Below are 279,085 nucleotides of genomic sequence, written 5' to 3'. Positions count from 1 at the left end.
CCTATATAGTTATCTTTTTTCCCTATTAATAACAATGGGATCAACCATCATTTTTACCGATACCGGACAGCTGGCAACCCTACTGACCACTAATGCTTTTTTTTAACTTGCAGGGGGCACTGGCACCAATATTTCTTTTTTTAGTTGTAGGGGACCCTGGCCACTATTTTTTTTTTACTTGTGGGAGGGTGCCCTGGCCACCAATATTTTTTTTTAACTTGTATGGGGGGCCCTGGCCACCAGTGGGGTGAGCGGGGCCCATAAAATTTTGATTTGATAACAAAAATAGGGTTATGTATTTTTATTTTGAATGGACCAGGTCCATTCTGATGGATTTGGTCTAGCAGAAAGCACCAAATCAGGTTGTTTAAGCCTAATTTTTTTATATATATTTCTTTTATTGAAGGATATTCAGGGACAGTATGCCTCAGCAACGATACTGATACATTTTGGTAAATGCATTAAACATAACCAAATCAATAAAATAAACACAGAGTACAATTAACCTACATTGTTGTGTCTTTCTTTGTAAACATCATAAAACATATTTTACGATTGGGAAACTTTAGGAGCTAATTCTATACAGTATATGGTACCTTCACTCCTAGTGCGGGTTATACAATATGGAAGTGGGGTATTTAGGAAAAGCCCTCAGTTTTTTTGGACAGCCTCATCTCATGTATGTAAGTTTATATAGTGGTATTGCTCTGTGGATGATGTTTAAGCCTAATTTAAATAGATACAAATTGTATCTGAGCCCTAAATTACCTATTTACATTCGAGCAAGTTTCAAAGAAAATGCATCATCAAAAATTTCACCAGGCCCTTAGGAATTCATGTTTTTACAAAACTAAATCCTGCTTTCGGTGCTTCCGTTCGATATATTTCTAGTAACAAGGGGGTAGTGAATTTACTGTGAACAAGAAGCAAAATCCCTTTAAAATGTAAAGCTTTATGATCCTTTAGAATATCTTATGCACCAAACCAGAAAATCCATATATAGATGTCTGAGGCTGAGAATTTCAGGCAGTTAAAAAAAAAGACAATTTCCATACCAAGCATAGGCCTCTTCATTTTTTTTTTACATTTTCACCCTACACATAGTACAGTTCCATTTGTTTCCATAGTCTGAGTTCAAAATCATCTCAGTAGAAAGAAGGCAAATTCGTATTCTTTAAGAAGACTATCTTCAACAGACTCTTAGGTTTGAAGGAGAATTACCTTTCTTTGCAAGAGCAAAAATAAGCTGTTTATGGAAATTCCAAGGAATCCTCTGCTGGACAACTTTGTGATCAATGAAATCAGTATACCTAAAACTGTTGAACTTCCTGTTCGTGTGCTAAAGCACAAGACAATACAACAACAGTTTTTGAATTAAGGGATTAAGTGGACAAAACAGTTGGAAGCCGAGGCAGAAAATTTACACCTGATATGGACATAAACAACCAACGGAACACATTCGATTTTCAATATAAAGTCTTCCTTTTTCAGCAGATATGCAGTCTCCTTTAGCACGGGAGCCAAGATGTGATACATATTATCCCCAGTGTTGTAGAGAGGAAAACGTCTGAGAAAGATTTTTTTAGCCAAAGTCAAGGACATTAATATTAGTAATATTGGCACATTACCGTGGTCCATTGCAGAATAACCTTTGCAGACTGTTGCTTATTGTATAGGTAGAATTGAAGAGTTCCGTCCTTGATATGTAATAGAGATTGTAATGAGTAAATGTAATAAAAGTCATAAACTGGAAAAATAATTGAATAAATAAGAACTAAAATTTGCAAAATGTAATATTCTCCATTCGACATTTACTTCATTACAAATTCTGATTGTGTAAATAATTATTAATACTACATTGCACACTGATGCAGATTTCAAACAAAGATAACATAATTTGCACTGTGCATAATTTCTCTCTAACAAATATCATGTCTTGAAAGCATGTTGAAAGAAAAAGCTAAGACCCTAGGCCTATTATCTGCTGTAACTGCAACAATTGCTTTCACATTTCCCCTGTATTAAAATACACAGATAATAAGAAGGTCATAATTATCACAGATAACAGGTTAATTTCATAATAGTTGCTAAATGTGTGTCTGGTCTAGTAAAGCGTTGCAACCAATTAGATGTTTGGTTCCAGCAAGAGATCTTACATGCTACCAGATCTTATGTGTTGCTTGTATTGTGACCGTTGTGACTTTTTGTTACATTAGCCCAGATACTAATCATTTTTTCCATACAGGACAGACACTTTAGCCTTAGATCCTTGACTTTAGAATTGAGTTTTTTTTGTTTCTTACGTGTGACAATTTGTTCCCTCCAGTACAGAACCCCCCAAAAAGCTATAGTTATTAACTATTATATCAGCCAGAAGGACAACAGAGCTATAGAAGAAGAGTCCGTTTGCATTCTACATTCCACAGTATGGTGGAAACGTTGCAATTGATAAAGAATGCATGCTAATCAAGCTGGAATTCTCAAGGAGAAAGTCCAACCTGCTGAAGATAATTCACTTGGTATTGAGGAATTTATGTTCTGTAGTGTGAGCTATGGTTAGATCAATAATATCACCCACTTCTCATATACAGTAAAGCTTAAAGAGGCGTCCTGTACCAAAGTAAACAAAACATATTCTACTGCGTCTTACAAAACAAACAATACTGTTGCAACTAAAGGCAAAAAATAAAATCCCATTTTTACTTTCTTTAATGAAAAAAAAAACTATCCCCAATATGTTTGATTAAAATTGTGTACCGTTTTTATAAGAAACATGACTGTATGCAGTAAAATGCTCCCTTCATTTACTGCTGTGGATAGGCAGGCCCGGACTGGCAATCTGTGGGTTCTGGCAAATGCCAGAGGGGCTGCTATAAGGTGCCATACAAAGTCATTATTTAGTGGGCTGGTGGGGGCTGTTTGGGCCTCTCTGTACCTGAAATGCCAGGGCCTATTTTAATTCTCAGTCCGGACCTGTGGATAGGAATTGTCCGACGGTCCCTAACTGATCTGCAGGGAAACAATCATACTTATGAATAGCAGGGGGAGCCCCCGCCTTACTTCCCAGCCATGCAGAATTCAGGCAGCTTTGTTTGTTTCCCTGTAGAGCAGTCGGTGACTATGTACAGTTTTGTATTGGATTTTATTTTTGCCTTTACATCCCCTTTACTGTTTCCAACTCCAGCTGCAGGGACAAAGATCATGGAGCCAGATTTAAAAAGATAAACTGGGATTCTATTTGGAGGATTATTTTACTGCAGCCACTGGTTCTGCAGAGTTGGAGAAAGTTTGTATTAAACAATACAAAATCTATAAAATCAACATTAGAGTACATGACAACACAGGACACAATAAAGTCTACCTATTCTGTTTATTAATCAGTCTTGCTGTATCAGATTCTGGCAGATATTATTTGACTTGTGCTGTTTTGATAATTTATGATGATCCCTAAGCAGCCCAGACCACACTGAGCATGTGCACAGTCTTGGTCTTGCAAAGATGTTTAAATCCATTTCTCAAAAGAGCAAACAGATTTTTTTATATTCAATTTTAAAATCTGACATGGGGCTAGACATTTTGTCAATTTCCCAGCTGCCCCTGGTCATGTGACTTGTGCCTGCACTTTAGGAGAGAAATGCTTTCTGGCAGGCTGCTGTTTTTCCTTCTCAATATAACTGAATGTGTCTCAGTGGGACATGGGTTTTTACTATTGAGTGTTGTTCTTAGATCTACCAGACAGCTGTTATCTTGTGTTAGGGAGCTGTTATCTAGTTACCTTCCCATTGTTCTTTTGTTTGGCTGCTTGGGGGAAAAGGGAGGGGTGATATCACTCCAACTTGCAGTACAGCAGTAAAGAGTGATTGAAGTTCATCAGAGCACAAGTCACATAACTTGGGGCAGCTGGGAAATTGACAATATGTCTAGCCCCATGTCAGATTTTAAAATTGAATATAAAAAAATCTGTTTGCTTTTTTGAGAAATGGATTTCAGCACAAAATTCTGCTGGAGCAGCACTATTAACTGATTAATTTTGAAAAAAATGTTTTTTCCCATGACAGTATCCCTTTAAGTAAATATGATAGTAAAATTAGTTGTCAGAACACATGTAAAATACAGCCCCCGACACATGTCACCCCTCCTCTCTTCTCTTCTCCCCTCTTTTTTATTTTGTTCTTTCCCCCCTCCCAATAGAACAAAAGAAATTGTCAATATAGAATGTATTTATAATATTTATGCATTTTTATGTTATGTAAACATCCATAAGAAACATTCGGTTATGTACAAGCTATTTTCAATAAACAGTTTAAAAGAAAAAAGAATTAGGGTGTAGTGGTAATAGAAACAAAGAACTAATTCCACGCAAGCCCCAATTCCTACTCTCAGATAAACGTTCCTGTCTATTTTGGGTCATATATGGGCTAGTCCCATATATGCCCACCTATGCAGCCTTGCTTGTTTCACTGGTGCAGTGGCATCATGCCTGGACTGGTCCATTGGGAGTAGGAGGATCTCATGGTCCTTACCACTACTTTCTTTGTGTATCTTCTACATTTCTCTACCTGTTAAGAGATGTCTCTGCCAGTGCAGATATCATTTATAATTGGTGCTTACGGATATAGTGTTACATGACTATTAACTTGTTAATGCCTGTTCTGTCCATGTGTATGTATACACTGTATATAACAAGAGCCATGTATTTCCTGTACATTATCTCCTTATAAATTGTGCTTGGGAAGGTGATCATATATAATTAGTGCTTATCAATATAATTTGTGTCACATGCCTCACTGATATATGTTTGTCATATTTATGTAATCTCTGTAATAAAATATCAGGATAATTCACCTTGGTGGGGTGAATTATTTCCACACATACATGCCAATAGCATTTCAGTATCAGTATATGACTTTAATTAATAAAGTCATTAATAAAACAGCTTGGATGTTATATGCAGGGAAACGTGAACAAAAGAATCTGCTGAATGCGCATCCCAGAGACTATCTTTAGTGTGATATTCAATTTCTGATGTACAGTTGCTGTTTGAAGCTTACCTTTGTACTGTATGGAATGTGTCTCTTCATTAGCTTTTCCGATTCATGTGTTTTTCCATTTTCCAGTGGGCTTGTACAAAACCAGATGTCACTTTTATAACCATAATAATAAAATTAGAATTGATAGAGAGAACAAATGCAAATTAAAATAGTCCTGCACATGTAAGTCATAATATATTGTGTACTTTACTTAACCATCACTAGACATTTCTCAGTAGAGCTGTAATAAAATCATCTCTGCAGACTACATTAGTAGCAACAGTACAGCATCTGAAACATATATATAGTAAAACTCAACTTCATTGTGACCCAACCCTCTCAATAAAATGAGTGCTGCATTGGAAAACATTTGTGTTCCTGTGCACGAGAAGAAAACACAAATCTGTTGTTTGGAGGCGGGTAAATTACCTTTGAGCAGCAGTGGGGGATAATTAGATGGGAACCACTTGTTTCTTCTTCACCTTGATGCTTTACCAGCATTGTGGGCGTTGATTTGATATGGGAATTTTAGTAAACATTGCTATTGTTTCAAAATATTATTTTTGACATTGGGTGTATTAAAGTGCCAATAACACTTTTATTGGCCTAAATGCCTTTACACATAATTCGTTCCTTAGTTGTGCTAAGATTCTGCATAATTTCAGTTATATTAATTTATAGTCTTGTATGGGCCTTTGGGGACAGGTTATGAATATGCATTATGCAAGGCTTCACTAAACACAATGGGGGTCACTTATAAAGTTCGCGCAGCGCATATTTTTCGCAAATGGTTGTATTGCGCATGTTTTTTCCTTAACGCTAATATATTGCACTGCTCTGCCCGTCTTTCCAGTTTTTGCGAATTCGCAGTGTGAATACATTTTCGCAAATGGTGCGCAAATGAGACGGGAGTTTGCGTGAGTGCCCCCAATGTGCGAGGTTGTTGTGTGCAAAAAAAGCGTTGATAGTAACTTAAATTCTCAGTTTGCGAAACTGTTTTGTGAATATTTTATCCGCCACCAAAGTGTGCGCATAAATATTGGCAATTTGTGAATTTTGACATATTTATAAAGCTCCTATATCGCATTGTGAATATTATTCAGCTTTATAAATATAACCATGCACAGGGCAAATATATTCACTTTGGGAACCAATCTGCCCTGCCGAAGTTTATAAATGACCCCCAATGAAGCTGGTGGGGCTTTGTTTAGCTAACAGATAAAAGATGGATGAACACAGCAGAGATGATAGTAAACACACTGAAATGAAAGACTGAACTATAAAAAGAAATGGATTTTACATATACAGGATAAAAGTGGCATGTCATAAAAATAACCTGCTTTTGTAGTGTTGCTGGTCTTTTAATTTACGGCCACATTTGTGCTTATTTCAGCAAGATAACTAAAAAGCTTTAAAGCAAAATATAGTTCTGTATATATAAATATACTTACCTACATCATGTCTACATGAGAAAATAAAATTAACTGTGGAGTGAATGAATAGCAGAGCAATGGCTTTCATTTAGTTGATGATGAGTCAGACAGATGAATTTCTCATGGATATCAAAGGGGTGCCATCATCATGAAATAAAGTCTTATTTTTGGAGATCTTACTAGCCACCTTTTTGCTTGCATATTTCAATGTACACTGGGCCTATCACCTTTTTTCCTGGAACATAAGGCACTGCATTTCATACCTCCCAACTGTCCATTTTTCACGGGACAGTCACGATTTTGACAGCTCAACCCGCAGTCCCAGATTGTTACTGAAATGTCCCGACTTTCTCTTTGATCTCCTGCATTGAACAGGCAGAAAAAGATTCTAAAACTCAATTGGCTTTTGGCAGAGAGCCCAGAATATGTGGCAGGTGCACGTAGATACTTTTGTAACAATTTAAGATAAGCAAAGAAACAATTGTAACAATTTAAAATAAGCAGGTCTCTTAGGGAAACTGTGGCTTGCAGCTTAAAGGGCAATTCACCTTCATTAGCAAAACTGTAATAACACATAAACACCACAGAAATGTGTTTAAACTTTCATAACCTGACGAATTATGCATAATGAACATGGTAATTGGGGGTGTGGCCATAAAATGGGCGTGGTCAAAACCATTTTGCCATGCTCAGCGAGACAAATCTATTTGTCCCTCTTTCTGTTTTCAAAATGTTGGGCGGTATGGCATTTTTGTATGATTATGTGATGCAAATGTTTTACCATTAGTTATGACTGTGCACTGCAAAATAAGGTATTTTGGGGTGGTTTCTCATCTATATGGATTTAAAATCTACATTCACATTGCATTGACGAGTGCCGACCATCTAGGGAGATCACCAAAGCAGGGGAATCAAAGGAGAGGTGAGAAGTGCGGCATCTACACATTCTGAACATTCTCATCTATAGGAAGCATGGTTTAATGTGGGTGCCCCATGTGTAATTGGCCTAAAAGTCACTAGTCTAAGATTCCTATGTTCTCTTTGACAACCCTACAGCATAATACTTGCATAAGTGAAGAGGAAGAGATTTATAGGATAAAGACCCTCCAAGCACTACTGTCATTTATAAGGCTAATAGAAGTCACTAAAGATTTCTGTGACCACAAAGCCACATGACTTTATTTTATTAAGTAAATATCAGAGGTGATGCCACAATACTATGACTTAGATGTAGGGGGTTGATGAGCAGAGGCCCAAGAAAAATGATCAATAGGGATACATACTCCTTAGGGTGAAGACACACAGAGAAACTAGTAGCAGCTACTTGTTGCAGAGCCGGGCCAAGCCGGGCAGGCGCCCTAGGCAGCCTGCCCGGCTGCTGTGCCGGCTAGTTGCGCGCTTCTACGCGTGAGCGCATAGATGCTTCTGCGCATGCGCAAATCGACGCATGCGTTCGCGTACTCGTGGTCGGCAGAGAAGGGACCGGACTAGGGGTAGGAGTAAGTACGTGCCTGGCGCCCCTCCACCTTTGCGCCCTAGGCACGTGCCTACTCTGCCTACCCCTAGTTCCAGCCCTGACTTGTTGTGGCTACAAAATAGACAATAGTGATAATTGCCTTTACTAAGACAATACTGGGGCAATGTAGAATTGGTTGCAATTCATTCATAATGCGAATAAATGTTCGCACAGTGAACAATTTTGCCTTTGCAAACACTTTGCCCCTCACACGACAGTAGGTCAGGGATTGCAAATTTCATAGTTTGAGATAGTGTGCAGTTTATGTAATACAACTTCTTAAAGGGGAACTCCACAAAAACAAAATTTGAGCTTTTTGAAAGTAAACATAATTTCAAGAAACTTTGCAATATACATCATTTAAAAAAATATGCAGACTTTTCATGATTTTTAATGAATTTGTGACAGATCCCTAAGCCTAGCCCCCTGCTCTCCTGTCTGACTTCTTTGCTGAGCTGGTTGACTATTGTTACTTTGTATCAACAGCCAGCTGTCCTTAGCCTGCATCCTCCAAACCCCACAATTCCCTGCACACGTGAATTCCATAACATACCTCCCAACATTTTGGAAGTAAAAAGAGGGACAACATTTTTTGGACCACACCCCTTTCTGTGGCCACACCCCCTAATTACCATGTTTGTTTTACAAAATTTGGCAGGTTATGAAAGTTTGAAAATATTTCTCCTTATCTAAACTGTGTTTTTGTGTCTCAAAATTGTTACAAAGTATCTTATTTGCACCTGTTAGTTGTTCTGGGCTCTCTGCTAAAATCCAATTAAGTGAGAAACTTTGTTTCTTTTTCTGGCTGTTCAGTGCATAGAAAAGAGGGACTTTCCAGTACAAATGAGGGACTGCGGGTTGAGCTGTCAAAAGAGGGACTGTCCCTCCGAAAAAGGGACAGTTGGGAGGTATGCAATGAGGAAATGAACCTCACAGTGCAATGTATTGTGGGTTATGTAGTTCCTGTATGCTGTCTGTAAGCTGTTGAGTTGTTACAATTCGTAACATCAGTGTTTAGTCCCTTGTTCCGTGCAGGGATTTCAAATGATGCAGAAAGAGAAGAACTGTTAACCAGCTGGATTTCAGCATAGAAAATGGCATTTATTCATACTTTTTGAAGAAATGGGTAGCTGTGATGGTTATATAAGAGGGGGTTTCTATGTTATGTGGGCCTCTTAATCAAATTTTGGTTTGGAAGCTGAAGTACCCCTTTGATGAAAAACTTGTCACAATTGCTCCAAAAGTTTACGCCACCTTCAAGCAGTTGTTAAAGGTTTGCAATGCGCAATTAAGATTTACAATGCAATAATTCTAATGAAGAATATTACATTGCAACATGCAAATTTTTATTCGCAAATTTGTTCTCTTTGCACATTTTATTACACTCCCCCTACGTGTGTTTTAAAAGAGACTAGTAGCAGCTACTTTTGAGAATTGCCTAAGAATTTACTAAGACACATTAATGTCTTAGTAAAGCCAATTATCACTATTGTCTATTTTGTAGCCAGGACAAGTAACTCTGTGTGTCTTTGCCCTTAAATTTTGCTGGGAAGTTATTGTCTCTGTTGTACCTTCTGTCACTGCATTCTGTACTGACGTTAAGCTTCTATGGGGCTGCATGATTTGGTTCTGTTTGGCTGTGTTTTTTGTTTGCACCTCACATTCGGTTGGCACCTTTGGGCCGCTGAACAGTTGGGCGTGTGTGTGGTTACAGAAAAGTGGCAGGGGGTGTGACATTACAGGGAAGAATGAGTGGCGTAGCAGGGCAGTGGCATCAGGGGGCGAGCTAGGACATCAATCAAGGGGAGTCCTGTACAGATTTCCTAATTTGGAAAACCGGGCAAGCAGTTTTGACCTGGACAGCCTTTCTGAAAAAGGAGCTGTCAAAACTGGATGGTGGCAACCCTAACCTCACACTTCAAACTTGCTGCTTCCATTTCACTTCTACAGTATCTACTTTTCTGTGGGTGCTGCTCTGACGATAGCATCGACAGTTCATTTAGTAAAGTGTTCGTCTACCACTTTAAGTAATAAATGTCACATTCTGATGTCAGCACATGCCACTTGTATACTGGATGTATACTGGATTATATATATTCTACTGTAAATTATATATAATATACAAGCATTTCTTTATGAAAAAAAAGTTTTAAAAATCAGTAGCTCTGTCAACTTTTCAAATCAGATATCCAATAATTCACAATTTAGAGCATTTGTTCTTGTACCCTATGCATTTTCCATGTTTACTGCACATTTACCTTCCTGGCAGCTGACAAGCCTCTCAAAGCATTTTTTTACTCAATGTAATACACAACTTCAGCAGCTTTACACATAGTTAAAAAGTCACGTTACACAACGTTGCTTGACGCGTTTTGGGTGCAAGCGCCCTTAATCATAAAGGAACCCTGGGGAAATAACGGCAAATATAGACGAGGTCTATAGCGACCCCTGTTGGTAAATTACCAAATCACAATTGTCCAACTAGAGATAAAGTAAACATTACCAAAACAAATTCTATAAATTTATACAAAATAAGAAATATCAAATTTGGTGTTTAGGCCTCGAGGGCTGTGTGTATTCAGGGTTAATATCCAGTAAGCCTCACAGGTATTTAGTGCACCTAACACATCCCCCCCCCTTAGAGGGGCACGCACTTTTTCAATAATTAGTTACACTGGTCTAAATCCACTTCTAAATTAAAATTGTAACTATTTAATCCCATACACTAATTTATAACTCTAAGCAAACTATGCCTCATTTGTCTAACAATGAATTAGGAGAAGGAACTCTGATGAAATCCACAGTCAGCAATATAACAGCAGAAGGAACGCAGAGCCTTTTAAGCCCAAACATAGAATCTACCAGGAAAAATACATCAACTCTTATAACAAGTCTGCAGCATTGGGAGCACATAGCAGTGCAGTCCTGACTTATGCCAAGTTTCAGTGTATATTTCTAAAGCAGGTCATCTTTCTCATGGTTTAATGATCCTGTAGAAAACCTTGTTGTGGGGTCCACTAACTTCTAATTATACCAAGCACCAGTGTCAATCTGCCCTTCTACCTATAGTTCAAACAGAAACTAGCATTTTATTTTTTATAAACTATGTTGGTACCTTTATGTTTACTAGTAGATAATAAATAACCTTTCATGGAAGAGGTTTATACTGTTGCTAAAATGTATTGAATTGATATTTGAGCGAAATAGAAGACTATGAAATTAGTTCTGAACTAGTGATACTGCTTTCTACCACTAGATGTCTCTGATCTTTTTTAACCTAAGCAGCTTCCTCATTTTGATTGATTTAAAGTCATTAGCTATTATTATTTTTATTATTAATAACATGAAATGCCAACACATTCTGCCAAATTGTACAAAATTGTATCTACACATCAAACATACAAGAACAACCAATAACTAATATAAGAGGAAAAGAGGGCCTTGCCTATAAATAAATACATTTACAAATATTATATGTACCTTGTTGCAGTTTACATTATATTTTTACACTAAAAACAAGAAATATTTTGGATTTATCACATTTAGCACATTGTTATGCTCTTTTTTTTTTTGTTTGTGCTTTTTATTAATCGTGGTTTTAGAGTTTGTGAGTTTAGACCTGGTTTCAAAAACCTCTAAAACCACTAAAATCTGACCTCTACTAAAGAAGCCTCCACATCTTATACAGCAAGAAGATAGTACATAATATAATATGTAGTGATTATACACTGTCTCTCTTTGCCAGAATTCTATTCAAAAGGGGTGGTAAAATGTAGATGTCACGGTCACCTCTCCTGCCCCATAACTTGAACATCAATGAGATGTGCATGTTATGGAATGGGAAAGGATGCAGACTGCAAATTTATACTGGATTTTGTATTTGATGCATGTTGCACAGGGTAGTCATTCAGAACAACACAACAGACCATGTATGGAGCCAGATTAAAATCCATATGTATGTGGTGCTCAATTTGGCACTTACATTGCAAATATCTCCAAATGGCACTCACTTGACTCAGCAGTGTGCAAGCGATGTTAAACTTTATATGAGATCCCAGCAGGCCCAGACTGACAATATGGCCATTCAGGCAAATGGCCAGTGGGCCACTGCATTCATGCAGAGCCAAAGGAGAAGCCACTGAATGGGAGCCGAAATTGCCCGAGAGCAAAGAAGCTGTTCTCGCTTATTAAGAAGATGACCACCTGCCAAATTTTAAAGGTACATTTCTACTGAACACAAACCAATTTTTTTTAAAATTCCTGCTCAGTGTTGTTTTTCACCTTTTATAGGGGGAGAGACCTGACTGCCCATGTTTCTATTATTCAAATGTGGCACCCTGGCCGCAAAAGTTTTTTTCAACTTGGGGGGCTGGCCACCAATGCTTTTTATTACTTTTATGGGGGAGAGCCCTGGTCACCAATGTTTTTTGTTTTCATTTTATTGGGCCCCCACAAGTTAAAAAAAATAAATAACACAAAAGGAGACATTTTCAGTATGATTTCTGCTCCTCATGCCTGCACTCAAGTAGAAGCTGCACTTTTCAGTGCAGATCAAGGGAGCTGCAGAAGAAAACACAAAATAAATGCAGTTGAAAAGCAATGGAGCCACCCTCCATTTTTTGGGACACCAGGGAAAGAAATGCCAAACCAGGCATGTTTTTTCTGCCAGGAACTTCAGGTGCCATTGCTCCCACCCCCAATTGTGGCCTCAAGAGGTAATCTGCCGGGGGTGGGGTGATATTTGAAGGTGCATGAGCTAGAGACCAGAGTGATTGGCTTCCAGATGGCAGCCCTGGGCACCCAAGTCCAACACTGAGCGGAGCCAATGCTCCATGTGCCCTTAGCCTAAGTCTCAGCCCTTGAGTAGCTCATTATTATTGAATAGCTTATAATTATTATTGAGTGCTCAGCAGAACAAGGAAGTAACAGGAAGTGCTAAAATGTTACTGGTTTAATTTTCTTGTTTAGTGCCATTAATAACAAAAACCATAGATATTTCATAATTATATTTCATAATAGTCAAAGAATGTAATCAGCACATCCCCCTATTCATTGAGCTCATGTTAAAAATGTATGTATACTGTACCTTTATGTAAATTGTTTGTTAAATTTGATCAAAATGGCAGCAATTCCAAAGATAACCGGTGGAGTCTAAGGCTGATGATCAACTCACAAACTGGTCTCAAATGCCATAGGATACACAAAAACAAGAAGAGCACCTTACCTGAATTCCAAACCCAGTGACTACTGGGCAGCCACAAGGAAAATAGTCAACCTATGCAGCATGAAATGACACACTGTTAATTTTTAATAGCAAAGATGTACTTTTAACATAACATTTACAAATATACATGTTGAATATAATATGCACTTTAATAAAAAACAGGTTTACATTTTGCTGGGAACCACCAGTTTTGTCTGAACATCACTGAAATACTTATAGTTTCCCTAGTCAAATTTCAGACTGACATAGAGGGAGGTGAGATGATTCATTGATAGATATTCCATAGATGCCTGCTAATGGAAGAAAATATGTTGGGCTATAAAGTACAGCTGCACGGCCTAATTATAGTTAAGTACCAGTTATTTATAAAAAGTGACAAGGTGCATGGTAAGCAATCATTCTATCATTGAAGTCCTTTATGACCTTGAATAAGGCTAAATGAAAATAAATATTTGTTCTAGTTTAAAGCATGTGTATCATTTGATTACTGGAATAGGTCATAATTTATTCAATAATTTTGTTGCACTGAACATGTTTAAAGCCCAGGACAAAACAAATTAGGTTTATATGACGTTATCACTAATTGAGATTACTATGATCTCATTTAATCTTTGCAGAAGTGTGGTTTAGAAACAGGACTGAAATCATTTCCCTTTATTGTGGTCATCGGTAACACAAAACCATTTGTATAACCACATAAAAGCAATCACAAAAATGTTATTTACAAAATCATTTTAATATTACTAATGACAGGAGATAAGTTGTTATAAACTGAAAGCTTTAAGGTGATGTAATATTCATACCTTTGTATCAAAACTTGTAACTTTAGCAAAGCTTTGTGGAGTTGTACTTTGTAATCCTGTTTAATCAATGCTGTCCAGCTGGTGGTCAGTGGGTATACCTTGTGCGGCCCCCACATGAAGACTGCTTTGTAAACTTCAACACTTAATGGGACTGCACTAGGCAAATCTATAATGGAAAAAGACCTTGGAGTCCTTGTAGCAAGCAATGCCAGTCAGCAGCATCAAAGGCAAATAAAGTCTTTAGCGGTATTTAATGGGGCATTGATTCCCGGGAGAAAGGGTTACTTACACTGTACAGAGCTCTGGTAAGGTCCCATCTAAAATATGCCATAAAGTTTTGGTCTCCAGTGCTCAAACAGGATATTATTAAATTAGAGAGAGTGCAGAGAAGGGCAACTAAGCTGGTATAAGGTATGGAAAATATCTATGAGGAAAGAATGGCTAAGTTGTGGTTGTTCACGCTGGAGAAGAGGAGCTTAAGGGATGATATGATAACTATGTGGCCTTCGTGACAAAGCCCTGTCCTGGTTCTCTTCTTACATCACTAATCGTTCCTTCAGTGTCTACTACAACGGAGTAGCATCTTCTCCCCTACCACTTCCTGTTGGGGTTCCTCAAGGCTCTGTCCTGGGACCCTTACTATTCTCCCTCTATACTTCCTCCATCAGCAAATTAATCAACTCGTATGGTTTCCACTACCACCTATGCTTACGATTCTCAGATCTATCTCTCATCTCCTGATCTCAACCCAAAACTCCTAACTCGCGTCTCCTCCCACCTGTCCACTATCTCTACCTGAGATACTCTAAAACTGATATGGTTCTCTTTCCTCCAACTAACACCAGTAACATCCCAGAAGCATCCATCATAGCTAACAATTCCACTCTCCCCAGGCCCGGTGCCTTGGGGTTATCCTAGATTCTGCCCTGTCATTCACTCCTCATATCCAGTCACTTATTAAATCATGTCACTTCCACCTAAGGAAAATATCCAAAATACGATCATTTATCACCCAAGAGGCTGCCAATATTCTTATTCACACTCTCATCATATCACATCTAGACTACTGTAACTCTATTTTAATTGGCCTTCCCCTCCAGAGACTGTCACCTCTCCAGTCCATAATGAACACTGCTGCGAGGCTCATATACCTCAGCAACCACTCCTCCTCTGCCACGCCATTCTGTCACTCCATGCACTGGCTTCCGCTACCTTTCAGAATCAAATTAATGACTCTGACATTCAAAGCACTTCATAACTCTGCCCCACCCTACATCTCTGAACTCATCTCTATATACTCACCCAACTGCTTACTGCGCTCCTCTACTGACCTGCTACTCAACTCTTATCTCATTACCTCCTCACATGCTCGCATTCAAGACTTTGCAAGGGCTGCACCCCTCCTCTGGAACTCTCTCCCATGGCCTGTCCGACTTTCTCCCAACCTTTCTGCTTTCAAGAAATCTCTTAAAACGCACTTCTTTCGAGAAGCCTACCCTCACTCTGCTTAACTACTAAATGCAACACCACATACAGTACCACATTTCTCACCCACTTAATTCAATCTTTCCACTCCCACATCTTGTGTATTACTCCCTTCCCTTTAGAGTGTATGCTCTTTTGCATAGGGCCTTCCTCATCTTTTGTACTGGTATTGATTGTGATGTATGTAACTCCTTATGTTCTATGTATATAATTCATGTGATTTAGTTGTATAAACACATTTACTTTACAGTGGTACGCAATATGTTGGCACTATATAAATACATGTCAATAAATAAATAATAATGTATAAATATATAAGGGGACCATATAATAATCTCTCAAATGCTTTATTTGCCAGTAGGTCTTTCCAGATGACACAAGGTCACCCATTCTGATTAGAAGAAAGGAGTTTCTACAGCAATGTGGAATTCTCTCCATTCTCTCTTCTTTCCAAGGGAGGGAATACAGGGTCATGAAAGATAGCTCATAGTACCAGTTGATCTAAGGACTAGTCCAAAGTACTAGTCAGGAAGGAATTGGAGAGGCTTCAAATAGTTTTTTTTTGCTTTCCTCTGTATCAACTAGCATTTAGACTGGTTATATATAGACTTGAAGGTTGAACTTGATGGATGCGTATCTCTTATCAACTTAACTTACTATGTTATTAACTGTCTCTTATCAACCTAACTTACTATGTTATTAACTGGACCCTGCATTTTTACAACTTTAGACTGTAAATACCTGCACGGTCTGAACCCGTTCTGCCTGTGTGCCATACTCTACATGTCTTAAAGGACCAGTAACGTAAAAAATTTTTACAAAAAAATTCGTTAGAATACAACAAAAAAAAAACACCAACACAAATTAAAATTTAAAATAGCAAAGCCTTTATTAAGAAATAACTTACAGAAACTCCACTTCCTGTCCTCTTCATAAACGGCGAAAGGGCGACCATCCATCTGCAGCGCTCAATTTCTCCTCCTGGCTATACACTGACAGCGTGTCCTCTGCCCGATCGCCTTCTCCAGCTCTTCTTCATCCAGCAGCAGTATGAAGGCAATGTCTCCTGCTCCTCCGCTCCAGGAATGCAGCCCTGACTGCCGACCCGTGCCCACTCCGTCACTGTCAAGGCAGCTGAAACAAAGCAGCCGCAAAAGAATGCGTCCAACACTGAGCCGGCAGGAGGAGTAAATAAAAGTAAATCATACAACCCTGGCAGGTCCGCATTGAGTGTATTAGGAGGCTGCGTCTGCACCGCTCCAGGGCGAAAGGCTGTCCCCCCCAAATTCTGCCGGTTCACGATTCAGCCAATAGCAGCCCAACAGCAGTTTGGAGGGAGCAGAAGCAGCTGCAGGCAGGGAGCAGCACGGCTCACCAAAAGAAGCTCGTCCTCCTGGGGTTGCCGGCTCAGTGTTGGACGCATTCTTTTGCGGCTGCTTTGTTTCAGCTGCCTTGACAGTGACGGAGTGAGCACGGGGTCGGCAGTCAGGGCTGCATTCCTGGAGCGGAGGAGCAGGAGACATCGCTTTCATACTGCTGCTGGATGAAGAAGAGCTGGAGAAGGTGATCGGGCAGAGGACACGCTGTCATTGTATAGCCAGGAGGAGAAATCAAGCGCTGCAGATGGATGGTCGCCCTTTCGCCGTTTATGAAGAGGACAGGAAGTGGAGTTTCTGTAAGTTATTTCTTAATAAAGGCTTTGCTATTTTAAATTTTAATTTGTGTTGGTGTTTTTTTTTCGTTGTATTCTAACGAAATTTTTTGTAAAAATTTTTGACGTTACTGGTCCTTTAATGTGACCTATATGACCTGCAGTGCGCACCACTTTGGTTTTTTGGTGTGCTACCATTATTAATGTGGTTATGGTCTGAAAATCTCTTGTGATAACATGAGAGTGGTTTAAAAACTGTGAGTGGTCAACACTGGCTTTCATTATCAGCCCTCCACAATGTAGGCCATAAAAAATGTCGTCCCTCGGTACAACGGAAGTTGGACCGCACAATATTTTTTTGTCCTTGGAATCTAAAGTATGTTGATTTTTAGGGCAGTGCTTTAAACATTTTGTGCACTGCTGAGAATTTTTCTTCCATACAAGTTATAAATCTCCATAAAACTATACATATTTGGTATTGATTGATTTGGAAAACATGGGGCTTTTGATGCCAGCTGTAATTTAAAAATCTCAGGTTGTCCTAAAAATCGCCCAGAAAACAATGTATAGTTTTGCTAGGTGAATTAAAACCCCCCTGTAGGGAGAGAGCACAAAATGTTTAAAAAATGTTTCACACTGAGTGCACATGAAATGCAAAATTCTGATGGCACTTAAGAGAGTTAAGTTTGCCATAAAGTTGTATGTCTGTTATTGTCCAAATAACCCTAGCAACTACACTGATATGAATAAGAGACTGGAATATGAATAGGAGAGATCCTGAATAGAAAAATGAGTACTAAAATGTAGCAGTTACTATAAAAGCTGAAGTATCAAAAGGCCTAGAATTAGCCATTTTATAACATACTAAAAGTTATATGGATTCCGTCATGATTTTTTTATTTCTAAATTTCACTGCAAATAATTCACTCTACCATGTCAAATTTTATTCCTAACCCAACAAGTGTACTTTTTGTTGTAATACTGGTGTGTAGGCAGCCATCCCAGGTCATTTAGCCTGGTCGCGCTTTCAGAATGAGCCAGTGCTGCACTATGGAACAGCTTTCCGACAGGCTATGGTTTCTTCTACTGAAGGAGTCCCAGTGGGACATGTATTTTTACTATTGAGTGCTGTTCTTATATCTACCAGGGAGCTGTTATCTGGTTTCCTTCCCTTGTTCTGCTGATGGGCTGCTGGGAGGTGATATCACTTCAATTTTCAGTGCAACAGTAAAGAGTGATTGAAGTTTATTAGAGCACAAGTTACATGGCTGGGGGTACCTGGGAATATGACAATATATCTAGCCCTATATGCAGAAGTCTGCTGGAGCAGCACTATTAACTGATGCATTTTGAAAAAAAAACATGTTTTCCCATGAGCCACGCTTTTAATGGTAGACAGTACCAATGAGTACTTATATACAGTATCACCAATCAGTGATGGGCAACATTATTTTTTCCCCATTGGAGTCTATGGGTGTCATTTTTGGGATGAAAAATTTCACTCATCACTATCACCAATGTATGGAATTCCTGATCATTCATATAGTTCCTTCCCAATGAAACTCACAATCTAATCTCTCAACTATATTTACTTGTTTTAATCGAAGCCAAATAACCTGTCAGCATATTTTTTTGGAAGGAAGCCTACAACCATGCCAACACAGGAAAAGTTTACATCCCCCTTGCAGCACAGGAAAAACATCCCTTGAAGATAATTTCCTTGTGAGAAATGTCCTCAGTGCCCTAGCACTGCAGAGCTGTGGTTCTAACCATTAAACACATTTTAGACTACTTATGTTGCATGATTTTAATGAACTTTTTAATTTATTACAAGTGTGTTATTTTTTTATCTCCATCTGAGCCACCAGCTCTTTTCCTCTTATTCTCCTGTTGGGTTGCTTTCTGACACTGGTCACTAGGCAGCATTCAGTATGCACTGTATGTATGTATGTTCAGTAGTACAGAAGATTTTAGAGCTAACCCTTCTCATGTTGAATACTGAAACCTAATCCATCTTTCAGGTAACCTATTACAAAGGGTAAGGGGTGTCCGCCAAAATATTCAGCCTCACTGAATATGTTGTAATTTGGGCTAAATTCCCACTGCCTTTTAATATATATAATGTATTTAGGATGTGGGAATATTGTTCTTAATGTCTCTATTCTGTTATTTAAAAGTGTACTTGATATATTGCCTCTACTGTAACTGAAGCTATTAGCTGGCAGAGAAAATACTTCTGACCAGGGCCGCCATTAGAAATCACGGGGTTCCGTACAGCAAAATATCGGGGCCCACTCCACACAACAGTTAAAAGACCACACAGACATCAGTACTAAAAAAGGTAACCCCCCCACACGTGTTATAAAAAGCTATTTATGGCCAGGGCCCCCCTTAAAAGTGATCAAGGCCCCCCTACAAGTTAAAAAAAAAATTGGTGACCAGGGCCCCCCTATAAGTTAAAAAAAAAGGATTGGCGCCAGGGCCCCCCCTTACAAGTAAAAAAAAAAAATTAAGGCCCCAAAGAATATTTTCTAAAAAACCATTGGCGCCAGAGCCCCCCTTACAAGTTAAAAAAATGGGGCTCCAAAGAATATTTTTTAAAAAATACATTGGCGCCAGGGCCTCCTTTACAAGTTAAAAAAAATGGGGCCCCAAAGAATATTTTTTTAAAAAACATAGGTGGCCAAGGGATTACAAAAATAAAAAAACACAAATTGGTGTGGAGTAAGTTGAACTCATGGCTTCAACCATGCCTCCTTTCGTGACTTCGGGTCTTTTTGCCGCTTCAGGACTTCAGTTTTCGGGACTTCGAGTCTTTTCTCCACTTCGGGAGTTCGGCTTCTGCTATTTTCGTGGATATGGGTCTCTTCGCTGCTGTAGTTCGGCTTAGGCTGTTTTCGTGTCTTTTCACTGCTTTGGGGCTTCAGCTGATCGTGACTTCGGAAATGGCTGCACGGCTTCCTCGATGTCATGGGGGGCCTGGCTCTTTCGAAAGTGCAGCACTGCCGGGCCCCCTTCAGGCTCGGGACACCTGTACTCCCTAATGGCGGCCCTGCTTCTAACCACCCCATACTATTGATGTAACAGGGTTCTCATCTGAAAACATGCATTAGAATATTAAGTCTGCATTTTTCAGCATAAAAACTAAACTATGCAGGCAATTTAGTTGGACAGTGTCGGATTGACAGATCTTTCTGCAAACTTGATTGCACAGGTCAAATTACGAGTCTGATATAAAAATCTGCTGTATAAACTACATAACATTTTTGCCATCAGACATTTTGGTGTCCCCCCTCTCATGGGTCCCAGTGGCTTCGATTGAAACTTTGTCACTGCCCCACTTCCCTCCCTGGGCCCCCCAGTCTCACGCTGTATGTGAAGGGTGAGAGCTATACCATATCTAATTTTGGATCAGATTAGAAATTTGGATGTAGAACGGTAAATGAAATAACATGACTGATCTTTAACTTTATAACTTATATTTGATGTTGTCAAGCAATGTGGGTGTCTGTTTTAACAAGGTTGAAGTCAAAATAAGGGTTGCAACTCCAATCCCAATAAAGGTTATTTCTCCTGCATAGCTGCTGCCTGACCTAGAATTATTTTATTTTTCCAGTGCCATTGTAATATATACATTTTATTTAAATCAATGATGAACTGGGAAGTTTCAATGAATTTCAAGGTAACTTGATGACAATTGAGAAATTGTTTGGTTATTTGGTCTTTATGATTAATAAAATCCACGTATCAGCGTCACGATTTAATAAGTTGATAAATTGCGCTTATTAATTTAGAGTGCATAAAAAGGGGTTCTGTCACATTTTAATTAACTACTTGTACTAGCAGAGTAGGCAGTTTCCGTTAGAGCTTTGTCCACCAGTGGTCAGCAGCAGCTAAAATACCTCTTACCATTCCTAATAAGGATGGATGACAGGTTTACCTCTGCAGCAGAGGTCTGCATGATGCTCCATAGTTAAGCCATGGCGCTTGTCATGTAATTATTATCAGAAGCAGTGACAAGTAGACATGGGCAATATTAACAAGTATTCCCAGAGTCAGCAGTCAAAACACTCCATGTGTTTCTACAGTTGCTATGCCATACCATTAGGCCAAAGAAGAGCTGTGGGAGAGTTTAGAATTTGAAGCATTTATCAGTTTAGACAACTCTCCTTCAGAGAGTCTTACCCTTTCCTTTGTTCTGAAGCCAGGCTGAACACACAAGGCTTTGTTCTCATCATCTGGGGTGGAAAGTACTGACATCAATTTGCAAAAAGTAGCATATCAGCCTATTCTACACAAGCGTAGAAAAAGCCTTGTGGCAATGATGCAGTTCTGCTGTTTGACCTAGTCCTTTCCAGACTAAATGGCAACTTCAAAACTAACTTATGGCCTGTTTGGTTGAACAGGATCAGTTTTTATCTTTTTACCCTGCATACTGTAAACATACTTTAAACCACATTTAGGGGGTCTATTTATCATGCTGTCTAAAAAGTGAAGCAACAACCAAATAGATCTTTGCTTTTGCTTTTTGTGCAAATCTAGTTGCTTAGGGCAATATCAAAGTAATATTTCACTCCGATTTTTACACATCATAAATACACCCTTTAATTTAATGTGTTCTTATTGGTTGAAGTGTTATGAGAAAATTGGTCAACTGGTTCAATACCAAACTAAGGAACGCTTGCTCTATAGGACTTATATTTTTGCATATTTAAGAATCTTACCTTGCATATTTAAGAATCTTACCAAACATATATGGAATATATACAAGTAAATATTGTCCTTTTACATTGGTTCCCTTGAGCCCCCATTTTAAGATATTTTCTGTGCTGCCTCAGGGATCACAAGCAGAAATACTGCATCTCTAATGAGTAGCAGAATCCAGAACTTAAGCCTGTTTATTAGTTCATGTGACCCAGCATGTATAGCTGGTATGTCTGCATAGTGAATTGTACGATCCCAGAGGCAGCCCTTATTTCTTAAAATAGCAGTTTCTATTGCTGTTACATATGTGCAGTTTCATGCAATTTATTTTTAGACCTACATGGTTGGGGTGGTATAACTTTCCTTTAAGCATCTGTGTTACGCCATTCAATCTATACGACTGATATTGTATTTTGGATCAGCATTAACACAGCCTTGGACGTTATGCAATCACAAGTTCAGCTAAATGAGTGTATACACTTGTTCAAAATTAACTCTAGGAATAGGATTTATGCTAAAATACTTCTACTTTAATCAGCTACTCTTGTGAGACAGATTCAGTGTTAAAATTATGATGCATAACAAAAATCCACAATAGATGGAGGAAAGGGTGCATGTATATAAGCAATCTGATTTTTTACCACACATTAACCAAACACAGTAGCTTTAGTTCAAAACATAATTGCTTAAAATGCTTGGACACAAGCCATGTTAAATTCTAATTAAAAGGGGTATAATGCTCATTGCTTATGATTTGTAGCAGCTTTGCTCTGAAAGCATCACAGAACATCCACTTTCAGTTATATCGGCTGCATTTTCTCTTGCATTGAACATTTAAACAACAACATTATATTAATTGTTATTGTAGACCAACCAATGCTTAACCATCTAAAGCTAGCCATTAGCCAGAGTATTCAATAACTTGGTAAGCTGGACACAAGTGGATTGCTCAGGAGCAACTTATTGGTAGCTCAATAAGCCCATCAGCAAGACCTAATGTGAGCTCAGTTCAGAGCAATTCTAATAAAGTCACAAGCCTACCACCACAACAGTGTGACTAGGTATTTAAATAAGGGGTGCACTTCTAAATTGTGTAAAATCGGATCAGCACCTTTATTCAAATTATATTTTCCACTCAATTTAGCAGAGAATGGTGCAACAGAACAATCTGTTGTGTCCAGACTTTCTCAAGGATGGTGTAGATACAGCACTCCCAACACCCTGGAGAAAGTCAGGACTAAATTGTAAATGCAGTCTTTTATTTGATTAAAGGGGTTGTTCTAGCTGAAACAAATTAGTTGTTTTAAGGTGATCACAAGAAATAATTTCTTTCCAATGACTTTGTGTGACGTTTCTAATTTTGAAGTGTAAAGTGTCATTTTTCACCTTCTAAAGCAGCTCTGGGAGGGGGGTCACCAACCCTGTAAACTGTTCTTAATGGATACATTTCTTATCTGTCCCTGCTTAGCTACCTGTAATGAAACCCAGATATTCTGCTGTTAGAATTGATACAATAGTTGCTTATACTCCAGAGATGATGCTGAGAAATGTATCAACTAAATGTTACAATACTGTAACTGTTTGAGTCTGGCAGCTCAGTAATTCAGGTGCAGACTCTAGACATTTAAACTTAGAGATTTTGGAAAGGGGAAAAAAAAAAAGTCTAAAAATAGTCTCTGGAGAAAGAATCAAATTGAAAAGTGTTTGAAAGGTGCAGAAACATTTTTACATGGGAGCACGTGTGGAAATTTCCTGCTTGGAGCCAGCAGACTAAGGAGGCAGACCCCCACATGGAAAATTTGTTAGAGCTACCAGACCATTTGCATTTAATGGATAAGAGTAGCAAGCTTTTGTATTTCATCTTTGGAGTACCAGGACTTCCACTATTTTTGTTGCTACCCAAGTGCATTATTTGTTCACAACTGCTTTAAACCATTTAGAGCCCCTTCTCTTATATACAGGGTATTTAAAAAGCTTTGTAGCAGTGTTAATTTTCGATTAATTGAGTGAGCAGAAACACTGCTAGTAACACAAAAGCCAAGAAGATACTTCAAAACAATTTTAATGCAAAGACCAATGTGCAGGTTATAGTTCAGAAAAAAAATTTGATTGTAGTTTTAATCACAAGCCTTTTCAGCAAGTCTGTAAACAAGAAAAAAATTTTACATTTAAAAATACAGCATGTGCAGTCCACTAAATTAACAGCTTGGTCTACAGGAAATACAGCCTTGTTTATTAGGAGTTAAAGACAGTGGTGTTTTGACCACTGCTTGTTTCCCAGGAGGAGAGATAAGACAAGGGCAATGGGATACAGGTGTCTATAACAGAGCAGCAATAAGACTGCATCTTAGCAAATCAAAGTCTAGTGGCTGAAGGAAATCAGGGGAGCTCAGAATTACAGGATTGCAATAAGAACTATAAATCGATGGGGTTTTTAAAAGCCTGCACTTGTTGGGAGTTCACCCCTTTAAGGCATAACTTGTTTAAAACAGCATATGATTTCTCTTTGCTGAAATTGCAAAAGAGCTGCTAAATCAATCCGATTGCTAGGGTGCAAATTAACCATGCACTAATTTGTAAGACTGAAATATGAATAGGAGACAATTTAAAGACTAAAATTGAGGCAAATAGAATAGCTTCACAGCAGCTTTTCAAATTACTAGAACATACAAAAAAAAAATCAAAAAAAGCATATTGAGTGTACTTATCTCCTCTATAATAGACCATGGAACACACAAAGTGCCCATAGTATCCTGAAGAGGATTATGCTTTGGGTCACAGCGTAAGAACAGCTGGTTATAAGCCAGATAAGCTCTCTTTGAAGTGACCACTAGAGTACTTACTCTCTTTATCACAAGTCTTACCATAAGCTTGTATTAAATTCTCTCCAGAGCAAGGCAAACATGTCTACCTCCTAAAAACAGAAGAAAACATGTACAGTTTTATAGCCTCATGTAAATGTAACTGCACACACCTATTAAGTTTTGTTCTTCAAAAAGGCCCAGCATTGTACTCATATTGGAACAACAAAGGCCTATTTGAAGTGTTACTTTTTGGTCATGTCCACAGCAAACTATAAACTGCATAAATAGTAGCTTTGGTAATGACCACATCAATTTGTTTTAATATGACCCACACATTTACCTTTGTCACAGCTCCTACATCTCAGCATCCAGAGCCTGAAAAACAAAAACACCTCACATTTAGTCTTTTTATAAACCAAGTTAAGTCTTATTACAGCTTGTATCAGCAGAAAAACCAGGATTTAAAGCATAAAGCCTTAAAACCAACGATGCCAATTGCTGAGTTAGTATAGCACTGCTTATTGAACACCACAACAGGTATTTACCATTGGGTGCAGATACCATCCAGTGCAGACAAAGTACTGTCTGTGTTTTGGTAGTTACCACATTCAATATATTGTAATATGGCCCATACATTTACCTTTGTCACATCTCCTACATCTCAGCATACAATGCCTGAAAAACAACAAACCACCACACATTTAGTCTTTATCCAAAGAGTTCATTTCAGCTTGTATCAGCAGAAAAACCAGGATTTAAAGCATAAAGCCTTAAAACCAACGATGCCAATTGCTGAGTTAGTATAGCACTGCTTATTGAACACCACAACAGGTATTTACCATTGGGTGCAGATACCATCCAGTGCTCATCAAGTGTAGGCAAAGTAATGTTGCTCACCTCAAAGGACAGCCATCATTTAACAGCTTTTAATTCCGTCTGTTTGCATTATAATACCACAGGTGTGCCTGCAAGTGAATATTCAGAAACTGCTTAATGCCTTTTTTTTTTTTAAGATATAGCAATATTGCAGTCAGTAGTTTACATTTTGTTCACACTTAGTCATACAGCAGTTGCATTGTGAAGTGTCATCACAAAAACTGCTTTAAAGATGCAGCCAGCTGGAAGGTCAAACATGAATTTAAAGGGGTGTTTCTCAAACACATTATATTCAGTATATTATAGAGTATATCTGGCAAAAGATCAGAGTTAGTTACCGAAAATGTATGCAAGATCAAGCAATTAAACAAAAGCACTGGTTAGGATTGGACACAGCCAGCTGCTCCTGCACTGCATTGCTTTTTTATTACTGAGAGAAACTGCTCTAATATGCAGTTACCCACAGAATGTTTAAATGTTAGTACTTTAAAAATGTGTGGAGTAAACACTCCAGGGATATACTTGCACACAAGCCTAAAGTCATATGCTGGCAAGCATGGGTCTCATAAAGGGCATCTTGCTGCATGTGGAGATCTCTGCTGGAAGACCATATATCTGAAACACAGTAGCCTGTAGGCTTAACAGTCTATGCTAGGCTAGAGTGGGCAGCAAGGAAATGTGGACACTTTAATTCAACTCCCTATTCTGGACTTTGAAAATGTGTTGCTTCAAGCTAAGAGAAGCCAACAGTAATTTGAACTTACTGAATTTTATTGCGTATAGTGTTATGCAGATTTTACCCCCACTAAAGAAATTAGCAGGTAATGCAAAACTACAATGTTTACTCTATGAGGCGTTTCCAACGATATGAACTTACAGCAAAGCCCCATCGGGATAGACCTCAAAATATATTAAAACAGAAAAATATTAAAGTTCTAACCTTTAAACAGCAAAGTTTGCTTTTCAAAACCCTCCTAGGAGTGGAGAAAGGGAAAAACTGTTAACCCCTGAAAACAGACAGGATAGTTGCACATTTCTAATACAACAAGTTCAGAAAGGCTTTTATCAGTCACTGGTTCAGAGCAGTTGAACATTGCCATTCATCAAAACATGGATAAAAAAAATTAAAAAAAAAAAAAGGCACCAAAAAAAGCTGAAAGAAACTATTCCTAAACACTAGTTATTGCTTTCCACACAAGGCAAAGACATCTTATGGCAGGCATAGACAGTGTCTCACTATTGGAAAGGATCACAAGCAATTTGTAATATTGGTTACTATTTTGTGCAAGATCACCACAGCAGTTAAACTCACCATGCCACAGCTGTAAGTGAAGTAGTACTGATCAACCCTTCGATTTAGTGATCAATTTTGCATTACAGTCATGAGTATAGAACTCAAGGACGCCAGGAGAGGTCGCCTGAAATGACCCTAGAAAAGGGAAAAAAAAATGAGATTCCTGGAAAGTGAGAAAATAAAAGTGCAAAAAAGTATCCCTTCCCATAAGTAACACAACTCATACTACACAATGAGTTGTGGGTTGCAAGAAAAGGTTTTGATATAAGCACTTATTTTAACTTTGTACCCATTGTAGGCCAAAAAATAAAAGGTTTAAGTGCTAGGTTCAAGATTACAAACTTTATTTTCAACTTACTTGATGGAGCAGTATTTCTTCTGCAGAAAATAAGCAGCATGTTATAGGATCCCATTTCCACATCAATGCCTGAAAAGAGTGCATAGTATTAAGATAATATTTTGGAGAAAGTGCATTCAGACCATTGATTTTAGTAGTCCAAAAAGCATTTCACTACACCTAGGCTTATTCCAAGGCAGGCAACACCTCAAACAATTTTTTTCAGCAAGTTCAAAAAGAATAAAAAAAATCATAAGTAGACCTGCTTAGGACATTGTTCTAAACATTATGAAAATGTGGCAGGTCTCATTGTCACCAGTGCAATTTGTAATTTGCATGATGAAAGCAAAACCTGTATCTTAATATTGCCTTAAACTGAGATGGGCACATTCACAACAGAGTGTGTCTAGATATTCAATAAGGCTTGGTTAAAAGCTACACAACACCACTCGCTTCATTATGTACTATTCCTGCCTATAGTTTTTAAAAAGGAAAGTTTTAGTTTCAGATTCCATATAAAGCTACACATTTCAATTTACCACTTCCATTACATACAACAGGGGCTCAAACAGTCTGGGAAATAGACCATTGAAATAATGCGGCAGTAGCCAGTTCACCTCCCAAAATTTCTTAAGTGGTCACCAATATATGTTTAAAGTAGAACAGTGCATGAAAGAAAGGCTTTGAGGGAAACACCCTTCTTTAGATACTTAAAGGAACAGTTCCGTTTCAGTGTACAAATAAAAACTAGGTAAACAAGTTGTGCATAAAAAATGTTTGTAATTTATAAAGGCTGGATGTCTTAACACCACAATTTCCTGCTTTTCAGCTCTGAGTGTGTGTGTGTGTGGGGGGTGGCACATGGGACATAACTTCAGTGAGTTTGCTTTTAAATCTGAGCTGAACGCCAAGGATCAATTGTAAACATGTGGCCCCACTCAAGTCAATGATTGGTTACTGCCTGGTAACCAATCAGTGAAAACAGAGAGCTGAAAAGCAGGAAGTAGTGTTCTGGCTATTATATTATACATCCAGTCACTCCAGCCTTTATACATTACATTTTTGACTGACTATTTAGAAACTTTTTTTTTAAATTTTATTTATTATAGCCTCTCTTTACCAAGTTTTTATACTGAACAACTCCTTTAAAGAAGACTACAGGTATGGGATCATTACCCAGAAAGCTTTGAACTACAGAGGCTGTCTCAAGTATACTCCATTATAACCAAATAATAAACTTTTTAAGATGATTTCCTTTATCTCTATACATAAAATAAATAAAAAAAAGGGACCTTGTACTTGACCCAAACGAAGATCCAATACATATGTATTGGAAATAAAATCAGCCCAATGGGATTATTTAATATTTAAATGGATTTACTAGTAGACCAGATATAAAGAGCCTAAGCACAGAAAGATCCGTCATCTGGATCACAGGTCCCAAGCAGCCATTACTAATATATTGCACCGCTGACACAAAGTCAAGAGAGACGGTAAAAGGAAAGAGATAATCTCTAAATAAAAAAACATACAAGCTCCAAATATATTTGTGTATATTAAAAGCTCGCCTAATAAATAAATGTTTCTGAAATGGGGCCTGGACAAGAACAATTTCTCAACCACATTGAACCCGTTCTATACTTACCACGTGAAGCAGGAAACAGAGAAAGAACGAGGCGCACGAAGCCTATTTATACCACCACGGCTCAGCGCGGGGCGTGGCAAATAGTTCGACCTGACGTTCTTCTATAGGCGGTCGATCCAGAGAGTCTCGCGATGTCAAAACACAAACGCCATATTGGTATAGGTGCGAAGCGAAAGATTCAGTGCGCAGACTCATAGAGTTTTGTCATATTTCTGCGGCGCAAAATATGCTAATAGTGTGGCTAGGAATTTAGTATTTTACATTTAAGTGTTCCCAGAGATTCTTTTCATAGTCCTGTCAGAGCAAAAAAAAAAAAGACAGTACGCCTTATATTTGTTTCTACTTAGGTTACCTTAGTAGTTGCACGCATGAGAATAAAGGGGAGAATAAGATCACGTGTGTGGCTATGAGAAGGAATTCTGAGCCTGCGTGCAGCGTTGTAAATGTTTGATGAAGAAAATGATCCAGATGCAGAAAGCTATGATGTTCTTCAAAGTCAAGAACTGTTTAGTGATTCAGATTCAGATTGACCATACAAAAGCCCATATTGGACAGTTAGTATGTAATAAAATGACTGGCTTTGAAAGGAGAACTAGGTCATTTTTGTTTCAAAAGGCAGTGTCACATTGGTCTATTTGTCGCCTCAGGATTTGGTAGCACTGATTGGGGGACAAAATGCTGGACATCATTGTTATTCACTTATGGGTGACGGTGCGTGGGACATTTCCTGCATAAAACTGCATACACAAGTGCTGGAGAATATCTTTTCCTGGGGGGGGGGAGTGAAAGTCACCAGAGGTAAAATATACGAATCACACAAAAATGCTTTTTGGCCATAGACGTTACAATTACGATCTTTCCTGGAAAAGATCTTTCCAAGAAAGTTAATTTGTTTCAATACACATGTGTAGAGCTGAATCGTCAGCTATACAAGTAGAAACAAAAGAATTCTACCTATATCTGACCACTCGGCATTAATAATGGCTTTTGTTCGGGTGCTTTCAAAGGCTATCGTCCTTTAAGGGATGTATACATTGAGAGTTACTTAGCCTAATATGATTTTACATGTTAAAAAATTGAATGTAGTAGTTTTTAGCATGCACTCTTGCATTTTGGGTATAGTAATTTTGGGTATAGCTGGAGGGCCACCATCTGATATATGCTATTACATAATTACATGCAGTAGATGATGCAAAAATAAAAGAGCTTGGAATAAAATCAAATAGCTGTTAATGGGGGCAACTTTATAGTTTGGGAAAAGGCTGCAGCACTAACCACCATGAGCATGAACAATGGGACACAGTTTGAGAGAGCTGCCAACAGAGAGAACCAAGGAGCTTTATTCCCCCAAATGTGTTGATAGGGTGTAGCACATGGGAAGCACCATTGTAGCATTTTTTAGACCCTGTTATAGGCATAGGTGTGTGACTGCTATTGCTAGTTAATTGGATTCAAACAATTACATTTCTTCAAAATGGTTGCAACTTTCAAAAGTGCCTCTGCTGCCTGCCCCTAAATCTGTCTCTATTTGATGATATACCAATTTCCTTTAAAACAGTAGTTTTTTATTCATTTTCTTTCTTCAGCATTTCTGAATCAAGCAATAGCCTATTCCAGATTGACGCAACCTGCACATCTTCAAGACTTCAAGAACCAGGAGGCAGAGAGCTGCAAATAAACCCAAATACCTGTTGTCGTTGCCATCTTTATCTGACTCCTTAGACTTTGAACCAGTACCCAAGTATCTTCCCCTCAAAAAGATCTTTGAGCCATTTAGGAAAAAGAAAAAAAAAATACAAGGACAAAAGGCAAAAGTGTAGAAAGTATTTAATGACAGAAAAAAACACAGAACCCTTCCAACAAAAAAGTTTACTATATCTTTGAAATTAAAGTATTATCAAAGTAGAGAAATAAGTGTTAAGTTCCCTTTTACTGGCCAAAAAATAGTTGCAGTTTAAACGGTATCTTCCTTATGAGGTGAGATTTTTATTTATTTTCATTTGAATCTTTACTAGATAATTTTATCCATTTGTATAATGCAAATAGAATAAGTGGAACATACAATTGCCGTAACAGTTTAAAATGCTCCACGTCCACTTACTGGCATTCATTTCAGGGACTATGTTTTTCTAGTAAGGTCACTTCCATTTTCTATTTATTCCAATAGAATTTTTATAAGTGAATTTATTAATTGGGGAACTCTAACATTGTCAATTGATAAATACACTTCTAAAAATCCCATAGGCATGAATAGAAAGTGTGTACATTTTTCTGTGGGGAGCTCTAAATTCACACTTTGATAAATCTGCCCCTTAGTTTTGAGTAGCTCAGTCTAAGGGTTAGAACCTTATTAGAATTGAAGTATCTGTTAGAATAAAAAGAAGGCAGGTCTTATATTTTATGCATTGTAGCGAGATATATGTAAAATATCTAGACCCTTGAAATAACATACAGTTAATTAGGTGGGGCAAACAATTCTTTTTTCCATCAATATTACAATTAAATAAATATATTCAAAAATAAGCAATTTTATGAAAACCATCAGTCTTATTAAACAACAAATGTAATACAAGTAACATAAAAGTTAGAAATTAGTTATGAATGGAGATATCTGTTTTTTTTCTGTCCAATAGGCACTTTGATTTTATTGCACCTTATCTGTTGTATAAACTCACATACCTATTCAGTCTTGTGCTATGTTCAATGTACTTGAGTTAATATACACTGGGCAAGCAAGGCATATCAAGTGAGAGCATTTTTAGATAAAAATCTCATGCAGAACATTTTAAAAATGCAGACTAAAGCTGGCCATAGATTTAGCCTTCATATCGGACGAACAATCTTTCAGTGCCATCTCCCGACCTGCCACTAACCATTCAGATCAAATAAAGTAGTAAAAGAACAGATCAGCCTATATTCTGTCCTTGACAGCAATCGTTCGAAAGTTATGTCAGACAAAAGCTGGTGACAGTCTCCCACTAATATCGTCAGATCGGCAATACATGCAGAGACATTATCGGTAGCCGACAGGAATTTTCTAACCTGTCCTATCAAATGAACGACCAATTGCCATCTCACGAAAAATCGCATGAAATGGAGATTCATATGATCAAATCCTTGCGTCTATGACCAGCTTAAGGATGTATTATGTGTTTAAAGTAACATATTTACCTCTTGCTGGTAATAGCACTTTACTCTCACAAAGCCGTTTATTCTTAAAGGTGTAGTTCACCTTTAAAGGAGAAGGAAACCCTTTTGCAAAAAAACCCCGTACCCCCCACCCCACGTAGACCCCCTCCCTCCTCCCCCCAGGCTAACTACCCCCCCAGTAGTTTGTGTAAGGGTTTCCTTCTCCTTTAAGTTAATTTTAGTACAGAATTTTGTTAGAAACTTTTTATTTTATCTTTTTTTATATTTGCTAAATTAAATACATTGTTCTTTCCAGCTTTCAAATGAGGGTCACTGATCCAGCCAAAAACTATCCAGCCAAATTGTAACCTCTAACTGTTATAATTTTTATTACTTGTTTCTATTGTGGATTTCCACTGTTCATAGTTAAGCCACTGATAGCTGCTGAAATGAACAAAAAACAAAATAATTCAAAAACCAAAGACGGAAAAAAATGAAGACCAAGTACAATTTGTCTAGGAAAATCGCTGTCTACTGCTGTCTACTACTACCTCTTTAACAATAGTAACAATAGTAAACTGTATTAGTATTGGGTCAGGGAATTCCATATGGTTTTAAGTAGGCATACTTGTACAGGTATGGACCTGTTATCCAGAATGCTCGGGACCTGGGGTTTTCCGCATAACAGATCTTTCTGTAATTTGGATCTTCATACCTTAAGTCTACTAGAAAAGCATGTAAATATTAAATAAACCCAATAGGCTGGTTTTGCTTCCAATAAGTATTACTTTTATCTTAGTTTGGATCAAGTACAAGGCACTGTTTTAATATTACAGAGAAAACATTACATTACAGGGCAGTTTTATCAAAGGTTGAAGTGAATTTTCAAATGAAAAAAATTTGAATTTCAAGCTTTTTTGTGTACTTTGGCTAGGGAAAAGTAGACTATATTTCGGTTGGTCTTTTCGAGTTCGAATTTCGAAGTTTTTTAAAATTGAAATTCGACCCTTGATAAATATGCCCCTACAAGTTAAATTTTAAAAAAAATTGGATTATTTAGATAAAATGGAGTCTATGGGAGACGGCTTTTCCGTAATTTGAAGCTTTCTGGATAACGGGTTTCCTGATAACAGATCCTATACCTGTACAACTATTGCATATAGTTTGATGCAGATATATTCAGCCTGTTAATAAATAGAATTTCTTTTCACCAGCAATCTGTTTTTGGTGGATTTCTGAGTTATACTGAAAAGCTTAATATGATCGACATCTGCAAAATTCGTTAAAGGTCATGGATTTAGGTGAAGATTTGGAGAATGAAAGTTCCGAAATGCGTAAATATGGGTAAATGCATCATGTTTGACCTATTTCACCTATCATTGAACAGATGTAAGGTTTATTAACAGTTGGTCAGCAACTGAGCTTTATCCTGAAAGATGTAATTAATACATATACATTTATAATACACAAAAGCAATGAATATCTTGTATATTATATCCTTATAAACAGTGAGTTCTGATGTCATCAGTTATAAACGGTGAGTTCTGATGTCATTTCTGTCATATGACTCACTGAAATGTGTGTATTATAATAAAGTACCCCCAGTTGCAAAATATGAGGATATTAGAAGTTATCTCAGAAGTTATCTCAGAGTTGCATAACCTGTATAAAAACACTCGGCCTTTGGCCTCATGTTTTTATATGGTCATGAAACTCCTCGGTAACATCCTTATATTTTACAAGAGGGGGTACTTTATTCACTATATAATACGCAAAAGCCATGAATATCCTGTAAATTATATCCTTATAAACGGTGAGTTCTGATGTCATCAGTTATAAACAGTGAGTACTGATGTCATTTCTGTCACATGACTCACTGAAACTTGTGTATTATAATAAATAAAGTACCCCCAGTTGCAAAATATGAGGATATTAGAAGTTACCTCGGAGTTCCATGACCTGTATAAAAGCACTCGGCCTTCGGAGGGGGTACTTTATTCACTATATAGTTTACAGGTTTGTGTCATATAGGGAATAATGAGGAAACTCATATACTGTATTTCCTGTTCCTATAGGAAATAGGAACTCCGTGTATTGTTGTGCAGCTCCTGATGACATCACTGCTGGCAATGAAGCAGCACAAGAAGTGTTTCTGTGAAACTGCATTTGCCAATAGATGGGAGTGGTGTTGAGGAAAGCTTCTACAAGGGTAGTGAATAGAAGAAAAAAGCTTTGCAGCTCAGCACGGCTTGAGAACAGGGAGAGTAGCGTAGAAAGGAAAGTACAGGTATGCATGTTCTTTTTCATTGTAAACTGCACAATCTTAAGAGTTTTATGCTTCATTAAAGCACTTTAAAAATTAGCACTAATGTTCTAGATGCAACAGGTCCCTTTATAGAAAGAAGCGACCCCTTGTTGCAAAACAAACATATCACTCCTCTGCTTCATTATGAACGAAAGCCAGCAATTAATAATAGTTTGGGTATGCAGACAATACTGAAGACTGAAAGGTTAAGCTGCAACTGCTGACTGAGCAGAACTGATGTCACATGTCTCGGGGTACAAAATGATTCTACTTAGAGCCCATGTACTTGTCAGTGTTGATAGGTGAAGGGAACCCTGCATGCCTGAATGATTCACAAGGCAGGATTGAAAGGGATTGCAAGTTGTAAGCAAGCCATGAAGTTATCATCTGCTCAGGGCAGGCGAACAGTTTATGGCTTCCTTGCACTATGCAATCCTTTGCACTCCTGTTTGCAAATCAAAATGTGGCAGAATCTATGTATTTATAAAGCTATTTGTTAAATAAACAATTTCTTTACCCCTAAGCAATATATGTATACTGTATACCTCCAGAACATTACTCTCTCTTGACTGGAATGGTGGTAGTGGAACTTTTAATACTATTATTCAAACCCCAGTAGTACAAACCTGTAAAGCGTATGATTTCATATTAATAACTGTCATGTTGGGCTTCCTAACAACCCTTCATCAGAACAAATGTCTCTGCAACTCACAAATGTGTTCCAGTAGCACTGGCTACTATGAGGTATTGTCATCCATGTGCAGTGGGAGTCACCATAAAATGTTTACAAAATATATTTTAAGTTGTTTTTTAGAAAAGGTCCACAAAATATATTTTAGCTGTTCTTTGCTTTTTACTCAGTTCTTATTGTTTTGGACATTTTTTAAAATTGATATAAGATGACTTTTATGTTATTTTTTTATGGTCTTAGTTTTAAAGAGTGGACTGCTGAAGAATTTTGCAGATGTCACAGTCATAGAAACTGAATGTCCAGACCTGTCTAAGGAACCCTTTGAATTTCCTGTAAATGGGTAGGTAATGATGAAGGAATGTTACAATTTCAAATGGTATGCATTTCTTAAAATTCCAACCCCTGGCAATCCGAAACACAGGGGAGTGCTCTGCCTATCCTACATAAATTAACAGACACTGAATGCTTTTCAACATTAAATATAGCTTAATCAGTGCCGGGCCAGGTCTGTCAGTTGCCACAGGCAACCCAGCTGGCCGTTGGCAGTTTAGGTCCCTAGCGCAGCTGTGCGCAATGGCGCACAACCGAGGACTCGCGTGCGCAACCGTGCGTAACCGCGCGCAACCGTGCGTAACCGCGCGCAACCGAGAACGCGCGTGCGTAACCGTGCGCAACAGAGGACGCGCGTGCGTAACCTTGCGCAACCGAGGGCGCGCGTGGGTGGTCGAGGGCAAAACACTCTCACTTCACAGAGCGCACCCACTTTTCAATGTGGTAACAGTTGCCGGACTAGGGGTAGGCTGCATTTAAGGTAAGTGCCTGGCGCCCCCAAGCTATGCGCCCTAGCCAAGTGCCTCTTGTGCCTACTCCTAGTTCCGGCCCTAAGCTTAATAGAGACTGCAGAATCCAGAAATATTTGTACACTGCAAAGTGTAAGCCTTAGTTTTGTCTCTGATAATTGCAGGGTTTATGTGGAAAATAGAGAATTGCTGATGTAGGTGGTGTTCCATACTTGGTGCAATGCCACGTCTTGATAAAGTTGGTCTTTCTAACAGAGCTATTTCTTTATTGTGAATTGCTTTTAATACCTGTAAACGTTTTCTATAACTGATGGATAAGTATTATTAGCATTTTACTATAAGTATTATTAGCCACACTCCTGTGTATTGAAATAACTAGGTTACTGTATGTGGCTATGTGTTTCTAATGATACCCAGTCAAATTGGGGCTTTTATTCCGATAACCCAAAAATTGCCTTATATTTGCCTTGCTTCAGCTGCTGCTTCTCCCCAGAAGATTCAAATATTTGGGTCAAAACCAGAAACAGAAAATTTTAAGCAATTTTTTAAGAAAAAACCAACATACTACATGTGTTTCTATAGTCTATAATCTAAGTAAGAAGATTGACAGCATGTTCCTAAACTGCCAACAATTAATTGATGTAAATGATTAATTAACCCAACACTATTTGTTTTTACTTACAGGTTTACAATGTTAATTCAGTGGCCAGGAAAATCGGTCTTCCTGGGGCCTACATCTTAGGTGCTGGAGCAACTTCACATAAAAGTCTGGGAATGAATGCTGACAAGAAAACAAGATTAGCAGAGCAAGGTGCATTGATGATCTCTTGAGATGCCCCAGTGTCTTCTGCAGTGCTGATGGGCTGGTACAGACATAATGAGGTCACCACGCAATTATGGCGCAATTACATCACTTGGAAGTCCCAGGATCTGAGTAGCCCCTTACAGTACTTTCCTTCTAAGTAAAGCCTCCGGACCCCAATAATATCCTGGGAGATAGGCAGTGGAATAGGCTGATGAGACATCATGGAATTGATTCCTCTGGGGACAACAGGCAGTTTAGAAGCTCCACTCCTGAAGGCACAGAACCAGGAAGAAGCCTGCTCTACACCTTTCACATAGCTTGGCAGAAGCCCACTCTGCAGGGTACACAGAGTCAGGAGGAAACCCCCTCCCCTAGGGCGAGCAGGGTCAGACAGAAGGCCCCTCTCCAGGGGGTGTAGGGTCAGGAGGAAGCCCCTCTCCCAGGGACACAGGGTCAGTTGGAAGCCCCCCTCTCCCAGGGACACAAGGTCAGGTGGAAGCCCCACTCTCCAGGGGTTACAGGGTCAGGCGGATGCCCCCTCTCCAGGGAGCACAGTGTCATGTGGACCATAATGTAGTTAGCTATATAGACATCAAAATATTTTGGCCCTGTATTAGTGAACGGAAGCTGCTCTGAAAGCAAAGCATGGCACAATACCCAATACATATTCATATACAATACAGTATTAGGGGGTTATTGACTAAAACTCAAATTGTTCTCATTATTTTATTAAAACAAATTTGACCTAACAGCCATCCACAATTTTACCTTATTTATCAATAAAATAACTTGAAAATTTTGGTGCTGGAAAAAGACTTGATAAAATCGCGAAAAAAATTTGAATCGCATTATTTTTTCAGATTTGAGGAAATCTCAGAATTTTTTGGATTATCGTCCAAAAACCACACATTATTCTGATTATGATATGAAACCCAGAGCAGATCATGATATCTTCCAATTGTAAAAGGGATATCTGCCATTGACTTCTACATGACACAGCAGGTTTGAAATGGAGTATTTTCAAATTCAGACCTTTAGCAGCCACAAGGTATAATAAATTCCAAAAAAAAATTGCGTTATTTTCCACTAAAACCTTGTGTCTTCCCCTTTAAAAACCCCTTTAAAACGTGACCAGAAAAATGTGGGATTTAGTAAATAACTCTCCTTGTACATATTTAGCTGTAGCTTTAAAGCTTTTACGCTTGAAATGACAACATTTCAGCTTAGATTGTTTTAATAACATGAAGGGGCAGTTTCACTAAGGGTCGAATTTCGAAGTAAAAAATACTTCGAAATTCGACCCTCGAATTGAAATCCTTCGACTTCGAATATCGAAGTCGAAGGATTTAGCGCTAATCGTTCGTTCGATCGATCGAAGGATTTTTCGTTCGATCGAACGATTAAATCCTTCGAATCGAACGATTCGAAGGATTTTAATCCAACGATCGAAGGAAAATCCTTCGATCAAAAAAAATTTAGCAAGCCTATGGGGACCTTCCCCATAGGCTAACATTGACTTCGGTAGGTTTTATCTGCCGAAGTAGGGGGTCGAAGTTTTTTTTAAAGGGAAAGTACTTCGACTATCGAATGGTCGAATAGTCGAACGATTTTTACTTCGAATCGTTCGATTTCGTTCGAATTCGAACGAATTTAACCAATTCGATGTTCGAAGTACCCAAAAAATACTTCGAAATTCGAATTTTTTTCATTCGAATCCTTCACTCGAAGTTAGTGAATCTGCCCCGAAGTGTTTTATATTTCAGGGGACTCTAATAATACTGATGCATTTTAGCATGCTATGTTTTCCTTTTTGCTAATTTTCACTGTACAAGCAGAAAGTGCAGGCACAGTAGCTGTTAATAAGAGTTATGTAGCTAGCGTCAACCCTGGTGTTGGAAGCTGTTTGCTGGAGAAATATAGGGATAGGAATAATGACAACAACTTTGGGCTCCTGTATAACCTCTATGCCTGTGAAGGGAAAACAGGAAAGGTAAGTATACCCAGTGTTATCATTTGCTTGGTTGGATTGATTGGTTCATTTAAATCAGAGGTACCCAGGCCAATGAGGAGTGTAGTTTGTAGTTAAGGTAGATCAAGGCCACACGTGAGGAATGACTGGAGTGTTCAAGTTTATATGTTATAAGACTGAAGAAGTGCTCAATACTGGCCCTCATCTTCTTGCTCTTTCTGTTAATATTTAAGGATTTTGGTGTCTTAGAGGTATACCTTAGTTGGAGCCAACAAACGTTATATATTTAAGAATATATTAATATGTTCAAGCCTATTTATTTTGTATTATTATTATTATTAATAATAATTATAATAATAGTTGTACTTATTTATGTATGTATTTATGTTACATTGCCAGTTTATATCTAGCCATTTACATGACAGTACAAAATGAATTAGAAATTTATATTAGATGAGCCCATAGCCTGCCATGGAATATGATATTTCAGACCAGTTGTTCTGAAATACCAAATCCCTGAAGACTTGTGACAATAAGGAAAGCTAGTTTGATTAAATTGATTGGATTGGTTTTGTAAAATGCAAAACTAAAAACCTTTGGATTGATCGGATTGGCCTATTGTTTCAATCAAATTTATAAATGAGTTTGATCAAGTCCAGCCAAGATTGAATGACTCAGAAATCTGCAGCAAATCTGTGGAACTGGCCATTCAATCATTGTTAAATTTGTCCTTCAGGTTTGACCCTTTTGCAATTGTCCACCACTGTACAATAACTTTTGTTGTTATTGATTTTAAAGGTCATTGAAGTTAATTTTATTGAGAACAATCCACAAAGGAGGCCACAGCATAACACAGGTTGCAAATACTATAAGTCATCATATACTCACCATCAGGGCTGGACTGGGAGAAAAGCAGCCCTGGCAACAAAAAAAAAATCAAAGCAGCCCACTTCAGGTATGGAATTGGTTATCTGGAAACCCTTATTCAGAAAGCTCCAAATTATTGAAAGGCCTGTGTAATAATAAAACAGAACCTGAGCCAAACTAAAATATAATTATTTATACTGAGACCTATCTAGCTCCTAAGGCCTACATGCTGGTTCCCTCTCAACAATTCCACAGGGAATCTAGTCCCTCTGATCCTCTAGTCCAAACTGCTCAGCTAAATTGTCCTAAAGGTTAACTGTCTCTCCTAGAGAGACTTATAACAGGAGATTGCTCACACTTACTAGATTCTGCACTTCTCTGGGGTTTCCACTCTTGACTCCCCTTCTCTTTGTAGAGTCTCAGGTATAAAGTCCTTAAAAACCATAAATATATATCTTTACACACTGCCACCTTGTGCCTAAACTAAGGAGAGCTAAAGGTCATGAGCTGACCCATGAACAGGAGACTTAAGCTGGCCATAGACGCAAAGATCCGATCGTACGAATCAACATACTTTTTCTAACCTGTCCGATCGGCCAAACGACCGATCTCAGCCGGCCGAAAAATGTCGGGACTCTCCACACATGGTCCGAAAATCGTACCGATCCACGATTCGTACGATCGGATCGTTGCGTCTATGGCCAGCTTTATTCCTTCATAAACTAAGAGGTCGCCAAACTTTAGAGGACTAAAAAATTAAAGGAGAAACTATTAACCAGTGTTTATTTTTTGCATCAGAGAACACAAATGATAATCAGTGTACTTGCATTAGCAAAAGCTAGCACACTCTTAAAAAGTATTCCATTCTTTCAAAAAAAAAAAAAAAACCTTGTATTTTATTTTTGCAAAAATATTTAATTTATGACAGCCCCGAGAATAGTCTGCTTGTCAGTTGAATTCTGATGAAGATGTTAATGGCTGGTTGAAGTTTTATGAGATGACGGCTCCTCTTATATGCCAGTTAGTTTTTGTTTCACATGATCCCGTAAGTCTCTGTTTACTTATTCATGGTATTGTTATCAGTTCCTCCAAGATATCAAAAGTAAAGGTATTTTGGTTACTCCACACCCCTTTTAGAAGCCAATATGCAGTCAAATATGCTAAAAGATGATATTCATCAGCTATCACTTGCAGACTGTTTTCTATTATTGCTTTGTGCATTTTTATCTATCTCAAAAATGTCCAATATTTTTTCTTGCCACATATGAGGATACAGTAGAAGGTGCACAGAAATATTGTAATGATTGCTTTTAAGTCAAATGCTTAGGAATCTATATTACTGTGTGGCAAAAATCCAAAAGGGATGCCTTTCATACTGTTATAAACATGAAAGTGGAAGAAGACAATCCATATAGGCTAAACATATTGTTTTATTTATTTATTGTCTTTGGAAATGCAGGGTTATGACTTATGCCTAGAACACACGCATTGCTACAGTCACCATGTAGAAGGTGGGCACTACCATTATGATACAACCCCAAATACATTGGAGTACCTTGGCTATTTTCATCCTGCAGAGTTTCTGTATCGCATTGATAAACCATCTGATACTCACATGGTTGGAAGGGATTAGATTTGCTTGTTCTTTGTAGTCAGATCAAACTGTTAATATGAAACTTGAAAAAAGTTCTAAAAAGTCAGTTTTATGCAGAATCAATATATTTTTACTGACTGCTAATGTTGAATTAGCCTTGGTAATAAATAGAAATCCTCCCAGATTTTAACAGTCTCTTTATTTCCATATTGCCCAGAAAAGGATTGTCACGATTGTTGCAGTTTAAATCTGGGATTTATAATTTGGAGACGTGTTAGAGCACAGCGTTTCCGCTGAACTGTAACACCCCACTGAACAGAATGGTGTTTGACAGCTCAAAGAAATCAGATTAATGACTAATGACACATTCATCCAGGGTCGGACTGGGCCTACGGGACACCGAATAAAAACGCCCCCTGCCAGCCGAGACCCACTCCCTGGATAATCTTCCTGCCGTCCTGCTGCGACCTCCCTTCTGGGCTGCGGCAAAAAAAAAAGCGCGTGTGCGTAAAAAAGGTTCATGAGCATAAAAAAACGTGCACGCTCGTCAAAAAATGCACACGCAGTGGGGGGCAGGGGTCCAGATGGGGGCCCTGGGACAGCATTCATCTGCTTTTATTAATATGCAAATGTTAAACGACTTCCTTGACAATCACTAGAAATTAATTGGATTTCACAATTCAGTCCTGTAAGCCTGGTCCTTCACTCTTTTTTTATTTCAACAGATTTTTTATTAAACATTTTGTATTTTTTTTTTTTAAGATTAGGAGTCTCTTCAAAGGTTTTAGGTAATGGGAGACGAGGCAAACGGTAATCAAAATAATGTCCTGCCTTGCAAACGACACTTTCAGTTATGGGAAAACAACAATATTCAATGTAATTTTGTGTAATGTCTTTAAAATTGTGCTTTATTTCTGTCTAACATGTCCTCTGTAATACATGTTAGCTGTGTATTTCTGCTGGCCTGATTGGAATGAATATGATCTTAGTAGGCAACACCCAGAAAAGGAGATGACTGGTTACTATATTCATTCATCAAGTTCAGTTACTGTTATGGAATTATATCAGTAAATATTAGTTAATAGTAGTTATGTTAGGATCATTGTTTTATCCCCAACATAACAAGTGTATTTATCATCTGACAGGGAAAAAAATCATATTTGTGTCCATGTATATTGTTTATTTGCTGTGATTAAAAAATAAAATGCCTGCTTTGCTAATCAATAAAAACATAAATAAAAATCAGAGATGTGCAGCTCATTTCTAGCCTATACAACAGATAATTCATCATACATATTCTAACTTTAGATGTCTAATTTAAGACATCTATGTGTCTCTATATTTTATCTCTCTTGGGAACAAAGTATATAGACATCCCAAACCAAGCTGTGGATAAGATGGATGATCCTAAAAGCAGTGATTCATGAACATGGAGTACGTTGTATATTGAACCTAGTTTTATTCAGTTAACCAAATAAAGTTGAGTTCTAAATTAACCTTCTAGTATTATTGGTTCCTACACAGGCCTGGACTGGAATTCAAAATAGGCCCCAGCATTTCAAGTAGACAGTTACCCTAACAGCCCCACACAAGCCCAGTAAAGAGCTACTGTCTATAGCAGGAGTCCCCAACCTTTTTTACCCATGAGCCACAGTCAAATGTAAAAAGAGTTGGGGAGCAACACAAATGAAAAAGTCCCTTTGGGGTGCCAAGTAAGGGCTGTGATTGGCATTTGGTAGCCCCTATGTGGACTGGCTGCCTACAAGAGGCTCTACTTGGCAGAACTAGGAACAGTATAATCCCTTTTCAACATGAGTTTAAAGAATAGACTTATGCTGAATGTACTTTTAGCCAGTTTTTTTAATCATGAGAAATCAGTTTTTTGTCATTTTTGAGCTAAACAGGGATACTAAATCTGCTCTATATTTGGTTGGTCCTTGGGAGGTAGATCATAAGATTACCAGTACACAGATAATCTCCCTACATAATGGACTCCTGCTAACAGAACATTCACAACAAAGGGAAAACAAGGGGGTTGTATACTAGTAATCTATCTGTACTGAAATTCATTTAAATGTTTTTGCAGTTTATTTACTATAAGCCTATTTATTAATCACAAAAACTATATCGTCTTATAAACCAATGGTGTTCATCTTCTTCCATGTTTTTCTCCCTAATCTGTTGGAAGACACATTCCAGGGCCAAATGGTATCAATATAGTATCATTATAATCATGTAATGCTAATTGAAATCACAATGTTTTTACCATAATGCATTGTTTGTGTCGGCTCAATATGCTTGAATGTATCAAACACTTTCTGATGAACTGGCACCATCAGCTTTGATAAATGTTTTCATTTGTTAAAACTCCTCTGACAATCAGATATATATATATCTAAATATATAGGGGTATAATCATCAAAAAGTGAAGTTAGAGATCACCACAGTCAGCTAGAGTAAAATACCGCCTCTCTCCATTCATTTCTATGGGATTTTTAAAGGTGTATTTATCAAAGGGTGAACTTTACCAAATATATATCATTATTAACCTTTTGTTGGCCGTCAAAAGATTTTTACTGGTTGCATGTCCATGTCTGTGTATAGTCATAATGTGAAATCTCTATCTTTTACCTAGACTTTAGAGGAAAAAATATAAAATGACCTTTGTTTCACAGAGCCAAACGATTTGGAATGTGAGAACCTATAGGCGATTGACATCAACATTTTTTGGGCAAAGACTGGGCTATTTTATTAAATCCTTCTTCTGTCATGATCTCCCTTGCTCTGTTCTGACATTTTCATGTCTGTGAAAATGATAGGACCAGTCTTTAACAAGATTATTAAATATGTTTATCTATTTCACTATTTTTGACATAACTATTCTCTTTTTTAGAATGTCATTGTGTTTGAACAGCAGCATGTAATTTGGCATTGTAGTTTGATAAGATTCTCAGGAGCAGTTTGAACAATGTCCTAACAGAGCATCACAGGTCAGACTGCTGGAGGTATTTGAAGTCATAAGTAGAAGAGACATTGTAAAGGTAACACCTAAGTGCATTTATGAGACTAGCCACCAGTAACTAACATTGCACTGTGTATCCATGGCTGAAGTACAGTATATAACTGGTATTGCACAGATGGAACAGATGGACTATAATTTTGAAGAAAGAGGAACTGCCCCCCATGACTATTCATTATGTAATGTACTGTCTAAGGGGGTCATTTATCAAAGTCCAAATTTATCTCAATATTTTCTGCTACAAACTTGGATCAAATCGGCTTGGGTTTTTTGTGCTTATTTATTATTTCATTTTCCTGAAAATTAGCTTTGCGGGAATAAATCAGATTTCCACGATTTTTTTCGGATTTTTCATCAGATTTTTTTCAGATTTTTCACCTGAAAACTCAAATTTTTGCCCGAAAACTTGCTTTGCGGGAGAAAATTTGATTTTCACGATTTTTTCAGATTTTTCACCTGAAAACTCAAATTTCTGCACGAAAGCTTTGGGTATTGCACAAAACCGAGCGCACATCAAAAATTCATTGGGACTTCTTCCATTGACTTATATGCAACCTCGACAGGTCTGAGATGCCGGATTTTCAGATTCAGACTTTTCCATCCTCAGAGGTTAATAAATTCTGAAAAATCTGTGATTTTTAAAAGTCAGATTTTGCATTTGGAGTTTAGTAAATAACCCCCTAAGTGTAGTGTGTAGTAGTATTGTGACGTCACATGTCTGTGCTTATATTGCTATATTGCGTTATTTGTCTGCCAAATGAGTAGCAAAGATGTTTAATAATAGTTGTGCAAATCAAATTTAAAGGAGCCAAACAGAATACAGGTATGGGACCTGTGGTGTCTATATGGTAAAAAAAACAACTTCCTCAATGTTGCTGGATATCTACCGATTATTTCTGGCAGCATTGCGGGAGGTAGGGGTGGTGGTGCGTACCTGTCCGCATCAGCACATGCACAGTACGACAGTTTATTTGCTCATGCGCTGATCATGTGGGAGGGGAGCAGATTGCACTGAGGTCCAGCACTGAGCCAAGATACAGTGCTGGATGTGAGTTTTGTATATATATAGATGTGTGCAGCTAATTAGCTTGGGAGATTGTATGTTGCTGCTGCCCTCAAGTGTCTGACCAGTAAATTCTGCCTAATGATAGGTTGCTATAGGTGAATAAATGTTTACCTTTTATTACATTGTGTACCTGCTGGTGTTTTTATGTTGCGTTTTTAAAAAAGCTCCGTCGGACGTAAATACGCCACTGAAACCACACGTGACCCTCAACATACGTTGTTCATCCATTTTCATCACGTAGGTTTCTTTTCCCAACATGCACTTCTCATTGTTCTCGTTCCCCATAATTCTGCTGGCTGGAAATAGAAAATAAAAAAGCTATTTAGAAATAGAAAAACAATTTACATACAAAATGGAGAAGGAATGATCGTCAATACACAATGTAATTACGTCACCGGGCCTAAGAATGTATATGCGTCATTTATCTCCTGAGAATTTGGATGCCATATTTAAAATACGCTGTGTATTTACGTAAAGTGTAGTTTCAAACTTGCAGATCCCATAGTCTATTGATTTGGTAGTTTCTTGACGTATTGGCGTTTCTGCTATAAAATGCCAATACTGGCGTCCCGTGGCAGATTTCAGCTTGCAAGCGCCCTCTGAGAATTGGCATAGTGCGTTTTCCATTAGTTAGTGGAAGTGCAGTTTCTGCGCTTTTTTTAAAAACGCAACGTAAAAATGGCTGGCCTTTCCCTAAGTACCACAAGCAAAACTCATAACAAAATGTGTACTCCAAACCATAGTTTTCTGGCAGGCAGGACTATTATAAATTGTTTTATTAATTCATTTGATGTTTTTAAATAGCTCCCTGAATCAACTGGATGTCTTGTGAAATACCTACACAAGTTCACTCAGTTATCAGCTCGCTTGGAAACTGTCATTTCAAAATATAATGAAGTCATGAAAACCATTACCTACCACCAGAGGTCACTCTTTGAAAAGAAACTGTTAGAGGACCAGGAGGTATTTGCTAAGGAATTCAGTCAAATATTTTTTTTAACTTGAATCTTCAAATGTAATATATTCACATTTTATTTTAAGTCTGTACTATTTGATATCAGGCATCATTAAAAAGCAAAGTGTCTTCAAAAAAAGGGAATGTTAAATATTTATATCAGGCTATGAAATGGTTTAGGTAAAATGTAGAGATGAAATGCAAACAGCACGGCTTCATTCATTCATCTGATAATGAAGCAACGTTTTTTAATCACATTAAACTATATTAGTCATTTGTCATAGTTAAGGAACTCTAGGGAGTTGCAGAACTTCCTTTCACCTTTACACTGATATATATTGCAGAAACCCCAGGCTTGTGACCTTCAATTCACGACTATTCAGAATGTTTCTGGTCTTCAAGTCTCAGAATCAGCTGTTGACACTTTTTGGATTGCTGGGACGTGTACTGACTTCAGAGTCAGCTGGAGATTCAAAGGTTAATAGCAAACTCACTTTTAGCTTATGAGCCCAAATCTGACTTGTTGTTGGCCTTTGACTCATAAATAGTGATCAGCGAATAAATTTGGCAGGTGCGAATTTGCGGCGAATTTCCTCATTACAATGCTGGTGAATAAGTTCCCAAAACTGCAGCAAAAATTTGCCAGCAAAAAATCCACTGCAACAAACAAATTTTGTCACGTTTCAGAATAGTCGCACACCAAAATTTCCATGCATTTGGACTAAATAGGCGCGTGGGAAATTCATGAATTTTTTGGTGAATCGAAATGGGACAAATTCGCCTATCACTACTCATAAATAAGGGGTTTGACCACAACTCTGGGCTGACAGTTCAGAATACTAGCCCTTATAAAGGGCCCAGTGTGGCCCAAAACTTTGCCATGCATTGGTGTCTACCTTTTGAGCCAATAAAATTACCTTTGCACTCACAAAAATCAGAGTGCTACAGATTGACTTGTTAGGGAAAAGGGATCAACCGACCAAACCACTGTAGAATTATTGGGCCTGAGAATCAAAAGATACAAGTCCTCTACTTATATTTCCAGCTTGTACATTGGAGGAAAATTGCACTCTTGTTTCTAATCAGTTTGCAGTAGCAACCAACTTGATGTAGCACTAATAGTAATTTAAGTACAACTTAATTTTCTTCGTCAACTGAAATGAACACCAGGTGCTGTTGTTATTTTAAGGTCAATTTTTATTTGTTTAAAATGTTAATATATTGAATCTTGATATCTTGATTATTTTGATATCTGTTAATATCTTGAAAACCAGAAAAAATAAATGTAAATTGCAAAAGTGCTTAGAAGGGCACTCTGAGAGATTTTACATTCATTTGTTTTGAGCTTTTGCATAAACCAATTTTTAAGGAAATGTAATTTGTAAAAAACTTGATTTAAATGGGAATGTTGTATTTTTTTTACGAGGTGACAGTTGCAGTCTGTACCATGTTTTGTAAATTCTGACAAACATGCTAGATCCTTATAATATAAGTACTAAAACAGCCACTGCACGATGTGTGGACCCCAATTAAAATTCATGCATTGATATTATACCTTATAAGCTTATAGTATTCATTTGCTTTCAGAAAACTTGAACAGGAGTATGAAAGCATCCTAATACTTGATGGACAGAAAATTCACAGCCTCGTTCATCAGTCCCTCATTGCCAGTGGGATTAGTGAGGGCTTTCCAGCTTGGCAGAACTATATAATGCACATTGATTCTTTGGTGTTTCAAGGTTTGAAGAAAGTTATTATTACAAGGCTGGCCTCAATCCTAATACCCTACTAGAAACTGAGGTGAGCAGAATTCAAGGATATATGCAGAATGGTCAGAACTGATCATTTACTTTGTGACATGTATAATATACAAGGGAAAACTGTGCTCACCACTAATTATTAAAACCATTAGGCGGGGGTGCAATGAGACTGTGACAACAAAATACATATAGACAAATACAAGAAGTTCTCTGCACTCAACCCATTATCAATATATTTAAGACATTTTGTGCATACAGCTACTAAAAATGCCTTACCCTTTAAACAAAACAGGGATTGTTTGTCCATATATTGCAATATATTTAAGCTGGCCAACTACGTCAAAGTCATCCCATATCTGGCCAGTCCTACGCTCAACTTTCATCTGATTCATTAAGAATTCTATTGCTTCATTATACATTTTACAAAGCGACTAAGTTTTACCTGCAACTTACTAGCTGCTTTCAAAGTAAAACTCCCAAACTTGGCTGCCCTTTTATTAGACACCAGTGGGATCACCTGACTATAGCTGGGAGGGGTGGGAGCTACAACATGGAGCTGGTCACTGCTCCTGTATAACTATAACAAACATGGGAAAGTTGTGCTCACCACTATTTTTTAAAACCATTAGGTGGGGGTGCAATGAGGCTGTGACCACAAAATACATATAGACAAATACAAAAAGTTCTCTGCACTCAACCCATTATCAATATATTTAAGACATAAATATATTAAATATATTTATAATGGGTTGAGTGCAGATGACCCCTGTATTTGTCTACATGTATAATATGCCAAAACACTCATCCAGTCCAGGGGCAGATTCACTAAAGGACGAAGTGGCTAACACTAGTGACAATTCACCAGCGTTACCATCCGCAGGATGTTCGCTAGCTGAAGAGACCGTCGCTAGCTTTCGTTCGCACTCGGACTGGCCCACAAGTATAGGTGGGCTCAGGTGTTAGTGGGCACCTATTTTTAGTCTATTTCATGATCGTTCCCTATTTCTTTTTTTAAATGATTTCTTTATTATTCCAACACAAAGCCATACATGGTGATGTATTTGTACAGTGAACAGGATAAAGTAGTTGACAACGTATTGGAAGAGTTTACAATTTACAACAACCCCTGGAGAAACAGAAAAGATGCGAGAGTATATCCTAAAAAGGAGTAGAAGTAGAAAAGGTCAGGTATGAAGGGAAAGAGAGAGAAGGAGAAAAAAGAAAGAGGAGAGGTGAAAAGAGGTGAGGAGGGGAGACAGTAAGCAACAAAACAGAGAAAGCTGAATCCAGCTTGTATTGCCATGGCATACATAATCACCTATAAGCAGTCGCAATAGTACATGAAGCCAAAGAGACACATACTCTGAAGGACCCTAGGCATGCAATACATTCCCTAAGATTTACTCATCCTAAATATAAAAGGCATACATACAAGTTATCAAACATCCGGTGAAAGCCAATCTATGTGTGGGGTAGGTGAATTTCCGGGTCTGTTCGAATAGGAGTCATTGTGTAAAATCCACAACGACCAGGTGTTATTGAACTTAGCAGGGCAGCCCCTGACTGCATAAATTTGTTCCAGAATAGGTAGGGTTTGTTCTACCAGACCGATCCAGAAATGCAATGTAGGCGGCTGCTCCTCTTTCCACTTAATAGCAATGGCCTTTTTTGCCTGAAAAAGTAAAAAAATAAGCAGAGTCCTTTCCGAACGTGATATCACTGTATCTGAAAGATAATAGAGAAGGAGAACCGTTGGATGGTGCTCTATTGGCAAGGCCATTAGCTGTGTGAGGTAAGTAACAATATCAGTCCAGAACCGGTGGATCTGTGGGCAAGACCATATCATATGAAAAAAGTGAGCCTGAGAACTTTTCATCAGTAGTTGGCCAAGCCCCCCGCTCGTTCCCTATTTCTTTATAAGCAATTACAGGCTTAATAATGGAAGACAATACTAAGCAGATATAAAAGACGAGGAGAATAAAATGTTGAGTAAGGATTGGAGGAATAAGGGTTTGGAAAGTGGGCCCATGGTCTAAGGTTTTCTGGTGGGCCCCTGGCATCCCAGTCCGAAACTGCTCTATCGCCAGGCGACTTTTTGCTCTGGTGAAAGGCCATTACTCCGCAAATTCAGTAAAGTGCGGATTTTACTTGACCTTACCTCTTTCCCCAGATTTGACTTCGCCACCTCAGACCAGGCAAAATGCTTAAAAGAAGCTAATCTATAAAGGCGGATGTTTACGTTTGTAGCCAGAGAATTACTTCTTGCTTTGGACTGGGTTTTAGAACTCTGACAATTCAGGGGCTCTCCATGTGCAAGACTAGAATGTCACTATGTAAAGCACCAACTATTTTATAGTTCCAGAAATTTGTAGCATAGCATGATGATTATGATTTATCTGATTGTGTTTTATTGATTTGACTGATTGCAGTTTGATGTGCTCGGGCTTATACAGTTTATATCTCACCCCAGAGGCCTAAAAAAACATGTTTAAATTGAATATATATTTTATATGGTTCCATTTTGAAGGTATTTTTATTATCCAGACCTTGTTTGTAAAGCAAAACTCAGAGAGAAGGCTATTTAAAATAAGTGAGGTCATTTATTAGACAAAGAAAAACAATACAAGAGTTTTGCTTAGGAAGGTGTTGCAATTACACCACAATGTAGCAGTTAAGTGTGACAGGAGAACTTCCCAAAAACACTCTTAGCTTTTATCCCTTTTACCAAAAAACTTCCCAAAAACACTCTTAGCTTTTATCCCTTTTAAGGGCAAAGGGTACACGGATATACCATACATAGTCAAAGCCCTCCTTCTATATTGGGAGGCATGTAAGATTACTATAGTAAATATTGCAATACCTATTGCACCATTTATGGTTCCTTGATTCCAACATACACAAACCATAAAATCTATGTCTGCTAGTTTGAGCCAGGATGGGCGTCTGTAGTTCTGAAGCAACACTTCTGTATCTAACTGCTGTTTGACTTCTGTCTGCAGAGTCTTGACCTTTGGTCAGAATGCCATTGTATGATTACATGAGACCACTATCTGCCTCCGTTCACCTATCACCTAGGTCTGGCCTCTGTAGGGGTAGGTCATAAAATACAGATGGGCTCTGCTGTGTCTGTCATGCAATTCTTGGGAGCCACAATTGTGCTTAGGGGCTACCACTGTGTCTTTCATGAATATCTGGGGGGCTATCGGGGGGGGGGCCCAGTAGTGTGCATGTCAATCCAACAAAAAAGGGGTGTGCTTTTCTTAACAAGATGTAACTACAAAATGAGCATGACAGCACTTTAAGCCACTGTTCATTAGGTTCTCTTTCAGTTTTTTTTAATGTTTATGTTGGGAGGCATGCACAGGTACACTCACATACATACACAACATTATTTGTAACCCTGGATATTACTGTACTTAATGCAAGGCCTGTATTTAAGGGACACTGAGAGATTTTGTGACATGCCCAAGACCCCAAATAACCGAGGTGGAGTGAAACCCAAATTACCTGTAATCAGGGGCCAATGACTTGCCCTCCGCATTTTTGTCTTCTTGTAGTATGTATGTGTTGATAAAAGGTAGGTATGATTACCACTGTTAACATTCACAGATGTAAACAGTTGCAGAACTTTTTAATATAATGTTTTAATAATACAATATACTATGTTATAAAACCTATTACAATGAAAAATCTAAATATGAAATGGTTATCATTTCTGCAGATGCTACACCATTATTTGACCATATTAGCAACTCATTTTCGATCAAAATAGTGTCTTGATCTACCACACGGGAGCACCATTGCTCCGTGAATCGTTCGTTCTAATTTGACGGCTAGAGAAAAAAAAAAAAAGGTTTTGAAATCTATTTGAGCAGAGATGGATATTAGAAAAGGCAAGCGAATGATTTGTTGTTATGAATAAAATAATGGTTTGGGGATTACACTGTTTATTGTTTGATTGAATTTATGTTGCTTGTTACTTCTGTATTAATGCAATACAAGGCTCCTTTAGACTGTGGGTGGAAGAGCAGAATGCAATGTTGTTTTGTATTGATGTAGTCTCGCCTGGGACATCTAAGAAAGCAGAAAATAATAATCCTGTTGGTAAAGCTGAGCTTGCTTATTTCTTTTCTGTACTTGTCTGTAGTTAGGCACAGTGTACCTCTAACAGAAGTGCAGTAGTCCCGGGTACTGACAGTTAAATGTTGGGACCATATGGTTGCCATTAAAAGGGCTGGGGTTTGCTTATCTGACCATTAGTTATTAAACTGCACATCTGTATTGCACATAGTTCAACTTCAAGGCCTGCTGAACTTTGTGTACTGTAATTGTTTGGTGCAAAAATAAATATTTTTTTCAATAAGAAGTTTACATACACTACACAGGTGTACCGAGGTTGTATATAAGTCAATGGGAGAGGTCCATATCCTATTTGGAAGTTTCTTTGGTCTGCCCTGGAATTAGCCCAAAAATCTGACTATTTTGGAGTTTTCGGTCAAAAATCTGAAAAATTTGGGATCTTTGGGAAAAAGCTTGGAAAATCGAGCGATTCGGATTTTCACTTGATTTTTTCATATATATCCCAATCCAATTAAATCGTGATTTTTTTTTATAATAAATAAGGTCCAATTGTGGATTCTAGTTTGGTCTGACTTTATTAATTGCAATAATCGGAAAAATACGGATTTTGATAAATAGGGCCCCCAAGTCTTGGAGTTAGGTAATTATTTCTAGTATCCCAGGAAGTATAGTTTAGGGTTACAAAGCACTCTCTTTGGAGCTTAATTTTTTTAGTTTAGTACATGCCTAGATAATCTTTCCAAATAATATTCTACTATTAGAACTCCACCAAATGCTAGATTTATCTGTGTTCAAAATATAATGTATCCTCTGGTTTTATACTCATAGCAGCAACTGCTATAAAAATGCATCTTCCTAGTGGAAGAATAATGTTTTTCCCCTGCAAATTATAGTATCTTTGCAATTTATTGAAAATAATAACAAAATAGGGAAATGATCTCTTCAACATATTCTACAGGAGAAAAATACATCAAGGCTCCAATCTGGCACACATCATTATTATGTAAAAAGAGATTGGGGCAATTTATTTGATTAATAGGTTAGTTGCGACCTTCCCAAGTTCATGGATTTATAGAATATGAATAAGATATATAAAGAGCATAATAAAAGAAAACGCAGGGAAACAAACTGGGGGCTGGCAATAATGCACTGTGCCATATATGTCAAGTTTCCACATGAACATTCTGGCCAGATGTCTTAGGTATTTTACCCTCTTTTATTAAAAAAAAAAAAGTGATAGCTGTGGACACCCTGACACTTTTGCTTCCCTTTTTTTGCCTTTTGTGCATCTGTCCAGGGTCTTTGTAAATGATGTGAGTGATTTGTATTTTGCACGCGCCACTGGTGACCTGCGATTTTGTGCAGTGCAGGGGCAGGGGACTCAGAAAAATAAAATGCTTGCGGGTAGGGCCCACAGGCTCCTCTCCCACTAGTTACCAACTGGGCTTAGTTACAAAAACTGTGTTATATCTACCGCATTCCCTCAAATATACTCCTACTGCAATGGTGGTATTGGTCCTCCATTGACCCGGCAAAGTCCCTTAGCAATACCAATTAAATTCACGGATCCGCACACACTATTCTCTGCAGTCGGGATGTGGCCCCTCTTTTTATTATTATTATTATATCACCAACAAGATCAATGTTATCGGGGGGTTTAACCTCCCTTCATCAGGATAAAATCTCAAGTGCAACAATCACCTTTATGAGCATACATTTTTTTAACCCATTAGTAATTCGAATCCAAGAGTCTCGCAACTAGAGTGTCCAATTTCAATAAAAAATCTCTCATATTATGCAGTAGTTTCAAAAAGAACTAGTCATGCTGCTATAGAATAGTGGGATGTATATTTTTAACACTCAAGTTTTTTTTTTCTCTTCCAGAATCATTGTGGACTTTTACTCAAGAAGACATGTAAAATTCAGAGGTTTAAGCTGGCCATAGATGCAAAGATCTGATTGTACGAATCTCTATTTTGTATAATTTTCGGGCCGCGTGTGGAGTGTAACAAAACTCAAGGTAGATGGCACTTCTGGACAAAGTTTAATATGGCAGGTTGCTGGACAGGAACCTAACGCGTTTCGGAATCAAATCCCTTAGTGTGGAGTGTCTTGACATTTTTTGTGAGATCTGTATTGCCAGCAGGTATAGGTTAAAATGAAAAACTGTGGCAGTATAAAGAAGTATATAGTAAAAATCTATTGTTTGGATATGTCCTAGTGAAAAAATATAAATGGAAGTTTAAAACTTTATTTTGTTTTTTTCTGGGATCCATTATCCAACCTGCTATCCAGAAAGTTCTGAAGTACAGAAAGATCATCTCTCATTAAATCTATTATCCAAACAATCCAACATGTTTCAAAATGATTTACTTTTTCACTGTAATAATTAAACAGTACCTTGTACTTGATCCCACCTATATAATTTATCCTTATTGGAGGCAAAACCAGCCTTTTATTGTTTACATTTTTTCTAGTAAACTTGAGGTATGAAGATCTGAATTAGATCCATTATCTGGAAAACTGCAGATCCTGAGCATTCTGGATAACAGGTCCCATACCTGTGCAGAAATGTGTGTATCATATCACATTCTATTAAATTCACAGAATATAAATATATCTATAAGCCCTGTGCTCTAATATAATATGCTTATCATTGTTTATCAGAAGAGTCAAAAATGAAATGGATATAATTATCGCCATTTCTCTTGTTAGGCATCAACTATTTTAAGGAGCTTGGATTCTTTCTTGAAAAGCACAGAACCACAGATAGTGAGTATAACGGGAAGAATAGGACACAGGATCCTTTATGAAGATGATGCGTCTTTTTAATAAGGTGATGATAGCATATTCTACATGTCAACACTGTAACTACTCATGCCTTTTCATAACAATGCCAGCATGGTGGAGCAGCATGAAGACAAAAGTATCAGAATACAACAAGAAGCTGACAGGGTAACAAGTGTATAATGCTATAACTTTTCTTTTTTTCTGTTTTATGTGTTACAACCATCACCAGCAGAGGCACTTGCTAAGGTCTTATGTGACTTTTTACTGTCCATGTTATGTGTCCATGTGTTATGTTATATTTGGGGGAATGTAATAAAAATCGCAAGGAGCAAAACAATTTGCACCAATAAGAATAAAAATCCTCATCTCGCAATGTAATATTGTTTAGGGATGCACCGAATCCACTTTTTTCTTCGTGAATCCGAATCCTGCTGAAAAAGGCCGAATCCTGGGCGAATCCCGAACTGAATCCTGGATTCGGTGCATCCCTAATATTGTTACTTAAACTGTTATTACATTGCGAATTTTAATTGTGCACTCATAAGAAGTGCTTGAAGGGGTCGTAATCTTTTGGAGCAAACATAACGACTTTTTCAGCAAGACGTTTTATTACATTGACTGCGGATTGGCGCAAACTATAAAATTCACATTTTAAACTCTAAAACCATTAATGTCAAGGAATTTATTAAAAGATCGGAATATAACAAGTGCAAATGCAAAAAATTAATGATGCACTAAAAACATGAATACCTCAAAAACCTCTAAAAATCCAAGTTTTTCAGACAATTCCTAGTAAAAAAAAAAAAAATCTGAAAACCTCTAAAAGTCCAAATTGATTAAAAGTGGTGCAATTTAGAGCAGAGCAGGTCCCATTGATTACTATAGCACCTTGGCAAATTTTAATTGATTTGGTACAGGTATGGTTCAACATTACCCGCTTGCAGCGCAGTCCGACATAGCCACGGGAGGCAACGGAGATAATATCAATGCAGCTTTATTTCAACATATTCAGTGGTGATACAAACTCTGAGGAAGTGCCCGGTCACGAGGGCACGAAACGTGTTTGTTTTGCACACCCACCACTGTTTGTATCACAACTGAGTATGTTGAAATAAAGCTGCATTGATATTATCTTCGTTGCCTCCCGTGGATATGTCCGACTGCGCTGCAAGCGGGTAATGTTGAATGCTACTAATGGAGTACTTGGTGGAAGTTGGCAAGATCCCGCGATAGCTTGCGACCGACGAGGAGAAGCAGCATAAGTGGTTTTTCACAGACGAGGCTGACAGAGAGGACTGAGCTCCGCCATTACCGCTTCTCTGCACTTGCTGGCATTGGTACAGGTATGGATCTATTATACGGAAACTTTTTATCCAGAAAGTTCCGAATTACAGAATAAACATCTCCTCTAGACTCCATTATAATCAAATAATCCAAATTTTTCTCTGTAATAGTAGAACAGTACCTTGTATATGATCCAAACAAAGATATAATTCATCTTTAACGGAAGCAAAATCGGCCTATTGGGGTTATTTAATGTTTACATGATTTTCTAGTAGACTAGGTATGAATATCCATATTATAGAAAGATCAGTTATCCGGAAAACTCCAGGTCCCGAGCATTCTGGATAACAGGTCCCATACCTGTAGTAAAGGTTTGTGTGGTAATTTTTTCACTTTAATAAATCTTACTTTTTTGGAGCTTTTAAGAAGTATAGGAAAACCAAGTTTTTGAGATTCATGGAAACAATTTGATTGCTGGTAAATTGACCCCTTAGATTTCCACTTTCAAAGAGTTGAGTTTATTTATTTTTTGCTTTCTCAGAATCAGTTGATCTGAATCCCCGTATATAGCAGTTTACCAGCTTCATTATACTTGATTGTTAGTGTTGAAATATAGACACTCTTACAGGAGTTTTGCAAAAATTACAGTTCATCTGATCCTGACATGGTTGAAGGCCTCAAGGAGAGCGAAAATGTGGGTTCTTAAGTCTCATGCATGACATTATATGATTATGCTAAAAGAATAGTGTCAAGATACAAGTTTATTAAAGGACATTATAGACAAATAGCAGGAGACCTTTTTACCCAGAAAGAAGATCACCACACCCGAGGCCACCCCTTGTGACTAGGGGAAAATAACTTTTATTTGAAGCAGCATAAGTGGTTCTTCACAGTGAGGACAGTGAGGTTGTGGAATGCACTGCCAGATGATGTTGTGATGGCTGATTCTGTTAATGCTTTTAAGAGTGGCTTGGATGATTTATTTAACAAGCATTAAATCCAGAACTATTGTGATACTAAAAACTAAAGTTAGTATAGGGGGGCCATTTACTTAGCTCGAGTGAAGGAATAGAGGAAAAAACTTCGAATTTCGAATGTTTTTTTTGACTACTTCGTCCATCGAATGGGCTACTTCGACCTTTGACCTTTGATCGTTCGACTATTCGACCATTCTATAGTCGAAGTACTGTCTCTTTAAGAAAAAACTTCGAACCCCTAGTTCGCCACCTAAAAGCTACCGAAGTCAATGTTAGCCTATGGGGAAGGTCACCATAGGCTTTGGTAGCTTTTTTTGTTTGAAGAAAAATCGTTCGATCGATGGATTAAAATCCTTCGAATCGAACGATTCGAAGGATTTAATCGTTCGAACGAACGAATATCGCTAAATCCTTCGACTTCGATATTCGAAGTCGAAGGATTTAACTTCGACAGTCAAATATCGAGGGTTAATTAACCCTCGATATTCGACCTTAAGTAAATTTGCCCCTAGATATGAGTATATATAGTTTATATAGTATGTATGGATGCTGCCCCTGGTCATGTGACTTGTGCCTGCACTTTAGGAGAGAAATACTTTCTGGCAGGCTGCTGTTTTTCCTTCTCAATGTAACTGAGGGAGTCGCAGTGAGACTTGGGTTTTTACTATTGAGTGTTGTTCTTGGATCTACCAGGCAGCTGTTATCTTGTGTTAGGGAGCTGTGAGCTGGTTACCTTCCATTGTTCTTTTGTTTGGCTGCTGGGGGGGGAGGGAGGGGGTGATATGACTCCAACTTGCAGTACAGCAGTAAAGAGTGATTGAAGTTTATCAGAGCACAAGTCACATGACTTGGGGCAGCTGGGAAATTGACAATATGTCCAGCCCCATGTCATATTTCAAAATTGAGTATAAAAAAATCTGCTCTTTTGGGAAATGGATTTCAGTGCAGAATTCTGCTGAGCAGCACTATTAACTGGTTCATTTTGAATTTTTTTTTTCCCATGACAGTATCCCTTTAAACATTTAAATATGAAAGGATTGATAATGGTTTACTAAGTCAAACCTATCATAACATTCTGTAAAAGTTGCTGTCCATTAATCGATTTTCTCTGTGTCTTCCCACTATTGCTGGTAAATAATAGTTCTCATAGATAGCAATAGAAATAGACTAGGCTATTGCATATGCATAATAATCAGACAATTGAAATACATTAACATTTGAATGAAGTACCTCAGAGATATTGCCAGCCTTTCATTTTGGCATTAGGGAGAGTTATACAACACACCTTTTTTTATAAGCATACTTATTCCTTTCAGTTTTCAGATAAGAGAGGTATCAAAGAAAAGTACTTTTACAGGATGTGTCAACAAGATAGATTAATCTATTTCTATTGGGAATCTTTGTGACAATATAAAGAGAAAATGGATGTGACTTGATCTTGTTTTTTATTGATATTTTGCTTGTCACAGTTGTGAAGATTTATTAAGAAACCTCCAACTTGTGTGGCTGAATGTGGATTCAATGCTAAAAGAACAAGCCATGTGGAAAAGCAAGCTGTGGCAGAACATGGAGACGGAAGAGTTGTACAAAAAAATGTCCTGCAGTTGAAACTTCTGCAGTGTCTGAGCAGAGAAGTCCGGGAATGGGATGTCTACAAACAAACTCTGGAGGCTGTCAATTTTATACATGTAAATATTACATGTTTTGAAAGGAAAGTTTATTAGGGGCTTTATTTATAGTATATTGCTTACTGTCCTATGAAAAGAATGGAAATTGATTTTTACAACATAAATGATATTTCTTTACACTAATAAATGTATAAAGGACAAGATTTGCTAACTAGTTAAATAGTTTGATGTTTTGTGGGAAGCTTTATTAACTTATTTATTGAAAGTAACGAATGGAAGATAAAAGGTAGAGCAGAGACACTGGATGGGGGCAGTATTTATAAAGCATTTCACCCCCTTTGTATTCGTTGTTATAAAAGCATTGTGTAGAAATCAAGACAGATAGTACAGACACACTAAGTATATGTTAACAAGAGATATCAAACAAAATCTTAAGCTTGAGAACAAGGCAAAGGGTAATATTTTTTCTTCTTAATTTTCGTATCGTGCCATTTCTGTATGTAATATTTCTTTTTTATTTGGAAATATTAAAGTGAACTTGTTTAGATGACATTGCCATTGTCAGAAGACCTTAGTAATCCAGCAATGCGAACAAGACATTGGAAACAACTGGTTCGGCAAACTGGAGGGATGCTCTGTGTTACAGCAGATAGTTTAAAGGTAGTGATGCTCCTTGACCTCTTAGCCATGGATTTACAAAGTTAGCAACCACTAAAATTACAATTCTTCCCCAGATCCTTAATTTATTTAGAACATTACAGATACACATCCCCCCAACCTGCCTTAATGAATTACAAAGAATACAAAAAACCTTTATCTGGAAGGGTAAGAAACCTAGATTGGCCTTCAAAACTCCCCACACACATAGGCGGACTGGGCATACCTAACTTCTACCTATACCACAAGGCTTCCATTCTCAAAAATGTGATAAGAATGCATACTGCCCTGGGGCATAAAAATGGGTAGATATAGAAACTCACTATTTGACAGACCATACAATGGCTTATATCCTATAGTTTCCCCCAAATCGTGCCCACCACTACCAAACATCCTACCAATGACAAAGCTACTCCTCCAAAGCTGGGACAGTTGCTGCAAACCATACAATTTTGGGGATTTCCCATCAACTCTCACCCCTATAACTGCCCTCAAAACCTTGATCCCAAATATTAACCTAGGAGAACTGTTCAGCAAAGGTGTAGGCACCTTAGGAGACTTATACTTTGCTAATACATCAAGGCCCTTTGAAGACCTCCAAAGGAAATACCAGGTGTCAGACAACGCAAGGTAGCCATTGATGCAGATAGCCCATCTAATACAATTAGGAGCACTACATTAATGAAATGTATCTGTAGGGAAAGCAGATACAGAAAAGAAGTACTCTCAGATTGTTATAGACTACTTATGCAGAACAAGACCTAAATGTCCAACTGACACCACAACAATGGGATAAAGTAATTACAGCATGCAAGGGATATTAATATTGAAATTAACAAAAAAACTGTATACACTGTATAGATCCTACTTATAACAACAAAATCCACATTTCAAAAAATATTTGCATCAAACATAAACCAAGCAGTCTGCATTTATAAGTCAAATAGTACTTATTGGAACTGTCTATGTGCATCTTTTCAGGTTTCTGGTCCACCCAAATCTCTCCACTGCTGCCTTGTGGGAATGAGTTACTTTTAATAACTGTATGTTTCCTGGATACAAGTTTCCCATTTGAAGAATAATCTTGGTGCAGCATCATTTTACCATAATCCAGTCCATATTCATTTTAAGGCCTATCAGAACAAAATTTCCTTTTTAGTCTGGCAATTAACACCTGTAAATAGTTTGTGTTTTGTGTGCCCCATACAATATAGACCATAAGGTTATATCACAGCTTCGTAATGTTTAACTCTTGGGATTTGCTTATACTATGAGTTTTTTAATGTTTAATTTTTTGGCCCTGTTAAAATAATTTGGTACAGATTATATCATACCTAATGCATTGTATATACTGTAAGTTGTACTGTTTGCCTTACATCAACTAGTAGACTGAGAAATGTTACTAATTACAGTATGAACTGTTGGTACATTTATTTAATGGTAAACTACAATAATGTAATCCTTTAATTGAAAAATGAAAGCAGTATATTTGTTTTTACTTTCTTGTCCTGAGAAACACAGATTCTATATTTTTGGAACTTGAGCACCATCAATAGCTTTATGCAGCCTTATGCAGCCTTATGCAGAAGCTGGCTCTTTCTTGGATGAGCTGTATAAATGGCACAGAAAACTCAAGGTTATGGAAACAACTGTTCAGCTGTGGCTTTTAGTGCAGGTAAAGTTGACTCAGCTTGAAGAGGTCGGTTTTCCTAGTCATATATCTGTGCAAAAGTATATTACAACTGGTTTTGTGAGCACAATATCAGCATGCAATATTGTAAGTGCATGCTTATTTAAATTTTAATTAACCTTGTTCTAAGAATATTATAGCCATCTGTGTTTTTTCAAAAAAGAGCTGGAAAGTGACCATATATGCAACAAAGCTGAAGAACTATCATTATCATTAGCATACTGTAAACATAACTAGGGATGCACCAAATCCACTATTTGGGATTCAGCTGAAACCCCGAATCCTTGGTGAAAGATTTGGCCGAATACCGAACCGAATCCTAATTTGCATATGCAAATTAGGGTTAGGAAAGGAAAAAAATCTTCTTTTGTGACAAAAAGTCACCTGATTTCCCTACCCGCCCCTAATTTACATATGCAAATTAGAATTTGGATTGACCAGGCACAAGGATTCGGCCGAATCCAAATCCTGCTCAAAAAGGCAGAATCCTGGCCGAATCCCGAACTGTATCCTGGATTCGGTGCATCCCTAAACATAACATTATTTCAGAGAAATTAAGCTTCATAATGGACCTACTATTTGCTTAAAGGCTTCTCTAACAATAAATCTCGAAAATTTGCAGGTGTTTTCTACCCTTCCATATCGTGTTGCCATGCCAAGAGAAGCTGTTCTTTTTGCTGATGTCCACCATCATTTTTATCACCTTGTGAAATCTGTGGAGGACAATCCAAACATACTGCAGACTTGTATGAGAAGAGGTGAGACAATCCTCAGATTTATTATAAGATATAAATCTATAATGAATTATTACTTTTTCAATTAATCTGTATTTTACATCATAGCAACAGCTAGCAGAAAACAGCATAATAACAGAAATGCTATACTTGCAGTAAATAGGCATGCATTTCTACACTGGGCCATGGTTCTCTTCCTCATCTGTCCAGGAACAAGGGAAAATATGGCAAGGTTTTACCTTCCCACGTTTTGTCTTTCTGGTAAAAATTGATTTGTTTTATTCTGGAGAAATTATCATTTAAAAAAAATACAGCTAAATACAATATGTGAGATCTGAGACTGTGGACTAGCACTCACACAATAACTGTGATGGTTTTTAGCAACCTTGATCAATTTGTAATATAGTATACAAGGTAGAAATGATTTTCGTTTACATCTTGTCAATATAGAAATATGGTAAAAAAGTCTTATAAACGTTTCTTCCTTTTCTTGAAGAGTAATTTATCATGGTGGTATATATATTTTGTAATCTGTATCAGCAGAATATTGATATATGTTTTTATTTTGCAAAGGCTTAGAGCCATAAGGTTGAAAATGAAAACAGAAAGTGAGCAAATATTGTGTTCACTTGAGTACAGCTAATATTTCCAGCAACTTTCTCTGACACCTAGTTTATTGGTTTGCCTTTCCTGTATTTGCCTTCAGGTTTACAGTCTCTCCTTGACATGCTGAACTAAAAATTAGAACGGTGCCAGCGAGCAGTTCGACATCACTTGGAGCAAAAAAGACTGCCTTTCCCATGGCTTTTTTTCCTGTCTGTGGAGGATATTTTAAAATTGTGTGCTATGGGGAGTATTACTTCCATATTCCATTGCATATTTTTGAACGTGGAATATTCAACTACAGAAAAAAATGTTTTAGTTTAAAGTTAGCAAATTTCACCAGCAAGAAATAAAAAATCTAGCATTGTATGTGAATCCAACACATATCTAGTGGCAAAGAGCTTTAAAAAAAAATGAAAGTACTCGGTTTTAATGAAAACCCAATTTATTATAAAGCCCCTTGTCTCCCAAGCAGACCAATAACAATTATGTATAGTTTTATAGAGATTGCTACCTGTATAGGTTAACCCCCCTCCCAAAGCACCGGATTAGAAATACACTTTTGATTGAAATTCCAAAAATCCACAACTTTAACCCCAGACAACTATATATTTTAAGTACTATTCCCAAACTATCCAACACTTCTCTAAAAGTAGTAATAATTTGTGACATTAAAGAATTCACTCACGTGTCCATAGGTACAACAGTAAAATAGGATTACCAGAGCATGTTATGGGGGTTATTTACTAAACCCGAATGCAAAAATCACAGAAAAATTTGTGATTCTTTTTTATAAAATCGGACTTAATCACGATTCTTTTGGAATTTATTAAATCCCAAGGAAGGAAAAGTCTGAATCAGAAAATCTGGTATCTCAGACCTGTCAAGGTTGCATATAAGTCATTGGGAGAAGTCCCACTGATTTCTTGATGGGCGCTGGGTTTCATGCAATACCCTGACATTTTTGGAGTTTTCGGCCAAAAATCGGAGTCTTTGGGTGAAACATCTGAAAAATCTTGAAAATCCGATGGAAAATCTGATGGAAAATCTGAAAAAATCATGAAAATCAGATTTTTTCCCGCAAAGCAAATTTTTGGGAGAATGTAATAATTAAGTGTTAAAAACCCAAGTGGATTTGATCGGAATTTGTAGAAGAAAATATTGAGATAAATTAGGACATTGATAAATGACATTGATAACCCCCTAAATGTAGAGGCTAGAGAATAAAAAAAGCATATATAATTTTTTGTGGAAGACACTTCACTTGTATATAAAACAACCCGTGTGCAGTGGAGTAACTATAGAGCAAGCAGACTTCATGGTCGGGCAGGAAACATGGGATTGGCTTACTCACCCTCCCCACAGCTCTTCTTATTTAAATTGTTGCACACTCACCCGGTGCAAGTATGCAATGGGGGAGGGGGTTGTGGTGAGGGAGGGGTTTGTGAGCTGGACCATTTATGCATGCCAGTTATGCATGCTGCTCCCCTCCAAAGATTTTTTTGGTGGGGAACACAGCGTACACGCCACTGCAAACTACAAACCTTATGGTCTAAATTACAGGCAGAATAGGCTATATGGTTACTAAACCATCTAGCCTTAAAGCACCTTAAAGTAATAAAAACTGTGTATATATGTGTAAACCTGTACATTTTATTTATGCCTAACTTATATACAGTAGGTTTGTGTGTGGATTACTAATGTGGGGCAACTGGCAGAAGATGCAAAAGGGGTTCAAGTAATTGTGGAGGGTTGACATACAAGAATTTCAATCAACACATTTTTGTCTGCATACCTACCTGGGCCCTGGGTGTGCTAGTTCTCTTTTTTTTTGTTTACTTGTTATTTAGGGATGGGGAACAAGTAGGATGCTAAGGTTGTAAAAGTCAGCCATTGGCTCCTTGACCATGCACTGCTAAAAATCATACATTTTACTGGCAGACTGAGCCTTTACTGCCCAGCCTGGAAATTGTACTATTTCTGTTGCAGATAAGTGGTTAAAATGGTCCACAGCTAAACTTTTTCACTGATGCCCATTCCAATAGGGAGAGAGAAAGAAAGAAACTACTGAGTAGTACAGAATATGGCTGGGGATTATGATTATAATCAGATAGAGAGAGAGAAAGAGAGAGAGAGGGGGAGAGATAGAGAGAGAGAGAGAGACATATCAAAAGCTTTATATTAATTTATATTATTTTCAAATTATCAGATCTTCCATTTTTTAAAGTTGCTCTTTAATCAAACTATGCTCTGTAAAGTTGTTTCATATTTACACTTTTTATCCATTTGACCCATTTGCAATAAGGCATTTTTTTATTCATCCAAGCGCGGATTATGATTTGCAAATCATCAGATACATCTAAATTTTAACTGACAGTAAAAAACTATCTACCAGTGATTCAGTATCACAGTTTTATTGTTTTGAACAGCATGGTGTTTATCAAACTGCACGTATATTATTCCTTCTTGGAGCTCTCCCGGCATTTAATTTCATCTTGGGCTCAGTTACGATCATAAATAACACTGGAGGCATCTCAGGTCACTCTGCAGTTACATATGTTAATTTGTAATTCAGGATGTTTCCTTCCTCGCTTCCAGCATATTCCCCTTAGCGTTTTCTGTTGGATACCAACATCAAAACTCGGCATATGCACAAACAACAGCTGATGGTTTCAGCAGGGCAACTGAAATCTTAGTATGTTCACAGTAGTGTTCTGTCAGTCACAATAATCTAACCATCAGTCTGGTATTATTATATTCAAACGGGTCATCCTAAAAATAACAAAAAAAATGGTTTAGGATTTGTATTTATAAAAGAGATTTTCTTTTTATTATTATTAGGTTCTGCTTAATAAAAAAAAATGATGTTACAGAATGCTCTAATACAGGGCAGTGGTATATGAAGTGTGATTTATATAGTACACCTTTTATAGAAACCTTGGTATTTGCTCTGTCACTGTGATTAAAATAATTATAGGGATCATTTATGAAAACCAATTCAAGCATTATTTAGTGATACCAGGGTTTATAGAAACCTCACAAAACCAGAGAACCAATTAGCAAAAGTTGACAGCAGCAGCCCGAAAGACACTATTACAGAAATGGCTTTCTTCTGAAATTACTCATACTGTATAAACTTTAGTAAAGCAAAAGTTGCATCAAATATCTAATCTAGATTAAATAGAAATAACTACCAAGTAAAAACAAAACACCCAAAAAAATGTTGATACATGGTCCACTTATATATATTCTCCTCCACTCTCTATTAGACACCTAACTGTTTGCACGTTCAAAATACAACATAGTATGACATAGAATCATTATGATCCAACCCAATTATTATAAAAATGCAGCAATACTTTCAAGACATAAGTCGAAGAAATAATGAACTACTAAATCCCCCCCGGAATTCAGTCCTTGGACATATTGCTGGCTTCATACATATCATAATATATAAACCCAGGACTGGAAATCTTGTTGAAAATGAGTCAATTATTATGTTATGTTATATTCTATACTGTTATTTCAAGAAATACTTACTTTGTTATTATGTTACTTATTTGAAACTTGAATGTTGGAAAGCTTTAATAAAAACAGTTAAAAAAAATCCAACTTCAATGTGCAAAGTGAGTCACAAATTGTCGTAATTATTTACTCATAATGCAATATTCTCCCCATGATTTTAGCATAGTTAGAGGCACTTGTGGTTTTAAGCAGATTGGGTGCAGGTTTTGTCATTTTTAGATCGGGGTTGCTTCACTTCTGGAGCTTGTGTACAGAACGGTGTTTGAATCTGATTAGAGGGGTTGTAAACCCAACCTTATCATCGTCCCACAGAACCCTGTAATTTTTTATAGAAAAACGTATATATAGATCAAGAAATTTCACCAACGAGAATATTACTGATCAAATACTTCCTTATAAATGCAAAAAGAATTGACCAGTAAGAATTCTGATTCCCTGAACTTTGTCAGGCACCTTGCTGGTATCTTACATATAGAGATTATAATGTATTTTTTATTATATGACTTTGGAATAAAACATGGTTACAGGGGCTTAACTACAGATAAAGCAGACCCTACGGCTAAAGGGGGCCCCAGGAGGTCCTAATTAATGACCAGTTTCAATATTTATTTGTAAAGCAGGACAACCACTGAATATGTATATGGCAATATATTGCCCATTGAAGGGGCAAATTTCTACCCTAGTAGTGTCTCTGCCTAAAGGGGGGTGTAAGTTAAAATAATCTTACAGCATGTACATTACAGATAACCACTAAGGAGCAGATTTATTAAGGTTCGAATAGTAAATTCGAATTTTCGAATTATATTTTTGGTCAAAACTCAAATTGGGAATAATCCAAACCCGATTTGAATTCAAATTCGAAATTCAAGATTTATCAACTGAGAATAATTTGAATTTGACTATACACCATCTAAAACCTGCCGAATTCATGTATATGTCAATGGGAGAGGTCCATTGACCCATTTGACATTCAAGTTTTTTTCGGAGAAAAAAGTCATTTCAAGTTTAGTCGAATTTGTCTGGAATTTGATTCGAGTTTTCAAGTCGGTAATATTTGTTCAAATTTATTAGAGTAAAAAAATATTCACATAAATTCGAAATTCAACCTCGGCCTCTAAGTGATTAGCTGTTTCTCTTCGATTTGCCTTTTGTTTGGAAATATTCAGTCTATTTCTGTTTGTGGTTTAGAGAAAAAACAGGATGTTTATACATCCAGAATTAATATTTAATGATATAACACAAACACTGAGCATCCTGTTCCTTCTTTGTGCTTATGTATAATTTAACAGTATTACTGTACATAGATGAGATGGTACAACATTGATAAAAGTGATAGGAAATATGTTTAAAACATCAGGGAACATCTGCCTTAGAGTCTTCAGCAATTTGCTGTCCAGTGAGTTGCTGACAATTCAACTTTTATTTCTGTGCAGCCACTTGAATGTAGAGGCCCTGTGGAGTCTTGTTTATCACAACTTGTAGACAGTAAAAAAGTTTTGCTTGAAAATAAACTTAAGGGAAATCTGGAGCACACAAAAAAACGCTCAGTGGAGGCAAAAGAGATACACAGTGCGGGAGCTCTACGGGTGGTGATAAACAAAGAACCTGAAACAGATGAGAGAAGTATGTCATTATTTTCTCTATCCGTGTATTCCAGTAACAAATGTGACCAAATGCAAAAGTTTTGTTCCTGCCAGCAATTTACTTTTTGTTCTGTATACAAATCTATTTCTTGTATTTCATAAAAAACCTGTAAACACCTGTATAACTGGTGAGTATTAAACTGGATTATCTATAGAAATAAGTCAAATCAACTGGACTTGCTGTGTTTTGTTTTCCTTGAAAACTTGTAAATCTTCCTTTGAGAATGTTTCTCCAATCAGCATAATCTGTTCATCATAATCCACAATGATGTCATTAAATTAGGTGTTGATTGTATTAGCAAGATTGTAGCTTTGATGTGTTATTAAACCTTCCAGGGAGAGGTGCCAAAACAGCATTGTATGTGGCAGACAATAGATGTCGCATCCCCCCGCCTCTATTCAGACTTGGTTTTTCAGTTTTTACATATATGGCTTCTTTACCACCTCTTTTGAACCAGACACTCTCCCGTTCTAGAATCTGGACTTGGCAGTCTTCAAATGTGTGTCCTTTTTCTTTTAGATGTAGGTACACATCTGACCAGAGGACCTGGCTCTTCTGTGCTGCGCCATACGCTGGTGTAACTGTTGTTTTGTTTCTCCCACATACAAATCAGAGCATTACTGGACCTGTGCCTAAGTAACACATATTTCAAATACAAGGATAAGTTCTATAGGCATAAGCATGGCTGCGCCATGGTATCCCGAGTTTCGACCATTGTGGCAAACCTGTACATGGAGGAAGTGGAAAGAAAGGCCCTGGCTAGCTTCAAAGGAATAACTCCCAGTCATTGGTTCCATTTTGTGGATGATACATGGGTTAAAATACACACACAGGAGGTACAGACTTTCACATCAACACAGTGGACCACAACATCAAGTTTACACGAGAAGATGTGCAAGATAACACACTGGCTTTTTTGGACTGTTTCGTAAGAGTCAGAGAGGATGGAAAGCTGGAAATAGATGTCTACAGGAAGCCTACCCATACAGACCAGTACCTGTTGTTTGACTCCCACCATCCACTAGATCACAAACTGGGGGTCATTAAAACTCTACATCACAGAGCAGACAAGATCCCCACCAGCACAGAGGCTAAGTTGAAAGAGATGAAACATCTCAGAGGGGCCCTGAAGACATGTGGGTATCCAGATTGGGCTTTTGGGAAAACCGGTGGAAAAAGAACCAATAGCACCAAGACTACTGGTGAAGGTGGAAAACAGGAGAAAGAACTTGGTCCTCCCATATGTAGCTGGGGTGTCGGAAAAAACTTTAATAAACACCACATCCCTATCTGCTTTAAACCCAGCAACACACTGAAGCAGCAACTAGTTCACCCAAAAGACCCCACCCCCACAGCACAAAAAGTGTAACATTGCGTATGCAGTGCAGTGAGGAATGCTCTGATTTGTATGTGGGGGAAACCAAACAACAGTTACACCAGCGTTTGGTGCAGCACAGAAGACCCAGCTCCTCTGGTCAGAATTCAGCCGTGTTCCTACATCTAAAAGAAAAAGGACACATGTTTGAAGACTGCCAAGTCCAGATTCTTTCCCAGGAGAGCGACTGGTTCAAACGAGGTGTTAAAGAAGCTATATATGTAAAAACTGAAAAACCAAGTCTGAAAAGAAGTGGAGGGGGGGGGGGGGTACGACATCTTTTGTCTGCCACATACAAATTGAAAGCTTTCGAAGCTCTGAAAGCTTGAAATTTTTACTTATACTGTTTTGTGTGGGTTAGACAGTGCAACATTCATTTATTAAAATTACACTTGGTGGCACATGAAAAAGGCCCCTGCCGTTCTCTTCCGTAGGGCCGAGGTGCTCATAGCACCATAGACCAAAAACGGTGTATTTAGTTCATGCTGAATTTTGGAAAAATTAGTGAATACTTGTTTTATTTGTTTCTAAGCTAAGGTAAAAGTGAATTAGGCCTCTGATGCACAGATGAAAGAGGCAGGATTTTGCAAGTGCTTGGTTATTGTATATAAAGGAATCCTAGACAGCAAACCTGTGTGTTTTAAGGGAGAAGAAAAGGTAAAAATGACAGGGGTGGTAAGTTGATAGTTAAGTTATAGTTATAGTTAAGTTATTCTAGGGACTTACCTGTTACCCAGGCCCATCTTGTTCAGGTACCCACGCCATCTTTGTGCCTCTCTAGGTGAGTGCATGGTACAGAAATTGTTTTGCAATTCATGTTATGCGCATGCACCCATCTTCAATTGGTGCATGGAATGCTTGGGACACTGATCAAGTTGTTGGGTTGGTGCAGTGTTTTTTTTGAAGAAGAGAAGCACCACCTCAGGGTGGCAGGTAAGCAAATAGAATCAGTGGGAGGTGTCTCCCAGTGATTTTACACCTCTTCTTAAATGAAAGCTGATGTTAGCTGCGAGTGAAATATGCAGTGATGGTTACAGTATAAAGAATGTTATCTGCATAAAAATGATATAACAATCTGAAAAACAGACAGAATCGGTTTTACTAAACATTAGTATAGTGTAGGGGACCTTTACATTGTAATAGGAACAGGTAAAAGATCTTTGGTGAGGGTAGTTTCTGTTATCTTTATGGGCACCCATCTAGGTCCATTTGCTCATTAGAACTATCTTTATCTATGCTATGTGTGAAGACAAATTTTGTAATATTTTTCTAGGTGCTTGCTTTCAGATGGTGGCGAAGGCTCTAAGGAACCAACCTCTAGGCACTTGACTCTTTGCAAGTGATGTTGCCTATCTCAGCACCCAGATTAAATTCACCAAGGAACTGAAGGAGACCATTGGAATCAGCAATGAATACAGCAAAGAGAAACTACAGGTACAGCAGCTTTCTCACTGACATACTGTCATCTCAGTTACCCTTCCTGCTCACTGTCTTATGCCTGAACACACACTCTGCACTCTGTTAATCTGCAAGTTTGACTGGATATTTGATAACCTGTCACTGATATTTAGAATATGCCATTAACAAACATTCTCAGGTCACTTATAAGTCTTCTTATCAGTTGATTCATACTATATAAGCCTATCTTATTAGAACAATGTTGCACAGCTGAGATCTCACCAGAAATAAAAATGAAAAAGATTTGAGTGTGCCTTTGTTCCTATTTTTGTTTACAGCTGCTGTCTAGCCTTTTTTCAGTCTGTCTCATGGTTGGCAGTATACCCTGCAGTGCATCTATGCTAATAAACCAGAGCAAGAAATTACCATGAGATGAGGAATGGAATTATCATGACAGCGCTGACTGCCTTGAAAACATGTCAGAACCCATAAGCTAGTGTTAAAAGGAAATCATAGAAGAAGAGTATTTATTTATATATGGCAACACTTTCACACATTATACACACTATTTATAGTATATGTATGTGCTGTCTGTCTGTCTTTATATCTGTCTCTCTATCACTTTAAATTAAAGAAATCCGCTACTTTAAAGAATCCACTAAACTGTGGGGGATGGTAATTCAATATTTTTTACAGATAGACTTTATAATTTTAGATATTTTAGCTTTATTTTAGTTTTGAGAAATAAAGCTTAGAGAAATACTTTATCAGCATGCTTCCTCTAACTTTTTCCCTAAATCTTATGACTCGCTAGTGTATTGCACATTATTGAACCTACTGAAGTTAGTAAATTAGATTAGGGAAAATATCAAGTCAGAATGGCACATTGTGCAAATCACAATTTGACTCAAATTGTTGTGGGTTTATCCACTATTCCAGTGTATGTAGGTGGTCTACAGGGGGCCCACCACGCCCACACTCTTCGTTGCCGTCCTCTTGAATGCGCTACTCGGCTATACTCGTCTATATCCGGAAAGTGCCGAACAAGAAATTTGAAAAGTTGGCGCGAAATTTGAAAATTTAAAGGGCTCCTTGCTCACTGTTCTTTGCTCAATGTAGAGGTCTATTCATTTGGTTCCTGGGTGCAATTCAGTGTTTCTAATTGTTTTAGACCCTGCCTGATCCTGACCAAGTCTTGTCTGCTGCCTGTTCTGACCTCTGCCTGTACTTTGACCATTCTTTCAGATCCTGTTTTGCATCTGTGATTTTGGTATTCTTGATGATAGGAAATCCAAGCAGGCTGTCACCTAGCAGTACTAGTGTCTGTATCAATCAACCCACCGTGTCTTAATTTACCTGTGCAGTACTCAGGCAAGGCCCCACCGCTGCTGTGACAAATAAAACGTAAAATACTTTATTATATATCCACTGTTTTGATCCAGAGGAAGGAAAAAACTCAGCCTGAAGCTATTGCCAATTTTGCCTCAAGAGGGAAAAAATTCCTTCCTGACCCAATGGCGATCGGAAACATTCCATGGATCAAGCATCTTGAACCATAAACCAGTATAATGTGGCTGCAAAAATCATTCGGACCCCTTGTCATGCAGCTCCTAAGCTTATAGCTTGGTGCAAGTCACTAGCTCCTGTTGATGCAGCTTACTAGGGGAACCCTGTCACATTCAGACGGGCAGTAATTCACTTGGGTTCATTTACATATTTTTGCATAATTCATCAAAACAGGCTGGACAGCCTCTGTCACAATAATAAATAATAATAAAACAGTACCTTATCCCAACTAAGATATAGATAATGTTTACATGATTTTCTAGTAGACTTATTGGCATATTTATTATTCTGTGTAAAAAACAGCGGGATAATACACCACACATCACTTGGCTTCAAAGTTTTGAACTTAGATTGACTTCTTCTGGAAGCAATGTAAAATAGAGGCAAATCTGGCATTTGCATGGAGTAAAATTACACACACCTTGTTACACACCCTGTTACACTACTTTTGTGGTGAACTTGTTTTTACACAGCATACTAAATATGCCCCTATAGGTATTTGGGTCCAAATTACGGAAAGATCTGTTATCATTCTGGATAACCATTCCCTTACTTGTACAAATTTTTTAACTTACAATGCAGCTTTTAGCATAGTAGTGTTTGCTGGAACCTCTGAGTAATTTATCAGGGCAGAAGCAAATTATCTTTGGTAAATTGGGCACAAGTTGTGGCACTGGTGGCACAATGTTGCTTATAAGATCAGTAACTGCCCTATATTTCAATAGGTCTAATTCTGGTGCGTGTAGACACAATATTCTAGGCAGCGATTCCAAAAGTGTGGACTGGAGTGTCCAGACTAAAGGCCAGTTCAGAAATGTCCCACTCTTTACACCTGCAGGCATTGGGGCTGTTGCAGGTACAAAAGTGTCCCTATTATTGCTTCATAAAACAGAATTTGAGTGTGGGTGAGAAGAATCATTGTGGAACTAAGATTGATGAAGCAAAAGAAGTAACAAGCAGGGATACTGCAATATGACAAACAAGGGAAGGTTGTGCTATGAGGCTGTGACCACAAAATACATATAGACAAATTTGTGGAGAGGCCACCAAGGCCCAGGCCTAGGGCAGCAGGATTTTTGGGGGCGGCATGCTGCCCAACCACACCCACATTGGTTCAGAAACACTGGGGATACAATAGTTTTTAAAACTTCCTGTACACCAATCCCCATTGCTCTGGTCCCAATGATGAAAATTTGATTGAATAAAAGGGAGGGGATGGGGCAATGAATGGCAGCGGGCCTATGGGCACCAGCTATGTAAATCCGGCCCTGCCAGTGAACTGATACGAGTTTTTTTTTTATATTTTAAAGTGGGATTTCCTGCAAAAGTTCTAACTATTAAAGATTTTTGTGTTTATTTTTTTCCAACCATTTGAGGGGCATGCCACATTTGTTTTATGGTGGGCTCATGTGTAGGTAGGGTTGCCACCTGGCCGGTAAAATACCAAGGCCAAGGCGGGATTACAAATTTACCGTCAATGTATTAGCCGGTAAATTTGTAATCCCTATTGTTCCACCCCTTGCCCGCCTCAGATCCGCCCCGCTCCCACGCTCCCCTACCCACCTAATGCAAGGGATGCAGTCCCTTCCTGGTAAAACTCGGTGAATCCGCCCCCAAAATGTCATAATCCCTCCTCTGAAATGTCATAATTCCATCCCCAAAACATCACAACCCTGCCCCTCTCTGGCCCACCCTCACCCTCTATGTTAACAACATCTCTAATACATATATATGACCCATATGTACCCGCCCTATTTAAACTGACCTAAGCGTAAGAGTACTAATGACGTTCGCTAGGCAGAAATGAACATTAGGGAAAGTTTGCTATGAAATGCTTGCGCTGACGAATTAACGGAAAAATCACAAAAAGGAGAGCATTCACCCACAACATGCCAAAGGATGACAAGACCCTCTGTGCTGACACGTAAAATCGCCTCCAGAGCATACGCTGACATTTGTATCAAATAGTAACTTTTCCACGGAGCACCAGGCTCCTTGGAAAAGTTACTAACTGGCGAATTAATGCTAGCGAAACTTCGCCAGCATTCGGCTGCTGAGACGCAACTTTGCATTTTAGTGAATTAGTGCAGTGGTAACGAATTTGTACCTGCCAAAGTCGCGAGAAATGTGTAGCGAAGCCTTTGCAGCCAAAAATTTGCCCTTTAGCGAATTTGCTTCTTGGTGGTCCCTGGAGAGCATACTTGTTCTTGACATTGGAAAATGGAATATGTGATCATATGGGAATCCTAAAATTGTAGGCAAGAGAGCTCATGGGCAGAGAGATAACGGAAACCTTTTACTTTATACCAAAATAGTATGGTGAACATATTTATCAATTTATGAGTCAGATTTATCAAAGGTCAAAGTGAAAATATGAAAATTAAAAAAAAATTATTTCAAGCTAATTTTTGTGTATGTCGACTAGGGAATAGTCCCAATTTGATTTGTATTTGAAAAAAATTTGAAAATTCAAATATCGAAATTTATCATGTACTGTCTCTTTAAAACTTCGACTTCGACCATTCGCTTCCTAAAACCTGCCAAATTGCTGTTTTTGCCTATGGGGGTCCTCCTAGAACCTTTTTGGAGTAAATTGATGGACTTTGAGAAATCAAAGGTTTTTTTGGGAAAAACAGACTTATTCGGGCAAAAAAAACTCCTAGATTTGTTTAATAAATTTTGGCTGGTCTTTTTGAATTCAAATTTCAAGGTTTTTTCAATTCAAAATTTGACCCTTGATAAATCTGCCCCTATGTGTTTAATAGTTAAGCTGATTGTTTCGGGGGGTGATGTTGAATATCAGAGATCTCAACTTCAAAACCAAAAGCCCACTGTAACCATTTCAAGTAACAATACTATCTTCATTTTGGCAGCTACAGAAAAGCCCTAGACGTTTTTATTATGTGAGGCGTGCATGCAGGGAGCATAGCTAGTGAGCATAGCTGTCAGTGACGTAACCATAATAAAAGTAATCATTATAAAGTATTTTGAGTTAAGAGCTCATTGAGTAAAATAATTTTGCTGACCCTACCAATAAAGCATTGTGCCTTTTATTTATAGCACTGCCTTAAGGATCTGACAGAAGGAATTGAATACGCTGCCAAGACATTAAATGAAATTCCCCAGAAAGGCATTCGGCTGCAGTCTGAAAGAACCTCAAAGGCAAAGAAGGAAGGAAATGGCCAAGGTAAGTCATACTTAATGATTTTAGTTGGCGTCCATTGATCTGCTCCAGGGCCCTTTGAGAGCTAGGAATACAGAAAAGTCTGTTAAATGTGGTTTGAATGTTCCATTTTAGCATTATTGCCTGCCATCATACTTTGTGTTCAAATAGACTGAAGCTTTTTGTGTTTCTGTCAGTCCCTGACAGAACAGTCAATTAAAAAAACAAAAAACAGCACAATGTGATTATAAAACACAAATCAGTCTTTTTTTTTTTAAAAAAAAACAAAAAAAAACATGCTTTGGATATATTAACATACACAGGATATTAAGCGTGCTTGTAAAGGGTGTATATTATGCAGGATCCACAACACATACACTTTCTTCACATTAAGGCAGTTTATTTACACACAGGAGTGACCAATTTAGCATACAAAACAAATCGTAAAAATTAATCCTGAATATTGGGGTCTACTTGAGGTTCCTTACTAAACTGGGCCCCTTGTGGACTACCAGTTAGAAAAAAACAGAAGTTTGGGTTACCCCTGTAGCTGTACAATTCTTCTTTGGGGGGGTTGCTCAACCTCCTGGCTTTTCTCAGTTCCTCTGTGAATCAGTGGCAGGCAGTATCTCAGGCCCTCTGGGAGTTTCTTATACAACCTTCACTGCCTGTGTCCTGTTCAGAAAGACCTTCCTAAGCTCTCTGCATCTATTAAATATCTTTATACAGGACAGCCTTCCTGTGGAATTGAACTCCAATTTGTGGACTGGACCACTGGAATGGATTATCTGCCTTGCCCGTTCCTTCCAAAACAGGGCCAGACAACAACATCCTTTATTCTCCGTGTACAACATCTCCCTTGAAGCTTACATCTCCCACTATGGAACTTAAATTGAAAATGTATCTTTTTTCCACATTTCTGTGGCCACTTTACCACAAGGAATTGGAGCTGACATACCAAATCTGCAGCCTTTCAGCTATTAATACATTTACCATTTGCTGGATGCCAGCCAACAGGCTAACTTGAACTATGGACCATAAAATAGTAGATTTAGTAGTATTAGGAACTTAAAGCTCAAGGAGCTCAGGAATATAATTAAAATGTATTATCAATATACATTTTTAATATTAATTAAAAAAGAATCCAGAAGCACAAAAAAATAAAACTACTTACTTTCAGTTCTACTATGTACTTTATATTAAAACATATATTAAAAGCAGCATTAACATATTTGATTAAGATATGTTATAGATCAGTAACGTAACTTGGTGGGGGCGGGCCCTGGTGCGAGCCATGCAGACGGGCCTGCCCCCACCCTCGTGTGCGTGATTTTTCTGTGCCGCTGCAGCCGACTCCAGCCGGCTGCAGCGCGCACAATCTTCCGGGGGGGACCTGCGGGGGTGCGGGCCCTGGCCCATTTGCACCCCCTGCTCCCCCGGTAGTTACGCCCCTGTTATAGATATTCTTGTTCAAATATTTTCTGATGTTACTTGGTGTTGAACTGATGTAACTTCCAGCCATCTTTTTTTTAATATTCTAATTTTACTCACTTTGGATTTTAAAGGTGTTTATAATAAACATATACAACTGCTAAAGTAGACTAAGAATTCAGTTTCCATTGAAGTTTGGGCACTGTGGTGCAAAATTATGTTAACAATAATGGGCCAGATTCAGTTCTATCAGAAAACAATATTTTATTGTTTATTGCATGAAAACATATGGGGACTATTCAATTGGAGGAGAAAAAATATTTTTATTAATTCAGTTCCAATTTATTACCATAGACTTCAGCAGAATTTCAATGTGTAAACAGTAACATTTGTTTTTCTCATTGAAATGTATCTGGCTCTTTGGGAAACTTGGAACTGAATTAGCACAATATCTAATTTAGCATAATATTTAATATGTATTTACTAGTTTCATATGCTAGGTTATTTTTGATACCTTTGGAATAATTTACACGATGAGTTAATTATTTGCTGAAAAGGTTTTCCGTCATCAAATTATTTAGGGGGTTATTTATCAAAGTCCGAATTTATCTCAATATTTTCTGCTACAAACTCCAATCAAATCCGCTCGGGTTTTTTTCCCACTTATTTATTATTAGATTTTCTGGCAAAATTAGCTTTGTGGGATAAAATCAGATTTTCAAGTTTTTTCCAGATTTCTCAGACGGTTTTCACGATTTTTTCGGATTTTTCACCGAAAACTTCCCATTGACTTATATAAAACCTCGACAGGTCTGAGATGCTGAATTTTCTGATTCAGACTATTCCATCCTCGGGGTTTAATAAATTCCAAAAAATTTGTGATTTTTTAAAAGTCATATTTTATAAAAAAAATCGAAAATTTTTGTGATTTTATCTCAATATCTTCTGCTACAAACTGTGATCAAATCCGCTTGTTTTTTTTTGAGCTTATTTATTATTACATTTTCCCGAAAATTAGCTTTGCAGGAAAAAATCCGAATTTTTGGATGTTTAATCCGATTTTCATGTTTATTTTTCACCCGAAAATGAAGATTTTTGCCAAAAACTTTGGGTATTCGGGGTAGCGTGGATCAAAAAATCATTGGGACTTCTCCCATTGACTTTTATGCAACCTCGACAGGTCAGACATGCTGGATTTTCTGATTCAGACTATTCCATACTCAGGATTTTATCAATTTGCAAAAATTAGTGATTTCACAAAACACATCACACATTTTTCACGATTTTTGCATTTGGAGTTAAGTAAATAACTCCATTAGTGTTGTTTGTGTCCTAAAAGACTTAACATAGCTACCAACCCTAGAGAAGTATAAGGTGCAGATTGAACATATGGGACTGGAAGAGCATACTGTATTACAATCTGAGGCATTCCTAAAAATATCACCCTATGTACATGATTATCAAATATTATAATTTCCAAAATTCACTAGGATGCCTAAACCCAACTAGGTAGGCAGGTAAATTTGATAAATAAACCAGCCTTTATTTGTTATAAGCTACAAGCTACTGCATGCTTCCCCAGCCAATGAGTTGGGGTTTTATTTATTTATGGATACGTGCTGTTAGCATTCAGGTTTCTATGTAGATGTACTGATCATTATGTAAATGTAAGTTTCTTCTTCAGTATTTGGTCCACTTAGATGAACAACAGAGATCAGAACTACTCAGCAACAATGTTGGTGATTCCACTGAAAAACAAGACGCAAGTCAACAAATCGTTAAAACATCTTTGTCAGCATGTGATACTGTAAAACTTGCTAATTATATACTTCTCCTTTTATATCAGGTAATTTAAATGCTGTAAAGAATTAATGCTGTATATATATTTCTGCATTTTATGTTATAAGACATTGATGCACAAGTTAAATTCTTAATAGGCTGGCTTAATGTGAGGCAGATTTAACTTTTCCTCTCTCTGCATTTTAGTGTGATGTTGTGCAACAGTACTTTAATGTAGCTGTACCAAGTCTGAAACGGAGTCATCATTTGAGCTATATGACATTGGTGCTTTAAACGTGAGGGTAAGTAAGCCTGTTGCTTAAGTGCCAACTGAACTAGTTATAAGGGAATACAGACACAAAGATAAATAAGTAGTTCAAATGTCACGGGACCACAAGTATAGATTTATTTTCCAATGCATTAATATGTGTTTTATTATTTCTAGTAGAAGCATGCAATTTAACAATATTTACTTCCACAGCTGCTGGAAGGCTGGAAGTCTGTTGTTAGCCATATATTAATACTGATTATATACAGGCTTGGTTCAAAAGGACACACGTTAATACAGGCATGGAACCTGTTATCGTAATTCAGATCTTTTCGGATAATGTGTTTGCGGACCAAGAAATAATCCTAACCAATGCTCTCTCACCTATATTATTTGACATAGGTTTTATTTGAAAAATTCAAACTCCAGGTTCATCTTTCCACTGCAAATACTATTTAGCTGTTTCCCTGGCAAGCTCTTCTTTGTGTCAAGTTTATTTATTAGTTAGAGAACCACAAGGATCAGTGATGACCCTATTTTAAACAGTTTATACTTTAGCTCTCAGTGCTTAGCAGCAATGGACTTCAGTAATCACTTTCTGATTATTAAAGCTCTTCATCCCCTTTTCAGGACTCCTATATTCTCTTACTGCACTCTGGGCCTCCTTTACAACTGCCCCTGTCCGAAGGATTTGCAGTAGGGACAGTTCTGTCGATACACTTTGTGCAGGATAAAAAATGTGGCTCAAGGTGCAAGGGAAACCTGTATATGGGCTCCATGGCAGCCTGCACCTGAATGACATGCAAGTTAGGAAAGCGAAAGGGGTGGAATTCTCATCTGCCTCACCCTGCCTGCCCTTCATAAATATAATGGTGCGGAACTCAGGCAGTGCAGTACTCCAGGTTACAATGACCCTCTTTTGCCCCAATACCCTTGTTGCAATCTCTGATACCAACCTTTATTTACTTTTTATTCATGTAACGTTAACATATTGTTCGACCTTTACATCCGTCACTACCCCCGGGGGCTACTGGGAAAAAAACCCAGTCTAAAGCCCCATTTTAGCCTAGAGCTGTTCCTAGAAGCAACATGATGCCATGCCAGCATTCGGTTCTAAAATATATTTTAAAGTTGACCAGCTGCTTGAAGTGATATACAGCCATTATTTACACAAAGAAAAGAAACAACATTTGATGACTTTTACTCATTTATGGGTTTTTGCACCATCTGGACTGTATAAATGGCATTCTTCCTCGCTCAAAGCTGACTACAGAGTGATGTTTTGTACTATAAAGGAAATTATATCAAAGCCTTCCTTGCAGGTATCTTTCCCAATATCTATGTTCAGACTTGCTGTTGCTAGTTTATGGTTTTTTTTAAAAAATGATTTCACATTTTAACACTAGGGATGCTGCAAAAGATCTACTGTGCAAGAGCTCTGCATGGCTCTTGGAAAGCCACTTTTTCATTTTAATTGCACAGAGAGGACAGATTACAGCATTCTGCAAGATATCTCCAAAGGACTGACTGCTGCAGGTAAAGGAATTTCTATTCTGTACTACTCTTTGAAATGAAAGGCCCTAAGAGTCACATTAAATACAATTGTTTTATTATGAATTCTCAACTGGGAAAAATTAAACTTTAATACTTTTCATTTTGCAGGACAGGAATAGCTAAAATATTCTCCCCCTTCTTAATGCTTAGTCTTCACTGTGATTCTACTAAAATCTCATTATAAATGATTACAATGTTCTCTACAGTTCTCATTTTCTATGGGCTAATTTGTTAATTCTCTTTCTAAAATGATTTAATGTTGAAGGCAATCCTTTCCATTATATACATTTTCAATTAACTGTAACAATACAACAAATACGTCTTGTGGTCATGTTGGCAGCTGTGGTGTGAGCGTGCAGATTAAATATTTTCATAGTAAAATAACAGTTTTATACAATCCATATCTAATTATCATAGAAAAAGGAAAAGCATATGGCACTGTGATGGTCACTCTGGCTAATCAACTACAGTTTTTGTTTCCATATCAAAAAACTTTTCAATGAGTAATATACTTTCATCAGTAAACATTATTCACAGCAGCAAAGACATTCGTTGTTGGGTAATTGTAGATTTAAAACTCCATTCATCAATCATGCTACCAAATGTAATTCTCCAGTAGAAATCAAGTCAGGCCACTCTAATAGACCTTAGTGTGTCAAAAATAATTTCTAATCTCTATAATCCAATCATAGACCAAGTAGACAACATTTACAAGGCATGACCAGTGTTTCATTTTTGGCCAAGATATCTGTTTGACTCTCAGTTTTATATGTCTTGAGGTTAGATTTGTGGGACTACTAACAAGAAGCTGCATAAGGAAGAACTACAGTAGACCCAAAAAGTTCAATGCAGGACCTGATTGAGTAATAATAAAACTACAGTGCTTTTGTCTAGCATTGCTCCTTTCCTCTTTTGACTTTCCCATATTGTTTTTTATACTGGTTTTATTAATATATCATATAGGTTTACGGGATTGCAGTACAGTTTTGAGACCTGTTATCCAGAATGCTTGTGACCCTAGATTTTCCCAGATAACGTATCCATAATTTGGATCTTCATACCTTAAATCTACTAGAAAATCACCTAAACATTAAGTTAACTCAATAGGCTGGTTTGTTTATTATTACAGAGAAAAAGGAAATCAATTTTAAAAATATTGATTATTTGGATAAAATTGAGTCTATCAGAGATGGCCTTTCTGTAATTCTGAGCTTTCTGGATAATGGATCCAATACCTGTATTATCATTCTTAGTCTTTATTTGTATAGGGACAACATATTCTGCAATGTTTTATAGAAGTTATACATTACTCTCTGCCCCAGTGGAGTTTACAATCTAGAGAGAGTGCCCTGGCTAGGATCAAAATAAAGGACCTTGGCTCTCTATTGAACTATTGATCTAGTTCTAGTTCTATACTATTCATCAGAAGAACATCATTCACTACCCCTATGAACCAGGCATATTAAATCTGCCTAGCAACAGTTTCTTTTCAATACCGTAGTCTCCATATTTTTATATATTTTTTCCTGAATACTGAGGGACCGGACAGATCTCTCTCACACACACACTCCATCTGACCTTACTATATACCACAACATTACACAGCCACTGTAGTCCATTTTATAAATAAATAACCATTGGATACAATTGTTTTCTATGAGCACATCTGCACTTTATCATGTTTTTTTATCATGTTCTTACTACTATAATATCACAAGGATACACCCATCATGTCTGATGTTTAGCATTATTTACTTAACATATTACATCTGCTGAGTCTGCACTGTCTTGACCTGTCCCTGCACTGTGTTCACCTGTCTTGCAGGAGTTGCATATTTTTGCACTTGCACTTTTTGTCTGTTGTCCAGTACATCTATGTTGTGTTGTGTAGCACCATGGTCCTAGAGGAATGTTGTTTCATTTTACTGTGTACTGTACAAATGTATATGGATGAAATGACAAAAAACTCACTCTTGACTTGACTCGACTCTTGACATTCCATGAAATTAAGTTAACAAATTGGAAAAACTTATAAATCTTTATACTTTAAGTTATCTTTTTGTCACTGAGGAAATACCTCTCTTATTTTATTTATACTTGTTACTACAGGTATGGGATCCCTGATCTTGAAACCCATCCAGAAAGCTCTGAATTACAGGAAGGCCATCTCCCATAGGGGCATCTTTATCAAAGTGTAAGACTAGAGCTCAACATAGAAAAACATACCCACTTTGTATTCATTTCTATGAAATTTTTAGAAGTATATTTGTTAAAGGAAAACTATACTCCCCGAACAATGTAGATCTCTTTAAAAATATATTGCTCATATGTAAAACTCTGATTTATGTAAATAAACAATTTTCATTATAATATACTTTTTTAGCATTATGTGCCGTTGGGTATTCGTTAATAGAAAATTGGCATTTTAAAACATAAGGGCCGCCCCCTGGGATCGTAGGATTCACAGTGCACATAAACAAACCAAACAAACCATACGTTAGGTCTCATGAGCCAATTAACACAGACAGAGTTATGTTTGCCTACTCACTTCTCCCTGTTACAGATAGATGTAGTAATAAATAAATACATATAAAGTGCTTCCAGTGAATAAAGTGCCCTGTATTGTGTTATTTCAATAAATACTTAGATAGTCCGAATTGAGCAACAATCATGTGCTATTGTTTAAAACTTAACATTTAATAAATGTTTGCGTATATCCCCAAGTAGCAAGTATATTTTGTAAGGGGGTTGTTTGATCGAATGTTAAGATCTAGGTGGGACCAATTTATTAATTATTGTTACTTAACATTGTCCCATAAGACCAGGGCAATACATCACAATATTTTTAATTAATATCAATTAATTATTTTATTTAGTCATTTGTCCAATTACGTTTGAACCCCTGGTCTAATTACTTTTGAGCCCCTGAAATGAATTGATTGTGTTAAAAAAGGCTTTAGTTCCTCACATTTTTATGCAATCTTTTTGTTCAACTAACTGAATTAAAGCTGAAAGTCTGCAGTTCAACCAGTGTCGGACTGGTGGGGGGCTCAGGGCCCACAGGGACTTCAGCCTCACAGGGTCCCCCAGACCATCCCCCCCCAGATGCAAACAACTCAGTGCCGCTGTCATTGACACTGCCCCCTCCCTGCGCGCATGCATGTGTGTGCACATGCGCAAGTTTTACCGGCGCGGCAGCAGTTCGCAAGTTTTAACGGCACAGCAGGGAAACCAGAGAGGGAGTGCAGAATCGGGTCTGAGCCAAAGCCAAAAGAGCCGGGGCCCACTGGGTATTTTCCCGGTGCCCCGTCGGCCCAGTCCAACCCTGAGTTCAACTGCATCTGAGTTGTTTCATTTAAAATTCATTGTTGTAATGTACAGAACCAAAATAATAATAAAAAAGTTGTCTGTACAAATATTTATAGACCTAACTGTGAGTGTTTATTGAAATACCACAATACAGGGCACTTTATTCACTGGAAGCACTTTATATTTATTTATTTATCTATACAATGGATTTACATACAATTTTGATCACATGAATGATAAACACAGGTTTAAAACAAATGAATCATTTTTTATGTAAATTATAACAACAATTTCTCACCATGAATTGCATTCATTAATTTCCTTTCTCCTTTTTATTACACTATAATCATAGCACATGGATGGTAAGACACAATATAACTCTTCTGACTGTTGCATTTTCAGCAGAGGTTGTTTTCTTTTTTGTGTTAAAGGTTTACAGTGTTTACAGTATTTTTTATAAACTACTGGAAAAAGCTCAAGTATTACATCTGTACAATAAGTGCGTAATTTATCTTGCATTTTTTAAATCTATCTTATTGAACATGCTTTATGTGTACTGTAGGAGCTTGGATTAGCATCAGTGGACTTGAACAAATGCCGCAATCCAGCCCCATGTCGCTTGCACAGCTTCTGGAACAAATCAAATCAGCAAGGCATTGTGGGAAAGAAGCAGTCACTTTACAGTTGGATGAATTCCCTTTAAACCCAGCAGGAGATTGCATTGCAATTATTAATAGGTATGAAAGCTTAATTTTGCTTGCTAATTGGGGAGAGCTGTGTGATTTCTTCCACTTGTGTTTTATACAATAATGAATTAGACATTTTGGCAGTCATTGTATGTAGGAAAGAATTATGACTGTAATAACGGTTCAATTAAAAAATAATGTTTTTAAAATAGAGATTGTTCTACAAGCCTGTATTTGTGCATCTATTTGCATTATTTGCATTGTCATTAACATATGAATTTTATACTGTGTGTGTATATATATATATATATATATATATATATATATATATATATATATATATATATATATATATATATATATATATATATATATATATATATATATATATATATATATATATATATATATAGATAGTGAGGAGATCAGCACACTCATTTTCAGATGAATCAAAAGTGCTTTTATTCAACACAGCTTTGTGTCCAACGTTTCGGTCCCCCTGGGGACCTTTATCAAGGATGCAGTGCTATACAGTGAAGTTGTTTATATACCCTCCCCCACATGTGAATTTTGGCGCCTCTATGACGTCATTAGTCCATATACAGTTGTTTTGGTTCCAAAAAAAGTCTCTCGTTTTCTCTATGTGCCATGTCCTTCTGTAGTTCCACCACTGGGTGTCAGTGTTGTGCTCCGGTGCCTGGTGCTATGTACATTTACTTGAAAGAAATACCCATTCTTTTGAAACAATGTTACATAAAAATGTTACATAAAAACAATCAGAGAGATAAGGAAAAACCAATTTACTCACAGATATTGCTGAGGATACTTTGTATCTGTTTTTTTGTTTTCCTATGGAATAAAGAATAGCGTCAATTTCAGCGATTATGCAATATAAAATGAGCTATGTAAAAAGGAGCTTTTTGTTGATATTATGCAAGGAAACAATTTAGTGTGAGTTGCCCATTAAGTCCCTTTGGCATAACACAGTTCAGCTCGTGTATCCAAAATGCCTCCCGTTTCAACAATATATTGTCCATATCACCACCTCTGGGTGGTTTCCTTATCAGGTCAATAGGCATACATTTGAATGCAGCTGGATCATGCTTGGCCTCCTTCCAGTGCCTAGCCACAGGTTGTTGCGCTATGTCCTGTTTGTGCGCTTCCACCTTTCTCTCCGTGTCCAATGCCGCCCTGATGCTGGCTCTGTGCATATTAACTCTTTCTTTTAATTGCCTGGTAGTTTTGCCACAGTAAATTAGGCCGCAAGGGCACTTGATTATATATATTACCATTGTGGATGTGCACGTCAATCTCTGTTTGATCTCATATTTCTTCCCTGTTCTAGGGTGTCTAAATTCCTTACCAAGTATCAGGGTATTGCACATCACGCAGCCTGTGCACCTGTAGACCCCTGGACGAGAGGAAAGAAAGTGTTGTGCCTTAAGTATTGTGTATTTGGCTACTGGGTCAGCGGGGCTTAAGTGCTCCTTTAAATTGGTGTTCCTTGCATAGCTGAATTTGGGTTTTTTTGGGAGCCTTGGGGCTAGCGTTTCGTCCTTGGCCACTATTTCCCAATGTTTAAGGACAGCTTCCTTTGTGGTTTTACTATGGGGGTTAAACTTACTCACATAATAAATGTCTTTCCCATCTCTTTTAACCGATTTACTTTGGACATTGCTTTCACCTTGTAATAGCTGCTCCCTTGACATTGTTGAAACCAATTCTATGGTATCTTTAATCAATTTGGGCGGGTACCCCCTTTGTAGGAATTTTTTCCCCATTTTTCTAGATCCTCTTTGCACTGGGCCTGGTCACTATCGATTCTGATGACACGCATCATTTGTGATTTGGGAAGTGACTCTAAGAGGTGCCTGGGGTGATTGCTTTTATAGTGTAAAAGGGTATTTCTGTCCGTGGCCTTTGTGTATATCCGTGTTTGTAGGGTCCCCCCTTGTTTGTACACTTGGACATCTAAGAAATTTATTTGTTGTGAGCTGTAGTTCAATGTTAGGCGTACAGGAGAATCTGCGCAGTTAAGGCAATTTACATACTCCTCCAATGCATCTGAAGTACCTGTCCATATAAAGAACAGGTCATCTATGTAGCGCCTGTAAAAACTGCCATGTCGTTGAAAGAGCTTGTGTCCATAGATGTATTCGTTCTCATAGCTGTACATGAATGCATTGGCATATGTAGGTGCCACCTTTGCCCCCATGGCTGTGCCAGTCCTTTGAAGATAAAACTGTGTTTCAAATTTAAAGTAATTATTAATCAATACAAAATTCAGCAGCTGCTTAATATATTTGACGGGAGGGCCTACATATGCAGGATTATGCGTTAACAATTCCTCTACAGCTTGCAAACCTGTTTCATGTGGAATGCAAGTGTATAAGCTCTGGACATCCATGGTAGCCAATATAAGATTGTCCACTGGCATCCCTACACTTCCCACAACCTTCAAAAAATCTGTTGTGTCCTTCAGATAACTGCTAATAGCCGTTACACATGGTTGCAGCAACAAGTCCAAATATTGTGCTATTTTTTCATTCAAAGAGCCAATTGAAGAGATTATTGGCCTCCCTGGTGGTCTCTCCAGGTTCTTGTGTACTTTAGGCAATGTGTACATTACTGGTATTGTGGGGTGCTTTGGTATTAGGTAACTTGCCAGTTCTGTAGTTAACCACCCCTGTGTGGTACCCATTTCGATAAGGGTGGTAAGTTCCCCTTTAAATTTATCCGTGGGGTCATATGTGAGTTTCCCATAATTTTTGGTGTCTGATAACTGGGATAATATCTCTGACCTGTAATATGAGTAATCCATTATTACCAGGGCTCCCCCTTTGTCTGCATTTTTGATAATGATCTCTTTATTGTTCTTTAAACTGTCTATGGCCCTTTTCTCTTCAAGGGTTAGATTGTTCCTCCATTGGTGAGTTTTGTGTGCTTCCCGTGAGGTATTTCCATCAAGAAGCCTATGGAATATCCTTATAGAGGCATTGTTACTGGGGGGGTCAAATGTACTTTTAGGTTTAAGGGTCCTCTCATGCGCCCCCACCTCCCCCTCCATATTCGTGTCTGCCCTTTCTGTATCGCTATTTAGTATGTTATCATTCCCACCATATTTGTCTCTGAGTCTGAGAAGTCGGGTAAATTTAAAGTTATCTATTACACTTTCAAAAGGATGATTACTCACTGTGGGGACGAAGCTCAGTCCTTTCTGTAGTAGCGATGTCTCGGGAGCGGTGAGTTCATATGAAGAAAGATTGAAGATCATTTCTTCCTGCTCTGTCGGCTGTCCGTGTGCTGCGACCTTGTTTTTACTGGAACGCTTGCGACCAGCCCTGCGGGAGGCTTTCCTGGGTCCTTGGTGGATGGAGCTCTCCCTAAAAAAGGCGATGTAGCCGATGTAGGTGTCGCTGAAGAAGTTGAGTCGAGCGCGTCCGCTCCTTCACTGGTGCTGAATCTCCGATCGCTGTCCGATCCCTCGCTGCTGGATTGGTATCCCAGGGGCCTTTGCGGTCTCCGCGTCACGGCTCTTCTCTTAAAGGGAACGCTACCTTGCAACCAGCGATATACCCTGGCTTCTTTGTAGTCTTGGTTGACCCGCAGCCGCTTGGAATTCTTGAATGCAAGTATATCTGCTTTGTATTTTGCCACTTGCTCTTGTATTCTCTTTAGCCAGTCAGTGTCTTTATCTGAGGTTATGGCCGATAGATTCGTCGCTTCAAACGCCTCCAGGTCACTTCGTAGCTGCTTCAATTCACGTCCCACTTCCTCTGTTACAAGTAGAATTAGATCCAATGAACACCGATCCAATATTTTACACCAGCGTTTGCAGAAATCCGGGTTTGTTCTGCCGATAGTTGGTGTGTTGCTTATGCGAAAACCTCTTGGGATCTTTTGCTCACGATAATAATCGGATAGTGAGATGCCATGCAGGTGCAGTTCGACCTCTTTTTTCTTTAGGCGAAGAATCTCATAATATGCCTCTTTGGCTCCCAGATTTCCAAATGTCTCTGTAAAAGTTTCCTTAAACAGTATGCTCTGTATTTCTTCCGATGTAAAGTTCTCCTTTCTCTCCGTCTGTATAGAACCCTGACTGTCGTTGTCCATATCCACGATGTAGATAAAAGTATTTACACCGATAAGACGATATTGTGGTGCTGGACGCCAAATAGTTGTACATATAAGTCCTGTGGGCGTCCGCACTCTATTTTTGTATGATAGCTGAGGTGCAAGATCAATTGTTCATTTGTAGATAGTGAGGAGATCAGCACACTCATTTTCAGATGAATCAAAAGTGCTTTTATTCAACACAGCTTTGTGTCCAACGTTTCGGTCCCCCTGGGGACCTTTATCAAGGATGCAGTGCTATACAGTGAAGTTGTTTATATACCCTCCCCCACATGTGAATTTTGGCGCCTCTATGACGTCATTAGTCCATATACAGTTGTTTTGGTTCCAAAAAAAGTCTCTCGTTTTCTCTATGTGCCATGTCCTTCTGTAGTTCCACCACTGGGTGTCAGTGTTGTGCTCCGGTGCCTGGTGCTATGTACATTTACTTGAAAGAAATACCCATTCTTTTGAAACAATGTTACATAAAAATGTTACATAAAAACAATCAGAGAGATAAGGAAAAACCAATTTACTCACAGATATTGCTGAGGATACTTTGTATCTGTTTTTTTGTTTTCCTATGGAATAAAGAATAGCGTCAATTTCAGCGATTATGCAATATAAAATGAGCTATGTAAAAAGGAGCTTTTTGTTGATATTATGCAAGGAAACAATTTAGTGTGAGTTGCCCATTAAGTCCCTTTGGCATAACACAGTTCAGCTCGTGTATCCAAAATGCCTCCCGTTTCAACAATATATTGTCCATATCACCACCTCTGGGTGGTTTCCTTATCTGGTCAATAGGCATACATTTGAATGCAGCTGGATCATGCTTGGCCTCCTTCCAGTGCCTAGCCACAGGTTGTTGCGCTATGTCCTGTTTGTGCGCTTCCACCTTTCTCTCCGTGTCCAATGCCGCCCTGATGCTGGCTCTGTGCATATTAACTCTTTCTTTTAATTGCCTGGTAGTTTTGCCACAGTAAATTAGGCCGCAAGGGCACTTGATTATATATATTACCATTGTGGATGTGCACGTCAATCTCTGTTTGATCTCATATTTCTTCCCTGAGATTCTTCGCCTAAAGAAAAAAGAGGTCGAACTGCACCTGCATGGCATCTCACTATCCGATTATTATCGTGAGCAAAAGATCCCAAGAGGTTTTCGCATAAGCAACACACCAACTATCGGCAGAACAAACCCGGATTTCTGCAAACGCTGGTGTAAAATATTGGATCGGTGTTCATTGGATCTAATTCTACTTGTAACAGAGGAAGTGGGACGTGAATTGAAGCAGCTACGAAGTGACCTGGAGGCGTTTGAAGCGACGAATCTATCGGCCATAACCTCAGATAAAGACACTGACTGGCTAAAGAGAATACAAGAGCAAGTGGCAAAATACAAAGCAGATATACTTGCATTCAAGAATTCCAAGCGGCTGCGGGTCAACCAAGACTACAAAGAAGCCAGGGTATATCGCTGGTTGCAAGGTAGCGTTCCCTTTAAGAGAAGAGCCGTGACGCGGAGACCGCAAAGGCCCCTGGGATACCAATCCAGCAGCGAGGGATCGGACAGCGATCGGAGATTCAGCACCAGTGAAGGAGCGGACGCGCTCGACTCAACTTCTTCAGCGACACCTACATCGGCTACATCGCCTTTTTTAGGGAGAGCTCCATCCACCAAGGACCCAGGAAAGCCTCCCGCAGGGCTGGTCGCAAGCGTTCCAGTAAAAACAAGGTCGCAGCACACGGACAGCCGACAGAGCAGGAAGAAATGATCTTCAATCTTTCTTCATATGAACTCACCGCTCCCGAGACATCGCTACTACAGAAAGGACTGAGCTTCGTCCCCACAGTGAGTAATCATCCTTTTGAAAGTGTAATAGATAACTTTAAATTTACCCGACTTCTCAGACTCAGAGACAAATATGGTGGGAATGATAACATACTAAATAGCGATACAGAAAGGGCAGACACGAATATGGAGGGGGAGGTGGGGGCGCATGAGAGGACCCTTAAACCTAAAAGTACATTTGACCCCCCCAGTAACAATGCCTCTATAAGGATATTCCATAGGCTTCTTGATGGAAATACCTCACGGGAAGCACACAAAACTCACCAATGGAGGAACAATCTAACCCTTGAAGAGAAAAGGGCCATAGACAGTTTAAAGAACAATAAAGAGATCATTATCAAAAATGCAGACAAAGGGGGAGCCCTGGTAATAATGGATTACTCATATTACAGGTCAGAGATATTATCCCAGTTATCAGACACCAAAAATTATGGGAAACTCACATATGACCCCACGGATAAATTTAAAGGGGAACTTACCACCCTTATCGAAATGGGTACCACACAGGGGTGGTTAACTACAGAACTGGCAAGTTACCTAATACCAAAGCACCCCACAATACCAGTAATGTACACATTGCCTAAAGTACACAAGAACCTGGAGAGACCACCAGGGAGGCCAATAATCTCTTCAATTGGCTCTTTGAATGAAAAAATAGCACAATATTTGGACTTGTTGCTGCAACCATGTGTAACGGCTATTAGCAGTTATCTGAAGGACACAACAGATTTTTTGAAGGTTGTGGGAAGTGTAGGGATGCCAGTGGACAATCTTATATTGGCTACCATGGATGTCCAGAGCTTATACACTTGCATTCCACATGAAACAGGTTTGCAAGCTGTAGAGGAATTGTTAACGCATAATCCTGCATATGTAGGCCCTCCCGTCGAATATATTAAGCAGCTGCTGAATTTTGTATTGATTAATAATTACTTTAAATTTGAAACACAGTTTTATCTTCAAAGGACTGGCACAGCCATGGGGGCAAAGGTGGCACCTACATATGCCAATGCATTCATGTACAGCTATGAGAACGAATACATCTATGGACACAAGCTCTTTCAACGACATGGCAGTTTTTACAGGCGCTACATAGATGACCTGTTCTTTATATGGACAGGTACTTCAGATGCATTGGAGGAGTATGTAAATTGCCTTAACTGCGCAGATTCTCCTGTACGCCTAACACTGAACTACAGCTCACAACAAATAAATTTCTTAGATGTCCAAGTGTACAAACAAGGGGGGACCCTACAAACACGGATATACACAAAGGCCACGGACAGAAATACCCTTTTACACTATAAAAGCAATCACCCCAGGCACCTCTTAGAGTCACTTCCCAAATCACAAATGATGCGTGTCATCAGAATCGATAGTGACCAGGCCCAGTGCAAAGAGGATCTAGAAAAAATGGGGAAAAAATTCCTACAAAGGGGGTACCCGCCCAAATTGATTAAAGATACCATAGAATTGGTTTCAACAATGTCAAGGGAGCAGCTATTACAAGGTGAAAGCAATGTCCAAAGTAAATCGGTTAAAAGAGATGGGAAAGACATTTATTATGTGAGTAAGTTTAACCCCCATAGTAAAACCACAAAGGAAGCTGTCCTTAAACATTGGGAAATAGTGGCCAAGGACGAAACGCTAGCCCCAAGGCTCCCAAAAAAACCCAAATTCAGCTATGCAAGGAACACCAATTTAAAGGAGCACTTAAGCCCCGCTGACCCAGTAGCCAAATACACAATACTTAAGGCACAACACTTTCTTTCCTCTCGTCCAGGGGTCTACAGGTGCACAGGCTGCGTGATGTGCAATACCCTGATACTTGGTAAGGAATTTAGACACCCTAGAACAGGGAAGAAATATGAGATCAAACAGAGATTGACGTGCACATCCACAATGGTAATATATATAATCAAGTGCCCTTGCGGCCTAATTTACTGTGGCAAAACTACCAGGCAATTAAAAGAAAGAGTTAATATGCACAGAGCCAGCATCAGGGCGGCATTGGACACGGAGAGAAAGGTGGAAGCGCACAAACAGGACATAGCGCAACAACCTGTGGCTAGGCACTGGAAGGAGGCCAAGCATGATCCAGCTGCATTCAAATGTATGCCTATTGACCAGATAAGGAAACCACCCAGAGGTGGTGATATGGACAATATATTGTTGAAACGGGAGGCATTTTGGATACACGAGCTGAACTGTGTTATGCCAAAGGGACTTAATGGGCAACTCACACTAAATTGTTTCCTTGCATAATATCAACAAAAAGCTCCTTTTTACATAGCTCATTTTATATTGCATAATCGCTGAAATTGACGCTATTCTTTATTCCATAGGAAAACAAAAAAACAGATACAAAGTATCCTCAGCAATATCTGTGAGTAAATTGGTTTTTCCTTATCTCTCTGATTGTTTTTATGTAACATTTTTATGTAACATTTTTATGTAACATTGTTTCAAAAGAATGGGTATTTCTTTCAAGTAAATGTACATAGCACCAGGCACCGGAGCACAACACTGACACCCAGTGGTGGAACTACAGAAGGACATGGCACATAGAGAAAACGAGAGACTTTTTTTGGAACCAAAACAACTGTATATGGACTAATGACGTCATAGAGGCGCCAAAATTCACATGTGGGGGAGGGTATATAAACAACTTCACTGTATAGCACTGCATCCTTGATAAAGGTCCCCAGGGGGACCGAAACGTTGGACACAAAGCTGTGTTGAATAAAAGCACTTTTGATTCATCTGAAAATGAGTGTGCTGATCTCCTCACTATCTACAAATGAACAATTGATCTTGCACCTCAGCTATCATACAAAAATAGAGTGCGGACGCCCACAGGACTTATATATATATATATATATATATATATATATTGTCATCAAATGGATGAGTATCACATGGGACACTCACAAATGTTGCAGGAAACCTTTAGCCCCACAATTCTTAACGGTCAAAAATGGATACGAAATAGCTAATAGCTCTGCAATGGTTTACTACTCTAACCCATCATGAGTATTGGGTCATATATGAAAATTCTCTAAACTGAATAAACTATGTTTTAATCTTTTTATGCGACACAGGTGGGAATTAGGGCCTCTGTACTGCAGAGCTAGAGGAATGGAACCCAGCACAAATCTCCCCTCTTATCCAGACTCACGTACTTGTTTACTTGCTCAATGTCAAACCAAACATGCTTCCTTATTGTTTTTAATACTGAGGCTATGTCTGAAAATAATATTTGTAAATATATGGTCAATGTTTACATTTCATTTTTGTTAGATTTAAAGCCGTTTAATATTATTCTATTTATATTGAAATTCAGGCCACCATATTCCACTTTGAATTGGAACAAATCTCCCCAGCCATGTTATCTACCCTTTCTAAATTGCTTTCGAATTGTTGGAATTTGTGAGGCGCCAGTCATTCCCATTCTGGAAGCTCAGCTTATCTTGAACGGTATTGAATCTGTGCTGGGTTTAATTTTAAAGGGGTGGTTTACATTTGAGATAACTTTTAATATGACGTAGAGAGTGATATTCTGAGACAATTTGCAAATGGTTTTTGTGGTTTTTGAGTTAATTAGGTTTTTATTTAGCAGCTCTTCAAATTGCATTTTAAGCAATCTAGTTGCTAGGGTGCAAATAGCTCTAGCAAATATGCACTGATTTGAATAAGAGATTGGAATATGAATAGGAGAGGCCTGAATAGAAAGATCAGGAATATCAAGTAACAATAACAACACATTTGTAGCATTAAAAAGCATTTGTTTTTTAGAAGGGGTGAGCGACACCCATTTGAAAGCTGGAAAGAGTCAGAATAAAAAGGCAAATAACTATGAAATTATAAAAAATAGACAATGAAAACCAATTGTTGGGGTCTTAGAGAAAGGAAGGCATTGCAAGTTAGAAAGTGTCGATGAGATGGAATAAAGGGAAAAGTGAATTGCTTTACAAAGCATGCATTGGAAAATAATAAGCCACGGTTGAGGCCATGGTGGATGAGTAGAAATATTGAAGGGAGAGGGAAAGCAGTTTAACAGTTGGTTAACAACAATAGTGAAGTCCACTAAAATGTGGGTGTATATACCTAGGGAACAAAGAGCCATACCTCACAAACAAAACAGGTCCAGGGAGTCTGCAGATCACTATATACGAATAGCAGAAGAGGGAAGACTTAAAGAGAATGCTATGGATTATAAATGCAAATCTCCTTTGCTATTGTTCTCTGTGGCATATTTATAGCTCAGTTACAAATTTCATCCTAACAGCAACTGCCATTAAATCTAAATAATAGAGATCATTTTTTACCTCTGTAGAATTGTGCACCATGCTTTGCTGTAATTATTTTGGTTACACAATGATTTACAAGAGCTTTGTGCAGTAGAAAAGTTATCATTATAAAAAACAGCCAATACACAAGTCATTTTATGAAATATTTTAACTGCTATTCATTCGTGGTAATTATATGAAAAAAAAAATACATTTGGCAGTCTGTCATAACAAGCCGGCAGAAAGCCACCAGAGCAGATGGATGACAGGGTACCCAGCCAGCAGAATGTGTAAATGCATCTAATGTGTTTATGGAGGAGAGAATTCCAAGCCAGACGTACAAAAGGCCACAATATTCAAGCTGCTGTTTGGAATGGTATGACAGCACGTTGTTTCTTCTATAAAAAAAGAAAAGAAAAATATATTGAAGTTAGTGGTTACACTGGAGAATTTGATCATGTTTTATTTGAGTGTATAATGACATTTGTTATTTTGGGAAAATGTGGGATTATGATGCGAAACGTAAATGAGCAGTTTTTTTTTAATTGGTGGAATGGAATATTTGAATTACTTCAGTTCATATTAAAGGGGAACTATCGTGAAAATGAAAATGTAATAAAAGTCTCAGCATTCTGAAATAAGAAGTTTTCTAAATATAATCAATTAACAATGTTGTACTGTTTCTGAAATAATCAAGTTTATCTTCCCTATCCCTCTCTCAGCATCCTTTTCTCTTCATGCAGGAGTTGGGTGTCAGATATTCATTGACAGAAAGCTCCTGTATATCTTATAGGGGGGCTCCTTTTGCCTCGAAGATGTATTAGAGCTCACTCTATTAAAATCACCAGACATCATGTCTCTCTACATGCAGGGTTTGTGCAAAAGGCAGTTATTGTGTTAGATTTTGTATGGAATCAGTTATTTGAGTGAGCTCTAATACATCTACTAGGAAAGGAGCCCCCCTATAAGATATAAAGATATATATATAAATAAGATGTATTGGATCTAACTGTCAATTGCTATTTGGCACCCAACTGCTGCATGAAGAGAAACAGATGCAGAAAGAGGAATAGTGAATATAAACTTGATTACTTTATAAAAATGCAGAATAATAAATTGATTGTATTTAGAAATTTCTTATTTCAGTATGATTTTACATTTTCAAGATAGTTCTACTTTAAGTTACACATCATACTGTAGTATGTGCTTTAATCATTGTTGTTATTAATTTTGTCTGAATTGACAGTTCCAGAAACCAAACTGGATTTGATATCGTGAAATGTAAACATTTTTTTTTAAACAAACAGATTTTGTAGCTTTAAGATAAAAAGCTTGGTTCACACTCACTTGTAATGCTGCTGGTAGATTCCAGTAGGTGCTACTGTTTCTCACTGACTAGCTATAGAACATGGTTTGCTACAAGAGGTTTTGGTAAATTACCAAAGGGCCAATGGAAGTGAAATAGGAATCACCACTTGAGGCAGATTTATCAAAGGTTGAATTAAAAAATCAAATTTTTAAATTCAAATTTCGAGGTGAGTTTAGTGTACTCCGACTAGGAAATAGTCCAAATTCGAATCGAATTTGAAAAAAATGCCAGAATTAGAATATCAAAATTTATCATGTACTGTCCTTTTAAAAATCCAAATTGCTCTTTTAGCCTATGGGGGACAACCCTAGAACGAATTTGGAGTCATTTGGTGGACTTTGAAAAATCAAAGTTTTTTTTGGGAAAAACTTTGAATCGAATTCGATCGAATACGATCTGAATTCGGTTCGAATGATCGAATACAGCCTATTCACCTGAAGTTAAAAAGTTTGATTTTTTAATAAGTTTGTTGGTCTTTTTTTTGTTCAAATTTCGATTTGATGGGGATTTAAAACAAATCCCATCAACTCTAAATTCGACCCTTGATAAATCTGCCCCTTAATATTAAAACCAGGTCTACCCCTTTTTGCACTTACACAATAGAATAACTGCAGTACCTCTTAGCATCAGGATCAATGTGGAACCTAACTCCACCAGTAGCATGGGCATGAATGCACTTTACAACAGAAAGTGGCACTTTATATCCATTAACATGCCACACTTGCATTCGTAATGGCATTTTTTGGCATTATGCAGAACATTGCATTAACTGCAGCACACCAAGGCACGCAATATTAGTTATTCTGTTTTTTTCCCCACATACTGTATTTAACATAAACTAGGCAGTTTGATAATATGTTGTATTAAAACTGTACATCATTATTATGGCGATGCTTCTTGATCAATATCAGTTTTCTGTACTTTTTAATAGATCATGTAATGTTTTTAATGAAAGAGATCAATCTCTTGCTCTTTATGGATAAATATGTTCATAATTTTATATTGCAAAATGGTAAACAAGCTTTTAATGACCTTTGCTGCTCTTACAATATCTATTCATTTAAAATCAACAGCAAAAAAGTTTTGCAATAAACATGTATGATATCCTTTAATTGGAAACCTGTTATCCAGAAAGCTCTAAAGTATGGGAAGGTCATCTCGAATAGAGTCCATTTTAAGCAAATACTTTAAATTTTTTACAAAATTCATCTGAAATGATAAAACAAAGCCATGTAGTTGAGCCTTATTGGTACAAAAAAGGCTGATTGATAACTAATTGTACATCTGCTGACTCACTAGGTTTTTCAAATGTTGCATTTCTGTCACAGAAGCTAAAGCTCTTATTGAATCATTTGCAAAGGTGTGCCCACAACCATCTATGTTAGTTTTCTCATTAGGAGAAGGTAAGACTAATTTCCTATCATTAAAGAGCAAGTCAACCATAAAATAGAAATTTGTCTTATAAAAGAAAAAACAGTTCTAAGAAACTTCACAATATACATTTATTAAAAAAGTTACTATTGGAAGCAGCATTTGCTTAACTCCTGGTTGTTACTTTTTAAACAATGTTGCAAAAGTCTGCCAATCTGCTGCCTTAACAGTCTGAGCCACCAGGGCAGAGAATAGAAAGGGACAGACAAACACTGTTTTCAATACCAACACATATACAAATAACTTTAAACCCATAGTAAATATGTAATGAATGTATATTGCAAAGTTGCTAGAATTATGTTTTCTTTAATTAGACAAAACATTATTTATTGGGTTGACATTCCCTTTTAAATGCTGGTGTTGTTTGAACCCTCCTCAAATGAATGTTATTTCTTCTTATGGATGTGATTTCAAGAACCAGAACCAGATTTCAAGAAAATCATCCATGCTTATCTGCCCGTGGAATCAAAAAATTGCTTGCTGAAGCTGGTGAACATCTTAAGTCTCTCCAAAGAGCCCAGGAGGAAAATGAAGGTAGATAAATACACTTTATAATATGTTCTGCAACAATGGGTGATGGTGGTGACCTTGTAGTTTATTTATTTTGTTTCAATGATATGTCCTTCAAAGGTATTAAAATGTGTGTGATTTCTTTTGGTTCTGTTGCCATGAGGGTATATCCGATATATTACCGTATATACTCGAGTATAAGCCGTCCCGAGTATAAGCCGAGGAACCTAATTTTACCTCCAAAAACTGGGAAAGCTTATTGACTCAAGTATAAGCCGAGGGTGAGAAATGCAGCAGCTTCTGGTAAGTTTCAATCAAAAAATTGAGGTTTTCTGCTCCCATTGGAGGTGCTGGCGTCTCGTTTTTGGATGCCGGCGACCATTCTTGGATGCCGGCGAATATTCTTGGAGACTATTCTTGGACGCCGGCGACTATTCCTAGGTGCCGGCGACTATTCTTAGACGCCGGCGACCGTTTTTGACTTGACCCGAGTATAAGCCGAGGTAGAGTTTTTCAGCATATTTTGGGGGCTGAAAAACTCGGCTTATACTCGAGTATATACAGTATATGTTTTACCTTATTGCCTATGTCTTTTTCTTACTGGTACTAAAATGAAGGTTCAGCTAAAAAAGTTTTACTTAAGCAGGAGACACCCAAAAGATATTAAAAGGACAATCTTTAATTTTTAATGTTTGGGATGTATTCTCCCTAAATAAAACTTTTTTAGCTTCCAACTGATGTTGGCCTTTTTAGTGCCAGAATGATATTGTTAATTTTTCAAAAAGTGTTTTCCTCAAACTGTAGCTCTGGTCATGTGAGCCTGTACTCGACTTTACTACCAGTCCATATTATCATATTGAATTTTTGAAACAACTGCTAATATTATCTTTACCTGGTAAAATAGCCTTTCATTTTTACATATGAGTGGATTGGTTTATTGATTGTCCTACAAGGTGCATAACTACATTTATGGATGCATTATAAACTATAGTTGGCTTGATTCATGCTGCTAATGATTATTCTCTATTGAATTACAAATCAAATATCTCATAAACTGGCAGAAAATTAATTTACAGGTGCTTGTGTGCACCAAGATTAAGAATCAAAAAAAGATTAGAGTTGCCATGTCTAGCCAAAGCAAACCTTACTAAAATGACTTCATTTTCAAGTATTACAGCTTCATCAGCAGCTGGAGAGAAGGATGAATATAGTAAGGGAACTACAGAGAAATAAATCCTATATGAAAGAATTTGTCAATTTTATTTTGGTGAAATAACTACTGCTGGCACCTCTTTTATAAATAGGCAGCATCGATATAATATATACTGCAGATGGAGAAATACTTGAGTCAGCTCCATTTTTGGCCATTTCACTTTGCTTGCTTGTCTATGAAACTATCCAACACACTAAATGGTACTTTGAAAGATTTATTTTTATATTAACGGTTTCACATTGAGTCCTCTGTTTATGTTTATGTAATACATCTCTGCTGAAGTTATAGGGTAGCATTATTATTTCATGGTCTGCTGAATTGCTTTTGTGTAATGAATCCCCTACAAACACTTTACAGCCAGGAAAAAAGATATTGTTAGGTAAGTGAAATCTAGTGTAGAAATGGTGATAAATGAGCTCTATTCATTCATTTTTCTAACAGTGTTATCAAAATGATGGACTTTATAAGATCCTATTCACCACACTATAAAGGTACTTGGGAAAAAGGCAGTATTCAGTAACAACTGTAGAGACTCTTCACTGATTCCTTGTTTTTTAAGGTTTTATACCCATAAATCGGGTTCATATAGATAGACACTTCTTTATCCTTTTTTTGCTAGACTATAAGAAATGTCATACAGTATTAATACTAATGATTATTATTAAATATAATGATAACCTTAGGTCTGCCACCAATATTAAAACTTAATTACACATCTCAATATCTCAAAATAAAAAAAATACATTAAAAAAATATGATTCGTAAAAATACAGAAATCCAAATGTTAGTAAATAGGCCCCTTAGAGAAATAGATGCTGCCCAATTATATAATCCCCAATGTGTCTCTGCCTACAAAGAACTGGAATTTAGTTATGTCTAATGCCACGTTGATGTTTAAAACATCCAAAAAATCTGTTGGCCATTTAACTTTGTTTAACATTGTTTTGTTCATATGTAAGTATGCATGCTGTACTAGGCCAGGAAGAGAGCAGTCTATTACACAGCTTGTCTTAAAGAACAAACACTACACTTTGCTGGGTGCTGATTATTATTATTATTATCATGTATTTATATAGCGCCAACATATTTTGCAGCTCTGCAAAATGTGTTTATAAAAGGTAAAGGCCCTATATAAAAGAACTAAAAGGGGAAAAAGTTGAGACACAATGTGTGAGTGGGGAAGATTCGAAATAAGCCCAGTGAGAGGTGTAGCATATAGTATTGCATCTGTTAGGTGTGCACTCACAGCAAAATTTTGTCTGAAAACACAAAATGTTGTATTAATTATTTTTAGCGCACATGACTGAGAAGGATTTAGAGGGAACATTGCAGAAAGAGAGTAGGCTTCTCAAAATAAGTGTGGTTTAAGAGTTCTTTTGAAAGCAGAATGGTTGGGAGATAGTCAGAATATCCTGGGAGCAAATTCCAGAGGAGAGGTGCAGCCCTTGCAAAGTCTTGAATACGAGTAGGAGGAGTTAATGAGAGAAGAGTTAGTCAGTAGAGGAGCGTCACAAGCGGTTGGGTGAGTATCTAGAACTGAGTTCAGAGATGTAGGGTGGGGAAGAGGTTGAGCAGTTGGTGAGGTGTATAAGCCTGGAGGCAGTAATCATTATGGACTGGAAATATAAAACATTTATGGTCATATTGATATTAATATATATAAAATATTAATTTACCAAAGCTGGACTGTATTCATCCAGTGAAATCTTGTGGCAAATTATTATGCTTATGCACTTCTCTCATTTTAATGCACAAAGCTCCATTCCTGTTTATGTATGTATCTGCCGACAAATTGTCCTTCGAAAAGAACTGAGTGCATATGACTATATTTATCTATTAGATCAAGTCCTCTCCTTTTTCAGTGCTTTTGACTGCAGCTGACAGAAATGATTATAGCTTGTGAATAATAATGTAGTGCCGCATGGCTCTAGGAAGTATGGTTCATCATTGTGCTTTTTTTCTTTTCTTTTCAAATAATAGAGGGACTGTAAAGAGCCATCTTTCTTCCTGGAAGAACAGTTATTAATCTCTTAGCAGCACATTTCCATATAATTTTCAACACTTATTTCTTTGCTCAGATATTACAGACGCCAGCATTTGTGTCAGTTCTGATGCAGTGCAACAGAAGATAAAAAGGCATAATTACCACTGTGATCCCTCTACATTGCTAACCAGATACTGGCATTCTGAAATCTGACCAATTTTTAAACAGCCCAGGTCTCAGCTTGGATGCTTTGTAGAATTCATAGATATCGAATTTGAAGTGTGTTGGTGAACAAACATGTCTGTTAGAGTGTGCGTGGATACAATAAAAAGTGGCCAGAGCATGAGGTGGCATTAAATCAGTTGTCCTTTGGATCAGATTAAAGGCAGTGTATTGAATATGGAATATATTTTAGAATATAGAATACAGGAATTTTAATTAAAGGGAAAATTTCAGAATCTAAAAAAATATTTTTTTCTTAATTAGACAGTAACTTTATTGCAGATATTTATTGCACATGGCACACTTCCTCCCTTCTTTCTTTGTTTTGGTGATTATGCGCAGTAGAGTCACCTAAAGTCACCTTTTCCGCTCTACTGTGCATTTGTCGGCTGCTCGATTGTGATGAAAGAAGTAAGGAAGGGGATTGCTCGCATGCAAGTGCCCAGGCTGGTGCAGTTTCCTGATAATAAGAGCACAGGCCCTGGTTATCAGGTAAGTCATTTCAATCCTTGTGGGTGTTCCCTAACATTTGGCACGCCCTTGGATTGATGCTTTCAATCTCCTTTAAGGGGTAATGGAAGGTGTAAGGAATTATGCCAATATTTTACTTGAAATGTGTTATTTTCCCTCTGGACTTTGAATCACAATGGTATTGATTTTGTTATGTCCATTTAAAACCCATGACCCCACCCTGAAGACCTCTCAAAGTTTATAAAGATCACAATAGGTTTAGAAATAGATTTTATCATATTAGCACCATTAGAATAGAATCAGTGAGAGATTGGCTTTAGCAGGACTGGATGTCCCTCTATGGCGTCCCTAGACCCCATAGGCCTAGAGTCTACCCTCCTTTGCGCCAAAATACTGGGGAGCTGCCAGTCCCCAGTTCTCCTTAGAATAAGGTTGGTTGGCATGCCACCCCCTGAAATCTTGCCAGCTTAGGCCCAGGCCTTAGTGGCCTAGCCCCAAATCTGGGCTCAGAGATTGGTGTGTTATAACACTAAGCTACTAAGCTTTAGCAACCCCACTATTTACCCATGGCAGGGAAGGAAAGATTCACAGTTCCTTAGTTCTCATGTTCTAGTACTGCAGTATCTGTCTTCCATAATCTGGTGACATTTTCAGGTAGCTTAAAATAAATAGAAAATGTCGTTCCTTGACATTTACATTTGCACTTTAAAGAATATATAATAAATTGCATGATGCATTGCAGTACCAAACATTGCTTTTTCTCTTACAAAATGTTTTATCTCCATAACTGATGCATCCTCACAGAGCATGTAACTGCCTGTCTTGATCTAATATCAGTGAAAGGATACATGTTTGTAGTTTACAAGGCCAGATCTTATTCAGTGGACAAATTAGGTTAACCAACCTTTCCTTGGAGAATGAACTCAGACACACATTACTGCATTTTCTTCTTGCCTGGATAGATTCAAAGTGACTCAAACACATTAACAAAGGAAAGGCATTACAAGTGGGCCTGTGATAACAAAATAACAGACTGCAGTTCATATTTTATAGTTATTGAGGAGCCAGGCTTGCACAGATTTTCATTACACAGAGATTTTCCATGTAGAAACTAAATACTTCTGTCAAGTATATTTGTCATACTAAATATGGACATCAGTGGCTTAACACTAGGGCGTTATTTACTTAAATCCTAACATTTCTGTTTTCTTAAAACCACTTTGACCAAATTCCTGTGCACATTTCCACTGTATTTATAAATACATTTATTTGAAAAAATCTGGTGTGGGAAAAGAAAAAATCTGAATCAAAAGGTTTTTTTTGACGCAAAATACTCAAAAACTACGATTCTTCGGTTTATTGCATGAAACCCAGCGCAGACCACGATATCTTCCAATAGTAAAAGGGACATCTGCCATTGACTTCTACATGACCTCTACTTTTTTTATCTGGAATTTTAGCAGCCTCGGGGTTTAATAAATCTCGAAAACTTTGAGTTCTTTTTTCCAATGAAAAAATTGTGTTTTCCCCTGGGGAATATCAGTATCAGTTTACCAATAAGATGTAATGCATGCCTGAAAAATAACACTTTCATCCTTACTACTTTTTCTGTTTTTTACTATAGTACTTAGTATAATTGGTTTGTTTCTTTAAATGAACATTTTAGTGTAAAAAAAAAACTGTATAAATAGATAGGCTGTGCAAATTAAAGAATGTTTCTAATATAGTTAGTTAGCCAAAAATGTAATCTATAAAGGCTGGAGTGACTGGATGTCTAATATAACAAAACAGAATACAACTTCCTGCTTTTCAGCTCTCTAACTCTGAGTTAGTCAGTGACTTTAAGGGGGGCCACATGGGACATACAGTAACTGTTCAGTGAGTTTGCAATTGATCCTCAGCATTCAGCTCAGATTCAAAAGCAAACAGTTATGGCCCACTGATTGGTTACTGCCTGGTAACCAATCAGTGGAAACCAAGAGAGCTGTAAAGCAGGAAGTAGTGTTCTGGCTATTATGTTAGACATCCAGTCACTCCAGCCTTTATATATTACATTTTTGGCTAACTAACTATATTAGAAACATTTTTTATTTTGCACAGGCTATTTATTTACCCAGATTTTATTTTTATACTGAACAATTCCTTTAACACTTCAGGACAAGAATTGACATTTACAGACAAGAATTGTCAATGGAGCATTGAGGAAAAAGCTATAATAGTGGCAGTCTATCACTTCTGGATTGCACAGGTATCTAGAGATAAAAGATATGTGTTAAAGCCCCTGGTTTCTGTTGAATAGCCACATGCTTTACATTTTTTAAGTTCCCTAAATAAATAAAACACAATGGGCAAGTTGCTTTAAAATATGTTAAATTGTTTGAATACTTTACCTAAAATAGAATATAAACATTTGAGGGCAGAGTTTAATGTATGTCTAGAAAACACATTTTCTTATACAGGTATGCTTTTACACTGTATGATTCCACATTGTATTTAATAAGTATTGCCTTTTGTATTATAGCTTTACATTTTGTTTGTTTTTCAATGTTTTATAATGTGGATCATTTTGAAAAATGCCGGCTATTTTTTTCCCCCCTTATCTTTCAGACGACCTCATAATCTGCTTTAACATATAAAGTATAAGGCAATTGTGTCTTAACTGGTCAATGTTTAACAGTAATCAAATTGATGTTTTATGCTGTTACATTCACTTATGACTTGTGCAACTGAAAAGAGACTACTAAGTCTGAAAGTCTTTTGGTAAAAAGTAACACTGGGCCCTAAGGTTGGTCTTTTGGCACCCGTCAAAATGTGTTTCTACTTTGAATGCACTTTTCGCATTACATTTACTATATACCCTTTTTTGGAAAGTTACACTTGATAATGTTTTCCTAAATGCACATGGTAATGGGAACAATAATTCTGTAAATTAGTTCATTTTAATTTGCAGTCATATGAAACTAGTACCTCCAACTTAATCTGTTATGTCTGTTTGGCTCCAGATGGTCTGCTGTCTGCAGTCATTGATGCAAAATATGCTCCTGGACAGCAGGTTCCCTCATCTGAATGTGCAGGAGAAACCCTGGTCCCAAGTGCAATAATAAAAGTAGCCAAACAATGTCATATTTTTCACAGTAATACATTTGTATCCCATCTGGTTCTGCTGGTGTCAAAAAGTTCTAACCAGTAAGTACAGATGTAGCTCATAATGACTAATTGCAACACACCATGAAATTTATGGAAACAATTACTTATGCTATGAGCTAGAGACTCTTTTAATACAACCACCTAACACGCACAATGTACATTATTAGTAAACATAAAGTCATGCCTAACTTTGCAAAGTATGGTACGAATAGCAGGGTAGCAAACAGCATATTAATGAGCAAATATATATTTGTTCAGCACACGCATTTACATAAAACCATTCACAAGTGTTTTGTTACTTAGATGTTAATCATTTTATTCTGTGGGTTGCTAAGGTTTATTGCCAGTTCTTTCAATTAATAACACTTTGTTTTGTACTGACAGGTAATTAGCACAAAAGCAATTTTTTACAACTAAGATTTTAATTAGCATGTTGACACATAGTTCAAATATATTATACATATATTTTAAAGAAAACATGCATAAAAGGTTTTAACAACTTGAAAACAATGTAGAAAATCTATCTATCTACTACTCATTCCCTGTATCCTATGCACAAGCATTTTTCTCTCATACATATCGTTGCATTGACACTGTCAAACTTTGTTAAAAATACAAAGGGTGGCCTTACACAGATTACGCCTAAGAGTTAATTTATAAAACTGTGCTAGTGCCAAAAAAACAATATATTCTTCCACAGTCCACATTGTTTCCAGAATCTGTGTGTTATTATGCTTGCTACAAAAATTGTGCACATCTTATGACTGACTCAAATTCTGGCAGTGAGGTTTTAGGTATGTCAGTATGCTTGACATCAATATCACCATTCGTGCAAGATTCAGCTGGTGCAAGTTGGAATGCCTGTATGCACAACAATCAAAAGGAGCCCTGGAAAAATGTCCTGCTCAAGGAAAGTATTAGTTCCAGTGTTATTCATGGATGACACGTGGTCCCTTGAAGCTTGGTCTGAGTCACATATGCATATATCAGAGGAGGTAAAACTGGCAAAGTGATGCTAGTAAATTTGTGAATAGCTTTTTTCTTTGTGACAATTTGCACTAATTTTATGCACCTAGTAATCTTAATATGTCCCTAGGCTTCAGGTATATTTATTTTACAGGAAAAACAGCACCAGTATTAGTTTTAATAAGTCTACTGGACTGGTTGCTAAGGATTACAGCATAGGTGCCATTTTGCCCTCTTATTCCATTATAAGTGCAGTAACGAATGAAAGACAAGTTCTAAGTATTTGTAATGATTATGATACACACCCTCCAGGATGTGGAAAGACTTGGTGCATATAAATCTGCATGGAAGAAGGAAAGAAGCTCACCACAAGTACTCTTTTCATTAATGCTTTCCAGACTGGACATCTGATGGGGTTCATGAATGATGAGTAAGAATAATCTATCTTGGAATTTTTATTCAGGGACCCATAGGGTTAATGTGGCCCTATGGTTTTAAATCCCTACCATTCCTAATCTCCCTAGTTGCTGGGCAGATGCCCATGTAGCTAGTTGTAATTTACAGATCCCAGTTATTGGCCAAGAGGTGTTGTGTTCACATCCTGCCACACTTTGGTATAGTGATTGAGTAGGGGTGGACCTTCCTCTTTGGCTTCTGGTTGCTGACCCAGCTGGATGTTTCCTGGAAACCTGGATGCACCAAGGCCCACTCAAGTCAAGTTGCCCTAGAGGGACAAGTACCTCTAGAGAAATAAATCAGAGAGCAGGGACCCCGTGAACGAGGCTAGTTAGTGACAGGATTACTATCTGTTATAGTACTCTCTAGGAGAGAAAGACAGTGAGGGAAGAGAGAAAAACAGCTTTGTGCTCCATCAAGGATTGTAGCAGGGAGTAGCTTCCCAGGCTGTAAGATTTGCCTACAGTGAAGGGACCACAGTGGATACGGTGTCAGGCTTTAGGTTCTCCTCCTTGACCACTCCACTGGATGGGGTTCAGACCACATGTGAAGAATTTCTGCCTGGAGGTTTTCAAATTTACATGGGCCCGCAGCCTCCATCATGAAATGAACAATAATGCGGCCTGCTAACACAGTGCGATCAGGAATCACGTAGCTGTAGCAGTGATATTTGGGCACATTAGTGAAATGATCTGCAACTTGGTCTATACTGCTGCCTGTGTGCTGAAGGTGTTAGCAATAGACACGTACTGGCACGTATTGACGTGCCGCTCTCGCATACTTCTTTAGTTTACTGTGCTGGCACATCAGTACATCCATTGACACCTTCAGCCCTAAAAAAGTATGCGAGAGCGGCGCATCACTACATGCCAGTAAGTGTCTATTGCTAACACCTTCAGCACACAGATGAGGTCAGTGAGGTTGTGGAATGCACTGCTGGGTGATGTGGTGATGGCTTAAATGCCTTTAAGAATGGCTTGGATGATTTCTTGGACAGACATAATATCAAAGGCTATTGTGATACTAAGCTCTATAGTTAGTATAGGTATGGGGATATTAATATATTTATGTGAAAGTAGGGAGGGGTGTGTGTATTGATGCTGGGTTTTCATTTGGAGGGGCTTTGTCTTTTTTCAACCCAATTTAACTATGTAACTATGTAGCTATAAAAGTAACTAAGAGAGAGCCAATAGCAGAGATTAATGCAGATATGTGTTGGGCTGCACACCCTTTGTCAAGTGAAAAGCATGAAATAAAGTTACAAACATTTAAAGGTGTTTACAGGAAGTGATGTCACACAACCTAGGTGTGTCCTCATAGGTAGGATTATGATGTCACAAAAAGACCATGCATATTAATATATATATATATATATATATATATATATATATATATATATATATATATATATATATATATATATTAATATGCATGGTCTTTTTGTGACATCATGCAAATTAATTGCTTCATGTTCTTGTACCATTGTGTTAATGTAGCCAGGGACTAAAACCAGTTACCCCATTAGCACCATTGATGTGTATGGGCTGCTTTACATATATACTGTATATATATATATATAATATATATATATATATATATATATATATATATATATATATATATATATATATATATATATATATATATATATATATATATATATATATATATATATATGTAAAGCAGCCCATACACATCAATGGTGCTAATGGGGTAACTGGTTGCATGGGTATACTGGTAGTTGCATGGGTATACTGGCCATCTGACGTGAATTGCAAACTGCCTCTTTATGTGTGACTTGCTGAAGAGCACCAGCAGCCACATCATCAGCTTACTGAGACATTCCTAGGTAATTCTCATTCAACAATATGGTGTAAAGCTATCCTGTTTAGCAGTCCCACATTAATCACAAATGGAGTGGTTTCCTCAATGGCGAAATTATAGAGGAAGCAGACCCCCACAGTCACAGGGGGCATAAGGAACAGGGGGGCCCAGACTGTGGGTTCTGCTTCCTCTATAGCTAAAAAAATAAACCCTTCTCCCCAGCCGAGAGTGGGCAGAGTTGGGGTGGGGAGTGGGCAGGGCGGATGTGGGCGGGGTGGAGGCAGATGGGAAGTGAGTAGGAGGATGGTGATCGAAGTGCACCGGACCCCTCTGAAGATTTTTTTGCAGGGGGGCCCAGCGCACTCTAGTTACGCCACTGGGATTCCTCAAAGATTGCTCTTGATTGGTAGTGGTGAACCCGAGTGCAACACCAGAATAGCATTAGGTGATTCCATTGCTCTGAAAATGTCTCTGTCAGTCTTCCCCAGGTATTGGGAAGCCTATTCTTAATTTTTTTCATAACTGTTCATCACACTTTAGACTTTGTCATTTACTGTGTAAGCTTAAATGGATTACATATAGAAATTACTAGTAAACAAATCTGTTGAAACTGCAGTGACAGTTAACTTGTTTCCAAATATTCTGGTGTTTCCTAAGCTTAATAAGTATGAATTGCAAGTCCTTGTGCAGTAGCTGACATATATAAACAACCTGATATTCATTAATACTGTAATTAAGTACTTAATGCATATTTTATTAGAATAATTTCCCAGTTATAATAGGCCTCTTTTGTGTTTGTTTTATTGCATAAAATGTCTAAATTTAAAGGGGACCTGTCACCCAGACATAAAAAGCTGTATAAGAAAAGTCCTAAGCAAGCTAAACATGAGACCCAATTTCTTTTATTTGTTTAATTAAAGCATTCATACCTGTTATAAAGGTATTAAAAAATCTCAGCTGACGATTCAGCACTAACAATGGCCGATGTTTGGGTCCCTTCAAAGGCACCCGATCAAAATTTTCCGTCCAGCCCGATCGACGAGACGACCGATATCCAAGTCTTCTGCCAATATCGGTCGGCTCTTTTTCCACAATACACGCAACGAATATCGGACAAAAATTTGTTTCGTACAATATTATCTGTGCGTCTATGGCCACCTTTAGACATAGAGGCAGGGCAGGCAATTACTTTCACTTTCCATTCTGCAATTCCTTGATATCACTGCACTCCTTGCATTCCCCCTCTCTCCTTATGAAAACCTGGTGAAAAATGTTGGTGCTCATTTGGTGATGTTGATGAATCTACCAGAAATGTTAACCTGGATTAAGAACCATTAACTACGTTTGCTATGGCATATATTTTGGTTTATATATCTATGGTTCACTTATCAAATAATTCTTTTGGCTTTCACAATCTTGTAATAGCTGCATTCATATTAGTATAAATTTGCTCTCATTCTTTCCCCACATTCAAATGCTTTCATCCTAGGAACATTTGTTGCATTTAACCCTTCCTCACAAAAGAGACGGACAAAATTCTACATAGTCCATATAGACTACTGCATCACACTGCTTTTTGGACTCACCCTGTTTAAATTGACCCCACTCCAATCTATGATAAACATTTCAGCCAGATTCCTACACCTCTTCTACCACTCGACAGAGTGCCACACCCTCCAGCCATTTCACTGGCTACCTGTTATTCACAGAATTTACTTCAAGATTCTTGTACTCACTTGCAAAGTAGCGCACCACCATAAATCACCTCTCTAGTAACCAAGTCCAACCCCAGACTTAACCTTTGGTTTGATGTCATTGTATCCTCCTCACTCATAACTTCTTCTCACCCCCACATCTAAAGTGCTGCACCCTACTTCTGGCCCATTAGATAGTCCCAGAGCCTCCAGACCTTCAAACCATCAAACTATTAGTTTTTCATTTTTTTCTATGCACTTACCACTGCTATCCTACCCAACATGAATGCCACAACAATATAATGGAAATAAAGCTTGCAGGTACAGACATTGTACCTTTATAAGAATCACTAATGGTGATATTGTCAAAACATTGGCATTGATTCAAGATTATTCCATGTTCACAATTCCCCAAGCTTTTGAAATGTATTCACTCCTTCTACTGGGTGACAAATAAAACAATGGCTAAATCTTGTAGTGTAAGGAAGGCTTACTAGGGGTCTAAGTACCCAATGATCTTGTTGTTCCTTGTAAAAAGGACACTGACTGTAAACTGCATTTCAGAAAATAAAGTAGGTTTGCTTCAAATTCCCTGTGCTCTCCTGTGTTGTCATTCTAATCATTCTCAACTCTGTTAGCATTCAGATCCCAAAACTCAGGTCACATCCAAATAACACATGTTCTTTTCATGGATCATGTTTTGTTAAGAGAAAGCACAAACTTAATTCAGACAAAAGTACATTTGTATGGAGCCATTTTCATCCCTGTAACTAAAACATAATTTTCTTTATTGGGAAAAATTGGTGTCATTGCTTGCACTGAATCTCTCTTCAGCTGCATTACACTGGTGAACTAGAATTCTGATAAAGGAGTTATGTACAGAAATGACGGGAATTGATTTCCAATTCTTTAGAATTACTCTATCATTGCTTATGACAATTGCTTAGGCAATTTAGCCTTCATTACATTAGATATGGACTCTACATTAAAATGAGAGCCAGCTCTCCACACAACATTCTGATATTCATGTGGTACTGAAAGGCTCACATTAAATTGAACTTAAATAGTTCAATTTTTGTTCATGGAAGGAGGTAGTTATTTAAAAAACTGACAAAGAAAACAGCTAGAAAATATCTTTCTGACAAAATAGACGCAATAATAATGATATTAATAATAAATACAGTGATATATTAACACACATAACCCCCCTTCATCTACACCTTCTTGTTACCACATCAGAGTAGGTTACAACCTGAGACTTTTAGGGACCAGTTTACAAATATTGATATTAAAAAAAATCAAAGATTACACTAATGACATTAGCCCATGAAAAATGTGTAATTCATTAAACACAAAAGGGGAATGTAATAAAACTGAAAAAATATTCTCAATGAGAAATGTTATGCCTTTGAGTGCACAAATTTGCTTGGCTGCCCCCATGGCTACACAGCAGCTTATTTATATAAACTATAGTAGTGTTTCTGAAACAAACACACCAGTTTTACCAATGCAGGGCAACAGTATATTATATTGTTCTTCATTAAAAACACTTACATTTTTTTGGTGTTACTGTTCCTTTAATAGACATTCTGCAAACCTGGAAACTGTTTAGCGAACTATCTAGTATAGGTAAATCTAAAAACTAAAAACAACTGGACTTGCTGAGTAATCAATGAAGACGTTTCACTACTCATTTGAGCAGCTTCTTCAGTTCAACTGACTGGTGTGGGATGTTCTCGGCATATAAACTCCTCCACAAATCCAATTATAATGGCACATTGTAACTCTTCAAAGAGGTGACATCTGAAGAAATTCACAGAGGTGTACATTCTGTGTAGTTACTGTGATAGGATTGTCCAATGTGTCCTGCAACTCCTAGAAACTGGTGTTACTTGTGAGAGTTGCATGAATGGATGTGTGAAGTGTTCTGAATCCGCCGGGGTACAGATGTTAGAACAGCATTGTTTAGCAAACTCTTCCAACAGTGGAAGATGGTTTAAAAATGTTATAGTTTGCGCCAGTGCGCTGTAAATGTAATAAAAGTTCTTAATAAAAAAGTTGTTTGCTAACAACACCTTCAAGTACAATTAAAAATCACAATGTGCAGTTAAAATTCACAATGCAATAACAGTTTAAGGAAGAATATTACATTTGCAAAATTCTAACTTTTATTCCTACTTGTGCAAATTGTTTTTTCTTTGGGACTTTATTACATTCCCCCAAAAAGCCCTAATACAAATCTTCTTCATCTAAAAGCTGAGATTGTGTAGAAGTCAAAAGGAGCTGTCCTTTCTCAGCTGTAGAATCATACTTTGTTTCATGTTTTTAGAGGTTAAAGAATAGGTTCTGTAGGAGGTTTTCCCTCATTGGTCATTCCAAAAGCACATATAAGGATTAAAATTAAAATAACTACAGCTTTCTAAGCAAGTGCCTTAGTCTACAACTAGCCTCTGCTCGACTTCCCAAATTGTTTTGATGGCTCATAATGCTTCTTGTATTATAGTCATATAATCTCTAATAATTAGTATAATTGTTAGTCCATGTGATAACTGTCATGTGAGATCATTTCTATATTTAAATAATGGGCCTCATCTACTGGTGTCATCTGACAATGAATGAAGTCCATCAGTGATCTGTTTTGCATGTGCATATTTCAGAAATAACTGTATAACGAGGCTAACATTGGCCTCGGTAGGTTTTAGGTGGCAAACTAGGGGGTCGAAGAATTTTTTAAAGAGACAGTACTTTGACTATCGAATGGTCGAATAGTGGAACGATTTTTAGTTTGAATCTTTCGATTTGAAGTCGAAGGTCGTAGTCGAAGGTCGAAGTAGCCCATTCGATAGTCGAAGTAGCCATATTCGACCATCTTCACTCGAACTAAGTAAATGGGCCCCTTAATGTTGGAATAATGGCAACATTTAACAATATATATAATATACACACATAAACACACATTGCAGAATTCAAGGCCAACATGTGTGTGAAATGTAACATTTGCTTTAATATCAGATGTAATTGCAATGCAAAGTTTGTTATTTGATACTTTAATTTGTGTCAGATACTGTTACAATGAACTGGGTGGGGGCTGTTTGGAATATTATAACTAAGGTAAAATTTGACAAATATTTGACAAATAAATTCTGTGCATAGAACATCTCTCTAAATATTAAATACTGATTTATAAATGATGTTCTAAGTTGTTAAAGAAAGTTTTATATAGGTATGGTATCTGTTATCCATAATGATTGGGACAGGGGTTTTCCAGATAAGGGTTTTTTCATAATTTGGATTACCATATTACCATAACTTTAAATATTTAAACATTAAATAAACCCAACAGAACAGTTTCCCCACAAATATTGATTTTTGCAGCTTGGTTAGCATCAAGTTTAAGGTACTCCTTAAAATGGACTATGCCTTCCCATAATTTGGAGCTTTCTAAACATGGCATTTCATACTAATGATATGTAATGTTATAATATTATCTAAACCCAATATATGTATTTGCATATTACCCACTAAACAATCAAGTCAGATTCATATCATACATTAAACACCAATAGTCAAACTGGCCCACGTTTCAGTCACATCTTCCTATCACAGGCAAATGGGGTTCAAATAATTTAGAAAATTGGATACCTGTTAGCTTTACTTTCACAAAAGTAAAGTGGAAAAATCACTTACACAGAAACATTGTAGTGGATTTATTGTTCATATTAATTTTTTTGTCTCTTTCCTGCACAGATGGTTTATTTACAGTAGCTGCCAATTATGCCTCTGAATGTGAGAATGATGATTGGAAAATTATATATTATTTCCTTTGTTCCTCTTTGCTGAAAGAGGCAATTTATGCTTGTGATTATTATTATTTTTATTGTTGTTGACTTAAAAAAAAAATTATGTTAACATCTTTTGATTAAAGGGTTCACCTTTAAGTTAAAATGTAGTATGTTATGGAATGGCCAGTTCTAAGCAGCTTTCAATTCGTTGTCATGATTTATTTTTTCACAGTTATTTGCCTTTTTCTTTTCAATCTTTCCATCTTTTGAATGGGGGTCACTGACCCCATCTAAAAACAAAAACAAATGCTCTGTAAGGCTACACATGTATTGTTATTGCTACTTTTAATTATCCATCTTTCTAATCAGTCCCTCTCCTATTCATATTCCAGCAGTAAAGCTTACTGTATATATAATTCCAAACTTTGAAGCAACCACTACAATAAAAAATGTATCTAAAAGTTAATATATATTCCAAAAGTTATTCTTAAACTATGGTATGTTCTAAAACTAACTGACATGTTGAGAAGGGACAGTCTGCGATATTTTATTACATACACTGCAAGCGGCCCATTTACTTAGTTTGAGTGAAGGAATAGAAGAAAAAAACTTAGAATTTCTAATGTTTTTTTTTGGCTACTTCGACCATCGAATTGGCTACTTTGACCTTCGACTACGACTTCGAATCAAATGATTCGAACTAAAAATCGTTAGACTATTCGACCATTTGATAGTCAAAGTACTGTCTCTTTAAAAAAAACTTCAACCCCCTACTTCGCCACCTAAAACCTACCGAGGTGCCATGTTAGCCTATGGGGAAGGTCCTCATAGGCTTTCTATCAATTTTTAGGTAGAAGAAAAATCGTTCGATCGATGGATTAAAATCCTTCAAATCGAAGGATGCGAAGGATTTAATCGTATTTGCGCTAAATCCTTCGACTTCGATATTCGACCTCGATATTCGACCCTATGAAAATCTGCCCCCAAATGTTCGCAAACTATACAATTCGAAATCTCTATGTTACAGTTGTGTGAGGGGCAAAGTGTTTGCAAAGGCAAAACTCTTTTTACTTTGCGAACATTTATTCTCATTACGCATGAAATGCAAATGATTTTTGTGCTAGCGACCAAAATTGCATGCCTCCTAAGAGTTTATTTTAAGAGCCTGTGATAGACTTGGCTGAAGCCTAATTTATTGCCCTTGATAACCAGGAAAATTCAGAGAGGCAGCTTATTATATAGCTATAGAACTATAGATTATAGGCTGTAAACAGCATGGGGATAGAAATGTTTGGCCTGTACACTAAGGGGCATATTTATTACAGTGGGATAATACACCACACATCGCCAGGATTTACCTGTTTTAAAACCAACGTACATTTTTTTACACATTCTTTTCTTAGAGTGATTTATGCCGAAAGCAATGTAAAATAACAGCGTTGGGTATTCGCATTGGGTAAAATTACACACACCTTGATAAATTCGCCATTCATTTTACACAGCTTTTTACAATATTATTTTCTGCGAATTTCGTTTTACATAGCATAATAAATATGTCTCTATATCTCTATCTGTATCCACTGCATTGCTCTGTGCTCTCACACAGTTTGTACTAGCATTAACACAATAAACAGAACACACAGGAGAGCACTGCTGCCCATGTTAGTCCTGAATGTGTCTTTCTGGGAAATGTCGCTGTGATATCTAGTATAAAATGTTTCCCATAGACTTATGTGAACTGATCTACTAGGCGAGAAACAGCACCATCTAGGCTACAATATATTCATCACTAACATTTGAACAATGAATCTCTCAAATATAGGGATTGTAGAGTTTTTCTCAGCACAAGCAAAGGTTTTAGGTCTTCAGCTGGTGGGCCCTTGGTGTCCAAGTCCAACACTGAAAATAAGAGCAATATATTATAAACCAGTTTTTCAACTGTAACTGAATACCTAATGTATATGTTCTCTATGATATTTTCTCAGTAAATTGCATTAATTCTACATTTAGTTGGATAATATTGTTAATACTGTTCCATTTATTCTCATCCATTTATCCAATTAAATCTTCCCCAAATATATATTTTTTTACCATTATATTAACTTATGTGCCAGATTAATTTTATTAATAAAAACTACTCATGGTTTATCATGGGGAACTTTGGAATTTAATAATGCTTTCGCCTGAGAATTGGATTGGCCCTATATATGCAAATCACGTTAGGATCATAAAAATGTAGATACTTGATAGCAATATTACTGATGTTTCACTAAGCATCCATGGCTTTCATTAGACTTTGGTAGACCAAACTATAACTGATAGTCTGAACAGTATTCAATATATAAAAGAAATATAGAATATGACAACACAGAGAACCAGGGATGCACCCACTGTATTATTTTAATTGGAATTCAGGTAAATTCAGTATGGAATTCAGACAAATGCTGTAATCAAGAATAAACTTGATTTACAATTTGTTGTTCTCTATTGCTATCATATTGATGGACGAACTGGAATCGGAAAATCAGGGTTGCGTTAAGTTAAAGAAAAAAATGTCATTGCAAATACTATCACATTGTTCCATCTATTATTATAAATTAGACTGCTTAAAAAAACTCAAGAAAGAAAATAACTGGAAAGTTAAAACTATACTTCCTATTGACTTCTGTAGAAGCTTGCCATGTTTTAGTTACTGATTTTTTTTTTCCATTTAAATGTTTTGAGATTTTTAAAGATCTCTTTGTGGAAGATTTGATATCTGGTTAAATAAAAAAAATGATTGATCCTATTACCGGTATACTGTAGAAAGGGGATTTCAACTTTAATCTACGCATTTTGTTGGAAGAACTTCTCACTTTTTCAAGCACGCCTGCTCCACATCATTTCTCCTTCATCATTTCAGTTCAGCGCTATACAAATTTACAAATTGATGAGAAAATTATTCTTGAGTCTGGGAGGCACATTTATCAAAGGTGGAATTATGAATTCATGTGAGTTTTTAAAAACTCCCTTAAACTCCCATAAATTCGAAATTTAAATCAAATTTGAATTTTAAAATCTCGATTTGATTTCTTTCTTAGAAAAAAACTTGAATGTCAAGAAGACTGCAAACAACTCCAAATTGATCCCTGTACCTCTCCCACTGACTTAAACAGCAATTCAGCAGGTTTTAGGGGTGAATAGTCAAATTTGAGTTCTTAAAGGACCAGAGTATGATAAATCTCGATAATCGAATTCAATTTTTTTTTAAAAACTTGAATCAAATTTGAATAACTCCCTAGTCGAATTGGACAGTTTTGATCATAAAAAAACTCAAAAACTTGAATTTGAATTTTCAGTTTGACCCTTGATAAATCTACCCTTGGGGGTTAGACGTTGACATAATAGTCTTTAGTACTGTCCTTTTTTGCCCCAGGTACGTCCAATCATATTCACTGGAATGCTTTTCCATGTATCTGTCACACTTTCGGTTAAGAGATGTTACCTTTCACTTTTTTTTGATTTTTCTCCATATACATTTTCTTTCCAACGTCTGTTAATTTTCTTAACAATTCTAATGGTTTTGTGATATCACATTTTTTTATCCCTTATAAGCTGTACAAAAACATTTTTTTTAAATGTCTCATTATGTAGACCACACAAAGACTATAGTTTCCCATCTCTGAATAATTTGTGTTTTATTCATATCTTTCTGAAGACAGTGCCTCTATAACTGAATGCAGTTTTCAAAGTAGGTTATCACCAGTGACCTCTACTATAAATAGCAAAAGCTTTGCACTTGTTCTCAGGAGTATTTTTTATAATGGAACTGCATTTTACTTAAACCTAGAATAAAATGGTCAGGATAGTGGATAGCTTTCCATAGATGTTTTGGGTAAGAAAATAATATACATTCACTATGATATTCCTTATCTCTGTTTTTTCTCCGTTTTTTTCTCTCGCTCCGGCCTTTGCAGAAAAATCTAATTTTTTTAGCATAAGAATATGTAAGCTGCTACTGTCACACAGTGTTTAAATAGTGATCATGTTGGAGTGATGTGTCTGTGAAAGATTGTCAGATTTTGGCATTTCAGCACAGGAGTATAAATATTTAATGAAAATCAAATATTACTTGCTGTCAGTCAATGTTACATTCTGCCGTAGGTTTGGGACACAGATACGAGGCAGTTTGTCAGATGGCATGACACTTTCTTCTTATTATGTTAGTCATGGACAAGGCATGGCCTCTGAGGCATTCGTTCATACACTGCAGACTGAGGTATAATTATTGGTTGATATTATAGACATATTTTCTTGTTTTTTTTTTTATGTGGCTTGTGTGGAAGTGCTTATTATTGCTGACAATCAGACAGTGTTTAAAAGCTGAACAATCAGAAATGATCCATTCACTTTTAAGCCTTTAAATACAAAATGGTTAACATGTTAAATCTCAGTTCTACTAATAGGGTTAAAGGTGAACATACGTTTTGAATATTTTTATTCTTAAAGGGGACCTGTCACCCACTATATAAATAAACCCAACATGATTGTTTTGCCTCAAAAAAGATCAATTATATCTTAGTTTGGATTAAGTACAAGGTACTGTTTTATTATTACAGAGAAAAAGGAAAGCTTTTTTAAAAATTTGGATCATTTGGATAAAATAGAGTCTAGGGAGACGGCCTTTATCATAATTCGGAGCTTTCTGCATAACAGGTTTCCAGATAAGGGATCCCATACCTGTATAATAAAGGTCCTTTTCAAATTAAACATTGAACCTAAATTCTTTTTTTAATTATAACATCCATACCTGTTATAAACGCTCGCCTCTCAATCATATATTGCTTGACCCTGCTCTATGCCTTTTATTGCCTCCTCTGTGCCTTTAACATGTCCCATTTAATTTTGTATTCCTGCTTTCTGGAGCACCAACCTGTGGTATGAGGTAAGAGATTATATAGCTGCCCCTTTAAATATGCTGCTTAATGGGGGTGTTCATATGTGTGTATATATATATATATATATATATATATATATATATATATATAATATCAAAACAGGGGGGTTGTGGGAGCACTCTAAAGGCTTTAAAGTATATATATAAGTATAATAAATGCTATTGCATATGTACCCAAAACAGGGGTTATTTTGTTACAAAGTTATGATCATAAAATTGATAAGCCACCATACCACGTCAAGGTAAACCCCGAATGGCGGTCCCTAACTTGTTTTATATTTTATGTGCATTTTAGCATTACCTGTAATCAATGTCCGTTGAACGCTGTTTTTTCACTGAAGGCTAAATCCTCCCCAGCCAGCAATCAGGCTTTTAAAGGAGAGATATTCCCAAAACAAACGCCCAATTTTAAAAGCATAGGATCACCACTAGTTTAAAGGGGGGGTATGGGGTGCTACAACCACTGAAGCTATGCCACAGCTCCTGGCTAAATATACAATATCAAAACAGGGGGGTTGTGGGAGCACTCTAAAGGCTTTAAAGTATATATATAAGTATAATAAATGCTATTGCATATGTACCCAAAACAGGGGTTATTTTGTTACAAAGTTATGATCATAAAATTGATAAGCCACCATACCACGTCAAGGTAAACCCCGAATGGCGGTCCCTAACTTGTTTTATATTTTATGTGCATTTTAGCATTACCTGTAATCAATGTCCGTTGAACGCTGTTTTTTCACTGAAGGCTAAATCCTCCCCAGCCAGCAATCAGGCTTTTAAAGGAGAGATATTCCCAAAACAAACGCCCAATTTTAAAAGCATAGGATCACCACTAGTTTAAAGGGGGGGTATGGGGTGCTACAACCACTGAAGCTATGCCACAGCTCCTGGCTAAATATACAATATCAAAACAGGGGGGTTGTGGGAGCACTCTAAAGGCTTTAAAGTATATATATAAGTATAATAAATGCTATTGCATATGTACCCAAAACAGGGGTTATTTTGTTACAAAGTTATGATCATAAAATTGATAAGCCACCATACCACGTCAAGGTAAACCCCGAATGGCGGTCCCTAACTTGTTTTATATTTTATGTGCATTTTAGCATTACCTGTAATCAATGTCCGTTGAACGCTGTTTTTTCACTGAAGGCTAAATCCTCCCCAGCCAGCAATCAGGCTTTTAAAGGAGAGATATTCCCAAAACAAACGCCCAATTTTAAAAGCATAGGATCACCACTAGTTTAAAGGGGGGTATGGGGTGCTACAACCACTGAAGCTATGCCACAGCTCCTGGCTAAATATACAATATCAAAACAGGGGGGTTGTGGGAGCACTCTAAAGGCTTTAAAGTATATATATAAGTATAATAAATGCTATTGCATATGTACCCAAAACAGGGGTTATTTTGTTACAAAGTTATGATCATAAAATTGATAAGCCACCATACCACGTCAAGGTAAACCCCGAATGGCGGTCCCTAACTTGTTTTATATTTTATGTGCATTTTAGCATTACCTGTAATCAATGTCCGTTGAACGCTGTTTGAAAAAACAGCGTTCAACGGACATTGTTTACAGGTAATGCTAAAATGCACATAAAATATAAAACAAGTTAGGGACCGCCATTCGGGGTTTACCTTGACGTGGTATGGTGGCTTATCAATTTTATGATCATAATTTTGTAACAAAATAACCCCTGTTTTGGGTACATATGCAATAGCATTTATTATACTTATATATATATACTTTAAAGCCTTTAGAGTGCTCCCACAACCCCCCTGTTTTGATATTGTATATTTAGCCAGGAGCTGTGGCATAGCTTCAGTGGTTGTAGCACCCCATACCCCCCTTTAAACTAGTGGTGATCCTATGCTTTTAAAATTGGGCGTTTGTTTTGGGAATATCTCTCCTTTAAAAGCCTGATTGCTGGCTGGGGAGGATTTAGCCCTCAGTGAAAAAACAGCGTTCAACGGACATTGTTTACAGGTAATGCTAAAATGCACATAAAATATAAAACAAGTTAGGGACCGCCATTCGGGGTTTACCTTGACGTGGTATGGTGGCTTATCAATTTTATGATCATAATTTTGTAACAAAATAACCCCTGTTTTGGGTACATATGCAATAGCATTTATTATACTTATATATATATACTTTAAAGCCTTTAGAGTGCTCCCACAACCCCCCTGTTTTGATATTGTATATTTAGCCAGGAGCTGTGGCATAGCTTCAGTGGTTGTAGCACCCCATACCCCCCTTTAAACTAGTGGTGATCCTATGCTTTTAAAATTGGGCGTTTGTTTTGGGAATATCTCTCCTTTAAAAGCCTGATTGCTGGCTGGGGAGGATTTAGCCCTCAGTGAAAAAACAGCGTTCAACGGACATTGTTTACAGGTAATGCTAAAATGCACATAAAATATAAAACAAGTTAGGGACCGCCATTCGGGGTTTACCTTGACGTGGTATGGTGGCTTATCAATTTTATGATCATAATTTTGTAACAAAATAACCCCTGTTTTGGGTACATATGCAATAGCATTTATTATACTTATATATATATACTTTAAAGCCTTTAGAGTGCTCCCACAACCCCCCTGTTTTGATATTGTATATTTAGCCAGGAGCTGTGGCATAGCTTCAGTGGTTGTAGCACCCCATACCCCCCTTTAAACTAGTGGTGATCCTATGCTTTTAAAATTGGGCGTTTGTTTTGGGAATATCTCTCCTTTAAAAGCCTGATTGCTGGCTGGGGAGGATTTAGCCCTCAGTGAAAAAACAGCGTTCAACGGACATTGTTTACAGGTAATGCTAAAATGCACATAAAATATAAAACAAGTTAGGGACCGCCATTCGGGGTTTACCTTGACGTGGTATGGTGGCTTATCAATTTTATGATCATAATTTTGTAACAAAATAACCCCTGTTTTGGGTACATATGCAATAGCATTTATTATACTTATATATATATACTTTAAAGCCTTTAGAGTGCTCCCACAACCCCCCTGTTTTGATATTATATATATATATATATATATATATATATATATATATATATATATATAATACAAATGCTAGTAACAGCACTCACGCTTTGCAGTATCTTTGCGGTGCACGTCCCATGAGGTCTCCGGTCAGTCCTCCATAATATATATTGTTCGAATAAGGAACAGCACTCGCCGAGTTCGAACGATATATATATATATATATATATATATATATATATATATATATATATATATATATATATATATATATATATATATACACAAAAAAAAACTGGACTGATGCACTCAGAGCACAAATGAATGCCTAGGTGCTGGTACATGGGGCAGATTTATAAAGGGTCGAAGTGAATTAGAGGGAATTTTCGAAGTAAAAAAATTCGAAATTCAAAGTATTTTTTTGTGTACTTTGGCCATCGAATAGGATACTACGAATTTACTTTGAATTCGATTCGAAGTAAAAATAGTTTGAATATTCGACCATTTGATAATCGAAGTACTGTCTCTTTAAAAAAACTTTGACTTCAATACTTCGCCAAATTAAACCTGCTGAAGTGCTATGTTAGCCTATGGGGACCTTCTACAACCATTTTCTAAGTCTTTACACATCAAAGTAAAATTGTTCGATCGTACGATAAAATCGTTCGTATCGTTCGATGCGAACGATTTTACTTCAATCGCAGGATGTCCAAATTTGGTGTATTTCAATTCGATGGTCGAATTTCGAAGTATTTTACACTTTAAAATTTGATCCGTGATAAATCTGCCCCTATCAAACTATCAAACAACAAAAGTCCGCACTCATAGGTCTTGTGATGCAAAAAAAAATTATGTTTATTCAACGTTACGCCTCTTAGACGTGAGCCGCCCTCCACTTCCTGAGGACGGCTCACATCTAAGAGCCGAAACGTTGAATAAACCCAATTTTTTTGCATCACAAGAGAGAGAGATTTCTCATATATTTTTATAGTAATGTAAACTCTTTTTGATGGTTTTGTGGTCCGTCTATTTTTCCCAGTGGGGAAATACTTCTGGAGCCACTAGGGCACCAGTTTCTTTCATTTGAATTTCTCAAGCCTAATCAGCAAAGCAGATTTGAGCAGATTTTTAGTATATTCACACATAAGCAGTAATATATCACTGGCATCTCTGGTGAATGGATTTAAAAATAGGTGAGCTTAAGTCATTTAAAAAAGGAGTGTAATGAAAATAAACTTCAAAATGAGCTTTGAAGAGGAGTGTAAAGTCAGTTGCTGTCTTAATTAAAGAAAACTTTTGCAACATTTTAGTACTAAAAAAAATAACACCATTTTTACCTTTTCAGCATTTGGTAAATATGATACATTGGGGTAAAAAGTCTGCAAATTAAAAGATTAAGGAATTAGATACAAAAACAAATCTTTGTTCTGGGGATGTAGCAAAAATGTTAGTGCTAAGAATCCCAGTCCCATGTACGTTTATGTGACTACTGGATTTATTCTTGTAAAAGAAATATGTGTTTTTACACTTTTTTCTATATTTACTTAGTTCCTCCCAGAACCAGGAGGCGGGCCTGGGTGCAGGATGTGCAGCCGGGTCCCCCCACCCCCCTCCGTATGTGGTTTTTAACGCAGGGGGGCCCTGAGGGGGTGGGGCCCTGGTCCAATCGCACCTCTGCTCCCCCGGTAGTTCCGCCACTGCCCAGAATACTTTTTCCAATTGACACAGTATGGCACAGTATGAAGATCAGTATATCTATAGGTCTGAATTTTGGCAGTATATTTTGGGATATTATCGCTATATAGACGATCTCTTCTTTCTCTGGCAGGGAGATGAATCTTCTTTGGTCTCCTTCATTGATTACTTAAATAACATTCCATCAACAATTCGTTTTACGGCATCTTGGAGTGTGACTGCAGTTTCATTCCTAGATATAATGATTACCTATCAATCAGGTTTTCACCCACCGGCATTGATCAAAGCTTTACCATATTCACAAATGCTTAGGGTCAAGCGTATTACATCTGAAACAGAGGAGTTGGGGAATTCATTATCAGTAATGGCTGATCGGTTTCGTGAGCGAGGATACACGCAAGTGGTGGATCAAGCTATAGTCAAGGTAAATACAGAGAGGCAGAGAAGAGATACCACTAAAGAAAAGAAGGTTTTTGTAACCAAATATACCACGGGCAGTCGTTATATTAAACATATTGTGCGTACACATTGGCATCATTTACAAACGGATGCAATTTTGGGACCTGTCTGTCAGGATACCCCGATGTTTGCTTACAAACGGGGTAAAAATTTAAAAGATCTACTTGTTAAGGCTAATAATAAAGCACATTATTTGACCCAACATTTTTTGGCCAATCCACAACCCGGTAACTATAGATGTTACAATTGCTCGGTATGCAATAGCATGCTACAAGGGACATCTTTCACACATCCACGAACATCACAGAGTTTTCAGATCAAACAACGTATTACTTGCCAATCCACATGTGGTCTATATGATTGTTTGTCCATGCGGTCTTTACTACATAGGCAAAACAATACAGAAACTCAAAGACAGATTCTTGACACATAAGAGTGTCATAAAAATTGGGAAAGATACTACTCCTTTGGTGACACATTGTAAAGTGTACAATCATAATATATCATATCATCTTTACGTTTAATGGGAATTGATGAAATAATCTCCTCAAATACATTTTTGTTTTAGGGGTTAACAATTTCCCCCCCGCTATATGCTAGATATGTCCGATACCTATTCAAGATGATGGAACAAAGGGATGCACTAATCATAGTGTTTTAGTGTGGATAACACATATATATCGTGTTTCATGTTTTTTTTCATGTTTTTTATATTTTACACTTATTGAATGTCCTATTATGACCCTGCAGCTCCAAGTAGTTTGAGACTTCTGCATGGTGGAACACATTTGCTGAAACAATGCTATTTGTTTCATAGTAATTGTGTTTGGAGCGTAAGTGACATCAAGCAACAGTAATATGATCATTCTAGCATATTTGGAACATTGCAGTATCACATCCATTATGTTTCTTTCCTCTCCTGCTTCACAAACGCTCCAGTAGCGTTCACTTCCGGTTTTTGGAACGCATTTGCGTTCTGGAAGTGTTCCCATAATACATGGGGTGCTGATTGATTACTTTTCAAAGCGGAAGTGTCGTCACACGCGCTGAGGCGCGCTCGTTTGCTATTGATTTTCTGTACTTGCCACAAGGTATTTAACGGACATGCTTGTATAATTCTTCCTGCCTTTTTTTATGATTTTTTGTGCCCCTGATGAAGACCTTTGCAGGTCGAAACGCGTAGGGCGACATGCTGTTGCCATGTGGGGTAACTAGCATGTAATACATTTTTCTTTGTTTGATTTAATAGAGTGTGCTTTCCTTATTTTTTTGTTTCATGCACTTTTTCCAATTGGTCTTATTTTCAGCTACTTGGGCCAAGTTTATTATGAACTTGCTTACAATCTTGTGGCAGTCATCTTGGATTGTATCTCTTTCTCCTACTTTAATCACATCCTCTTCCTACCTAACCATATCTGAGGATGTTTTGTATGGACCAAAGTGATGCTAGTGTTCCCATTGGTGGCATCATGCAAAGGGAAGTTATAGGGAAATCAGCAATGATTCTTATAACATGACCTGTGAATCATTGCTTACACCAACAATAGCCTGGGTATTGGGAACATGTGCAGGCTTGGATGTGGACGAATGCACATGAAAAAAGTTGATGACCACTGCTGTAAACAATGTACAACTAAGGCTGTCGGAATGAGTGTCTTTTGATAAGTAAGCAAAATTAAAGGAATAATGGTTTCCCTGATCCTGTTTGGAAATTTTACCTGTAACCTAAAATATGGAAAGTTGTACTTTAGTAGTGCTCCTCAGATATAGAAACAAAACAATTCATAGTATTTATATGAGGATGACGAGACACAAGTTCATAACACAAAGAGACATATATTTTTAGCACACCAGCATATTTTTCTCCCACTTATTATTAATGTACAATTCTCTAGGATTCCAACAACCTCAGCAAAATGTAGTTTAGGGCCAGACATATTGTAACATGATGCTATTTTAGAACAATCCTTAGCTTTCATGCTCAATGCTCATCATGTCTTTTCATATTTATAGTTCTACAGATCCAAGGAATTTGTGGGCATGTTTAAAAGAGCAATCGGAATGGCAACATGGCACTTTGCATACACCATCAGGAAACAATAAATTGTTTTGCTTGCTTGACAACTTTAACCTTGCTAAGGTGATTACAATTACCCAAGAGACACGGCTAAGGAGCCTATTATTCCAAATTAGTTTGGAAGACTTCTGTGCTGTGTCTAATCAAAAGCATGTTTTATAAATGCTTGGCTTGCAAGGTTAAGCATTATGCAGATGTACCAGTGGTGTTTTTAGGATAATTGCTTTGTAATGTATTTATTATCAAATTGGTTTGAATGCTTAAAATGCAGATAAAATGTGAGCATTCAGCTATAAAAAGTAATCATAAGGGTATGATTGTTTTTATAACTATAACATTTTTTTATGGAAATCCATTACTCTAGCATTCTAATAAACATAAAGAGAAATTTGTGTATTGTATATTATTGAAGCATTTAAGAAGTCCTTTAACAAATACCATATAATAGCAATGTATCCCTTGAGAAGACTAGGCACACTAAATAACAGCAACCTATGACAGCCTGCTCTTCAAGGATGCAAGAGTGTAAAAATGAAAAAAGTCTCCCCCACGTACCTACAATAACTTCTAATATATATATTTTGTTGCAGGGTGTAATACTGTATGTACGTATATATATATATGTTAAATGGTTGAGGATTGGTTGTATCAAGCACTTTGATAAAGGCTAAGAGTGCTAGCAGAAATGTTAGCTTTCTGCTCTAATAAACACAAGAATTTTTGCATTAAGTCCTGTGAGTGCGATCCTCTGTCTACATTGTACTGTATTTTCTGGCTATATAATTTTTTTTTTCATGTTAGGGGTAAGAAGCATACAATAATGTCACAGAATTCCTCTTAAGCAATCTTAAAGTAGATGGTTATTTACTTAGCTCTCTATGGTGCCCCTGTAGAACACTGTGCGGGTGGAAGGCACAAGGCTGGCCCGTTTCAGTCGTCTCTGAACTGAAGATGCTGCTGAGCCTTTTTTGGTGATGGAGGCGGTGTTGGTGGTACAGGTGAGGTCATCTGAGATGTGGACTCCCAGGAATTTGGTGTTCTTTACTGTCTCTACCATGGAGCCATTGATGTTGAGTGGTGTGTGAGCAGGGCGAGTTCTCCTGAAGTCAACGATCAACTCTTTAGTTTTATCTATATTCAGTGACAGGTTGTTTTCACTGCACCAGACCGCCAGCTGCTGAACCTCATTTCTGTACGCCGACTCGTCATTGTGGCTGATGAGCCCCTCACATTCTAGATGTATTGATGAGTATTCAGACAACAAACTCTTTCACTTATATTCCTGCTAACTGGCTTCCAGGGTACTAGTGGGGACAACACCCTAATACATACTTATCAGCATTAGAAGACATTGTTATTATATAAGTTATTGTTCTATGACCTAACACAGTGCTCCTGTTTCCCAGTGTGATAAAGTACATAATATGTGCCTGCTCGTGGCTTTCCTTGCGCAAGTAAGTAAGTCTATGTCTAAATGGTTTGCTGAATACTGATTTAAAATATAATGAATGGTACCCATACTGATAGACAAAGAAATATTTTTTCTTTTCTTTAAGTACTTGTTATGCTTAAAACTTTGTACACTTGTGCCTCCACCACAATTGTCAACTTGTCTCTATTCTTCAATTTGTTTCCCTTATCTTATAAATTCTTCCTGAATTCCTACTTGTCTTTTCTTGTCTTTACCTGTCTTTACATTTTCATGATTAATGCCTTCATGTAGTCGTACATAAAAGTATATTGATTTGTCATTGATTAAATTATTCTTTCAGTCAAAATGATCAGCACGGAATTTTCAACTCCTTACTGAGTGCTCATTTTATGCTGCCAGCCACAGAATTCAAGGTAGATAACATCTTCATTTCATTTATATTCTTTAATGACAATGAACAGATTTTCATTTGACTTTCATAATAGTATGACATGTTGGTTTTGCTAATATATTTTCATTATTATCATTTACTTGTGATTCCAAGCCCCCTATAATGCAGGAAAAAATCACCAGCGACACAAAAAAAATATTGAGATTTTAACATGCATTGTGGGTCACCCATGGGCCTCTAAAGAGAGAGCTGACCCTGGACTCCCCACAGCTGTTGGGTCTGCCTCCTCTTTAGTGAAACCACTGGACCCGGTGAAAGAATTTGTTGAGAAAACCAGCCGGAAATGTTAAAATATGCTCAGCATATATTTGTCTATGAAATGGTAACTATGGGCAGAAAAACCCACAGCAAAATATAAAAGTATTTTTTTTACTTTTTATTCATGTTAAAATATATTTGACCTGTGGAAAAGAAATAAGTATTTTAGGGTATTTTAAAATGAGTTAAGGGAAAACCTTAACTCAAATAAATTTGTTTACATATTTTAATCTCTAATCTCTAATAAATTAATCATTAGGTTGGTTTAGGACTCTTATTTCTTCTCTAGAGTACTCAAAAGAATGCCTGAGGCTGCAAAATAGAAAATGCTCTTTTCATGCCTTTACTATTGCTTGTCTGTTTTCTTGACACTTTGGAATTAAAAAAGCGACTTTACCAAGAGATAAACTTCTCAGAATTAAATGGGAGTAGAGCTTATAAAAAAGAATGAATTGTGAAGCAAAAGATGCAATAGAAACCATTAAAACATTTACAGGTGTAACAGATTTTATTGATTACTGCCATTACTATAAAGCTGCAAGAAAGTCTAAGAACTGCATTCTTAAGAACATCCCAACAGTATCTCTTAATATTCACACTTCGAGACCTTGCAAAATATTCAGTTAATGGAGGAAAAAAAGGGTTTCTGCTGGGCCCACTACTATCCTATCAAAATCAGTTACCCCAGTTCCAGCACATTGGGTAACTTTTAATATACATTTAAATCCTGCTTCCTAACATGTCAGTGTTCCCTGTAAGTTGCCAACATCAATATAAGTGAAACAGCAATCACATGGGTATATGTGACAATTAAGAAAAATGGCTTTAGCTTGTCTGTTCCCATTCTCCTCTGAGTCTCATCTTGATCAGTCTTAAAGACATTGGCTTACATTTTCTACATACTTGTTTACTGTGACTTGATTATTTATTCTTCTGGGATGTCTGGCTTGCGTCTTTATGCCTTTATTAAAAATGTTTGATGCTGTGACTTTCTAGACACAGTATAGTCATTATAATATGCTTTTGTTGGGAAAAGGAACCTGAATATTTGATTTTTTGGTTGAGATTTGGTAGATTTGTGATGTTTTCCATAGATAATATGGTTTACATTTTACGTAATGAAAAAAAGAAAATTATTGTATGAATTGGTTATAATTGGTTATAATTTGTAGTTATGGTATAAACTGAACGACTGTCAGTATTTTGTATAAGTTCTACAACTTGATTGATTATTGTATGATGCATTTATTTTCTTAGTTTTTGTGAAAAGTATTTTGCCAACTCTGTGGAACCCAATGTAATAAATTGTCAAGCATTCTTCATGACATCTTTAAAAGTAGATTTGCACAGGCCATTGGAACAATGTTATATTACTGTATAGTATTTTGCAGTCATGTCATTCGTGCTCCAATTTTGATTACAGTCTAAATGAGTGTTATAGTTGTTTCAGACTGTTTACCCTTATGAAGTGTAATTCTAATTTGACTTAAAAAGGCAAATTCCAATGAGTGAGGTAAAGCACAGGCTACACTGGACCCTCTTTCAGCAGGATGGGTTTTCGCTATTTCGAAAGAGAACATAAGGGTGTTCTTGATCTACACCTCTATACTGCCAAAATGTAAAATAATATGAGGTAGTCAATAAATGCCAGGTAATTTCACAGGTGTAGCAAACACACACAGCATGGCACCACTGAAGAATAGTAGGGGGAGTTGAAGTATACACCTTCCAGGTTTTCAGTTCCTCGTGTGGTCTGGATCCCTACAGTAGACGTGGAACAGGGATAGAACAATAACCTAATTTACTTGTCAGTGCTGTGGTCCCTGCACTACAGGTAAGCAGAGCCTGGGGAGAGCTACTCGCTTTTATCCTCCTTGGTGGAGCTGAAATGCTCTTGCTAACTAATGCTCACTTACTCACTCTTCCTAGAGAGTGCTATAACAGTGGTTATCCTGCACACTAGCTTACCTGTTCCGACTTCTATAAATAGGCTGTCCTTTTAGGGCCAAACACTTCTGGGGCCTTGGTGACTCCAGGCTCAATGGAAATCCACCCTAGTGTTGCAGGCCAAAGAGGAAGGACCTCCCCCGCTATGCACTATATTACAGCAAGGTATGATATGGTCATTAATCTAAGGGCCAATGAACTGGGTATGCAAATAAGTATAAATGTTTTCATGGATTTAAACCCAGCAACAAGGAAATTAAGTACTGATAGAGAATGAGGGCCATGGGGGCCATGATCCTTTGGGTCTCGACAGAGGGTTATTAGAAGGCATTATAAAGTGACTGTAAGCGAGTAAAGGCTCAGAACAATGTGATTTTGAAAACATTTACTGAAAAGCAGTAGCAGTAGCATAGCAGTAGATTTACAGACTATGGCCATAACTGTCGACATATACTATATAATGCAGATGTAATATAACTTAACCCATTTTTTGATTAACATACAGACCCACTTCAAACAGTTATATATGAAAACAAATTAGCTCTAGTGAATCTGTTTTAGGGTAAAACTGAAGTTTCAGGAAAATGCTATAACATTTGTATCTCTACAGTATGGGGCATATTTATCAAGGGTCAGATTTTGAATTGAAAAACTTCGAAATTCGAATTCAAAAATACCAACCGAAATTAAGTCAAAGTTTTTTTTTGGTCGAATAGTTCCGTTTTTGATTGAATAGGTCCTTATTCGGCCAAATTAGAATCGCACAAATCGAAAAAATAGCGCATTCGATTGAATTCGATAAATCCGCCCCTATATGTCAAAGGTTGGTATGGCAAATTGAATAGACCTGGATTATGAAACCTTTAGCACACCAGCTGTCATGGTACCACTTCCAATTACTCACAACCAAAATAAGCCACAATAAAGAATCACAAATCACAAAGTTGTGAATTAATGCACAACCCAATTTGCCATAATGAGTAATAGATAGATGTTTTTTTGTTGTCACTTTATTCTCTAATAACCTTTAATAAAGTGAAATAATGAGGACTGACCTTCACTTCACTCAGTATGTGCTTTGGTTACACATACAGATCTTTTTCAGTGTAAAAAAGATATAATATCACACCAATGTAAAAGTAATTTAAAAAAATAAAAAAGAAAGGCAAGTTATAATAATAATTGTCATAATGCTGGCTAATTGGTGTGCTATAAAATCTATTAACTTTCTATTTGTGCCTGTTTGTTATCCACCACTCAGATTGTAAGCTCTCCAGGGCAGTGCTTTCCTTTGATCTGTGTTTATTACAAGATAGCATTTAATCTCGGTATATTTATACTTATTTAATACGTTTTTTTTAATGTTGTCTTCTTTTTTATATTGTAAAATTGTACAGTGCTGAGTATCCTAGAAGAGCATTATAAAAAAAAGTTCTACATATACATACAAATAAATAAGAACAATGTAATAAGTAAAAATTTGCCATATGTAACTTTACAGTCAACCTTACTGTGTTGCCCTACCAGTGCCCTTTTTAATGATAACCATAAACTATACAAATATAGCATTTAGTACCAATTTGAAGTCATGGAGATTTTGCAATTTAAATTTGAAGGCACATTCAACATTAGCTCCTAACAAAGCTCTCAAAATGTGTATTAAAACAGCAATAATGACCCCTGCAGTAGTGCTGTGGCTGGAGCCTTTGTGCTGTATAATGATAGCTCTGTATCCTCATACAGTGTTTGATAGTGAGTTTCTCAGGTGCTTCTTTAAAACAATGTGTGCGTGTGTTTGTGTGTGTGTTTGAGTGTGTGTGTAGGTGTGTGCCATTAAAACTTGAAAACAGGACTCAATATTATATGTACTGTAGGTGGGAAAAACTGGATATACATGTTTTATTTTAGTTGTTTTTAAAGGTTTTCAGTAGAATCTGGGAAATGTTACTACAATATGTAGATTCTTGCTGTGGTTTTTATTTTTGCTGTGATTTTTTTTATCAAAACAAGATGTTTTTGCCTGTTTTTCAAGACCAGTCTTGATCCTTTTAGCTTTTGAACAACATTTTAACATTATTCTGTTGTATTTTATTAGATCACTGTTGTATCCTACAGTATAAATGCCGACTTGGCTAAACCAAGTGCACAAAATCCAGATATACTTCAAGTCCTGAGCATCAGAAGATGCTTGCAGATGCAGCTTAGCAACAGCTTGAACATTACTGCTAGATTAAGAACAACATTCATTATATGTTTTAAATTCTCCCATCACTGTACCGGTAATTCCTTTCTGAAATGCTGAACAAATGAATGTGACTCTATTAAGTGTGGGATATGTCCAACCAACCATTCCAACCATACCAGCCTTTGTTAAGCAACATTATAGAAGATGGCGGTGGGTTAATAACCACTGTAACTAAGCAGCAGGACTCAAATTTGTTCAGGAGGAGTGAAAAGACAAGCAACACAATTCACACCCTAGATGGCTACCAGCAAACATTTAATTTAATCCACACAAAGCAGTTATTAGCGGAGGCGCTGAGAGAATACAACAAAGCCAATCCGAGAATGAACATCACTTTTTATAAGGTTGGTAGCTGTAATCGTCAATCGTTTAATCAGTCATGGCCTAGTTTATGTGTTATCTGGGGAATAATTGCATGCTTACAGAAGATAATAGGCAGCTTTAGCAAGAGTCGCATTGATCTATTTTTGCTTAATAGAAATCCTTTGTTAAATGAGTATAGAATATCATTATGTGGGTGCCACAGCAAAGCACAAGTTAGATCAGAGGTAAGGAAAATTGGGCTTTGCTTCAAACTGTATACACCAACATATTATCAAAATTATGAAATAATACGGTGCTTTTAGAGGACAGTCAGAATACATGGAATATGCTAAGCATGTACTGTATCTGTTATTTTACATTGTTTAGAACTCAAACTGTGTATACCAACATTTACCAACATTTAGTAGCCTGTGTGCAACTAGTTACTGCTGAATGGTGCCATTGTGGATTGTTTCAGTACAGTAACAACCATTATACATTAATAATGTACATTATTACTACTACAGGCTGTATTTGTATTATATCACATGTGTATAAATGAAGCAGACTTTAACTTTGCTTTTGGCTCAACTTAGTGCAACATGACAAACCCCGTGTAGTAAGTGGTGTTCCTGCAACAATCTGCTATGTGTTGAACTATATGTTCCATTCAGCCCTGCTCCATCTGTACAGTTAATCTGTATAGTTAGTATATATATGGGTATATATAATTTATGTAAAAGTATGGAGGGGTGTGTGTATGGATGCTGGGTTTTCATTTGGAGGGGTTGAACATGATGGACTTTGTTTTTTTTTAACCCGATTTAACGATGTAACTATGTAACTATGTACATTTGTGATAATCATCACTTTTATGTGTATATATGTGGTGTGAAAGTTGGTTTAAAGGTACGGCAATTCTGCACTATTTCTCACTTTTTCCCGTTAGGTACACCCAAATCCAACTGACCAGGACAAAGACTCAGCCGCTAGTAATTAAACGTGATAAACCCGACAATTACATGTAAGTAGTTCTTGAAGCGGAAATTACCCTTATTATAAGGATAATACACTATCGGGATATTTCCTTTTTTCTTTTCGGTATTTTAGGTAATAAAAAAACAGCAGCGCACCGTCTCCTGCATACTATTTAGAAATATACAATTTGAAGATATAAGAAACAGTGGGACTGGCTCCCGAAACATGTCGTGAGTGAAAATACACCAATAAAGGGTGTTTGCAGACTAAAGTACTGCCTGTTCCTGGTCTGTTTCCTATATTTTCAAATTGAATGCTTATCACATGATGGATGGTGTGTGTTGAAACAGCAGGTCTACACGTATCTGATTTTGTTCGCTCATCTTGTTCTGAATATTTAGAAATATACTAGTGGGCCTGTGGATCCACTGACTTTATCGTGCAGCTCAAACTCCCTGTCACTCTTAAGCGTGGCCCTTCATCTTTTCATCTTATTACCTGGTTTAAAGGTAAGCTTCAAATTTGCACATTTTTGTTTAAAGAAGCAATAAATGCAGGTCAACTTTTATTTAATAGTAATTAAGGTTGATTTAGGGCAAACTTTGTTGAATACTTCTTATTTATAATTCCTCTTCATTTTCACTTATATTGGATGATGTAACTTAAAGATGTAACTAAAAATGTGATAAAAGTACAACTCTTTTTTGAGGCTTTTATAGTGCTCACTGGTGCCTTTAATTACTTTACCCCACTTATTATAAGGTACATCCTATTAAACATGAAAGCTGCTTTTCCTTGTCCTCTCTTCTTGAATAATAAACACAGCGAGTAACCTGTTGGTTTTTGATTATTCTTGCACTGACATATTTTTGTTGGATAATTGCAGGATTTGAAGTACTCTATCAGTCAAAGAAAACTGCCCATCATAGAATGATACTTAAAATTTCCAGTGTAGGCTACTGTAGGTCTTATTTTGTATATTGCTTTCCTGTCATATTGCTTGTGATTCTTACTACTAGCAGGAATTATTTTGGAAACATCATACCAGGGCACTACTTCTGATAAATGCCCTGTGATTTAAGTTTGCTTCTTATAAACATAGTATTTAGTTCAGCTAATAGTAAAATTTATATTTTTGCACATTGCATGCATAACCTTGAATATATTTGCATGAAATGTGCCAAAATTATACTTTTTGCCCTACAAGGTTTCATATCAATTGCATTCCTTTTAATCCCATTTTCTGAGTCATTAATAAACAAATAAAATATAAACAGCCTTTATACTATACCCAGTGGTATGCAACTAACTTTAATTCAATTACCACTGATAATTACCCTCTACACACAATCTTCTAACCAATGTTCTGTTTTAAAAAATGTTGAATTCCCAATTTCGTTATCTTTCATTTATTCATTAATCATTTATGCTTCTCTGTGTTAATAGCCTTAACACACTCTGTACAGATCATCATTTATTGCTTAATATGAATACTTAAAAACATACATTGCAATTGGCAGACTGAACTGGAAAAGAGGATAGCAAGTAAATGCACTTGATTTCCATTTCTCAGCAATCTAAATCAGAAGATATTAGGAAGTAATTGGAAAATAATAGGAAGTAATATCCTAAAAAGATCTTGAAAGATCAGCTATGGTTACAATAAATCCTTTAAATTACTGAAAAATCATCTCACACAGAGATTCATGTTGATGTCTGAAATGGCCTACTTATCTATATATAACTGAAAATTGTTTCTTACTTACCTGTTTATATTAAATCTTTTCAGGGCCAGAAAATAATGATGTTGCTGACAGAGGAAAAAATAGACAATACAGCACTGGTACAGATAACAGAATTCATTATTTTTTTTATCAGTTTCCCACCTATTAACTTCAGAACAACAAGCGACTATTGCAAATGCCATGAGAAGTGAGGTATGTTTTTTGCAAAACATCATTTAAAGGTAAACTGTATGATGTGTATTATATTTCCTCAAGTGTCCCGTAAATTACATGTAGGATTTACAATATACACAATATTTCAAGTAGACTATTCTTTTAAGACAAAGGGGCAGATGCCCTAAAGGGCAAAGTGACTTATGCTAGCGAAAATTCGCCAAGGTGACGAGATTTCGTAACTATGCTGATTCCCTAATTGGCGCAGGCGTCACTTCGCTAGTGAAGGAGATAGACGCTAGCGTTGCTTCGTACTCTAACGCCAGGTGAATTTTCGCTCTGGCTAACGGACGTAACTCCACACATTCAGTACGATTCAGATTTTACTGAATGTTATATCATGTACTAGTCTTGCCTTAACCACCTCAGACCAGGAGAAGTGCAATGGAGTGCATAGGACTTTCTCATTTTTTCATTGAAAAATTTTCCAAGTCCCAAAAAACGCTGGCGTCTTTTCCTTTTTTCTGGGTGATAGCCTGTACAAAATGTTTTGGGTTCCCCGGTCCCCCCCTACATTTCCTAACATATGGCACATAAACTATACACTGGGTTGATGTGTAGGGCAATATAACAACTTTATTTTATTAAGGTTCCCTGGCCATGTGTAATGTAATGTATTTGCTGCAACATATATGTCCATTCAACTTTCACTTCCCGCCGTATGCAAAGTTGGCGAAGCGGTCGCTAGTGAATTTGCCCCCTTAGGGTCCCTGAAATTCTCATGAATTCAAAACATGTTTACTTCATTCCTCATTGGTCAAGGTATGTAAAGGGCAAATATCCAAATACATTTTATTCTTTCCATATAAAAAATCTTTAAATGAAGCATGTTTTACCTTGTGGACATCATTACTGGAAGGATCTTTACATTTCAAAGTATGATCATAAAAAGGTCATGTATGCTGTTTCAATCAATAGCTCTTTTATCCTGAATGAAAAACACAGATGTTTCAGTATATATATCTAATCAACATTACACATGATTAAATCATCTAAGGAATTAGTAGGCTACGTACTAAGTTGCATTAAGTATTTAGAGTGTGACTAAATACCCGTGTAGATTTATATATAGAAGTAATCTTCTATAAATAAATATGTGTGGGTGAATCACCAGATTTACATAATGAAAAAATGTCCTTAAAAAATTAAAGCTTCTATAACGGTAGAGATTTTTTAGATATACTACGTGAGCTAAACATATTCCCAGTGGAATATTAATGTACAGAAGGCTTTGATGGATGAGATGATAAAAAGAAATTTACATACAAAATAATTCAAGCAAATTTATTTGAAATGGTAAATGTATACTAAAGTTAGATAGCTGGGAAAAGGTAAAACATCTATACAGTAGATGAAAATTATCTTCACTCATGGAGGCTTATCTATAATGGTTGGATTTTAGTGGTTTTAGAAACCACAAATAAACACACACAATCTGAAACCACGACTGTCATGGAATTTGTGTTTTTTCACTTAATAAATCTCACATTTTTAGAGCTTTTTCAAAATATAGAAAAACCACAATTTTTTTGTGATTCCTGGAGAAAATCTCAATTCGATTGTTAGTAAACGGGCCACATATTATTGTGTATTTGGTAACAACAGACAATCAGAAAAAAGCTCACTGGGATTTCTCGCCCATGCAGTGAAATCTATGGGTTAAGTATGGGGCAGTTTAAAATCTAAAAAGGAAATATATCTTTTCAGCTCTAGCTTATGTTAGATAATGTTTCTACAACTATTAGATGCCTTGTTTTAAAAATGCTGAAATTACAGTTTTACTTGCCCCAGCCTACATGAAAAATCCCTCCCCAAAGGTAAGAAGTACTAGTATAATAATAATGTATACCAGTGTACAACACAACACACAAAACTAACACGTTTTGGTTTCAAAACACCATTAACTAGTATTTAAAGGCAGAACATGTACCGTATAATGCCTACTGTTGTCTTCTTAATCTTCTGCATATTTAGTGCAAATATAGCTCTTCCCCTGCTCATATGTGTAACTGACAATTTAATTAAGGTACATGGGATGGATTTTAACATCTTATTTTTGGACAGTTTTATTTAAGATCAGAATTAATAAACTGTAAACCCCGATGTATAGTCCACTTGCTGTTATAAGGACTAATTTGTTTTTTCCCTTTTCTATCAAGTAATGTGAGTTAATAATAAAAATAATTGGATTTGTTTGTACTGATTTTCCCCTTTCCCCTTAATCATTTTACAACATTTTACAGTACTCTCTCAGTGCTGCAGAACAATGCTACACTGAGAAAATTAAATCTTAAAACAGTCTTTTAACTCTTTAAAATGAGTGGTATATTGTCACTGACAATTACTTTATTTAGTTGTGATTGCTTCTAAAATTCAATAAAACTAAATCAAAAGATTTATGGATAGATGACTTACTGATTTTGGCCAATGGCCATTTCCCTATAATATCCATCTGATTTGTCCAATTTGTTTTAGAAAAATGGTGTAAACATGGAAATGGTTAAACTCCAGTTTGTAAATCAGATAAATGGACATACCAGATTAATTCCAAATGCAATTATGCTTACAAAAATAAGTATGCATTTATTTTAAGGAATGTGCATTGAACTAAACATTTTGATGCTAAATCATAACTTTTATTCTAGTAGGAAACTAGCAACAAGGTATTATATAGTGCTACCAAAAAATGCCTGGCAATTTAGGAAAGTAAATCTAGATGTAATGTCAAAATAATTAACAGTCCAGAGGAATTATTTATTGGGACATTTCTCACAGGGTTAATGGTGCACTGCGAGGCTCAGGAGGTATTTATTTCTTGAAAACAGATTCCTTCTTAACCCATGTAGTTCGCTAAATTATGAATGGAGTGCTTTGCAAGGAAGTAACACTTGGGGGATAGGAGATTCTGATGCCAGCCACAGAGAAAGTTGAATCGTTTTGGCTTTCTTTTATGCACATGATAATTACAGGGATCCATAAAGTGCTATGTTTGCATGATACGTAACTGTTTACTTATGTTTAAAACTTTTAGAATGTGAGGAAATTTACCTAGGAACCTTTTTCAATCTATCGGATGTGTCTTTTTATGTTTTGCATTTTACTAGATATGAAACAATTTAATGGCCATTTTAGATATTGATATAGAAAATAGTTGCAGTACTTTGCTTTCAAAATTCTGAATGTCTGTTTTTATCAGTACATACCTTATAGAACATGGACATTGGACATATGGACTGCACAAGAAAAAGAAAATATCTGCCATCTCTTATCATTCATGCATCTGTCTGTCATAAGTATGATAAATTTAGAGCCGTAACTAGAGGGGGGCGGGCCCTGGCGCGGAACGTGCAGCCTGGCCCCGTCCCCCTCCGTAGGGCCAGAAACGTCCGCATTAGAACAGTGGCGCGAGCTGCCGGGGGGCCCTAAGGGGGTGCGGGCCCTGGCCCAATCGCACCCCTGCTCCCCCGGTAGTTACACCACTGGATAAATTGGCATATGTTAAGTTTGGTTTCAGAGCCATGGTGAAAAATCAACATGCTATGATAATGGTTCAACACCAAGAGGCAACAAAAGTCCTTGGTGAAATTTAAAAAAAACTAAAATCTTATGAGAAGCTTAAAGATGATCTTAAGCATCAGAAACTTGTTCTTAAGGAACATAACAAAGGGACATTAAAGATCTTGTATCAGATTGCTCAGGATAAAGCTGTTGTAGAACAGAAGTTAGAGAAAATACAAAGATTTCAACAACTTCTTCCTGAATATCAAGTAGCACTTGAGAAAGCTCAATATAAATGCTATGCTCTTGTGGAATACATTAAATAACTTATGTAATTTTAACTGAATTGTGGTTGGACAGCATGCCCCTCCCTAAAATCCTGCCACCCAAGGCCCAGGCCTTTGTAGCCTTTCCACAAATCCGGGCATGTTCTTGGCCCTACCGGTGATGTGTATGATCAAGGCATTTACTGTATTTGGTATGAAAGGGCTGACCATGCAAAACAAGTTTGAGACATATCTATATTAAATGTTCGTCTAAAATGATTTTTGGACAAAAAAGTATGCAATAATTTGTTTGCTCAGTTTGTTTATTAGTACGTAATGGTGTAACTTTTTTACGTGCTTGGTTTTTGAACTTCCACTGGAACTTACTTACAGAGTTCAGACGCAGAGTAAAATAAATTTGGTGTTCACATGGTGTAAATGGTGTAACACATACCTTGATAAATTTGCAATTTATTTTACACAGATTTTCTGGCAAATTTTGTTTTATGTAGCATAATAAATAGGCCCCTTAGAATCTGAGATAGCAGATTTATGTAATGATGATATTAATGATTTATTATATTAGTGATATTACTTAAAACTCAAAACAGAAATTTCGCTATCTCATTTTTTTAAGTTTAGGGCATCATAAGTAATAAATCTGCCCTCTCATTTATCTAATCAGACATAACTAACCTTATAATGTATGTGATTTGATATTTGCTGTTTTGCAGCTCTGAATTAAGCCACGTGATTACAGGGTTTCTCATAGATTTTTCATTTATTTGTAGTTGAAATCATTGGAAATTTTATATATATAACACGAAACACGTAAGGCTGTGGACACAATAAACTCTTCACTTTGAATTTATCTGCCTGTTGGAAGTTTGCCTTCTTTGAGTGCCTGCTCCAAAGGTTTTTTCGGCTTGTCCACTCTTCATGCTGTGGCGCACCTGGGCCTTTTCCTCTATTTGGTGAGTAATCACTTTCTACTTGGAGACCCTTAACCCCAGATTTATCATGGAAATTTTATATAGTTTAAAAATTTGGGGTACAAAGAAGTAGAGCTTAGCTCCCTTATAGGTCCATATCATACCATTATAGGTTTTGATAATTTAGTTTATTTTTCTTTTTTCATTTCTGTTTGAGGATATTTGTATGTTATGTAGAATTATTAAAGACTGTAGTAAATGATTTTTATGGCTGCTACTTCATATTACATATGTTTGATTTCCACATGAGAATCGTGTGCTATGCAGAAACCTGATGTGGATATAGAGGAATTAATAGCCACAATCATTATAATTATAATCACCAAACACTGACCTTACATGGGCAAAGGGAGCAAAAAGGCAGATGGCTAACATTGATCACTTTCTGAATGAGCTTCTAACCTTCAGTACTATAACAGTAAGATATCCTTTGCAAGGAATGTGTCAGTTTTATAAAGAGAGAGAGAGAACCATATTCATCTATTTACATTTCCGTGTTGCCACAGTCTACCTTGAAACTACTAAAGAATAACATAAAGAAAGCACAGTTTACACCCGAGAACATGGAACAAAAAGCTGGTGGCATATAGGCAGTAGGGACACCTATGAGATGGCTTCTAGCTGCAGTACACTATTACATGATCTTAACATCAAAGGTAAAGGAACAGCTATATATGCGGCATATACAATATATGGATAAACTTGATTATGTTGTTTTAATAAAAAAGGCACTTGTTTGTAACAGTAATAAATATAAAATGTTATATATGGTACTATAAATAGGTTATAAGAGTTAATATGTAAAATACTGTATAGCAATTCAATGGGCATATATTATCCTTTGCAGGTATGCATAGCTTTTCATATGAAAAAAGGCAGACTTTGGCCACAAGTGGATACATCTGGCACCCTCCAACCAGAACTTTGCCTTTGTTTGATTCAGGTCAGCCATTACAGAAATACCTACCGTATATACTCAAGTATAAGCCGACCCGAGTATAAGCCGAGGTACCTAATTTTACCTACGAAAACTGGGAAAACTTATTGACTCTAGTATAAGCCTAGACACAACTACAGCCCTGTCTCCCAGCAGCGCACATTCTGCCAAAGTGACCCCCCCAGCGATCAACCGGACTTCTTTGCAAAGTTGATGGTGACAGAGAATTGCCAAACGGATTACTGTGTGCATTGTCCCACTACCATGTGCAGAGGGTGCTGTTTGATATTGCCATCACTGTTAATCTTTCGTATAACCAACAGAGGGCGCTGTGTGATATTGCAGTCACTGTTATTCTTTCATATAACCAACAGAGGGCACTGTGTGATATTGCAGTCACTGTTATTCTTCCATATAACCAACAGATGGCGCTGTGTGATATTGCAGTCACTGTTATTCTTTCATATAACCAACAGAGGGCGCTGTGTGATATTGCAGTCACTGTTATTCTTTCATATAACCAACAGAGGGTGCTGTGTGATATTGCAGTCACTGTTATTCTTTCATATAATCAACAGAGGGCGCACTGTTATTCTTTCATATAACCAACAGAGGGTGCTGTGTGATATTGCAGCACTGTTATTCTTTAATATAACCAACAGAGGGCGCACTGTTATTCTTTCATACAACCAACAGATGGCGCTGTGTGATATTGCAGTCACTGTTAATCTTTCATATAACCAACAGAGGGCGCACTGTTATTCTTTCATACAACCAACAGATGGCGCTGTCTGATATTGCAGTCACTGTTATTCTTTCATATAACCAACAGAGGGCGCACTGTTATTCTTTCATATAACCAACAGAGGGCATTGTGGGATATTGCAGTTTCTCCCCAAGTGTACTGTTGGTATAGGAATGATTAAAAGTGACTGCAATCTCAGCTACGCGGGTCGGGTACCGCTGACCCGAGTATAAGCTGAGTAGACTTTTTCAGCACATTTTGGATGCTGAAAAACTCGGCTTATACTCGGGTATATACGGTAATTAGATATCAAATCAATGAATGTCTAATGAGTGTCTGATAAGGCTTTCTTATATGTTATATATGTAGTATTTATATGCAAGGCACTGCCCACAATGCTTATAGTCTGGAGTAGGGTCACATGATGCACTTTCAAGAGAAGAAAAATCCAGGAATGGCATGTGGAGTGTGGAGCTCTATAACTGGCAAATATTTTTTTTTATCAGACCAATGTTTACCTTCCTATTTTCCTATGCAATAAACAACTAAACAACTGAATTACTCAATAACAACTTGTGTGTATATTAAATTTCAAATAATTTAGTCCATGAGGATAATTTACTTAGTCTAATTTTTCTTTCTGATTACTGTATTTTGCTGCCATTAAGGATATCCAGACAAACCCAAATTAGTTCTATATTGCTTCAAATGCTTACCACGCATTAAACTTAAATGAAAGCTATTAGGTGGTTATCATGTTCAAATGTGAATGCAGCCATACATTTATTTAAGAGCAAGCACATTTCTAGATTTCTGCTCTACTTTTATGTCTTCAGAGAAACCAATTTAAACAAATGTTCACCAAGGCCAAATGTCAATCAAAAGAAGAAATATGTGTGAAAATTTAATTGCAAGATGTTCAGTGCACATTTAATGAGTTAAATAAGGGATGTGAGAATCCCAGCATGTTCAGCTCATGCATAATGTTGACTTAAATTGGCTCTCTAGAGCTGCAGAGAATTGCATTTGTTGGATTTACACACTGATAGAACAAATGTACTGGGCCCCATAGGTTAAGGTTATAAATCAGGATCATTTAACTTTCTTTGATTGATTGCTGGGTAGCATAATGGTTCAGATAGCAAACTTGAGCTACAAGTGATTATTCTGCCTCAATTATTGAAATGGTACTCAATATTCATAAATCAGTGATAAGTAATCCCCCCCAAATAGTTCCTGTCAACCCTCTAAATAAATTTCCTGAAAGCTAATTGAGATTGAAACAGACTATTCACCAGCTCTCAATGAAAACAAATGAGATGCCTTGTATTGCAATATTGAAATAAGTTCTCTCTACAGAAGGACATGTGTTCTTTGAAAACTAGAAGAAAATTGAACAGAGTGTGAATGTTTAATTATTGTCCTCAACAGACTTGCTCTATTGTTTGTAAGCAAATTTAAGAAAGTACTCTTAATAAAAGAACACAAAATGTTAGCCTGCACTATTATTTTATTCTATTATCTTCTAGGGTGTGTTGCTGATGTGGCAATGTTTTTTTTAATGATTGAAGAAATTATTGTAGTTCTTCTATTATCATAGTGGTTTTCTGGTTTGGACATAGCTATGTAATAGGGTTACAAGCAAGTTTGTTAAAAAGTTGACATACTGTAAACGTAAGTACTAACTAATTTTTTCATTTAATTGTTAATTGTTTGCTAGCTAACCACCCAGGTCTTATGTGTAGTTAAACAATTTTTTAACTTGTCTTATTTGTCACCAGACATATTTGTTGCCAACTTGTACGGGAAATAGAACATTTCAATATGTGCTTTATCCCATGGAAATACAGAACTTATAATAATAATAATAACAACAAATAAAAACACACAAATATAAAAATACTGCAGAAGTGATACCTAGATTGGCTAACAATAAAAATACATTGTTAGCCAATATAGGTATCACTAATACAATACCTTTTGTATTTGTGTGCTTTAGTTTTCATTTTACAAATAATAAATACAAATTATGTATCTTTTCTGAAAAAAACCAACAACAGCAAAAGACTACTGAGATTTCAGAGAGGCATCAGCAGGCAGGTAATATATCACAGGTACAGTATACATTTTTAGCTGCCAAAAAACCCATCCCAGCTGCAAAAGTATAGAAACTGTAAATTTTATCTTGAATATTCATAGAAGGAAAAGGATGTAGGAATCCATACAATTTATACTAACAGTGGAGTGGCCTATGACACTGAAAGAAAGAGGCTTTCCACTAATGATAGATTCAGTTGATCGTGTTAAAGGTAAACAAACATTTCACATGGGGTTATATTCATAATGGTGGCTATAAAATGGAATAATTGATCAGTAAAATATGCAAGAACGCTAAATAATGTGGAACCAAGGTCTTCCATACTACCATTATTACAATTCTTATGTACAATGCAGACTGTACCCCACTAGAAAAATTGAAAAGCTGGTTGCTTTGGTTTGCATTTTTCTTGGGAAATGGAATTAATGATGTGGGCTATAACCAAGGGAAAGAGAGTCAGGAATGTAATTTATAAAATAATTGATGTACATATAGAAAATGGGCAAAAAAAAGAAATATTGGTACTACTTTGTCAGTTTGGTATTTTCAAGCATACAGTATATAAAGCAATATAACATCCAGACCAGGGCATGAAATAATTTTCTCTCTTCAAAAAATATTTGGCAGATATCATATCACTCTTTTCCTGCTTTTTATTTCATGACACATCATTGAATTTTGTGAGTCTCCTAGGGAATTTCAGAAATTAGAAAAAAAGGAAGAACTGGTAATTTATTCTGTACTCTGATTCCTACAGTTAATTTACATTCTCATGAATTTGTCATGTGGGTGACTTTTCTAGGATTTCATTTAATATCATGCACTATAATAGCCATTTAGTTGGGGAATTTTCCTAATATCTTTTTTCATGCTTCATTCTCATAGAAATACAAATCTACATATTGCATATGTTATGTTTTGATGTGTAGTAATACACCAAATCCAGGAATTTGTTTAGAATTGTAGCCAAAATCCCAGCACTTTTTTGCAAGATTCAGGCAACTGAATTCCAAAGTCAAGTTACTTCAAAGCCCTGGACACCTAAAGGTGATTGTTATTTTCAGTGTTTTAATGAAAATGTTGCTGATTTCTAAATAAAAAAATTAGAGTTTAAATTCTGATTTTCTGCTACAGATTTGGGGAATTCCTTGTGCTTATCATAATCATAAAGAAATGCCTTTTAAAAGAAGACAAGTTCAACACCATTTTTGACAATAACAAATTATATTATACTCTTGTCACACACCTATGTATGTGAATAGATAGATAATAGATAGATGATAAAAGCAAAAATAGCTGCACTTATTCTTCTGTTGAGAATGCCTGGGTGCACAAACAAACATAAATATATACATATAATAAAGCAAGGCACTGATAGGACTTCAATAAAATTGAATGTGCTCTTTTATTTAGTGTAAATACATTTTTGAGAAATATTGCAGATTTATGTCTTTAGTCCTGAAGATGAGTCTGAAAGTGATAAAGAAAAAGGGTTTGGCAAAAAGATGCAGAATAAATAAGTCCAGATATATTGTCTCCCCACAAGCAATTTTCACCCATAATTACCAAGAAACTCTATGGGCATTTCATCAAGGCTCTGCTATTGAGAATGGTCAAAAGAATCCAGATTCAGAAATGGGTAGCTGAAGATAAACTTTTTTTATGGATAAATTTAGCCATACTTGCTTGTCAACATAACAGTATATACAGTATATTAAATTAAACAAAACATCATTTTAAAAGCTTAGTAGAAGTTGATAAAGGCTACAAATGATGTATTGCACACAGTTTTTATTTCATAAGGTTAAACATAACATAAGGTTAATCATATTTGCACACAAAGAGGGAATTTTGCCAGAGAGCTTCTGCTCAAAAGTTCTGCTCTCTACATACTGTAACTAAGGTATAAACCATTATATATAACATATATGGAGTAAAAAGGAGAGCGGGGACCAAATATATGCAATATTCTGACAGCCTCTGTATCTTCTTAATAGAAAATTGTGGTAATACATATTAAGAAGACATTGAAACCCACATCTGTTCATGAAACAGATTTTTACTAGTTGCAGTATGAATGTACGACATAAGTGATCATATTGGCACAGTAACAGTTCAGTAACAGTTCAGTACCATTTTAAAAAGATTGAATCCCAAGTGAGTAATGCAGCTATTCATATTCAGCTATTGTGTGAATAAGGCCTTACTTAGTTAGACACAACATCAGGCTCTCTAATGTCGCTGAACTATCACTTCCAACCCCCTGCTTATTTCATCGAGTGAGAGTGGGGTTATCTCAACAGCTGGAGTTTGGGTGGTTGCCTATTGCTGAACTAAAGAGATTTTTTTTCACTTTGTCTATTGTCGCCTTTGAAGTACTTTCCTATTAGAGATTGTATAACATTTTGATTCGTAATAAATCTGTGACAACATTTAGAAAGTTTTAGGTATGTACTGTTTAATATTCTTTATGTGGTTAGACGCGTAACATTTCATAGTGTCAAACCTTGGATATAATGAAGATATTTATTATTTGTGTAGCATATAATTACATGTACGTACATGAAACAAATTTGAGAGGGACTCTTACTTTATACTGAAACCAATAGTTTTGCAGAATACTTATTTTCAAAACATCTATCTGAATCCCGGTCTTACTTAAAGTGATATGTTGTCATATATTTGTGACTAATAGGGGAGAAATCTCTACAATTCAGTGGCAGAATAGAGAGTGAGCTTGACTTGTACTATAAACATTGTTGTCCAATTAATTTATGTATATAAGAGGGAAAAAAAGAACTGGGCTTGATATGTAACATAGTTTGTGACCATGCCATTCATTTAAATATATTTAATATATAGATGTTCTGTCAGTTATTAGAATGCTGTCAAAGTTTTTATGGGCATGGGTTTCCTTATCTGGAAATCTATTATCCAGAAATCTCAAAATTACAGGCATAAAGTATCCAGTAAAACTAGTATATAACTAGTTTTACTGCATAATGTAAGGGATGCAATTGTGAGGGAGCTTACTTTAACACAGATCTTCAATCTTATCTCTTATTTGGATACTAATTGTAACATAAAACACTAAAATGAACAGCTGCGGCTAAAAAAAGTAGGAAATGGCCATTGAGGGCAGCATAGCATTACATAGTATTGTTTTTAACCATTTCAATAATGTAGATTGCAGGAGAGGTTTAGTTTAAATGTTGGTGTGCTATGTAGTTGTTAAAAGTTATATACCGAATGAGTGTATAGTTTTAAATGTGTGTAGGTTAATCATGTGACGTATACTGATGATCATGCTGACTATTCCAATCTGACTAACTTTCCAGCCATTCTGTGTATTTAAAGCATTTCTGTAATGCCTGTCAGTACTTTGAGAAAGGCCTCTGAAGAGGTCGAAATGTCAGTCTTCCATGTGAATACAATTTTTGTATTTTTTCCTAAGACCTGAGAGTGCGGACCTTATTTGTATGATATTGAATCTAATTTTGGACACTGCACCCAGGCATATTTTAACCTAGTAACGTGAGTGTCCTTCATGGACACTCTATCTATCTATCTATCTATCTATCTATCTAAATATATATATATATATATATATATATATATATATATATATATATATATATATATATATATATATATATATATATATATATGCAGCACTGTTTGGCTGAACAATTATACACTTCTAATGACGAAGTGCAGCATGCTTCAATTTGCTATTGTTAGATTTAACCATATTTTAATATAAACTAGCTTGTACAATTCACTGAAACCTTCACCAAACCATAAAAACTTCTTATGTGAACCAGACCACAATGTTCATTTTTTCTGGTGATAACATTAATTTGATTTATATCATCTCCTGTGGCTTGAATTGAATTAGAAACTCAATGCAGTCTGATTATTATAATTATGTTTGGCTCACCTTGTAATTGGGCAGGTGGTGACCTTGCTGTAAAATGGGAAATTGGGTTACAGAACAGTAGTCAGGCAAGAGTCCATTATTAACAGTTTCTGTTCTTCTGCAGACTTTACTCCTCAGCAGATGGAGCACACCATTCTAGCTTTCTCTTGGCAACATCCAGTATTGCTCATAGACCCATGTTTTAAAGGAGAAAAATGGATTAAAGGATGTCTGGAGTCATCTCAGGGAAAGTCATTGTCATCTATAGATCTCCAGCCGAGGTCAATTTAAGTTAATGAGTATGATATTATACTGGTATAAAAAACAGTATTTAATTTACCAACTTCACGTTATATGTGGAAGCAAGGCTTGATTTTGTTTTAGCTGATAAATATTAGAATTACTATGCTGATTTATTTTAATAATAATATTATAATACACAGTGCATTAGGTCCCATGTGTAGGCTAACAATGCATTATTACCCTTTTACCAATTAACAGAAACTTGTGCTGTGTGATGAGCAAGTTTGCTCCATCTGTATATAGTTTATCTGCAAAAAGATTGTTTTGAAAGGAATCATTAGAGAAGATAAATTTAATTGCTAACTCAGCAGTAACATTAATTCATCTTATTGCGTCAAATCTGTACTGAAGTTACTTAGTATTCAATACATCAATATTATACTAACGATTTATTTCCAGAATGTTCAACTCTGTAACTTCCATTTATTGAACTGTTTGTGCATTCTTAAAATAATATGTACGGCACTCTTCATTTTGTCTGACTTATTAATACTTTCTGGTATCTTTATCAGGCAGGACTACAGTGTTTTGGCACTTATTGAAAGGACTCTATTGCCTGTTTGCCCCCTAATGCTCCAAAACTATTCTAGAAAATGGGATTTCTTGCTAATGCCACTTCTAGATCACTGCAATGCAAATGCTGACAATAGCAGTAACGAGAGTAAATCGGTAACTATTTATTCACACATATATTAACCTGAATAGAGACACAGGCGCTCATTTATAAACACTGGACAAATTTGGACATGGGCAGCATTAAGATGCTTGCTTTCATTGTTCAACCTGCAGTTGGTTTGGTTGTTTGCTTTGGGTTACTGTGCATGAGAGCATTTTCCCAGTGGTTATAAATCAGCCCCCTATCATTGATATATGTGATAATAATGAGAACAGTTGTTTCCTCATTACATGTGACAGCCGTCATATCATGTTTTATGACTTTGCTTCTGGCAATGAATTAAGATTAACTGTAGTCAATGGGATATATTGACATCAATTTCTCATCTGCAAATGACAGAAATTAATTGCATCCTCTATTTTCAATTAATAATTCCATCAGAAACAAAGCCATAAAGCACATACTTCACTGAATATTGACCTACGTCTCCATGCCCGCTTTTTATTCCTGCCATTATTAAGAAACCTGCTGTGCTAGTCCTGTGTAGTGAGGACCTTTTTTCATTTCAACAGTGAGCTAGAGGAAACAGTAGCATAGAGGCTACAGTAGGCAAACCTTGTAAATGGTGCCTCTCACACCATTTACATGAGTTTAGAGACAGGTAAATAGTGTAACATATGGTATGCCAAAACCCAGAGCAAACCCCAAGGTCCCGGTCTTGGCTCACACTTCTGCCTATAGCAGCTGCCTTGTACCAGGACTTGTGAGAGGACCGAGGGGAAAGCTCTGGGCAGGTAAGGGAACCGTAACATATACAGAAAGCATGGGGAACAATGAGCATGGTCAAGGGAAAGGCCGGGTCAATACCAAACAGACATAATAGTACCAAATCAGGAAGCAGAAGCGTAGGTGAGGTCGCAGGCCAGGGTCAGATCAAACAGATTTGCAGTAAAGTAACAATATCCAATAGAATAGTCAAAGAAAACACAGAGATTGGTACAGGCAGTAGATCAGCTAGGGTCTAGGACAGGCAGTGGTCAATTAACAGGATCAGACAAGATAACACACCCAGAGATTATGGTACATAAACCCTTTACTGGGCAATGAGTTAGAGAAGAGTAGGAGGTTTTAAAGCCAGACTAGTGGCTTACACAGATTGGTACTCTAGCAAAAATGAGAACAGTTCTAGAATCAGGGTGGTACACCTTTATAGGATACTGCCTGTAATAGGATGGAAAGCTATTGGGAAAACTATAATGCAGGTGGCCTTCAGAAGGATTTTCCATATACAGGTATTGAACCTGTTATTCAGAATGCTCGGATAACGTAACCTTCTGTAATTTGGGTCTTCATGCCTTAAATCTACTAGAAATTCATTTAAACATTAAATAAACCGAATAGGCTGGTTTTGCTTTAAATAATGATTAATTATATCTTAGTTGGGATCAAGTACAAGCTACTGTTTTGTTATTACAGAGAAAAAGGAAATCATTTTTAAAAATTTGGATTATTTGGATAAAATGGAGTCTATGGGAGACAGCAATTCCGTAAATCTGAGCTTTCTGGATATCTGGTTTCCGGATAAGGGATCCTATGCCTGTATAATGCTGGATAATTAATATCTAGACAACTTTGAAGGTCAACAGGTAAATGAGAAATATATATTCCCCATATTTTTTTTTAAATGAATTGAAAAGTAGATTTTCAATCTCTCTTCAAATAGTGCCTTGCAAATGATAAATTCAATTTGTTGCCATATATTCAATTGTTACATCACACATTTAATTTCTAGAAATGCTATAGTTTATTGATTCCTGGCAAAATATATAAATTGATTTGGCATTGAGCTCATAACCCACATCACTGGGGAATTTCATCTGTGAATCAGCACATTTTATGTGATTAGATTTTCATTCGCTAGAAATGACGTTCTATTACTTCTTGGAGTAGCTAATTACAATTAGTAACTATTACAATGTTGTATGAATGTATGAATTTTAAAGATTATTGATTTTTTTCTACTGGTTACTATATTGAAAAGAAACTATAGGACATTTGTTTTTTTTACATATTGCCTCAGAGATAAGGTTTTGGGAAGGGGTCTGAATATTGTCCTACACAGAAATATATAGAAATACATGTTGCATGATAAACAAACCTGTGTTTGTCATATTTTATTTCTAAGCAGGTGCATGAGATACTCGAAAATGCCAAATCAAATTATAATATAATGTCAATATAATGCAAGCTAGGGATACTATGTATCCACTGGTCCATCAAGGATCTGTCTTCTATGCTCCCTTGCAGCTGAATATTATTTTACCTTTGAGTCCTTTCTCAGGTTCTTTGATGCAGTTATTGGACCACAAGCTGATGCACAAGCCCTTAATAAGGTATGGTACAAATGTAATTTGTGTTTGGAGCTACAAATACATTTTTCAATCAAATCCTATTCTGCTGTTTAACATTAATTCCAAATAATCTCATGGCAATGCGATTTTTATAAATGTTACATGCAAATTCATATAGGGTAATACAGTAAAAGGAGAAACGTTGCATCTGTTATTACACATTGATAAGGTTTCCTTGTGAAACTTGGTGGGTTCTGCACTTTTCCTGGGTTGCCTGGTGTGCGCCATGTCCCTTAGTAAGGACCAGTAATGTCATAAAGTGAATTTCTTTTACATAAATAGTTTCTATCTATTTAGAGCACCTACAAATAAACAAGATTTTGGTGACACATGTCCCATTTTCATTCTGTAGTTGTGTGTGTACAGTATTTCTCTGATACTGTTCATGTTTAAGAGCTGAAAACATTCTTTTCTACAGAGAATATCTGTGATCTGCTGTGTAAACATACACCTTTTATGGCTTATTCAACTTGAATGGCTGCCTCCATGGCTACACAGCAGTTTATTTATTTACAATGTAGTAGTGTTTCTAAATCAAACATAGTAGTTAGCAGTGCGTGATAGCAGTGCATTATGTTTAAATGCATGTAAAACACTTGCATTTTCTGGTATTACTGGGCCTTTAGTAATTTATTAATTTATTTAATTTAGTAATTTATTTATTATTTTGAGATTCTACTGAATAAAATATTAATGCTGGACAGTGAAACAAGATTCAGTGTTTGTAGGCTTTTTACTGAAGTTAAAGAAATGTGATGTATATATGATGTCTCAAACCTCTGAATGCAGAAATCAATACAATTATTTAGTTCTTCCCACACAAAAGTATAGCTTGTAGCTTCTAATAAAGAAGAAAATAATTCACCCTTGGCATGTAGTGCATGCTGCTCATGTATTTCTGCCAGGCAGGAACAAGAAACAGAAATGATACCTTCAGTGGCAGGTCTTAAGTGATAAACTGTAGAGCAATTTTGAAATGTGATTGTTCTTGAGATGCTGAACTATCTAGAGCACTAATGCAAACTTAGCTGGTGAGGTCTCATGCTCCCTAATTCCTTCTGCACAAAGGATATTTAGCAAACACGTTTTTTCTCCTCCAAAATACTTGAGCAAAATATCATGGACTGACTCCGATGGAATCTAAAGAGCATAAAACAGCGTAAAATAGCTTGCCATCAGACTCCATGGGAATAACTCCTGTCAGCTGTGAATTATTTGGTCCGTGCAATGTTGAGCATGAAATCCTCATATCACCACTGCATCCAGTGTGTGCTGGTATTACAAATTATTGTATTCAGATGTTCTGCCTGATATTTACTCTTATTCCAACTTCCTTCTGCACCGTGGCATTTTTCCCAGGAACACTGTAGATATAATATGTCCTTCTGCATTTTGACAAATGATAATAGAATAATATAAGCAATATGTCTTAAAAAAGACATTTTAAAATTCCTGTGTCTGACCCTTTATGTAGTATTCCTGCACAGCAGAACCTCTTACTGTGAACTAATAACCTTTATTATTCAGAAATATGCAATATCCAATATTGCGGATTTTCCTCCCAAGTTGCTCTGTAACATGGCAATTATCTGTATCATTCTTTCTTTAGATAATAAAAATTGGGTAAAATTTAAGCCATTTGATTTCCACTGACCTTGTCATGCTAATTCTGTCATTGAAAGTGCATATATTCTGCAAGCACATTCCTGGGACTTCATTTTCTGTTTAAAATCTGATAGACTAGTTTGTTAAAAATAACGCTGTGTCGTGACTTGGTGCCCTTTTATACATTATGAGCCTTTCAGTATCAGACTGGGACAAAAGATCCACCACAGTCAAAATGTGATCAAAGTCAGAGCAGAGACTTGTGACACCACTGTGGATATTTGCTTGGTAGCAAAGTTGTCCTTTACCAGTAGACATTCTTTAATTTATTTCCATACAACATGTTATAAAGATTTGAGGTATGTAAGAGCTGTACCTGCTTAACATTGCATAATGTCAGTTTTGGGATTGTTCGGGTTGAAGCAAAATACAGGTTGAAGGCCTAAAAGTAGACATACTAATATGATGCCAATGTCCTTAGAAAATGGAGCAGTCAACTCTGAGTTGATTCTAAGCAAGGCCCTGGGGGAGTGGTAAAGTAGTTTAACTAGACCTTTGAAAGTTGGACCTATCCCAAAGCACCCTCCAAAGGTAGGGCCTCTCAACAGTGTCGAAGGCTTTTGCAATATCCGGCAAATATCAAGGCAATTGCTGCTTCATACATCAAACCAGGTAGCTTTCCTTGAACCAGAGCAGCATTAAAGGTTTCTAGGCGAAGCGGGGAAAGAGTTTAAAACATGTCGCTTATATACCTCAATCGGTAGCCTGTCCACACCCAGGGCTTTACCATTTGGGAAGGTTTCTATTGCCTCTATCACCTCTTCCTTGGTGATCTTGTTTTCAAGGAAGTCACTATACTAAGGGGCAATTTGAGAGTGTGAAGGCCCTCTAGGAAGATGCCTATTTCTGCAAGGGGTTTGGTTAGTTTGGAGGAGTATAGATCTGTATAAAATTGGACCAGTGTGTGATTGATTCCCACTGGGTCAGTTAAGATGGTGCCAACTTGGCTTTTTATGGCAACTATTGAAGGGGAGTGGAATATTGCTTCACCAGATGTGCTAACATCTTTCCAGATCTCTCCACTTGCTCAAATACTTTTGCCTTAGTGAATAGTAAACTTCTTTGGGCATTCTTTTTGTGACATATATAAGTTGTATTCCTGCTGCTTTTGCTTAAGGGAAAATACATTTTCCTTTGTGGGGACTAAAACCGCCTGCTGTTCTGCTGCAACTACTTCTTTTTCTAGTTTTACCTTTACCATCCAGGAACCCCTTGTCCCCCATTGTTGTTACAGCGCTGGTACGTTCTGGGTATCCAACCACTTGCTAGCTTCTTGCAGCAGGGTGAAGAAGTGTGAGGACCCATTTAGCAAGATCCACAGGCAGGCTGGGTATAGCATGGGCTATATTAGCTTTGCTGCTCGCAGCCTCTTCTTAACATCAATGAATTTGGCATGTTGTCGCTGGACCTCGGCTGAGTAGTCAGCGTATATGGAGATTGTTATTACTTGGAACTTTAAAGCATCGTTGCGTGCCATCGGAAGGATGCTCTCTCAATCCCGAGCGCTGAGCAGCTTGGAAATCAATGGCCGTGGTGGTGTTCCGGACGGACAAGGTCGCGTTAGAATCTGGTCGAGCTGTATCGCCAGCCATTCCTCAATAAAGTGCAGATTTTTGCGACAGAGACGATTCTCGAGGTCGTCCATTTTAGCAAAGCTGCTGGTCGACATCCGGTGCACCTCCGCTACGCACTTTACATCTATCCTCGAGGCTGCTGACTCTCTGTTCTACTGCCGCAGAATGCTCCCGCAGCTTTTGTACAGTAGGTCTAGCTTGATAATTGAGAGGTCTAGCTTTGGCTCGTCGGTTTTCGTGCTTATCAGGCTAGTGCAGGTGTCCTTTGACTCCCTGATCTCTTGTAGGATTTCTTGCAGCGTGGGTTCTTCTACCAGCTGTGCTGTAGAAGGAGAAGGAGGCCTGCTTGCCATAGCCTGGTCGTCATCTTGCTTCTCGTCGCGGGCATATTTCTCAAGTCTGTTGGCAGTCATTGAGGACCTTTTCTGCGCTCTGTTTTGCCCCATTAATATCCTTTGGGGTAGCTGCTGCCAGTCTTGTTCTTCTGAGGCCGTTTTGAGATTTTTAGATCTTAGGTCTTAGAGCAGGATAATGTTGGCCCAGAAAGAGGAGCACTCCAGCACACATCTGTTCACATTAAGCGTCAGGCCCTGACCCCAGGAAAACATATAGTTAACTGATTTGCTTGTCTGTGGTCTTTTTTGCATAAACAGAAGATTAAAGTGTGGATATACAATAAATATATGTAACTTGTTTTATCAGAGACAGGAGCTATAAGAGATATTATTACAATACACAATATGAAATGTTGTCTTTCCCCAATGCCACTAGCTGGAAGTTCAATCAAGAACTTCACCAGATTTTAAATGGAAACTATTGCGAAAATGAAATCTTAATATAAGCCTCAGCATAATGAAATAAGAAACTTTGTAAATACAATCAAATAATTGCATTGTTTCTGAAATAATCAAGTTTGTCTTCACTATTCCTCTCTCAGCATCTGTTTCTCTTCATTCTTTCTTCATGCAGCAGTTGGTTGTCAGATATTCATTGACAGTTAGATCCAATATATCTTATAAGGGGACTTCCTTTCCTGCAATATATAGAAACTTCACATGTAGGAAGATACCATCCAATGACCAAAAAGTCTTTTGTAAAATTAGAAAAAGTCTTTATTAGGACATGTGTTGGCCTGACGTGTTTCATGCCAGAAATGGGCCCTTAGTCATAGGCAAACCTTTGGACTGGGGGTCACCTAGGTAAGAGACCATTTTAAACAAACAAAAATTTTTCTAATTTTTGTTTATTTTTTCTCTTTTACTTTTTTGTTCATTGTTTATTGAAACAGAGCCATACACCATTATCTATGCAGGGCTTCCTTTCCTAACAGATGCATTAGAGCTCACTCATATAATGGACTCCAGTACAAACAAAATCTAACAAAATATCTTCTTTTTGCACACATCCTGCATGTAGAAAGAGAGGATTTCTGGTGATTTAAATAGAGTGAGCTCTAATACATCTTCTAACTGTCAATGAGTATCTGACACCCACCTCCTGCTTGAAGACACCTGCATGAAGACAGAATGAAGAGAAACAGATGCTGAGAGAGGCATAGTGAAAATGAATCTAATTATTTCAGAAACAGTACAGAGTTTTTTATTGATTGTATTTAGAAAGTTTCTTATTTCAGTATGAGGAAGTGTATATTAAATTTTCATTTTCGCGATAGTTCCCCTTTAAGGGTTTTTCTAGATCACACTGATTCCTTTATACTAAAATTAATAGCAGCTTGCAAAATTACTTCACTAAAACCCTTAAAAATGCTAGCACCACACAATTATACAAGCTGACTTTTTTCCATGGGTTAAAAATAAAGTTAGAAATGTATTGGCATTCTGATTCTTCCATGTCAACTCCACCAATTATATCACTTGTGTCAATTCTAAGGTTTACATTTTCAGTTATTGCTATGACTTTGGGATAAAAAAAATGTATAAAAATAGAATATAATTTTTGAGCTGTTTGATTAAACCAATTAATATCATTGATCCATCATTGATCCTATGTAACTATGAAATACCTGTAGATGGTGAATGGAAACAGTATTTTATCATCTTTTGATTTTATCATGATGACATTAACTTAATATTTTCATTACTTGGGAATTCAGTTCTTTGAATCCCTTAGAAAGTACTTTATTTAATATGGTCAGTCAGTGCAGCATCTTGGATATATTACATTTATGACTAAAATACTGATACAAGGCCAGATTCATGCTGTGATAATTGTGTGCAGCTGCTGACCATTTCTCACTTTCATGTAATGAGCCATTTTATTTGCCCTGGAGATGTTTAGCGAAGTATTTGGGAATACACTTGTTAAACAAAGCTTTTAACAAGAGACTGAAAAAAGCTTTTCTGCAAAAGTAATAATGGGAATCAAAAATATGTCAAATGGCATCTTTGCTTTGAATGCAAAGAGCTGAACTGACTTCTCGTCATAGAGAAATTGTGATTCAGTTCATACTTAGTAACATAATCAGGACAGTAATAGTAGACAGGGCTCTAGAAGAAACAAAAATGTTATTTTAAGGAGCTGTACAAGTTTAGGAAGCAATAGTGATGTTTATCTGGTGTTTTTGTACATACATTTTGGAATAAATATACCAATTCATTGCTTTGTGTTATTTTAGTACTAGTAATAGACTGAGCAGAGCAAATAGTGTATTGATGCTTGGGAATCAATCACTAATATTGTTATCACCCCACTATCAAAAACATGGACTCAAGTACAGTGGGTTGATGGGGGGGGATGATTATGTAATATAAGGTTTGCTACAGTTCTTACATATAGAAGCCAATGAGAAGACATAATTTCCTGAGCAAGTTGCTTTGGGTTATTGAACCAAGTTCAGCTTGATTTTTATAAGGTTTTTAGTCATTTTTTGCAGGAGGAAATATTTTGCAGCTTTTTTTATCACTTTTACAAGGGTTATGTATTATGCATTTATGTCTGGTAATTGTTTACTTGTACTTTGTCAATAGTATACAAGAAAAATAATATTTGTAGTAATTTTGCATAGACATATTGGCTGTGGGTTTAGATGCAAGTATGAGTAAGAGTGAAAAATGGTTAAAGGGGAATTATTGTGAAAATTAAAAATTAATATAAGCGTCAGCATACTGAAATAAGAAGTTTTCTAAATATTATTTGTTAAAAATTCTGTACCGTTTCTGAAATAATCAAGTTTATCTTCACTATCCCTCTCTTAGCATCTGTTTGTCTTCATTCTCTCTTCATGCAGGAGTTGGGTGTCAGATATTTATTGACAGATAGATCCAATATATCTTATAGGGTGGTCTTTTTGCCTAGAAGATGTATTAGAGCTCACTCTATTAAAATCACCAGACATCATGTCTCTCTACATGCAGAATTTGTGCAAACGCAGTTATTTTGTTAGCTTTTCTTTGTACTGGAATCAGTTATTTGATTGAGCTCTGATACATCTGCTAGGAAAAGAAGCCCCCCTATAAGATATATTGAATCTAACCATTAATGAATATCTGACACCCAACTGCTGCATGAAGACAGAATAAAGAGAAATAGATGCTGAGAGAGGAATAGTGAAGAAAAACTTGATTATTTCAGAAACTATGCAGAATATATTTAATTGATTGTATTTACAAACTTTATTTTTTCAGTATGATGAAGCTTATATTAAATTTTCACAATAGTTCCCCTTTAAATCACATATGGGGTTACATAATAAAAGGTGCAACTTTTGCTACAGGTTTAATCACCTTTAGTAGCCAATGAGCTGATAACATTTACTAGTCATCTGTTTTAAAGCAAATTGGTTGCTATAGTTTACTGCACCTGGGCAAACTTTGCCCCTTTTATTATAAATTTTCCCAAATCACCTGTCTCTTATGCAAAATTTCTAATCTGCCCACGGATAGTTATTTTATGTTAGAGGCTTTCCACGTTCTCCTTATGAATGCAATAAGCACTTTTCATTCCCTGTGTGAGGTTACAAACTGTGCTGAAAGAGAGAACCATAAAACTCCAACCTTTCAAGTATTGTAATGTTCTACCAGTTTGCTGGCAGGGAAGCCTATGATGTATTGCATTCATTATCAGCAACAGGGGATAAATAAAAATAACTGCGACCCGACATACTGTGCTTCAATTAAAATAATAAGTAACACGCAGTAAGGATTAATGCCTAAGTTTTCCTTTGAAGACCAAACTTGTCAATTTGCTCACATTTATGAATATTCTCAGATCTCGTGCGTATAACTAATGTTTTAAATATTCCATTGCCTGGCTTTGCTGAAAATAGCACTTGCACTCTGCTTCCACTCCACTTGTCCTTTTGGTGCAGTCGTCTCGATGTCTATTCCTTATCAACAGAAAATTAGTAGAATATGTCTTTGTGCTCCTTTATTTATTTTGTTCTAATGTGTTAAAGGGATATACATTCTTGGGGAACCATACTGTAACAGAGAGTCAATACTAATGTATATTCATGTACATATGGAAAGATTTTAGATTTCTCCCTTACATATAGGAGGAGGAACATCTGGGGCTTGTTTAAAATTGTTATGTTTTGAGTGATTTCTGCAACATGTGACAGTTGTTTTGGCTCCAAGGGAAAAATATAAAAAAATGAGTCCCAGGTAGAACATTGCTTCTTGGAACTCAGAGAAGAAAAACAAAGAATCTTGCTTATGGTAAGACATTATAAAATTGCAGCCACAGAAGGATGGAGCATCTAATACAAAAGGTGTTACGTGAGCAGATTAGATAGAGTGAAAGCGCACACAGTGGTTTTGCATAATGAGGTGTGCCAAATCCCTCTGGAGGTTGTTAAAACAGACAGACAGCCTGTGGTAAACAAGGAAGGTAGACTTTAAAAGCAGATGGCTTTGAAAACCTGACAAATGTTATACCTAAAAAATCTGTTATTCTGGGACAAGGCTCCTTTTTTTTCTCTCCCTCCTTCCTTGCATACATAATTTAAACTTGGATTTCAGATAATACAGTTTTGTTTATAATTAAACATTGGTTGTACAGCTGATTGCAACCATATTGAAGGATGAAATAGAGAAACGCCTAAACAGTTTCATCAATACATAATTCACACTGAATACTACAAACTGGCCATTATATGTTGGCTTTTTTCCATAATGGCTCAAGGTTTTTAGCATTGCCACAAGAAGGAATGTGTATGCTCATCTGGTCATCTTTGTCTGCATTATGAGTATGGACCAAGTGCAGTTTTGAAACAATTGGCCATTATTTTACCCACTATGCAGTGTTTATTCACAAGATTCCACACAATTGCTGTCGCCAGGGGGAGAGTACCTAATGCATTAAGGTTCACGCAATGCATTGAATTGTGAAGTAATTATTTCTAAATAAAATAAATTAATGTTGTACCGTTTAAGATATAATCAAGTTACCCTTCACTCACCCCCTCTGAGCAACCTGTGTCACCTTATGTTATAGGTGGAGTCAGTTTTTGATTAACAGTTAGGCCTAATACATCCTTTGGAGGGGGGGGGTAGCGCCCTTTACCTAGAAAGATGTATTCGAGTTCAAAATAACTGGTGGATGATGGACTGATGGAAATCCTGTTTCTTTGAGTGCAGGGCATGTTGCAGAGTATTTTTGTTTCCTTTTGTTTGTGCTGGAGTTGGTTTTTTGAGTTAGCTCTAAAAACCATGTGCTGAGAAAGGGAGTCCCCTAAAACACATGGACCTACCTGTCAATCAAAATCTGATCCAGATCTCAGCATAAAGAGAGACAGCTCGCTGATACTGAGATACTGAATTGTAACTTGATTATGTCTTAAATGGTACAGAATTTTTTCAAGTCACTGATTGGTGAGTGCCTTGTAACCAATCAGTGGAAACCAGGAGAGCTGAAAAGCAGGAAGTTGGGGTCTGTTCTGTTATGTTACACATCCAGTCAGTCCAGTCTTTATACATTAAGTTTTTGACTAACTATATTGAAAACATGTTTTTTTTTACACTGAAGTCTTGCTGGCATCATTTCTGGGGTTCAGCTTGAGAGGGATGTGTGTGCAGGTAGTAGAATGAGTATTGTTGTGCCTAGCACAACAATATGGAAGTGCAAAGAGCACATGTTGATACAATTACCTTTAATGAATTGGGATTATTGACTCAACTGCCTGTCGCTAGTTTAGCTCCCTGCTACTGCACTTGCAGTCATAATGACTCTTTACTTTTTTTTAGCAAAAAATGACACATTTATATTTATAAATATTTGTGGGAGTTTTCCTGTTGAGTACAAAGGTAATTGTGTCTGACTATATACTGTATGCCTTTACATATGGTATTGGCCATATAGCAAAAACTGAACTTTACTGCAGTAAAAAAACTACTGAGACGGATACGGAAGATGCAAAAACCTCTATTCCTGACTACCTGACAAGCCAGTCAGCTAACTCCAACAATGAAACATAGAAAGGATATTATGTAAATGACAAATGCTACTGTAGGTTGTCATGTGTACTCTATAATTAAATTCAGTACTTAAAGGCAAGGATACTATAATAAGTCATAATTATAATTATGACTATAATTATAAGTAATTAATACAGTTTCTGGTTTGTAGGAGCCCAACTGAAACAAATCATGAGTCCAATAAAAACCCACTGTATAATGAGGATTATAAACCTGAGAGGGCCTTTCAGTGGATGGCTGATTCATTTTGACTGTGCTCACACCAACCAGGAATTAGCATGCAACTTTACTTTCATTTTTTTGCTTTGACCTGTTTTGTGCAAGATATAACAAAAAACATAATTGGCAAATAGTAAGTACAGCACAAACCCTATCAACCTAACACTGAAAAAATAGTTATATGGCTCTATATGGCAGCTTGGTTTTTGTATCACATGGTTGTTGGATACCTCATACTAATGGTCTCATGATATCATACAAAGTTGCCTATAGGGCACTTTTGTAGGGGCACATTAATAATCCCAGGTCATAGTGTTATGCTTTCATTCCTCCATGCCAAGTCATTTATATCATTTTCAATCATTAGATTTTGAGGAGAGAAGGGACATTAACAAGTAGTGGCCAAGGCTTTTGACAAATTAATGTGACTGGCACAGTCTTTTAATTAATCGGTTATATCAAAATGATAATCAGCAATATGGCTCATAATAAGCAGCTGGCATAGGGAGCAAGTCTGTCTTCACTTACAAATATTTTTTTTAAAAAAAACTCCAGCACACCTGTGTTTAATTGTGCAAAGCCAAACAAGAATGTTTCAGGGGCGGACCCCTTCGTCAATTAAACACAGGTGCTGCTCTCCTAAACTCTACAGCACTGGGCCAGGTGTGCATATGTGTATCATTAAGGGCAGTGACATGTGACACTTGCTCATAAATAATCGTAGGTGACAAATCTCCCCGTGTGCCACTGCCCTAAGTATGTTTCACTTATCTTATGCCCATGTGCCATCATTGTGAGCCACTTAAAGATAGTTATGTGCATATTCAGAATATGGATTTATCAGTTATTTGTATCATTCATTGCAATGGCTTTTACAGAGCACAATGGGAATACGTGGCTAAATAAAATTTGAAGCCTTCTTTTATATAAGCTAAAGTTTTCTACACTAGAGGGCAGTAATGTAACATATATACATTTATGATCCAAAAACATGTATAAAATGAATGGATTTGGATTTCTCAACTCCAAGTGATCCCACTTTTGACATCAATTGATAACACGTCACTTACAAAGCTAGGGCAATAGATTTACAGGTGTGAGGTGAAACCTGTGTTTCCTTTGTGCAGCTTTATCCCATATCCTTTATAATTTGATAAGCTATTAACATTTTAGCTTTAATTTTAACCCCAAGTAATTAAGATTTCAAGTTACAAAGAAAATAAAAAAAAACTTAATCTGTGCAGTGTTTTGTAAAAATGAATCATTACTCCCTCTTTCTCACAGTTCCCCAATTAGTTCCTTTTTTAGTATAGTTATCCTATGGATTTATCTGAACTGACAAATACAGAAAGAGCAGCTATGATTTGTGGGTCTGGTATACACATCCACATCTCTCAGGCAGAGCTAGCCACTGACTCCAAACTGACAAAAATTTTCCTGGGCACCTTCTAGCCAGATATACGGCCTTCATCAAGGGGAGAACCATACATATAGATTTCCACTAGGCCAGCGTAGCAATCTGGTATCCTTGTGTAGGTTAGTAGGATACTCTTTTTGGTGTAGTATAACATTTGTAGATAGCCTCTAGTACTACTTGAGGATAAGTGGTTCTGAATGGTCTATTAGACACAGCTCTCGGTAGTATATATTTGGGAAACCATTGTTCTCTGTGGAAGTATAAGTACAGTAAATCTTTCTATGGATGTAGTTAATTGCCTTGAAAGTGAATTGAGAATCCCAGTTGGCTAAATAATAACGGCAGTCATTAAGTACACAGTGGGTATGGGAATAACAATGATACCCACATATTTATAGGCTGGTTGAACTGCCTTTTTGTTCTTCATACTCAGGTTAAACAACTAGAATTCAAAGAAAAGGACTATGTTGAGGTCAGCAGCAAATTATCCAACAGTGATTGTATTTTTTTGTTTCTGTGTTCAAACTCTTGCTTTACAGTCACATATCTGGCAAATCCTGTAGGATTTAATATTTAATTTGCAAATTTATTTTAACCTGAAACAGAATTTCCCCCTCAGTAAGCTTGGTGATAACAATATGCTGAAAGTGATTAACTGTATCTTTGCATTGTTTATTCATCTAGCAACAAGGCTATTTGTTTATAGACGAGCAAACACAATACAGCGCTAACTTTTGCTAGATTTTCATCAGAAATGATTTATGGGCTTTCTGTATTTGCTGTTTTAATTACCATATGAATGTAAAGTGACATTAGGTAATTAGCTGCACTATAATTGTAAGCCGGGAAACATTAATCTAAACTGCTACAGTGGTTTCTGTGGGTGTCTAAGAGCAAAGCACTTGTGTAATATATAATAAAATGACGGCTTTGAAAGGAAGGAGTTGACACAAGCACAGATTTATCTGCTTCAAGAGTTCCTTTGTGTATTTTATAATATTAACCCATCTAAAGCAGGTGTAATTGAATAAAGCTGAAAGCTAAATGTAGTGATAAAACGCACACAAATTATTTTTAAAATCATTTTAATTAAGATAGGGTCACACATATTAAACGGGACCTAAAATTTGTATAAAAGTCCTTTTCAATTTAAACATGAACCTATATATATATATATATATATATATATATAGACAATTACAAGAGTCCTCAGCACTCAACCCATTATCAATATAATTAAGACAGAGACATTTGTGCATACTGCTACTAAAAAATGCCTCACCCTTTAAACAAAACAGGGATTGTTTGTCCATATATTGCAATATATTTAAGCTGGCCAACTACGTCAAAGTCATCCCATATCTGGCCAGTCCTACGCTCAATTTTATCTGATTCATTAAGAATTCTATAGTTTCATTATACATTTTATAAAAGGGACGAATATGTTTTACCTGCAACTTACGAGCTGCTTTCAAAGTAAAACTCCCAAACTTGGCTGCCCTTTTATTAGACACCAGTGGGATCACCTGACTATAGTTGGAGAGGGTGGGAGCTACAACATGGAGCTGGTCACTGCTCCTGTATAACTATAGCAAACAAGGGAAAGTTGTGCTCACCACTAGTTTTTAAAACCATTAGGCGGGGGTGCAATGAGGCTGTGACCACAAAATACATATAGACAATTACAAGAGTGCTCAGCACTCAACCCCATTATCAATATATTTAAGACAGAGACATTTTGTGCATACTGCTACTGAAAAATGCCTTACCCTTTAAGCAAAACAGGGATTGTTTGTCCATATATTGCAATATATTTAAGCTGGCCAACTACGTCAAAGTCATCCCATATCTGGCCAGTCCTATGCTCAATTTTCATCTGATATATATATATTTTATTAAAACATCCACACCTTTAATAAACTCATTTAAAAGTCTCCGCTGTCAATCATATATTGCCTGCCCCCCTTCTATGCCTTAGGTACGAAGTTTATTTTGCTTGAGTAACATCATAAAATAGGATTTGGAATCATTTCTTCAAGTAACAGGTTCCCGTTAAGAAGACTGTCATATTTGACTTGAATATAACTTGAATTTAATTAAAAAAAAACTTGTTTTTAGTTTTTTCCTCTGAAAAAAAACTTGAATGTCAGGACGACTGCAGACATCACCAAATTGATCCCTGGACCTCTCCCATTGACTTATACAGCAATTCAACAGCTTTAATGTGACGACTAGTCGAATTTGAGTTCTCAAAGGCAAGAGTTTGATAAATTTCGAAATTTGAATTAAAATTCTAATTAAAGCTCAAATCGCGTTTGGATAATTCACAATTTGAATTTGAGAGTTTTGACCAAAAAAAATTTAGAAAATTTGAATTGGAATCTTCACTTCGACCCTTAATAAATCTGCCCCCTGAATAATTCAATTTGTCAGCCAGACTCACCATCACATTAGAGTTATGATGTTTTGAGGATTTTATTTGAATGATCAATTCCAGAATAAGGAACTGGATCTAACAAAGACCCATTTCACTGCATGTACAGTGTCATTAGACAACACAGAATTGCTTGGGGACAGAATCTCTCCATATACATTATTTCACTTTCCAAGACTTCTCATTATAGTCTTTCATATGTTTTCATAAACAATTTACCTCCCTTCTAGAGAAGCACCATATTTCTGAGGTTTCTGTTTAACAGCTAATGCTAAAGCCATTCTTTAGTCAGTCATATATTTATTCAGATGTGCTCAGGGGTCAAAAAGCCCTGTATTAACCTAAAGTGTTCATTGCAGGACTCTCTTGCTGCTCATGCCTTGTGTGTCAAAGGGTGTGCAAGATGCCCACACAATGCCCACATGCTGCCTGTAGTTTCTGTAATCGGACTGTAGGTAAGGCAGTAGTGTAGGTAGGTTTCTCATACACATATTTCATTCTTCATATTTTGTTTAAACTGTCCTAAATATTACAAAAAAATCCCAGTATATCACAATCAAAAGTACCTGTACTAATACTGTATAATTCCATGGAAAATTTGCTGAAGGCAATGCTTTCCAAATAAACTGTTCTATATAAGCTCTCCGAGATCACACAATTATGTTCAGATTTCTTTTACTTTCATCTCATTTGATTGCCTCCCAGGAACACTAAAAATGGGATAATCACTCTGTACCTAGAATTGCTACTCCATTAAAGAAACGTGTGCTTTCTTTGGAGAGGCATATGCCTCTCTATAAAGTTAATTTATGATTGTGGCAATATAAAAGCTATTTGGGGATATTTTTTTAATTGAATTAGCTAGTTGTTGTATAAAATCAGATGGGCTTGCACCGGACAAGAAAAACGCCTACTCTACAATTATTACAGGTGCATCTTTACTCGTGTTTTTGGTTTAACTTGATTTATGCAGCAAAACAATGACAAAGATGTTAACTGCTAACTGTTAATCAAAGAACAGTTACAGTATTTACTACTTTTATTCATTTATATTTCTGGAAAAAAAACCTTATGCATATCCAAATTAGCAGCTGATTATATTCTCTTTTGGCCAAATCTTTTGTGGTAGGTTCCTGACTATATCCTAAAACTGTGGCTTTAGGTCATTCCTAGGTAAAGGTTGATGCTATTCACATACATGCACACTTTTACTACAACTGGGCACATTTGCCCTGGTGCAATAATTCATAAAAGCTTATCAGTACTTTGCTTTCATTATTCTACCTCCAGTAAACAAATAAAAAGCTAATTCTGATCTTTTGCTTTATGTGTTCATGGGGGTTATTTATCCAAATCAGAAAAGGTCTCACTATTTTCTGAAAACTATTCTGACCAAAGCCGCATGGACTTTCCCCCCTATTTTTTATGTGTTCATGGGGGTTATTTATCCAAATCAGAAAAGGTCTCACTATTTTCTGAAAACTATTCTGACCAAAGCCGCATGGACTTTCCCCCCTATTTATCAATACATTTTCACAATTTTTTCTTCTGTGGAAAAAGTCACAATAAAATCGTAAAAAAAAAAAAATCTGAATCCTGTGTTTTTTTTCCGATTTTGCACCCACAACTCAGAAAAAAAATCCAAAAAATCTATAAATTAATAAAGCTCGAAAAATCTAAAATGGTCCACTTCAAGAAACATGAATGTTAATATCTTTAGCCTAAACACATGGGCCGATATTAATGAAACAGTCCCTAATGGGCTGCTTTAAGAAAAATCATTGGGGATCAATCTATTTTGATAGATTAATAAATATTTTGGGATTTATCATACTAAATTACAAATTAAAGTTTTTTCTGATCAGTCTATTCTGAATTGACATGGAAGTTATCTATTTTCCAGAAAGCATTAATTTGATAAATAGAGATCTATATTGATATGTATTGACTGAATAGTAAAAACATTTGCAAAAAATGATCATAGTCCGTTGCCAAGTTCTCTTGGCTGCTCTGGGATAATGAACCCTGAAGCTCAGACAATGATATCAATAGAAATCAATATTTATTGATTTAATTAATGGCCTCTATCAAAGTCAAATGCCTACAAATCTTGCAGGAATCCAATTTGCAACCCTTAAAGCCCTTTCACATTCCAGTAGCCAACCCATCTTCCCTGGGTTTTAATCACATACAAAGGGCTAAGCCTGCAGCATGAGCTACAGTATAAGGGGTACAAATATGCTCCTTGATAAAAAGTGGAATATTAAAGGAAGGGTACAATAAAGGCATGTTAACAGCTATGAATAAAACATGATAATATTAAAAAGGCAAGTAAGAAGAAAATGGAAATATGGAACTGAACGGTGATGTTATTTTATTACCTGTTTCTAATGTTAGTTGTTGTACCATAAACAATTACATTTTTAGGGTGTGATATGCTCTAAAGGTGAATGCTGTATTTATTCTGCAGTTTCTACAGAGGAGAAAATTACTAATGTCTAGAGTGTTTCTTTACAAAAGTATAGAAACACAATTGTGTACATTACACTGTGTATTTCCCAGCAGAAAAAGTGAACGACAAGCCAACTAATCCATAGTTTGAACTAATCCTGCTGCTTTCTATGCTGTGCTTCCCACATCTATTCTGCCAGCTCCCCAAGGACTGGATTTCAGCAGCTCTATGGGAGAACACTACCCAGGTCTGCCTTCCAATCAGATTAGCTGATGGATCAATTAACCAGGACAGTTTACCATAGAATGTTTTAGTAAGTATTCTCAGTATCAAATACATTGCTAAATAAAGTTTTTTTTATCATTGATAAATGCTTTTGCTTGTCTACCATTAACTAAGGGTTAGTAGGAATGGGAACTGTCATTACAATATGATTACAAGAAAGATGTGTATTTTCTTAAAGGGGCGGTTCACCTTTAAGTAAACAATGTATGTAATAGAATGGACATTTGTAAGCAACTTTTCTATTGGTTTTTATTATTTATTTTTTTATAGTTATATAATCAAATAACTATTTATAAATAATTCTTCTTCTTCTGACTCCTTCCAGCTTTCAGATGGGCATCGCTGACTCCATCTAAAAGCAAATGCTCTGTAAGGCTACACACTTATTATTATTACTGCTACTTTTTATTTCTCATCTTCTATAAGGTCCTCCCTCTCCTATTCATATTGCAGTCTCCTATTTAAATGAATGCATGATTGCTAATTTGGACCCTAGCTACCAGATTGTTTATAATGCAAATCGAAGAGCTGCTAAATACAAAGCTAAATAACACAAAACCCCTAAGTAATGAAAAATGAAAAACAATTGCAAATTGTCTCAGAATATTACTATCTACATCATACTAAAAGTCAACTCAAAGGTGACAACCCCTTTAACTGTATTAAATATTGGTCGATGCCTTAGATCTTGAAAATTGTTTTTAATATAAATGTAATATATGGTGAAGAAGACATATAAGAATGGGGCAATTATATTGTTTTGTTCATGGTACAAAATGGATGAGGTACATGTTGAATTTACCACAATGCTGTGTTTTTGCTTGCAGACCAGACCAAACCATGTATTCCAATATACATTTGTTCTTGGTCTATTCAAAATATGGAAAACACTCCATTAACAATGTATTTTAATACTGTCCAGAAATATTAGAGCTGTGAACTGTGATTCCCAGGAAGTTATTGTGCCCCAATTCAATACCAATAACTTCTATATGGATCAACATTTTAAAATAAATTCAATACACCACTTTTAGAGCAGTTAGTTATAATATAAATCTGTTGATGATTGGATCTAGGGATTATTTTATACTGTGCTTCACAATCTTCATTCAAACTCATTTTCAGATGAATAAAACACTTGGGACTCTCTAGCTGGATATCTCTGTATTAAATGTAATTGTTGGAGGAATGCCTTTATTGATATGTTTCATACATTTCTAGGTGCCTGCTTCCAGAGGACAGTATCCAAGCATGTGCTCTATTGCTCTTATGTGCGCATGCAACTATATAATAAGATATTCTCACGGAGGAGGGACTGACCTTTTCGGCTCGTGGTACTGTACTTTGCCTCCTTGTTGATATTTTGGTTCATTTATTTCACATTAGAAGAACTGCATATACTGTAAACATTTCATTAATGAGTCCTTTTAGGAATAATGAAATAACTAGCATTGTATTAACATATATTGGTTGTGTAGTAAGATTGTTTGCATAGTATTGCCTGGCAAAAATAAGGCTCCTTCAAACTTATTCTATTAAAAACGTAAAATATAATTAATATTTGATTATTTTTTATTTAAAGTAGAATGTGCCTTAGTCATATTATTTCTGTTATATTGTACATCTGGCTCATTTAATTGTTTGTCTGAAATATTGAATATTAACTGTGATTAATTAAATATCCTCATGGCATTTGGTGCTGATTTTTGTGTCTGATCACTAAATAACTTTCTCATAGGTATTATGTCCAGTTTTCTCCTGCAATTTGGTCTTCAGAAATGTTGCAGTGATTAAATTGCTGAACTCTACTACAATCCTGTATGTTTGAGAACAAAGAGGCTAATAGATTCACAAACCAAGGTTTTACCATGCTTTACAGATGTGTTCATTATACTTATGTTACAAGTGGAGATGTATTTAAATGGAAGAACAATGTCTCTAATTTTATCCCACAATCATGGATGCCTCAAGAAAGATGGAATGAGTTAATGGCTTTATCTCTTGTCAGTGAGAAATGTTATTCTAATGCATACTTCCATGATTATTCATGGCTATTTTAAATATGGCAATGCATGGTATATTTCCATGTTTTTCTTTTACACCTTCATAAATATGCCTGTAACTTGTTGGAGCTAGAAAAAGGGCCTTTAAGAAATGCCTATATTTTATTCTGATAAATACAGGAATAACAAAAATCTAGATGAAATAACTGTATTGTCCAAGTACACTTTACAATCCTAATGGATTAATTTATCATGCATACCTAGAGATGTTTAAGTGGCATCTTTCAGAGGAGGATAGTAGGAGGGTCTGGGTCACACTTGCTTGAAGAGCTTTCTGCCCCTTTAGACTTAAATGAGCATTGGATCATTCACCGACCATGTTAACTGCTCCACTTCAAAAGATAATCATTGGAAAGGGCCCTTCTGTTTCCTTCATATTGACGACATCAACAACAATCCTGTAACTGCCATTTTATAGTATAGTTGCATCACATTTTGTTCACAACATTTGATAGTGCTGTGTGCATTTCTTTTATATATGAGATTAAAAATATTTAGGGACTTTGTTTTTTCTTCCATAGCTCTTAAATTTAAAATCCATGTAGTCAGGGAGTGTGGTCATTAAAAGCAATGGTGAGAAATAAGATGCATTCTGGCTGCACGCAATGTTTCTCTGGTGTCATGACCCAAATGTTAAGAAGATAAATGTCACGGCCGGCACCCAACACCAGAACAAGTGCTCGAATCCTGGGTCTGAGCTAAGCTTCACCAGTGGTGTGACCACCTTTGAGCTTCGGGAGGAGCCCTCAGCCTAATCGGGTGCCACCTGGTCTTACGAGAGGTTCAAGCAAGTGTTCTGGCAGGCAATGGGGCACGGCTGGTAGCTAGAGTCTTTGGGACCGAGGATCACGGTAACAGACAAGGATAAGGCAGAAGGATCGTCAGACAGGCTGGGTCGTGGCAGGCAGAAAGCAAGGGTCGTCAGGCAGGCAAGGGTCAAAACCGGGTATCAAGCAGGAAGGGTACAAGCAGAAGAGTAGTCGGATATCAGGCACTGGTCAGGATACAGAATTCGGGATGGTCAAGGTACAGGCTGGGTCAAACACGGATAATCAGATTCAAACAGACAAAATAGCACAAGGCTTCAGAACAGAGCACCAGAAACAAGTTCTATCACGGGCAGTTTGCTGGGAGTGGAAGTGGCCTATTTATACCTTGTTTGGACGCAAAGGTTTTCGCGCCAAAATCGGCGCACACGCGTCCGGATCGACGCGCGCGCATCCGCGTCAATAAAGGAAACGAGACGCGGGCGCGCGCGTCCTAAGGAGGCAAGATGGTGGAACCACGAGGCGGGCGTCCCCGCGACCGACTTACAGCACCCCCAATCCCAGGTAAGACAGATTTCCTTACATTACCCCCCTCTCTAGGGGGGGACACCGGACCCCCAGGCTTCCCAGGAAACTTTAAATGGAACTGCTTCCTAAGACGATCAGCCTTGATGTCATCAACTGAGACCCAGGAGTTCTCCTCAGGACCGAATCCCTTCCACCTAGTGAGGTATTGGAGTTTGTTATGTACCATTCGGGAATCAAGGAACTCCTGGATCTCAAATTCAGGCTGACCGTCAACTTGCACTGGAGGGGGAACAGAAGTAAGGCGAGTATTAGCGGCAGGTTTAAGCAAAGAAACATGAAAAGAATCAGAAATCTTGAAATTAACAGGCAATTTAAGGCGAACAGACGAAGGGTTGATAACAGTAGTGATGGGGTAAGGACCAATGAAACGGGGACCCAGCTTAAGGGAAGGAACCTTTAACTTGATGTTTTTGGTAGAGAGCCACACCAAGTCTCCCACTTTATACTGGGGTGCTTCTCTACGTCTTTTATCAGCGGCCCTTTTCTGAGCAGAAGTAGCAGTAGACAAAGAATCATGTACCTGGGACCAAATCATGGAAAATTGTTCGACAGAGGAATTAGCGGAAGGGACAGAAGAACCAGAATTAGAGAAGGAAAAAGCTTTTGGGTGTAACCCATTAACAATAAAAAACGGAGACTCCCCAGTGGAGGAGTGAGTAGCGTTATTGTAGGCAAATTCTGCCCAGGGTAGCAGTTCTGCCCAGGAAGATTGATTTTCGGACACATAACATCTTAAAAATTGCTCTAAAGACTGGTTCACTCTCTCGGTTTGCCCATTGGTTTGTGGGTGATAGGCGGTTGAAAAAGAAAGATCGATCCCCACTAACGAGCAAAATGCGCGCCAGAACTTAGAGACAAATTGAACACCTCTGTCTGAAACAATATTACTGGGAAAACCATGCAACTTAAATATATGTTGAATAAAAGTTCAGACAAAGTTGTGGCAGATGGGAGGTGAGGAAGAGCAATAAAATGACCCATCTTACTGAATCTATCCACCACCACCCAAATTACTGTTTTCCCCTGGGACACAGGCAACTCCACAATAAAATCCATAGAAAGATGGGTCCATGGTCTTTCAGGAATAGGGAGGGGAATCAGTAACCCTTGGGACAAATTTCTAGAAGTCTTGGAGCGTTGGCAGACAGGACAAGAATCCACAAAAGATTTAACATCTTGTTTACAGGTCGGCCACCAAGCACTTCGAGTAAGTAATGAAATAGTTTTACTTACACCAGGATGTCCTGCCATCTTGGAATCATGAACCTCTCTTAGAACCTGTTCTCTAAGATCTTCAGGAACAAATAATCTCCCAACAGGAGTGTTAGAGGGAGCGTCTGTCTGAACAGGGGATAACAAAGAAGAGAGATCAGATTCCAAAGTAGCCACAATGACTTCACCCGGAATAATTGTACTACAGTCATCAGTTTCAGAATATATTGAGTCAAAGCTTCTGGAAAGAGCATCTGCCTTGACGTTCTTTGTACCAGGCCTAAACGTCAAGGTAAAGTTAAACCTAGAAAAGAACAAAGCCCACCTTGCCTGTCTGGGATTTAGACGCTTTGCTGACTCAATATACAACAGATTTTTATGGTCAGTGTAGACCGTAACCTGGTGTTTAGCCCCTTCTAGTAGATGCCGCCATTCCTCAAAGGCCCACTTGACAGCTAATAGTTCTCTATTCCCTATGTCATAATTTGCCTCTGCAGGAAGAAATTTTCTAGAGAAAAATGCACAGGGGTGTAACTTATTAGTTATCGGGTGCCTTTGAGAGAGAATTGCCCCTGCTCCCACCTCAGAAGCATCTACCTCGACTATAAAAGGTAGTGTTGTATCAGGATGGCGGAGGATTGGGGCAGAACTAAACTCCCTTTTGAGGAACTCGAAAGCTTGGATAGCTTCCGGAGGCCACATACTGGGGTCAGCACCTTTCTTAGTAAGATTTGTGATAGGAGCCACAATAAGAGAAAAATTTTTAATGAATTGCCTATAATAGTTGGCAAAACCTAGGAACCTTTGGGTTGCACGTAAAGAATAAGGTTGGGTCCACTCCAGGACAGCTCTTACCTTGTCTGGATCCATTTCGAGACCCTTGGAAGAAATATTAAATCCCAAGAACTGTACGGAAGCAACCTCAAAAGTACACTTCTCCAATTTTGCATACAGGTTATTAGCTCTAAGCCTACGCAATACCTCACAAACATGAAGACGATGATCAGACAGATTGGCAGAGAAGATGAGGATGTCATCTAGGTAGACCACTACGTATATCCCCAGCAGGTCCCGAAAGATGTCATTGACAAACTCCTGAAACACTGCTGGGGCGTTACATAGACCAAACGGCATAACAAGGTACTCGTAGTGGCCATCCCTAGTATTAAAAGCCGTTTTCCACTCATCCCCCTCCCTGATCCGAATGAGGTTATAGGCACCCCTCAAGTCAAGCTTGGAGTAGATCTTAGCATCCTTGACCTGGTCAAATAGTTCGGAGATTAATGGTAAGGGGTAGCGGTTTTTTACAGTGATTTTATTAAGCCCCCTATAATCAATACAGGGGCGTAAACCACCGTCTTTCTTACCCACAAAAAAGAACCCTGCCCCCGCAGGGGAACAAGAGGGCCTAATGAAGCCCCTGTCAAGATTTTCTTGTATATACTCTTTCATTGCCTGGGCTTCGGGCAATGAAAGAGGGTAGGTTCTACCACGTGGAGGAGTTGACCCAGGAACTAAATCAATAGGGCAGTCATACTGCCGATGCGGAGGTAAGGTCTCAGCTGCTCTTTTAGAGAAAACATCAGAGAAAACAGAATATGCTGTGGGTAACCCCTCAAGAGAAGTAGTGGCTACTACAGAGGGAAAACAAACCCCACTACATCCTGTACCCCATTGAGTCACCCCCTTAGAAACCCAGTCTATCAGAGGGTTATGCCTCTGGAGCCATGGTAAACCAAGAATAAGAGGAGAGGAAGCTCCCTCAATGAGGTATAGAGCTATCTCCTCACAGTGTAGATTATTTGCACACATGGAAAGATTTGTGGTCTTTTGGGAAACCACCCCTGATCCCAAGGGTCTTTTATCGACAGCCAGAATTCTCATGGGAGGATTGAGGGCAACCAAAGGAATTTTATTTTTAGCAGCGAATGCTGCGTCCAAGAAATTACCCTCCGCCCCAGAATCAATGAAGGCTGACAATTTAACAGTGCCCGTAGGCCAGGTTAATTTAACAGATAATAGGACCTTGGAGGCAGATTGGGGAGAGGAAACGCCTGCACCCAAATGGAGCTCCCCTTCTCCATTTAGGCTAGGGCGTTTCCCGGCCTCTTGAAACACTGATTGAGGAAGTGACCCTATTCCCCACAATACAAACACAACCCAAGAGACCGCCTCCGTGCCTTTTCCTCAGGAGTAAGGTGAAAAATGCCCAGCTGCATAGGCTCCTCCTGAGGTTGAGACACAGAGGGGTTTGACAACTTAGCACTAAAATTATGCTTATACACAGAAGAAGTACCCTGTTCCTCCCGATTTTCCCTCTGTCTCCTATCTATCTGGATAACCAGAGACATAAGGTCATCCAGACTGGTAGATAGGGGGTAATTGACCAGGCTGTCTTTGACAGATTTGGCTAGACCGATGCGAAACTGGCTCCTTAGAGCTGCATCGTTCCAACCAGTTTCCACCACCCACCTACGAAACTCTGTGCAGTAAATCTCCACCTCCCGTTTACCCTGGCGTAGTTTGCGAATCGCGGAATCGGCCGAAGAGGCGCGATCCGGGTCATCGTAAAGAATGGCCATAGAGCGGAAGAAAATATCTAAAGAGTAACGGGCAGGGTCAGTGGCTGGCAATCTAAGTGCCCAGACTTGGGGGTCACCCACTAATAGGGTCATTACGAACCTGACCTTTTCCTCGTCAGAGGGAAATGAGTGGGGGAAAAAGCTGAGGTACAGCTTACAGGCCTCTTGAAAAACAAAAAACTGGGTTCTGTCCCCACCAAACTTGGCAGGAAATGCAATCTTGGGTTCCTGAGGTCTGAATACAGCACCCCTATCAGGCAGGGAACCCACAGAAGGAGTAGGAACAGAACTGGCTGGCTGCTGCGAGGGTTCCAGCTGGCGTGTTAGGTTATGGAACCCCTGGAGCAAATAGTTCTGCTTTTGCTCCTGCTCCTCCATACGTTGCAGTAGAGTAGTTAGCAACAGCTCGGAAGAAGATGGAAGTGGAGCAGCGGCAGCAGCTTCGGTGTGATCGTCGTCCTCCATGGCCCGTGATAATGTCACGGCCGGCACCCAACACCAGAACAAGTGCTCGAATCCTGGGTCTGAGCTAAGCTTCACCAGTGGTGTGACCACCTTTGAGCTTCGGGAGGAGCCCTCAGCCTAATCGGGTGCCACCTGGTCTTACGAGAGGTTCAAGCAAGTGTTCTGGCAGGCAATGGGGCACGGCTGGTAGCTAGAGTCTTTGGGACCGAGGATCACGGTAACAGACAAGGATAAGGCAGAAGGATCGTCAGACAGGCTGGGTCGTGGCAGGCAGAAAGCAAGGGTCGTCAGGCAGGCAAGGGTCAAAACCGGGTATCAAGCAGGAAGGGTACAAGCAGAAGAGTAGTCGGATATCAGGCACTGGTCAGGATACAGAATTCGGGATGGTCAAGGTACAGGCTGGGTCAAACACGGATAATCAGATTCAAACAGACAAAATAGCACAATGCTTCAGAACAGAGCACCAGAAACAAGTTCTATCACGGGCAGTTTGCTGGGAGTGGAAGTGGCCTATTTATACCTTGTTTGGACGCAAAGGTTTTCGCGCCAAAATCGGCGCACACGCGTCAGGATCGACGCGCGCGCGTCCGCGTCAATAAAGGAAACGAGACGCGGGCGCGCGCGTCCTAAGGAGGCAAGATGGTGGAACCACGAGGCGGGCGTCCCCGCGGCCGGCGTGGCGGGCGTCCCCGCGGCCGACTTACAGCACCCCCAATCCCAGGTAAGACAGATTTCCTTACAATAAAGCTCATCCTTAAACCCGCCATAGATGTTAGGATTTTTAAAAGATCTTTTCGTTATCATTAGACCAAGTTTATCTTGAGGAATAGGGAAAAAAGAAGATGCACTCATCCGGTTTAAAACGGTGAACTCAAGGTACCTCCAATGCTTTATTGGTGCAGAAAAATCAAACGTTTCTGGGGCTTCCCGCCCCCTTCGTCAGTGAAGAAATACACACAAGTTTATCTTGAAATGAAATGTATCAATTAAAAAGACCATTTCAAGCAAATGTTGTCTAGTTGAAGCCAGGAAAACTGAGGGTAGCTGCCTGCTTGGCCCTGCAAACTATTGGACAATGTGTAAGTTTTATTTCTATGTTACACTGGTGTTAGCTTTTTTCCTACTCTTAACACAGTTCCACTGTATGCAGGGGTTGCCATGACAACCAGTGGTTTTTTATTTATTTTTTTTGCGCCATTCACTTCTGAGGGAGGGTATTGTGTTGGTCACAGTCTGGTTTTTTTTATCTTTGAGAAAGAGCATAACTGGTGTTTGGAACAGTGGATTTTTTCAATAAATCTTGATTTTTTCCACAAGTATTCCCATTGATTGTGGTACTATGTTACTTTCACCTCAAGATGAAGAGTGGACTAGATAGCAGCACATACAGACATTTTGGCACTAATGTTAGCAGTTTGGCCAGTGATCTTGTGTATGATGATTTTATTCCTGGAATTGCTGATATTGCAAGTAAGTAGGGATGGGCGAATTTGACCCGTTAGGCCAAAAAAATTTTTTTTGACACACGCCGTCATACAAGTCTATGGGCATCATTTCTGTGGTGAAACAAGGCAAAAAATTTGCCCATCCCTACAAGTAAGTTACTAATCTGCATTTTATATACTGTACCTACTGCAAACTATATATATATTTTTATGTCTGGATATAATAATATGGTCATTTTCTCTCAAAGACCTTCAAAAATATAATGTCCAGGGTTCCCCAACCTCTTTTACATGTGAGCCACATTCAAATGTATAATGTGTCGGGGAGCAACACAAACATGGAAAAAGTCCCCGGGGTTCCAAACAAGTGCTGTGATTGGCTATTTGGTAGACACTGTGTGGCTTGCATCAAACAGGAGGTTCTGTTTGGTAGTACACCTGTTTTTTATGCAACCAAAACTTGCCTCCACAACTGATTTGCGGCCCCTGGGAGCAACATCCAGGGGTTGGTAAGCAACATGTTGCTCAAAAGCAAATGGTTGGGGATCACTGATCATATACCTTTTTTAACAGTGTCAGCCCTCCAGGTTTCTGTTGAATGAGAAGTACTACTTATACAATGATTACATTTGCTTTTCACTCGTTTGGCCAATTTGCATCACTGGTTTACTGTTGAAAATTAGAGTTTAGTCACTGGCAGGCAACTGGTAAAGGAGAACATTTCCTCGCAGCTTTCTTCCATAGGTTAAAATAAAATGACATGTTCTAATAATTAGTTTGAACTTGCAAATGCAAACTTTCAGTTTATTACTAAAAAAAAAAAACAACATTTCAAAAGAGATTTACAAAAAGTCTTACCACAATACCCCGCTCTTTTTTTTACCCTAATCAGTCCCAAAAAGGCTATACTGTATATTTGTACTTTCAAACACCTGATTTGGCCTATTTACCAAACACTGGGTAAAGTTCCACCTGTGCAGTAACTTATATGAAGCAGTGAAAGGCTTCATATAATTATTGATGAAATAAGCAGTTTTAAAAAAACACCAACCCTGCATGACCCCCTAGAAATATTCCTGCAACCATTTTACCAGCTTCTGTTCCCAGTTCCTTTATCATTGTTTATGTAAATATTATTATATCAAATGGTCAGCTACTGAACTGTATAATTATGTATGCCATATAATATAAATACCACCTCATTTTTATACTTCATATCAGAAAAAATAGCCTGAACGAGTTAAAGTGATCTGGAGCTTTATAGAAGGCTGGTATTTGATTTCATAAATATGGATTTATCTTTTTATTAATCTCGTTCAGAATCAACAGAAATATATATGAGGTAATTTACCACCTACTGCTGCACTCCAGTTTCAATATAATATCCCTACAGAGTTTCAAAATAGATGTGGCATTTGCTGCACTGAAAATATGATTTTTACTGATGTTTTTAAACATATTTTTTTTTCCACTTTAGCCTGGAACAGAGCTTAAGGAAATACTTTAGCAATCACATATGTTAATGACCAGAATACTTTTTTTTACTTTTTTTCCTGGAGATTTATAAATGTAATTAAAGGAGCATATTTATGACAAGGTGAAGAGTAAAGATGCCAGAATTTCCTCCATGATTCACTGGCTACTACATAAGGAAAAAAAAAAATCTTGCAAACACTTGAAAGCTAATAACAAAAAGCAGGAAAACAATAATAATTTGTCTTGTCCAGGATGGATATTGTTTTCAAAATTCTGTGAATATAAATGTTTTTTGAAATCCATTTTTTATTTCAATTTGGAATGAAATTAGGGGTTTCAAATAACCCCTTTCCTCAGCTGTATTTTAGTGAGTAACAGGGGTACAGCCTGGGGAGAATTGTGTATAAGGACAGACTAAAACACAGCTACAAAATGGAGAGTGGGGGATCAAGGACAGGGAATGTGAAAATACTGTATGTGCATGTACAAAGACTCCTATGTTACTCTGCAAGTTCTTTATACTAAGGGGCGATTACTGCCCACATCTCCTTGTTAAAGAAGATATAATGCCATCATTACAATTAAGTGTAATACTTACCTTGCTATTTTGTTTTAGGTTTACTGTTATTTGTAATCATTTGAGATCAAATTCCGATACTGCCGACAATTCAACGCACATCAAAGTCAATGGACGTGCTTAATTGACGCCGGCAGCGGAATTGTCGATGGTGAAAATTCGCTGGGGAATTTTTCACTGCAATCTCGCGAATAGATAATGGATCCCATACCTGTATCTAAAAATAAATATATATATATGTGTATATGTGTTTTTGTTTTTTCAGAGCTGGAAGAAGATGGTGTTTTAGTCATTATGCCTTGTAAGAATATTAACAGCCCTTCTTATGGGGGTGCTGTAAGCATGAACCAAAAACATCTATCTGTAATGATGCCAATGTAAGGCACAACAACCTTATCACCACGATTCTCCCTAGGAACAAAGCTTAGTCCATTTTACTAATAAATGATAGATGGAAAGTAATGGAAGGAAAATATTAAATGACTAAGTTAAAGAATATCTTTTGATTTTTGAGAGTTAGGGGCACATTTACTAAGGGTCGAATATCGAGGGTTAATTAACCCTCGATATTCGACCAGGAACTAAAATCGTTCAACTTCGAATATCGAAGTCGAACGATTTAGCGCTAATACTTCGATCGAACGATTATTCGTTCGATCGAACGATTAAATCCTTCGAATCGAACGATTCGAAGGATTTTAATTCATCGATCGAACGAATATCCTTCGATCCAAAAAACATAGGCAAGCCTATGGGGACCTTCCCCATAGGCTAACATTGAGTTCGGTAGCTTTTAGCTGCCGAACTAGGGGGTCGAAGTTTTTCTTAAAGAGACAGTACTTCGATTATCGAACGATCGAATAGTCGAACGATTTTTAGTTCGAATCGTTCGATTCGAAGTCGTAGTCGAAGGTCGAACTAGCCCATTCGATGGTCGAAGTAGCCAAAAAAACACTTCGAAATTCGAAGTTTTTTTTATTCGAATCCTTCACTCGAGCTTTGTAAATGTGCCCCTAAGTGTTTGGTATACACATCTAAAAAAGAAGGCATACATTTTGGATAATATTAACAGGGCAAAGCACAGCCAGTCCTACCAAATGCCAAACCAATGCAAAACAGTCTTCCCAATGTTATGAGCTACTGCTCAGCAAACCTTGCATTTTCCAGTTGCTAAGCCAGCCAGCTCTAATAAGCATGCCACTGAGCTCTTACAATATGAAGGTATCAAGATAGAATTATGAAAATGTAGGGCCCTATAGGGATACAGGCCCTATAGAGTTAATCTTTTCACCATTTCCTTGGGTTATTGGGTAGAATCCCTGTTACAGAATAACCTTTACAGTGATAGGCTGAGAGATTTGATGACACTGCTCTGACTCACTGCTATATAGTGTGTGCAGGGAGTGGCCTCTTCCTCTTTTGCCTCTGGATGTGCTCAGGGGGACTGAGTGCAATAGGCCCAGAAGAAGGCATGTGTCCAAGTCGGGGGCCAGGAAATCCCGTGAATGATGAACAGATATACTAGGGCAGACTTGTCATAGTCTCTCTAGGAGAGAAAGGCAGATAGGATAGAGAGAAAGGGCAGCTGAAGCTCCAACAAGGATTTGCAGAAAGGGAGTAGCTTCCCAGAGGCTCTGTGTGTTGCCTCCAGTCAGGGACCTCAGTGAAGAGGGACTGTAGGGTAGAAGCTGCTTTCCTGACAACTTCCAGGAGGGAAAGGTTGTACTGCATTTGCCTGTGTACTCTCTGTGTGAGCCTGCCTGTGATCTGTGTGAACTCTCAATATGATGTTTTCCTCAACTCCTGCGTGAGTACTGAAACCTGTGGTCATTTGCCCTTTTTGGCATAATAAACCGTTCCTGATTGTAAAGAACCTCCTGGCGCCCAAGTTGTTTTTGTGTGCACAGTAGCCTGGGGGGGATGTAGTTACACTACACCATAGAGGGAACACTTCCACTTAGCGAAGGCCCTGCCCTGGGTGTAAGTCGCTTGTAACCCATGCTCTAGTGTTCTAGCTGGTGAATTAACCCCGAGTGGCCCAAATAGGTGTTACAAAAGTCTTGTATAACCATAAAATACACAATGGACTTGAATAACCTGTAAATTATATCCTTATCATACACAAAAGCCATGAATATCTTGTAAATTATATCCTTATAAACGGTGAGTTCTGATGTCATTTCTGTCACATGACTCACTGAAACTCGTGTATTATAATAAATAAAGTACCCACAGTTGCAAAATATGAGGATATTAGAGGTTACCTCGGAGTTCCATGACAGTATAAAAACACTTGGCCTTCGGCCTCGAGTTTTTATATGGTCATGAAACTCCTCGGTAACTTATAATATTCTTATAATTTACAAGAGGGGGTACTTTATTCACTATATAAACAGTGCTTAGTTACAGTATGTTTTCAGTTATAATTGGTGCTTCGTGATGTAATTTCTGTCACATGACTTCCTTCAGAGTTGTGCCTTTATATGGTAGTCCCTGTTACTGCATGGTCGTGGAGAGCTCAACCTGTAAAGTATTCACTTTTGAAAGTACTGCTTTACCAGAAGACTCCTTTGCACTGGATCAAGAGTCAGTACAGAAACCTCCAGAAGCACACCATTTAGTTGCTCAGTGAAAAAGGGGATTTATGTAGCCCATGAACATTTGCAAAAAGGCCAACATTTCAGACCCTTTTTCAAGTCTAATAAGCCCTCAGTGACTTTTAATATCCTTATATTTGCCAATAGTGGGTACATTATTCATTATATATTCCAATATGGTTTATTTAAGAATGCAAGCAAAAGTATAAAGCACAAAAACATGTCGTACACTACATGAAATCAGGTTTTACTATACTTAGAAGGAGGAGCTTTGGTGAATAAAGTGTAAAGTACAGGGTGCATCTGATGTAAAAGAGCCCTGGAATTAACTCCTGCCTTGAGGAGGTGTTTACAAGAGCTGACTTTGAATGTTTTGCCTGAGCATGCAACTCCAGTGCACCTTATGAATCATGTGCTAACACTTATTTTTGAGCAAAAGCAACAGAGATGAGGCAATTGACATGAGTTTGTGCCAGAATAATGCAAAACTTGTTTGTGATTTTCTTAAGCAGAACCTAATCTGTATCTGTGTTGATTGCTAATATATTGATATATTGTGTACTTTTTTGCGCCTAGTAGATTGCACTTGTGTTTTTAAATATGCCCTTGTATCTCTGAGATAATCTTTTTAATCTATCTCTCTATAGATATATTTGAACACTCATATATATCTATAAGGCATATTATATTTCTACTGATCAAATTATCAGGCATACAGTATTCATTAAGTTGCTTTTAAATGATTCATTTCATTCCTGTGAATCATTGCAGAAGCAGCAGTGGATATAAATGTGCTTCTCTTGGCTGCAAACTGGGGAAAGAGCATGATGCAATGCTCCCTGTTTATCTCAAGTGTCTTGTACCATTTATTTTTTTTGCTTTGTATCCCATGGCAGTATCTGCTGCTTTACACAATGTGCACTTGATTGAGATAACAAGATCAGACAAATAAGCCTGCGAAAATGTTTGTGCTTGTCAGTCCCTTCTAAAAAAAATGGTTCAAACAATATTGTTTGTCTTGCACAGAACTTTATCTGTGTAATGTAAATGCTGAGAGTAAAGTGAATCTAGAATTTATTTCTGACTTTCCTTGTCCTTTAAAGAGACAGTTTACACTCCTTGAACATACTTTTTGCTTGTTTTAATTAAGAAATATCTAAGGTTTTTCTTTTTCCTGACACTAAACAAAAGAATATGAAGCCAGTTTTATTTTAGTACTTCCTGTTCCACAGAACCTTAGAGGAGCAGATAAAACAAATTACCAGTCCATTTATAAGCCCCGGATAATGAGCTGCTAAAAAGCTGATGATTAGAGAAAAGAGGCGTTTGTTTGTTCAAACGCTGAGAGGGAAAAAGAGGAATTTTAATAAAAATATCAAAACTATATGACAACATGTCATTCAACACAAGTCCTATTTATAGTGCTTATTTTTATCAAAGGTTTTTTTAGGTGTATGCTGCCCCTTTAGTCAGTGGAGAGGGACACAAATGGTTTCTGTCATTTCTTTGCTTGCAGAAATACACATCATGAAGATGGGCGTTTCATTCTGCGCTCCCCTGCTGGCAGTTTTTCTATGTTCCACTGCAGGGAAGCCACAGTGGGACGCAGGGAAACTGACTGCAGGGCAAAACACAAACCTGTATGAGGCCACAGAGAAATTGTATTATTTGATATTAGCCTAATTGTTCAGGAAAATATCTCATTATTATGTTTTTTTCATCACTCTGAACTTTTGAATAAGTATTTTCTTATTACTCCCAGAATGTTTTTATCACAACATATCAGGGATCATTTACTACTATAAGACCACAAAGGGACACAAATTATATATTGTATAGAATGGGATTACAGAGCAACGGTTTTAGATAGTGAATGGTCGAAGTCAAATTTTTAAAGAGAAAGTACATGATAAATTTGGATTTTTTCAATTTTTTTTTTCAAACTTGAATTGAATTTGGACTATTCCCTAGTCGAAGTACACAAAAAATAGCTTGAAATTCGATTTTTTTTTTCATTTGAAAATTCACCTCGACTTTTGCTAAATCTGCCCCATAGTAGATAGTGATATTCTGATACAATTTGCATTTGGTTTTAATTTTTTATTATATGGAGTTTTTGAGTTATTTAGCTTTTTATTAAGCAGCTCTCCAGTTTGCAATTTCAGCAAACCATGCATTGATTTGAATGAGAGACATGACTATGAATAGGAGAGGCCTGAATAGAAAGATCAGTAATAAAAAGTAACAATACATTTGTAGCCTTACAGAGCTACAGAGTTTGACTTTTAGATGGGGCCAGTGACCCCAATTTGAAAGCTGGAAAGAGTCAAAGAAGAAGGCAAATAATTAAAATTAAATAATGAAGACCAGTTGAAATGTTGCTTAGAATTGGCCATTCTATAACATCTTAAAAGTTAGCGTAAAGTTTAACCGCCCCTTTAACTTCAAATGTTAAATGTATTATCTAAAAAAGAATAATGAAAAAAATCTTTTTTATGGTTGTACGATTTGTTTAAGCAACCTAATAGGCTAATTTACAAATTTACAAAAATTCAAATTAGGATGTCATAAAAGATGTTCTTGACGGTCGAGAAAGAATTTACACTATCAGAGTAAATACTTGTCAGTATTGTTTACGGAATGGACACCATTGTTATGTATTGGTATCAACAATTGAGCATTAATAAATCAGTTCCATAATGTAAGTAAAAAACCAAATGATTGGTGCTCATTGCAGGGATATCATTTATCACTCATATGTGAAAAAGTGGTCATATTAAAGGAATTGTTCAGTGTAAAAATAAAAACTGGGCAAATAGATAGGCTGTGCAAAATAAAACTGTTTCTAATGTAGCGCTATAGTAAACTGCTTTGTATTTAGCAGTTATAGCTACTTTCCTTTGTGGGCTGATACCACAGATGAGCTCTATTTCTCAGGGGCAAGACCTCGCAGCGGGATGGAGGCAAGGTGTAGTGTAACTGTGTGCAATGCAATTGGGCACCAGTAGTTTTATTTGCTTAAACAATAAACTGAGTTTATCAAAACCAGTTCACAATGAAGCATGGAACATAGAGTAACACATAGATCAATCAATGTAACAAGGTATACTCACTGTATTAAACATAGAATGACACTCTGCAGATTAAAGAGTACACATAGAGAGCTAGGCAGTTTGTTAGAAGGTATTTCCCCAATCTTCAGGATTACCTTAGGTGGAACTCAGAAAACGACATACTTCCCTGAGGCTAACACTTAGGCCCTACTATGGGGTCAGTAATACCCGGGATCTTAATCCCTCTAATATTCTCGTCGGAGCTTTGAGCTGCTTAACTACATACCCTATCTATCACTCCTAGAGTGATCTATTAAAGGGTATAACTATCACTCAGGCTGAGTTCCACCACCCCTAACCTCTGTGGCCTAACAGAGGAAAGGTTCAGCAGCAATGGCCCTGACCTCCTGGTTCTCAAGCCTTTTATATTAGGCCACAGTGCCATCTAGCATCCACTATGAGAACTGCAGGGATTACATAAGCACAAGGCCCCCATAAGGACCCACTTAGGCGTCAATATCACTAAGAATGTGCCTGTCAACAAAGAGTAAGAGTGTCTAAATTTTCACATCCCTACACTAATATAGTTAGTTAGCCAAAAATTTAATATATAAAGGCTGGAGTGACTGGATGTCTGACATAATAACCAAAACACTAATTCCTGCTTTGCAGCTCTCTTAGTTTGACTGATTGGGTACCAGGCAGTAACCAATCAGAGACTTGAGGGGGGGGGGCACATGGGTCATACCTGTTGCTTTTCAATCTGAGCTGCATGCTAAGGATCAGTTTCAAACTCAATGAACAGTTATTTGGCCTCCTTATAGTCACTGACTAACTTTTATACATTACATTTTGGCTAGAAACATTTGTTATTCTGCACAGCCTATTATCCCTTTTTATTTTTACATTGATTGTTCCTTTAAGACCTGCCCTTTAGGACCTATGCCTCCTCCCCTTTGGATAACACAGCACCCCTCAGCACATGATTAAACACCTTGGGGCCCCCTAACAATAATTTTCAAATGCTAGCAAACCCCCAAAACAAATACCTTATGTTCCACAGGCAGAGCAGGGCACACACAGGGAGCATAGGGCAGCGAGAGTGTGGCACACACAGTTAGAGTAGGTCAGGCAAAGATTATGGCACACACAGGGAGCATAGGGAAGGCAAAGTATGGTACATGCAGGCAGAGTAGGACAGGCAAAGATTATGGCACACACAGGGAGCAAAGGGAAGGCAGAACTGATCAGGATAACATAAACAGGGGAATGTAATAAAAGTCGCAAAGAGCAAAACAATTCGCACCAATAAGACTAAAAATCCACATCTCGCAATGTAATATTGTTCCTTAAACTGTTATTGCATTGCGAATTTTAATTGCGCATTGCGAATTTTAATTGCGCACTCATAAGAAGTGCTTAAAGGTGTCGTAATCTTTTGGAGCAAACATAACAACTTTTTCAGTAAGAAGTTTAATTACACTGACTGCGCATTGGCGCAAACTATAAAATTCGCAAACGGTCTTTCACTGTCAGAAGTGGTCGCTAAACAGTTTCCGGGCTCGCAAAAGCTTTATTAAATTCGCACAAAGCAAAATTTGTTCGCGCAAAGGCATAACTTTTCGCATTGCAAATAGTTTTTCCGTTAGCGATTTTTATTACATTCCCCCGAAAGTGACACAGTGCTGGTGCCTCTTCAGCAGTTTGTATGAGTGTGGACAGGTGAACAATGTGGGCAGTTGTAGTCTAGGTCTCAGGTGTGAACAATAGAGGTGTCACAGGTGTGAACAAAGCAGGGGAGATTACATTTGTGAACAATACAGGGGATTAGTCTGAAGTTGATGAAAAAATGCAGGGGCCAGTTAATATCTGTAGTGATACCTTTTAAAGTTTACACATGGTATACACAGTAGGCAGAATTTCATGTGGGGGGCCACACAAGGGGAGGGGGGTAGAGGGCCGCCAGTTGGACAGCTCTGCTATAGATGATTGGGTGACCAATCTATCACCTACTATGAAACAAATCAGTGTCAATATGCCCTGGAGGAATATTTTTCTCTCAATCACTGTGCAATACAGACATTTAGAGCTACTATTTAAAGACAGTGTTGACATTACACAAGGTTTTTTTGATTATTCATTAAAGCTAATTACAGGCCATATTAAAGCATAAATTGCATCAACTCATCAGAGGTTTTAAATGAGAAGTAAAACAAAACAAAACAATTACAAATTTACAGGACAAACAAAATTACAGGAAATGTAAATTATATACTGAAATTACTGTAGAGCCCAGAGCTTCAGCATCCCTATAGCAATATTGATCTAGGTCTTCAATGTTTTCCATCACATCTTTTTTTTCAATTCCGTCTTTTGAGTGTTAGTGACACTACACATGATCATTGTGCCCTTGGCTGCTGTTCACAAGCTAACCTTAGGGTTGTCACATATTATCAGAAAAGTAAGGCTGCATAGAAGTCTTCTTCATAGATGACAATGCTTCATGGCTGATTATTCTCAATTCTGTGACATTTTGGAGAATGATTTGCAATGTGAAAGGGTTTTGGTGGCCTTGGGTTCGTACACAAGGTGTAGTATACCTAGCCCTTGTTTTAATTAATTTAGCATTAAATTAAATTTCTTGTATTGTTTGCCTCATTAGTACAAAATGTCTCCTTCCTATGAAATGGCACAGGATACACAACCGATAACAGATAAGCTATGTAGTACACAATGGACTCTTCAGAACTAATTTGGTCTCCACTGTGTATCATGTGCTGTAATGTCTGCACCCATGGCTACACAACAGCTTGTTTAAGTAATCTATAGTAGTGTTTCTGAATCAAACTCACTAGTGTTCTGAAGTTTTTTTTTTTTTGAAGACTTTGTGACTATTTTACCAACAGTAACCTGTTGCAAACTGTCCTAAGGCATGTGAAATGAGAGCTCACCACATAAAAACTCACCCACTTTATAATCATTCCTATGGGATTTTTAGCAGTGTATTTATCAATGGGTGAAATAGATCACCAAATTCACCATTTGATAAATATGCCTCTAAAATCCCACAAACATGAACAGAAAGTGGGAGAGTTTTTCTGTGTTCTCATTCCACACTTTGATAAATCTGCCCCATTAATTTGGGATTACCTGGTTTTTTTTTTGGTTACTGCTTTTCCTTTTTTTTTGTACAATAAAAACTTGTCAGACTGGCCAAGTAGATATACTTTTTTTTTGATAGATATACCTGTAGCACTTTGTTATATATAATCCATCATATATGAATCAAGGGCCCAGTTAGGGGCAAAGCAAGTCTTCTGTGCCTCATATATATATATATATATAGTTCTGTACATCTGTACATTGTTCTGTACATATAGCAGAACTGCTATAAGGAGTCAAGGGGCTCTTTAAAGAGATACTGTCATGGGAAAACATTTTTCCCCCAAATGCATCATTTAATAGTGCTGCTCCAGCAGAATTCTACACTAAAATCAAGTTTTTTTAAAAGAGCCAATGGATTTTTATATTTAATTTTGAAAAATGACATGGAGCTAGACATATTGTCAGTTTCCCAGGTGTCCCAAATTATGTGACGTATACTCTGATAAACTTCAGTTACTGTTTATTGCTGTACTGCAAGTTGGAGTGATATCACCCCATTCCCTCCCCCAGCAGCCTAACAATAGAATCAAGGAAAGGTAACCAGATAACAACTCCCTGGTAGATATATATACTTATTCTCATTGGCATTTTATAGTGTAATGGCTAATGCTTCATCTAATTAGCATGCATTTCACACATGCACCAGTTAGATAATATGAATATACAATTATATTTTTGATTGTTTGACTTCCCTTCCTTCTATTAAAAAAAATTATTATGGGTAAAAAAAAACACAAAAACCTCTAATACAAAATGTTGTCAAGGTGCTATAGAAGTCATTGGGAGCTGTGCTGATCTTATTGGACTGCTTTAAATTTGGACTTTTTTCACTAGGAATTGTCCAAAAAACGTGAAATTTCATTGGTTATCGAGGTATTGGGATTTTTAAGTGCATTGTTTGTTCATACTTTTTTTTATTCTGATCTCACTAAATTTGTAGTTTATGCGGCAGATTAACTAGCTCGAGTGAATAATTCGAATGCAAAAATATTAGCATTTTGAAATATTTTTTGGGTACTTTGACCATCGAAATTTGTCAAATTTGATTGAATTGAATGATTCGAATGATTCGAAGTAAAAATCGTTCGACTATTCGACCATTCGATAATCGAAGTACTGTCTCTTTCAAAAAAACTTCGACTTTATACTTCGCCACTTTAAACCTACCAAACTGCAATGTTTGCCCACTTTTATTTTCAATAGCTTAGGTTTTATCAAAATATTCATGAGAATTTAACTAAATTGATAAAGTATCTGTGGGTAATTTTTAATCTATCTATCTATCTATCTATCTATCTATCTATCTATCTATCTATCTATCTATCTATCTATCTATCTATTCTATCTAATCTATCTATCTATCTATCTATCTATCTATCTATCTATCTATCTATCTATCTATCTATCTATCTATCTATCTATCTATCTATTCTGTATATACACTTAAGATGAGATGCAACATTTACTAATTAATTATTGTTTATCTTTCAGGTGTCTTGGCAGATTTTAGTTTCGAGTCAAAAAAGCAGAAAAGCATTGCTGAGGGATGTCACGTGTACTGATTCTCTTTCTGGATTGTTGTATACAGGTACTTTAAGAAATTCCGTAGAATTACATTTTTTGTCCTTTAATATAACTAAACAGGTAAACTTTCACTTTGTGAACAGTTTTCACTTTTAAAATACTTTCCATTTCTATCCTTCCTAAAAATTATATCCTTGAACCTGGCCCAGGTAAATAACTTTACATTTATCTAGTCTGAACTGTATTTGCCAATTTTCTGCAAACTTGGATCAAACTTTAGGTATTTTTATATCTAGTGGGTTAATATTCCCGCCTTTTATCTTAAATAGGGCTTGTTCTAAATATCCTGATCCAGATTATTCCCCTTATGTGGGAGAGGTAGTGGAGCATGATGTCAACCCACAGTTTGTAATCTTGTAATCTGTAATACAAATATGATGTCTTTAAAACATAAATTGCACAAGGCTGGTGGATATTAACAGCGAGGTAATGCTGCAACTTTAAAATTACATTTTCTAATGTGGGTGTTTTTCTAATTATGAGGAAAATAACTTGTTACAAATTAAGACCTTTTCTGCTACAATGATAGGAGAGAGACTAACACACCATTACCTCAGTTGAAAATTGATTGTTCACAATGCCTCATTTGCTGCAGCATGCAAGCGGTTTTACAAGCTTATAGTTAATTAGCTCTTAACATCAGTGTGTAGGTGCAAAGAAAGGTTCTAAATTACACAGTTTACATTGCAGCCATCTCTATGCATTGTGCCTGATTCTGAACTTTAAGAAAGATCCAGCACTTCCGGATGGAACAGCTTTAAGACAGCTTTGTTTCTCCCCTTCCCATTGGCCCCACCTAATGGGAAACATGAAAATAGCACCTGAGCAGGGAAAAAGCTGGGGCTTTCCTGCTTTGGTGCTATTCTCATGTCTACCACTAGGGAGCACAACACATGTCATGGTATTATATTGGGTATAACAGGGAGCACCTTTAGCAATGCAAACAAATCTTCAGTAGAGGTGTCAGGTAGCTGCTATCTGGTTAGCTGCCCATTGCTCTGTTGATAGGCTGCTGATGGGCGTCTAGGAAGATAAGGGTGGGGACTGATATCACTCCAGCTTTCAGTATAGTAATAAAGAGTGTCTGAAGTTTAACAGAACACAAGTCACATGACAGTATCCCATAAAATATATATTGGGCCTTAAGACTAATTTTTACCTGTATAGTTGAAAACATTTTTATTTGAGGCAGCTCCAGGGTTCCCCTGTATCAATAGCACGTGGTTCATCTGAACAGATGTAGAGGCTAGAGAGTTAGCAACAGGGGACATGTATACTCAAATTTTTGGCATACACAGTTAGGTACATAAATATTTGGACAGAGACAACTGTTTTTCTTATTTTGGTTCTGTACATTATCACAATGAATTTTAAATGAAACAACTCAGATGCAGTTGATCTGCAGACTCTCAGCTTTATTTCAGTGGGTTGAACAAAAATATTGCATAAAAATGTGAGGAACTAAAGTATTTTTTTTTTAACACAATTACTTCATTTCAGGGGCTCAAAAGTAATTCGAATATTCCACTTCTTTGCTTTAATAAACTCCTGGGTTGCTTTGGCTGTATGTTGTGGGTCATTGTCCATCTGTATTATGAAATGCCTCCCAATCAATTTGACTACATTTAGCTGGATTTGAGCAGACAGTATGTCTCTGAACACCTCAGAATTCATTTGGCTGTTTCTGTCCTGTGTCACATCATGGATAAACACTAGTGTCCCAGTGCCACTGGCAGCCATGCACGTCCAAGCCATCACACTGCCTCTGCCATCTTTTATAGAGATGTGGTATACTTTGGATCATGAACTGTTCCACTCCTTTTCCATTCTTTTTTCTTGCCATCATTCTGAGGTTGATTTTGATTTCATCTGTCCAAAGAATGTTTTTCCAGAACTGTGCTGGCTTTTTTAGATGTTTTTTTTTTTTTTTTTTAAGCAAAGTCCAATCTAGCCTTTCTATTCTTGAGGTTTATGAGTGGCTTTCACCTTGCAGTGCATCCTCTGTATTTACTTTCATGCAGTCTTCTCTTTATGGTAGACTTGAATATCGATATGCCTACCTCCTGGAGAGTGTTGTTCACTTGTTTGGCTGTTGTGAAGGGGTTTCTCTTCACCATGGAAATGATTTTGCGATCATCCACCACTGTTCTTTTCCGTGGACGTCCAGGTCTTTTTGCGTTGCTGAGTTCACCAGTGCTTTCTTTCATTCTCAGGATGTACCAAACTGTAGATTTTGCCACTCCTAATATTGTAGCAATTTCTCGGATGGGTTTTTTTTCAGTTTTTGCATCTTAAGGATGGCTTTTTTCACCTGCATGGAGAGCTCCTTTGACCGCATGTTGTCTGTTCATAGCATAATCTTCCACATACAAGCACCACCCCTCAAATCAACTCCAGGGCTTTTATCTGCTTCATTGATAATGGCATAGCGAAGGTCTAGACCTCAGCAAGATAAAATTATTCTTTACATAATGCAGACATATTCTGCAGCGCTTTTAGAGAGATTAGACGCTAAGCAGGTGAACACAATTAATAGAAGCACAAAAAGTAGCACCTACGCCTATTTTATACAAGGTGCAGCCTACTTTTGAGTCTTCAATTTGGGACTGTAACATGTAAAATTGTATTGAAGGGGTATTCTACAGAGTTGGAGGGCAACAAGTTTGAGACATACTTTACTTAAAATGTTTTTATATATGTATATATTTATTACTTATATGGTAACTTTTTTAACCTTCAGCAATTTTTCTACGGTTGACCAAATAAAGGAGGAGACCAATATAAAGCTAACGGAGAGTCCCGTTGCAGTTCGAAACATTTGTTACAGGTTCTGTGTATTACATGGCATTCTGCAAACACAGGAAATATTTCCCATGACAGAGATGGATCACATAATAGATGTGGGGCCTTTACAGCTAAATCAGGTATATAACCATTCTCATTCACTTCATTGTAATACTTTCCCTGCTTTCCATTTCTGCTAGGCTGCAGCTCTTGGAAAGCAGCTTTAAATTAGCATCTATCAGAATGTAATGATAAGGTAAATTTGAATTCCCATATCTAATTTATGCAACAATATGAAATGCACTGAAGTGCACTTGCAGAGACTTCTAATTATTTCAGTGGTGGGAGAATAAAACATGTGAAGTAGCTTAGGAACTAGAATCACAGTTTCCCAGTACTTGGAATTTCCATCAGCACTATACATGCATTAATCTTTAAACCTTTGTCTGAATGATCAATAATATTCTCTTATTTTCTCAAAATTCAGTTTACATTCTAATATTTTTACATAACAATATAAGCTATTTGCATAAAGTCTCATTGCTTAGTACATTCTGTAGATCCGACTTGCATATTTGTATATGTTAAAAGAATATCTAGTATTTGCAAAAATGTACTGTACTGCACATACAGAATGCACTGTATTCTGTATTGTGATGTTTATAGCACTCGGAGTGATACCTGTGTCACCATTTACCTACTGGGACAGTTGTAATCTAAATTGATTATCAGTTATTCTTTATTGGTGAACCACAGACCTCTTCAAGATCATGCACAGAAACTAAAAAGACATTACAGCTTCTGACACATGCATGACTTCTTAAGGGAATGGCTGGCTACTTCTGATTAAATCTGGCAGCAGAACTCTATCTGATGTAGCAAATTCTAATGGGTTGGCTGGCTTAGGTGAATGTTAGGAGGTCAAACTTGACATAACAGCTAACATTTGAGGAGGCTATCTTAACTTGTTCTCTTTCTCTGATAGTTAGCTTACATAGTAGTTGCACCAGAACCATCTATCATGTTCTTTATTCATTTAGGCTATTTAGTCTGCCTTTTAAAAAGACAACGAGCATGAATACTTTTCTGTAGTTGTGGCGGAAGGTTTGAGCAGTGTGTGTACGGAAGTCTGTTTTGGACTTCTGAAGATGTGACTTACGTTCAAACGTCATTTCTGCCAGTCATGAGCAACTGGGTAAGTATATTTGCTCATGGAAAAATATTTCCATAACAAGTTCAAACAAAACAAAGTAGTGAGGCGAGTTGGGCACTGTTTCTAATATCTTGAGAAATATCAATGATACGACAGAATAGCATACTGTATATTACTATAACAAAGACTCAAACTACATATAGACAAATAACTGCAAATAAGACTAAGTAGAAAATACATCTTTCCATTACTTCGATATGGTTCTACTTTAATTGGTGATGGGGACATATGTGTTTTCCCTTTTTAAAGCCCATGCCCCACATTGATAGAGGCACACGTGGTTCATGGATGTACTCCTTCATCATAATCTAAGAAAGAAAAATTTGAGAGACCAAAGGTTTAATTGTTCAATTCCCTGAATGCAAGTGCTAAAGCATTAAGTAGCACAAAATTGTAACCTCCACCCCAATCCATCCCCTAACTTGGGGAACACAAAATCGTACCCCTTAGTTATCAGTCAATAAATACTTACATTGAGAAGGAAGAGGAGGAGGGGGATATTCTGTTTGGGGAGGCCACCAATTGAAGAGATAATTATACAATACATGAATATTTCTCACTAAGTTTATTTGGGGAGGCCAACCCTCCCTAAGTCTATATTATTCTGCTTCTATGACTAATAACGTTAATAATTGTCTGTGTTTATCTTTAGCTATGTCCACCAGGGGTAATATTCTTATAGATGTGTAAAAACAGCTTTAGAATACAATTTACATCACAACAGTAGAATTTATACAATCCATTGTTTATAAACCTGTGTAGTTATTGTATGCATGTATATACAGTAGCTGAATCTCCAATTTTTTGTATCACTTTTTTTCAATTATTTGACATCCAAAGCTATACAATTGGTTATTGCAGGTCTAATTACATTATTTTAGCCATTTATTATAAATACCCCAATTATGGTTAATGGGTCTTTATAAGTATGGCATTATTACTTTTTTGTGCAAAATAATTTACTCATTTTAAAATTTCCTTGTAAGAGGTTAGAAACATCTCCATATTTTGTTGAATATTTAATATATTGCCCATGTGGCTTCCTCTTATCAGAAGATGTTCAGCTTCTCTGGAGCAATAAGTAAAAAGCAAATTGCTAGAAAATATATCTACTGGCAGCAAGGTCAATTGCTAAGCCACTACTTTTAGACATAACAAAGTAGTATATCTTTATTATGTTGAAATATTGCTGCTGCAGCTTAAGGCCTCTGTATAAATACCATGTCCTAATCAGCTCATATTACAAAATTAATCACTGTTATGTGCCTAGATATTATTAGGGATTTCAAACATAGGAAAAATTGCACCAAAATGAATGCTATGTTATATATCAATAATGTGTTTAATGAAGCAAGCAATAAATATCATAGATCTTAAGACCATTGCATGCATGTATTAACTGGTCAAGGTCAGTGTCTGAGGAACAAAGCTGTCTTTTTATGTAATTCATGTACAGTAAGTCATGCTATTAATCACCACTATAGTAGATAAATCACTTGATAAAATAGAGAGAAGTTTAGCTTTGTAAATTAAAGAGATTGGTCAATGGCAAGATCTTCTGGAACACTCAATTAAAGTGTGGGGGAGAGAGGATGTGGTTTTAATAGTTTGTCTGATTAACACCACAGAGTCATTGGACAAATCTATCTTTTTAAAGGGTCACATAGCATGGTCAAAAGATGTATATTTGTGGGGCTTACTTTACACATTGATATATCTGGCAAAATGTGGTCAATGCAGAAAAAGTTTGCAATCATATTAGTCAAGTAAAGGGCATAATTATATTCCTAACATAAAATTGGGCAATGGGTAAAAATAGCGTTTTTCCACCTGTGCTTGATCTTGGCAGTGAAATAGGTTGATTATCTAAAGTCAATATCATCACATTTCTTTTGTACTCATCACTTCAGTTCTCTATAATCCCCCAGTTGTGTCTATTTCACCAATTCTATAACTCAATTTGCCTCCTATTTTCACCCAAATACTCAGCATTGCTGTGTCTCACTACTATTTGTTTTTTCCCATTGTTAATGCCTATAGCTTCATTCCCATTTGAATCTGTTCAGAATTATAATTCTCTTTGCTATCATTTCCTGTAAACCTGTTTGCCTCATGTTTGTATTATATTATTCGTGCCAATTTCTTTAAAGATATTTCTGTCAAACGCTCAGTATTATAGCATATTGTGCAAAAAGGCATGCTTTGTTCTGCAACAATTCTTATTGAATATTATAAGTAAAAATACATTTGTTTATAACTGCCTTCTGTTCTCTCAGAACCTTTTCCTTAGCCTTCCATCTTATTGTTATGTTTACTTATTATTTTTTTAAATGCTTACAAAAGTGCTATCCTCTTATTGCTCTTATAAATAGATATTTGAAGGGTTATTTCTTGTATTTTCAACACAAACAAAGTTTATACAGCAAGCACTGCAATGGTCAATTTTTCAAGTTTTAAAGTATAAATATCCATCACCATGAATAATTGTTAAACAAAATACATTGCAGCTTCATTGGCCTGGCATAAATCTGTCAGTCAGAATTTCTAGACACTAACAGAGAAATCAATTTTAGAATCAACTTTCTATTATGGAAAGCTGCCTGGAATTAAACATTTCTGTCTACTCTGCCGTCAGCTCCATCATGCTTTCAAGGGATAAATAACCTATTGCCTTAGCAAAAGCTACAATTATGTTGTCTTGCAGATCACTTTCAGTGCTTGACACATTTAAATTAATGTTAATATTTAAATATATGTGAGTATTTATTGCCACATTACCACAAGGATTTAAAAAAAAAATCAATCCCGATAAAGGCTTTTTGGCAGTTTTCCTGATTTCATAATTTTAGTCCATTGGTTAGAAATAACTGTTATTATCTATGAGCTATTGAAATACTACCTTTTTACATAGCAGACTGGTCAGTCTAGCTAATCTTAATGATTGCATACACCAGAATTGCAGTTTTTTAAGACCTTTTGACATGGTCAGCTGTATATATTTATACAGAGAGCAGAAAAACTCCAGCTCTTACTTTCACAGCAGTTATTAAGAGCAGGTTAGATTTCTGGTCTAATCACATAGCAGTGGTCGTCTATTTAAAAAGAAGCATCCTATTGATTTCTGTGTGTTACTGCACCTGAGTAGAGTTCGTTCCTTTTATTGCTATAATGTCTTGACATGCCTTTATCTTTCTGTATAATAATACTGTTGTCAGAGTGATTAACTTTTAAAAAGTAGGCTACAGAACAAAATAAACCTGGGTAAAATAGATTGTAGCTTTTAAATTGTTTTACTGTATATACTCGAGTAGAAGCCGAGTTTTTCAGCATCCAAAATGTGCTGAAAAAGTCTACCTCGGCTTATACTCGGGTCAGCGGGCAGTAGCTGAGATTGCAGTCACTTTTAATCATTCCTATACCAACAGTTCCCTTGGGGAGAGACTGCAATATCACACAGCGCCCTCTGTTGGTTATATGAAAGAATAACAGCGCGCCCTCTGTTGGTAATAATGGAGAATAACAGTGACTGCAATATCACACAGCGCCATCTGTTGGTTATATGAAGGAATAACAGTGACTGCAATATCACACCGCACCCTCTGTTGAAAAGAAATATGAAAAGAATGACAAGAAAGAATGACAGTGCGCCCTCTGTTTGTTATATGAAAGAACAATAGTGACTGCAATATCACAGAGCACCATCTGTTGTTTATATGAAAGTATAACAGTGCGTCCTCTGTTGGTTATATGAAAGAATAACAGTGACTGCAATATCACACAGCGCCCTCTGTTGGTTATATGAAAGAATAACAGTGACAACAATATCACACAGCGCCCTCTGTTGGTTATACGAAAGATTAACAGTGACTGCAATATCACACAGCACCTTCTGCACATGGTAGTGGGACAGTGGGACAATGCACACGGTAATCCATTTGGCAATTCTCTGTCACCATCAACTTTGCAAAGAAGTCCAGTTGATCGCTGGGGGGGTAGATTTGGCGGAATGTGCGCTGCTGGGAGACAGGGCTGTAGTTATGTCTAGGCTTATACTAGAGTCAATAAGTTTTCCCAGTTTTCGTAGGTAAAATTAGGTTCCTCGGCTTATACTTGGGTCGGCTTATACTCGAGTATATATGGTAGTAATGATGACCACAATGTTAGTGTCCAATGTATTCCAAAAATACTTTGAGGATGTTTTAAAACTGCCAACATTATGAATCAGAGTTCATAACAAGTTGTGGAATACAAAGAATGTTTTATTAGCAAGTAAAGCAATCCATGCTACTTAAGGTATACTGTCATGGGAAAAATGTTTTTTTTTCAAAATGCATCAGTTAATAGTGCTGTTCCAGCAGAATTCTGCACTGAAATCTGTCAGGACTTACCAGTATAATCCAGACGTAGAAGAGGCTGGAGCAGAAGTTAATGAACCCACAAGCGCCTCACACAACCGCTACCCACCTGGAGTGGAACAGGGAGCAGGGTTGTGGAGAGTAGCCAGTGAGACGGTCAGCGAAGTACAAGGGATTAGGCAAAAGTCGTAGTCAGGAGATCCGAGGTCAAAAGGCAGGCAGCAATATTCGTAATCGATAAACAGGCAAGAAGGTCGAGACAGGCAGCAGTAATCAAAGTCCGGGTTCAGGCAAGGGTCAATAATCGCGCCTGCGCCGGACAGGACGCAAGCGTGCATTCTCACATTGCCCCCCATCAAGGAGCGGCCTCAGGACGCGACCACCAGAAGGCTTACCAGGGTGAGTTCTATGGAATTTCTCCAGCAACTCAGGAGCGTGGATATTCGACGTTGGTTCCCAGGAATTTTCTTCCGGACCGTAACCCTTCCATCTCACCAGGTACTGGAGCCGCTTGCCTCTTAGTCTGGAATCCAGGATCTCCTCAACCTCAAATTCTTCCTGACCGTTGACCACCACAGGTAGCAGAGGAGGAGCCGAACGCCCAGGAAATCGGAATGTTGAAGCTGGTTTTAGAAGAGCAGCATGAAACACTGGATGGATGTGCCAGGAAGCTGGAAGTTTAAGTTGAAAAGCCACAGGATTGATTTGGCGAATAATAGGGAAGGGACCCAGGAAATGTTGACCCAACTTCCTACTGGGACAAGAAAGCTTAAGGTTAACAGTTGATAACCAAACACGGTCACCCACCTTGAACTCTGGGTCACCTCTCCGTCTCCGATCGGCATAAATCTTGAAATTTTGTTGGGCCTGCTTCATGTTTTCCTGGATCTTTTGAAAATTATTGGATAAGAAAGTTAATCGGTCTTTGACAGCAGGAACTAGAATGTCAGACACAATGGCAGAGGGAAAAGTTGCTGGATGAAGACCATAGTTTGCGAAGAAAGGGGACTGATTGAAGAATGATGGGAATTATTATAAGCGAACAGTCATCTTGGAGGTATGAAGAATAACATCTCAGATATTGCTCGAGAGTCTGATTAGTTCGTTCGGTCTGACCATTGGGCTGAGGGTGAAAGGCAGAGGAAAGGGACACCGAAATCTCCAAAACTGAGAAGTGAATTGTGGTCCCCGATCCGACACCACCTCATCCGGAAGACCATGAAGCCTTACTACTTCCTTAATGAAGGTATCAGCAGTCTCAGAGGCAGAAGGAAGTCTAGGTAACGACTTGAAATGAGCCATCTTTGTTAAACCGTCCACAAAAACGACAATAGTGGAACAATCACAAGACAATGGCAAATCAGAAATGAAATCCAAAGAGACCGAACCCCATGGACGAGAAGGCACAGGCAGAGGTTGTAGAAGTCCAATAGGCCGAGAATGAGAGTCCTTGGACCTAGAGCAAACTTCACAAGAAGTAACAAATTGAAAACAGTCCTTAGCCAACCCAGGCCACCAAAATAGTCTCTTAGCCAGGATAATAGTTTTCTTGATACCTGGATGACCTGCCAATTTAGAATCATGAACATTCTTGAGGACCTCTAAGCGCATAGGTTCAGGAACAAAAATTTTACCTTGATGAAGAAGAAGACCCTCCTTGGAAACTAACGATGGTTCAGAGAGATTTAAGGAAGCGTCTTTAATTCCATCAACCAGGGTAGACTGTAGCAGGAGAAAATTATTAGAGTTTAAAATTGTTTCAGGAACCAAGGAAGACTCATCTTCAGATGAAAACATATGGGACAAAGCATCTGCTTTAACATTCTTAGACCCAGGTCGATATGTGAGATGAAAATTGAATCTCATGAAGAATAAAGCCCACCTTGCTTGTCTGGGTCTCAACCTCTTGGCCGAACGTAAATACTCCAGATTCCTATGATCCGTAAAGATGAGGATTGGATGTTTAGATCCTTCAAGGAGATACCTCCACTCTTCAAGTGCTAACTTAATGGCAAGTAGTTCACGATCGGCAACATCATAGTTACATTCGCTCTTGGCCAGTTTACGAGAAAAAAAAAGCAACAGGATGCAGATCCTCCTGAAACCCAGCTCTTTGCGATAACACAGCACCCACCGCAAGCTCTGAAGCGTCAACTTCCAGGATGAAAGGAAGGGAAACATCAGGATGATGAAGAATTGGGCCTGAAGTGAAGAGTGCCTTCAATTTCTCAAAGGCCGCCTGAGCTTGTGGTGACCAACAAAACTTTTGATTGTTACGAGTCAACTCAGTAATTGGAAGAATAACCTGGGAAAAATTCTTTATAAATTTCCTATAAAAATTTGCAAAACCAATAAAACGTTGGACAGCTTTCTTGGAAGAAGGAATTGGCCAATCAAGAATTGCGGAGATCTTCCTGGAGTCCATCTGAATTCCCTGCGGAGAAAGGAGAAAACCCAAAAAGTCCACAGATGTACCTTCTTTAAATGTGATCTGTGTTCCTCCAAAGAATTAGAAAAAACAAGGATATCATCCAAATATATGATAACGAATATGTCGAGGAAGTCTCTGAAAACATCATTGACAAAATGTTGAAACGTTGCAGGAGCGTTGCAAAGACCAAAGGGCATGACCAGGTATTCAAAATGCCCATAACGAGTACGAAAAGCCGTCTTCCACTCATCACCTTCTCTTATTCTGACGAGATTGTATGCGCCACGGAGATCCAGTTTAGAAAAGATCTTAGCCTCCGCCAAACGTTGAAAAAGTTCAGGAATAAGAGGAAGTGGATAACGATTCTTAACAGTAATCTTGTTCAGATCGCGGTAATCAGTACACGGCCTTAAAGAATGATCTTTTTTTTCAACAAAGAAGATCCCAGCCCCTGCTGGAGAAGAAGATTGTCGAATGAAGCCTTTAGCTAGATTCTCGTCTAAATAAGAACGAAGTTCCGATAGTTCAGACTCGGACAACGGATAAACTCGTCCAAAAGGAATCTGAGCCCCTGGAAGAAGGTTAATAGGGCAATCATAAATACGATGAGGAGGCAACTTGTCTGCCCCTTTCTTATTGAAAACGTCCGTAAATTCCCAGTAAGCTTGAGGAAGAAGATTATGAATTTCGGAAGTAGGAGATAAAGAACAGACTCTATTGAAAGAGAAAATGCATTGAGAAGAACAAAAATTTGAAAGAAAGTTCACTTCACCGGTAGTCCAGTTGATGGACGGGTTGTGTTTCTGCAACCAGGGTAGACCCAGAATGACGGGAAATAGAGGCGAAGAAACCACATCAAAGTTCATGACTTCAGCATGCCCTTTATTTAACACAACAAAAAGTGAGACGGTCTCTTGCACCACAGGGCCCGAGGTAATCAGAGAACCATCTGCCACACGGAGGGCTATGGGATTCTTTTTGGACTGGAGTGGGATCTGGAACTGTAGCGCCACTTTATTGTCCAGGAAACACCCACTGGCCCCAGAATCAAGGATTGCTTGAAGCTCTACCCGCTTGTCTCCCCACTGCAAAGATAAAGAGACAGTCAGGAGAGGCACGGGAACATGGCAACTGGAAAAGTCTCTTTCGAAAATCCTCTTACCCGTTGGACGAATCGGACAACCCCGAAGCAAGTGACCTGCTTGTCCACAATAAAGGCAGAGGTTGAGTCTGCGACGTCTGATCCGTTCCTCTGGAGTTAACGCAGATCTAATAGCTCCAATCTGCATTGGCTCTGGGGCTGCACTGAAGACGGGTGGCGGAACAGCTGGAGGAAAAGTGGAAGGCATTCGGATAGGAGGTGGAGCGGTTGGTAACATCCAAGACTGAGGTGGAAGACCTGCTCTCTCTGCCTCTTCTTCCTCTCTGCGCTCCCTGAGCCTCCGATCGAGTTGGATGGCCAGACAGATGAGGTCTTCCAGACTGTCGGGAATGCCAGTATGGGCCAATTAATTTTTTAGTTCAGAAGAAAGGCCGAAGCGATACTGGTTCTTAAGCGCAGCCGGATTCCACTCCGTGTCATCTGCCCATTGCCGGAATTCCAGGGTGTAGTCTTCCGCTGGGCGACTACCTTGCTTCAAGGCACGCAGGGCGGCTTCAGCAGTAGTGGCTCTGTGCGGATCGTCAAAAAGAACTGCCATGGCATCAAAGAAGGAGTCTACTGTGGCCAATGCAGGACTGTGGCGATCCATAAGACGAAAGGCCCACGTCTGTGGTTCTCCCGTCAGAAAAGAGATAATCACCCCGACCCGGGTCTGCTCAGAGGGATAGGTATGAGGCTTGAGTGTAAACAGTAGCTTACAATTGCTCCTAAAATTCCGGAACAACTTTCGGTCACCCGCAAACTTCTCCGGAAAGGCCACCTTAGGTTCCGAAATCTCAGAAGTTATCACCTGGACTTCCGCTGGAACCGGAGGAGTTGCAGCGGCCGTGGAAGGGAGAACAACCGGTGGTTGGGTCCTAATGTGCTCCTGTAACTGAGCATAGCCACTTTGCAGCTCCCGGATGGCTTGCGTAAGAGAAGATAATTGTTGCGTCAGGACTGCAAACGGGGACGCCCCTTCAGCTGGATCCATCTTTGGCCTGGTTATACTGTCAGGACTTACCAGTAGAATCCAGACGTAGAAGAGGCTGGAGCAGAAGTTAATGAACCCACAAGCGCCTCACACAACCGCTACCCACCTGGAGTGGAACAGGGAGCAGGGTTGTGGAGAGTAGCCAGTGAGACGGTCAGCGAAGTACAAGGGATTAGGCAAAAGTCGTAGTCAGGAGATCCGAGGTCAAAAGGCAGGCAGCAATATTCGTAATCGATAAACAGGCAAGAAGGTCGAGACAGGCGGCAGTAATCAAAGTCCGGGTTCAGGCAAGGGTCAATAATCGGGAATCCAAAGTTCAGAGTCGCTAGGGTTTCAGTCAAATAACCTAATAACCAGGCAATGCATGTTAATCTGGTTTGGGCGCCAAACTGGCGTCATTGCGCTGACGTCGCGGAACTGACGCCAGCACGTCCGTCACAGGCGTTTCCGCCTACGTCCTTGCGACCGTCGCCGGCGCCTCCGCGTCCGCGACCGTCGCCAGCTTCCCGCGTCAGACGCCGACGCGCATTAGCGCGTCCGCGCCTGCGCTGGACAGGACGCAAGCGTTCGTTCTCACAGAAATCTGTTTCTCAAAACAGAGAAAACAGATTTTTTTACATTTTATTTTGAAATCTGAAATGGAGCTAAACATATTGTCAGTTTCTCAACTGCCCCAAGTCATGTGATTTGTGCTGTGATAAACTGCAATCACTCTTTACTGCTGTACTGCAAGTTAGAGTGATATCATCCTCCTCCCTTTCCACCCAAACAGCAAAACAACCGAACAATGGCAAGGTAACGAGATAGCAGCTCCCTAACACAAGATAACAGCTGCCTGGTAGATCTAAGAACAGCACTCAATAGAAAAAGCCACTGCGTCACATTCAGTTACATTGAGTAGGAGAAACAACAGCCTGCCAGAAAGCAGTTCCATCCTAAAGTGCTGACTCTTTCTGAAAGCACATGACCAGGCAAAATGACCAGAGATGGCTGCCTACACACCAATATTACAACTTAAAAAAATACACTTGCTGGTTCAGTAATTCAATTTTATATTGTAGTGTGAATTATTTGCAGTGTAAACAGTGTAATTTAGAAATAAAAATACATCATACAAATCATTACAGAATCTCTTAACTATTATTATTAATAATAATATTTATAATAATAAAAAGCAAGGTAAAACAAGGGTTTCTAAACAAATATAAAACATAATTCAGCTCTTTCTCATTAAAATTCTTAAAGTGCCCAGTTGCTACATGTTGTTTTGAAAATTGGTCCACTAAATAATATCTCTGTGGATATAGCCATCAAAAGTGTATAGGGAACCTTGGTGCACTTTTAATCACAATTTTTTTTGTCTCATTTTTAAAATTGACATTCCTTTATTTTTTTACCCATGTGCAAAGAAATGATTATTAGTGCAAGGGGGCATGATTACTCTTTAATAATGATGGGCGAATTTGCGTCGTTTCGCTTAGCCGAAAAATTTGCGAATTTCGCGCGAAATTCGTGAAACGGCGAAAAATTTGCGAAACGGCGCCGGCGAATTTTTGCCGCGAATTTTCACGGGCGTTTTGCGAATTTATTCGCTGGTGGCGAATCGCGCAAATTCGCCACGAATTCGTGCCTGGCGAATAAATTCGCCCATCACTACTCTTTAAGTGGAAGATGTAGGATATATCTACACCTCCATCCTTCTTTCATAAAACTTTGAGACTGTTAGCAGTTCCCTTCAGTTTTGACTCTACTTTGACTTTTGACTTTACTCCAGTTTTGGTGGTGGTGTGAAATCTTTCAGTATCTGGCGTCATTGACTTTTTACTGATTTCAGAGGCACTTAAAGAAAATGAAAAAAATGTACATGTTCATGTCCAGAAAGCTCCAAAGTAGGCCTTGTATGGATAAAATTTAATTTTCCAGGCAACAATTCTAAAGTCGCACAATTTAATTAGACACACAATTTTGTTGCAAATTTTCCCTGCACTGAATTTTTTAAAACAGATTTATTGGTAAATTAAGGGTATTCAGTTTTCGGAGTTTGGTCGCATTCTTTTTTTAAATTATAGTGGGAAAAATACGAGTTTTAGTAAAGTCTTAAATTTGTTTTTCCCCTTAGAGTTAACTTTAAGAATGATATAAAAAGTGATATTCTGAGAAACTTTGCAATTGGTTTTAATTTTTTTTTATTATTTGTGTTTTTTTTAGTTATTTAGCTTTTTATTCATCAGCTCTCCAATTTCATCAGTCTGGTCGCAATGGTCTAAATTACCCTAGCTACCATGCCAGAAACGTAACTAGAGGGGGGCGGGCCCTGGCGCAGGATGCCCAGAACTGGCCGGGAATATGCGGCGCAAAGCGGCGCGCAGACTGCTGGGGGGGCCCTGCTCCCCCGGTAGTTCCGACACTGTACCATGCACTGTTTGAAAATGAAACCGTTATATTAATAGGAGAGGGTCTGTATAGAAAAATGTGAAATAAAAAGTAGCAACAATCAGGGGCACATTTACTATGGGTCGAATATCGAGGGTTAATTATCGAAGTCAAAGGATTTACCGCATTTCATTTGTTCGATTGATCGTAGGAAAAATCGTTCGATCGAACAATTCGAAGGATTTTAATCCATCGATCGAACGATTTTCCTTCAATCAGAAATTTGATAGAAAGCCTATGGGGACCTTCCCCATAGGCTAACATTGATGTTCGGTAGGTTTTAGTTGGCGAAGTAGGGGCTCGAAGTTTTTTTTTAAAGAGACAGTACTTCGACTATCGAATGGTCGAATGGTCGAACGAGTTTTAGTTTGAATCATTCGATTCCCAGTCGTGGTCGAAGTAGCCAAAAAAAACTTTCGAAATTCGAAGTATTTTTTATTCTGTTCTTTCACTCGAGCTAAGTAAATGTGCCTAAATGTGCAGCCTTATAGAGTATTTTTTTTAGATGGGGTCAGTGACCCCCATTTAAAAGTGGAAAGAGTCAGAAAAAGAAAGCAAATAATTAAAAACCTATAATAAATAATTAAGACCAATTAAAACATTTTTAGAATCTGCTATTCTATAACATTCTAACTACGTTAACCAAAAGATAAACCACCCCCTTCTAATCTCTGGACATAACAAATGACACATACTAAATATACAGGCATAGCTGCAAAACTCCATTTACACACATATGAAACTGTTATTATAAAATTGTAAAATATGTAAGAAGCAATCAGTTGGGAATTCAGATAAGTCAAAAAGGTAATGAATATCTCCCTTCACTTCATGTCTTTAATAAAAGGCAATCAGCAGCATTATGTAAACTGATACACGGAGCAATCTACTATAATGTTCATAAATATTCTGTTTAATTTCCATAAAAATGAATAAATATCCTAAATAAAACTGCAGTTTAGTGTTCTTTTTAAAGGATAACTAAACCCTAAAGATAAATATGGCTAAAAATGCTATATTTCATACATTGAACTTATTGCCCCAGCCTAAAGTTTCAGCTTCTCAATAGCAGCAATGATCCTGGACTTTAAAATTGTCACAGGGGGTCACCATCTTGGAAAGTGTCTGCGACACTCACATGCTTGTGGGCTCTGAGCAGCTGTTGAGAAGCTAAGCTTAGGGGGTCATAGCAAATTATCTAACAGAAAATGAGGTTGGCCTGTCATATAAGCTGATGCTACAAGGCTAATTCTGATTTTAATTGCACTGGTTTCTGAGCTGCCATGTAGTAATTATCTGTATTTATTACTAATCAGCCTTATATTGAGACATTTATGTTTTATGTGTACTGTATATTGTGAGTGAGTCCCTAAACTCAGTAACTGAAGGCAGCACAGAGTATGTGCAGTGAATCAGCAGAAAAGAAGATTAGGAGCTACTGGGGCATCTTTGGGGACACAGATCTTTACTGCTAAAGGCTGTGGTTGCCTTGGGCTGGTACAGAAGCACAAATCATAATTTACAACATTTCTAGCCTACTTCTTTAGATAAGCTTTAAAGTATAAAATGAGAGGTCACTGCAAAAAAATTAAAAATATTTATCAGTGGGTGAAAGTTAGAATTCAGCATTTGAGAAATACTTTCCCAATAATCCCATATGAATGAATAAAAAGTGGGTGAATTTTTTCTGTAGGGAGCTCTAATTTCACACTGTGATAAATCGGCCCGTAGTATGTATTTGCTTTGACATCAGCAAATACATTGTACCTTTCTTAAAGAGAAACCATGTTCCAGTATTATTATATTCCTTTGCACTCCTCCCATTCCCATGTACCTGTTTCAGGACTGATATAAGCTGATGCTACAAGGCTGATTATTGTATTCTGATGCTAGTTGCATTGGTTTCTGGGTTGCCATCTAGTAATTAGCTGTAGTAATTACTAATCAACCTTATATGGTGACATTTATATTCTATGTGTACTGTATATACTGTATCTAGTGACTAACCAAATACCACTTACCAACCACTAAATAAATAAATAACTCTTTATAGTTTACTAAGTACTGTTCAGTGATATAATCACAACAACAACAAAAAAGAAAGAAAACAGTCATAAATAACACATTTCAAATACAAGCAGAAGTGATTAATGTGGATCAGCCGCAAAGGTTTTCCTAACTATTATTCCTTTAACCTTTAGCAAACCAGAAATATTTGGTGAAGATTCATATACAAACATTCACTGTTGGTTGCATATTCTTAGGAAAACATGTCAACTGACCTGTGTATTTGCCATACAGCCAGATCCGAGCCTTCTATAGGTCATCATATACAGTACATTATTAAATGAACGCAGTGAAAAAGCTTGGGGTGCTACAATCATGGGAAAAGTTGGCTTAACTTCCTAAAGAATATTTTAGATAAAATACAAACACACAAACAAATATTTATTTTTGAGGAGACTCCAGGAGATTTATATGTATACAGTATTTACCATAATTTTAGGGTTTGCATGTATATAGGCTGTTAATAGACGTATCAAATTGTTTGCTTCGGATTCCCCTGAGAATGTGAAAACCTGTTTAGTTGTCCTGTGAAATAAATCCATTTGTAGTAAATCACTTAAATGATGTATTGCCGAATAAGCATTACAGTGATTTTTAGATTTAATAATTTGAACACCAAGCAGAGGCGGCATGTATAATGTTGTCTTAAGTCAAGTAGATGGATATAAACCTGCAGTTTTTATTTGTTTTACAAATAAGCATTCATGGCCAATACATTTGAAAATGTTCCAAGAATATAGAACATTTAATCATGAAATTGAGATTATTTTTTTTTCCTCTCAAGGTTGATGTAAAGATTCATTAATGAGTAATCTTTTATGTTGGATACTAGTGCCTAAATACTTGATATTAAATTGGGTAATACCAGCCAAGAAGAGTGTGAAACAGTTTCTGACTATACTCATTTATCACCAATAAATCAACGTTTATTTCACTTGTGCTTTTGACCGTCACCAATTTCTGAAAGACCCAATGAAAGCAGCCAGAATTGGCTTCTGCGAAAACTTGTGCAAAGCCTAATTTCCGTGTCTTGATCCCTATTACTTAACTTGAAAACATTTCCATTGGTTTTGAAATCGTACAAACCTTTGCGACACACAGTTTCCTTCTCAAGCTGATTAATGATTTCTTGGTGCGGATGCATGTTATTTTATTTCTATTTTCTGCACACCTGAGTCACCCACACAAATGTAATTGTTTTAGAGGTGTAGAGTAAAGGAGAAGTAATCGGTATTAAAGTAACAGATTCCCTTTAGTTCTGCAGGGTTGTTGCCTCAGAAAGAACTGTCTTAGTTATTTCCATAATTCATAATTATCTCGGTTTTTTAGAATGTAGATGTATATTTAAAAGCATGATTCAATCTGATTTGATTGCTACCGCATTGTGTTCAAAAGTAATTACCATTCATTTGCCTTTTGAGGCTGTTGAATGAATTTTCCACATGAGATGCCCTAATTTGTACATTTTATTGCTGTAAAGTAGGTATTGGCAAGCTGCCTGAACCCGCAGCAAAGGCCTAATTCATGTTGATATGTAATAAAACAATCTGAGTAACCCAAAATGAAATTATTAAAATTGATTATGTTGGCTGTCATACTTTCACTTCTTACATCAAAATAAAAAAGCTAACATTTAATTATACTTAACAGTACATCATGATAGTTAGGAAGCCTTATCATTGTGCATATAATTGCTTTTTCAAATTTACCATTGCTGTATCTTATTATTCTGCATCTATGTCATAACCTGCTTTGCTTGAAGGGATGAATCAGTATATACTAGAGTCACATGTTGGATTCTCTGCAGTGTGTTCCTTTTAGTGTGTTTTTCAAGTAAAACATAATATTCTTCTAATAAGATTTAATTATTTTTTACGCCCATAGACTTTAATGGGCATTGCCGACATTTCGCCGACATTTCGCCAGCAGCGAATTTTTGGCGAAACGAAACGGGTCAAATTCGCCCATCCCTACTAATAAGGTATATACATATATATATAGATATTGATCACATTATTCTGTTAAGCTTTTGTTTGAAGAGGATTGGTATATTTTCTTGTAATAATTGATTTCTTAGCTTTACTCCTTTTTTCTATTTTTGTTCATTTTGTGTTTCAGTGTATCAGAGTTCATGCATTTCTTGGTTTCGCTATATGATACTTTGAAAGGTGTTTTGCCACTGTCTATTCCTGGAAATGAACATTCTGTGAAAGAACTGGCTGTTCTACGTGCCTTGATAGAAACTGTCAGAACAGCTTCCTCCATTCACACTAGGGAAGCACCGAATCCACTATTTTGGATTCGGCAGAACCCCCCGAATCCTTCGTGAAAGATCTGTCTGAATACCGGACTGAATTCCGAATCCTTATTTGTGAAGGGGAAAACATTTTTTACTTCCTTGTTTTGTGACAAAAAGCCATGCGATTTCCCTCCCATCCCCTAATTGGCATATGCTAATTAGGATTCGGTTCAGCCGGGCAAGAGAATCCGAATCCAGCTGAAAAAGTCCCGAATCTTGTCCGAATCCCGAACTGAATCCTGGATTCGGTGCATCCCTAATTCATACCGGTACAGTTAAAATATCTTGGTTCTAGGAAAATAACTTCCATAATATGTGTCTTTAGTTATTCTATCGAAAATTTTTGAAGAAAATAATAAAAATTTAAATGAATGGTTTTTAATAAACATTTCAATCACATTAGGTTGTAAGATCCACTGGTGCAGAGTCTGATGTGAATTATGTATGATCTTAAGATGTCATAAGAGATCTCATTAATGTGGTAGCAACTACAATGTGAATGTATGGTAAGTGGACATCATCTTAACAATACCAATGACATGATCATAGTGACTTTGCATAATTGCTAAAAAAATAAATTTTTCAAGAACCAGTTCGTTTTACCCATATATTGATTGGGACAATCTATTTAAATACACCTCTAATGATAACTGTTACAAAGTCAGAAAGTGCATTATGGTTTTTTATGCCACCATATGACTTTGTGAAGCTTATATTTTCCTACAAGGACAGGAAAGAAAATCCATTACAACCTCATATTTCCTCATCAGATTTAAACAGTTAGAGCTGACACTGCTGAATTAGTTTGTAGCAGTCATAATAATATAAAGCCTCATGCACCTGCTTCTCTTGGCACTTTCTTTGTGGACTCTTCTCGCTTAGAGGCTATTAATCATCAGCAGCAGGGGAAGTTGCAGACCAATGCACTTTGCATTGCAGTTGTAATAGAAAGAATATAGCTGTCTAAATGTCTTTATTGTGATCAGTAGCTCAAAATGACCATCGTGGAATCCTGCTTAACCACTTAATGGTTGCCTCAAAGTATTAAACCATTAGTGAGTGTACAGAGATTACATTCACTATTAGAAATACATTATATAATTGATATTACATTTGGGAAAATTACCAAAATATGTTTTGGCTATTAAATATAACTTTTGCCTCTTTGTGCTTAACCCTTTGCCTGCCAAGCATGTTCGCTGTACGTTCTGGCAGGCAAGGGCTTTAACTGCCAAGAACGCATGTAGTACGTTCTGGCAGAAATCAGTGCTGAACTCTGCATCAGCGGCTTTAGCCGGCTCTGCAGAGACTTAGCAGTGCTGACAGCGCCCTGGGCAACAAGGCTGGGGGCTGTCATGTTGGTCCTGCAACAGAATTGTTGCAGGGCCGACATAAAATCGCAAAAAGAAGCAGCTTCTGAACTTACCAGTTCCTCCGGCTTGCTTCTTCTTTCTCCTTCACTAGCGACACCCATGCACTTCCTGCCTGCAGTGACTCAGCATACACGCTGCTCCAGGAGTTCTCCAGCAATCAGATTGTCCCTCCTGCTCCAGGAACGGTAAGTGGCCTTCATTTACACACTACACACACTTATACATCTATATACACTTACACAATCATTTTAGTAAAGATTCTTTTTTTTTGTAAAGTTATGTACACTTATTTGCACTTCATTTCACACTTAGATACACACTTACACACTGTCACACCACTTTTAGAAGTGTATACACATGTATATACAAAAAAAACTCACAAAGAGGTTTTTTTATTTAATTACTTTTTTATTTTACTAATTTGTGTTTTTTTACCCCTAAAACTGTTTGTTTTGGCAGCATGACTATTGGGTAATCGATTTTGGCCACTAATTATGCTGTCAGATCAGTCATTTTGTTATTTCATTGATTTACACAATTTTTGTGGTTTTATTGCAATTTTATCCCTGCATTATTGTTCCTTATTTATCTTTCGAAAGGTTTTGATGTTTGGTGCTTTGGTATAGAAATATATATTTTACTTAGTTTGATCCGTCAGAATATGTGCTTTCCAAAAATATATGGTGTTCTGGGGGTCTTTTTACAGTGTGGGGGTCTTACAACAAAAACGCAAAGTCGGTTACTGTTTTCAGCAGCTGAGTTGGCTAGCGTGAAAATTCATTTGCACGTTTTTCATTTGGGGTCCATACACACCACATACTTTGGTAAATCTATGCATATCGGGCATCAAACTATTCATTAGACCTCTGATATTTAGGATGATTTTTCTTTGTACGTAAAACATTGTGTGCAAAAAAAGTGTCAAAATGCAAAATTTTTAGGCGATTTTCAGAAATGTTGTAAAAACCTCTACGTTTAGTAAAGATTTGCAGTTTGGTAGATTGGTGTAGAAAGACATCTTTATCTTTGTTGGATTCATCAAAATGTGTTCTTTCCAAAAATATATGGTTTTGGGGGGGCTTTGCTGTTAGGAGGGTCTTGAGGCACATAATATGAAGTCAAGGCTCTATGTACACAGAAGGCTTGCGACTTGGTACTTTGGAGTAGAAAGGCAAGCATACCCAATTTGGATTTGCGGGAATGTTTACTTTTCCGAAAATATATGGTTTTCATGGTTATGGTTACATAGTTTTGCCCCCCCAAAACAATGTAAATGTGTTGATTTTGCAGTACCTGAAATGACAGACCATATGGGGGGTCTTCCTTTTGGGGCCCCTATATGCCACGTGCTTGGATACACCTATACATATTGATTGTACTTTTTTCCCCAAACTATGTAAATGTGTATATAGGGCCCCTATATACCACATGCTTAGGTAAACCTATACATATTGGGCATCAAACTGTTCAGTGGACCCCAAGCTTTCATATTTGGGGTGTTATACATTGATACCTAATGATATGATGCTGTAGATTGGTAACTTTGATGTCATTTTTCAAAAAATGTACCAATTTCTATAAAACATTGTAACTTTAGGAAACAATTGCAACTTAGTAGTTTGGAGTACATAGATATATTTACCCATTCACCAGAATCTGTTCTTTCTAATAATGGGTAGTTTTCTAGGGTAAACCTACTGTAAGTGGAATGTTTGGCCTTGAAATCAGAAGTATGCTGTTTGGGGAGCGGTGCTTTGGAAATTTTGTAGTGTACTGCTTATTGATTTTGATCTATACAAATGAGAAATCTATATAAAACTATATATATAGTGTATATATGGTATTTCCGCATTCAGGAGACATAGACCTTTCCAAATCAGCAGTGTTCTTGTACATAAAATAAATGAGGTTTCTGATAAATGTGATTGTTCTTTGTGAAACATGATTTTTTTCATTTTATTAGACACTAAGGGGCAGATTTATCAAGGGTCGAATTTCGAAGATTAAAATACTTCGAAATTCGACCATCGAATTAAAATACTTCGACTTCGAATATCGAATTCAATGTTTTTTTCAGGGAATTTGGGTATCCCGCGGTCGAAGTAAAATCGTTCGATCGACCGATTAAATCCTGTGAATCAAACGATATGGATAAGGATTTTAGCGATCGATCAAATGATTTTACTTCGACTTCCAAAAACTTAGAAAAATGCTCTAGAAGGTCCCCATAGGCTAACATAGCACTTCAGCAGGTTTAATTTGGCAAAGTATTGAAATTTAAGTTTTTTTAAATAGACAGTACTTAGATTATCGAATGGTCGATTATTCGAACTATTTTACTTCGAAGTCAAAGTCATAGTATCCTATTCGATGGTCGAAGTATCCAAAAAATTACTTTGAATTTCGAATTTTTTTACTTCGAAAATTCCCTCAAATTCACTTCGACCCTTGATAAATCTGCCCCTTAGAAGCCTATTTTTTTTTTTACAGAAGTAGAATTACACCAAAATTCTTGCATATTTTGATTACAGAAGTAGAATTACACCAAAATTCTTGCATATTTTGAAAGTTCAGGTTATTATAATATATATCACTGGGTAAACTAAAAGACTGCCCCAGGAAAGACCCTTAAAGTGAAAGAGTACCAAATATCTAAAAACTGCTTGGCAGGAGATGTTCGCATCTAGGACAAAATGGCTGGCAGTGAAAGGGTTAAAATGCTTTTTTCCCCAGAAAAAAAAGCATAATAATAAACTTAAAGTTTGCTCTATTTTTAACTGTCATGATTTTTATGGTGTAGTTTTTATTTTTAACATACTGTTTACAATGCAAAAAATTCACTCTACCATGTAAAATTGAATTCCTAACCTAACGAGTGTCATTTTGCTCAAACGTTACACTATGATATCCTACTGTATTTTTGTATTATTTTTGAATTATTTTTTGCTAGTGATTGTCCGAAAAACTCAAATCTTTAGAGGTATTCATATTTTTTTAACTCTTTTAACTCTTCTAACCGCTTTCTTTCATTTGTACTTTTTATATTTGGATATTTTAATAAATTCCTTGACTTTTGTGGCGTTAGAGTTTGTGAGTTTAGTTGTGGTTTCAAAAACCTCTAGAAACACTAAAATGAGAATGTTGATAAATAAGCCTTTGAGTGGTTAGATACTGCACAGGGTTTATTTAATCTTTAATTAAAATATCATTGTATTTTCTTAAATTATACTAATTTAAACTTTTCAAAAAAGAAACACATTTACCATACAGCCGAGAAGAATTTTTATTCTGTTTCACCCAAGCCTGTTTTTTTGACTTCCAATTAATCTTCCTTAAATGTATTGTAAAGTACAGTATAAGGCCATAACTTATTGCCTTTTGAGAACATTATAGGAGTTGGGGTAATTAAAGAGCTAAGTAAGATGCTCTGAATCATTCAGGGGCCTTTCTATTTTCTAATCCTATTTACACAAATAAACATCTATAAAGAAAAGCTGTGATATCATTACAAAAATAGAAAAAAAACCAAACTCCACACATTATGGTTTTTAAAATATTAAAGCATAGCAAGATGATCCAACATGGAATGGATTTATGATCATAAAAAGGCATGAATCTAGAAAAGAGAAGAAAAAGATCTTGGCATTGCTGTCATATTAAAGTTATTTATGTTTTACTTCTGCCAAAGAAAATATTCTGGACAGCTAAGACATTTTTCAAATAGATAGCATAGAATACATGTAATCAATATTGTTTTCCATAACTATATGTGTATCTTGTGGCTAGGAAATAAAAATAGCACTCTGACTGCTATGAACATCAAAGCTACAATAATATACAATCTCATACCTATGGGGTTTTAGACTTCTAGGTATAAGGTGGTGGAAAGAAATGTTCAAGGGAACATATGTATAAGTACAGTAAATTAGCTGTTAAAAAAAACATCTCAAAAGTGTTATGTTGACACATTTATTTTCTTAGAAGGGGATCAGTTAAGTAATGTACAGTAACAGGAAAAAAGATAATACTGCACTATTGTGATGAATGTGTTTCCTTCTATACTTTTCCTCATATCTGGGGAAGTAGGCTTTTCTGGTCTTCAGTAACCCTGAGCAACCAAACATTTCACTTAATTATTTTCACCGAAGTAGACTAGTTTATTCAAACATTTGATTGAATGTTGTGTAGCAATTAATTATGGAACAGGGACAGATTAAAAAGGTGTGGAGAGGAAAAGCTAATTAGGTAGAAAATTAGGGTCAATAAAGGAGAAGGTATACTTTACATATTTTTAGAAATTTGCTTCCAACTACCTTACACTATTTACAAAAAGCTTAGTAAAGCAGAACACCAAGCTAAGTATAACTCATATTCATTCATGCATACAGTACATATTTTTAAATTGTTTTCTTGTTTTGTTACTATTGACTAAAAGTATTTACTCTATATAAAGTCAAATATATGTCAAGCCAAAAGTGTTTATACACCTGTCAGTCCAACATCTTATTCTGAAACTAGGGTTGTAATTATTTTTCCCATGAGAAAGAAGTTTATTTTTACTGTTATCTTATATAGTGATCATCAAATTTTATTAAAGCCACTGTTCATCCACAGGTTATCTGTTTAGTTGAAGACAGGGCAGTATGCAGGCCAGGCACATTTCCCACTCTCATCTAAGCAAACCAATTCATTTGTAGATAGCACTGAGTGGTCAAAAATTTCAAACATTACCATTTACTTTCAGTGGAACAAAGAGACTGGCTGTATTACACACTGAGACATTTACTGTATCATTACTGCGATCTGCCCAACCCAGACTGGTCCATAAGACAGTCAGACGATGAAGCTTGAACTATCACCTAAAGAAACACATTTTCACTTCTACAAAGTACAATGTCAATGACTCTTACAGCTGATACATTTCACATTGGGGATGTTAGTCTTGTGTACAGCTAAACATCTATAAAAAGTCAATGCTCCAAACTAAGAATTGTGCTCATATGCTGCTATTAGAAATTGGAATTCAGTGTTCAATGTTATAAGAGGACAAATAAATTTAGAAGGGGTGTCTGGATATGTGTGGATTCCTTGAGGCTATAAAGTATAGTGTATCTGTGAAACAGAATAATTTATGAAGCACAGAAGTCAGGGGAAAAAAGTCAACATCAGATTTTTATGGCCTAAGTTGGTGTAGGCCTTTCCTCTAAAATAACTTCTGTAGCTTTCCCACGTATGATATAAATATTTCAGTCATATAGTATAACTTTAGATGTGGAGCTCAAAATTATTTAGCTAGTATTTATCAGTCTTTTGTTATATTCGCAAAACCATCTCAGTCTCTTCACCAACTTCTTTATTTCTACATTAGGAATGCTTTCACATAAAACACAGCATTCTATTTGAATGCATGATGATGCGTTTGATACAAAGAACAAACATAACCATCTGGCATAAGTAATTTCTAAAAAAAAATGGCATATCATGAATATTTGAAAAATAGGGAAAACATGAGATAAGAGATTCTTACCTCAGGACTCTTGTCAACGCTTAACTTATTTATAGTTATGTGATCCAAATTTCCTCAGTGTTATCATCCTTTTCATGCTCTATATAAAGGTTCTGATTTGTCTATAAATTTCAACAGATGGTTATCTAAGTGACACTCATTTATTAGGCAAACCAATGGCAATAAGTCAGTCTACCTGCTATATATTATATTAAATTGCAGCTTCAGTCAGAAACCCCTAATCAGAAGGCCAGTCATTGTGTGTGTGTGTATGTGTATATATATATATATATATATATATATATATATATATATATATATATATATATATAATATCCTTATATTTTACAAGAGGGGGTACTTTATTCACTATGTAAACGGCTCTTAGTGATGTCATCAGTTATCAACAGCGCTTAGTGATGTTATTTTTGTCACACGACTCAAACTATTATAATTAATAAAGTACCCCTTGTTGGAAAATATGAGGATATTAGAAGTAACCTCGGAGTTTCATGACCTCTCAAACAATCTTACTTCTACCATAGTTTTCATATGTGCACTTTCATCTGTAAAAAGGTTTATGCATTAAAATGCAAATGTTTTCTTGTACAATAATTATCACTATGGATAAATACATAATTGATATAGCCTTATATTTTTAACCATTTCTTTAAAATAGGATAGGAAATCCAAAACAGCTTAGAAAGGTGAAGAAAGGCTTAATGCCTTTTGTCAAGGTTGAAATGGGGTCCTGACCTCCATAAGCCTAGTAGAGATGTCGCGAACTGTTCGCCGGCGAACTTGTTCGCGCGAACATCGGGTGTTCGCGCTCGCCGGAAGTTCGCGAACGTCGCGCGACGTTCGCCATTTTGGGTTCGCCATTGTTGGCGCTTTTTTTTGCCCTCTCACCCCAGACCAGCAGGTACATGGCAGCCAATCAGGAAGCTCTCCCCTGGACCACTCCCCTTCCCTATAAAAACCGAAGCCCTGCAGCGTTTTTTCACTCTGCCTGTGTGTGCTGAAGAGATAGTGTAGGGAGAGAGCTGCTGCCTGTTAGTGATTTCAGGGACAGTTGAAAGTTTGCTGGCTAGTAATCGTTTTGATACTGCTCTGTTATTGGAGGGACAGAAGTCTGCAGGGGTTTGAGGGACATTTAAGCTTAGGTAGCTTTGCTGGCTAGTAATCTACCTTCTACTGCAGTGCTCTGTATGTAGCTGCAGTGGGCAGCTGTCCTGCTTCTGATCTCATCTGCTGACTGCTGCAATAACAGTAGTCCTTGTAAGGACTGCTTTTATTTATTTTTTTGTTGTTTTACTACTACTACTACTACTACTACTATAAGAGCCCAGTGCTATTAGTCTAGCAGTGTTGGGGAGTGGGACTGGTGTGCTAATCTGCTGCTCCTAGTAGTTCAGCAGCACCAACTTTAATTTTTTTTTTTAATATTCATTTTTTTTTATTTTACTTTTTTTTATTTTACTACCGCTGTAGTAGTGTATAAGTTGACCTTTTAGGCATTATTTGCCCTGTAGGCATTATTTGCACACTGTTTTCTTCAACCCGCCATCGAGCTGTGTGACCTTGTTCACATTCTGTCTAAATATCCATAATATTACCGTCTCCAGAAAAAACACCGGAGTCACTTTTTTCAAGCAGCCATAATATATTTTACGTAATCCGTATCCACCGCTGTAGTAGTGTATACGTTGGCCTTGTAGGCATTATTTGCACACTGTTTTCTTCAACCCGCCATCGAGCTGTGTGACCTTGTTCCCATTCTGTCTAAATATCCATAATATTACCGTCTCCAGAAAAAACACCGGAGTCACTTTTTTCAAGCAGCATTCATATATTTTACGTAATCCGTATCCACCGCTGTAGTAGTGTATACGTTGATCTTGTGGGCAGTATTTGCACAGTGTTTTCTTCAAACCGCCATCTAGCTGTGTGAGCTTGTTCACATTTTGTCTAAATATTGATAATATTATCGTCTCTAGAAAAACCACTTGAGTTACTTTTTTTCAAGCAGCATTCATATATTTTACGTAATCCGTATCCACCGCTGTAGTAGTGTATACGTTGACCTTGTAGGCATTGTTTGCCCAGTTTTTTTGGCCGCAGCCACTGAAGCACAGAGGCCAGAAAAAATATGCCATATAAATGCTGAAAATAGTCATTTTTTGCCATACGTTGACTCAACGTATATGGCAAAAAATGACTATTTTCAGCATTTATATGGCATATTTTTTCTGGCAACTGTGCTTCAGTGGCTGCAACCAAAAAAACTGGGCAAACAATGTCTACAAGGTCAACGTATGGCGAAAAATTACTATTTTCAGCATTTATATGGCATATTTTTTCTGGCAACTGTGCTTCAGTGGCTGCGTCCAAAAAAACTGGGCAAACAATGCCTACAAGGTCAACGTATGGCAGTTGTTTAAAGAGAACAGTAGATTACTAGCCAGCAAAGCTACCTAAGCTAAAATGTCCCTCAAATCCCTGCAGACTTCTGTCCCTCCAATACAGAGCAGTATCAAGCAGATTACTAGCCAGCAAACTTACTATCATCTGTCCCTGAAATCACTAACAGCTCTCCCCCTACACTATCTCTTCCAAGCACACACAGGCAGATTTTTCAGATACATTTTTGCCCTTGATCCCCCTCTGGCATGCCACTGTCCAGGTCGTTGCACCCTTTAAACAACTTTAAAATCATTTTTCTGGCCAGAAATGTCTTTTCTAGATGTTAAAGTTCGCCTTCCCATTGAAGTCTATGGGGTTCGCGAACCGTTCGCGAACCGCTCGCGTTTTTGCGCAAGTTCGCGAATATGTTCGCGAACTTTTTTTCCGACGTTCGCTACATCCCTAAAGCCTAGGAGGAATGTTTAACTCAGAGGCCTTATTTCTGGCACTAAGGACAGAATTTGCAGTTCATAATGGATATTCATTACATAAGGTACTGTACATTTACTGCCTCTGCAGTTTTTTGTAATTGAAATGGAGTTACAGAATGCAACACTGGGATTTTCTGTACCCATTGCATACATATTACTTATAAATATCTTAAAAGTTCTTGAACCATACAGTCTTGGTTTCACTATTACTAATAACATTTTTTTCTTTGCATTCTCTTTAATCTGCTTCAACTCGCCATTTCCCAATTTATTTAGTTAGGGGGATTCATTGGATAAAGGTGTTATTATAAAAATTAAAGATCCATTAAACAGGCATGATAGTGTCCTCTTTGTTTGTAATGTATGTTACTTATTTTTGTTCCAAGGCATACATAATAGCATGACTGTTTCTTTCATACATCAGACCAAGTCTCAATCCAATTGCTAGCAAGATTTGGCTGCAACCCTGACCAGTAAATGGGGTTGGAGCCAATGGGAAATAAGTAGGCTTTCTAAAGACTGTGTGTGCAGCCAGTGAATTGTCATGCATGCTTAATACAGTAAGGTTTCCAACTGCCCTTGCTAACTGAAAGAAAATCCCATTCTATTTTGGGAGCCATGGCGAAAAATAATGTTCATTGGGCAGTGGTGTTTGTAATGTGACCAATTGGAAACAACAAAATAGTTTCCCAGCCTTTACACCCCTTTAATACATGTTATAGACACTGTGGGGCAGATTTATCAAAGGTCGAGGTGAATTTTCGAATGAAAAAAAAAATCTAATTTTAAGCTATTTTTTGTGTACTTTGACTAGGGAATAGTCCAAATTAGATTCAAATTTGAAAAGAATTTGAAAATTCGAATATCAAAATTTATCATGTACGGTCTCTTTAAAAATTCGACTTACACCATTTGCCATCGTAAACCTGCCTAATTGCTGTTTTAGCCTATGGGGGACCTCCTAAAAAGAGTTTTGGGAAAGAGTATCACTGATCTATAACAAACTAATTCAAAAGGAATTTAAATGTTTACCTTGCTCTATTTTGCTCATTTTATTTGGGGATTGGCACTTTTCAAAAAGATAAAATTTTCCACATTGTTAATAAAAAGGGTTCAGGCAAAATCGTATCCAAGTCCAAGCAAGAGTTCAAAAGGCAGGCAGATAAACAGCAAAGTCGATAATCAGGCAGGGTCAAAGTCCAGAAATCAGTTCAACAGGAATTATAGCACACCCAGGAATGTTCTAAACAAACGCTATAATCTGGCATTGAACCCATGACCTGGAAGGGTTTTTAACTTTGAATTTCGCGCCATGCGCGTGACGTCATGTTACCGGCGTCCCCACGTGTTGTCAATGGGCGCCGCCATCTTGGATGTGACTACGGAGGAGCCGAACGGAGTGACCGCGCTGCGCGGTCCCGACAGTGGCCTGCCCTGGGTGACCTCATCAGTTGCAGGTTAAAGAAAGCTGAGGAGGGGAAAGGTGAGGGAAGGGAGGTGAAAAAACCAGGACCAGAGAGTGATGGTTGGAGGCAGAGAAAAACCAAAGATTGTGTGAGGGTGAGGGAGACCGGAATGGCATCATGGAGGGAGTAAGTAAAGGAGCAGACACAGAGGACCCTGAGGTGAAATGGTGTGTGGAAGTGGGGGGGGGGGAGAGGGGGGGGGTGAGGCACAGTATGAAGGGGAAGCAGACAAAAGAGGCATCAAGAGAGGGGGTAGCCAGATGATGGGGGCATGGAAGGGGCAGGGAGAGTAATGGAAGGAGTAAGTAAGTCAGGAGGGGCCTGTTGTGCTAAGGAAGAGCTGAGCCAGGAATTAGACGTAAGGGGGGGGGCAGAGGGCAGGAAGAGAGCAGCAGCGGCAAGTGCTCTAGCATATAAATGGTGCATACTGATGTAGGAACGTGCTATTTATAAGGAAATAATTTACAGTTTGTTCCCAAATGACCAGACTGTAGACTACAGTCATATGAAAAAGTTTGAGAACCCCTATCAGCCTGCATAATAATTAACTCCACTTTTAACAAAAAAGATAACAGTGGTATGTCTTTCATTTCCAAGGAACATCTGAGTACAGGGTATTCAGGTTCTGAATAAAGATTTTTAGTGAAGCAGTATGAAATTAAATCAAATGTGAAAAACTGGCTGTGCAAAAATTTGGGTACTCCTGTAATTTTGCTAATTTGAATGCATGTAACTGCACAATACTGATTACTGGCAACACCAAATTGTTTGGATTAGCTTGTTTGAACTTCTTAGGCACACCGCATTCCAAAAAAAACACATGCTACCTACTGTCAAATTTGGTGGAGCTTCCATCATTCTGTGGGACTGTGACTAGTTCAGGGACTGGGGTCCTTGTTAAAGTTGAGGGTCAGATGAATTCAACCCAATATCAACTAATTCTTCAGTATAATGTTCAAGCATCAGTCACAAAGTTGAAGTTACACAGGGGTTGGATATTCCAACAAGACAATGACCCTAAACACACTTCGAAATCTACAAAGGCATTTATGCAGAGGTAGAAGTACAATATTCTGGAATGGCTGTCACAGTCCCAAAACTTGAATATCATCGAAAATCTATGGGATGATTTGAAGCAGGCTGTCCAGGCTCGGCAGCCATCAAATTTAACTGAACTGGAGAGAATTTGTATGGAGGTGTAACCCCTTTTTGGCCACCCCCTGTGCCAAAGTTAATACATCATACAATTTCTTACCATTTACAGGTCCTGAGTCCCCTTTGCTAGGTGAAAGGGTACTGGGAAAACTCTTCTCTGGCACTGCCTCCACCTAATGGGATCTGGGAATACACCTGCGGGTGGCCCCATTAGGAAAACATTCAATACACACACACTTGTATGGTGTAACAAATAACTTTATACAAGATAAATGCAGATTTAAAGGGTAAGTACCACAATTACAATTATGCATTTCCATAGCATAACCCACTACCCTGGGATTCCTGTGCCAGTCCCATCCTGGTAATTCACTACTAGGCAAAGTCCTGCACTACTCCATTGGAAGAATCAGAGTCCCTTATCCCAATGAGTACAATAGGTCCCATGTAGCACTATCAGCCCAAAATACCTCTCCCTCTGGTTTTAGTATTGTCTCCCTCGTGGCAGGCATAAACAAAGCCAGTGTCATTAATGGAAATATGCTGGATCCTCTCTTTTTCTACCCTCCCTTGGACATCACCCTGGGGATTCACTCAGATGGGTAGGCTCACCCAGAGAGCTGGAGCAGGCATCCACAGTGATAAATCCATTCCATGAAACATATGCAGCTTGTGTTATCCTCCAGGGTATTGCTCCCAACATAGTGTGAGCACGATAACCCTTTGTTTCCTTACATCCAGCTCCCAATGCTGTCTATATTGCAAGCACTTAAGACTTCCACTGCTGAACTACAACTCTCAACACTTTCCATAGTGTGGGCACACAAACCAGCATTTCCAAGCTTGAAACCCGCATGGTTGAACTTCCAGGCATTGGAGTATCCTACCTCAGGCTTGGCAGACCTATCGAACTCCCCTTTAGCCTACATTTTGCCGGTTTAGATCCACTTTCTCCTCAGTGAAATAAGTCAGCAGTAAGACCAAATCATAATGATGAAATCCACTGTCTGGGCACATGGCTGTGTAGCGCTATAGTAAATTAGAGTGGCACAGTCTCTACTATGAGCTTACTTTCAAATATATTTGTGCCACGAATGAGACATTTTATCTCAGGTGTAAGCCTTTGCAATGGTGTGGAGGCAGGGTGTAGTGTAACTGTAACAAAGTACTTACGAACAAGAACGGGACACCAGTGGTTCTTTATGCTTAAACATAGAACTTTGTTTATTTACACGATAACCCCAGGATAGCATATACTCACAGCACCAGAGAACAGCTGGATCCCTGCAGGCAAGGGAACATGTCAGCAGTAGTTAAACAGCAATTGAGAAGGTACCCCAGCTTTCAGCCTGTGCCCTGAGTGAAATCCGGGTGAAATTCTACCATCCATAAATCTATGCATTTAGTCCCTGCTTCTGGGTTATTAGTACCGGGGATCTTAATCCCTCTGACTCTCCTCATTGGAGCCTTCAGCTGCTCAACTATATAACCTATCAATCACTCCTAGAGTGATCTATGAAAGAGTATAGCTATCCACTTTACTAGGGCCGAAGCACCTAGGTTCCACTACCCATTCCTGCCTGCTTGGTAAGGGCTAAAGCAATGGACCCAGACACATGGTTGCCTAGACCTTTATACTATAGCACAGTGCCATCTACAGTACATTGTGTGAACAACAGGGGCTTACATAAACAGAGCATTGACACAAGTCCCCATTAGGATTCATTTAGGCGTCTAAAACCTTTAGGATTTGCCTGTGTGTCTAAATTATCACATCCCTACATATATATATAAATACAGTACCCCTTATTGTGAAATACAAGGATTATAAGTTACCAAGGAGTTCCATGACCATATACATTAAACAGGAGGTTACTTCTAATATCCTCATATTTTTCAACAAGGGTTACTTTATTTATTATAATACACACATTTTTGTGGGTCATGTTACAAAAATGACAAAATTATAAGCTCTGTTTATAACTGATGACATCACTAAGAGCCGTTTATAAGGATATAATTTACAAGATACTCCCTTTTGTGTAATATACATATTTATATATATATATGTACACACACACACACACATTGCGCCCGACAAATACACTACTTCTCTGCCAATGCTGGGTCAGATAAGGAGATTTTTTTGTGAGGTTTAATAAAGTTCTGGCAGGGAGGGTTATGTGTGGCTGCAATTATGAAATTAATATCCTATACATAGTGCCGTGGACAGCCTCCTTGTTGCCCCTAACACCTTGTTGCCCTAGGCCCAGCCTTTTCCGGCTTTACCACAAATACAGGCCTAAATAACCTACAAGAAGCAAGTGCAAATCCTTCTATAATATGTACAAGTATTTAGCAACCAAATAAATAGGACATTGGAGATTTGGCTCAAGTCTGCCCTCGCCAGGCCAGGGGTGGTTTAGGACTGAATCACATCTACTCATAAATCCTAACTAAGCTCTGAATATCTCAATGCAACTGTCCCCATGGGGAATTCTACATTTTGTTGCAGTACAATACAAAATTCCTAAACCGATACCCTTCCTAAGTCACAGTACACTTTGGCTGAAGGCCAGGAACAATGTATTTTGGGCAACAGGTGCAAGAAGCCTCACACTTGTGTGAATCTGGGCAGTACCAGGATGTAAGCAGTAGCAGGGATTGGCACAGTACACAACATAAAGAGGCGTGCAACGGTTGGAAAGTATTATTCCAAACATGGTTTAATTCGCCTAACCGCTCCAACTGATGAGAGGCAGAGGGTAGTGACATCCCAAGCATATTTAATATGGTAAGAGGCAGTAGGAACTTTAGCTTCAAATACACTATAAACAGTGGTTTTCATCTTACCTGTAGGCTGGAGAAGGATTTAACATTGCTCTCATGCTCCACTTAGTAGTAGATATGAGGATTGTATCTATGCAGGAGAAATTGGAGCAATTCATAACTGGGATATAAGGATTGAATAGGTGAGACAAGGACTTGCATTGTGCTGCCTTGACTCTTGGCTGTTTCTGAAAGTGAACATAGATGGCTGGTCACACACCATTATTAAAAGCAAAAAATACATTTATTGGTTTAATAATAACATTTTAAATGATAAAATGAATTTTGAATATTAACTGTGTTATATTTTATTTTTTCCATGTTAGGCCTGGTAGGGATTTTAAAGGTTCCCTGTTAAATGCAAGGGGCTGTTATAAGGTGCCATAGAAAGTCACTATTTAGTGGGCTGGTGAGGAGCTGACTGGGCCTCTGTGTGGGCTGATTGGGCCCACACAGTTTTTCTCTGTTGCTGTACTTTACAACTGGAAAATGATGGGGAGAATTTTCCCTCTGTCTCGTAAAAACAAAAAACATCAACCACTGGAAACTGGAACACTTCCTCCTATGCTCCTATTGTCTGTAAGTTACCACCCACTCATATTATGTTTTATTATTGTATTGACCTGTTTGTTCTATAAATGTACTGTACTACTGTTCAGTGCTAGGCAAGTAGCGCTTTATAAATAGAAACATACATACATATTAGGGGTCATTTACAACACAGTACAGTTTTCCCCATAGTCAGTTGCACATTATACTGTTTTTAAGGTGTTTGCATTAAAATGAACTCTTTGCACTTCCATATAGTTGCACTTCTGAGTCCTGCATCCCATTCCGAATTGAGCGCTGCTGTGTCTTTTGATGCAGGGGAACCCTCGAACTACCTCCTGGTTCCCTTTGCTCCCAGTGCCAGTAGACACAGCAAAGTTGTGGGCACAATGCCACTTGCATGCCAAACACAGGAAATGATGGTAAACTAACATAAGCACCACAGGGTATGATTTGTAACTAAATGTGTCCACAGTAATAATTTTGATAAATTGCCTATGATTATGTTAGGTGCAACACCCCCTTGCAACAATAATTACTTATTCGGGGAAAAATCACTTTAATGTGGGGGAAAATGCAGATTGCTCACTACACTGGCCAGTTGCAAATGGCACCTATTATGTATATTTACAAAATTCTGTATTGAGTCATTTATTACTACACTAGTTTATCTAGTATTTGAAAAAATTTTGTATTCTTTGGTAAAATGTATAATATAACAACATGGCAAAGGAACAAAACTAGTGGCTTAATAGCTATTAAGCAAAAGGCTGGTCAATGCTAAAAACAGCAGTTTCCTCTCGGCAAGCTTTGTAAGAATTTTAGATGAGATACTGAGATATTTAGTTGCCTGGGCAACCGCAGGGGGCACTGTTCAACCATTTAAGCACCTAATTTAAGTTGAAAGCAGATGTGTGCTTTTGTCACTGATTTAGATCTCAAGACATCTAAGCTGCCCAGTTCTGTTACAATTACTTTGTTCTTTGCTTTTTAAGACTAATGAATCACTGCATTTAGAATCACTGACTTTTGGAAACGGCACAGCTAATTTTACTCACAGTAGGCCTTTTTAACTGGAAAGTCATTATGTGCAAGATACAGTAGTCATAATATGGTTTTAACTCATAGTGGCTAAAAAAGCCTTACCTTGAACTGAACTTTGAAATATAGATTACTGATGCAGTCAGGCTATAACTTAGAGACTAGTATTTAAAATTAATTTTTCAAACATTTTTTCAAGGGACAATAATAAATTAAAAATAAAGAAGCCACAAAGGATCCTTAGGAAAATGAGGTGTACTGCTTGATAGAACAGTTGCCCCCAGGCCTGTGCTTTATTTATTGAAGAATTATGCAGTCGCAGGGTCTGGGGTTATAATTTAAATTGAATATTTTGTCATCAAGTTGATGTTCATTAGGTTGATGTCTGGGAATCTATATTAATACTTCTTTCATCTTTTTGTCTTTCTATTTTTCCTTATCTTATCATATTCTTTTCTGTTCTATTTCCTACTTCTATTTTATTATTATTATGCCCCCTCTTTACTTTTGCAGTGCTTATTGCAGAAAGGTTAGGAAATGGTGTTATCATGCAACACCATCAACATTGTCAGATTGCTTAAGTTTTCACTGTGGAATACACATTATGTAAAAATCATATGTAATAAGATAAAATAGATTAATAGTAAAAAATAATCAAAACATTGTTGCCTTGTTATACAGTCACCAAGATGGATTTATCTGAATCCATATTCTTTTGCCTGCAGGTAGTTCTCCAGTGTCACATAAGTGAACATCCTTACTATGAGCCTGACATGGAAAGATATCAGTTGTACCTCCAGAAGATCATTTTACAGGGAGCAGGATGGGATTTTAAAAATAACTGCATAAATGAGTCAATGTTATAGTTTTCTTATTATTGTGGTTTCCATTAATGTTTTACTATCAAATATTAGCCCAATTCTGCATTAATAGTGTTATATAAGAATTATGGTTTAGGCATGCACCGAATACCGAATTTAGTTCAGGATATGGCCAAATCGGAGCTATTTTTTTAGGATTTGGATTCTGCTGAATCCAGGAGCCTGGGCAAACCAAATCTGAACCCTATATAACTGTGCTGGTTTTGATTTGTGGAAACAGGTTTAACTTATACAGTACATACCTTTGTGCTGGCATAGAGAAATATTTATCCTTTTGATTATATCTATTTCCTGACATTATTCATGTCAGGACAGTGGGTACTTTGAACACGTGATTGATACCCGAGTAGATATCTGAACCCTGGAGCTCAAATGTGACACATACAGCTACTGTATATATGAGCTATACAGTATGTGAGACAAGCAGTGCTACCATAGTGGCGGGTAGATCTTTCAGTTGTCTGTTTAGAGAAGACAGCTTCCCATGGAAGGACTTGAAGGGTGAACCAGAGGTCCATAGTTCATTACAGCAACTCTCAACACAAGACTATTTTTAGGAACGGGAAATGTAAAATGACTGATAGGCACAAAGTTACTGTTTCTTCATTTACTTTCTATGTAAAAGTTGATACATATATATGACCAATCCAAATGGCCACAGAATAATATTGTTGGTTACAAAACAGTATCACTGGTTACAGAGCCATTAGTTTTGCACCAAGTAATATAACTGTTTACAAATGAATACACTCTAACTGGAAACAAAACAGTAGAATTGCATAAAATGCATTGGTACATTACTGGACATGGTCCTAGATTAATATATGTGGTTGCCATAGTGTTTTTGTTTGAGACACAATGCAGTGTAATTAGGATGAACCTGATCCAGATAAGGGCCCTGGATCCTAGAATGCACTGTAGTTACTGAGCAGTTGGGGTCATGTTGCTATCATAATTTTGGCTGGAAAACACCATATTACTATGAGCATTAGGGTCAATGCAGCATATGGTCTGATGTCACTGATCTAGTTGTACCACAGTTTAGGCTCTGCTTAATGTGCGTGTATTGGCTATAACTCAGTTTGCCATTATGGGCAGGATTCCAGTTGTATTTGGAAGAAAAACAAATTGTGAAACATGTATAAGGAGGATAGTTAATAATCCAATTCACTGGGATGAGAAAAAAGTGAGGTTTAGTAAATAACAATTACATAAGGAATCCCAAACCCAGAACAAACCCCAAGGTCCCGGCCTCAACTCACTCTTCCTCCTATAACTGCCACCTTTCACTTAAGGAGGAGCCCTCCTCTACTTGGATGATGCCACCAGGTCTGGACCAGGGGGAGAGTTCTGGGCAAACAAGGGAACCAAACATTAGCAGGAGGAATGGGGAACAAAGAGTGTGGTTGTGGGACAAGCCTGGTCAATACCAAACGGGCAAAGCAGTACCAAATCAGGAGACAAGTTAAAAGTTGACTTCACAGGCCAGGTCAAACACAACAATAGCGAAGTACAAAATCGAGATCCAAGAGAGTAGCCAATAAATGGGCAAAAAGGGACATGCGCCTTTAAATATTTGAATTTCACTCCAAACGCGATGATGTCAGACACATTGCTCGCCTCAAACACGAAAGCAGTGCAATGGTGTGTCATTTAGAAAACGGCGCAGGCGCAGGCCCACAATTTTAGTGGTTTTAGAGTTTTTGAAACCACAATTAAACTCTTTTTCTCTAAAATCACAAAAGCCATGAAAGGTATTAAAATATCTGAATATAAAATGTATAAACAGAAAGAAAAACGCTGAATGATGTGAAAAAAATACAAATATCTGTAAAACCTCTAAAAATTTTAGTTTTTTCGATAATTACTAGCAAAAAAATCAGAGCTGCTTTTATTGACTTCTATGGGACCTTAACTACTTTTACTTGGAGAAGTTTTGTATTAGCGTTTTTGTGGTTTTTACAATTTTAGAAAAAATTATTCTTGAAAAAAATACTGTAGAAATCTGAATTCTAGTAAATCAGCCTCTTAATGTATTAGGAACAATAATTATGCACCTTGTTATTTCAGACCCTTAAAGAAACAATGTATATAACCACTGGCTTTTGGCCTTCTTTAATCTTGGTTCCCTTTAGGTAAAACATTGAGTCTCTTGTATGAGATTTTTAGCCATAGTTCCAAAGATACAATATATGTGTATATATATATATATATATATATATATATATATATACACATATATTGTATATACTGTATATATATTTTATTATTATTAACATGTGTTTACATTTTGCGTAGCACTGTAAAGTAAATGTGATTATACAACTGTAGCGCTATAGTAAACTGACTTGTGCTAGGACAGTTTAAGCTACTTTCCTTGGTGGGCTAAGACCACCGATGAGCTCTCTTTCTCAGGGGTAAGCCCTCGCAGCGGGGTGGAGGCAAGGGTGTAGTGTAACTGTAACCTGATTGCGATAGCACAATGATGGGTGCCAGTAGTTCTTTAACAGTTGAACAAAGAACAGTATTTATTGAACAATAGCACAGAGATCATTTAGCACATTGATCCACAATGGAGTATAGAACATACACAGCAGCATAAAGGAAGCATATACTCACAGCACATATAGGCTGAATCCCCACAGGCTAGGGAATATACAGCAGAGAGTAAGTTGACAGCATGCGATGGGCATTGCCTGGTTTTCAGGATATGTTCCAGTGGCAGACTAGGGGAACTCCTGACATCCGTATCTCAACACTTGGTTCCTTACTCTGGGTCAGTAATACCCTGGGATCTTAATCCCTCTAATCTCCTCGGCGGAGCCTTGAGCTGCTAAACTAAATAACCTCTCTATCACTCCTAAAGCGATCTATAAAACGAGTATAGCTATCTAATTACTAGGGCCAAGGCGCCTAGGGTCAGCACTACCCATTCCCTTCCAGCCTGCTTGGTTGGGCTAAAGCAATGGACCCAGAGCACATGGTTCCTAAACCTTTTATACTCTGGCACAGTGCCTCTAGAGTACACTGTGTGAACTGCAGGGGTTACATAAGCACAAGGTCCCCATAAGGACCCACTGAGGTGTCCATATTACTAGGGATGTGCCTGTCTGTAAAGTGTAAGGGTGTCTAAGATTTTCACATCCCTACACAACTAAATGACATGAATTATGCATAGAACATATGGAGTTACATACATTACAATCAATACCGGTACAAAAGGTGAGGAAGGCCCTATACAGAAAGAGCTTACACTCTAAAGGGAAGGGAGTAATACACAAGGTGTGGGAGTGGGCAAGATCGAATTAAGTGGGTGAGAAATGTGGTACTGTATGTGGTGTGGTGTTTGGTAGTTAAGCAGAGTGAGGGTAGGCTTCTCGAAAGAAGGACAGAGCCTTGAGGAACTCCAACAGAAAGAGGTAGGAGAGAAGATGCTACTCCATTATAGGAGACACTGAAGGAACGATTGGTGATATAAGAAGAGAACCAGGACAGGACTGTGTCACGAAGGCCAAGTGAATGGAGACACTGGAGGAGGAGAGGGTGATCTACAGTGTCAAATGCAGCTGAGAGATCTAGCAGTATTAGTAGTGAGAAGTGATTGTTGGCTTTAGCGGTTAAAAGGTCATTAGTTAGTTTGGTTAGGGCAGTTTTAGTGGAGTGTTGTGGCTTAAAACCAGATTGTAGGAGGTCCAGCAGGTTATTGTCAGAGAGGAATGAGGTTAGTCGGTTGTAGACTAGGCGCTTAAGTAGTTTAGAGATGAAAGGTAGCAGAGAGATAGGCCGGAGGTTGTCAAGATTGGAGGGATCAAGAGAGGGTTTTTTCAGAATGGGGTTGACAAGAGCATGTTTTAGTTGAGAAGGAAACAGTCCGGTTAAGAGCGAGAGATTGAATAGGTGAGTTAAGGCTTTGATTAGACAAGGATTGGTATTGCGGAGAAGTTTTGAGGGAATGGATCAAGAGAGCATGTGATAAGGTGAGAAGAGGCCAAAAGCTTTGAGACTTCCTCATCAGTGACAGGGGTGAAGGAGCACAGACTGGGGAGTGTGGAGGGAGGTTGGTGGAAGTCTAGGGGGTTGAGTAGTGTAATGTCCCTTCTGATAGTGTCAATTTTGTTTTTAAAGTGCTCAGCAATATCTTGAGCAGAGACAGATGTGCACAGGGGGGTGGAGAAGGGGAAAAGAGAGTGTTAAAGGTGGAGAAAAGTTGTGCTGGTTTTTTTACAAAGGGTAGTTAATGAGTGAGGTAAAGTATGTTTGTTTGGCTTGGAAGAGGCTGGTGTTATAGGAGTGCAGGGCAGATTTGTATCTCCAAAAGTCTGATTCTGAGCGGGATTTGCGGCAGCGATGCTCAAGTGCACGTGAGTCTCTTTGGAGCGCTTTTGTATGAGCAGTATGCCAAGGTTGAAGTGTTTTGGGTCTAGCACGTTTAGTTTTTATAGGAGCAAGCTCATTAAGGGCAGTGGTGAGAGTACTATATTAGATAGAGGTAGCCACATTAGGACAAGAGATGGCTGAGATATTAGAGTGAAGAGAGTCAAAGGAAGAAAAGAGATGTGACACGTCTACAGCTTGCAAGTCATGGTAAGTATGTGTTTTGGGAATAGCAGGGGATGAGGGAGGAGTTAGCGAGAGTTAAAAATGTTAGTATATTGTGATCAGAGAGGGGAAATGGTGAGTTAGTAAAATTGGTGGTTGAACAGGATTCTGGTAAATATGAGATCCAGAGCATTAACATTGGAGTGAGAGGGGGAGGAGTCTGAGCACAAAGATAAGCCTAGGGAGGAGGTTAGTGAAAGAAGTTTAGAGACAGAAGAGTTGTTAATGTTGTTAACGGGTATATTAAAGTCACCTAATATGATGGATGGGATGTAAGATGAAAGAAAGTAAGGAAGCCATGCAGCAAAGTTGTCCAGAAATTGTGTATATATATATATATATATATATATATATATATATATATATATATATATATATATATATATATATATATATATATATATATATATTTATATGCATACATATAAAAAACATGATCAACAGAATATGCTTCCACAGAGCACACACAGTATATAGGAAAACAGAGGGAATGTTACCCTAACTGTTAAAAGGCAATAATGTCCCTTTACAACCAGTTTCCCTTTTGATAAAGCATGGAAGAACAACCATTAGTCAACAAGGATGATCCACACTATTATCCTAGCTGTGTATTCTCTGCATTGCATATAGATGGTCTGAAGGGTGATGTAATTTATTGATTTTCTTGTTTTGTGTTTAATTTCAAATGTTCATTGTAATTCTTTTTTCTCAAACCTTCTAAAATCCATCTAAAATAGGTCATTGTAAAAAAATAAATGTGTTTTGTGCATTATTTTGCTATAGATTCCCACTGGGTTTCAGGAATATGTGAAGAAGAATAGAAAAGAATAGGAAAAACTATTTACTTAGAGCTTGAATAAAACCAAGTGATAACATTTAACAAATGATTTATGCCTATATATTTTCATCATAATATGAATGAATTCAGTTATTTATTTTGCAATAGATTATTCGGAATGGACAGTGGCTGCATGTGCATGTATTCATAATAAAAATAGAAGGAACTTGCCTCTGTCCATTCAGAATCCATTGCAGCCTTTTTTATTAACAGGCCCTCCAGTCAGTTTGTTAGATGCAGCCATATCGATAAAAGTGTTTTCCTCTACTTTGTTGTCTGGTATCTGCTCACATTCCTTACCAGGGATTTCTTTTCTTTTGTTCAGCAGTATTTTGCTTTCAGCAAGAACCAGTTATTGACATCCCACTGTCATCAATGTGCATGCGTGCATATATCTCTATTGTTGCTGGGATGGAATGTTAAAACACCCTACACATTTTAGCCAAGAGCCAAGGTATGTCTCTGCCTTTAGTTTATAAATAAGCTTACACACACTAATTTGCAAATGACCAGTAAAAACCAACAGTTTTATCCAATGCAAAAATTGAATATTGCCTCTGATCTTATACAGTTAACAGGTTTATAAAGACCCACGCTCAGATATTGCTATTTCTGCTTTGGTGGGGGCAAACCAAAACAAGTATAAAATAAAGGGAGAGAGTGTTGGGCTAAACAATTTGCAATTTATTTTAGGGTGGTCATAGACGTAACAATTACGATCTTTCCTGGAAAAGATCTTTCTAAGAAATATAGTTTGTTTCAACACACACGTGTAGAGCTGAATTGTCAGATACAATATATAAACAATTCAGAACTAAACAAAGGCCAACGTTCAGATGCTTTCAAAGGCACCTGATCAAAATTTTTCACCTGGACTGATTGACAAGCCGACTGATCAGTAATGGGCAAATTTATTCACCCGTTGCAAATTTGTGGAGAATTTGCATGTTTCGCAAAAATTCACAAAATTGCCACGAATATATCCGCCGTCAAAGTTTTAAACACCGGCGTCAATTTGGACATCGGCGACATTTAAACGGACGCCCATTAATGTGCGTCAAAAGTCGCCAGCGTAGGAATTGTCGACGGCGTCAATTTTGACGCCCACTAATTGTCTTCTACGTCAAAATTCGCGAATTTCGTGGCAAAGCAAAACGGGACAAATTCGCCCATCACTACGACTGATATCCAGGCCTTCTGCCAATATGAGTCAGCTCATCTCCCACCATACACTCATTGAAATTCATTTTGTACAATGATATTGGTGCATGAATGGTCACCTTCAGGGAGAGACTCTGCCTAAGAACCCAATGCTCTCTCTATGATACTGCAGATTCTCTGTTGCCTAACTGAGGGACATTTTTCACATTAGGCATTTTTACAGCTAAAATATCCATTTGCCAACTTCTACAGTATGTCAACAAACAGGCAGATTTGAAGATTATGAAAGACAATGCTCGTATTTAAACATATTTTCCTTAAGTAATTAGGCATCTCAACAAAATGTGGAATAACAATTATTTCTTGAGTACACATTTTTAGATAAGGTTTTTAATTTACACCTCCACCATTACTCTAAACAATACTTTACTGTGATTTTAACAAACAGACATTATTTTCTGCAGAGCAAACAGACTGACTTCATAAAAACAATTTACCCTTTACCAAGCAATCAATATTTTGCTTCCAAATGTCTTGGTAGGAAAAATTAGAACGCTGATGTGCTTGATCTATAGCAAATGCTTTTGTGGTGATTTATAGGACCAATGAACAGGACCAAGGAAATCAGAATCAATATCTCAAAAATTAGATTTGTCCTACCTCTGACTCTGGAGATTTTATAGCAGCAGCACCAGTATTGGAAGGATGGATATCTATCTAAGCCAGCTTTGCTATACATCAGTCTTTTGGTATTTAGGTATGATCCAAGAGCAGTGTCATTAGCAATATTAACCATTTCTATTTTATTGTTAGAGTCATGGTAATACATTTATTTGGTCCTTTTTGAAGGCTGTGAGACTTCTCTTTAGGTCATTTATCGAGCTAGAAGTTACACATGGAAAGTTAATTATTTACCAGATAATACTATATATTAAAGTTGGGAGCATAGGAAAACTGCTTATCTAACTCCACAAACAGCCTCCTATCACTTATTTTTTTATTTCATTTGCCATAATTTGTATGTGGTAAGAAGATTTAAGTTCCTACTGCAAACTATTAAACTTTGGGATTCTACTGTTCTACTGTTAGGTAAAAAATAAGATTTTTTAATATATTTTCACTTGCCATAATTTATCCCTTTATTTTATTGTAGTTAAAATACCTGGTATGCAAGCAGAATTGCTCAGGTAAATTTATTTATTTTATAGGGTAGTGATGAGCAAATCTGTCCTGTTTTACTTCACCAAAAAAATTGCATAACCATAGAAATTGGTGAAATGGCAAAGTTCTCAAAACACATTGAAGTCAATAGGCGTTTTTGCTGTTTTTTTTTCTTTTCACTGTGGTTTTATTTTACGTTTTATTTTGCAGCCTATTAAAGCAGCCAAAAGAGGGAACTCTAAAAAAATAAAAGTATACATTGTACACTTCTAATTGAAACCACATTCACACATTCCATTTATTGTATTGCTGCTTTTGAATTCCATGAAAAAAAGTGGTTCCATATCTTTGGAGAACAGAATGGAGTTATACAGTATGTATGCAAGATAGTAAATTTGTTGTGTTAAAAATACAGGAATAATATTAATAACCATAATAACTATGGATTTGCCCAGTTAAGGCTATGACAGATCTGCTAATAATAATAAAAATGATGTTGCCATTTTATGTACTGTACATGTAATTAGATTGCTGTGTATTTCTTGGATTTAAAAGATTAATCTAACATGGTGTATAAAAATCAGATTTATCTGAAGCTTACATGAATGCAATTGCATTGATTTATCCCTTGTTTCCTTCACAACAGGCTGTAAAGTGATCCTTTTCTGTTAACATTTTGTATTGTTTGCATGCATTCCAACAAAGAAGGTGTTGCTGGCATGTTTGTTCCTAGCAAACATCATTTTTTCTTAACGTCTTTTGCTCTGAATAATATGTGAGCGTGTAGGTGAAGAAATTCATAGCAAAATGTTGTGTTACTTATGCTGAATACAAGGCAAGAGTTCATAGGTTCCAAGAAAGAATCCAAAGAGATTATGTTCATTGCTGTGAAGAGATAATGTTCAATGAGGCAACAACTGCCTTTAGGCCTTTAGTTCCCTGAGCAGCACAGGCATATACACTCTTGGGAAATAGGAGAGAAAGGGAAAAAGTACATCAGTTTTTGCAGTTATAGGCATGTTAAACTAAGCATTATATATATATACGGTATATATATATATCAATTAACACTCAGAGCAATGACACACAGTGCACTTAGTTGCCTGCAGAGTTACAAAAAGGTCCAAAATAGCTTCTGATTGCAGCACACAGGAATTGCTGAGTGTAGAACACTTGCATCATGTAATTGCCTGAAAGTGCTTTAATGAAAAGATATTATTAGTAATTTTGTCGTCAGCAGGGTGTGCTATTTCCCATCGGTGACGAAGCATGCTTTGTGCCTTTGCCCTTAGGCATTTGAATAAAATGCTGCAACAAATGTTTTGAAATTCTGAAAATATATTGTTTCTGAAGTGGTTTTCCATGAGCATTTTTTTGCCAGGTTTTAGGTGGAGATTTAGAGGGTTATTTATCAAAGGTCGAATTTCAAAGTTATGTAGATTTTTTTTAACTCTACTAAATTCGAATGTGCTCACAACTCGAATGGGTGGTCATTTTTTAAAAAAAAAAACGTGATCCTCTAACATTTGATCAAATAGGAACAACCCAAAAATCCAATTGAATTTGAATCAAATTCAAATCGAGTTTCCTCTGAAAGAGGAACTTCTTCAAATAGTTCAAAGGACCTCTGTCGTTGACTTTTACATGAATTTGGCAGGATTTAGATGGTAAAGTATTCTAATTCAAATTGAGTTGGTGGTTTTAAATTCGAAAGAGTTTTGACGAAAATTCTAATTTACCATTCAAACCTTCCTACAAATCTGTACCTAAAAGTCACAATTTTATAGCCAAAATTCTGCAGGGGCATCAATGCTTGGTTGTTTTTCCCAAAGAAGCACAAAAATATTTTCAATATGTCAGATAAATTTGAAATGTAATCTGGTAATTAGTAATTTAAGGTAGAGAAAAGTTTCATGGTTAAGTATAAGCATTTTTTTCTGTAATAAAGGTAAAGGGGAACTAAACACCTTTGTTAACACGAAACTCGTGTGGTCACAATAAACTCTGTGGTCACAATAAACTCCTTTTATCTTCAACTGACTGCCTGGTTTGTCCGCTCCCTGTGCTGAGGGCTCAGGGCGGTGCACCTGGGCCACTTCTCCAATGTGCTGAGTTATCACTTGCAATTTGAAACCCCCCAACTACAGATTTATTCGTACCTTTGGACTTGTGTTAAAATCTGTTTTATTTTTTAAATTCTATGTGAAAAATGATTCATACACAAGACTTGCCCATACTACATGTATAAATGAATGAAATTATGTAAAGGTATTTTGGCATTCTCTCTCTCTCTCTCTCTCTCTCTCAAATGTCTGTGTTATTGTCACGGCCGGCACCCGATACCAGAACAAATGCCAAGCACTCTGGTCTCGGCTCGGCTTCACCAGTAGTGTGACCACCGTTGGGCTTCGGGAGGAGCCCTCAGCTTACTTGGGTGCCACCTGGACTTTACGAGGGGTGCAAGGCGAGATGTTCTGGCTGGCGAAGGGGCACGGCTGTTAGCAAAGTATTTTGGGCCGAAGGTCACGGTACAAAAGGATTAGGCAGAAGGATGGTCAGACAGGCTGGGTCGAGGCAGGAGGATATCAGAATCGTCAGGCAGGCAAGGGTCAAACCGGGTTGTCAATTAAGGGGTTAAGCAGGAGAGTTGTCGTAGGCAGGCTAAGGTCAGGATACAGAGTTCAGAGTAGTCAGGATACAGGCAGGGTCAAACACAGGTTATCAGACAGACAAGATTCAGATCAGATGCACTAGGCTCAGGAAACCACAAGAAACAAGTTCTATCACGGGCAAGGAACAGTACACTGAATGGGCCTTAAACAGTAGTCAAAATTTGCACCAAAATGTGCGCCTTTAAGAGGCGCGCAGGCGCGCCGCCCGCGCCTCCCGCGCCTCCCGCGCCCTAATAACAAAGATGGCACCTAAGAGACACACGGCGGGCGTCCCCGTTGGTGGAGCGGCGGCCGACCCCGCCGTGCAGGTAATTTTATTACAGTTATTGTCTACTCTGGCATTTAGGAACCTTGGTAACTGTTTTATTCTTTATTTTTCCAGGTGCTGTTTAAATCTAAAATATACACATATATACTAACAGTATATAGATACTTGGCTGACTACAAGAAGAACAATGTTTTACTCATGAGGATCATAGTAGCACCTTGAGATTTTTGTCAGATACAAAGCAATGTCAGATTTTAGATGTGAGCACAAAAATGAAAAGTTCTAACAGCAATAGGAAGCAGCAAAACGTTTTTTTAAATCACTTAGCTGTCATGATCAAGCCCCGGTGAAACTGTGAGATACGGTTAGTATATAAATGTGTCAATGCGGCACACGTCTCTGTATCCATTCGTCTGTTCTCATAGAAGAACATTTGTGAAAGTGCAGAGGTCCCCTGAGTAACTGTTACTTTCTGTTTTCCAGCAGACTGACAAAAATGGATAAATCACACTTTCAACAGAACATCTGAAAGGGAGTCTCTAGCCACTGATCCACAAATACAGAAGGAATCCACAAGCAACGGTAACGTTTTTTTTTTCTCTCTCTCTAACTGGTATATCGTTCAGTTAGAATGGTGAAAATAAATTCATCTACATGCAGTTAGATTAATGAAATTAAATAACCATGAATATTTTCACTGTAGATTCCACTTACTGAGCAAAATAATTTGCCAGATATAATAAAGTCTTACCATGAATATGTTCCTAGTCATTAATATATCCTATGTTCCTCAAAGCAAACATTCTATTTATTGCTTTGACAACTCTTAGGGGCAGATTTACTAAGGTGCAAAGCGGCTAATGCTAGCGACAATTCCCTAGCATTGCCACCCGCAGGGACATCACTGATTTACTAACAGGTGCAGGTGCCAATTCGCTAGTGAAAGAGACCGTAGCTAGCGGTCAATCACAGTCTATCACCAGGTGACTTTTCGGTCTGGCGAACAGGCATTACTCCGCAAATTCACTAAATTTCAGATTTTACAGAACGTTATCTCTTTCACCAGAGTTGCCTTCACCACCTCTGTCCAGGCAAAGTGCTATAAAGAAGCTAGAACTTCCTCAATCTTCTGTCCCATACATCATATTGTCGCAGTCAGCACCCTAAATCCAGAACCAATGCTAAGCACCCTGCTCACGGCTCTTGCTTCTGCCTTTCACATGGGGAGGAGCCAGGGGCGTAACTACAGAGGAAGCAGACCCTGCGGCTGCAGGGGGGCCCAGGAGGTACAGGGGGCCCCATGAGGCTCTCATTGATGAGCAATTTGAACATATATTGGTAAAACAGGACAAATACTGGATATGTTGGGGGCCCTAAAATTAATTTGCTGTGGGGCCCAGCAACATCTAGTTACGCCACTGGGAGGAGACCTCGGCTAAGTGGATGCCGCTAGGTCTTAATAAGAGAGGTGCCAAGCTAAGGGTTCTGGATGAGCAAAGGGGCACAACGGTAAAGCAAGTCTTTTGGACAGAAGGTCTTAGTGCAAGGAATAAACAGAAGGCGTAGTCAAAGCAGGTCGGGTTGGGGCAGGCAGAGTACAAGCGGAGTCAGACAGGCAAGGGTCAAACCATGAGATCAATCAGAAGGGATGCAGATATAGAAGAGTCAATTACCAGGTAGGGTCAGGATTGCAAAAGTCAGGATCGCCAAAACAGGCAGGGGTCACAACAGGTATCAGATATCAGACAGAATATAGGCTCAGAAGCACCAGGAAATCACTAAAAATTATCCTATAATGGGCAATAAGAAATTGTACAAGGTCCCTTTAAATAGGTTTGAATCTCGCGCTGATGTCATGACGTCAGCGCCAATGCACCTACAAGAAGAGAAGATGCGCGCCACGCACGGCCTAGGAAGCCGGCATTTCAGAAGAGGATTGGCAACGTGGCGGGTGTCCCCGCCGAGGGGGCGGCAGGTGTCCCCGCAACCCCCTCAAACCACTAGACCACCAAGGTGGTGAGTTGTTACAGATATCCTGTCTGCTGAAAATGCATCTAAGTTCAAAAAACGCTGGCGATTTTTCCTTTTTTTAAGTAGGATTGCCTGCAAAAGTCCTAACTTAAACTTTTTTTAGGTAATCGGTTTTCCCCATACATTTTCAAACATATGGAACATTCATTTTACAGTGGGCACATGTGTAGAGCATTATAATAACTCTATTGTCTTTATTTACGTTCTCTGGACATGTGTTTGAAAAAGTGCAATTTGTAAGTATTTGCACCAACATTTAACATAAAGTTAACTTCTATACAACTTTAAATTTCCCGCCATATGCAAATTGACCTAAGCGCAAGATTGCTACTGAAATATACTTAGGCACAAATGAACGCTGGCACATCTTAGCTATGAAATGCTCGCACTGCGGAAGTACCTTTCTATCTATCACACTAGGGGGTCCATTTACAAACAATTGCATTTCTATTTTAAACAGGAATATCGAAAAATTTGTGGCTTTGCTATATTTCTTAAAACTAAAAATATCTTGATTTATTAAGTGTAATAACCACAAAAATCTTCAATGCAATAATTTGCCAAGTAAAAGTTGTTGAGGTCCTAGTCAATGGAGCTGCTCTGTTATTATTGGACTGCTTTTAATCAATTTGGACTTTTAAAGGCTTTTAGATTTTTTTTTCCGCTAGGCATTGCCTGCAAAACTAGCATTTTTAGAGATTTTAGAGGTATTTATATTTTTTGTGCATCGTGGTTTCAAAAACTTCTAAAACCACTAAATTTCGACTTAATAAACTTCTTTTAATATATATATATAGTCCTACAGGGCACATTTACTAACACTGGGCAGAGTTGATCGGTCACAATGCAGTAGTTGGTAAAAACCTGTCATATATTTGCTCTCATGAGTTTAACTGCAGTACATTGATTACAGCTGATTTCTGATTGTTGGTTCCTTGTTATTGTATTGGAGAAATTAATAATTTTAGAATTTGTGAGAGGGTAAAAGTAAAGCATATGCACTTGAGATGAGTATTTGTGGGCTATTAGCTTTCATCTGCTCCTCTCTTCAGCTGCTGCCTCATAGACAAAAAGCAATGCTGCAGGTCTAAAAAGCAAAATAAAACCCCATCCAGTGATTCCAGTTACATTTTAAAAATAAACATTTAAATAATGAAAACTGCTTGTTAGCTAATTTAGATTCATGACTGGTGAATGTGACTTGTCTTATCCTAAGGGGTGGAGGAAAGGCTACAGACAGTCTGCTTTCCATTGTTAAGCTTATGTTTATATATGAATATCTCTTTTTGGGGAGGTTAAACATTCCTATCCTAAAGCCTAATTATTTTTCACCCATGCTGGAAACACTTGCATATTGCTTGTCCTTTGGAAAATGTTGAGCTACCAGTATTCATTAGTGATGAGCCAATCTGTCTCGTTTCGCTTCACAGAAAAATTTGTGAAACGGTGAAATTTTTTTTGAAACGCATAGAAGTCAATGGGCATCCAAATAATTTTGTTGTGTGACAATTTTGACGCGAGCGGCAATTTTTATATTCGCAACTATTTTGTCCAAATACATTAAAGTCAACAGGAGTCCAAATAATTTTGATGTGCGGCGCGGCTAATTTTTCGCCAGCGATTTTTTTTTTTTTGCAGCAGTTCCGCTAAAACATTTGCGGCTAGCGAAACACAGAAATTCAAAGCAAATACATGTCTGCCAAATAAATTCGCCATCACTAGTATTTATTTCTGACCATGGGCTAGTGCTAGGAATTGGCCAGATTGAATGATATAGGCATCTCATAGATTTGGGTGCTTGCCATGACTTTCAGCATTATTCAGTACTCTGAAGGCCCACACTAATATACATAATGTATATTATACATAATGTAAAAATACAATACAACATTGTTCAGAGTCCTAAACTTGATCATCATCTGCTTTTTACCATAGCTAAGAATTCTTTTTTTTTACCTCACCACCTGCATCTCTCCAGTTAATAATTCATACTCCAGAGTCATAATGCTTGACTGGAAATCAGATTTTTATAATGAAACATGAGTCATAATAGGGCCATGCATTATTTATATGTAAAACTCATTTCCATTGTTTATACCACTCCAAGATATCAGCTCCAAAATATTATTTAGAGACACAGGGAAGATGCAAACTCACTAAGCTTACTTTCTGTTTGGAGGAGAAAACCAATGCACTCCCTAATTTCACTTGTGATAAAGTTTTGTTGTGTGAACTGGATGTTGTAACTTCCTCTTGTCCAATCTGAAAGTACAAATTGAAGTATATCTATTGTCAGAGGTATAAACAATATTTTTAAGCTACAGCAAAAGGTTCACCACGGGAAAAGTCATGAATGATATTCAATTTAAGATGCAGTTAAATTCAGAAAAATAAATCTCCCTGTTTGTTACATGAAAACTGTAAGTCTGTGAGAAAAAACTGGAGCTGAATTAGGAGAAAAGTTTTTCGTCCCCAAACGTCCATGATGTTTCACGTGATAAACCATGAGAAAAAAAAAAGAAAACGTTTTCTCGCTGAATTGAATTGGTCCATAGTGTGCAAGAATATCTACCTGAAGTTTTGGGAAATGAGGACTTAAAAACTAAGGAGACCCAGTAAATGGAGCTACAAAATATTTTGTGTCATTTTGCAAGAACAAAGTTCATTTTGAGATTGCATATTTTGAGATTACAAAACATGTCTACAAAAATATAATGCATCAATCATGCATTTTCAAAATGTATTTTGAGTATGAAAATAATTTGGTGCACCAAGGATAGGAGGATACAGTGCTGCTTGCATGGTCTTTAAAACGTTTACTCTTTGTTACAACAATAAAACTAGCCAGGGAGCATTTTAATTGCCTTAACCAGCAACACAAATTGGCTGTTTCCCTTGTTCATGCAGGGAAGACTGCTAGATACACCTTTTCACTTTAAGGCAAAATTCCTTTTGGCTCAGATAAGCTTACTATCAGAATTTAAAATATACAGTACATAAGCATAGACAATATAAAGAGATGAGAATACATCCTGCCTTACTAGTTTGCTTAAAGCAACATCAAGCATGATTGGATTATTTTACTTGTTTCACATAATTCTTTCTCTTAAGCAACAAAGTTGAGATAAACCTTTGTATCCTTATTTGATTAGCTTCACATAAACTGTGTTTTTCCACCACTCACCTGCTATTATATGAGCCAAATCAAATGAATAAGAAAAGAACTGAAGCATTTACAGCTCATGCCTGCAGGCTCTCCCATCCCCATGAGTTGATATTTTATTCCTTTTAGACTTTTTTGCATTTGATCATTTTCTGTTTCAAGTTGAATAGCTCACATAATCATGGCTGTTAAAAGAAATGGCAGGATATTATTTTTTATGATTGATCAGTTGGATTGCTAACCTCTACTTAAAGCCAAAGTTAGTCAACAAAAACATCTATTCAATGTGGTATATCCTTTATTAAATAATGTAATAATGATGCAAAATGATTCCTCATTGTAACTTGAAATTAAAGAGCATTTGTACAGATTTGCATTAGCATTGTATTAACCCATCAGTGGGCAATCAGAACAGCAAAGTATTAGTTGGTTTGAGTTAAAGGTAAACTATACCCCTCACATAATGTAGGTCTCTATAAAAGATATTGCATAAAACAGCTCATTCGTAAAACCCTGCTTCATGTAAATAAACAATTTTCATAATAATATACTTGTTTTAATAGTATGTGCCATTGGGTAATCATACAGATGAAGCCACTTGGATTTGTGAGTTAAATGCGTCATGACTCTGGGGTAATTGAAGAAACTGTGTTATCTAAAGTCATCTTAACTCATTTAATGCATTTAACCTTTTCATTAGCATACCAAAGCTCCATTGTTCACAATGGTGAATTCTTTAATTAGATGGGATGTTGTGACGCAGTTTTCTGTGTTAAATGAGATAAATGGGATATCTGTGTTTGGTTATTCTGTGTCAAACAGACAAACCAAAGTGGCTGCATCTGTAAATAGAAAACTGCCATTTTAAAAAATAAGGACAGCCCACTGGAATCGTATGATTCACTGTGCACACAAACATACCTAACAAACTAGACTTGTTAAGTCAATTAACAGACAGAGTTCTCTCTTTTACTTCCACACTTCTTCCTGTTACAGTTAGATTTGTAGTATTTCTTGTCAGGTGATCTTTGAGGCAGCACACAGACTGTCACGAAATAGTGGTTGAAGGCAAGAGATGTAAAAGGACAATATTTACTTAAATATATATTCCAGTTTGATAAGATTCTTTAATATGACACTTAATTTGATATAAACTGTTGCTCAAGTTTTCATTTTGGGGGTATAGTTTTCCTTTAAGCCACTGTTTTGATTTGTACTCATTTGTAAATTAGCAGGAGGGTTTATCATGTCCCTAGTTTAATAAACAGTGTAGATATATTTTTAAAGAAGCAGACAGGTCATATATTATGACCGTGAATACAATTGGTAGAGTGAGCAAAATCATACCCCTTGCTGATCTAGGGCTCCCAATTCGACCAACCTCACTTGGCCCCAGCCTGAAGGGGAGAGTGCAAAATGGGGAAAACATAAAAGCTTGCATCTGTTTTTTGCACTTTGTATCCTGCCCCATAAGTGGTAATCATGTCCAAATTTAAAGTCTTTTCACAGCACATGATATTATATTCAGCTTAAAAGATTCTCCATGGTAAATGTTAAAAAAAATTGCTTGATTAATTACTTAAGTAATGAATAAATTAACTATGTAAGTAATTAATTAATTAATTAAGGCAAAATACAAAAATTTGGGCACTTGAGAGATTTCGTACAAGAGATGGTAAATCCATTTTGCCACTTTCCTCCTTTATTTTTAAAAAAGTTTAATTGGGAGTTGATCTTTTGGTCATCATAATCATTTATTGATATACCGCCAACAAGTTACTCAGTTCTTTACATTAGTCTATAACTAACAGGGAACAAATGGTGAATAACAAACAAGGGTTTACAGAGTACAATAGGAATAGAAGGGCCTACTCGCAAGAGTTTACAAACTAAAGGTTTGGGTACAATTGAGACATAAGTATTTCAGAAACAAATTTGTGATTTATGATCTGACTAGTTCATTAAGGCACATTGAATAAGCTTCGCTAAACAGGTGAATCTTTACAGAGTGTTTGAAAGTTAGGAAAGAAGGAGAAAGTGTGATGACTTGAGGCAAAGAGTTACAGAGAAAAGCAGAAGCTCGAATGAAGTCTTGTAGATGAGAATGGGCTGAAGTGATGAGAGGAGAAGAGAGGAAAGGTCAGAAGCAGAGGTTGCATGAAGGAGTGTATTTTGATATCAGAGATGAAATATAGGGAGGGGCTTCATCGTTAACGGCCTTGGATGTAAGTGTTGAATGTAAGTTTGAATTTGATTCTAGAGGAGATTGGTGAAAGGCCACTTTTTGGAATACCTAGGTTGCAGTAATCAAAGCATGAGATAAGAGACTGGATAAGTGTTTTGGTTTTGTCTGAATTGAGATACGTCATATTCAGGCAATGTTGCACAGCTGAATATGACAAGATTTTGCAAGTATTTGGATGTATGGGGAAAAAGACAGATGCTAGTCTAAGATAACTCCTAGGCAGTGTGTCTGTATGGTTGCATGAAAGGTGATGCTATTAATTGTGAGTGAGATCTGAGGGCCATGAGAAGATCTTGGAGGAAATATGAGTTCTGGTTTAGAAACATTTAATTTCAAGTGGCACTGAGACGTTCAGGAGGAGACAGCAAAAAGCAGTCTGTAACTTATGAAAGGACAGAAGAAGGGAGGTCAGGAGTAGACAAGTAGAGTTGCGTGTCTTCAGCATAAAGGTGAAACTGCAGTCCACACAACTGCATATGTTTTCCTAGCGAAGTAGCATAGAGTCAGAACAGCAGAGAGCCTAAGACAGAGCCTTGAGAAACTCCAACAGAGGGGAAACATAGTAGAAGCTGAGTTAGAGAAGGCAACTTTAAAGGAAAAATCAGAAAGATGAGATGTAAACAGTGAAATAGCAGTGTCACAAATGCCAGCTGAGTGTAGAATGTCTAGGAGGAGTGTGTGGAACTTTGTCAGACTGCAGAGAGATCTAGGAGGATGAGTATGGAATAGTAACATTTAGACTTTGCCAGGAGAAGATTATTGGTCACTTTTGTGAGTGCAGTTTCAGTTGTGTGTTGGGTGAAGCCAGATTGCAGGGGGTTGAGAAAGGAGTTGTAAGTGAGATGCTTAAATAAAATAGAAATTATCATACAAAGCCTTATGTAAAGCAAAGGCAAAATCATGCAGCTTTATCATGTTATCATATATGCTGAGCTAATATTGAAACACTGAGGCCAGTCTTCATAGCATTAAACTGTTTTTGTTCCATATACTGTTCATTTCCTTTATACTTATATTGGGATGATATTTGCATCTTGTTTCTATTAAACAAGCAGTGCACAGTATTGTGAGGCACCAATTCTTCAAGTCCGTCTGTCTGTTTTAGGTTACACTATGTGCTTCTTATTTAATTTGGGGGAAATTTTAAGAAATCCTGGATTTGGTGCTAGATATGTTTTACTTGCTTGTACTCTACAAACACACTCAGTCATCCACTGAAATCATCTACCTCTCTCCATACAGACCCCATGGAGTACACCAACAGATGGATGGCATACATGGAGAGAAGTTGTGTTAAAATGCCTCATAAGATCCAGAAAATATATAATTCATATTCAGTTAAATGTACCATGAACTGCCAAGGCATATAACTCACCTGAATATAATTTGTTTTTCATTTTCAAAAAGTTTTTTTTAAAAAAACATCAGGAAAGCAAGCATTTCAGAAAATCTTGGTACAAATTTTGACAAAACCTCAAATTTGTCTTATGCGAAACTGAATGATTCAAGAAACATAGGAATAAATAAGGTCCAGGGTCAGCATTATATTTACAGTATGTTTTGTCTTTATAGTTTCCCTATAATGTATTTCATTTTATTTAACAATTCTCATCTAATTTTTTCCCTTAAAAAAAGAAAATGAATTTTTTAGATGCAGCTAATGAGAACAAAGAACCTTTTTTAAAATCCTCAACCTGAATTGACAGACAAGGCCAGAGACAGATTTGTATCTTTGTTTATTAACCAGACAACACAAAATGAAGAAAGTAGAGACAGTTTTGAAGGTTATACAGTTAATTTACTTCAAAAAGCATCTCCGTCTGAGATTGAAGATCACAGAGACCTCACAAATAGGATGATGCAAGAAAAAGATTTCACGTCTGAAGTCTGAAGCAGTTACAAAAATTTCAAAAGAGCGTATTACTAGTGGAAGTTCAATCATGCATACAAGCAGTCATGATTATGACTCTGTTCCTAATGAGGCTGGTCATGGACATAACAATGATGATTTTGATGAGACGGAAAGTAGTGTTTCTCAATATGATTTGACTGAAAACAAGGAAGAATTCTTTGAGGAGAATATGCATGACTAAAATAATTGTGGGGCAGGTGAAAATCAAGACAGCTTCAATTATTGATAGGAAAATCTGAATAATGATGACATGTAGAGGCTCATACTAAAGAGAACAAGAAGACTGCAGACAGATAATAATGCATACTGACTTAGAAAGGGAATGTCAACAGGAATGCTAAGTGATGTAATGATTCCTAAGCTCCCTGTATTTTGTGCAAATGATATACATTAAAAAATATCAGAATAATACGAATTTGCCATCAAATAAAAGCTCCATTTAAAACTGAATCCAAATTTAATATATTTATACATGTACAATTACTTTGCTGTATTTGTTAGCTTATATGAGAAAACATGCAATACATTGTAATAAAAAAAAATTCTCCGTTAAACTACAGGCTTCTCATTTATTTTTCTTTTAAAGCATGTTATCAAATTCATTATCTGAAAGGACCTTTAAAATATATTAAATGACTTCAGGTAGGGAAGAATGAATTATAAAATGGGAAGGTGATAAAGAGGGGTTGGTAAAGTGATGTCCTAAGCTATGGCTGTAACTTCCTGCTGGAACTGGGGGAAATAAAACAGTGGAAGGAGATATAGGTAGAAAGAAAATATAATTTCTAGAGATAAATCTCAATTAAGAAAATAAGAGGGGAAGTGGAGGGAAATAAGAGATAAGAAGCTGACAAGGTAGAAGGAAAATAGTAAAAAAGATAAGAATGAGAACTGAAAGGCAGAATAAGATAAAAGCTGGAGAAAAGAGAGGGGACAATGACAGAACTATCATGAATGTCACAGGTACATGCCATCCATATTAAAGTAGTATTAAAGTAGTATTAAAGTAGTATTAAAGAGGCCAAAGATATATATTGCTGCACCAGGACGATCCACAATTTTTGGAGGAGCAGACAAAATAAATGGGGTAAGATAAGGAGTAGAGAATAGGAAGAAACAGATGTAATAGCCACAATGTTAAAAGAGAAGTGAAAGAATGGTAGGAGAGGGAAATACACAACAATAAAGGGAAACAAATGGAGTATTAAGACAACATTTTACATACAGTAAAATAATGAATTTAGAAAAATGCTTAATACAAGGCTGCTTAAATATATTTGGGAGATGCTGTCTACTGGCTAACTAACCCTACCCTTCCAAATGTATGCCAGACAGAGTCTGAAACTTAAATTGTAAGGGCATGTCCTTTTTGCCACAACCTAGTATGCTACAAAATAGACTGCGTTTTTATATCGACTGAAAAATTATGTATGTGGTGCATTTCACTAATAAATGAAACCTTTGAGTAAGCTTATTTTATGAGCAAAACATGCATCAAATGGGATTTGGGACCTTCAAAGGAAAAAGTAGGACCTTGCTAGCCATATTAATATAACTACTGAAGAATTAGCTCTAATATATATATATATATATATATATATATATATATATATATATATATATATATATATATATATATATATATATAATACACAAAAGCCATGCATATCCTGTAAATTATAGCCTTATAAATGGTGAGTTCTGATGTCACCAGTTATAAACTATAATACAGTTATAAACGGTATATAAAATGTAATTTCTGTCACATGACTCACTGAGACTTGTGTATTATAATAAATAAAGTACCCCCTGTTGCAAAATATGAGGATATTAGAAGTAACCTCGGAGTTTCATGACCTGTGTTTTTATATGGTCATGAAACTCCTCGGTAACTTATAATATCCTTATATTTTATCCTTGTACTTTATTCACTATATATATATTGAAATATAGGAGTATGGACTGCATAACTTATCCATGGCTCATCCTGATCCATGACCTGACCAGATTTATATTTCTGTCATGAACATGGCCACTACTACATATGTGCATACCTGGGACCTTTTTTGTGTGGGAGTCTCTGGGGCCTAGTATGGAGAGAGAGTGAGACTAAGGGTGTTATTTATCAAAGTCCAAGTTCATCTCAATACTTTCTGCTACAAACTGTGATCAAAGCCGCTCGGGTTTTTAACGCTTATTTATTATTACATTTTCCCGAAAATTTTTGCTTTGCGGGAAAAAAAAATAGGTTTTTTTCGTTTTTTTCAGATATGTGCTTGGATATAACTGAGATATTATTGCAAGGTGTAGATCACATTGTTCATGGGTGCAAGGAAGGGACTTTCTTTATCCACTCCCCACTCATCCTGTATAAATTGCCAGATAGATGTAACACTCAATTATAAAAACACAAAAAATTTGACTAGAAGTAGCAGGGTGGACAGGTGCATTATATATGTCCCTTTCTTTGCTCCCTGTAATGCATGAGCCTTAAATTCCTTAATGCCTGCTAAAAAAACATCACAGACCGAGTTACAGCATAATGAAATGTTAAGAGCTTTCATTTGTATCCTGATATCACATGTATCTGTTAAGTTGATAACAAGGAAATGACTGGGTAAAATGGCACTGTTGATTTAATTGTAACTAATGAATCCTGTAACAATTATCAACCTCATTAATTTATCACTTCTTGGCATACTAAATTACCCAACTGTATAAGTCAATTAGCTTTTATATCAGAACAAATGTAACTGCTTGCTCAGTACATATAAAAAATATAGATGGAAATTAATGTTGTGTGCCACTGGTAACTGCAAATGTTGAAAGATTAGGAACACTTATTGGCTTTTAAAAGGATAGGAACCTTTATAATGAATGTCAATTTTCATGATTTGACCTATATTTGTCTTGTGGCATTGACCTGTTTAAAACCCAAATTGATAATCCAATATAGGCATTTCTACATACTGTAAGTTCATCAGTTTGTTTCTAGTTCTCTAATGAGGAATATAGTTAATCTAATCATTGTAGAGTCATCACCAAAAATGGAAAATAGGGCGAAGAACCTAATCACTGTGTCTACTGTAAAGAAATATTTGCTAACTGCAAACTGCATGATGGGTCTCACTATAGTGATCCGATAATAAACCATGTGTGGAGTATACTCCATATATTTTAAAACCTGTCCCAATGTGGGCCAGCTTTAGCTGAAGAATTGGATCAGTGGTCTAAGTTGAGCTGATTGGTCCTGTCATGGTTTTACCTGTAGGCATATCACTGAATGTTCACACATGTGATCAAGCATTTCTCAGGCAAGTCGATTTAGTTGAAAAGGAAACAGCTAAAGGAAAGCTGATACCACTACACCTTTTAACCTTTTTCATACGGGGGAACAGTGAAGGGTTCTGTAAATATATACTGTACTATTAAAAAAGTGATAGTAGTATCCTGTAACATGTCACAATGTGTTGCTAACCCTTCTGATATGTAGAGAAGTTTCCAACATTCAGGGGGTTTACTAAAACTCTTTTTCTCATTATTTTACCACTTGTACTAATTTGGTGCCTGTTGGTCAGAATTACATCTATGAAGTAACAACAATGTACATAAACTTTGAACCCACAGCTAAAATTAGGAAAATATATGTTTATTACATTTATTGCAGTAGAAAGATCTCTTTTTGGAAGCAAACAGGAAATTAAGGTACTGTATAATCTGATATGAGGCTAAAAAACACTCTATAGTTAAAACATAAATTTGAGCTTTAAACACAAGTAAGAACAAGATTTTTGAACATTTAAAGGCCTTGCAAGCCAAACCTTAACTTGATAAACTTTAAAGGGATTGTTCACCTTTAAATAAAGTCTTAGTATGATGTAGATGTGATATTCTGAGACAATTAGCAATAGGTAGTGATGGGCGAATTTATTCGGCAGGCATGGATTTGCTGCGAATTTCCGGATTCCCGCCGACAGCGGATGTTCTCACGAAACTGCCATGAAAATTTGCAGTGGGAAAATTCGATGCAACATTATTTGCTGCAAAATAATTCAGACAAGAGAGTCGCTCAAGTCAAAATTGTCGGGCAAAATTATTTTGACACTCTTTGACTTCAATGTGTTTAGCGAATTTTTTGCTGTTTTTTGCGAAGCAAAACGGGACAGATTCGCCCATCACTAGCAATAGGTTTTCAATTTCTAATAATGGTGGTTTTCAAGTTATTTAGCTTTTTATTCAGCAGCTCTCCAGTTTGCAGTTTCAGAAATATGGTTGCTGGGGTCCAAATTACCCTAGCAACCATGCATTTATTTGAAAAAGAGACTGGATTATAAATAGGAGAGGGTCTGAATATAAAAATGAGTAATAAAATGTAGCTATAACAATACATCTGTAGTCTTGCAGAGCATTTGTTTTTTAAAATGGGTTGACCGACTTTGAAAGCCAGAAAGAGTCAGAAGAAAAAGGCAAATCATTTAAAAACTGTAAAAAAGAAAAAATGAAGGCCAATTGAAAAGTTGCTTAGAATTAGCCAATCTATAACATACTAAAAGTTTTCTTAACGGTGAGCCACCCCTTCAAATATGAGCTTGGCTGGTTTGGCTTTTGTAAGAGTAGAGCTGCGTCCCATCTTAATTTCTATTAACATGTTAATGTTTATTTCTTTTCTGTCACTTTCTGATTGCACTCTGGTATACCTGTACCTTGGTCCAGTCAATGGCAATCTTTTTTTTAAAAAAAGGAGTTTGTATATTCTTCGCATGTCTCTGTGGTTTTCCTCTGGGTTCTTCATTTTCCTCCCACACTGAAATTGACTGTAGTATGTTGTGATAAGGAATTGAGACTGTAAGCTCTTTAAATAGTATAATTAGAATCATAACCTGAAAAGTGACACAAATAGTTAATAAGAATTTTGTACATTTTCTAGCCTTCCTGCTAGCGTTTAAGGGAATATCAAACATTTAGAAATGAGAGCCTTTACACTTTATACATCAAGATTAAGTCAAGAAAATGAAATGTTTTTAATTGTCTTAATAGACTAGCACATATCCCATGAGGCTGAGAGTATAAATTAGCTTAGGTTTCTCTGATATTTAAAGAACTGCATAACATTGCCAGCATTTTTGAGTGCTGATTTATAGTAATTCTTTCCATCTTTCTAATTGAACATTTCCCATAGGATCAAGCCTGTCAGCATGATCTGAGGCCTACAGACTGAAGTGGAAATAAGGCAAAATTGCATGACTTACATATTAGATAGATTGGAAATCAATACTTGACACTCTTGTGCATTTCATTTTTATTCAGTGGGACAATTTGTAAGTAGAATATCTGTAAGTGGACTGGGAGCCAGCCTATTCTGCAGAAAAGTAATGTGTAATGGCAATCTTTGGGTTTATTGCTATTTTATGAATATTAATGTCAGGGAAGATTATGAAAAACAGCTAAATTTTAATGCACTCAAAGGCAAGATTACAGCAGCGTTCAAAATTGAATTTCTAAGCACTCATTTAGGTTAAGAGGTATAATGTATATAACATTTCTGCAGACATTTCCAAGTATCTTCTTTAAATTTATTCTTACACATATTCTTAAAAGGACACAAACATACTCTATTTAAATGTATATTTGCTTGTACTAAGCCCAATATACCTATCATACTTCTAAAGAATATTTACTCCCCCAGTTTGATAAAAGTATGTACAGTGTCGGACTGGCCCACCAGGATACCAGGAAAAGTCCCGGTGGGCCCAGGTGTCAGTGGGCCCTCATGCTGCTAAACATTTGGCCTATTTCATGGCCATTCCCCATTCCCTATTTCAATGAGAACTAAGTAGCTTAATAGATGGAATAATAGATTATAGTATGTAAAGAAAAGAGACTAGGAGAATAGAAGTTGAGTGAGGAGAGGAAGAATAATATTACTAAGAGTGGGCCCCTGGTCTAAGGTTACTTGGTGGGCCCCTGGTCAAAGGTTTTTGGGTGGGCCCCTGGTGACCCAGTCCGACACTGAGTATGAATAGTACCCTAGTGTATTTTTTGTCTAACTCAGCTCCTGCAGCAACCTTACCCCCTATATGTAATAAAAGGCACAATGTTTGCCCAGGAGCAGTAACCCATAGCAACTAATACGATGCTTGTTTTTAAACATGTGACAGGGAATTCTACCTGCTGATTGGATGCAATAGGTTACTGCCTCTGGGCAAACTTAGTGCCTTTAATTACATAAACCCCTTAATCCACTATCACAGACATGTTCTGTACCAGGGATAACAGCAGCTCCCAGTTGCACTATTAAACCACTTTCTACAGGTGCTATTATCAGTGCCCCTACAATATACCCTGAGGAGCTGGGATTACCTATAGAGATAACCCATATTCTAAAAATGTTGATTAGCCCAATGCAGCAGTATTAACATAATTAGCCCCACAAGCTTTCAGATGAGATGATTATTACCCAGCCCACAGCTAAATGCCTCATTTAACCCTTGCAGCAGGATTAATCAGTCCTAGAGTTGTCCTCCTATAACAGTTCGTTGAATGGCTTACATTGTGGCGGGGTATTCCTATGTTTCATCATGTAATTATTTATACTTACCAGCATGCCTGAATTTTAAAAAAAGACCAAGCTATGGACCCTAAACCTTATCCAAGTGTCACTAATTTAATAATAAATTCATTTAACTGTCTATCAAAATGACTTTCTTTCAGTTGATGACCAGAATGAACAGATCGCACAATATATAAGTGAGAGCTAGTTATGTCTCCCTTTTAGATGCCTCATTGCCTTATTCACTGGGATTGTAAGCTCTATGGGGCAGAACCCTCTTCCCTCCTATGTGTTTTTTTGGAGCAGATTTATTGCCAAGATATCTTTACTTATATACCAAAATATGTTTTACCCAATATCACAATTTATGTTCCATGCTGAAATCATTTGTATAAAGGTAGCTGATGGATGGTTCATCAATATACCACATTATGATTTGACTACACACTTGGTTTAATTGTTACTACTCGCATTTTTACCTGTTCTGACTAGGTTCATATTAATTTGTGAGTAAAATGTATACGTTATTCTTTTTTCTGGTAACGCCATGGATATATCCACCATTCTCAAAAAGTACAAGCTAGTCTCTTTAACATCATTTAGGGTGGTGTTTTGATGTTTAGACAGTTATATACTTATTAATTTTAATGTACTGTGTGGGAAGAAGATAAATTGTGATATTGTGGCACAGTGCCTGGGAAAATTCTAGAGGGAAGGTACATATCTCCCAAAATGCTTTATGAGACCCAGCATATGGGGGCAATATCACCACCTGGGGTAAGGGAGCTCTTTGAACGGAAGCAGTCTGGGAGGTACATGCTTAGTAAGATGTGTGGAAAGACCGAGAAAACCAAGGCTATTGTAGATGGATATAATTGGGGCTAAAAATTTCCTATAAAGAGCATAACAGTAAATTAATGTTACCTTTGTTACACACTGTTACAAGTTACTTCTCTCTTCAAAACTCTGTTTTTAATAAAACATCCAGTTACCTGGATGTTGCTGCTTTTCTACTTTGCAAAGTTATTTCTAAGGCTACATTTTAGTGAAATCCCACAATATTAAAAAAAAAACTCACCTTAGATATTGTAATTCTATGCCTAGCTAAGTAATGCATCATGACATAATAGGCAAAATATTTACAGGCGCTAGCAATTTCATCCTTTGTATTGTTTAGGAATTGTAGCCTAATATTGCTTCAAGCTGCTATTCAGCCCTTAGAATAAGGAACTCCTCACAGTTGTATCTTAATCAGTTTAGGCTTAAAAGCTTTAGGGGGTAATGTAGTAAAAGGCATTAAATAACCCAAAGCAACCAATCAGCAGGTAGCCATTATTGGTTGTATTGTTTTTATTACTAGACCACCTGTGTAAAGTGCAACAGGTTCTTAATACTACCTCCCTGCAAACATTGTGAATAATGATTTTAAATGCCCTATACTGTAGATTTAGCATACCAACAGACAGTGGATGACTCATCTGCAATGTGGTGTGTTGGCATGGCACTTGAGCTTACATATTTTGGCCAAAGTGCAATACATGGGGTAATTTATAAACACTGTGCAAATTTGCACCTGGGCAGTAACCCATAATGACCAATCAAAGGATTGCTTTCATTGTTCAACCTGCAGGTGGCTGACAAAAAGCCAGCCACTGATTGGTTTCTATGGGTTACTGCCCATGTGAAAATGTGCCTGGTGTTTAAAAATGACCCCCACTAAGACTTCTTTCTTTGTAACAATTAAAAAGTTGAAACTACAGTATGTGCAGGCAATTATTTTCTTTATTTTTGCAAAAAGTGGTTGTTTAGAAATTCTGCACATAACAAGATAAAGGCAATCAGTGTGCTTGCCTCTATTTATCGCTAGTAAGTGTGTCTGTCCCTCACTTGAGCTTCATATGTCATTCTTTATTGTCTTTACCACCATCAACTTTTTACAGAAATGCCGAAAAGCAAAAATGGAAATCTACAATATTACCAAATGCCGTACCTGTAAACTATGTATAGTCAACAGCATCTCTGTTTAGAGTTTTTTTGTAAACTATGCCCACTGCCAAAACAAAAAACTGCACATCTTGTATAAGTCACTTGGTCAATGTCTTTCTGCTTTGATTTTCTTGGGCTCTTTTGACTACTATCTGTTAGAATCATTCTGCATCTTAGGCAGAATGGCACCAATTTACAGAAGCTTTCTGCTGAGTGCTATTTCTGAAAGACCATATGCTTTAAAACATGGACTCTCTCTCTTAAGATTAAGCTTAATAGGACAGTATTATTTAGAGATAAGGACATGGGCACTTCATCAGATTATGTTAATTGGTCATATTCCTTGGTATAGTTTGCCACTTTTTGAACACCTTCAAAACCATCAATTATTTTATCACCATTATTTAATTCTAGTTCATAGCAAAGGTGAAAAGGATTAATGAGTTTGCTATCTCATTATTTTATATCATGAATATCAAATGAGACTTTTCCTGCACTATGAAATAAGCAGAAATGATAATATGGAAATATCAGCCTATTTTTGACCTTTTGTATCAAAAGCTTATTTTAGTGTCTATGAGGGCTGAAATGAAGTTAACTTAACTACTAATTAAGAAACAGACTATTAACTAACAGTTTGTATAACAAGTGAACCAGACAATGATTACATGGTTAACTTTAATCAAATCATTAACATTATTACACCTTCTTGCATAGTCAAGCTATCATTTCTTTAATGTATAAAATTTGACATATGCAATATAAATTACTTTTCAATTACTATATTCATTATCTTAAAGACAGTTAAAAGGCCAATAATATCAAAGAGTAAAAACCCTTCATATACATTTTTAGATGATATTGGTCGATCCATCAAATCCAAATTAAATATATCTTGGCAGCAGCAGTCCTATTTTTTTACCATAACGTTTTGTATATAGCCACAAATGTAATTTCACTGATTTCACTACTTAAAGGGGAGCTTATTTACATAAACCATGGACCGTGACTATTAAGAAATAGCATGTCTTGTATATTAGTTAATTGTGTTTGTAGCTTAAAAAAATTAAAAGCAGTAGGATATGTCTTTTTTCCACTACCTTTTAATACCTTCCAGAAAAGAATATATACAAGAGTAAAGTAGAGATATACAATATTTACTGTACGTGATATTTTAAAAATTACAATACAAGAGAGCACAATTTTTTTGTCTTTTGACCTATATTGACTTGGTCAGATATTGGGGAACCTGTTAGATGAGAGATCTCGGCTGGTTTGTAAGCCAAATCATAAATAGCATGATGATTCTTTCAAACAGATTGCAAGAAGGGCACGCTCCCCCATTGTGATCTCTTTTAAAATTTGAATTTATTAAGAATAAAATGCACTTACAATCGTGTAGGCATCAATAGCGCGTCAGTAAATCATAAGAGGATTCATAACACAACGCATTTATCACCCAACAGTGACTTCTTCCGGGGTATACAATCAATAAAAAAACCTCAATGATAACATAGTCGCACATTTAGTTGCATATACTAGTGCACCCAATTATGTATTGTATGGCTCAAGGTGCCCTCAACCAAAATGACACCCATCCATTTAAGTAGAAAAGTGCACATGTGCAAAGAGTATACCAAGCGATGAATGTTACAGTTGTAGGATCATCATGGATCCTTTTTCAAGAAAAAGGATCCATGATGATCCGAAACATATTGTGATAATAAAGAAATTTTGCAGCCAAGTCTGCGGATTGTTATGCTCCTTCCTATCCTACAACTGTTGCATGAGTACAAATTTGGCCTGGCTGGTGTGGCCTGAGTAGGAAAGTGAGCTACACAGGTGGAGATCGTTTGGATAAAACTACATTTTTGTAAGCGATGAATGTTGTCCCATATTGATCATATGGTGTACACATGCGCACATCTAACTTCGTCCAGTATCACCAAGTAAATCCGACACAGCTCTCTCCTCCGGGGAAAGTTCTTTCATGCATAGAAGTGGTGGAAAAATAATATACATAACTGTTTATACAACTATTTTGACTATGGTATCCTGAATAGCGAAGCGGTTCAATAAAAATTACAAATACTTTTGAATGTATATAAAGTTAAAAATTACAAATGCTTATAAGTGTATATAAAGTTAAAAATCAAGTTACATGTATAATTTTAATTTTAAATTACCAATGTTACTTAAATTTAAAATTTAAATTTAATTAGCAATCTACAACAACTATAAAGATAATTCATTTTCGACTTTATGGACTACAGCATTTGATGGAGTGTTTGATTCTCAAAACTAAATTATTATAAAATCAGACATTTGGAGTTAAAGGTTGTAGTAAAAGATGAGGCATTCATACCATGCATAGTTAAGAATTAGGCAAGTGCATGACAGGAATATGTTGGTAGCACTTCTTGACTGACATTTCAAGGGCATAATCTGCCGCTCTTGTTCTTCCAGAGAGTGATCCAGACTTTGTATATTTAGATTGGATGACGGATGCTTTCATTAAGAACATGCTCTGGGCAATATTACCTCCTTCATTTTCCTCATCAGTACCATTCTGCTGCAGCTGCAAGAATTCCCTCTGGTACCTTGTTATGCCTACTATATTATCACTGCATTTTACAATTACTGTGCAACTGAGAACATTTTAAATCTATGTGTGTTTAACTTTTCATTTCTTTGTGTATATAGTACATAATTATAAACTATACTGTAATAATGTAAAGGTCAATGGAAAAATAGTTATGTTTTACAAGCTGGATTTTAAATGCCATGTTTGTATGCGATAAAAGAGATGTAAGAAAGGGTAGGATTAATGGTTAAAGCAATATCAGATAGACAGGAGCCAACAACCACGGGTAGTATTAAGATAAAAAAACATCTTTATTTTCAAGCATCTTTAAAAAACAAACAGGCATCCTCCTGGAGCTCATTAGCTAAACCATGTCGTGTCTAGTCACCTGACGCGTTTCGTGCCTCTCTTTGGCACTTCATCAGAGGGAGGCACGAAACGCGTCAGGTGACTAGACACGACATGGTTTAGCTAAAGAGCTCCAGGAGGATGCCTGTTTGTGTTTTTAAAGATGCTTGGAAATAAAGATGTTTTTTTATCTTAATACTACCCGTGGTTGTCGGCTCCTGTCTATCTGCTATTGCTTTGGACGTTGTTAGTGTGCCTGGAGCGGAGTCCGGCTGACAGAGGGCCACCACGAGGATAGACGCAGACCAGTCACATGTGAGTAATCTGTATGCGTAGGATTAATGGTTAAATAGTGGAACAGAGGCAGAAAAGATTAATAAGGGGTTAAAAGTGGAAGAAGCAGCAAACATTTACAGGGATTTTGCTAAGAATCAATCACAGGGTTAACAGGTGGGTGTTAAGGCAGAAGGCACTAATAAGGCATTAGATATAAAAACAGATGTCTTGGGGTTTGAGGAATTTGAAGATAATATGAGATTGGGACTCTTGTGATGGGAGAATTTGTCCCGTTTCACTTTGCTGAAAAATTCTCAAATTTCCCACAAAATTCGTGAAACGTTGATATATTAGCAAAGCCCATTGAAGTGAATAGGCGTCAAAATTATTTTGCCGCCTTTCAATTTCTATGGCCGTGACAATTGTTATACGCGTGCCTATTTTGTCAATGGGTGTCCAAATAATTTTGCTGTGCGACAATGTTTATGCGCGCAAATTTTTCTGACGCACCAGATTTTTCATTGGTCATTTTTGCGGCTGTTTCGTGAATTTATTCACCTGAGGCAAAATGCGGAAGTTCTCCACAAATTCGTGCCTGGTGAATTTATTTGTCCATCACTAGTTGGGAGAAATATAAGACAGTATCTTCACTTTTGAACCTGGAACTGCAGTAATGTCCCAAACCACTTATGGATTGCTCCATTTGCACCTATTCATGCTACTCCTTCTTTGCGTCATTTGTTCTAAGCTAATAATATTTGGTGCATGGAAGCTGTTTAGAGAATATCTGTTGCTAAAAGCTTGGGTTGCAGCAACCCATGGCACAAATATGTGGCATGAAAAGATTTTCTGTTTGCTATGCCTATATAAATTTTGCAGTTCATTTACAAACATAGGTGCTAATGGCACTATGCAGTTTCCAGCGAAATCAATCAGTCAGCAATTGGTTCTGATAGATTTACTACAAGTTAGAAGATGCTAGAAGAGCTAATAGTTTGATATGGGTGCCTGCATTGCATAACTCCCAGCATTTGAATTCCACCAAACAGGGGCATGCCCTGACCACACTGTTATACACCACACAGTAGTGGGAGCTTGGCCTGGCCATTTGAATTAGATACATTTATATGTATAATATAGTGATGGACGAATCTGAAGATAATTTAATTTTAGACTGCTAATAGCAGGCCTATGAAAATGAGCTAAAGGAAATTGCAACCAACTTACAAAGACATAGGGGCACATAAACTAAGGGTCGGATTTCAAAGTGGTAAAACTTCGAAATTCGACCATCGAATTGTAGAAATTCGATAGTCGAAGGTTTTTTAGTGAATTTCGCTGTTTTCGATCGAATTCAAATCGATCGTAGAAATGATTCGAACTATTTAATTGATCAATCGAACGATTTTCAAAATAAAAAAATCTTTGACTTCTAAGAACGTATCCAAATACTGGCTATGGGTTCTAGGAGGTCCACATAGCAATTCGGCAGGTTTAAGGTGGCAAAGTGTCGAACTCAAAGTTTTTTAAAGAGATAGTACTTCGATTTTCGAGTAGTCGAATATTCAAAGTTTTTTCAATTTGAATCGAATTTTGGCCTATTCGATGGTCGAAGTATCCAAAAATTACTTTGAAATTCAAAGTTTTTGAATTCAAAAATTCACTTCGAATTCACTTCGACCCTTAGTAAATGGGCCCCTTAGTGTTTTTTATATATCCTTAGAGGAGACAAGGGCACTAAAAACTTTAATAGATAATCCAGACATTACAATCTGTCAAACGGATAAGGGGGACAGTGTAGTGGTTATGAATACCAACGATTTCATAGCAGAGGCAGACCACCAATAGAATGATGTCAACACATACATGAAGTTACTCTTTAACCCCAGCCAAAGATCAAGCTGAGCTGGAAAGTTTGGTGTCTTATGGTGGTGGAGGATTCCCGAAACAGGGAATATCTTATTCCCCGGTACCCAATCATGCTGATCTTCCACCACCTCCCAAAGATACATAAATCACTTACCTCACCTGAGGGGAGACCCATTGTGGCCAGCATCAGGTCATCTAATGAAGGCTTATCTGTCTAGATTCATGTTTAAAGGGATCCTGTCATCAGAAAACATGTTTTTTTCAAAACGCATTAGTTAATAGTGCTACTCCATCAGAATTCTGCACTGAAATCCATTTCTCAAAAGAGCAGATTTTTTTATATTCAATTTTGAAATCTGACATGGGGCTAGACATTTTGTCAATTTCCCAGCTGCCCCTGGTCATGTGACTTGTGCCTGCACTTTAGGAGAGAAATGCTTTCTGGCAGGCTGCTGTTTTTCCTTCTCAATGTAACTGAATGTGTCTCAGTGAGACATTGGTTTTTACTATTGAGTGTTGTTCTTAGATCTACCAGGCAGCTGTTATCTTGTGTTAGGGAGCTGCTATCTGGTTACCTTCCCATTGTTCTTTTGTTTGGCTGCTGGGGGGGAAAGGGAAGGGGGGATATCACTACAACTTGCAGTACAGCAGTAAAGAGTGATTAAAGTTTATCAGAGCACAAGTCACATAACTTGGGGCAGCTGGGAAATTGACAATATGTCTAGCCCCATGTCAGATTTCAAAATTGAATATAAAAAAATCAGTTTGCTCTCTTGAGAAATGGATTTCAGTGCAGAATTCTGCTGGAGCAGCACTATTTACTGATTCATTTTGAAATTTTTTTTTTTTTCCCATGACAATATCCCTTTAAAACCTCTAGATTAACGCTTACACTCCTACTTAAGGGATTCTAGTCACTTGTCACTTGAGAAACTAACAGACATCACATGGTTAGACACATTCTGTTGGATTTCTATGGACGTGAAGTCCCTGTATTCTTCCATACCACATAGTATGGGTCTACAGGCCATCACTGAGATACTCACAAATTCTGGACAGTACACAGAAGATTTTATTAATTACGCTTTATTGGTTTAGGAGTTTTTACTCACACATAATTTTTTCCACTTCAATGGGGGTTTTTATCACCAGAGGTGTGGGACTGCAATAGGGGCATCCTTTACCCCTTCCTATGCCAACCTATACATGGGTTGGTGGGAACAGTCCCACATTTTTGGATGTGATAACACCCACCGTAAACACATTGTATGGTACAGTTGCTATATTGACGACCTTTTGTTTATTTGGAATGGACCACGGAATTCCATTCAAAATTTTCACACCACCTTAAACATCAAGTTGAGAAGGAATGCTGATAAGATCAAATCTGAAATTTTCAAAAAAATTTAAAAAAAAAAAAAGAGCTGGAAACACCATACTCAGGGCGAATAGTTTCCATCCAAAACACACACTGTGCAGTATACCATATGGTCAGTTCATTAGATACCGTAGGAACTGTAGTTCAGAAAGGGCTTTTAAGGAGCAGTCAGAGGAATTATCTGATAGATTAGATAGAAGTGGTTATCTAATGAACCTGATTAGGAATTCATATGATAAGGCCAGACAATGGGAGTATAGGATTCAGTGAATGTAATGCAGAAGAAAGGCTCAAAAGAAAAAATTCTAATAGTGACAAAGATAAGATTTTTTCCTAACAGAATACAGCGAAGAGTTTTACCAAGTTAACCAGTTTAACCAAGTCTGTAAATCAGTGAAAAATATCTTCCTATTATGTATAACGACAGCCAACTAAAGGAGACATTTTCCCTTTAAACATATTTAGCTTGTATCAAGAAAAGCCCCACACTTTGGGGTATATTCTAGCCCCCAGTATGGTCTCCTCCTCCGTGCCTAACATAGGGGCCAATTTGCTTTCCCTTGAGGGAACCTTCAAATGTGGAGCAACAATGTGTAAGACCTGCAAATTAATCACTGTTAGTCACGGATTCAAATCAAATTTAACGGGCCACACATATCCAAACAAAGGCTTCTTTAACTGTAATTTAAAAAACATAGTCTATCTGTCACTATCGGCACCCTCAATCCAGAACAAGTGCTAGGCTCCCTGGTCTCGGCTCAGCTTCCACCTGTAGCAAACGCCTTTCACTTCAGGAGGAGCCCTCCTGTTATTGGATGCCGCCAGGTCTTAATAAGAGAGGAGCCTAGCAAGAGTTTTGGACAAGCAAAGGGCACGGTTGTTTACCAAGGATTTTGAATGGAAGGCCATCAGGAGGAACCAAACGGAATACCGTACACAGACAGGCTGGGTCGGTACAGGCAGAGTTCAAGGAAGGTCAGACAGACTAGGATCAGGATTAGAGAGTTCAGAATGATCAGGCAGGCAAGGGTCAAAACCAGTATAAACAAGCAGGATTCACAAGGAATAAGCACCCAGGAACTATTTTTTTTTTTTAAATTTGTATACATAATATCAATGTGACCGGCAATTGTAACATTATGGGCTGTTGATTTATGTAGAGCTCACTGTGAGGTTAACCATTTAAGGAAGTGATGAATATCTCTCTGTATGCCTATGATTAAGGGAGTATTTCTCGAAATGCGTAAGGCGAGGATGTTAACCATATTGTTACAATAAACTTCACTTGACTTTTATCCGGAGTGCCGCCTGAATCAATGGCTCATTGGATTATTAGCAGGCCTATGCCTTTCAAAAGCTGTTGAGCTGAAGCCTGCCTAGCAGTACAAAACTGTATATAACTATAAATTTATAAGGTACCTATTTAAAACAGAAAATGAATGTAAATTGTAAAAGTGTTCAGAGGACCATTCTGAATAAATTTACATCTAACAACTAATTTTGTTGGGTTTGGATCTCCTGTAAGCACATGGTAATTTCACATGTTAGAAGTGACTTTATTTAAACACTGCAACATGAAAGTAACTTGTATTTTATTTTTTTCTTCCAGAGTTACAGAATAAAAATATTCCCAACCTCCTCTATTCAAAGAAAAAGCTTATTTCTAGAGAATGCTAGATATAAATTTGGTTCTTAGATTTTTGGCATAGATTTATAGGTCTGTTGGTGCAGTCTATTCATCAGTCTGCATTGGGGTTTTTTTACAAAAATGTTTTGCTAGCCTTTGAGCAGATCATAATTCACATTGGGGAAATGTTCGTTTTTAAAGATTTGTTTAAACCAACAACAGTAAATTTTCAAAGATTCATCTGTATATCGGGACTGTAAGGCTAAAGTCTTATCATTAAAATGTCTAAAGTTAGTACATATTATTATATTTACTTTTATTTCTCTGATTAATTTCAATGGTTTCTGTTTGAGTCTCCTCTTTATAAACCAACAGAAAGTTTCCTTTTAAATCAGCAAATTGAGTTAAGGAAGTGTCAGAGCATCTTTACCACCCATGTTTAGAGACCATTCGGCTGTCTCCTAAGCTATGCGATTTTTTCCAATGAAAAATGCAATAAGTATATGCAGCCACACAACCTTCAATCCACACAATCCTGCAATCAGGCCTGGATTTGTGGTGAGGCCACAAAGGGCCAGGCCTAGGGCGGCAAGTTAGTAGGGGCGGCATGTCGCCCAGCTGCCTACTGAGGAGGACTGGGGATGCGCAGCTCCCCAGTGCTCCAGTGTGCCTGCTCTCACTAGAGCGGTGTGGGTGGCGGGCGCTTGGACCGTGCGGCCCGAAACTAGGATCTCACAGTCTTGGGGTTCCCACCACTGAAATCCGGTCCTGCCTCCAATAGTGGTGCTGATCTCCCTAGATGGTTGACATCCATTATACAGTGTAATACAAATTATTAAAGGAGCCACAAGATCAAAAAATGTTGGCGCACAGAGAGCCACAATAAATGTGGTCAGTTCTCCACCTGCATGTTCTATAGGGTGTGTGCAGCTCCTTTAATATTTTAGAAATTATACAAATGTTGGCCACTTATGACATCCTCAAGCTAGGTCACTGGTAAAAAACATGGCAACAAAAATTGCCCTTTGCACATCGCACTTGGTGTTGTAAATGACTAGTGATGGGCGAATTTGCGACGTTTCGCTTTGCCGGAAAATTAACGGAATTCGCGAAACGGCGAAAAATTCATGAAACCGTGCCGGCGTCTCGTTTTTGATGCCGGCGTCCATTTTTTTGACATCGGCAAATTTTAGTCAGCAAATTTTTGTGGCCTTTTCGCAAATTTATACGCCGGTGACACTTTATATCTTTAATGTGGGATTAACTTCATTTGATAACTCACAATAACACATTGCTCAGATGCTTCAGTAGTAATTAGGAAGGGGAATTCCCATTTGTAAAACAATCTAGTAAATGTAATAACAGAAAAAGCAAAAAAAAAAGATCTTCATTGGGGAAGAAATCCATTATAATGTCATATAACAGACCAGCTTTTTAAATAATAGGTGTGCAATATTTAACTTAAGGGATAAAACAGATTTTCAGACAAGAATAATTTATTGCATTCTCCTTACAAGAACAAATGATGGCAGAAGAGAGCTGTCAAACAAGCTTCATCTATAGATAAAAATGATAGTGACATTTAATTTAAAAGCCAGTCAACATGTTTTTAGGATTGAGTGAGAAAACGCATGCAGACCAAGAAAATGTATAAAAAAAACAGCATTTAATTTGTTTTGTTTACTTTTTATATTTAATAGAGTGTGCTATAATTATATGCTGTGTTTAAAAGTTTACTGTGCCACTAAGGGGCCCATTTACTTAGCTCGAGTGAAGGAATAGAGGAAAAAAAACTTTGAATGTTTTTTTTGGCTACTTCGACCATCGAATGGGCTACTTCCGCCTTCGACTTAGACCTTCGACTTTGAATCGAACGATTCAAACTAAAAATCGTTCGAATATTCGATCATTCGATAGTCGAAGTACTGTGTCTTTAAGAAAAAACTTCGACCCCCCTAGTTCGCCACCTAAAAGCAACCGAAGTCAATTTTAGCCTATGGGGAAGGTCCCCATAGGCTTTGCTAGCTTTTTTAGGTCGAAGAAAAATTGTTCGATCGATGGATTAAAATCCTTCGAACGATTCGAAGGATTTAATTGTTCTTTTGATTGAATGATTTTTCGATGGTCAAATATCGAGGGTTAATTAACCCTCGATATTCGACCCTATGTAAATCTGCCCCTAATTGTAAAGTTTAAAACAGATTACTAAATTATAATATTTCATAAGGCACTGAAAATAAATTGCTGTCAGCAAATGGCAATATGTTTAAAGAAACACTGTATTTTCTGGAAGGAATCTAATGGTAAGTCTTAATATAACATACTGAATAATGAAAGAAAACACAATTCCAAGCACGTTTCTAATATCTATCCCAGTATCAGTAGTAAAATTATTTTTAATTGCAATGCTGTCTCTTTATGCACTGCTGGTTCTGTCTCGAAACAATGAAGTAGAAGTCAGCCTCACAGATTTCTCCCAGGTCTGTCAATCTGCTGGATTCTGCTACAGTGTGGACAGGGATAGATATTGCTTTCAATGGCAATTACATTTAAAGGTATCTTTTAAATGACTAAATTAATGTTATGAATATATACTGGAATGTTGCTTAGAAATATAATTTCTACCATTACGCAAAATACTATTTTGGGTTTTACATCACCTAAGGGGGTGATGCCACTTGTTTAAATTTTGACTCCGGCATGAAAGTCAATGGGCGTCCGAGTAATGTTGGTGCGCAACAGTTTTGCCACAAGGGACTATTCAGACACGCATCCAATTTTTTTGACGTGGATGAATTTTTGCTGCAGTTTCAAACATTTATTCGCCGGTGGCAAAATGCAGAAATTTGCCGCAAATTCACGCCTGCCGAATTTATTCACCCATCCCTAGGAATTACAGTAACATTCTGTTGCAGTCACAGCATTGTCCACCTTTAAATTCAATTTGTAACATTGTCTTTTCACACCACACAAATGTATCCTTTTACAACGCACTGAAAAACACAGAAGGGTAAAATAAAAAGTTTTCAAAGGATGCCTAAGCCATACTACCAAATGCTACTTTCAGATTGTTTACTAGACCTGTACCAACTTTGTTATCTAACCATAGTTTTTTGGCATGGCTTTTTTACTAAATGTTACACTTTAAAGTATTTCAGCATATTCTCTAATTGTGGTTGTTAACAGGCATTTATATAAATGTTATTGGTAAAAAAAGTAATGTACAGTACGTATGTAGTTATGTAGCAAAATATATATTCCCGTTCATTTTAATGAGGGTGAAAAACTTGAATGCTTTTATGAACTGGGAAAATAAATTAACAAAGTTGTTAGAGACTATTGCCATTTACTTCTGTTCAAACTTGCCAGCTTTTACGTGCCATGTTTTTTCTGGTGACTTTTTGCTGATTTTTTTCATAATCATAAATGTTTTTCACTGCACTTCCTGAAAAAAATGCAGATTTGATTTTTGATAAATCAGCCAGTGGAGGCCTGTTTATTAAAGGTTGAATTTTAGTAGTTTTGGAGGTTTTTGAAACCACAATTAAAGTCTTTTTCTCCAAAAAGATAAATGCCATGAAATTTATTAATATATCTCAATATAAAAAGTATAAATGGAAAAAAAGTTAAACAATGTGCTAAAAAATACAAAAACCTCTAAAAGTCCAAATTGATTAAAACTGGTCCTACTGTATATTATCAGATCAGCGCAGCTCCCATTTGTTTACTTTAAGGGCACATTTTTGTGGTTTTAGAGGTTTTTGAAACCTCTAATAAACTCACAAACTCTAAAACCACGAATGTCATGGACATTTTTAAAAGATCCTAATATAAAAAGTGTGAATGAAAAATATGAATACCTAGAAAACCTCAAAAAATTCTAATTTTTTGGACAATTTCTAGCAAAAAAAAATCCAAAAATCTCTAAAAGTCCAAATTGATTATAAGCAGTCCAAAAAGATGAGCACAGCTCCCACTTAATAAATCTAAATTTTTTAGAGCTTTTAAGAAATATAGGAAAACCTCAACTTTTTTCAAGATACTTAGAAAAAAATCAGAATTCAATTGTTAGTAAATGGTCCCCTAAGTGTAAAAACCATGAAAACCTTGAATACAAACGTGTAAGTTCACATAGAAGTTAATGGGAGCTGCACTGATCCTCTTGGACTAATTTTAAACAATTTGGACTTTAAGAGGTTTTTGAATTTTTTAGCACATCAGTTTGTACTTTTTATAATTGGATCTTTTAATAACTTTCATGGCATTGATATTTTTAAAGTTTAATGGTATTTTCAAAAACCACAAAAATTTGACCTTTAATAAATAAGCCTCCACATGATTTATCAATTCATAGTTAAATATCAAAGCACGGGTCAAGCCACATATCAGCAATTCCATCTTCATCAGAAATGAATAAACTCACTATAACTTAGCAGCTCTGCAACACCGTAGTAGAAGTATCTGGAACATTTACAATCTCACGATGTATTGGAAAACCCAGAGGCTGTCTGTATTGATTAGCAGACTACCAGTCATGGCCATTGCTACAGGAAAGTTCAATTGTAATATAAAAGTGTTTTTTTGTAATAAGAAAATAAGGCAATTGACATGCTCCTATATTTGGTTTGCATTTAAAATAAAATAAATTACTTATTTATGCCTTCTATATTTTACCTGCTTAACTTTTAACTGCTCCAGGGTATGGGATATAAAATAATATAAAATAAATTGCTGGCCACTGCAGTGGCAAAAAAGTATATAAAACAGAGCAGCTATTTTAATCACCAGTGTCATTCCTCTGGCAGTGTCTATCAGGGCTAAAAAACTCATTCATCATTTTGCTTTATTGCTTTGTCTAGTCTACCATCTCTGAAAGCCTTTCCAAAGGGCATTTGGGCAAGATTCCTTCAGGCTGATATAAAAGGATGAAAAATGTTCCTGCCATTCTGCTTATTTGCTGCTGAATATACAAGGAGATGTGGCATAATGTAATTATCAAATCCCTGTTCTCAGGCCTATGTTGCATATTGTGCATCATTACTTGGAAGCATTGTCTCTTTTCTTGTTGGCACCCTAATTATGTGCAAAGGACAGCTATAAATTTGCTGAAGCAATAAGGCATGTAGAAAATTGTTGTGGCGATTTCCTAAATCCTATGTAACTGTGAAAGCAATTGAGTGAAATCTTTTCAGTATATAAACTACACCTATTGAATTGACTACACCCATTGAATTGACTATTTACAATCTGAATCCAGTGCAGAGAAAAGACCTTTTAAAAAGGAATGTCAAAAATGATGAAGACTGTTAAGAAGTAGCACTGATGTAAAAATACAAATTGATGAGATTCACAGGACAGTCCAACAAAATTCTTATTTATCCAAAAATGTCATCTTCCATAGAGTCCATTTTAATAAAATAATTTAAATTTTAAAAATGTCATTTTTCTCTGTTATAATAAAACAATACCTTTTACTTGATCCCGACTAAGATATAACTAATCCTTATGTGATGCAATACAATCCTATGGTGTTAATGTTAAAATGATTTTTAGTAGGTAGACTAGGGGACGGATTTTCTATGGTTCAAATGGTAAATTCGAATTTTCCAATTTTTTTTGTCAAAATGCACAATTTTGAATTTAAAACCACTGATCAAATTTTAATTAGAATGTGAGATTTATCACACCCACATCAGATAGGTATAGTAGCGATACGGCTCCCAGGTATTCTGTTAATAGTCTGAGCACTGAGATTTTAGGCATATAGATCTTGGTGAAACTGTTTAAATGTATCTAGTATTGAGGGACATTGAATAATAAGATCCCCAGTTGCGTTTTTAATAATCGGTATTGTAGCCTTATTGCGTTTGTCCCTAAACAGTATTGCTAATAATTTGCCTGCTTTGTCCCCCATTTCAAATATTCTGTATGCCTGCTGCTTTTTATGGGCTTGGGCTTGTTCTACAGTGGCTAGTGTAAGGTGATGCATGGCCTGTAGTCAGTTGTTCCTATTGCCTTCGGTGGGGTCTGTTATATATATCTGCTCCTTTTTGGAGACTTCCATTTCAAGTGAGTCTACTGTACTGTACTGAGGATATAGTAGAAAGGAAAGAAAAAGCAAGAGGTTTCAGGTATATCCAAGTGCACACAACTTACATGTGCCAGCAAATAACAGAGTACATCAATACAATTTGGTTCAACCCTTGCCCCTTCCCCCAACACTCTGACCTTTCCAAAACATGAAGAGCTCCAATCCCTACACTATATAAGCAGGGAGGCATCTCGTAACTATCTAGGAACCTAGCTAAATAAACTCAGGTAAGTTGGTATGGTAATAAGTATTACTCATTTCACAGAATGCTTGTGTCGTATTCTCCACGCTGTCGGTTTGATTGGGAGTGATATGGCTATTAGCCATAGTGTCCATGTTTGTCAAGCCACTGTCCAGCTTCTGCAGGGTTTGTAATAAGGTGTTTTGGCCATCTGCTATACAGAGCATGCTCGGATACAGCATACTGTATTTTATACCTTTATCCCTGAGCCTCCTTCTCACATCTTGAAAGGTGCATAGTTGTCACTGCACCTCTGCTGTGAAGTCAGGTTAGAATTGTAGCATTGCATTGAGATATTTAACCTCAACTTTCTTGTGAGCTGTTAGTAGAATAGAATCCCTATCCCTGAAGTTTAATAGTCGTAGGATAAATCGTCGAAGTGTAGCCCTGGGAATATGCCTTGTAGGGATTCTGTGAGCCTGTTTCACTGTGTAGGCCGCAGAGAGAGTTATGGGTGTAAGCAGTTCCTTAAGCAAATGTTCAATAGTATGCCGGGGTCTGTCCCTCAGCCCCTTCTGGAAGCCCTAGGATATGTACATTAATTCTCCTCATTGATTTTCTGCATCCTGCTCTTTGGTTGAGAAGCTTAACCTGCCACTGTAATTCTAATATTGCAGGTTGTTGTTGGTGCACGGAATCCTCTGTCTCACTGTCACGAACGGTACACAAAATCTAGAACCAATGCTAGGTTCCCTGGTCTCGGCTCTTGCTTCCGCCTTTAACAGCCGCCTTTCACCTTCGGAGGAGCCCTCGGCTAATTGGATGCCGCCAGGTCTTATTAAGAGAGGAGCAAAGCTAAGGGTTCTGGACGAGCAGAGGGACACGATCGTTAGCAAAGTCTTTTTGGGCAAAAGGTCACAGTTCAAGGAACGGACAAAAGAGTAGTCAAATCAGGCCGGGTCGGTGCGGGCAGAATACAAGCAAAGTTGGACAGACAAGGGTCAAAACCAGAAGATCAGATCAGAAGAGTCAAGCCGGGCATGGGTCGGATAACGGATTTCAGAATAATCGGATAATAGGCAGAGGTCAACATCACAGAAGTCAGCAAAGTCAGGCAGGCAGGCAGGGTCAAAACAGGAATCAGATAGCATTGAGAAGCATGTTTAACCATGTCCATTCTGGGCCTGAAGCATCAGTCATGGCAGCAGAGGTGCTGCATCAACAGAGGCCGCTGATCACCAAAGATGGCGTCACATCTACCCTTGCACCGCTGCTTTAAAGTCATCTGGGGAGACAGTATCTGCTCGGTTCTGGGCAGTCATATAGACATTGTGCCGTTATTCCCCAAGGTGCTAAGACACAATGGCAGCAACTAGCTTTGTTGGGTAGTTAAGCAGAATGGGATCTGTACAGAGCTCCAGCCAAATGCGTCTTGCTTGATGTCTTACATTGCCACACCCCCAGCTCGACAAGTTTTACCTGGAAAATTTTTGTATTATAGTTTTTTGTGGTTTTTACACTTACTAAACAATACAACTTTAAAGCTTTTAAGACATTTAGGAAAACCAGAAATTTTTAGAGATTTGTGAAAAAAATCTAAATTCTAATTAATTTTAATAAAAAGGTCCCTAATATTTATTATTTAGAATGCCATTCTTGAATCTCTCCGGAGAGAATCCTCCTTTAATGGCTTTAGAACTAAACTCAAAGACTATCTCTGGAAGCAACTGGATAACACTTGAACTGGGAACTGGCACTTATATGACAGTGTCACTCTCTGTAACCTACAGCATTTACCCCTCTGAATTGTGTCTGTAAGTTACTGTACCCTCCCATTTAGACTGTAAGCCCTACAGGGTAGGGCCCTCCATTCATTTGGCTCCTTGACACTTAACACTTAATCAGTAGTGTAATTATATTTTATATTTATGTGAATTGTATTTCTAATGATGCACCTATTGTTGCAGTGACTCCTTGTTTGTTGCTACTGATTTATTGTTTTACTGGACAGTGCTTTGCCCTCAAGGAGCGCTATACAAATAAAAATTTACATACAATAACTTTAGCTGCTGGGCAATTTGCTGTTTCATACATACCTTAAAATACATATTATTGCTACCCCACCATTGAAAAAACAAATCACATTTTGAAATATGAACAAGACCTGCAAACAACACTTACATGACTCAATGGATCCAAATTCATCTATTCCAAATACACTAACCATGTAGAACACAAAAGAATAATTCTATACAGGTGGTTTAAAATACCCACCACACTCCACTGCATGTTTTCATCCAATTCTGAAAACTGCTGGAGATGTAATATAACCAAAGAGACTTTATTTCACCTATGGTGGTCATGCCATATTGCATTTACATTAGATCACTAAAATGCAAGCTCCATTTACTCCATCTCTAGCTCTACTCACAGATTACGGAACTACTACCTAACTAAGAAAACTGGTATTCCATGTGGTTTTCCTTTATTTCTAAAAACCTGTAAAAATTAAACATTTATTAAGTGTAAAAACCTTAGAAATCTCTAATGCCAACCTTCGCCACGTAAAAGTTGTGGAGGTCCTATAGAAGCCAATGGGAATTGTTTGTGAGTTTAGTCATGGTTTCAAAAATCTCTAATACCACTAAAATCTGATCATTAATAAATAAGCCTCAGAGACTATGGACGTCCACTGGAATTCTCACAGTAGACAGAACTGATCTCCCTAACAGATATTAGAGTGATGAAACAGACAGATGAAACATTAGTACAAATTCACCACCTTCAGTTAAAACATTGTTTATTCATGAGACATGGCAGGGCCAGAAGCAAAGATACATATCTTACTACAGAGAGACCAACACCACACTAATCCTTGAAAAGAATCACAAGTAGCTGACTGTAGCAGAAAAAAAATAATAGCAGAAAAAATTAAGTTATTGACCTCCGCTATTCCACTTCTTCTCAGTTTTTCACACTTTTTTTTGCTTTTCTCAATTTTTCTTTTCTTCATAATCTGTATGCAATGATATCAATGCAGAAAATGTTTCTGTTATATTCTGAAAAACTAAAAAACTAAAGACTAAAGTTAAAAAAAGACAAATTATTGTTTGGTTTAAGGGAAAAGCAGGACAAATTGTAAAACTTGTAAATGTTTACATAATTTGAGGTATCTATTTATAAAGCTTCAACTTTTCCTGGGTTTTAAAGGGGAAAAAAACCCAATTTGTAGAGGAAAGAAAAATGAAATTTTTTGAGATTTATTATGCTCCAAAGCTGCTAAAAATCCAAATCCAAGAATATTCCATCTAAAACCTGCTGAAATCATGTAGAACTCAATGGCAGATGCTCCCTTTGACAACTGGATCATGTTTTTTACCTTCAGGTTTCTCTATAGTTTCAGGCTGTTTATGCTGGTTTTGTGTTCAATCATCCAAACTATTCTAGTTTTTCGGGCATCAGCTTGAAAAAGCTACGTTTTCAAAGCAGGAATTCGAAATCTGTGCTCAATTTTGTTGCAACGTCTTTCACACTGACCTTTTCGAGAAAAATTATTGGAAAATTAAAGGGATTAAAAAAAAAAAATTAAAAAGATTTTTTTTTAAACAAAGTGAGAAAAAGTTGAGTTTAAGTAAATAACCCCCCAAATATTTAGAAATATTTTATATATATTTTTATTTGTTTGGTTTTTTTGTATGGATGTAATATTGACTGGATGTACAGTATCTGAGCATTCAATCATAAACATTTTTATTAATTGAAAGAATAATTCTGCAAGTAGCCTCAAGAACATTGCTTCAGTAATGAGCTCTAGATAAAAGAGACAAATAACAGTGCTCTTAATGATAACATAATGTACTTATTTTCCAAAAATGTGTCAGATTGATTTTTATATAATTTAGTTGCTCGTAATTTTATTTGCCAGTTACTGAAGGCTTTAGGAAACTAAAATTATCAAAGCTATCTACTAAAACAACAAGCATATATAGATGTATTAGAATTTAGTTAATGACCATAAAACATCTCATAGAAATTACTTTTTCCCTAAAATGGTTAGCATTTATATGGCAAGAATAAGCAGCCTATGGATTTGAAACTTTAATACATATTACAAATTACATATTCATATGTATTATTAATATATATGTTTAATGATAGTGAAAACAATTATGGACATGTTTAGAGGTTTCAGATTTTTGTTTTATTTACATACCGTAGGCAATTCAGACTTACCCCTGTTCCCTGTTACTTGAATAAAAAAGGGACTATGAAGAGCTCAGTGTATGTCAGCTCATGGATGGCTCCTCCGACTGAAATAATCCAAAGACAAAAAAAAAGTTTGTAGACACACTTACAGTATTTACATAGCAACTTATATTCTTGAAGCATTAACAACAGTGCTGTCCCTCTTATTGGTAAATATCATACTGTAGGTATATGTAGACCTGTAATTAGCATCTCACATAGTACAAGGCAGGATTAACCTTTACAATAAAGCACTGCTGCTCTTCAGTATACCACCCATCCCTATATTTTATTTATTAATAGCAAAAATGTAACACAATAATGCCATAGCCATGTAATACCATTAAACAGCTTTGCCTTCTCACATATTCCTACTGTAATGTGACTGATCACCTTTTTGCAAAGTCTGACCAAAAGAAAAATTGGCAGTACAAAAACACAATACTGCATTATTTGCTAATTAAATTATAGTTGAGCACATATTCCAGGGAGGAGGGGGAGAGGAGGATACAGAAAGAGGAAGTAGGAGAAAGGAAGAGAGGAGGATGAAGCACAGGTTCACTTCAGGGACAGTAGGTTTGAGCAGAGAAAATTATATTGGATACCAAAGACCAAGGAATGCATTGGTTCTTTTAATGGAAGATTCCAAACAGCAGCATTGTGAGTGTAATTGGGTGCATTTACGCAGACCTTTCTGCTAAAGCCTACAAAGCTTTAACCTTTTCTTTTCCTTTAAATTGAGAAATGATTGAGGTGATTAAATGATTCATATCTATGGTAAAATAGGGTATGTTGTGATGATATAACAGGTGTCAGTTTCTTTTAGATAAAAGAATAAAATATATACTATGTAAGCGGTAAAAGTAAAAAAAATAGCACAAATAAGATCATGAAGGCATCTTAAGTGAACGCAAAAATGTACTTTTATTTGTTTTGTTGCATACATTTTATACAGGTGCAAACTATAAACTACAGAATCGTTCTTCCCTTGCATTTTGTAATGACTTCCATTACATTCTATTGTTTATACATTTTTTTACATTTTGAAGGGCATTAAAGGCATTATGGGGCTAAACAATAAACTTATAAATTGTTTGAATTTGATTAGATGAAATTGTGAAAAGAAATATGAATACCTCAAAGCTGTACTCTATAATTTTCAATGTGAATAACTTTCAATTTACCATACACAGCTCCCGTTGACTTTTACATGAATTTGGCAGTTTTCAGATTCTAAAGTTCTACATTCTACGTTTTCAAATTTTTGCTTTTAATAAAGCATAATATAAATGCAGGCATTTTAACACAAAATAAGAATTTTGGCAAAAATTTGAATTCAAACATTAATCAACCATCCCCACTGAAAACAAGCCTTGTTCACATTGTTCATTGCCTTGTACAGGAAAGCACATGTCAAATCACTTTTCATTTTGTGATTTGAAATAAAGAATTCCTGAAAGCTGAGACAATGACAAATACCAATTTTATTCTGACAACTTTATTGACTCAGTAGGCTTATGGGATTGACCTTAGACAATTTCATGCACAGATCAAGTGACTATGATTTCTGGATGACAAATGCAGAAATCAAAATTTGATAATTGATAAATCAGCACCATAATTTTGGTATAATAGGCAAAATATCTTTATTTCTTATAAAAATAAGAATGGTTTCTTAGATTTGAGATACTGTCTAATTGATGATATTTTCAGTCATTTCTACCTCTACAAGAAGAGGCAAAGGGTAATTTTGGGTTACGTGGTCTTACGCAGAAACATGTGGTGAGCAGGACAAACAGGGAAATTGAAACAACTCCATATTTGGTCCATGCACAGTAGGTACCCTACATAATGGACTCCTATCTAAACAGTCACAACAAAAGGGTGAAAGTAGGGAGGTGTATAATCTAATATCTAGTTCGCAAGACAAAAACATGATGCAACTTCTGTTTCCATGGTTGCCCTTTTAGCTCAAGAAATAATGAAAACAATGGTCAAAATGTTCAACCACAGCTGCATTTAATGAACTCATTTTGAATAAGGGGGTTTTACTGCCCCTTTAATGACTTTGTTGGTTTATACAGAACAAAAAAGCATGATACCAATGAAAATTGCAAAATTAAAAATAATATATCTCTTCTTCAAGGTGACAAATATATTAATATTTATTTCCTAATTTTAAAGCATAATTTAATCTATGAAAAACTAGACTTTTTTTATATTCCACAAGCCTTATGAATTATAACACATAGCCTTTTTAGCAGAAATCAGATTTGGCTAAATCCAAGAGCCTGGCGAACCGAATCCAAAAATTTCTGCCGTTGCTTCGTGTGCGCATTGACTATCTCTGCAACATACCAGCATTTTATATTGTGCATGAGGGTTTGGATTCAGTTTTGTTGTTTAGTTGGATTTGGGGATTTGGCTGAATACTGAATTAGAGGGTTCAGTACATCCTTAAACACATGGCATGAAAAATAAATAACAAGCAAAGATAAAGCCTTGCATGAATTTGATGCTGTAAATAACTAACAATTAGCAGATCATATAATGTAATTTATTGAGTGTAATTCCATCAAAACATAATTTAGCTAATGTTATTAACTTTGGTCAGAGGGTAAAGAAATGAATATGTGTTGATGCCCCATTAAATAAATGAATATTCAATTTAGGCCAAATAGAGGTTGTGTAGCAAAGGACAGTATATGCCATGCATCATGCAAGAAAAAAAGCATAATTAACTTTTAATGGACATTTTACAATAAAATTAACTTACCTAGCATTATTGGCAAGTGTAAGGGATTAGTAAGGAATTCTAGAAAACAATTAGTCCTTTCACCTATCACACATTAGAAAGAAAACATTTGCAAACAACAAATACACCCTTGTAGATCAAAGTTGTTTATATCTGTGGAGCAAATAGATACTGTGTGTATAGTATATATATATATATATATATATATATATATATATATATATATATATATATATATCCATGGTATTCAAATATTTAATTCATTTTTATTTGTAAATACTTGCTCTGTTGTGGTCACAGGTAGCTAGTGTAGGTAGGTAACTTGTTATGGGTTACAGACAAACATCTTCATACCAGTTCTCATCACTTTCTCAATATTATAATAACTGCACATGGATTTTCATACTGTACAATAGCTAACATTACATAGTTACATAGTTACATAGTTAAATTGGTTTGAAAAAAGACAAAGTCCATCAAGTTCAACCCCTCCAAATGAAAACCCAGCATCCATACACACACCCCTCTCTACTTTTAATGAAATTCTATATACCCATACCTATACTTACTATAGAGCTTAGTATCACAATAGCCTTTGATATTATGTCTGTCCAAAAAATCATCCAAGCCATTCTTAAAGGCATTAACTGAATCAGCCATCACAACATCACCCGGCAGTGCATTCCACAACCACACTGTCCTGACTGTGAAGAACCCCCTACGTTGCTTCAAATGAAAGTTCTTTTCTTCTAGTCTAAAGGGGTGGCCTCTGGTACGGTGATCCACTTTATGGGTAAAAAGGTCCCCTGCTATTTGTCTATAATGTCCTCTAATGTACTTGTAAAATGTAATCATGTCCCCTCGTAAGCGCCTTTTTTTCCAGAGAAAACAACCCCAACCTTGACAGTCATAATTTAAGTCTTCCATATTTGGATTGTATCAATTTAGTTTTTTACAGGTATGGGACCTGTTATCCAGAATTCTCTGGACCTGGATTTTTCAAGATAATGGTTCTTTCCATAGTTTGAATCTCTACAACTTAAGTCTACCAAAGAACCATTTAACCATTAATTAAACCCAACAGGATTGTTTTGCTTCCAATAAACATTCATTATATTGTAGTTAGGATCAAGTATAAGGTACTGTTTTACTATACAGAGAAAAAGTAAACACGTTTTAAAAAATAAAATTACTTAAATTAAAGTGGAGCAGCAGTAAAGAGTTTAAAAGCTGCACAATGGAAAGACCCCTCACACCCATCCATCTCGGAGTAGAATATGTAAGAAGGATAGAATATTTAAGGGCATTTTCACATGGCATATCATTGGCATCAGAGGAATGGTTTATGGGGAAAACTTATTATAGTGAGTTACACGACCGAAAATAAATGCAACAGGCATATGGGTATATGTGTCTTTGTACTGGTTCCAATGGCAAAATACTGCGAAAGAGCAAGTTGTTGATTAAGGGATAAGGGCTGCAGACTATCCAACAGGTTCCCTGTGTTCCTCAACTGTAAGTGCTGTATAGTATGACACAATAGAACTATTTATGTTCAATTGTTATGTTGTAAGCTTGATCTCAAACAAACTGTACAAACAGACTTATATGTTGCTTTCATGGATATGTTTTATTTACTCAAATAAATACAGTTAGAAAAATGGAAGATGCCAATCAGAGCTTTCTGGGTGACGGGGTTTCCCGGTTGCCATACCTGTAAATGACTTATTACCATCCATCATGATCAGTGGTATCGCTCAACTACTGGTGGTATTTAAAAAGATTTGTACTTCATTTTAAACAGAGCTACATGAATTGTGATGAGTAAAATATTTGCAAAAATTCAGTACGTAAACATCCAAATATTTTTTTTTTATGAGCGACAATTTTTTCTCACTCCAAATACATTAAAGTCAATATGTGTTTTTCTTGTGTTGACTTTTTTGTCTCTGCAACAATTTTTTCTTGCAGAAAAGTTTTTCATGGCAGATTTTTGCCGTAGTTTTGTGAAAAAATGTGCAGATGGCTAAGTGCAGAATTTCGCTGCAAATCCACGCTCCATGCTTCCTGAAATCCTTTGTTAAGTTCCTGCCTCTCTGCTTTTCCCCAGATTGCAGTTTCCTGCTCGGTTTCATCTCCGTCTGACTACTGTTACTCAGCTGCCTTTAACCTGCCACCTGCTGACCAGCTGTTTGGACCACTGTTAACAGCCACTTCTTTCCTGCATACATATCTAACCTTCTGGCCGACTCTTGCCTGTGAACCATCTCTGTCTGACGAACTGGCACTGAACTGTTGGCTCTGAATTTGGCACATTTAAAGGACTATTGTCTTAGTCTTACAATTTGTTACTTAATCTGTTTCATTTTGACTGCTGTTTTGACCATGGCCTGTCAAAGTCTATGCTTAAGGATTTATCTTCATATCATTATTAACCACAGTTAGTACTTTAAAGGACATGTCTTCATTTACCATTAATTTACAGCCTCTAGTTACAACCAGGTCCAGGTAAGCAATATATGTTATTTCTGACACCCTGCCACAATCCTACTGTATATAGAATGTGAACAGAATAGTATTATTCTTTTATTGTAGCCATACTGCAGATTTGACATTAACTTGCTTGGTAATAATGAAATACATAAAAAGTTAAGTACATTAATTAACAATGATTACAGTTATAGGCAAGGCAAGAAATCTATAATAGCTTTATAATACTCTGTGACACATTAAAATGGGTAAGTGAAGCCATGTTTGGAAGGTTGATGCACTTCCAGTTAATGTTGGAACTTTGTATTTATAAAGATTCAAAAATTCTGTAAGGGATGTTTAAGCAGTTTGTAAAGAAGTAATGAATAGTCCTTAAAGTAGTAATACCATTTAAAACATTTTTTCAAGTAGCAATTAATATAGTGTTTGATGATGGTGAACTGCCCAGTTT

General features: G+C 37.2%; 1 protein-coding gene, 1 long non-coding RNA gene, 7 other non-coding genes and 2 pseudogenes across 10 annotated transcripts; 3 read left to right on the top strand and 8 right to left on the bottom strand.

The window, feature by feature from the left end:
• Positions 1 to 23,892: 23,892 nt before the first annotated feature.
• On the bottom strand, positions 23,893 to 28,879 carry LOC108709654. 2 transcript variants are annotated; one of them, XR_005965867.1, is made up of 9 exons: positions 28,803 to 28,879; positions 27,179 to 27,247; positions 26,839 to 26,955; positions 26,467 to 26,500; positions 25,548 to 25,615; positions 25,291 to 25,325; positions 24,991 to 25,025; positions 24,711 to 24,760; positions 23,893 to 23,988 (listed from the first exon to the last, which is right to left on the bottom strand). It is a non-coding gene; the product is annotated as an uncharacterized LOC108709654 (long non-coding RNA). The 2 variants fall into 2 exon arrangements; XR_001934670.2 differs by lacking the exon at positions 28,803 to 28,879 and having other exon boundaries at positions 27,179 to 27,949.
• On the bottom strand, positions 24,831 to 24,956 carry LOC121400872. Its single transcript, XR_005965994.1, has one exon. It is a non-coding gene; the product is annotated as a small nucleolar RNA SNORA32 (small nucleolar RNA).
• Positions 25,086 to 25,222, bottom strand: LOC121400858. Its single transcript, XR_005965981.1, has one exon. It is a non-coding gene; the product is annotated as a small nucleolar RNA SNORA8 (small nucleolar RNA).
• Positions 25,380 to 25,516, bottom strand: LOC121400859. The gene has a single exon (XR_005965982.1). It is a non-coding gene; the product is annotated as a small nucleolar RNA SNORA8 (small nucleolar RNA).
• Positions 26,307 to 26,432, bottom strand: LOC121400873. Its single transcript, XR_005965995.1, has one exon. It is a non-coding gene; the product is annotated as a small nucleolar RNA SNORA18 (small nucleolar RNA).
• LOC121400857 lies at positions 26,571 to 26,640 on the bottom strand. The gene has a single exon (XR_005965980.1). It is a non-coding gene; the product is annotated as a small nucleolar RNA Z40 (small nucleolar RNA).
• On the bottom strand, positions 27,014 to 27,144 carry LOC121400825. Its single transcript, XR_005965955.1, has one exon. It is a non-coding gene; the product is annotated as a small nucleolar RNA SNORA40 (small nucleolar RNA).
• LOC121400867 lies at positions 27,450 to 27,582 on the bottom strand. Its single transcript, XR_005965989.1, has one exon. It is a non-coding gene; the product is annotated as a small nucleolar RNA SNORA1 (small nucleolar RNA).
• Positions 28,880 to 29,261: 382 nt separating the features above from the next.
• Positions 29,262 to 33,279, top strand: LOC108708938 (annotated as a pseudogene).
• Positions 33,280 to 33,286: 7 nt separating this feature from the next.
• Positions 33,287 to 42,223, top strand: LOC108708937 (ester hydrolase C11orf54 homolog). The gene is made up of 9 exons (XM_041584742.1): positions 33,287 to 33,320; positions 35,168 to 35,267; positions 35,926 to 35,965; positions 36,412 to 36,538; positions 36,691 to 36,917; positions 38,325 to 38,610; positions 39,238 to 39,266; positions 40,309 to 40,413; positions 40,828 to 42,223. Exons 1-9 carry the CDS (start codon positions 33,287 to 33,289, stop codon positions 40,999 to 41,001), a joined length of 1,122 nt encoding a protein of 373 aa, XP_041440676.1. The 3' UTR covers positions 41,002 to 42,223.
• A 12,520-nt stretch (positions 42,224 to 54,743) lies between these two features.
• On the top strand, positions 54,744 to 246,508 carry LOC121400789 (annotated as a pseudogene).
• The last annotated feature ends 32,577 nt before the right edge of the window (positions 246,509 to 279,085 follow it).

This window comes from Xenopus laevis, chromosome 2S (assembly GCF_017654675.1).
Source record: "Xenopus laevis strain J_2021 chromosome 2S, Xenopus_laevis_v10.1, whole genome shotgun sequence".
Taxonomy (NCBI): Eukaryota; Metazoa; Chordata; class Amphibia; order Anura; family Pipidae; genus Xenopus; species Xenopus laevis.
The sequence above is the reverse complement of the archived record's forward strand: the minus strand, read 5'-3'. Positions and strand labels throughout refer to the sequence as shown.

What these genes read in the sequence shown, in the direction of transcription:
- LOC108708937 (XM_041584742.1), top strand. Translation starts at nt 33,287, where the DNA reads ATGTTTGACCTATTTCACCTATCATTGAACAGAT. An exon ending in AACAAGATTAGCAGAGCAAG is followed by an intron (nt 36,539 to 36,690) that starts GTGCATTGATGA and finishes TTTCCTTCTAAG; the next exon opens with TAAAGCCTCCGGACCCCAAT. An exon ending in GCCAATGAGGAGTGTAGTTT is followed by an intron (nt 38,611 to 39,237) that starts GTAGTTAAGGTA and finishes TTTGTCCTTCAG; the next exon opens with GTTTGACCCTTTTGCAATTG.